The 222350-nt window shown below is 55.4% G+C and overlaps 5 protein-coding genes across 9 annotated transcripts; 1 reads left to right on the forward strand and 4 right to left on the reverse strand.

Moving 5' to 3' along the window:
* Positions 1-9175: 9175 nt before the first annotated feature.
* Positions 9176-11133, forward strand: GADD45B (growth arrest and DNA damage inducible beta). Its single transcript, XM_058537652.1, has 4 exons — positions 9176-9309; positions 9428-9529; positions 9913-10135; positions 10415-11133. The coding sequence occupies exons 1-4, from the start codon at positions 9266-9268 to the stop codon at positions 10526-10528; spliced, it is 483 nt and encodes a 160-aa protein (XP_058393635.1). The 5' UTR covers positions 9176-9265; the 3' UTR covers positions 10529-11133.
* A 25179-nt stretch (positions 11134-36312) lies between these two features.
* Positions 36313-168857, reverse strand: GNG7 (G protein subunit gamma 7). Of its 3 annotated transcripts, none has more exons than XM_058537658.1 (5): positions 168798-168857; positions 131840-131897; positions 68680-68717; positions 42717-42833; positions 36313-39228 (listed from the first exon to the last, which is right to left on the reverse strand). In XM_058537658.1, exons 4-5 carry the CDS (start codon positions 42795-42797, stop codon positions 39103-39105), a joined length of 207 nt encoding a protein of 68 aa, XP_058393641.1. In that variant the 5' UTR covers positions 42798-42833; positions 68680-68717; positions 131840-131897; positions 168798-168857; the 3' UTR covers positions 36313-39102. The 3 variants fall into 3 exon arrangements, with proteins under 3 accessions (XP_058393641.1, XP_058393642.1, XP_058393643.1); XM_058537659.1 differs by lacking the exon at positions 168798-168857 and adding an exon at positions 165733-165857; XM_058537660.1 differs by lacking the exon at positions 68680-68717.
* A 2821-nt stretch (positions 168858-171678) lies between these two features.
* DIRAS1 (DIRAS family GTPase 1) lies at positions 171679-174470 on the reverse strand. Its single transcript, XM_058537647.1, has one exon. It carries the CDS (start codon positions 174382-174384, stop codon positions 173788-173790), a length of 597 nt encoding a protein of 198 aa, XP_058393630.1. The 5' UTR covers positions 174385-174470; the 3' UTR covers positions 171679-173787.
* Positions 174471-185627: 11157 nt separating this feature from the next.
* SLC39A3 (solute carrier family 39 member 3) lies at positions 185628-191221 on the reverse strand. Its single transcript, XM_058537634.1, has 4 exons — positions 191159-191221; positions 190466-190580; positions 189584-189902; positions 185628-186941 (listed from the first exon to the last, which is right to left on the reverse strand). Exons 3-4 carry the CDS (start codon positions 189791-189793, stop codon positions 186207-186209), a joined length of 945 nt encoding a protein of 314 aa, XP_058393617.1. The 5' UTR covers positions 189794-189902; positions 190466-190580; positions 191159-191221; the 3' UTR covers positions 185628-186206.
* Positions 191222-204104: 12883 nt separating this feature from the next.
* SGTA (small glutamine rich tetratricopeptide repeat co-chaperone alpha) lies at positions 204105-221079 on the reverse strand. 3 transcript variants are annotated; one of them, XM_058537636.1, is made up of 12 exons: positions 221022-221079; positions 214992-215131; positions 213563-213669; positions 213175-213259; positions 211983-212082; positions 210986-211090; positions 209802-209940; positions 209014-209076; positions 207577-207614; positions 206936-207025; positions 206574-206696; positions 204105-205371 (listed from the first exon to the last, which is right to left on the reverse strand). In XM_058537636.1, the coding sequence occupies exons 2-11, from the start codon at positions 215089-215091 to the stop codon at positions 206582-206584; spliced, it is 942 nt and encodes a 313-aa protein (XP_058393619.1). In that variant the 5' UTR covers positions 215092-215131; positions 221022-221079; the 3' UTR covers positions 204105-205371; positions 206574-206581. The 3 variants fall into 3 exon arrangements, with proteins under 3 accessions (XP_058393619.1, XP_058393618.1, XP_058393620.1); XM_058537635.1 differs by lacking the exon at positions 221022-221079 and adding an exon at positions 220939-220975; XM_058537637.1 differs by lacking the exons at positions 204105-205371; positions 221022-221079 and adding exons at positions 205378-205594; positions 220939-220976.
* Between the last annotated feature and the right edge of the window lie 1271 nt (positions 221080-222350).

Below are 222350 nucleotides of genomic sequence, written 5' to 3' on the forward strand. Positions count from 1 at the left end.
GAAAAATAAAGCAGGGTAGAGGGGCTTGGGGGCATGTAGGGTAGGGGGTTGCATTTTAAATAGGATGGGCCTCTTGGAGAAGGTGACATTTGAGCAAGGACTTGAAGAGAAGGAGGGGATCAACTTTGTGAACAGGTCGAGGGAAGCTTTCCAGGGAGAGGAACCAGCCAGGGCAAAGTCTATATTCTAGGCATGGTGGACACTGCAATGAACGAGAACTTCCAATGGGTGGAGGCAGATATTGAAGGACACAAATATGTAATATAACGTTAGTGTATTAGTTATCTATTGCTGTGTAACAAACAGCCCCAGAATATATTGACTTAATGCAACTCACATTTCTTATCTCAGTTCCCATGGGTCAGGAATCAGGGCTCAGCTTAGCTGGGTGCTCTGGCTCCAGCCTTCACAAAACTGCCATCAAGATGTTGGTTGGGGGCCGGCCCCATGGCTTAGCGGTTGGGTGCGCACGCTCCGCTGCTGGCGGCCCGGGTTCGGATCCCGGGCGCGCACCGACACACTGCTTCTCCGGCCATGCTGAGGCCGCGTCCCACATACAGCAACTAGAAGGAAGTGCAGCTATGACATACAACTATCTACTGGGGCTTTGGGGGAAAAAATAAATAAAATTAAAAAAAAAAAAAAGATGTTGGTTGGGGCAGAGTCCACTTCCACTCTCACCCATACCGGTATTGGAAGGATTCAGATCCTTGCAGGCTGTTGGACTGGGAGCCTCAGGTCCTGCTGGCTGTTGTCCAGGGACTGTCTCAGTTCCTCATCACATAAGAGAGGATCTGATTTGGGTTTTGAAACCCTTCCTGTTGGTTGTAACAAGGAAACAAAAGCCAAAAACCACCCAAATATCCATCAGTAGGAAGAGACCAATAGCTTCTTAGAGATTCACGTGGCGGAATATCATACAGCAGTGAAAAATGAATATGCCCAAGCAACAGCCATACCCAGAATGCCCTCCCAAACATAAGATTACACAAAGAAAGCAAAGTGCAGGAGAATACCTATATTATGCTGCCATTTTCATAAAATTCAAAGCCAGGCTACACTAGCTGATATGTTATTTAGGAGCGCTAAATATTTTCTAAACCCACTGGTTGTGAATGTCTCTATTCTTTAAGCTAGGCATATAAACTATAGACACTCTTTGTGTGTGTGATCTATTTCATGTTTCAAAAATAAAGGAAAACAACCTCCCTCAGATTGCTGTGTGGAACAACATGGTCCCAAGAGAAATAGAATATAGGACCACAAAAAGGAAATGATCATTGCTACATGATAATCATGTTGTAACATATAAATGTATCAAATCAACACCTTAAACTTACACAATGTCATATGTCAATTACATCTCAATTTTTTTAATTCCTCAAAAAAAAAAAAAGGAATAGAATGTGAGCCACACATGTTAAATTTTCTAGTCGCTGCTTTAAAAAGAGTAAAAAGAAACGAGAAACATTAATTTTTAACATGTTTTGCTTAATCTGATATACCCAAAATATTCTAGCCAATATTGTAATCAGCATAGAAAAATAATTAAGATATTTTACATTCTTTTTTTTTTTTCATAGTAAGTCTTCGAAATCCAGTGTGTATTTTATACTTCCAGCAACTTAGGTGCTAAATTTTCAATGATTAACGAAACAACAAAGTTGTGTTAACGGAAAAATATTTTACATGGCTTCTGTTTGTAGACTTGAATTAATTAAAATTGAATTGCATTTAACATTCGGTTCCTCAGTCGCACCAGCCACGTTTCAAGGGCTCGGGAGCCACAGTGGCTGCTAGCTACCCGGCCAGCACAGGGGAAGAGGATGCTGGGAATGTCACCCAGGTGAGGGACTGTAGTGGCCTAGGCTGCCCCCTTTCTAGATGACCTCCCTCCTCAAGCCCTTACTCCAGTACCCAGGACTCGGGCATACCCCGTTTCCAATGCCTGGGCGGATCTCAGCCTGTGGGCATCCTCCCCAAGGCGACCTGGGCCTGAGTGTAGCACACCCCCCGGGACCCAGAGGTGGCAAAGAGCAGCTGTTTTTTGTGTGCATGGGGGGGTGGATTTATGAGCTGAGCTGCCACCTGTGCGCAGGCGACAACCCTCACAACATAGGACAAACCCTGGGGAGAGAGAGAACAGAGGCAGGTGGGCACCTGCTTAGGGCTGGCCCTCTGCACACTGGCACATTCCGGGCAGAACCGCAGGGGGTCCAAGAATTCTAACTGTGAACCAGACTTGCCAGGAAGTCCTGCTGGTTTGAATTCCAATCTATTACTGTGTAACGAACTGCCTGGACACTTTATTATGTCTCATGATTCTGTGGATCAGGCATGCAGGTGGGGCTCTGCCAGGCAGTTCTTCTGTCCCCTGTGGGGTTGGCGGGGTCGCTGGGTGGTGTGCAGCTTGCAGCTGGTCTGGGCTGGGGGCTCCCAGCTGCTTCTGTGGTCGCCCCGGTGCCTCAGCCTGCCCCCTCCCTTTCTGTGTGGCGTGGGGGTCTCTCCATGAGCCCACTCCTGCAGCACAAACTTCATACGTGGAGTCTCAGGCTTTCCCGGGAGCCAGACAGAAGCTGTCAGTCGTCTTGAAGTTGGGGCCTGCAGATGGCAGTGTCACTTCCCTTGTGCCCTTGGTCAAGGTCGTCACAGACCCAGCCCAAGTTGAAGAGTCTGAAGCGAAACTGAATCTGCCAGTGGGAGGAATGTCCAATAATTGCAGCCCTGTTTTTTTTTTTTCTGAGAGCTTTATTGAGATAAAATTCACATACCATATAATTCTCCCTTTGAAGTATACAATTCAGTGATTTTTTAGTAAATTCATGGATATGTGCAACTATCGCCTCTGTCTAGTTCCAGAATGTTCAATCACCCCAAAAAGCAACCCCGTCTCCATGAGTAGTCACTCCCATCCCCTCCCCGGCCCCTGACAACCACAAACCCACATTCTGTCTGTGGATGTGCCTGTTCTGGACATTTCACATCAGTGGAATCACACACCGTGTGTCCTTCTGTGTCTGGTTCTCTCACTGAGCATCGTGAGTACAAGGTCCATCTGCAGTGTGGCTGTGTCAGGGCTTCACTCCTTTTCATGGCTGCGTCATATTCCAGTGTGTGGATGGACATGTTATGTTTATCCATCATCCACTGATGAACATTTGAGTTGTTTCCACTTTTTGGCAATTATAAATATTGCTGTTAAGAACATTTACAAATAAGTTTCTGTGTGGAGGTATGTTTGCATGTCTCTTGGGCAGACAGGAGTGGAATTGCCAGCTCATATGGTAATCCTATGTCTAACCATTTGAGGAATCACCAAATCATGTATCCGACAAGGATTAATCTCCAAATATATATAAAGAACTCATACAACTCGACAACAAAAAAACAAACAACCCGATCAAAAAATGGGCAGAAGAGATGAACAGACATTTTTCCAGAGAAGATATACAGATGGCCAACAGGCACATGAAAAGATGCCCAGCATCACTAATTATTAGGGAAATGCAAATCAAAACCACGATGAGATATCACCCCATGCCCGTCTAGGTTATTGCTTTTCGTAATGCTTTGGACAAACTGGTTTTCCCATGAAAAGAGGGAGTTTCAGAGAGGTTAAGTCACCAACTCAAGGACACACAGCTTGTGAGGGGCAGAGGTGGGATATGAACCAGGTAAGCTTGAACTCAGAGGGGAGACCCCAGCCACCTCCCTGGATGTCACAGTGGCAGGCATCCTGTGCCTCCCGCTGCTCGTCACTCCCCCAACTCCTATCCCGCCGTCCTCCTCCATGCTTCTGACCTCCTCACCTTTGCTCTTGCCACCTCCTTCCGGCCCATCCTGTCTCACCAACATCTCAAAGTTCAGAGGGTGAGTCACCTCCACCCGGAAGCCTTTCCTTAGGGACAGGAGTCACATCTTGTTCCTCTTTGCGACAACAACAAAAAAGTGACATCAGAGGCCAGCCCTTCCTCTACATCAAACTTCCCAATCCATGGCTTCCGGGCACCTCCAGAGTCAAATGCAGACCCCTCCCCGGAGCCCCCAGGGCCCACCTTTCTGATCTCATCTCCCCCATGCTCTGCTCCAGCCACCTGGGCCTCCTCAGACGAGCCGGGTGAGGTCCCACCTCGGGGCCTTTGCACATGCTGTGCCTGGAGCACTCTCCCTTCACGTCTCCCCAAGCCTGGCTTCTTCGTGTCACTCAGGTCTGAGCTCAAATATCACCTCCTCAGAGAAGCCCGCCCTGATTACTCCATCTGAAATAGTTGTGTTACCACCTCCCGAATCAGCGCCCAATAGGCCTTCAGTCAATGCCCGAAAGTTAGAAAACAGCCCCCATGTAGAGGGCAGTTACTACGCACAAGCCCTCTTCTACCAGTGGACCAGAATGAACTCATTTCGTGCTCAGAAAAATCCAAGATAATGCTAGTATTTCCATGTGCAGAGCGGGAAACTGAGGCACAGGGGTGGGGTGGGGGAATGATGTGCCCAAGCTCACACAGCTGGTCAGGAGGGAGGCTGGCATCCAAACCCAGGTGATCAGAATTCTCCTCCGTCATCCACCATCCCTCTCAGGCACTGTTTGGGGGGGTTCTGTCTGACCCCCCATTCTCCCTTCCCCAGCCCCTCACAGCCCTCCTGTCTTAGTCTGCTCGGGCTGTTATAACAAAACACCATGGGCCGGAGGCTTAAACAGCAGACATTTGTTTCTCCCAGTCCTGGAGGCTGGGAGTCCGTGATCAGGGCCAGCAGGCTCGCTTCCTGGTGAGGACTCTCTTCCCCGCCTGCAGACGGCCGCCTTCTCCCCGAGTCCTCACCTGATGGAGAGAGAGAGCTCTGGGCTCTTCCTCTTCTTACGAGGACCCTAATCCCATCCTGGGGGCCCCACCCTCATGGCCTCATCCAACCCCAAGCACCTCCCGAGGCCCCACCTCCAAATACCGTCCCGTGGGGGTCTGGGCTTCAGCATAAGAATTGAGGGGACACAAACCTTCAGTCCATAACACCGCCTACAATGAAAGGGGGCCCCCTCTGCTCTCACCTCTCTCAGCTGTCCCTCCCCAGGCTTGGGGCTCCCAATCCTGCAGCATTCCAGAGCCCAGGCTGGGGGTGGGGGGACCCTGGATCCACACCTCCCTGGCAGACCAATGCCCCACCTCCTGGAGACCTGGTTTCCTCCTCCGTCCGGTGGGAACACCTCTGCCCCCCAGGTTTGCTTGAGGGGGACTTAAAGGCAGGGTCCCAGGAAGCAGAGACAGGACTAGAGAGAGGTGTGATGAAAAATCATATTTATTGCAATATTTTTAAAAATTCAAACAAATGCAAACAAAATGCTGGATACACTTTCAAAATTTTAACTCAAGACAGGATCAGTTGTACTGAACTTTCCTTTTGGCTGGGCTCCGATGGGGCGTGGCGTGGCACGGCCCTGTTGTTGATTCTTGATCGGAAATTCTAATATTCCCTCCATCGTGGATTTTTCGGCATTCATTTTGACTGGAACTATCGCGTTAAAAATACTGTTGATCTCCGTCTGGGCTAGGGGTGATGGTTGCACAAACTTGCAACTAGACAAAAACCCACTGAACTGGACGCTTTAAAAGGATGAATTGTATGGTATGCAAATGACATCTCTATTACAAATGAGAGAAAAAAATATTTTTAGAAAGATTATTTATCTTGATGACTACATTTTTGGCTCCCCCTTGAATTTTGCACTAAAAATTTGAATGCTTTCCTCACGCCAGCCCCTGCCCTGCAACGGAGGGAAACGGATCCTCAGAGAATGTGTGTCCAGGTCCTTCCTCTGTACCAGCCATAACAGCCTCTCCCTGGGAGGCCCGGACTTTGTCCCGGCTGTGTCCTCTGCCCGGCATGCCATTTCCTGTCTTCACCAGGAAAACTCCTACTCATCTGTCCTACCCCCTGGGTCTTGGAGTATCTGGGAATATTCTCAGGGAACTCTGAGCTCTGTGCCCTAAGCTAATAACACTGTCTTCCTGAGTCTCTATCACTTCCTCTGTGAACGTGGCACAGTCACACAACGGCTATCTCGTGGGCATGGAAGGACACACTGCTAACACGATGCTTAGCACATGGTAAGAGCTCCATAAATGTCTGCTCTTTTTAGTGTCTTTAATGCAATGAAAAGTTCATTTAAAAAATGGTTAAGTTTATCAGTTCCAGAGACAAGGGATCTGATTTGCCAGCTGGGTCTGTGTCTGCCCGTTTTCTGGCACGGGGAAGGTTCTGGTTCCCTGGGTAGACGCGGTCTCCTCTCTCTGGGGCAGACAGGGACATCCTGAGGGCTGGGACTAGGGTGAATGAGTGAGCCACTGGCCTGAGGAGCAAAACTTAAGGTGGCGCACAAAACCTCAATCATCAGGATAAATATTTTAATGCAATATTAAAAAAATCAAAATCAGGGCCGGCCCCGTGGCTTAGCAGTTAAGTGTGCGCGCTCCGCTACTGGCGGCCCGGGTTCGGATCCTGGGCGTGCACCAACACACCGCTTCTCCGGCCATGCTGAGGCCGCGTCCCACATACAGCAACTGGAAGGATGTGCAGCTATGACATACAACTATCTACTGGGGCTTTGGGGGAAAAATAAATAAATAAAAATTATTTAAAAAAATCAAAATCAACACAAAAAAATCCACAATGAACAAAAGATCAAAATTGCAAGTAAAGACGGGATCTGACTCTGCACCTGCTCAACTCACCTCCCTGACCCCCTCCAGTCCTGGCCCTGCCAGCTCCCGTCTATATTTAAAATCTTGATATTTTGTTCGTCATGGGTGGGGACTATTTTTGCATGAATTTTGATTTTTAAAAAATATTGCATTAGAATATTGTTTATCTTGATGACTGACTTTTGTGGCTCTTCCTTAAAATTCCTGCCTGAGGCAGTGCCTCACTCTCCTCACCTTGATTCCCTGCCCTGGTTCCAGTAAAGCTTTATTGACAAAAACAGGTGTCCACAATAGCCAAATAGTGGAAACAACCCTAGCAGCGGAGGAGGGATGACCAGATAAACAAAACATGGTCCATCCATGCAGTGGAATATTATTCAGCCGTCAAAAGGAAGGAAATTCTGACACCTGCTACAACATGGATGAACTTGAGCACATTATATTCAGTAAAATAAGCCAGACACAGGAGACAATACTGTCTGATTCCATTTATATGAGGTTTCCAGAAGAGGCAAATTCATCGAGACAGAAAGTAGTATAGAGGTTACCAGGAACTGAGAGGAGTTACTGTGTAATGGGTTCAGAGTTTACGTTGGGGATTATGAAAAAGTTTTGGGTCTAGATAGCGGTGATGGTTACACAACATTGTGAATGCACTTAATGACACTGAATTGTACACTTAGAAATGGTCAAAATGATCAATATCGTGCATAGTTTACCATAATAAATAACAGGCGCCTCTGGGCTATTTAAAAATATTGCATCTATAAAATTATTAAACATGTTGCATATGTAAAATATTGTGTGTATAAAATATTGCAACTGGCACCAGTCCCGGCGCACCCCGCCCCCGCCGGTGGGTCCCTTCCGGCGCTGCGGGCGCAGAGACCTAGCGGGGCCACCAGGTGGCGCCGCCGCGCCTCGCGGTGCCCGGGACATTTCGCGCCCCCACGGTGGGCGGCGCGGAGGCGGCGCGATGCGTCAGCCAGACCGCGGGCTGGGGAGTCGGGGGAACCGAGTCCTGGGGCCGAGTCCAGACCCCAGGCTGGCGGAGGAGGGGACGCAGATGTGAGTCACCCGGGAGCCCCCGATCGACCGTGGGAGACAGTCCCACGCGGGCCTGTCCCCCTGGCTCGTGAACTGCCTTCCCGGGGAGACGGTGAGGCTGGCAGCCGTTCCTGGCGCACACGTGTGGCTCCAACCCCAACTAGCTGGTGGCTTGGGGGGAGTGTTGGCCTCCCCAAGCCTCAGTTTCCCCTTTTGCATAATGCAGATAAATATGGCCCCTGCGTCCCGGGTCCTTGAGAACTGAATGAACCATGATACAGGGAGCTTGGTACACAGTGCGCACTTAATACACAGCAGCGCCCACTCCAGAGGGAGGAAATAAAAGTAGTGACCATCATTGCAAGCCGACTCGAGGTGGCAGTGTGCAGCGCAAACAAGAACCATTTCCCCCTGGCTTTCTCGCGGGCCTTATGTCTCCCCACGGGCAGGTGCGGAGGTGCAGCCAAGAGGTGGAAAGCCAGGCGCCGTCAGGGGGCGCGGAGCCGGCTGAGGCCGAGCCACCTGCGCCTCCCACGCGCGCCCCACCCTGAAACTCGCGGGGTGTGGGGAGTGGGCGAGGGGGCGCCCGGCCTAGTCCCTAGGGTGCACAGGGCTTTGCAGCCCCTGCTTCTGGGGACCTCGAGGTGGCCTCCCGAGACCACGAGGTGACATTTATTGAGCGCTTACTGTGTACTCCTTAATTTATTTAACGCTCCCTCCAACCCAATGAGGCCGGCGATGCATGCCCATTAGACCTGTAGCGACGCAGAGGCCCAGAGATGTCAGGTCCCCCGGGGTCTGGGGTCCCTGCCGCCAGGGGACACCCCACCACCATCACCACCTTGGAGGGATCAGGCTGCAAACCCGCTCCCCTCTCCGTGCAAGCTCCCAGCACAACCCGGGAAAGGCGCGGGCTGGGGACTCTCCCGGGACGGAGAGGGGATTCCAGGCCCCCCCGAAAGTCCGGGCCGCCTCGCGCGCTGGAAATCCCGCGCGCGCCCCGAAACGCGGCGCGGCTGCCGGGAAATCAGGAGAAAAACTTCTGCTTTTTTTTTTTCTTTTCTGGCACTCACGCTCCCCCCTCCGGCCCCCCCGCGCCCTCCTCCCGGCTCTCGCCCCACGTGGGGCGCCCCCGCGCGGCGCCCCGCCCTCTCCCCTCCGCCGGCCAACTGCAGCGTGTGTTTCTCTCGCCTTTGTTGGCTCTCCAATAGGAGAGGCGGACGGGCCGCCCAGGCCACGCCCCTTCCTGGTCGAGTCTATAAAAGGCGGCGCCGGCGACCGTGGGCTCAGATCTGTGAAGTCGTGGAGGTGAGTCTTTCGTCTACTGCTGCCTGGATTACTTTTGCTGAGGACTTTGCAGTTTTTTGCTACGTTTTTGGGGGAGGATTTCGCTGCCTTCCGAAGGTCTTGGACGAGCGCTTGGGCTCCGTGGGAAGGTTTTGGGCCCTCCGGCCTCGGATTTTGCATTTTTCTCTCTTGGGACTGTCGTGGGGCTGTTTTCCACTGTGGATTATAACTGCAACATGACACTGGAAGAGCTCGTGGCCTGCGACAACGCGGCGCAGAAGTAAGTAGCCGGGGTCCCCGCCGCCTGAGGTCGGCCGGGCCGGGTTGGGCCGGGCGGGGCGGGGACCGGAGCGCCGGGTGGCCGGACCGGCCCTGACCCCCCTCTCCCCTGGTCCCAGGATGCAGACGGTGAGCGCCGCGGTGGAGGAGCTGCTGGTGGCCGCGCAGCGCCAGGACCGCCTCACCGTGGGGGTGTACGAGTCGGCCAAGCTGATGAATGTGTGAGTCAGACCCCGTCCCCGGGCTGGGCGCGGGTGGGGACCCCCCTCCGCTCTGCATGCTCCCCACTGCACCCCTCTCTTGCACGGGGCTGGGACTTCCCCAAGTGTGTCACTGTGGGTTGAGGGCTTCTTTGCTTTTTTTGAGGGGAAGGGGCTGCAGTCTGGGGGCGCTGCATCATTTGCAAGCGCACCCCTCTGCATTTATGCTCCAGCCTTACCCCCCCCTATAATTTGAACCGTGCGTCTGCTCCCCCACTCCACCATCTGCTTGCAGACACGATCTCCTGCACACCTGCGGTTCCTCTTTGCTTTTGCAAACTCCCTGTGCACGGTGGCCCCTCCCCTGTCCCCAGCTGACCCATCTCTTCCTCTGGCTCCCTCAGGGACCCTGACAGCGTGGTCCTGTGCCTCTTGGCTATTGACGAGGAGGAAGAGGATGACATCGCCCTGCAGATTCACTTCACGCTCATCCAATCGTTTTGCTGCGACAATGACATAAACATTGTGCGGGTGTCAGGCATGCAGCGCCTGGCGCAGCTGCTGGGCGAGCCGGCCGAGACCCAGGGTACCACCGAGGCCCGGGATCTGCACTGCCTCCTGGTCACGGTGAGCTGGGCCGCCTCGGTCCTGCCCCGACCCCCTGTCCCCCGCCCCCACCCCACCCCCCGGGCACCTGAGCCGGTGTTTGTCAACAAAGTCTGTCTTGCACCAGCTCAGCGCTCAGCCACGCTCGGCATGTCCCGTGGGCAGCCGGGTCCGGGCCTCGTCGTCACCCAGTGAGCTATTTTGAGCCAGCCTGTTTTCCCCAAAAGAGCCCTGGGAGAGGGAGGCTTCCTGCCCACTCCCGGGGCTCCCACTGAACCCCGTCTTTCCCCCCTCCCACAGAACCCTCACACAGACGCCTGGAAAAGCCACGGCCTGGTGGAGGTAGCCAGTTACTGCGAAGAGAGCCGTGGAAACAACCAGTGGGTCCCCTACATCTCCCTCCAGGAGCGCTGAGACCCTTCCCAGCATCACAACCTGTCGAGTTGCTGCCAAAAATAAAAAATAAAATAAATATTTGACCCTCCTCCGCCCCAGAACAACCCCCCAAAACAACCCGTGAGACCATCGGGGGCAGAATCATTGGAGAAGACTGAAGACAAGGAGAGGGGAGTGGGCGGCCACCCCCTGGGCGGTGAGCCTGGAGCAGCGCCAGCGGCGGCCACAGAGAGAGGAGAAGAGGGGCCCCAGGCCAGCAGGAGAGGGGACCCCGGAGCCCAGGCCTTGTGACAGAGCAGAAGCTGGAGTGGAGGGCCTGGCCTCCACACTTCGGGGCTGGGGCAAGACTTTCTGCATCCCCCACCCTTCTTGAGACTAGAACTGACATCTGCAAACCAGCCTTGGTGGACGGAGGGTCTGCACCCTTGCCAGGACCGTCTTTGGAGACTTGGGAGCTGGGGTGATGTTGCTCTGTACCCATGAACTCCCAGTTTGCAAACTAAATAGACAATCTCTTCTGTAAGTTGCACTGGTTACTTGAACCACTGAAAGCGAGATGGGAAGCTTACAGATACAGATATTTTTATTTCTATGATGTCCTTGTAATAAATTTCTAAAGCTTCTGGGTTCTCGTGTACTTGCTGTCTCCAAGAAGGACCAGGACCTCGGCTCCCCCTCCTCACCCTCCATAGGCACTGCCGCGGGCCCCCCTCCTGCAGGCTCCCCAGGAAGTGTTACTCAAGTCCCAGTTAGCAGCTCCAGGCTCCTTCCCAAAAACAGTGCCTCTTCTCTCTGCAGCCGGCGCCACCCAAGTCCGACAAATCTTTGCCTTTTTTTTTTTCTCCCTCCTCCTGCCCTGTAGCAATTAAAAGACCGGTTTATTACGAAACCTGGCCGCCGTGCCACTGCTGTTACTGGCTGGGCTGGAGCCAACCCCGAGCTCCGGGCGCGCATAGATGCCCCCACCCCCCGGGGGAGGGGGTGCTGGCTGCAGTCCCGGGTGACCAGCCGCCACCGCAGCCCGAGGTCCAGAGAGGTCAAGGGGGCACCTGCGACCACACAGCGAGGTGGGCCCAGGGGGGAAGGGCTTGGGCCTTGCAGGAAGAGCTTTGGAGATCCCCCCGGAGTGCCCCCCCAGGCCTTCTCCCTCCCAAGATGAGCCTCTTCACTGCCCTACAGAAAAAAAGATTTTTTTTTTTCCTCCAAACTCAAATCAACCAGCAGAAAAATACCCCAGGAAGTGGTGCTCCCGGCCCTGCTGGGCTTGGCACGAGCTGCGTTTGCTTCTAAATCGAAACTGCTAGGCAGGGCCGGCCACCTCCTGGTTGTCCCGAAGTGGCAGGCGAGGCGACGCCCCCCGCTCCGGGCTGGGAGCTGGAGCCCTGCCGCCCGGCCTCGGTCTTTCCCCCACGACTCTGCGGGGTGGGCTCGCGCGCCTGGCACCCTGCGCCCCTCAGCCCCGCGCCCCGGCCTGGGAACTGGTGGGGGGTGCGGGGAGCGCACAGGCCGCGACCTTTCCACGGGGCCCCACGTGGGCGCGGGAGGAAAACCCCGGCGGTCCCCTGGGAGTCATGGGGCAGGGGGCAGCCCCGCCGGGGGAGGACCAGGGAGCGGGGAAGTCCCGGAGGGGCGGAGGGGGAGGGGCGGGGATCCCTCCTGGGGTTGGGAGGAGGGGAGAGTAGAAACGGGGAGAGGAAACCCTGAGATGCAGCCCCGAGTGAGTAGGGGACCCCCCGGGGGGAGGGGCGGAGGGAATCTCTGGAGGGGTTGGGGGAGGGGATTCGAAGTGGAGAGACCCAAGTCCCGAGGGGGGAGAGGGAAGGGGAGGGAGTATGGGGGGAGGGGAGGGGGAACACTGAGGGGCTGGGGGGAGGGGGGAATTGGGGGGAAGGAATCCCTGAAGGGGTGGAGGAGGGGAGTGAGGAGACCTGAGCCGCAGGGGGGAGATGAGGGGAGCCTGGGGGGCGGGGATCCCTGCTGGGGTCGGGGGGTTGGATGGGAGCCCCGAGGGGGAGGAAGGGCGACTCAGAGGAGCGGGGGGGGGGGGGGGGGGGGAGATGGGGAGGGGGATCCCTGAGATGGAGCCCAGACAGGGGAGGGAGCCTGGGGACGGGGAGCAGAGGCTGAGGGATCCCCCACTGGGGAAGGACTAGTGGGGACAAGGGTCGGCCCAGCGGTGGCCTGGCTTCTGCTCTTGGAGTCGGTGGGCTTCTCCCAGAGGCATGTCCCTGCCGGCTCCGCCCCTGGGCGTGGGCGGCTCTATCCCCATCGTGACCCTGGCCATCCGTCCAGAAGGGTCTCCTGACCTCGAACCTTCCCCTCCCTACATCCCGTGTTCAGTGTGGGCCAGACCCCAGGCTCTTGGACCCCAAGGAGATCCAGAGCATGGGAGGGACTCCAGCTGTGTGACCCTCAGGGGATATGTGAACCTCTCTGTGCCTCAGTTTCCCCCTGTGAAAAATGGGGCTCATAATGCTACCTATCTCGTAGACTATTGAGGAGGTTAAAGGAAATATATGTTCCTTAGATTAGCGCCTCCGACAGAAAAAGTATAAAAACCATTAGCCGCTATTACACCACAGGCACCCTGTGACTTAGCAGAGCCCAGATTAGGGTGAGTCGTGCAGATTTCGAGAGCAGGCACCCGAAAACTTAGCCAGATAGATAATATTTTTAAGCAATATCTTTTAAACTCGAATGCCAAAAAAAAAAAAAAAGAAAATTCCCCGGTGAGCAAAATTGTAAATGAAGACCAAGTTAGCATCGTGGCTGATTTTTCCCTTTGCCTCAGGCCGGGCACCGTTCCAGATCCTGTTGTGATTTTAATGTTTGACATTAGGTTCATTCACTTTGCTGGTAGAGGACTGAAGGCTCGGACAGGGGTGTGGCTTCCCAGGACAGGGACACGCCCAAGGATGGATTCTGGAAGGATTCTGGAACCCCCACTCTCTCCACTGTCACCCGCGTGAACGTGGAGACTTGTGGCTCTTATGTTCTAACAGTAGTTCTACCATTACCATTATTATTATTGCTGTTGTCGTTGTTGTTGCTGTCATTAATAAAAGTACCCATTAAGTCTTCCCGACCCAAGCCACGGGTGTACAGGAATCGGCTTCAAATGCTGCTGTTTTGTGAATTAATAACAGCTGGTAGGTTTATTCAGTCTTCCCTGGGTATAAACACCCTTAACCTTGACCCCAATTCTTTCCAGTATGATGCTGTGTCCCATTTTCCAGAAGAGGAGCCTGAGGCCCAGAGGGGAGGAGCCACAGCCTGGCTGAGTCTTGAATCCTGGGTGGCTGGCTAGTCAGCCCCTGGGAGAAACCCAGGGCAAGGGGACAGGTTGCACCTCCCCCAGCACACTCCCTCCACTCCCCCCCAAGAGTTCACGAGGGGCCAGAGAAGTTGCCACAGGTCACCGAGCTGTCGCTGCTGCAGGTGACCCCCTGGGCTCCATCGCTCAAGGCCAAGAGACACTTTGCAACATCAGCCTCTGTCCACACCCACACCCACGGGCCTGAGACACGCAGGCATGCCGGCACACACCCCCCTACACAGCCACACGCACACCTGGAGGTGCACACACAGGTCGCCAAAGGCCACACACACTGTCGTCCGCTCACGTCTGTCCACGCACTCCCGGGCAGAGGGCGAGAATTCCAACTTCCCCCCATGGCCTTAGGTAGGTGGGCTCTCTGAGCCCCCTTTCCATGTTGTCGAATCGACACACAGCCTGCCACAGCGTGTGTCTACAGGTGCACACACACACACGCCAAAATGGACGCGGACGCAGAATCACACGTGTGTTGATGGGTGTGTAAATACAGAAGCGCTCCCTGCCCCCAGGCCTCACCAGTTTGTAGGATTCTAGCCATTTCCCCGAATCCTCCCTGCCCGGGGAAAGGGGGTTGGCCTTGTGAGCATGTCATGAAGCACATAACATATCCCCGGACTTGGGGACCAGGCTGGGGGGCCCAGAGTGAGCCAGCCGAATATGGAAGTGACGTTGGGAGGAATAATGGAATATTAGCTGACACTGTGCTGGGCCAGCCTTTCCACCCTCTTATCTCTTATCATCCTCACAACTCCACAAGGTAGGTACTGTTGTTATCTGCTTTTTCCAGAAAGGGAACACAAGGGCTCAGAGAGGTGCAGCCACTTGCCCAAGGTCACACAGCTGCACAGTGGCAGAGCCAGGGACCAGGCCAAGGCATGCGTGACTCAGAGTCAGAACTTTATATCTGTTTCTATTTCTGTCTCTTTCTATCTAATTGAGATATAATTCACATACCATAAGATTCACCCCTTTAAAGTGTAATTCAGCGGATTTTAGTATACTACACGAGGTTGTGCAACCATCACCACTATCTAGTTCCAGAACACTCCATCACCCTAAAAGGAAACCCCGTCCCCATCAGCGGTCACTCTCCATCTTCCTCCCCCAGCCCCTGGCAACCACGAACCCACTTTCTGTCTGTGGATCTGCCTGTTCTGGACATTTCACATCAGTGGGGTCACATACCGTGTGGCTTCCTTTACTTGCAAAATATTTGGAGTTTCCTCCACATTGTAGTACGTGTCACCATCAAAGTCTGAGCTTGTGTCGCCTGCCCTGTGTCTGTGATCCCCGGTGTGTGTACGCTGGCACCCTCCCTTGTAGATGAGGATACACAGGAAGGCACTCCGAGTCACACACAATTATATTTAGCAAGCTCCCTTGAGCGTGGGAGGGCATCGCACACACACAGCCTGGACCCAGACACTGCGTGCACACTGGCCCTCTAACCTCCGGCTTGTGTACACCCTCGTCCCTCTGCCTGGAGCCCTTCTTGGACACCTTTCTCCAAGCTAACGCCTCCTCACTCTCTTGTTCTAATCTCCAATGCCCCCTCCTCCGGGAAGCCCTCCAGACTGGCCCCCTGAGAGGCCGTCTCCAGGCCCTGCTCACCTCACCTTCCTGACACCTGCCCCTGTTCGTAATGACATTTTTAATCCCGCCGTCCTTTGCTTCTTGTCTGTCTCCTGTGTCAGGCTGCAGACTCCAAGTGGGTCAGGAGAGGGTCATTTTTCCTGCCCCAAGGCCCCTCGTGGCCGAGCTCAGGGTCTGGGACCCAGTGGGCACTTGATAAACACTTGAGGTGTAACAACTCAAGCCTGAACCCGGAGTCTTGTATAACTAGAGATTGACCCATCAGTGGCCTCCTCCTCAGGGACAGACTGTTTTGTCCCTGAGGGACACATGTTGGCCTGTCAAGTGCTGGGTCCTGGCAGATACAGTGACACCACCCAGCGCAGGGAAGCAGGAACCTGGCCCTGTGGAGGCGGTGGCTTTGTGCCCTTGGGCAAGTTGCTTCACCTCTCTGGGCTCAGTTTCCTTATCTGTACAATGGGGTACTAACAGGAGTGCCCATCTCTCGGGGCTGTCATGAGCATCGAATTAGTGAAAATATGTAAGGTATTTAGAACAGCCAAGAGCCTTCCAGAAGAGCTAGCTGTTATTATGTGAGTCGGTGTGCCGCTGTTTACAGGATTCTTTCTACTTGTACACACGCTGTCTGCTTCTCTACCTGTGTCCCAGTGAGGAGGAGTTGGTTCCGGCCAGAGGACCCGTGTGGCTATATGGGGCCGCAGCAGTATACACGCACGTGTGGCTGGGCCTCAGATTTTTGGAATGCCCCATACGAGCCCTGGGCTCCCAGAACTCCTGACCTGCTGGGGTCCCACGGTGACACCTCACCCCAACTCAGAGACGCTGATTCTGCAACGTGGCTCTGCTTCTACCTGAGCAGCAAGGTGGCCCTGGGGTGTGACCTCTGCTACCTGGAGCAGCAGGTGTGGTTGGTGGCCCGAGGATTGTCTGCTCCAAGCCGTGGGCAGGGATGGCCACAAGCGCGCCACACACGTGTGCTTGCACATGTGGACTGCATACACTCAGATGCCCAGGCATGCAAATGCATGCAGGTACACACACCTTCGGACACACAGCTGCACGAACACGACCGCCTCCGCGTCATTGTCACACTGGGGCCAGGAGGGAGCCGGGCATCTGTCTATCTATCCACCAGCTCTCACTGCTCCAGGTCGTTCCTGGGGGCGTCAACTCCCTCTACTTCCTGCCTACCCACAGGGGGTCCAGGTAAAGCCCCCAGGGACGCTGCGGGGTGTTGGGAATCACCCCAGGCCCCCTCTGGGGTGGCCGACGGGACATGGGTAGCATCTCCGGGGGGTGTGGCAGCCTATGGGCACAGCACACACCTCTGGTTCCTTCCATTTGGTAGGTACCATGGCGCCCCAGAGGGTACCCATGTGTGCGGGAGATGGGGACCCCCTTTCTAGCGAGCGACAGATTGAATTCAGGGGCTTCCTGGGGAAAGTGTTCTGCCTGGCTTCTGAATTAATCCTTCCCTTCTTGCTCCCAGGGGTCAGCCAGAGGTCCTGCCCCACTTTCCTCTTTGGCCTTCCCTCTGAAAACCACCGCCAAGCCCTTCCCAGCTCTGCGCCTTGGCTCCCTGGTCCCCTCCACCGGCCAGGGTGCCAGACCCTGCTTCTCTTTTCTCTTCTGACCCCTATCCCCAGGCAGAGGAGGTGGCCTCTCGGCTGGATTTTCAGGGTCCCAGGAGCGCCCAGCTCGGGGCTGGGCACAGGGCGTGTGGAGGGGGGGAAGGAGCGCAGCTTTATCTGTGGGCCGTGGAGAATGTGGGGATGACGCCCCCGGAGTCGTGCACAACAGAGCCTCAGAGACCTGCATGCTGCCCCCCAGCCCCCACCCCAGCGTAGTGAAGAGGGCACCCGCGTGTATGCCAGTGACCAACAGCCTTGCAGATATCCAGGGACCCACGGTGACCCAGAGTGACCCAGATTGACCCACAGCCCGAGGGACACCCCCGCCCCCAAGGACGCGGCCGGGGAGCCGGCAGACCCGCACTCACAGACACGAACAGAAGCTCCATCTGGAGAAGGGGCCGGGGGGTTTCCTCTCGCAGCCCCTCCCTGCCCTTTCCCTGCATTGTTTGTCCTCCTCCTTCCCACCCCACCCCCTCCTCCCCGGCACCCGAGGTTCCCAGGCTCTGGGGCTGGGGTGGGGTGGGATGAGGGGCGTCTCGGGGCAGCGGAGGCCCAGCCCAAGACCCTTGTGGTCCCGGGGGTGCGCCCACCCCAGGCGTGAGCACAACGTGTCGGGGGAGCATGAGCCTGCGATCACATGCGTGCACGCGCGGGGAGGCGTTCCTGCCACGGCGTACACAGCAGGAGCGCCATAAATGCGTCTCGGCTGGCTGCAAGTGGGTGGGGGAGGGAAAGCCGCTAAAGCCTTGGATTCGAATCTAGTCTCGGCGGCTTACTAGCTACCCGCGCGGCGCGCAGCAAGGGTGACTCAGTTTCCCCATCCAGAAAAGGGAAAGTCTGGTCGCCCTCCCACGTGGCGAGGAGGAACCAGATAAAGCGCGGAAGCGCTTAGCAGAACGCTGGGTCCTGAGAACCTTTATTACGCCTTCCCTCCACCCCACCCTCCCGCCAGACACTCAGGAGGTGGAGAGGGGCGCTGACTCCGGCCCCAGACGCCCCTCCCTCCCAGCAGGCGGGAGTCCAGGCTTCCTCCGTCCTTAAATTGGATAATTGGAGACAGAGGCGAGTGTTCGAGAGACAGAAATCCCCGAGTGGGAGAAAGGCAGGGCCTGGCCCGCTAGTTCCCCCACCTCCGAGGCCGGGACCCTCACCAGCGCCCCCACGGGTGCGCCCTGGGCGCGCTGCCCCTGCGCATGGGAGCCCCTAGCGCCGGCCGCCGACCCCCTCCCGTGCCCGGCGGTGCCAGCCTCCCTCTGGTGCCCGCCAGGCGCGGTGTCTGCGGCCGCCCCGGGGTGGGGGGGGGTGTCCGCGCCGGCGGCGGCCCCGATGGCGTCTCCTTCCCCCCAGCCCCTGGCGGCGGGCGGCCGGGCCGAGGGCGGGGCGTCTGCACAGACCCTCCTTTTGTGAGCGGCGCCTTCCCCGGGCGGCCTGGCGCGCAGGGCCCGGGCACCGCGCCAGCGCCCGGAATAGCCTCCCTGCCCCGCCGGCCGCCCCACGCCCCGCCGGAGCCGCCTGACCTGCCCGGCCGGCCGGGCGCGGGGGTGGGGAGGCCAGGCCGCGGCGGCGCGGGGACGAGTGCGTGCTCAGCGGCACCGGGGTGCGCCCGCGTGCAGCACGTCCTACTGTGTGCAGCCCCTCTCCTGCGCGCAGACGCCCACTGTGTGCAGTCCACTGTTTGCATGCAAAGCCCGTGTGCAGACTTCCGCCGGCATGCAAGACCCACTGTGTGCAGAGATCCACATGACACTGGCGCCCAGGCTGTGACATGTGCACACACTGACTTGGGGTGGGAACAGCATGGGGTGCCCACTAGAGAGCTGGGACCCTCTCCAAGCGTCCTTTGTGTATGCCTCAGCTGACCCCACTTGCAGAAGCTCTGCTCTGCTTGAGGCTCTTCTGGTTCTGCCTGCCAGGGGCTCTGAAGGCGTGGGAGGAAGTGGGCTGCACACCCCCCTGCGTTGTGTGGGTCTGTGTGGTGGACTCAGGCGTGCAGGGCTGGGGGCTGGGCCTCCCCGGGCCTTCCTGGAAGCTCAGGGCACAGGTGCAAGGGCCGACGAGCCCTGTGGGCAGGACGCCAGCGGGTGGCTTCCCTGAAACTGGGCACAGCAGCTGGGAGAGGTTTCCGGGCCTGCGCGGCCCCACCTGGCCCGGGGCACTCTCGGCAGATGGGCAGGGCAGGCCGGCAATGCCAGGGAGGAGCCAGGCCCCAGCCTGCACAGGAGCCACTGCACAGGACCTGTGCACCCACACTTGTGTGCATGCATGCTGGTGGGCCACTCGGGTGCACACTCTGCACCCTGAGTACAAACGTGCATACTCGTGCACACACACAGGCTTGTGCTCATGTGCTGCACACGAACCACAGGACACAGGCCATGGTCCCGGTCCTATATTGGTCCTGAGCTCCACAGCACAGAGAGATCTGTCTGCTTTGCTCACTGCCTTGCTGCGGCACCTGACGGTTGGCGCTCGGTAAATGTTTGTGCAGTGAACACATGAATAAATGGACACATCATTTTGCAACTATGTACTGAGTATCCAAGATGTGCTGAGCACTGGTGCATGGGGAACAACAAAAAACAACTTGGACCGACACTCTAGACATGTACTCAGGGGTGCGAATAGGCTCACACTTGCACACACCTGTGGGTACACAGGCATGTTGATCAGGAAACACCTGAGTCCACTTTAATTCGTTCACGTGCAGAAACCAGAGCCAGGCATACACGCGCAGCCCTTGTAGATGTTAACACATTTTTGCGCACACAGTTTTCCCTCTTCTCTCCCGGCAATCTGCTTGTGCTATCCACTCAGCTGCTCCCCCCCGCCCCCGGCCTCCACTTCAGAGGCCACTGGGTTTGGAGGGATTCCTCAGGGCACGGTGAGCCCCACACCCCACTCCCCAAACATCTCTGACCAGGTGGCCTGGTGGCCTGGTATTTCCACCATTTGAGCTTCTCCTAGGGCCTAGGCTGTCTGCAGAAGGCTCCAGAAAACATGCAGCCCGAGTGGGCAGGATGGGAGCTATACAGGAATGGGGGGCTTAGAGGAGCAGCTTCCAGATACCCGCAGTAACCATCCTTCCATTTTACAGCATGGGAAACTGAGGCCTAGAGAGGGGCAGGCCTTCCTGTGGAGCTGGGGAGGAGAGGGGGAGCTTGTGAGAAGATGATGCCCTGGCTGGGCCCCTTGCAGCCAAAAACAGTAGGTTCCCACGGCCGGCCGGCCTGGCAGGGTGGGGACAGGAAGGTGGAGGACAGAGCTGGGGGGAGGCAGCTGCGGGGGGAGGGGAGCCTGTCTGTGTCCTGGAGACAGACACAGAGGCTGGAGGCCCAGAAACACCCACCTCGGCAGACAGACACACACGCGGCAGACAGACCCAATCTGGGACACACAGACACGGGACACTCCTCGGTCCCTTCCTGTCGCAGATGCTCCCTCCCTAGCCTCCACATGGGGCTTCTGGAGCCCTTACCCTGCCAGGGAGTGTGTGTGTGTGTCTGTGTGTCTGTGTAGGTGACACGCATTTGTGCATGTGCATATGTATGTGTGTTTTGTGTGCACAATTGTGTCCGTGGGTGTTTGTGTAGGTGTGGTGTCTGTGCATGTTTTGGTGGGTGCCCATGTGTGCACACACATGCGTTTGGGTGTACGTACACGAGTGTGTATGTGTGTGCACGCATGTGTGTGAATGTGTTTTGTGCCTGTGGATGAGCGCACACGTGTTTCTGTGCATATGTATTTTGTATCTATGCACACATGTGCTTGCGTGCTTGTGTGTCTCCGTGTGTGCTCACACGGTGTTTGTGTGTGCGTGTGGTGTTTTGAGTGTGTGTGTGTGTGTGTGTTGGAGAGGGGCGCTTCAGTGCTCCACAGTCCCCAGCATCCAAGCTCCATACTGGGGACCTACCTTCATGGGCTCGGGGCCACTTGCACACGCACACACACACACACACACACACAACAACAACAACGACGGCAATAATAATCACACCTATTGTCTCCTGTTTCTTCACTACATATGGGGCGTTTTTCTAAACACCCTACATTAACGTTTTTAGCTAGGTTTATTGAGGTATAATTCACAAATTGTAAAGTCATGCTTTTTAGGTGTAGAATTTGATAAGTCCTGACAAGCAGATAGTTGTGGAATGCTTACACATTCAAAACTGAGAGTGGGTGCCTCATCCCTGGGGTCCCCTCCCGCTCCTTTGTGCAGTCAATCCCCTCGCCCCATTACCGGCCCCTGCAGCCCCTGACTGACTCTGTCCCTATAGTTTCCAGAAAGTCACATAAAAAGGATCACATGTACGCAGCCTATTGTGTCTGTTCCTTAAACTCACCCTAATGTGTTTGAGACCCACCCATGTTACTGCCTGTGTAAGTAGGTTGTTCTTTTTCTTTAAAATTGTGGTATAATTCACATACCATAAAATTGACCCTTTTAAAGCGTGTAATTCAGTGGTTTTTAGCATATTCACAGAGTCGTGCAACCACCACCTCTGTCTAATTCCAAAACATTTTTAGCACCCGAAAAGCAACCTTCCCCATGAGCAGTCACCCCCATCCCCTGACAACCACGAACCCACTTTCTGTCTGTGGATCTGCCTGTTCTGGACATTTCACATCAGTGGAATCACAAACTGTGTGGCCTGTTGTGTCTGGTTCTCTCACTGAGCATGGAGTTTTCAAGGTTACTTTGTTTCTCTTTCCTGCTGACTAGTCTTCCATTGTATGGATGGGCCTCAGTTTACCCGTTCACCCAGGGGTGGGTAGCGGGTTGTTTGCAGCTCTGGGTGACTAGGAATAAAGCTGCTGTGAGCATTCCCCTTGGTGAGGACCTAAGTTTTTATTTCTCTTGGATAATACCTAGGGGTGGTTCCCATGATGAGTAAATGCCTTATTTATTAATTCATTTATTTCTCATAATCTAGGAGGTAAGTACTCTTATTAGATCCATCTTATATATAAGGAGAGTAGAGGTTCCCACAGCTTGCTCTCTCTCACGCACACACAGAGTAGACAGGAATGTTGCCCCATCACCCACCCTCGGCCCTCCAGGACCCACACAAATGCCCAAGGCTGCCCGTGGCACACATAGCAGTGTGGCTGTCACCCCCCACACCCCCGGAACAGACGCCGGTGGGGCCTACAGACCCAGACGTGGGGCAGACACTCTGCGATTTGTTCATCTTTCCAGCCAACTCGTCTCGTCCTGATAGTAATTAGCTCCCAGACTGGCGGGGAGACGGTGAACAGGCTCCGAGTCATCGCTGCGGGCCCACGCCCACAGGCCACGGGCACCCGGCACTGTGTGTGTGTCCAGGCTGGGTGCCCCCCCACCTCCACCCCAGGTATGACAGGCAGGCCCTGGAGACTCAGGCCAGGGCTCCCCACCCGCTTCCCTGGAGCCAGCCAGGGCCATGCACGCAGGCCCACCGTGCCTTCCACGCGGGATCGTGCCCCGGGGATTTCAGGGCACGCACGAGCAAGCCCGTGAGCCTGTGCACGCCTACACACCCTAAGCATGCACATACGTCCGTGCACCGAAATGGCGTTGGTGCGTGCGCCCCGGGCACTAGGCGCTGGCGGAGCGTGCACGCGCGCTGGTGCGTGCGCGTGAAGAGGGCGGCGCGCGCCCGGGCCGGCGTGGGGGTGGGGCTCCGTGCGCACAGGCCCCACCCCCGCCCCGCCCCCCGGCTGCCCGGCTCGGGCCGGAAGGCCTGCGGCGGCGGCGGACGCTGGCGTCACGGGTTTCCACTGGGGCCCGCGCGCTGGGGCCGGGATTCCCTGGCGCAGGAACGCCCGTGACGGCGGCGCCGGCCTGCGTCGGCCGCGCTGGGAGGGAGGCTGGCCCGGGCTGGGAGTGACATCAGCCCCTGCGTCTCTGGAACGTTTCTGGAGCGGGCCTGGGCGGGAGGGGGCCCTGGAGAAATTAAAGTCACTCCGGCTGCCACCACGTGCGCTGCGCTTTGTAACTGCCCAGCGGGGGCTGAGCGCTGCGCTCAGGCTGACCCGGGGGGCTGCTGATGTTCCCATTTCATAGATGCCGAAACCGAGGCCCGTGGGCTCTCATCTGTGAAACTTTTGTCACGCGATGAGCGCATGCCTGGCGCATGGCCAAGCGGTTGCTAAGTTCCCATCTCGGGGTTTCCAGAGAGTCCTCCAGTCCAGAGTGAGGGGCCGGGGCTGGAAGCCCCCTTTGCCCTGCGCCTTCTGGGGTCCGGACCCTCTACCCGCTTGTCTCCCTCCCTCTTCTGCAGCAAGCGGGCTCAGAGAGGGCGTGTGGGTGCTCTGGCGCCACCCAGCAAGTCGGGCGCTCAAACCAGATCTGTTCACCCTGTTGGTCTCTCTCCAGCTCCGGCCCCTGTGGTGGCCAGAGGCGGTGCCTGCGTCCGAGCCAGGGCGCCCGGGCTGCCCAGCGGGGTGTGCCCACCGCCTGGCTGCCTTTGTGCTGAGGCCTGGGCGAATGGACTCTAAAAATAGCCTGGGAGGAGGCGAGGGCTATTTTTAGCTTGAGTGGTCAGGGCCCTCCCAGTTCCCGGGTCAGCAGCCCTCGGGCCAGGGCCTAGGGAGGGGGGAGGGGGCTCCACTTCACAGAGTCCCCAGCCCCCAGATGCCGAGTCAGCCAGCCGGCCCTTCAGCGCACAGCCCCGGGGAGGACAGCTGGGGAGAAGGGGCCCGGAGGGGGTTGCCCGAGGCCACCTTTCCTCAAACCCCACCCCCCTCTCTAGCTACCGGCCCACCCTGGCCTTTTGTTGGGCGGGGAGCCTGCTTTCTATTTTGGGAAGGTGTTGGAATAATTTCCCTGGCTATTTTTAGCTGCTTTGGGGATTCCTCCACCCAGCCTGGCCGCCCCGCCTCTCCGCCTTTTTGTCGTCGCCCTCCTCCTCCCGGCTGACCCAAGGCTTGCCTCCATCATAAAGGGCAGACAAGGACACACAGCCCCCTGGAGCGGGAGGTCTCCCCTGGGGCAGACCTGGAGTGGAGAGACCCCCATATGTCCTGGTTAGTGGGGGGAGAGGGGACTCTGAAGGGCGTTCCCACGTTCCAGGTGAGCCAGACAGTCCGGTCTCAAGGAATCTGTGACATCTCACATCTGAATTCCATCCCCAGGACAGGGTGGGGCTCCCCGGACTCTGACCTTTCACCTCCTTTCAGGGTTGTGACAAGTCTGCCCTGCTAACAGAGCTTGACTCCCTACCCGCCTTGGCTGGGGGTCTCCCATGTCCCCAAGAGGAAGATCTATTCCATGACAGTAAACTGAGGCCCCAAGGGGACACAGGAGTACACCACATCTCAGGCGCATTCTCTGATGGTTTCTTCTCCATCCACACTTAACAGCTTGGTAACCTTGGGGTAGTGAGTTCACGTCTCTGTGTCTCAGCTGCCTCCTTCTGGAAAATGCTGTAATAATTGCAATGGAGTTATTGCAAAACTGTCAATGAATATATTAAAGGTCTTAGAACAAGATTCTGGCAGGAGACGGTGCGAGTGGCCCCAGAAAGGATGCTGAGATGGGTCTGGCTGGAGCTGAGAGGAACATTTTGGGTTCTAGCTGGCTCCACACTGAGATGACTCTCCAGTCACCTCCTTACCCCTCACAGCCCTTGAGGCTAGCAGGAGTGACCCCAAGCTACAGAATAAGAAACCGAAGCCCTGGAATAATTTCCTGGGCCAAGGGTCTCATGACTGGTGACATACAGGAGGCCACATGGTCTCCTGACTCTTCTAGCTCTGACCCACACTGTATTCCACAGCTGCCTTTTGCATCCTTTCATCCGTTCCTTCACTCATTCAGCAAATATTTGTTGGGTACCGTGTGAGTTTCCAATTGCTGCTGTAACAAGTCATCACAAATTTAGTGGCTTAAAACAAACAAATTTATTCTCTTACAGTTCTGGAGGTCAGAAATCGGAAATCATCGGGCCAGCCCCGTGGCTTAGTGCTTAAGTGCATGTGCTCCGTTACTGGCGGCCCGGGTTCGGATCCCGGCCGGACGCACCGCTTCTCCGGCCATGCTGAGGCCGCGTCCCACATACAGCAACTAGAATGATGTGCAATTATGACATACAGCTATCTACTGGGGCTTTGGGGAAAAAAAAGGAGGAGGGTTGGCAATAGATGTTAGCTCAGGGCCGGTCTTCCTCAGCAAAAAGAGGAGGATTAGCATGGATGTTAGCTCAGGGCTGATCTTCCTCACACACACACACACACACACACACACACACACAAAACAGTTTAAGAAATCAGAAATCAATCTTAGTGGGCTAAAATCAAGGTTTCCACAAGGCTGTGCTCCTTCTGGAGGCTCCAGGGGAGACAGCGTTTCCTGCCTTTTCCAGCTTCTAGAGGCTCCTGCATCCTGGGCTCGTGGCTCTACACCACCTGCCTTTTCTCCTTCTCTTTCTGGCAGACTCTCCTGCCTTTCTCTTATAAGGATCTTGGTGATGGCATTGCCCCCCACCACCCCAGATAATTCAGGATCATCCTCTATCTCCAGATCTTTAATTTAATCCCATCAGCAAAGTCTGGAAAATATTCACAGGTTCTGGGTATTAGGACATGGACATCTTGGGGGGGCCATTATTCAGCCTACCATAGGCACCTCGTTTGGTCAGACCCTGTTGGACACCAGACAGACATGGAGCAACAAAAGCTGACGGGTGCCTGTCCTCCTGGAGCTCACAGTCTGGGGTCCATGGCTACGTGGATCAGGTGATCGCAAGGCTGAACAAATAATTATACGTAGGGTGGCCAGGTAAAATACAAGACACCTAGTTCAATTTGAATTTTAGATAAATAACAAATAACTTTAGTATAAATTTGTCCCATGTAATATTTGGGACATTTTAAGTATGTCTTGTGTAATATTTGAGTCATCCTAAAAAAATTAGCTGTATAGTACTCCATGCACGGCTAGACCACAAGTTAATCATAGGATGGTTTCATCAGAGCTAACAGGTAAGCTGGTATGTGTGTTAGAGCACGCCGGCCATGGCATGGAGAATGGGGCCTAGATACACAGGTGTGTTGTGCTGCCAGGTGCCCACCTAAGGCTTTTCTAGGAGGCGGCTTCCCGTATTTTATAGCCTCAGAGTGGGCGGTTCCTATGCTGGAGGCTCTGCCTCTCATACCTGCGCATGCGCATCCTGCCCTCCAGCTCCCTGAAACGCTTGGCCAATCAGAGGCCAGCCTCAGCCTCAGGTTCTGAGGATGCGCGTGCGCACCTTGCTCTGGCGCCTCCGGCGCAGCCTCGCAGGGGCGGAGCCTCGTGGTGGGCGGGGCCTCGCTCAGGTTTCCCGCGCAAACAGCCCAGGCGACAGCCGTGCACAGGCGCTTACGGGGGCTCAGGGACAACAGAGCTCTGGGCGGGCCTGCGGGCACCTGGAGACCCCGCTCTGTGGCCGAATCGGGGTTCGGGCCCGTGGGGCCGCCCGTCTCCGCTCTGAATGCCCCCGAGGCTGACGGGCCGGCCTTCGGGGCAGGAAAGAGACCGCCTGCCTCGTCCTCCTTTTGCAACGCGCGGGATCACAGCCGCCATGACAGTGGGCCATGTGGTTTTTAAGCGTATTTTTCCCTCGGCCAGTGGATTCTTGGTCTCTCCGGGAGAGGACAGTCCGGGGAGACAAGGCCACCAGCAGAGAGTACATGTGGGTTCGGCCTCCGGCGGGAAACTCGCGCTGGAGTCAGAGGAGACGCTTGTCACTAGTTCCTACGCCTGCGGGATGCTGAGGATGTTTAGGGCATCTGAAGACCGTCAGCCAGTTGCACTGTTGACCCCTTATTCTGCACTTTATGCCAATGAAGTGTCTCCACGACAACCCTGGTCCTGCCGATTCTGTCAGTGACAGACGGGCAAACTGAGACCAGAGCCAGGAGTTGCTAGAGGTCCCCCAGCCAAGTTGGTGGCAAAACCTGCCCGGCCTGTTCCTTTTCCCCTTCGCCTGCTGCCTCTTGACGTCGTGCATATCCACTACTGAGCCGTCCCCCCGGAACAGTCATGGGAAGATGGTGGGTTCCACAATCCCCGGCCCTAGCCCACTGCAACCCTCCGGATCTGAGCAAACGAAAAGCCTCCAGGAGCCCACCGGGGGAGTGTGTCAAAGGGTGCTGGGCAGGAAAGAGACCAGACGTGAAGGGCATTTCCTCCCCTTCCCTGCTCCCAAGGTGGCCAGGAGGAGGCCGGCGGATAGACAAGGCAGCAGGAGCCGGGGAGGACGGCAGCTGCCCTTCCTTCCTCCCGGGGCCGGACGTTGCTGGGAGCCCAGTTCTGTGACCCAGGGGTCACGCCTTGGCTTTCTTTCCCCCCTAACCAGCCCGTTTCATGCCTTCTACTAGATGGATGACTAGATGGATGACCCCATAGTTGTGCCTGCATTGTCCCATGAAACTTTTAGACCCTGGTCTGAGAATTCCTCCTTTCTAGAGGCAGCCCCACGTGGCTTTGAGGATGGAGACATGAGTCATTGCCAAACTCAGAACTTTCTAGATTCTCCTGATAATTAGAGAGTGTGTTGGGGGCAGATAAACCACCTGGCAGTACGTGAATGTTCTCTAGAGTAGGAATTGCCTTTCTCCTGCTTAAAGCTGATCTCTTACCCAGGATTTGAGGCTTTGGAAGGGGGAGTGTCACTACAACTTGTTCCAGAATCCCCATGCTACTCGATCTGTGATAATTCATTTTCTTGATCCTAGAAGAGTAGAGTAAGAAGACATCATTGGGATCATCTGTGGAAACCGAAGGGCCGAGAAGGGCTGTGGTTGCTATGTGAGATCACAGAGCAAGTGAGGGGTGCGCTGGGATTAAGGTCCTGGACGCCTGTTGGCTAGCCCGCATCTCTGCCTCACCCTGTTCTGCTTCGGTGTAGGCTGACAGACTGTGCTCTGACCAGAGGAAAAATTTCTTTCTCAACCCTGGGCTTGGAGTTCTTCCCAGAGTGATAAATTCTGGCGAGAGAGTGCCACATTCTCCGGGCCGGCTCTCCAGTGAGGCCTGGCCTTGCATCACTCTTTCCACTGTAAACCCTGCGCTGGCTTCTATGCATCAGCCACACGTGCATGGCAGAAAGCACTGAGCCTGGCGAGGCCACCCAGGGGGAGGCCCCCAAGCCTGGAGACTCTGCTGCTGCCTCCGAGGCCCCTGAAGTGGGATTTTTTTCCTCATCTCTTTGGATCTCGGGGCGACTGAATCCCAAGCCCGCGTCATTGGCTGCCTGCACTTCAGAGCCCAGCCTTTGCTTACGGACTTGCCAGGAGGGGTGGGAACTGGAGAGCAGGCAGGCTTCTGGAGGAGGGAAGATCCCCGTGGGAGGGATTTGCAGCTGGCAGTGGGTCAAAGGTGGAAGTCCCAATAGATAGGATCAAAGTCTTCGCTGAGATAAGCACTCTTGCTTCTGCACCACAGCCTCATAAAAGTCTCATTTACCTTTTCTTTCGTACTGAAACAAACGTTCTAATTATTATAAATATAATGGGTGCAACGTGATGGTTGGTTGATGGCATGCATAATCCTTCTCTCGTTTGTGTCAGTCAATTTTGAAAGGGCTCCTTTTAGTGGAGAGTATTGGTGCCAAATGTTTATGCCCAGGAGAATGTTCAATATGAAAGCTAAAGATGGACGAGGCTGGTGGGCGTGGAGATGCGCTGCCCACCTCCCGTCAAGGAAGGCCCAGTTGCCCTGGCCTCTGGGAGTGTTGTCCGTGGACACCCTTGAGCTGTGAGCCCCTTGAGGAATCGCTTCAGCGGCAGAGAGCTGCCTGGCCCAAGGTCACAGCCTTCTGGAAGCAGCCCATCCAATGGCTGGTCAAGACGCAGCTAGAAAGGCCTGCATTTGGGCCCAACAAGGGACAATTCTGGCAGGCTGCTCCAGCTTCGGTGGCCTGAGGCCCCTCCCTCTCCCTTCCACGCGTTTTAATCCCCAAAGTCCCCTCTAATAAACCTCCTGAACACGAGGCCGTCTGCTTCCCAGGGAACCCCCTCTGCCCCCCCATCACTCGTGTGTCTGTACACTGCATTTCCTCTGCAGGGCGGTGAATTTGGAGGTACAGAAATGATGAAAGAATGTTAGGCCTAGTCTTCTAGAACTCTCTCAGGATCCTCGCAGTTCCCACAGTTCTTAAGTTTGATATTTTGACGCGGTGTTGCTGGCGTGAGAGTTTCCTCTTGGTTGTGGTCATGCCTTTTATCATTCTCAAGAACCCTTGAAGCTCTCTCTTGATGCCTCCGGCCTTTGCCTTCAACTCTGAAATTAAACACCAGTTGTGAGAGTGACTTGCCCAAGGTCACAGGCAAGCTGGGCTGTTTCCACTTGCTGAGGTTTTAAAAGGTATTTAGGGCCGGCCCCGTGGCTTAGCGGTTAAGTGCGCATGCTCCGCTACTGGCGGCCCGGGTTCGGAACCCCGGGCGCGCACCGACGCACCGCTTCTCCGGCCATGCTGAGGCCGCGTCCCACATACAGCAACTAGAAGGATGTGCAGCTATGACATACAACTATCTACTGGGGCTTTGGGGGAAAAAAAAAAAGGAGCAGGATTGGCAATAGCTGTTAGCTCAGAGCTGGTCTTCCTCAGCAAAAAGAGGAGGATTAGCACGGATGTTAGCTCAGGGCTGATCTTCCTCACCAAAAAAAAAAAAAAAAAAGGTATTTAAAAGAAGAAAGAAATACCAGAAGAGGATAAAGAAATTGTAGAAGAAAAAAATATATAGATTGTAGAAGAAAAAATAGAATACGCTCTTCACAAAGAGATGACATGATTTATAAACATATGAATTCGCCCTGCCCTACAGGTGCTGTGGCCTGGTAATGGGACACAGATTTAAAATTGGATGATGAATATGGTCTTTCAATCTTGTCAATCTATGCCTTGCACTTATCATTTCTTTCGGAGACAGCACAAGATTCTAAAGAGGCTCTAAGTTCAGTTACGGAGTTGGATATAGATCTGGCCTCTTAGGTCAGTGTTCCCGCCCCCACATTCACGACCCCAGTCTGCACTGATCAGTATTTGGTGTTCCTAAATTAAAATAATGACTAAGCATGATGTGTGATGTGGCTGAACAGCCATGGTGCTGCTGACCTGGCTCTGGAGGCAGCTGTGATGTGAGAGTTGCATCTCCGAACATCTTTAAAAAGTGATCTGAGCGGCTGGCCCCCTGGTGCAGGGTTAAGTGCGCGCGCTCCACTGTGGCAGCCCGGGGTTCGCCGGTTCGGATCCCAGGCGCGCACCGCCACACTGCTTGTCGAGCCATGCTGTGGTGGCATCTCATATAAAGTGGAGGAAGATGGGCACGGATGTCAGCCCAGGGCTAATCTTCCTCAGCAAAAAGAGGAGGACTGGCAACAAATGTTAGCTCAGGGCTGATCTTCCTCACACACACACACACAAAGTGATCTGAATTAGATGAGCCTCTTAATTTCATAAATAAAATGCAGTCATTTTGATTTGAAAGAGATAAAGGATTGTTTTTTTTTTTGAAATTTACACCAAGAGCTTTTGTGAAGGAGAACTCAAGATCAGTGAGCATTTTTTTGCACTGCGTTTCTTGAAAAGTTGGTTGCAAATGCAAAGAGGGTCACAGGTCCCCTTGTTCTGAGGAAACCATCTCTGAAGTTCCTGGATGGAGAGGCGGGGCCGGCTTTGTGGACGAGTGACCTGTGTGGTCCCGGGGGCCCCGCGCTCAGAAGGGCCGGCACTGGGTTTAACGCTCTGCCGTTACCATCTTGAAATTCTTAGTTTTTGAACGAGGGGCCCTGCAAGTGATGTCGCTGGTCTAGAGGAGAGCTTGGTGACTCAGAAGTTGCCATTCCTCCCGTCTTGGTTTCAGCGGACTCGTGGGCTGAAGGGGAAGCTTCTGAAGATGACCCTGTTGTCTTGGGTTCTCGCGGTGACCGCACTGGCCATCATTTTGCATCTCTTGGCTACTCTCTCTGTGGACCGTGCTGGATGGCTCACTCTGAGTGGTCTGCCTGGGCCCCGTGGCAGCCCTTTCTGGCTGGTTGTACTCCTGTTTATTGAGTTCCCAGGGCTGATTAGAAACATTCCAGACTCCTTAGCACAACCCCTAAGGCCCTCTGTTTGTTTTGTGTCCTCTGTTTGTTTCTCCAGCCTCAGGTCCTGCCATCCAGCCCTGCCACCTCCTCCCCCTCCACCCTCCTCCACACCAGCTTTCGCAGTTCCCTGCATCAGGCCCCCCATCATTGCCTTCCCTGGCAGCTCTTTCCATCCCCCCCCGCTTTTTTTTTTTGCTGAGGAAGATTGGCCCTGGGCTAACATTTGTGCCCATCTTCCTCTACTTTGTATATGGGATGCCGCCACAGCATGGCTTGACAAGCAGTGTGTGGGTCTGCACCCGGGATCCGAACCTGTGAACCCCAGGCGGCCGAAGCAGAGCCTGAGAACTTAACTGCTACGCCACCAGGCCGGCCCCTCCATCGCTTTTTCCCGCCCCCATCTCCTGGATCCAGGTGAGCACCTGGGCATCATTCCCAGCTCTATGAGTTTCCTGGACCTGCTGCAACAAACTCTCACAAACCGGGTAGCTTAAAACCACAGAAATTTATTCTCTCACAGTTCTGGAGGCCAGAAGTCTGAGATCAAGGTGTCAGCAGGGCTGGTTCCTCCTGGAGGCTGTGAGGGAAAAACCAGCCCAGGCGTCTCTCCCAGCTTCTGGCGTTGCCGGCCATCCTTGGCTTGTGGCCACATCGCTCCAAGCTGTCTCTGTCATCACGTGGCCTTCTCCCGTCTTGCGTGTCTCCCCTGTGCCCTGTATGCAAATCTCCTCTCCTTTCTCTTATACAGACACCAGTCATTGGATTTAGGACCCACCCTAATCCAGCGTGACCTCATCTGAACTTGATTCCATCTGCAAATTCTCTATTTCCAAATAAGGTGACATTCACAGGTGCTGGGAGTTAGGACTTGAACATACACACTCTGACCCAATACACCAGCTCAAGCTTCTCTCTGAAGCCTTTCCTGACCCCTCTCCCCGTGTCTCCAGGTGGAGTCGTGCCCCCTCCCTTGTGGGGTGATCACCCTGTAGAATTTGTTGACCCCACTCTGTGTGCCTGGACCGTAAGCTTTCTGACAGGCCCTTAGTCAATGGATAAATGAAGCGTGTTTGGTGGGAATACGGCGAGCGATTTCCTCAGCCAAATGAAAGAATTTGGAAATGTGGTTGATATGGGTTGACTAATGTCGCCCCAAAATTCACGTCCACCCGGAAACTCACAATGTGACCCTATTTGGAGATGAGGTCTTGGCAGATGTAATTGGTCAAATGAAGGTGCGCTCATGCTGGATTAGGGTGGGCCCTAAATCCAACGACTGGTGTCCTTACAAGAACAGGAGAGACACACAGAGAGACAGAGGAGACGGCTGGGTGACGACGGAAGAGATACAGCCACCAGCCAAGGAACACCAAGGAATGCCGGGAGCCACCAGAGCTGGAGGAGGCAGAAGGATCCTCTCCTGGGGCCTCCAGAACTGCGAGTGCATAAGTGTCTGTTGTTCTAAGCCACCCGGGTTGTGGTTGTTTGTCACAGCAGCCCCAGGAAAGCTACACACCCGTTCTCCTTGGGAATAAGAGAACTGGTGGGCGGGAGTGAGCTTGTGCAAACCTGAGGGCCAGGAAATGGCGAGGGTCTTAAGGTGCAGGAGAGTCCCCCAGTGCCTGGCACTGGAGACCCGCCTGTGCTCCCCAGTATGTGCACGTCACCCACCAGTAGGGGCCCGCTGGCGCACGAGGTCAGATCAAGCCACTCCTTTGTGGAAGCCTTGCCTCCCTCCCTGCCACCCCCCACTCCGCTCCAATCAGACCTAGGGGTGAGATATCTGTGTGTCAGAAGGTGGGAACTAAGTCCCCCCAAAATGGAGGGGCGTCCACTTGGGTGAAGCTTCTAGGGGCCCAGTGGTGTGGGGCAGGCCGAGATCAGCCTTCTCAGGTGAGGGGGAAGTTGTTGCATCCAGCCCCTCCTACCACCTTTTGGAGGCTCAACGCCCAGTGGGCCTCCTCGGGATCTGAAGGCAACATGTGCTGCATTTGAGTGTGCCACTCTGACCCCACTAGGGGACGGTCACACCCTCCCTCCTACCAACCCCAGCACCACTCCGCCAGACCCTGTGGGCCAGACCCTGTGTGGGGACACGTCTACATTCTGCTCTGCACCAGCGCAGTCCACGGTTTACGTTCCGGGTCACTCTTGGTGGACGTTCTATGGGTTTGGACAAATGTATAACGTCATGTATCCGCCATGACCGTATCCCACTGAGTAGTGTCACTGCCCTAACCATCCCCTGTGCCCCGCTGTTCATCCCCCAACCCCTGGCAACCACTGATCTTTTTAGTGTCTCCATAGTTCTGTCTTTTATAGAATGTCCGAGAGTTGGAATCATACAGTGTGTGGCCTTTTCAGACTGGCTTCTCTCACTTATTTCTTTGCCTTTTCCGGCTTCTAGAGGCGCCGCGTCCTGGGCTCGGGGCCCCTTCCTCCGTCTGCACAGCCCGCAGCGCAGCGTCTCCCGTCTCTCTCTGCCTCTCACCCTCCTCCTCCCTCTGCTGAGGACCCTGTGATGATACTGGGCCCCGGGGGATCCAGGGTCATCCCCCATCTCAGGGGCCTTGACTCAATCCATCTACAAAATTCCTTTTATCCCAAGTAACGTGACACATCCACAAGTTCTGGAGGTTAGGATGTGGACATCTTTGGGGGGTCATTCTTCTGACCACACAGCCTGTGCACAGCCTGTTCTAGACCTTCACGTAAATGGAATCGTACCGGCCATCCTCTTGGGCGAGGCTCATTTCGCTCGGCACGAAGTTGTGCGAGTCTCCCAGGTTACTGCCCTGAGTGGTAGCTTATTCCGCCATCCTGCCGGGTGGGATCCGGGGTCTGAACAGATCCCAGTGTGTCATCCATTCACCTGCTGCTGGGTAACCGAGATGTTTCCAGGTTTGGCTCTGATGAGAAAAGCTGCTCTGAACATTCCTCCAAGACTCTCCGTGGACATGTGTTTTGATTTCTTCTGGGTAAACACCCGTGTGTGGAACTGCCCGGTCAGGGAGTAGGTGTGTGTTTAGTTTTATAGAAACTGCCAGACCTTTTCCTAAAGTGCTTGTAGCATTTCACACTCCCCTGAACGAGCTCTGAGAGTTCAGGCCGCTCCACAGCCTCAGCAACACCAATCTGCTAAATTTTAGCCATTCAGCTGGGTGTGGGGTAAGGTTGTGTGTTTTTTTCTTTTTGTGGTAAAATATACATAACATGAAATTTACCATTTTAACCATTTTTGTGTGTGTGTGAGGAAGACCAGCCCTGAGCCAATCTGATGCCAATCCTCCTCTTTTTTTTTTTTTTTTTTGCTGAGGAAGACTGGCCCTGGGCTAACATCTGTGCCCATCTTCCTCTACTTTATATGGGACGCCGTCACAGCATGGCTTAACAACGGTGTGTCGGTGTGCACCTGGGATCCGAACCCGGGCCGCCAGCAGCAGAGTACGTGCACTTAACCACTTGCGCCAACAGGCCGGTCCCACCATTTTAACCATTTTTAAGTGCACAGCTCAGTGGCATGAAGCACGTTCACACTGTTATGCAACCATCCCCACCATCTGTCTCCAGAACTTTCTCACCCTCCCAAACTGAGACTCTGTCCCCATGAAACACTGACTCCCATCCCCTCCCCCAGCCCCTGGCCCCACCATCCACTTTCTGTCTCTGTGGCTGTGACTCCTCTAGGGGCCTCCTGTGAGGGGATCACACAGTGTCTGTCCTTCTGCGTCTGGCTCATGTCACTGAGCATCATGTCCTCCAGGTCCATCCACGCTGGAGCAGGTGTCAGGATCTCCCTCCTTTTCATGGCTGAGTAATATTCCAGCATCTGGATGGACCACATCTTGTTCATCCATTCACCTGTTGGTGGACACTTGGGGTGTTTCCACCTTTTGGCTGTTGTGAATTATGCTGCTGTGGACATGGATGTGCAATTATCTGTTTGAGTCCCTGCTTTGAATTCTTCTCTGTATATACTCGGGGTCCTGGAGTGATTCTATGTTTAGGTTTCTGAACTGCCTTCTAATCTTGTACCTTTTGATGCATAGGGGATAATTTTTACGCAGTTGAATCTATAAGTGTTTTACACAGAGAAAGATCTCTGCTCAGAGGTCAGAATCACCAGTTTACAGACTTACTACTAAGTGTGTGGTGTGAACTGGGGCCATGACTCACTCGGCGTCTGGTGGTCAGGGGTGGTCTCCGGCCGATGGGAGGGCAGGGGAACAAGACCGAAGTGGTGAGATTAAGATCTTCCCAGGCTCCAAGCCCTCAGAGGACCAAGGCGCTTTCCCACGGCCGTGCCAAACAGCGAGCATCCTGAACCGTGGGACACATGGCCCTTGTGTGTGCAGACCCTCAAATAGCTCATTCCCCTAAATATCTTTGTCTGCAAATTGGAAAGCCCATTGCAGCTGAAGGTGACTCATTTCTGCTGCTGCCCGAGGCCCGGTTCCATCAGTGTCGCCTCTTCCCCGGGGAAGGGGAGGGGTGGGGAAGGTGCGGGCAGCCCCTCACCTCTGCTGCAGCCCAGCCCGTGCATCCCGCCCCATCCTCCCCACAAGCGGCCGCCAGGGAGAGCAGGAAGGGCCCAGAGCCGGGAGAAAAGGAAGTGAGCCTTTTTATTGTGGATTAATTCACTTTGTATTAACAATTCCACATGATACTAAAACACTGCGAGAAAGTGGGCGGTGAACACTTGGAATTTTTTTTTAAAAATCAGAAATAAAAACCACGGGACATCCACACACAGGTGGGGTAGAACTTGCGGGAATCACAGATGGCTTCCGAAAGCCGGGGACTTCACAACGTTTGGCAAGGGTTTCCGCGGACAGAGAAAGAGGGGGCGAGAGTCCGACATATGGCTTCTGTCAGGGGACCCCGTGGCGGGTGGGCTTTTATGAGTGCTCCTGAAGGAAAGCGACCTTGGTGGCCTCGCCTCAGGCCAGAAACTGCCCTGGTCACTCGCGTGGGGCGGGGGTCCGATGGCCTTTCCTGCCCGCCCCAGAGCTCGAGCAGGGCTGCGGCTGGTCACAGATGGATGAGCTGCCCAGAGGCCCAGCGCTGTCCCCCCTCAGTGGCCGGGACATCAGAAGAAGACAGCACCTTCTGCCCGGCCTGGCCCAGCGGCTTACGTCCCCGGGCTGGAGGTCACAACCGAGGCCCTTAATTCTTGGCCTGGGGGGTCACCTTTGGGGGAGGATGGGGGAGGGGAGGGGAGGTGCCCCCATGGCCAAGGGCTCAGCTGGGCCCCCTGGAAACACTGAACTTGGCTGCAGAAGAAAGGGGGGGGCTCTGTGTTTCCCACTCCTGCCCTTTTTTGGGGGTGCGTGTGTATCCTTAACTTCCCCCCATGACATGGTTGGGAGATGCTGGTTTCGCCCAGGTCCATGCTGCCACCACCGCCAGCCCCCTGCCTCGCGGGGCACATAACAGTCCCGAAGACCACGTTGTCATGCCGGCCACTTGCCCAAGACGGCAGGAGCCGTCTCCGCTGATGCTGGTCTACACTACGGACACGAGATTTACTCTAAAGGGGGGAGGGAAAAGGAGGGTTCTTCTCAGCTAGAAGGAAACCCACGGTGAGGCTTCTGCCCATCGCTGCCACCCTGGGTCCAAGGCTGTGGGCACCTGCTTGCCAGGCTCAGGGGACGGGGCAGTGGGCACCTGGGGAGGCAGCTGAGAAGGAGCGGCAGTGGGGCGGGCGGACAGCCTGTCCTCGTTCCCTCTGGGCCTCAGTTTCCCCAGAAGGCTCAGTCTCGGGGGTGTCTGACTGGGGAGCCTCTCCCCGCCCGGGTCTGAGTTTGCCTCAGGGCTGGGGGGCGGGAGGACGTTGGCTGGCTGAGCCCAGAGTGGGCGATCACCCCACCTCCCCCGGCGGGGTTCCTGGCTTGGCTTCCCGCTGGCTTCTCCGGGGGCGCTCGGGTGGGGACACACGGTGGGGCATGGCACAGCTGGCAGGGCTGGGGGTTGGGGGGGCGTCTGGGCCCCTGGCGTGTTCCTGATGCTGAGATCAGGACCTCTTGTCCTCTCTGGGGCCTGGCGGCCAGAGGACGGGGACGGCGGGGGACACAGGAGGAAGGGTGGGTGCCCAAGGACGGCTCAAGGGATTAAGGCTTCTTTCTCGGAGCAAAGGGGGTGCGCTGGCCACCAGTCGCCAGACGGCTGGTGGGAAGGGCCGGGCGGGAGGGGTCGCCCTCGCGGGCAGATGTGGCCTCCCTGAGCCCCGCTCTGCCACCTGTCCCCTCTGACGTCTCGGGGTGAATCCGCACCGTGCCCTGGCTCCCCCTGGGCTTCTAGAACAGCCTCTTGTTCCATCCTGCTGTTCTGCAGTGGATGGGGAGAGGCACCCCCAGGCCGGCTGGCTCCCTGCCCAGCGACAGGCAGCTGCAGCATCGAGGACCCTTTACAGGGTTCTCCATCCAACCGCAGCTTTGGAGGGGCTGGGCCCCCCAAGCCCCTGTGCTCCCGGACCAGCCGGAGAGAGCTGGGTGCGGGGCGGATCGGCCTGCAGTCTGCACTTGAGGGAGCCGGCCAGGCGGGGACGGAGGGGCACCCCACCGAACCTTCTCAGCTTTGGCAAGATCTGAGCCTTGGCACTGCCCCGGGCGCTCGGCGTGGGAAGCGCTGGGAGGGGGGCACGAGGCTCTGGCCCCGTGAGGCGAAGACCTGGGCCCTCAGTCCCTGCCTTCCATCGGCAGAGCTGGGCCACCTTCCTGCCACTGTTTGCCTCCGGGCCCGGCTCGTGGCGAGTGACAAGGCAGGTGGGGATGTCAGAGTTCAGGGCTGCGTGGGGTCCCGGAGGCTGCAGGCGAGGGAGGGGGCTGCTCCACGTCTAACAGAGGAGAAGGAATTAAAACAGGCTCCCCCGCCCCATCCTTCAACCCTGCGACATCCTAACTTTGCAAGGCGGCTGGGAGGGTGCAGAACTCCACTCAGAAGGCAAGTGTGAGGCCCTCGAGGCTGCTTCCAGATAACTTAACGCCTTTTTACAGCCGCCCAGGCACCGGGCCTCCCCAGGCCGCACTTCTGTTTGCAAACTGCCCACAGCGATGTGCAAGTGGAAACAACAAAACAAAACACCGGGAAGAGCCGCAGAGAATGGCAGCTTCTGACTGCCCCCATCACCCTCTCGTGCTTAAAACAAAACGAAACACGCCTGGCCATCCCGGGGGCCCGGGCGGGCTGCTGAAAACCCGCTTCTGTAAAGCACGGGTCCCCAGCCAAGGGCGGGGCCCACGGTGTGGCTGTGGAGGGACATATCCAATAAAGAGGCCACACAGTGGGGTGACACTTGGCGACACAGGGTGCGTTTCACAGATAAAGCCCCCCTCCCGGCCCTGCCCCCCTCCCAGCCCCGAAAACCCACCTGTGCATTACTACATGGTACACTTTAGCGACAGCTTCAGCCATCAAAATCCGATTTTAGCAGTGTGGAATCACAATTTTTTAAAAGAAAAGGAGAAATCTTCCCCCAAAAGTTCATTATGTCCCTCCCCTGCCCCCCACCCAATTTTACTCTGCTTAAGAAAAGAGAAGCATGGCAGCATCGACCTGGCAGAAGTCGTCACAAGTGGACAACGGTCACCGGCCAGGTCGCCCGGGCCAGCAGCAAATTCCCCCACCTCTGTCCCTTCCCGGCCCCGCTCGGCGCTGGACCACAGCTCAAGTGGCAATGGAGAGTCTTAAAAAATTGTTACCCCCGTGGCCTAGGCATCTCACTTATTCCTAACAGGAAGTGGTGTGAAGTCACCGCCCCCCTTCCGGCCGGCCCGTGAGAGGGCTGCGTTGTTGGGTCTGAAAATCCGTCCAAACCCAGAGGGCACGTTTTACCCCATCTGGGCGGTGGCGACGTTCTGCATTTCTTTTGGAATTAAAAGTTTTGGGGACAGGGAACGCTTTGCTTGGCTACGTACTGAATGATGCCCTGACCGAGGGGGAGACAGAGGTGGGGGGGACACACAGGAAGGCAGAGCTATAGAATAATACACGGTTTCTTGTCCTTAAAGGGGTTCTCGGAGGCAGGGACGCCGACCAGCAGGGGGTCGTTCCGGGCGTGCTGCTCGCAGTAACTCATGAGTTCCGACGAGGCTTTAGAGACCTGCGTGTGGAGACAAGGACGAGAGAGGAGAGGTAAGAAGGTGACACAGGCGCACAGCATCACTCACAGTGGCCAAAAGGTGGACACAACCCCAGTGTCCACTGATGGATGATGGATCCACACAATGTGTCCACCCACACACTGGAATATGACGCAGCCATGAAGAGGAGTGAGGCCCTGACACAGCCACACCGCGGATGGACCTTGAACACACGACGCTCAGTGAGAGAACCAGACACAGAAGGACACACGGTGTGTGATCCCATTGATGTGAAATGTCCAGAACAGGCACATCCACAGACAGAAAGTGGGTTACTGGTTGTCAGGGGCTGGGGAGGGGGTGGGGAGTGACTGCTGATGGGGACGGGGCTTCTTTTTTGGGGTGATGCAATGTTCTGGAACTAGATAGAGGTGATGGTTGCACAACATTGTGAATGTACTAAAGATCACTAATGATAAATTTTATGTTATGTGTATTTTACCACAATTTAAAACAAAAGAATTCCTTCAGCAGGAGTCGCCCAGATTCTGAACAAAAGGTGTCAGGGAGAGGTGGACTCTTCTAGGATTCTGTCAAAGACGCCCTCCCTGCCTGAGAAAGGCCCGGACAGGAAGGTCCTGCCTGAACGTTGGCAGGACCGAGGGGGACGAGATAAACTCTTCTGCATCTCATTTCCGTGGGGGACGAGATAAACTCTTCTGCATCTCATTTCCGTGCTGCCTGAACCCCTCCGGGTCTCGGTGACCCCGGCGAGGGGCTGACACTTGGGAACACCTGCATCAGGGTTCCCAAAAGAGGAGGGAGGAGATGCAGGGAGGGTCCAGCTCAGCCCCAGGAAAGCTGACGTGGGAAAAAGTGGTGCTTAGCATCCAGGAACCCCGGGGAGTCATCAACCGGGAGCCGCCCCCGCCCACCCTTGGCCACACGCCCCCTTCCTCCTGTCCCACGTTTGGGGGTGCTGTAGGCGCCGCCCCACTCTGCTCACCCTGCAGGGCTCAGGTGTCCCGGGCCGGGGCGAACGGGGCCCCTGGATCTCATCCCAGTGGCGGGAACTGTGTCCCCGGGGGACTGGGCACACCTTTCTCAGCCCCCTGCTTTCTCACCTGTAAGGCGGCAGCGTGCAGGGGGAGTTTGAGGGTAAGTCGAGGCAGGGCTGAGAAAATACTTTGAAAACTCTCTGCGGTGTCTCTGCACCCAAGACCCCACGTCCCTGGATGCCGGGACGCCCCACCTCGTCCCCTGCGGCCGAGAGCCTGCAGGCTGCTCCGGGCTCGTCCCGGGGGACGCTCTTACCCTCAGACGGTGACAATTACCACTGTCGGGAGAACAAGGGCCACTCCCTGGCTGCCCCTTTGATGACCGTGATGGAGCCGGGTTTCTAGAGTTTTATTTGGAAAGCGTCCTTCCTAGACGCCGAAAATAGTCTCCAGAGCCTGGAAATAGCTGCTGTTGTGGCTCCAGTGTGTAGCCCCCCCGCCCACGCCCCGGGTGACAGGAAGGCTCTGCCCCAGGGCGCCCGAGCCGCCCCGTTTCCAGGCCGAGGGGGGACCGCTTGCTTGCCAGGCCTCGGCCGGCTGGCCTTCCAGACACGATGCTCTGCAGTTCTGGTCGCCATGCTGTGGGGACGCAAAACCTCAGGCGGGACCAGGAAGGAGAATGGGTCACGTCCTGATCCCCCATCCTCCCGCCTCTCAAAGGGATGGCTGGGGGACTCCTCCCGGACATCAAACGGCCCGATGAATCATCGCTCCCTGCCGGGCCGGGCTGGCACCGGCTCCCTGAAAGAAACCACTTCAACGGGCCCGTGCCCTGCCTTCAGCCCGAAGGAATGCTTTGAATGTGCAGAGTTCTGGAACATTTAGACACCTCGTGGGGGGCGCCCTGCCCAGGGGGCTGCCACAGCCCTCCTGCCCACCTGGCTGGGCCCATCACAATCATTTGACTCCCTTCTGACTGCCTGGCCATTGGGGGTGAGTCTGTCTGCGCCAGGGGCCGGGCCATCCCTTCCTGGTGAATTCCCGCCACGAGTCGTGACTGGGGGATGACGGGGGCTCAGGAAATCCGGGTCTGAACAAACACACGGGGTGATGGTTGATTTTATGTGTCTACTTGGCTAGGCCACGGTACCCAGATATTTGGCCAAATACCAGTCCGGATGTCTCTATGAAGGTATTTTTTAGATGAGATTAATCTTTAAGTCAGTCAACTTTGAGTAGAGCAGATGACCCTCCATTAGTGGGTGGGCCACATCTAATCAGCTGAAGGCCCTCAAAGAAGAGACTGAGATCCCTTGCGAAGGAAGGAATTCTGCCTCCAGACTGCCTTGGAACTCAAGCTGCAACATCAGCTCTTCCCTGGATCTCTACCCATGGTCCTGCCCTACAGATTTCAGACTTGCCAGGCCCCACGATCACATGAGCCAATTCTTTAAAACACATTTATCTTTCTCACTCTCTATGTATGTATATACATACAGCCTGTTGGTTCTGTTTTTCGGGAGAACCTTGGCTACTCCAGAAGGGAGCTGGAGCAGGGCTAATCTAGAAGCGTAAACCGCTCAGGTCTTCTAGATGGAGACTCCCTGCTCCTTACTGGGCCACAAAGGTGCCTTTGAAAAGTGTCAGGCACCTTTCTCATGTAAGAGGCCATGACTGGCCCACTGGTCCATGCCCTTTGAAAGGGGGAAACTTGTGAGCGCTGGATGTTGTTCTGATGTCCCCTTGTGGGTTTAAAATTCATCTACATAAACACAATGTGGTCCAACCATAGGATGGAATATTACTTGGCCGTGAAAAGGAGTGAAGCCCTGACACAGCCACACCGTGGATGGACCCTGAACACACGATGCTCAGTGAGAGAACCAGACACAGAAGGCCACACGGTGTGTGATTCCACTGATGTGAAATGTCCAGAACAGGCACATCCACAGACAGAACGTGGGTTCGTGGTTGTCAGGGGCTGGAGGAGAGGATGAGGAGTGACTGCTGAGGGGGATGGGGCTTCTTTTGGGGTGATGGAATGTTCTGGAACTAGATAGTGGTGACGGCTGCACAACATTTTGAGTTCACCAAATGCCACTGAATTGTGCACTTTAAAAACGGCTAACTTCATGTTATGCAAATTATTAAAAAAAAGCCATTCTGCAGAGCTGACTGCCCAGTGAGGCAGGGAGAGAGGGACAGAAGAGAGAGAATGGCCGGCTTGGGGTGGCCTTCACTGGGCTGTCTGGGGAAGGATCCCAAGGGCTGGGGGTCGGGTTCATAGAGAACTGTGGTCCCACTGTGTCACATCAGATGTCACAACAACCCAGGATGAAGGTTTACGTCAGCTGTGCCCTTCTGCTGAGGAGACTGAGGATCAGAGAGGTTAAGTGAGTGGCCCAAGGTGACACAGCGAGAGGCCCAGCCAGAGCGCACACCTTGCCCTCCTGCCGAGCCTCCTCGGGTCTCTGCGGGTGGGTCTCCCTTCCCCCACCCGCCTGGCTCACCTTGATGCGCTCGATCCCGGCTTCGATGCGGAGCTGTTCCACCAGCTTCCGGGCCTGGGCTATGTTGTTAGTGGCTGACATTGTCTGCCATCAGCTCTGGCCCCGCCGTCCAGAGAGCTGGGGGGGAAGCACATGGATGTGAGCTGGGTTGGGAAGCGCCGGGACCATGGGCCGGGGATGGAGAGGCAGGACGCCCCCCTTCCAGAAGCCTCACGGGGCTGCCTGGCCCGCTGCCCTGCAGCCACCTTGTCTGTGTCCCCGGGGTGGGCGGCCCAGTCCCCTCCTGTGGCCGGCTGGGGGTAAGTGCTGGCTGGTTGTGACCATCAAGGGTCCCAGGAGAGTTCACGCAACAACAGCATCAGCTCCTGGGTGGCACAGAATGAGGGGCTCAGAGAGGAACGGAGTGGAGGTGCCTCTGATCGATGCCCCTGCTCCAGGTCTCCCGCCCGCACTGTGACATGGGGGCCGGGTCACTCTCTGTGGGGGACCGTCCTGGGCGCTGTGGGGAGTTGAGCAGCATCCCTGGCCCCCACCCACTCGATGCCAGGAGCACCCCCAGTGACAACCACAGATGTCCCCAGACGTCACCCGTGTCGCCTGGGGGGGCAGGACTGCCCAGGTGAGACCCCTGGTTCTGGACCGAGGCAGATCACCTGGGAACACCGCACACCGTGGACTCCGGGTACGTCCCCTCTGAGGACGCAGTGGGGCCCAGGAGCATGAAGTGCTGCACAGGGTGGCTCTGGGGGACGAGGGGACCCCACAGGGGAGGGGATCACGTCAGAAACTCCGGGAGACTCAGGGACGGCAGTCACCAGAGAGTTAGGGAGCCCAGTTGGTTTTGCAGGGTTTTCCAGAACTTTCCGAGGTGCTGGGGCTCATGTTCCCCTATTAGTGTCCTGGGGCAGGCGGGACAAATGATCACAGACGGGGCAGCTGAAAACAGCAAGAATTGATTCTCTCACATTCTGGAGCCTGGAAGTCCGAGATCCAGGTGTGGCAGGGCCGCACTCCCTCCAGAGGCTCCAGGGGAGGGTCCTTCCTGCCTCTCCCAGCTTCTGGTGCAGCCGCCATCCTGGGCTTGTGGCCGCATCACCCCCATCTCTGCCTCTCCCCTGTGTGTGTCTGTGTCCAAATTTCCCTCTTCTTCTAAGGACACCAGTCATATTGCATCAGGACCCCCACTGCAGTGCGACCTCATCTTCACTCGTCACATCTGCAAAGACCCTTTTTCCAGATCAGGCCCCACCCTGAGGTTCTGGGGGGACAGGAATTTGGGGGGACACTACGGTTTCCTTGAGCGAGGATGGTGAGCGTGGAGTCACCCTTTTGGCGTGGGTGGGTGATTCCAGATAAAGCCTCTCCCCATCCCAGGTAGACCCCCAGCAAACCCAGTTCCAGGGTGAGAGGGCGCCTGCTGTTTTTTCTGCACCAAATCACTGACCTGTTTACTTCCCTGCCCCCCGGGGAACTGGGAGTCACACGTCTCAGTTTAGGAGACGGCCAATCCCACTTCGCACCAATGATTCCTGCTTCGCTAATGTTTGGGATGATTTTTATTTTCTCTCCAAAACAATTTTAGTAATTTATGTTTAATTACATTTTAGATGTTGAGATGCCTGTGGACCCCCATGTGGCTGTCGGATATAGAGAGGGAGCCCACGTTCCTGGGCCCGGTCTCCCCCAGTAGCCACATCTTCCAAAACAGCACTAAGATCACGACCAGGAGGTTGACACTGATTCGGGGAAGATACGAGCATCTCCACCCCCAGCCCCTGGTGACCACAGAGAGGTTCTCCTTTTCTGTACTTCCATCATTTTGAGAATGGTATTTAAATGGAACCATAGGTATGTAACCCTTTCTTTTTTGTCCACTTGGCGTGATTATCTGGAGATCCACTCAGGTGGCTTCATGTATCACTGGCTCATCCTTTTCCACTGCCGAGTAGTGCTCCATGGCGCGGATGGGCCACAGGGTCCCCTGGTAAAGGGCATCTGGGACAACTCTGCTTTTTGGCTTTTGTGAATAAGGCTGTCATAAATATTTGTGCAAACACAAGTCTTTATTTCTTGGGGATGAACGCTGAGGAGTGTGACTGCATGTTTAATTTTTTAGAGAAAATGCCAGACTGTTTTCCAGAGTGGCTGGACCATTTTACATTCCCACCAGCAATGTGGGAGTGATGTTAATTTATTCTTATAATTCAGTTATGCAAATTTTTTTCTGTTCCTTAAGGCAGTGAAATTTCTGCTTTTTCTACCCAATCTTCATTTAAGAAGATGTACCCCATTAATCTTCAATCTTGCCCTAGTGGTTCTCATCCAGGATGACTCTGCCCCCCAGGCGACACTGGGCAATGTCTGGGGACATCTGTGGCTGCCACACTGGGGGTGCTCCTGGCATCGAGTGGGTGGAGGGCCAGGGATGCTGCTCGACCCCCCACAGTGCCCAGGACGGCCCCACACAGAGGATGACCTGGCCCCAAATGTCCTCAGCATCCATGCTGAGGAAACTCCCAGTGGAACCCACATAAGCGTTAGTGCTGGGGGGTGAGGAGGAGGGTTCAAGAGTCCCGGGAAGCTGGGGTCCCCGCAGGCAGACATTTAACCCAGTAACTAAGTAGCACTCTGTGTTCCTCTTATGACACACTCTATCACTGTCTGTCCGCGGTCAGCAGAGCCAGGGAGCTCCAGAAAATCAAAGGCAGATTTCCGATTTTCAAAAAATTTCCTAGTTAGCAGTAAAAAGGACCGGTCTGTTGATAACACACAGCCCCTTGGATGGTTCTCCAGGGAGTTCTGCTGAGAAAAACGCCAGTCCCCAAAGGTCACACTTATAGAACGTTTCTGAGATGACAAGACTGTAGCGATGGAGGGTAGATTCGTGGCCGCCAGGGGTGGGGGCCTGGGAGGGAGGGAAGGAAGGAGGGCTGGGTAGCAAAGTGACACGAGGGTCCTTGTGGTGCTGGAAACGACGACTGTGGTGGTGGATTCACGCGCCTCATGGGAGACAAGCTTGCAAAGAGGTGAATACACGCACACAAGTAATCTGCAGAAACCCACGCGAGGTGGGAGGCTTGCACCAGCGGCAAATCCTGCCTGTGATGCTCGTCATATTTTGACACAATATTACCAGTGGGGAAAACAACGTTACCAGTGGGGAAAACATGGGAATTTCTCTCTGGGGTCTGTTATCACTGCCTGTCAATCCACAGGCTCTCCATGCAAGTTTCAATTGAAAACAACCACCCTGCGTACCCCCAGCACTCCCCAGAGACATCCAGGCCCCTCTTGGGGCCAGAGAAGGCTGGAGTGTGTCTGCTCCAGGCGCACAGAGCCCATGTGTGGGCTTCCAGAGGGCTCTGATTCAGCAGAGAGCTTCAAAGCAGCCACAAAGCATCCAGCTCAGGGAAAACCACCCTTGGTTCTGCTTAAAAATACCGAAATTACTCAGCGCTAAATATAGACGCGCACAGAGGACAAACGGGTGGGCCCCTGGCGTGTTTTCCTTGGAAGGCCAGGCATCCTGCTCAGCGCCCACACTCGGAGGTGTCCACCGGGACCCTGGGACCCCGGCCACCCCGTGGGGCCACCCCCGACTGTGGCCGTCGTCGTAAGCAGAGGCCCTGGGTGCTGCTGGCTGTCTGCTCCAGGCCCCAGGCCCCCAGAGGCTCCCTCTGGGCTGAGTTATAACCCAGACCCCTGGGAATGGCCAGAGGGCTGCGTTGTGTGTGTGTGTGTGTGTGTGTGTGTGTGCGCGCGCGCAGATGTGTTTGTGCAATTCCATGTGTGTGCACGTGTGAACGTGTGCACGTTTATATGTAAATGTGTGTATGTGCACGTGTTTGTGTGTCCTTGCATCTGTGTCTAAGAGCGTGTGCGTGCACACATGTGTATGCATGTCAGCGTGTGTTTACGTGTACATGGGTATGTGTGGATGTGTGCACATGTGTATGTGTGTGTGAGCTCTCTGGGAGGCCGAGACCCAGACGCTGGTTGCATCACGGCAGCCCCTGCAGCAGACTGCAGCCCTCGTCCCGCCAGTGTCACCGCCAGGCACTGACTCAGGGACCGGCCGTGCCCCCAGGATCAGGCCAAAGAGGCAGCCGTGCTGAGTCAGCCGGGGGACGTTCCTCACAGCCAGCTCTCCGCAGGAGCACGTGACGGCGCCGGGCGCCCGACCTGGCTGCACCCTGGAAAGCCTCGGAAAGGTCCAGAAGCCTGGCAGAGCCTTGGGAAGCTGGGGGAGAGGGCGGCAGGGGCAGCTCCAGGAGGGAGGGGCGTGGTCACCTTCTGGACTCTGGTCCTGCCTCTGCGGAGAGGCCAGGGAGGCCGGCCACAATGTGGGGTGAGGTTTGCCTAAAAATAGAACCTTGACAGATGCCACCAGGCCCTGGGCTGGCCTCCCAGGGAAAGGCTGGGAGGTGACAGCAGGTTTAAGCCGGCTACTGCAGAGGAACGGAACATGCGCATCCAAAAGACAAGGATGGGGAAGGCCCCCCAGCACAGACCAGTATGTTCTGTGAAGCTGGGATCATTATAAAGGGAGAGTAATCACCCTCGAGTATTGCAGATCTGAGCTTAGACACGAGGCCCCAGTGCACATAAGGATTAAACAAAACCATGGGGAGAGGCAGTGTTTCCTCGATGGTGGGCTGTGGGGACGGCAAAAAAGGGGACGTCTAGTTTATAGCAGGGTCTCCGCCTCGGCACTGTGGACATCGAGGCCGTGTCATTCTCTGTGTGGGGCCGTCCTGGGCACTGTAGGGGGTCGAGCAGCATCCCTGGTCCCACCCACTCGATGCCAGGAGCTCCCCCAGTGGGACAACCACAGATGTCCCCAGATGTCTCCCAGTGTCCCCTGGGGGCAGAACCACCCAGATGAGAGCCCCTGGGTTAGATCAGACCTCATACTTCACACCCAAAGAGATTCCATATAAAGAACCATAGAATGACAAAGAAAATATACACAAATGAGTAAAAATGTACAGAATATTCATTCTCCTTCATGGAGACGTTACGTTCTAGCAAGTGAAGCAACAGAACGAATCAAGATGATTAATCGCTATGATCACACACAAATATTTAGAACCTCTACACGACAAACACGAATAAAACTAAAAACCAGGACCACTGACTCAGGAAAAATCATGGTAATGATAAGCTGAAAGGTGATCTCTCTAACCTGTTAATAAAACCCTGGCCGGGTCCCAGTGAAACACGGAGCAAAGGAGTCACTCAAGCAATTCACGTAAGAAGTAATTTAACTGGTAAAAAATGAAGTGAATGGGGGCCGGCCCAGTGGTCCAGTGGTTAAGTTCACGTGCTCTGCTCTGGCGGCCTGGGGCTCGCAGGTTCGGATCCCGGGCGCAGACCCACGCACTGCTTGTCAGGCCATGCTGTGGTGGCATCCCGTATCAAGTAGAGAAAGATGGGCACGGATGTTAGCCCAGGGCCGGTCTTCCTCAGCAAAAAGAGGAGGATTGGCAGCAGATGTTAGCTCAGGGCTGATCTTCCTCACCAAACAAACAAACAAACACACAAAACCCCGAAGTAAACAGAGCACGGCCTCATTAGCGATCGAGGAAAGCAAGCTGGAAGAAAGGTGGGCTGCCACTTTATCTACCCGTGACCCCAGGAAGGCTGCAGAAAGTACCGCCTCACAGGTTGGGCCAGGATATGCTCATCCCCAACTCTCTGGTCTTGTAAACCGAGCTCAGGCTCCTAAACTCACGTCAAGAACTACAAGGTCGTCCTCTCAAATCCCTCGCTCGGGCATTTATCCCGAGGAAAAAAATTAGAAGAAATAAAAAACTACATATAGACAGGTGTTTACAACTGCATTATCTATAATAGTGAAAAGTTAGAAGGAAGCTACATGTTCTGCAATGGGGGGACAGCTAATTCGATGGGCCGGTTTCCTGGTGGAACATTATGCAAGCAATATAAATGATGCGTCAAGTCGTGGAGCACAGAGGAGGCGTTATGTGAAGAAAAGGAGATGGACGAGGTGCAAATGTATGGTTATTTACCCTTGTATAGAAATATAGGGGGATAAAAGTAGAAAGGGAACCTCAGAGTGAGTTTTGTTAGTGATTGTTTTTATGATTTCCTTTAATGTTTTTTAAGGTATAATCTGCATAGAGTAAAATTCGTGCTTTTGGGCCTAGTTGATGAGAATTTACAAACGCATACCATTGTGTAGCCAATACCACCATCAAGATATGGAACGACTCATCCTAAGAAACTCCCCTGTGTTGTCTCTCTATAGCCAGCCCCTGCAACCCCCAATGTGTTCCCTCTTCCTAAAGTTTTCCCTTTTCGAGAAAGTCCTACAAATGGAGTCATCTGGTATAGAGTCTGGCTTCTTTCACTTAGCATGATGCCTGTGCGATGCCCTGTGTTGTGGAGTCTATCGGCAGTCTTTCCCTTTTCACTGCTGCGTAGTATTCCACCCCAGGGACATCCCATGGTTTGTTGAGCCATTCACCAAATGGGTGACATCTGGGTTGCTTCCAGTGTTTGGCGATTGTGGATAAAGCCACGATGAACATTCATGCAGAGGTTTTTGCAGAAGCCTAAGTTTCCGTTTCTCTTGGGTAAATCCCCAGGTGTGAGATTTCCAGTGCTGAGGGCAGGTGTATGTTTAACTTTACAAGTTAAACATTTTCCTAAGGCAATGCACTATTTTGTATTTTGAAATAACCACAGACTCACAGGCAGTTGCAAAAATAGTACAGAGAGTCCCGTGCACCCTTCTCACCTGATGGTGACAGCTTAGGTGACTATGGGACAATATCAAACTGGGACACTGATGCTGGCCCAAGGCTGTGCCATGCTCAGATTTCCCAAGACTCATCTGTGGGCAGAAGGGACTTTTGTAACCACCCATTGCCCCTCCAGGAAGGTCTGGCCTAAACATCGCCTGTCCTGGTCATCATTTCTGACCGAGGGCCGAGCCCCCCCGCATCCTGTACCCCTCATGGAGCTGGACCACCTCCCACACCACCGTGAGCCCCATGGGGCAGATGAGGTTTGGCATAAATGTTTGCTGAGTGGATGGATAGGCAGATACAGGTGAAAAAGTGTGACAAAGTTGGTGACAGCATCAGGGGTGAAAAAGTCTAGGGCTTCCATCTGCAAAGCTACAAAGTGGCTGAACTCCCATGTTTATCAAATCCTGGAGATGCCTGATCAACAGTGGGGGAAACTCAACTCACCATAGCCCAGGTCTCCCCATCGGCACTGGGGACATGGGGGCGGGTCCTTCTCTGTGAGACCCTCCTGGGCGCTGTGGGGGGTTGAGCAGCATCCCTGGCCCCCACCCTCTTGACGCCAGGAGCACCCCCAGTGTGACAACCACAGATGTCCCCAGACATCGCCCAGTGTCCCCAGCAGGATTTAAGGCCTTTATGGGACTCCCTTATCAGAAGAAACTCTGAAGCTAAAAGAGGTTCATTTTGGCAAAATACAAATAGTTTGAAGTGAAATGGTACTGAACGAAAACAGAAGCGTGTTTCAAAAGGGGGTTTAATTTTTCAGCATCCAATGACACTGTGTGACTAGGAGAAGTCATACAGGGCCAGAGCTTCCCCTTGAACTCGACCAGCAATACATTTGAAGAGGGTGAGACCACAGCTCGTGGAGAGGAGAGAACCCCAGGAGGCAGAGCTGCCACAGAAGGTGGCAGACGTGGATTCTTCCCCGGCTCCCAAGGCTGTGTGGCTTTGGGAAAGTTACCTCCCCTCTCTGAGCTCCAGTGCACTCTGCTGGAATGCTCAGAGGGACATTCCCTCTCTGCACCAAGCCTGGCAGACCTCCAGGCCCCCAAGTTCTTGTGCCAGGGAATGGGGGACCCCAGAGGCTGGCAGAGGGCCCTCTTTCAGAGACCTGTGGCAACTGCCAAATATAAACACAGCTGCTGTAGAGATGGAATGAGAGACAAGGTGACCTGGACATCCTGTGCCCAGCGAATGTGGACGGGCCGGTTTGCTGGAAGCTATTGAGAAATCCTGCTCTCCGTGGAGCTCACTGCACCGTGATAGCCACTCTCTTTACCTGGCCCGGGAGACCCGGGCAGGGCTTGAAGTTAATCATATTAAAAATAGGAGCAGATGAAATTAGTGGGAGAGCCAGAAATGGAGAGTCCTGAAATGGTCCATTTCCATGTTGTCTGACTGAATGCAGGCAAATCCCTTCCTCTTCTGAGCCATACAGTCAAGGCGAGCCTGGATTCTCTTCAGCTTTGCAATGAGCTCAAAGAGTCCATGATGTCCAGTCATGCCAGGTCACTTCTGTGACCTTTGTGGACACAATTAGAGGCCTCTGGTGACCGAGTCACATGAGCCTCCTGCTTAACCCATAGAACTTTTGGGTCTCAGGGAAAAGGGGGTAATTTCCAGGGACCTCAGTCCAAGACCAGCTCCTGAGGATCCAACACACAGCACACATCTGGAAACAGGAAACCCGGATTCACGTCCTGGCTCGGCCCTGACCTGGGTCTTAGCTTCCTCAACTGGAAAATAAGAGCGTGGTCCTAAAAGCTAAGGATGGAGCCCGGTCTGTCATCCTGTGCTTCTAAAATCAGAATGGTCTCCATTAGTGGGCTCCTCCTAAGCCACCTAGACTGTGGATACAAATCTCTATCTGTAGATTTTGGCTTGCACAACAGTGGGGCAGCTAATATGGAGAGATTCTCCCACTGAGGGCAAGAGCTGGATGGAATATAGACACATCTGCACTGGAGGGTTATTAAGATAGTGAAGCGCTTCCAGCCAGGATCTGGGAGAGCATGAAAGCCCAGAAGTCTGGCTTTTGGGGTGACTTTTTCCCTGGGTGGAGGGTTTGCTGAGAGGTTGTGTGATACGTCTAATAGCCTCGCAAGGCTGGGGGTACAGAGATCGAGGGCCTTATGGGGAGAGGGCTTGGGGAACCCCACCTTGGTATGAACTGGGACAACAAAGTGCTGTACTCTAAGAAAAAGGGGAATCAGGAAGCAGACAGACCCTCCCAGAGATTGCAGCTGAGTTTTGAATGATCTCAGTCCCCAAATCTGGATGGAGGTGACCCTAGAATACTAGCAGACCTAGAGGCCGGGCAGAAGTAAACAGACATCCCCTCGGGTGGAACACATCATCATCTTAGGCTTCACGTTATTTCTACAAACAAGTCTGCAACCACAATGTCTAGCACACAACTGGAAATAACCAGGCATACAAGGAGACAAGACCACATGAACGAAAATCAGCAGAAATAACGGGTGATACCAACAGACTCACAGGGGTTCTGTACACGGGAGTTGACACAGACTTTAAAATAACTGTGTTAATTATGTTCACGGAGATAAATGGGTGAGATTGGAATTTTGGCAGTGGATTGGAAACTATAGCAAAAGAGAGCCAGTGGACATGTGCAAAGGGCCAATATCTGAAATGTAAGAGCACAATGGAAGAAATAATATCATTAAAGAGAGCTAAAGAGAAAATTAGTGAACTGGAAGATGGGTCAGAGGAAATATGCAGAACGAAGCATGGATGCACAAAGAGAAAGAAACCACAAAGTAAAAGACAGAGAGGCAGCCGTCAGCTCTAATACACGTGCAATTGGAACTCTGGAAGGAGGCGAGAATGGGGCAGGAGCCATCTTCGAAGAGATAATGATGGATAATCTCCCAAAACTGAGGATAAAAAAAAGACTGCTTCAAGCCACAGACTCAAGAAGCCCTAGTACCTCAGGCAGGATAAATATCTTAGAAATGGACAGAGAAATGGCCAAGGAGCACAGGAAAAGGTGCTCGATGAGTAGTCATCGGGGAAACATCAATGAAAATCATAATGAGAGGCTGCTGCATAACCACTAGAGTGGTGAAAATGAAAAAGACTGACGACGTTAAATATTGGGGAGGATGTACACACATTACAGATGGGAAGGGTACGACAGTACAGCCAGTCTGGAAGATGGGTTAGCAGTTTCTTATATAAACTATGACCCAGCAATTCCACTCCTACGGGTTGACTCATGATAAATAAAAACATATTTCCTCAAAAGGATGTGTACAAGATGTTTGTACATCTGTATTTATGATAGCAAAAACTGGAAACAAACCAAATGTCCATCAACAGGAGAACAGACAGACAAACTGGTCATTCACACCATGGACTATGACTGCAAAGACAAAGAACCACCTACTGATGGATGAAGCCTCATGTGTGGCTCTCAAAAGGATTTTGCCAAGTGGGGCTGGCCCAGTGGTGTAGTGGTTAAGTTTGTGCATTCCGCTTCAGCAGCCCAGGGTTTGTGGGTTTGGATCCCGGTGTGGACCCACGCACCATTCATCAAGCCATGCTGTGGCAGCGTCCCACATATAAGGTAGAGCAAGATGGGCACGGATGTTAGCTCAGGGCCAATCTTCCTCACACACAAAAAAAACAAAAACAATTTTGCCAAGCAAAAGGAGATGACACTAGAAATGTTCTGTATCTTCATTGAGGTGTGGGGGGACACAGGTGTGTATGTTTGTCAAAATTCATCAAGCTGTATATTTAAGATCTTCTCATTTTACTGCCTATGAATGATACCTTAATAAAATCAGTTAATTACAAAGCACACAAACAAACGTAAGCTGCCAGAGGAAAAAGGACCCACAATTTGACAGATCCAGTGAAGATTCGAGACCTGGTGAAAATAAACTTCAAGAATTAGGGTGAAATACAATAGCCAAGATGTGGAAGCAACCCAACTGCCCATCAGTGGAGGAATGGTATATATATACAATGGAATACTACTCAGCCATAAAAAAGACAAAATTGTGCCATTTGTGACAACATGGATGCACCTTGCAGGTATTAAGCTAAATAAAATAAGTCAGACAAATACCATACGATTTCACTCATATGTGGAAGATAAACTAACACATAGATAAGGAGAACAGATTAGTGGTTACCAGAGGGGAAGGGGGTGGAGGGAGGGCGAAAGGGGTAAAGGGGCGCATCTGTGTGGTGACATAAAATCTGGACTATTGGTGGCGAGCACGGTGCAGTCTACACAGAAACTGATACACAATAACGTACACCTGAAACTTATACAATGTTATAAACCATTACGACCTCGATAAAATAATCAAAAAATATATTTCCAAGAATTAGGGTGAAATAAGGACGTTTTCAGAAAAAAAGAAACAGGCTCTCTCACCACCAGACCTGCCTTATTCAAGGTAAAATGAAAGGATATTAGACAAAAACGATCTCAGATGAAGGGGAGGAAAGGCAAAAAGGAGTAAAAAACAAATAAAAAAACCCCAAAAAATGTTGAGGAAGGAAAAGAGCTTGATAAAATAATTAGAAAGTTCCAGAAAGAATGTGATAAAATAATTAGAAGTTTCCTGTGGAAAAATCAACAGGAAGTGAGAACCCAGAAAAAGCCTCGGAACACACAAGAATTCCAAGAGGCGTCGACTCAACATTCACCTCCAACCGGTCTGTCCACAGAAGGCGGCCTAGGCGTCCGCCTTCAAAATTTATGACGGTATTTTTTTATTACGCTGTTTTGGTTACTGGATTCCAGCGACTGGGGTTCTCAGGATCATTCAGGAGTTTGTTAGGGACATCTCACCGAATTGTGTGGTTTATAGGAAAAATGAAGTCAGCATCTGAAAAAATATATACGCATCTCTGTCTGCTGTGACTGGTCCAGGGCCAGAGAGGCTGCAAAGCCAGCTGTTTCCAGGGACTTCTCAGCCCAGACAGCCCTCCTCCCTGCACGGCCACCACGGTCCCCCAGCCTCAGGCAGCCCCCGGGCCATCCCACCAGGGGCGTCTGCTCCCTCCATCTCTCGTCCCAGTATTTGGAGCGAGCTTCTGAAAATGCGCTTGAGTCTGTCCCTCCTCGACTCGGGAACCACCAGGGGCCCCTGCTCCCTTAGAAAATGAAGTGCCAGGTCAGAGCTCACATCCCGGGCCTCCCTGTGTGGGTCTGCATCTCGTGTGGGGACCTACGTTTACGACCAGGTGGCTGGGGCACCTGTCTGCCTGCCTCTCCAAAGGGGTGGCAGTTCCTTGGGGACGGGGTCACTGTCTCTCTCTCGGGATGTCTTTCTCCAAAATATCTTCTGCCCTGGCCCCCTGAAACATCTTTCTAGAAGAAATCTCACTGTGTGACTTCTCTGCTTAAAACCATCCCAAGGCAAAATTTTAAAGAGAAACAGGACATTTTATACAAACGGAATCACACACTGTGTGTCCTTTTGTGTCTGGTTCTCTCACTGAGAATCGTGTGCTCAAGGTCCATCCACGGTGTGGCTTTGTCAGGGCTGCACCCCTTTTCATGGCTGCGTAATATTCCGTTGTGCGCATGGAGTAACATTTTTAAGCAGCCGCTTTTTAAAAGAAAAGGAAGGAAAAGAAAAGACCTCATCTTGCTGTTGTTGAAACGGAAGCCGCCTGTTTCCTTCTTAATCAGAACTCAAGTGGAAGATGAAAACAATCAATGGTTTGTTTGAATTGGAGCAAGAAATATAAGTTTTGTGTTTTTGGCTTGTGGACACGGACACTGGAGTGCTAATCTGTGTGTGTATGGTGCACACGAGGAGCGCAGGGGGCCAGCACTCACTCGGGGCCAGGAGTGTCCTGGGCCCGTCCTGTCCTGGGCACGTCCCCTGGACTCTCTGAGCCTAGGCTTTCTCACCCGTAAAATTCAGAACTAGGAAGGGGTTGCATTTCCATTTGTTACATATATAATTTAAAAAAATTATAATAACTTCTTACTACATAAATATACTCAATATGCAATAAACTGAGCATACGTAAAACGTACAGTCTGATGACTTTGGAAATCATCCCCTTAATCGAGATAATGGCGTATCCATCATCACCCCTAGGCTCAGAGGATTGCTCATTTTTCTTCCTGCTCAAAAGTGGAGGGTTTTCGCTCTAATTTCATTTTGCAGTCGAGGAAACAGGCTCAGAGACAGGCAGCAGTTTTTCAAAGTGACCCAGTGATAAAGTTGCAGAAATAGAATTAAAAATAGTCACCATGGTCCCTCTATCACTGGTGAGGACCAGGCTGTCAGGCGTCACAAAGGAATTATTGTGCCCATTTTTCACAGATGAGGAGACTGAGGCTTGAAGACGTTAGTACATTAATAACCCTCCCAAGACCATGCGGCTGGTGGAGGTCGGGCCAGCGTTTGAAGCGAATTCCCAAACCAGGGCTCATCGGGAGACTAGACCCAGGGGCAGCCTGGCCATGTCCCTCCACACTGCCCTGTCCCCTCCTTGCCTGTCCCCCTGCACCCAGAGGCAAGCTTCGGATGCCGGGGGTGGCGTGAGCCTTGTATCCTCCACGGCCCAGTGCGTTTGGGAAAGGGTTTAGGGAGAAAGACCTGGGTGCTCTGGGTCTGACGCTCTAGAGTTCTGGGTTCTAAACACACAGGGAACCATCCCCAGAACCTCACACCACTTCCCTCTTTGGGGAAGGACTGGCGATCGTGTGAACTTTCGGCAGGCGCCAAGGAACGCTGGAAACTTTGATGACACGGGCGCTGGCCTGGGGCGGTCCTGCATGGCTGCCGGGGTCAGAGAAAACCCAGAGTGAGATTTAGCAACAAAAAGTCTCAGCTTCGTGCCCCCTGCCTTGTGGTTTGTAAGCGATGCTGATGCTAAGCCCCGGGAATTTTTTCCCAAGGCCTTGAACAGGCTTTCTCACCAGCTCCAGCCAGGGAGGGGGAACAGGCCCAGACGTGGCCGGCTCTATGATGCCACTCGGCTGTGCCAAGATGCTTAGCACGACCGTGCGTCGGGACTGCCCACGGGGGATGCGTGGCAAATAGGTACCCGAGACCCACGGCGGGGGCAGGCTGAATCTCGGTGCCCTGTGGTGCAAAGCAAGACGCAGGCAGCAGGATGGGGGTGGCCCTGTCCCCTGCAGGGACCCTGGGGCTCCGAGGCCCCCAGGCAAGTGCATCTGCTCCCTGCCTCCCTGGCACACACCCTGGGCAGACCCAGAGGCTCGCCCAGACACAGAGGGTGGCCGGCGTCCCCGGGAGACCTGAAGAGCAGACGGGCTCCTCTGCCGGGGCTGTGATACCATCTCCACCCCCAGAGGTGTTTTCCGGCGGCTGCGCAGGAAACAATGACAGCAGGGCCCAAAAATTCGATCCCTGTGAATTCCTCGCATAGCTCTCATAGCAGGGAAAGCGCCCCTCCCAGCCCTGCAGGCCCCACAGCCGGCCGCCGCGGGGCTGGCCGCTTACCAGGAGCCCGGGCAGCGGCCGCCAGCGCACGCTGCTCCGAGTCGGCCGGGGCTTCGTAAAAGGAAAAGAACGCCAACAATGCGCGGAGGGGCGGACGCAGGCGGGAAGGGCCTTCGAGGAGCGGCTCCTGCGCCTGGTGGCCGCAGAGGACCCCTCCCGGCGGTGAAGGGAGGGAGGTCAGGGCTGAGGTCCAGCTGGCTGGGGGGAAATGAGGCTCCGGCACCTGGGGAGGTCAGCTGCCCAAGGGTGGGAGGACTGGCTGTTTCCTGTTGTCAATTCCACGTGATGAAGGTTTAGAGACGGCCCTGGGGACTCAGGGGAGGACAGTCTGGCCCCTCAGGAGACGGCAGTGGCGTCTCTTCTCCGAGGCGGACGTTATCTACGTCGAGGTTTCCAGAAGCGGGCCCTAGCCTGACTCCCTAGCTCATGAAAACCCGGGCTGGTGGTGCTGGAAGATGAGAAGATGGGGTTCAGGGCTTAGCGCTCCCACTAACCCGCTGCTCGAGCGTTCTGTGTCTCACAGAGAGAGGCATCTTCCAGAAGCAGCCCGAGACGCCAGGCTGGGAGGAGGTGGGTGGGTGGGCGAGCCCCTGGCTCTCAGGGCGAGTGCTCCCAAAACGCGGCCTCTGTCTTGAGTAGGAGGGACTACGGTGGGGTCTCCCCGGGCATGCGGACATGGGGGCTGGGTCATTCGCTGTCGTGGGGGGCCATCCTGGGCACTGTGGGGGGTCGAGCAGCATATCTGGCCCCCACCCACTTGATGCCAGGAGCATCCCCAGTGTGACAACCACAGATGTCCCCAGACGTGGCCCAATGTCCCCTGGGGGCAGGACCACCCGGGTGAGACCCCCTGGGTTAGAACCCATCCACAGAGCCCTCACCTCAAAGCTTGTTTCCTGAATTTTGCTGTTCCTGACAATGAGGAGACCCCCAGGGAACCGGAGTCAGTGTTTCTTTCTGTGGGGTGTTGTTGGTTTCAGGCCCCACCCCGAGTCAGGGCTCTTGTGCCCAATTGCACCTGTGGCCTGTAGTGACCCCCACCCAGGCCGTCCACAGAATGCCCCTGCCTCTCCTGGGGGCTTTCTGGCAACTTACAAGGCATTTGTCACACTTGAACCTTCACCAGCAACCTAGCAAGGGGTCAGTGGGGGCCCTGTCCCCATGAGAAAGATGAAATAAGATGGGGCAGGCCCACCTCTACGACGGCCCCCAGTGACCTTGTATCATCCCCTTCCCTTGAGTGTGGGACTTGAGACTCTGACAGGATATTGTTCCAGGTGAAGGCCATATTACATGGCACAGGTGACTTTAAGAAAGGGACATTATTCTTGGTGGGCCTGGCCTAATCAGGCGAGTCCCTAAAAGGAAGAAGAAGCAATTTAAAACTTGAAAGAGATTCCATGCAATGGAGATGCTCTGTTGTGGCTTGAAGACAGAGGGGGCAAGGTGGCAAGGAATGGGGGCAGCCACTAGAGCTGAGAGCAGCCCCTGGCCGACAGCCAACAAGGGAATGAGGACCCGGTCCTGCAGCTGCAAACAACTGAATTCTGGAACAATCTGAACTGGCTCAGACAACCTCAAGCTCCAGATGAGACATTTTGACTTCAGCCTGGGGAGCCCCCGAGCAGAGAAGCTGGCCACGCCACGGCCCAACGGCTGACCTCCAGAACCACGTGCCGGTGTGTGGGCGTTGTTTGAAGCCGCTAGGTTTGTGATGGTTTGTTACGCAGTGCAGCTAGCTGATACACAGGCCAGGGTGAGACCAGAACGGGGTCTGCTGGCTGCCAGGCTGGCTTCTTTCCCGCATCCCCCATGCTACAGATCGGTCATGCAGCTCAGATGGCATTCACTACTCGCCACCGGGTGTAGACACTTACCGTGCTGCATACACAACTTCCGCCATTTTCCTTTGTAGGAGCCCTGTGATGCACGTATAGCATTAAAACCAGAGGGGTGTCTGGCGGCTTCTCCATCAGTGGGCCAAACCGTTCTCTGTGTTTCCTGTAAACTGGGACACGAGTGCTGCTTGCGTTTAATCTCCCAACGGCACAGGAAGTCGGCCTGAGCGAGTTCCAGCTTGGAGAGAGCCCTGGCTGTTCCAGGCAGTTCCCCCAAGGTCCTCTCCATCGAGGCGGACGGGCTTGTGTGGCTGGCGGGCGGGCTGAGTCAGAGCCCGGGGGAGGTGGCCTTGGTCACACGGGGGCAGCGGCTGGCAGCACGAGCCTGCGTCCTGGGGGCTGTGGGGCTTGGTTCCCGCTTCCTGGCAGCTGGTCAGGAGGGGAGGCGGGTGGCAGCGGCTCCTCATCTTCAGAGGGAACAGAAACAGCCTTCAGTTTGCTTTGAAACTTCCGGAACCGGTAGCTTTGCAGCTCGACGAGCTTCTGAATTCTCACCTCCCAGGGCCCGGCAGCCCGACCCCCACCCCTGCCTGCCGATCAACAGGAAAGAAGAGAAACAAACTCCCCGAAACACAGACCCGCAGCCAGATTCTACCGAGGACAAACAACGCAGGCTCTCCCCCGTCGGGGCATGACTGTTCCCGGGTACACCGCGTTCAGAAGAGACGGCTGTTATGTTGAAAGAGGGAAAAATCTCAAACCAAAACAAAAGGAGATGCGAGGCTGGGAGAAAAGAAGCCTCCGGTCCCGTTAGAACAAGCCGCCCTCTTGCAGGGCCCGGGGAGCTGGGTTTGCAGACGGTTGCACCTTGATCAATGCACACTTCTTGCACACCTACTGTGTGCACACCTGGGGGGGGACCTTTGCACTACTGTCCGTGTCACAGAAGCCCCTAGAACAGGGGCTCTCACCCGGGTGGTTCTGCCCCCGGGGGACACTGGGTGATGTCTGGGGACATCTGTGGTTGTCACACTGGGGGTGCTCCTGGCATCGAGTGGGTGGGGCCAGGGATGCTGCTCCACACCCCACAGCGCCCAGGACGGTCCCCTACAGAGGATGACCGGGCCCTGAGGTCAGCAGTGCCGAGGGGGACCCTGCTCTAGACTCTGCAGAAATGTGCACAGCGTGGATAGCACATGCTGGATGTTGGGGTGATAAAGTCAGAGGGAGCGTCAGAGCTGTGCTGTGTCCCCGGCCGCTGGGATGGGGTCGCCCCCCACACAGGGGATCTATGGAGAGCCACGCGCTATGCTGACATTCGAACTTCAGTACGGGGCAGGCACAAAACCCCTTTGACCCCCCCGCCCCCCGCAACCAGGACTGTGCGGTTCCCCCCACTGCCCCGCCTCCCTCGACCCCCAGGGCCGGCTCTGGGCTCCAAGCCCTGGGCCTCCCTGTGCCTGCAGCTCCCCCAGGGTCAAGTTCACCCCGGCCAGCTTGGGGAGGGGCGGCCACATGAGGGCTTCTCTGACCCTCTGCGCACCCGTGACCTTTTGGTGGGACGGCGGGGCCGTGACACTGGAGCAGGGACCTTGCCAGCGATGTTTCCCAGAGAAGGCACGTGCCCACTGGGGCGGCGTCTTGTGACTCTCGCTGTCAGCCGCTCCTTTTGTGCGCGGGCTAAATTGGTTCCCGGGCAGCTATATTTAGAAAGGGCTGGAGACCAGGGAATGAATGAGGTGCCCACAGAACAGGGCTGCAGGCTCGGCTGCCTTCGGCTGGCGGCGGGGAGCCCGAGCCTGAGCCGGCCTGTGGGCGCGGGGGGACGGTGACCCTGCGGTGACGAAGAGTGATGATGGAGCAGGAGAAAAGGCCCTCTCTGTGCCCCGGAGCAGGACTGCAGTCATGTGAGAGTTTGCCAGCCCAGGAGCCGGGCCGGGCCAGGACGCCGAGCGCCTGTTGCATGGCATGCCGGCTCCCAGCTTCCCGGCACTGAGGGAATGTTGTCACCCTGGCCCCAAGAGGGTGCAGCTGGGGAGCCAAAGGGCAGGAGGGCTGGGGAGACGGGAGGGCAGGTCCAGGCCTTCCCACCTTGGCTCAGGCGAGTCCTTCTCCACCTGGGCCTGGACAAACTCCTACACATCCTGCAAAGCCCTGTGAAGTGTCATCCCCTCTGAGAAGCCCCTGGTCTGCCATCCATGCACAACCAGGCTGCACCAAAACCCCTTTTGGGGTAATCTGGAGCTCCTTGGACACTCCTTGGGCACTGTGTCTCCTGTGGCTGCTGTCACAAATTATTACCCACTTAGTGACTTAAAATCACACGAATTTATTATCTGACACTTCTGTAGGTCAGAAATCTAAAATGGGTCCCACTGGGCTAAATCCGGGTGTCAGCAGGGCTGGTCCTCTGGAGGCTCCAGGGAGAAGCGTCTCCTGCCTTTTCCAGCTTCTAGAGGCCACGTCCTGGGCTCGGGGCCCCTTCCTCTGTCTGCACAGCCAGCAGCGCAGCATCTCCCGTCTCTCTCTGCCTCTGACCCTCCTCCTCCTTCTGATGAGGACCCTGTGATGACCCTGGGCCCCCGGGGATCCAGGGTCGTCCCCCATCTCAGGGGCCTCAAACTTAATCCATCTGCAAAGTCCTTTCTGTCATGGAAGGATCAAATTCACAGGTTCCAAGGATCAGGATGTGGACATCTTTGGGGACCGTGGCCAGGCAGCTGGGCACCAAAGGGCCACCTGGATGGAGGGGACTGGCAGCTGCACTGAGGTGTTTACAGAGGAGGCTCCTTCCAGGAACTCACTCTGTCCCCAGGGCCAAGCTCCCTCCCAGGCAGGGGCCCCGGGACCAGGCAGCGGGGGGCAGACCACCTGAAGTCCATAGCGGATGCCACTCAAGGGCACGTGCCCAGCACGACACCTCAACCCGCCTCTGCTCTGCAGAAGGGAGCACGGCCTGTCCAGGGCCCACACCTGGACCTGGGCCCTGGGTCGCTGGTCCACACCCAGCGTCCTGAAGGCTCCACGCCACGTCATCAGAGTGACCAGGGGTTACTGAGCATCTGTGACATCTCCAGGCACACCCCACTCCACCTCTGGCTTTGTTAGGAAGTCCCGGAGCAAAACTGACCCAGAGAGGCTCTCCCTCAGGGCTCGTAATTAGGGACATTTTTCACGTCAAAAATGGAAAAAAAAAAGAAAAAAAAGGCCAACAATGTGATTAATTGAACAGTTTTCGAGATGAACCTGGTGTGGGGAGTCAGAGTCTAGAGCTGTGGGTCTCATCTGGGGTGATTCGCCCCCCAGGGCACACTGGGCCACGTCTGGGGACATCTGTGGCTGTCACACTGGGGCTGCTCCTGGCATCGAGTGGGTGGGGCGGGGGATGCTGCTCCACCCCCCACAGCGCCCAGGCTGGCCCCACAGAGGATGACCGGGCCCCCATGCCAGCCAAGTGTGTCTGGCTGGAAGCCTGACCCTCCAACGTGACAACAGGTAGGGAGCGAAGCAGCAGTCTTGGTCCAGGATGCAAGTTTCAGCCTTGACTGAGTGCCTCGGGGCTGCATCCTCATTTGGGGACACAGATGGGGAGCAAAGGATCCACATTAGCATTGTGGTGCTAAGTGTGGAAGGCTGGCGTCTCCTGTGGAACCTTCCAGCGAGGGACAACCACAGCTGGCCCTGCTGAGGATGCACGGTGCGGCAGGCCCCAGTGACTGGGAGGGAGGGCGGGATATCGGTGCCCGGGTGCCCACGGGTGGCAGCGGGGGCCAGCTCTGGATCTGCAGAGAAACCCTCGTGAGAATGAGTTAATCTCGGCTTCCCAGTGGCCTCTGCCCGAGACGCGGTTTCGATGACCCGCACGGAATTCCTAACAATGAGATCGAGTGTCTGGTTCTGCTCATGCTGACATCCCCTTTCTCGGCTGTCCAAATTCCATTACGCCTTTTCTTGTTAACGCAGAAACGCAGCCAAGCCCCGGGCTGCCCAGGAAGTGCCGAGGTCTCCTGTGGCTCTCGCTGGAAAGGGGGAACGTGGTCACCTCGGGGTGGGGGGCCCCGACTCTCGGAGTCTCTGTAGGACTCAGGAAAGACGGCCTGGGCTGAAACCAGTGCATGGGAGGTAGAGAGAATGCATACGAGGGAGCCTCGATGGCCCCCCCAGGCAGCAAGCACCCAGGTGCACAGTCCTACAGCAACTGTCAACAAATTCTGCCAACACCCTGAGGGACCCGGAGCAGATTCCCCCCCAGTCAAGCCTGGATGGCGGCCTGGGGGGACACTGAGCAGACGACCCCATTTGGCTGTGCCTGCACTCCTGACTCACAGAAACTGTGAGATAATAAATGGTTGGAGCTTGGGGGAATTTGTTACGCAGTGTCGCTAACTAATGCAGCAGGGGAGCGCGACCTAGAGAGAGAACCAGGCCCGGAGGAGATGGAAGGGGATGTGGCCCCAATGTGGCCTGCCAAGATGTTCCCCATTTTTCCCTACGATGTCATGTCAACTGGGCCTTCCACTCCTAAATTAATCTACGTGACTGTAAAAATAACGGAAAATATAAAAATAATGTAAAATGAATACTAATGTCTCTCTCCTGACCCCAGAATCTTGGACTAAAATGACGGCTCTGGGAAGACACAGCTGTGTGTCCCGCTTTGAGACGCGAGCCCAAGGCCATGTGGCTGGTGAGGGACAGCCCGGAGGGGAAGCCAGGGCTCGGCCAGCCACCGCTCCGGCCTCCAAGGCGTGGCAGGGACAGAACTGTGCCCACGAATAGAGAGATGCGCTGATCAGTCAAGTGCAGGCTGCAGGGCCATTCCCAAACGAAACCATCCACCACTGGGCCGCACTCTTTGCTGCGTTTGAAAACAAGCCGCCTGGAACATGCTGAACCTTCTCCGACCCCTCGGGGCCATCCAGAGACCGGGAGTTTCCGGGCTGGTCAGACACACCGTCCTGCCTCCTCCGTGCCCTCTGTCCTGCCACCCCTGCTGCAGACGTGCGGGGGGCTCTCGCTGGCACCCAGAGGGGCCCCACGCCCGGACACCGGAGGGACAGCGTCTCTTTCTTGTTGACTGTCTCGGGGGCAGAGACAGGCGGGGGCTGGGACTCTGTTCTGGTGTCTGACGGCGCACGCCTGCCCTTGTAAACCTTTACGACCGTCTCCCCCGTTACCTCGGCACATCCCCCAGATGCCGGGAACTGAGGAGAGAAAACGAAACTCCCCGAGATTCTGCCGCCTCACGCCCCACCCCCTACACGCTGGTGTGTTTGTTTCCCGTCCCCCTTATACTTATTATTATCATTTTAACTGCTTTACTGACACATGGATTCAGAGACCACACAATTCACCCATTTAAAGTACACAATTCAATGTTTTTTTGGTATATTAAATTATTAATTTTTAAAAAATTGTGGTAAAGTATATATAACATGATATTTGCCATTTTAACCTTTTTTTTTGCTGAGGAAGATTGGCTCTGAGCTAACATCTGTGCCATCTTCCTCTATTTTGTATGTGGGACGCTGCCCACATACAAAGCCACAGCATGGCTTGATGAGCAGTGCCTTGGTCCAAGCCCAGGATTCAAACCTGCGAACCCTGGGCCGCCGAAGCGGAGTGAGCGAACTTAACTGCTATGTCACTGGGCCAGCCCCATTCTAACCATTTTTAAGGGTACAATGTAGTGGCATTAAGTACATTCATGTTATTATGCAATCATCATTGCTGTCTGGTTCCAGCACATTCCATCACCCCCAATGGCTGCTGTAGCAGTCATTCCCCATTTTTCTGCCTCCCTCAGCCCCTGACAACCACGAACCCACTGTCTGTCTGGGGATGTCCCTGTTCTGGACATTTCACATCAGTGGAATCACACACCGTGTGTCCTTCTGTGTCTGGTTCTCTCACTGAGCACCGTGTGGTCAAGGTCCATCCACGGTGTGGCTGTGTCACGGCCTCACTCCTCTTCATGGCTGCGTCATGTTCCAGTGTGTGGATGGACACGTTGTGTATCCATTCATCAGTCGATGGACATTTGGGGTGTTTCCACCCTACGGCCGTTGTGAATTGCGCTGCTGTAAACATCTGTGTACAAATATCCGTTTGAGCGCTTGGCTTTTCAAAGCCTGCCCAGCTCACCTTCTCACCAAGCCCCCAGCTGCTTTCCCTGTCCTGACTCTCCCAGGGAAAGTCATGATGGCCCCGGGGGGCTCTGATGGGCCCGGTCCAGATGGGCAAACGGCCGTGCAGCCTGGGAGACCATGTGACAGTTAATTTTATGTGTCCGCTTGGCTGGGCCGCGGCATGCCCACATGTGGTCAAACATTCTTCTGGATGTCCTGGGAGGGTCTTTCTGGGTGAGATTACCATTCAAACTGGTGGACATGGAGTAACGTGGACGGCCCTCTCTACTGCGGGTGGGACTCGTCCGATCAGCTGAGGGTCTGAACAGAACAAAAGACGGGCCTCCCCTGAGCGAGAGAGAACTCTCCAGCCACGGCCTCTGGACCGGAACTGCCCCAGCGGCCCTCCCGGGTCTCCACCCTGCAGATTTTGGACTTGCCAGCCTCCACAATCAATTCCTTAAAACAAGTCTCTCTATACGCAGCCTATTGGTTCTGTTTCTTGGGAAACTCTGACTACTACAGACCGCCAGGTACTCCGTGGTCAGAGAGAAAGGAGCTCGAATCCCAGCCCCGTCGTCCATGGCCCGCTGGGTCTCGCTGTGTCTCGCTGTGTCTCTCTGTTGCTAAGCCTCAGTTTCCCCGCCTATAAAGTCGGGATAGGAAAACCTGCTCCCCGGGCTCCTATGAGGACGAAATGAGATGAAGCAGCTGGCTTGGCCCACAGGTGCCTGATAAACTTCTGCTCAGTCACTGAATGGGGGCTCCAGATGTGGGAGGCAGTGGGAGGCAGCGGTCAGCGGCGGGCACGGCCAGGCTGCCTGGGAGCAGGGCCAGGGGGCTCAGCGCCTGCTCACAGCCACGGCCCGGCTGGAGCTGGCTGATGCCACCGGCTGGGGCTTGCGTCCTGCCTGCTGGCGGCCACTGCGGGGCAGGGACCTAATCCCGTAGCACGCAGCCACACGGCCCGCAGCCTGCGCCTGGAGAGCTTGGTCACCGCGGTAACTTATATTTTCATGCAACAGTTTTTTATTTTATTTTATTTTATTATTTATTTATTTTTTTGTGTGAGGAAGATCAGCCCTGAGCTAACATCTGCCAATCCTCCTCTTTTTCCTGCGGAAGACTGGCCCTGAGCTAACATCTGTGCCCATCTTCCTCCACTTTATATGGGACGCCGCCACAGCATGGCTTGCCAAGCGGTGCCTCGGTGCGCGCCCGGGATCCGAACCGGCGAACCCTGGGCCGCCACAGCAGAGCGCGTGCACTCAACCGCTTGTGCCACCGGGCCGGCCCCGACAACAGTTTTTTAATAAGTCAAAACGAATGCGGAATATCCATGATGAACCAAATATCAAGTTTTTCGTTAGACACAGGATCTGATAGGGCTGGTGATCGCCTCTGGAGTTAAAATTTTGACCTTCACTGTGGATTTTTTTCTTTTGGCATTTTGATTTTTGGGAAATATTGCTATGTTATGATACGACTTGTCGTGACGACTGGATATTTTGGTGCTCCCTGGAGTTCTGTGCCCGGGGAGGGTGCCCGGCTCTCCTCACCCTGCTCCCGGCTCTGCCTCCAACACGTGCAGGAAGCAGAGGTGTGCACCCTCGGGGTGAATGAGGCCAAGACGCACCAGCTGGATGGATGGTTAATGACGAGCCCGCCGTGGGCCGGGTGTGTCAGCACCCCCAGTGCTCCTTAGAGCTCCTGGGGAGTTCTCGCGCCCATCTCCTGGGTACAGGAGGGGACGGGGCTATCCAAGCCACACCCTGTGTCCCCCAAAAGGTGTGTTCAAGTCCTAGCCCCTCGTACCTGGGAATGGGACCTTATTTGGAAATAGGGTCTTTGCAGATGGAATTAAGATGAGGTCAGGCCGGCCCCGTGGCTTAGCGGTTAAGTGCGTGCGCTCCGCTACTGGTGGCCCGGGTTTGGATCCCGGGCGCGCACCGACGCACCGCTTCTCCGGCCATGCTGAGGCCGCGTCCCACATACAGCAGCTAGAAGGATGTGCAACTATGACATACAACTGTCTACTGGGGCTTTGGGGGGTAAAAAAAGGGAGGAGGATTGGCAATAGATGTTAGCCCAGAGCCGGTCTTCCTCAGCAAAAAGAGGAGGATTAGCACAGATGTTAGCTCGGGGCTGATCTTCCTCACAAAAAAAATAAATAAAAAATAAAAAAATAAAGGATAGAGATCTGTTTAAAAAAAAAAAAAGATGAGGTCACACTGGAGTAGTGTGGGCCCTGAATCCAATGACTGGTGTCCTTATAACAAGAGAGGACACAGACACACAGGGAGACGCCACGTGAAGAACGAGGCAGAGACTGGATTGCTGGAAACCACCAGAAGCCGCAAGAGGCAGGAAGGACCTTCCCATCGAACCTTTGGAGACAGCGTGGCCCTGAGACACTTTGATTTCAGACTTCTGGCCTCCAGAACTGTGCGAGGATGCATTTCTGTAGTTTCAAGCCCCCTACTTTGTGATACTTTGCTGAGGCAGCCCCAGGACCCTACAACAGGGGGTTCTCTCTCAGCCCCTGCCAGCTACCTCCACCCCCGGACCCTGCAGCCTCATTAGTGATGAAGCCCCACGCCCTTGGGCCTCACGCCGGATCCCCATCTGGTCTAGGAAGCAGGCAGTCTGGGCTCCAGGTGGCCTCAAGAGAGGCTCAGAGAGAAAGTGGTAAAGCCAGGTCCAGAGTGAAGCCCTCACCCCAAAACCAGCCCTCCCTCCACCTCACCAGCGAGCCCCCCAAGGGTCGTGGGATGGGAGCCCATTCGAGCCACACCGCTGCCCAAGGTCCTCGACTGAGAAATGCGTCCGGATGCCGTTTCCTGCCCAAAATGATCATTGAACATGTGGAAACTAAACAACACACCCTTAATACAACCAAGGGGTCCAGGAAGAGACTGCACGGGGAAGGAGAAGGTACTCTGAATGAGAACGAAAATGCAACATACCAAACCTCGCGGGATGCAGCGAAAGCCGCGCCCAGAGGGACACGTAGCTGCAAATGTCTGCATTAGGAATCTCAGACCTATAACCTGACTTGACACCTTCAGGAACCAGAACATGGGGAAAGATGCCCCAGGCCAGAAGGAGGAAGGAAATGACAAAGACGGCTCAGAGATAAACGAAACAGAGACTCAAGACGAGAGAGGCAGAATTAACGAAACCAAAAGTCAGTTCTTTGAAAAGACCGACCACATTGGCAAACTCTCGGCCAGACTGATCGAGAAAAAGTGGAAAAGATGTAAGTAACCGAAGCTGGATGGGAGAGCAGGACGTTACTGCCGACCTTTTGGAGATGAAAAGGATCATGGGAGAATCTGCCGGCAACTGATGCCAACGAATTAGGTAACTGATGTGAAATGGACAGATTTCCTGGAAACACACACATCGCCCACTCAACCGCCTTCCAGGCTCCACTCACATGTGTCAGAGACCTGTTTCTCCACTGTCCTATCTACAGCCTCGTTTAATCTTTGCAACCTTCTTGGAAAGTTGGAGAACGTTATTTCCGTGGCGGAGAGATGAAAGGAATCCGCCCGAATGTCACAGAGCCGCAAAGGGGCGGACCTGGGATTTGAACTCAGGTTTCCTGGCCCTGAGCCCAGAGCTCTTTGCACGGTGACACAATTCCCAGTGTGTCCTGTGGGCGTGAAACACTGTGGCTTGTTTGTTCCTTTTTCTAAAAAACAAGAGATTCCAAGCTCATGAAGTAAGATAAAACGCTTACATACCTTTTTTAGTTTTTCCAACCGAGAAGCACGGCTTTACCCTGTTTGAAAAAGGAGAGAGAGAGAAAAAAAAAAGCCCGGTTACACATTTTTCACTTAACCGCCTCCAGCTTCTCTCGGAGAAATACTTTACTGTCGCCAAAAACGTAGCACGTGAATTGGAAGCGGCCGTGTCCTGCAGAGAAACTGGGGGGAGAATCCACTTTCTTCTTTACAACCAGTCCATTTAGGAGAGACCACTGTGTTTCTTTGCGGGGGGGCGGGGGGGGGAGTCAAGTTTTCTTCTGGATTCCATCTCGGAAGAGGGGGACTCCAAGCCATGGTCTGGTCCATTGGACACGCCAATACTAGAAAAACATAATATTCGGGAACCCAGCCCGAAATGTACCGCGTGGTATTTTTCCACATCTGCTTGTTGCTCTGATGGGGGCCACGTGCCAGGGGAAAACGGAGAGGCGGAGGATGCGAACTCGGGGGCAAACCAATTAACCTCGCGGGGAAGAGGTGACAGGTATATGGGTGGAGGAAGGTGAGGGATCTGAGGCTGGCCGCCTGGGACCGGGAGGTCAATAGGAAAGGAAGGGGTCCCCGTGATCGAGGCCCAGGGGTGGGGTGGGCACGGGCAATTGGAGCTGCTGTTTTCCAAGTGGGACCCTGGACAGAGCATCGGTCTCCGATACTTGATGCGCACAGCATGAGGGTCCCTGGGGGCTGCCACGTCCAGCTCTTGGGGTGACCCCAAGACTGAATGCCAGGCTACACCCTGCTGTCCATGCTGCCCTGAGAATGTACGGCCCGGGGAGGCACGGAAGGAGAGGCGAGTGGTAACCCATCCCGTCCAGCTGCATCGCTGTCTACACGGCTGGCACTGGCCTCCTCTTTGTGGAGCCTCCAGGCTTCAGAGGCTCTGCTGCAAGTCCACATGTCCACCTTGGCCAGACGGGCCTCAGTCTGTATTCCCGGGGGGACCCCTGCAGCGGCCAGGCCATGGCCCACACTCTGAAAAGCTGGCAGCCAGCCCGCCCTCCACTGCTGGGGGAGGCCGGTCCCTGGGGCTCGTGCTACTGTGGGCTGGCCCTGGAGAGGTCACAGAACCCCTGTCCCGGGGCCAACGGGGGCCAGGCTTCCTGAGCTAACAGGCTGTTTCCCTCTTGTTCCCAAGGTCCCCGGTGGTCTCCTAGAGCTGGCCCTTCTTCCTTTGCAACACTCGCTCTTTCCACAAACCAACGGGGTTTTTTCCACCTACGCAAAGGGATGCACCATTGCTGCCACTCCTGGGTCAGAGCTGAGGGCACCGAGCCTTTCTCTGCAGCCCTGGGCCCCGGGGGGCTGGCATCAGAGGCTGGGGGGCTGAGGATGGGTGGAAACCTCCTATGTCAAGGTTCAGCCTGAGTCTTAGGGAGGCTCCAGGGTCTCAGCCACAGGAAGGAGGTGGCTGGGGTAGGCTTCTCTAAAACAGGGTCTGTTCCCTTCGGCACTGCTGGCATGGGGGCCGGGTCATTCTCTGGGGGGCCGTCCTGGGCGCTGTGGGGGGTTGAGCAGCATCCCTGGCCCCACCCACTCGATGCCAGGAGCACCTCCAGTCGTGACAACCACAGGTGTCCCCAGACATGGCCCAGTGTCCCCTGGGGGCAGAATCACCCCCGTGAGAACCCCTGCCTTAAGGAAAGGCTAGATGAGACACACAGAGCACGCAGGCACCAACGTGCCCCGTGAGGCCTGTGGCCCCCATCGCCTGCTGAAGGTCATCACTGGGGCTCCCGTGGCCTGGCAGGGAGACAGACCACTGCCGGGCTGGACGCTGGGTGCTCGGGGGACAGGGGTCAGAGGTGGCACCTCCCCATCAGCCTCTCCTCCTGCCCATGGGCTGGGCCTGAGAAATCTGTGCTGAGCCGTGACGTGCTCATGACAGCAGCCCTGCGTGGGCACCAGGCGGGGGGGTCAGAGACAGTCATCCCCGTTATCCGTGGATTCCGTACCTGCGAATTTGCTTACTCACTAAGCAAATTTCTCTCTAACAGCCAAAGTGATACTGGGGGGGTTTTCCCAGTGGACACACGCAGAGCCAAGGTGAAAAATGTGAGTCACCGACAAGCACATTCTCACTTGAGCTGGAACAAGGTGACGCTCCGCTGCCTTGTTTCAGCTCAGACTTTAAGCCAGGGTCCTGGTAACTATTTAGTGCCACGGCTTTTTGCATTTTTGGTTTTTGGTGGGTGATTCTGCTGTTTAAAGTGGGCCCCAGGTATAGAGCTGCAGCCCTGTCCAGTGTCCCTGGTGTGAGAAGGCCGGGACGTGCTGCACGGAGAAAACAATGCGTGTGTGACATGAGCTTGGTTCAGGGTGAGACACAGGCCTGCTGGCCGCGAGTTCGGTGTGAATGACCCAACAGCATATATGAAATAAGGCGTCTTTAAACACAAACTCACAGGACACAAGGTCACCTGTAGATCAATTAACGACAATGTTGTGACCTGAGGCCAGCAGGAGCCTCCCCCTGCATTCCCCAGGGACAGCCGTTCTTTGTTCGCTAATTCAGTGTTTGCGGCCACTTTATAGGAACAGAGCTGCCGTAAATAACGAGAATCGACTGTGTGTGTGTGTGTATATACATAGACCTATTTTTTTCTTCTTTATGACTCTGAAATTCATTTCACAATTTCATTTCACAAAATCTGGAAACCACATAAAGTAAAGAAAATCATCCATAATCCCACCCCCGCATTCTTCTCAAGCCATATCCACCCACCCACCTGCTTTTACAAATTCAGGTCTCACATTCTATATGCTATATACCTGCCTTTAAAATTCATCTTGCTTAACATTACGTTGAGAGGGAATTGTTATTTTCCCACGCCACCACAAGTTCTTCTAACGCTTGACTTTAAAAAAAAAAAAAAACTTTACTTTGTAATAATTTTAGATTGACGGGAAAATGGCAAAAATAGCACAGAGGATTCTCACATGCCCTTCGCCCAGCTTTCCCCAAGGCTGAGATCTGGTCAAAACGCAGAGACGAACACGGCGTGTTACCAAGAAGGTAATGCCAGACTTCATCTGGATTTCACCAGTTTTTCCCCGAAACGTCCTGTCTAGGATACTACGTTGCATTTAGCAACGTGACTCTTTATGTCCCTGTATTTAAACATAAGGGATACACTGTACTTTATATTATTTTTGCTATTATATGTATTATTGCCCATCATTGGACATTTGGGCCAACTCTGGGCATTAAGCTATAGTTCCTGGATTCGGATATCTTGTACTTTTCCCTACTCTTTTATTGAAGTATAATGCGCACAGAGAAGAGTGTACAGATCATCCGTGTACAGCTCCGTGTGTTTTAAAATGCACGCATTTAAAACTTCATTGCCTGCATGAAGACCCAGGACATTTCCAGCCCTCCAGAAGGCAGCCCTGGGCCTCCTCCCAGAGTGACTCACGGCTCTCATGTTATTATTACTATTCCCATTATTACGACCATCCTGACTTTCCCTCCTGAAGACGGGAAAGAGGGTGCAGATTCTGACTGCAGAATGAGACGTTTAGGAGAGAAGGAAGCACTTCCTAGAAGGTTCTAGAAGGTTCTAGAAGACAGCCAGCCAGCGTCTGCTCAGAGGCGTTGAGGAGTCAGTCTCTCTGAGGGGATTCTGAGCGAGCTGCAGCCCTGGTCCTGGATGTTTGTTGGGCCGAGCTGCCTGCTCGCCCTCTGAACCTTGATGCCCTCGTCTGTAACATGAGGGCCCCAAGGGCGGCCGTGAGAACAAAACAGGACAAGCATAGACCTGGAGCTTCAGAAGGCACCATCCACGGCAACAACGACAAAAATAATATGCATCGTAAATAATATATAGCCACACAGAAGTAAACCGGATTGTTGGAAGTGGGCGTCCCAGGGTCCCGGGGTCAAGTCGAAAGGCCCTCTGTGTCTGGGGCTGACGCAGGCTGCCACTGAGGAGGCCCCAGCATCCTCGGTCCCCTCTCCTGACTTTATCCGCAGTTTACGGCTGTCGGAGCCTCCGCGGGGGCCGCGGCAGGGCTGAGGTCACTGGGACTGGGGTGGGGACGTCATGCTTACTCTGTGTTTGTGACGGGTCAGAGGTTTAACTTCCCTTCTATCTCCACCACTCGCCTGAGAGAATTGTTACGAGGGTGCTGCAGACCCGGCCGGGCAGGGTACTCGATGCTCCTGGAGAGCGTGGTTCTCCCGTGAGAAGGAAGGGGGGAACATTCCAGAAGGCCTGGTTACTTGTGTGCTTTTTCATTAACAAGGCTCTGCTTTATATGCAGGAGGGGTGGAGGGTTTCATATGTGTGTGTGTGGAGTTGGGGGGGGGCCGGTCACTAGGTCAGGAGGTCTCTCCTGAGGTTATTCTGCCCCCCAGGGACACTGGGTGGTGTCTGGGGACATCTGTGGTTGTCACATTGAGGGTGCTCCTGGCATTGAGCGGGTGGGGACCGGGGATGCTGCAGCACACCCCACAGTGCCCAGGACGGCCCCCCAGAGAGAGGACTCGGCCGCGATGTCAGCAGTGCCGAGAGGGGACCTGGCCTAGGTCCCTTCACGACCCTCGGGGTGGTCAGGCACTGCTGTCCTCTGGGCCCAGGACGGACTCCTGGCTCCCGGCCTGTGGCTTTACCGCTCCACGCCCTCCAGGGCGTCTCCTAGAAGAATTTAAAAACAGATCATCTGCTTTTTTTCCCAAGTCTCAGAAATGCCTGCGACAGACTGCCCAGCAGAGGAAGCTGCCCTGGGTGTCAGAGAAACCGGAACTGCTCTTTCTGATCTGTGCCAGCTCTTCGGGGAGACGGGCGGGGAATCCCCTTCCTCAGGCGTTTCTCTTAGAAGGTTCTCTGCCTTGGACTTCTCAGAACTAGACTGGGCCCGGGGCGGGCGTTCACATCCTCCGCCTACCCGGGGCTTTGCCATCGAATTCAGCAGAGGAGGATTCGGAGGGTCACATCAGAGCCGGGACCCCCAGGCGCCTCGAAACCCCAGAGCAGCTGCCGTGGCCCCCCTGTCCTCTGCCCAACAGCGGGGTCCCAACTTGTCACAGCTGCAAGGAGACACAGCTGACCTTTCTTCTTTTTTTAAATGACCAATAAACATTATTTCTGTTCAGTTGAAAGCTATTGTCACTTTCAGTATCTACAGCAGGGTCTGGCCCCCTCAGCACTGCTGACATGGGGCCGGGTCACTCTCTGTGGGGGGCCATCCTGGGTGCTGTGGGGGGCCGAGCAGCCTCCCTGGCCCCCACCCACTCGATGCCAGGAGCCCCCCCTGATTTTTGTCCAGGACATGAGAATAAATTTCTGTATTTTAAGCCACCAGGTTTGTGGTCATTTGTTACGGCCACCCAGGAAAAGAAGACCTTGGTCATACAAAAAAAAAACAAAACTGGCCCTAGGTGTGTCTCCTTGCAGCTGTGACAAGTTGGGACCCCAAGTGAGAAGAGTGCCCTCTCGCCGTTGGACTGACCAGCTCAGGGCACTTGGGGAAAATGCAGAAAACATACCTAACCGCGCCCCCCAGCACGACACCTGCACCTTGCAGGGCTCGACAAGCGCCAGTTGTCCATGTGGAAGGGAGGCTCTGTGGTTCCCTCTATCCCAGAGGAAACTCAAGAGAACTACAGACATACAGGATCAGGAACCAGTTAGCCCAGGGTTCCCAAACCTGGGAGTCACCTGGGAGCTTCGAAACACACGGAGAATGAGATGTGGCTGGTCTGGGTGTGGCCCGTTGAGGAGATCCCGCGTGACCCCACAGGGCAGCCGAGGGCGGGGGTCCGGGTGAGGCCAGCCTGCCTCCCACAGGGAAGTGGGGCCCCCTGTGCTCAGTGCTCCCGGATGGCGAGGGCCGGTAACACGTCCCAAGATTTTTTTTTCCCCTTTTTCTCCCCAAAGCCCCAGTAGATAGTTGTATGTCATAGCTGCACATCCTTCTAGTCGCTGTATGTGGGACACGGCCTCAGCATGGCCGGAGAAGTAGTGCATTGGTGCGCGCTCAGGATCCGAACCCGGGCCGCCAGCAGCGGAGCGTGCGCACTTAACCGCTAAGCCACGGGGCCGGCCCCGAGTCCCAAGGTTTAATGAGAGTAGGAAACAGAAATAAAGAAATAAAAGATCAAATCTCTGCCCTGAGGGAGCTTTCCGTGCAGGGGAGGGGGGAGAAGGGAGGAATTCTTAAGCTGCATAAACAGACACTATAGCGTGAGATATAAGCGCTAATAATAACACACTTTTTACTGTAAAAGGCCAGAGAGTAAATATGTTCGGTTTTGTGGGCCACATGGTTTCTGTTGCAATGGCTCAACTCAGTTGCTGCCATAGACAGCACATAATGGGCGTGCAGTGTGCCAATAAAACTTTATTTGCAACAACAGGCCGAGGGCCGGATTTGACCCCCGGCTGTAGTTTGCAGGCCCTGAGCTAGAGGGATGAACGGCCTCTGAAGTTAAGGAATGGCAACTCCTCAAAAGGTTAAAAGACAGTGACCCATCTGACTCAGGAATTCCACTCCTAGGTGTGTGCCCAAGAGAAATGAAAGCACACGTCCACACAAAAACGTGTGCATGGGTGTCCACAGTAGCATGATCCAGAACGGTCCAAAAGTGGGCACAACCCAAATGTCCATTGACCCAGGAATGGATAAATAAAACGTGATATATATATGCATATGATGGAATATTATGCAGCCATGAAAAGGAGTGAAGCCCTGAGACAGCTACACTGTGGATGGACTTTGAACACACGATGCTCAGTGAGAGAACCAGACACAGAAGGACACACGGTGTGTGATCCCATTGATGTGAAATGTCCAGAACAGGGACATCCACAGACAGAAAGTGGGTTCCTGGTTGTCAGGGGCTGGGGTAGGGAGAATGGGGTATACGGTTATCTTCGGGGTGATAAAAATGTCCTGGAATTAGATAGTAGTAATAATTGTACAACCTTGTGAATGTACCAAAAACACTGAATTGCATAATTTAAATGGGTGAATTTTATGGCATGTGAATTATATCCCTTTTTTTTTTTTTCTGAGGAAGACTGGCCCTGAGCTAACATCTGTGTCAGTCTTCCTCTACTTTATATGTGGGTTACCACCACAGCACGAGTGGTGTAGGTCTGCGCCCGGGATCCGAACCTGAGAACCTGGGCCACCGAAGTGGAACGTGCCAAACTTAACCACTATGTCATGAGGCCAGCCCCACTTTAACCATTTTTAAGTGTATAATTCAGTCGTGTTATGTACACTCACAATGTCATGCAACCATCCTCACCATCCGTCTCCAGAACTTTCTCATCTTCCCAAACTGAGACTCTGTCCCCATGAAACACTGACTCCCCCTCCCCTCTCCCAGCCCCTGGCCCCACCATCCACTTTGTCTCTGTGGATGTGACTCCTCTAGGGGCCTCCTGTGAGGGGATCACACAGTGTCTGTCCTTCTGTGTCTGCCTCATGTCACTGAGCGTCACGTCCTCAAGGTCCATCCACGTTGGGGCAGGTGTTGGGATTTCCTTCCTTTTCGTGGCTGAGTAATATTCCAGTGTGTGAATGGACCACATCGTGTTTATCCATCATCTGTCCATGGACATGCTTTTTGGCTATTGTGAAAAATGCTGCCGTGAACGTGTGTATACAAACCTCTCTTTGAGTCCCTGCTTTTGATTCTTCTGGGTATGTACCCAGAAATGGACTTGCAGGATCACATGCTGATGCTATTTTTAATTGTTTGAGGAACCACCACACACCCACCATCCTGTTTCACCAGCAGCTGCCCGTCTTACATTCCCACCAGCAGTGCACAAGGTTCCAGTTCTCCCCATTAGTACCCGCCCCAAGCCCCATTTTCACCTGAGCCTCAGTTTCCCCATCTATTAAACGGGCTCATGGTTCCTCCACAGGTCCGCTGGGAGGCCCCATGACAGGAGGGGCTCGTATGTCAGGCGTTGTTTTGCTCACGGGGGGACAATGGTTGTCTCCGGGCTGTTGGGAAACGGGGAAGAAACGCTGGTTGGATCTTGTCTCTTGCGTGTTTCTGGCCGTCCTTTGGGACTGCTCTGGAAAGCGGCTGGGAGATGAACAGACCAGGAGCAGGGCGGCCGCCCTCACGCGCGCACGCACACGCACGCACACGCGGACACACGGAGACACGTCGCATGCACACGTGTTCGCAGAGCAGGGGTCGCGGGGCTGGCGGCCTCTGAGACTGAGTTTCCCAACCGGCGGCCGGGCTGCTCGGATGACGTGCAGGCCTGCAGGGAGGCCGGCAACAAAAACAAACAGGCCGGGGTCGGTCCCAGCAGAGCGCTCGTCCCAGCCTGCACGTGGGGTGCTGGAAATCCGCACAGGGCGGGGGTCAGCTCCTTCCTGCGGGGACGCCGTGGCTCCTGGACCCGTGCACGCCCACGGCGGACAGGGTCACCGGCTCGGGCGGGAGCGGGACTGCAAGCAGCTGCTACAATCGTCACACGCCTGGGAAAGGGGGCGCCTGGGCATTCCACTTGTTCTGAGTTCATTCACGCTGCACAGTCACCGGGGCCCTCGTGGGTGCAAAGCTCTGTACGTCTCGGTGTCCCCGTCGGCGGGCTCGCAGGCTGGGGCACCAGGCCAGCGGATTTGTTTTCTATGCTGCGTAACGATTTGCCACACACGTGGTGGCTTCCGACACCACCCGTTTTGTGTCTCAGAGTGTTGGGGCTCAGGAGTCGGGGGTCTCTGCCCCAGGGCCCCACAAGGCTGCACCCAGGAGCCGGCCGGGGCTGCGTCTCATCAGAAACTCGCCTGGGGCAGGGCCTGCCCCGAGCCCCCCCCCCGAGTTGCTGGTACAATTTGCCTCCCTGGGGCTGCGGGACTGGGTCCCCGCTTCTTGCTGGCTGTTGGCCGGGGGTCATGCTTAGCTCCTAGAGGCCACCCTGAGGTCCCAGCCACGTGGCCCCCTCCACGGGCCCTCTTCCCGTGGCAGCCGACTTCCTCGAGGCCGGCAAGGGAGAGTGTGATTAAGAGCCTGCTGACTCATCTCATGTGACATAACCCACTCACGGGCGTGACACCCGTCACCTCTGCCACATTCTCCTGGTGAGAAGGAAATCACAGGTCTTACCCACACTCGGGGAGAAGGGATTACGCAAGGCATCCGGGAGAGGAGAGATCATTGAATAAAGTCTGAGAGCATCTCCCTGGGCCCCGGAGCTGAGAAGAGACAGAAGGAAGGTTTTTGGTGGCCCAAGGTGGGCTGTGTGGGGCTCTGAAGGGGGGAGACAGCTGCTGGGTGGGCGCTAAAGGAGGGAGGGGCCTTCTGGCGGCGGATCGGGCCAATACCTGTATTGTATGAACATATAACGTATATGTAACATATGTATACATATATACACATATATACAAATGTACATAACAATTATATGCATATATCATATATTTATTTATATGTGTGTATAATATATGCTATATTCTTGTACTTATGAATAAATCTAAAAAAACGCAGAGCTTTCCTATACAAAGCTGTACGGTCCCCGTATGCAGCACGATGACATCAGAGCGGGGACATTTAGAGACCTGCTGAGACGCAGCAGGAGGCAGAGCTGGGCCCCAGCCCGGGGCCCTGGGAGACGTCGGGGCTGGGATCCGCGTGCAGAGGGGGGCTGTGTGCACCCGCCCTGCGCTCACTTTCATGAAGCTATTTGCAATTTTCTACTGGATTGACTCTCTTCCTGAACCCTTACTTCGATTCCTTGTGGAATGAGGCAGAATACAAATAAATAGACACAAAAGTGCACTCAAGCCACGTGCAAGGAACTGCCCGTCTCGCAGGGCGGGGCGTGAGTGAGCGAGGTGCTCACGTGCTCACGGGGCCTACGATTACGGGATCCAGAAGACGCCTGTGGGCCGTCCCTGTAAGTCACCGCGGCACTGGGGACATCGGGGCGGGTCCTTCTCTGAGGGGCTGTCCTGGGCTCTGTGGGGGGCTGAGCAGCATCCCTGGCCCCCACCCACTCGACGCCAGCAGACCCCCCGCCAAGAACCACCCAGCCCCAAATGCCAACGGTGGCGGGTGGAGAAACCCATGGTACAGACTTTCCAAGTCACACGACTGGGCAGGGGTGTCTCCTGCCTCCCCGGTCGTGGGGGCGCAGACCCCAGATTGACCCCCGTACGGAAAACAACCAGCACTGGCTGGCTGCCCGTGTCGCCCGTCTGTCTGCGAGGGGCCAGGAAATGGCCGGAGAGACGGGGAAATGGGAAAACATCCCGACAATCAAGTGGCTCCTCTCCAGCCCCGGCCCTCGCCCGCCCGCCGCTGCCTACTTTGGAGGGACCCGTCACTCCTGGGGTCCTGTCCCCCGCCAGGACAGGTCCAGACGCAGAGGCCAGGGAGGTGGCCATGGGAGTGTGGCCCCATGTCGTTTAGAAACGCGCTGCGTTCACGAGAGGAAAGAGGCCACTCCCAGCAGCACTGGCCGCTGTCCTGGGCCGAGGGTCACCCTGTCCTCCAGAGCAGCCAGCCGGGCAGGCACCCAGAGCCCTGGCCGGTGACTCCCTGGGAACCCCCCCGGGCACCCAAACCCCGGCCCTGGCCATCGGGGAGCCGCAGCGACCGTGTGGCAGGGGCCGGACAGCGGCCTCAGGGGCTGAGACCCCAGCACACGGCTGGTTTCAGTCGGAGGTGTCGGGAGCATTGGTCCCCAGGTCTGGAAGTGTTTGTGGTGACGATAGGGGGACAGGCAGCTCTGCCTGCTGGTCACCTCCTCAGGGACACGTGAGGACGGGCCACCCACCTGAGGGGCGTCATAGAAACGACGGTGGACGGCGAAGGATGCTTTTCTAGTCACCAAACAAGCGAACGACAGGCATGAATCCCAATTTCTCAGTAACCGTATGTCTCCTGGGGCGGCCGCAACAAATACCACCCATTTAGTGGCTGAAAACAACACACATTCGTCATCTCACGTTCTGGGGTCAGAAGTCCTGAATCCAGGTGTGTGCAGGGCTGTCCTCCAGAGGCTCCAGGGAGAACCGTCTCCTGCCTGTTTCAGCTTCTAGAGGCCGTGTCCTGGGCTCGGGGCCCCTTCCTCCGTCTGCACAGCCCGCAGCGCAGCATCTCCCATCTCTCTCTGCCTCTGACCCTCCTCCTCCCTCTGATGAGGACCCTGTGATGACACTGGGCCCCCGGGGATCCAGGGTCACCCCCATCTCAGGGGCCTTGATTTAATCCATCTGCAAAGTCCCTTTACCATGTGAGGTGACACATCCACAGTCCCAGAAACCAGGACGGGGACGCCTTTGGGGGCCGTCATTCTGCCCAGCACACACAGTGTTCTGGAAGGGCATTTTTTCCTGATAAAAGGATCACCATGTTGAAAATCAAGCCGCTGTAATAACTAGTGTGATCTGCGGGGAGGCCGGGTGGTCGCGACGTGCTCTGTGGGCTCCGGGAAGCTGATGTCCCAGGGTGTGCACACGCCGACCGGCCCCGCAGACCCAAAGGGCCCTGGGGCCCATTGTGACCCGTCACGGCTCGCGGAGCGGTAACGCTGTTCCTATCCTTTCACGGGTGAGGGCGCTGTTACGGGTTGAAATGTGTCCCCCAGTTTCCTATGCTGACATCTCACTCCTCACATGACGGTATTAGGAGGTGGGGCCTCCGGGAGGCGGCTAGGTCACCCTTGTGGGCCAGGAAGCGGGCTCTCACCAGACACGGAATCTGCTGGAGAGTTGACCTTGGACTTCCAGCCTCCAGGACCGTGACAAATGAACGTCTGTGGTCCATAAGCCGCCCGGTCCCTGGTATTCCGTTATAGCCGCCTGGACGGACTGAGACGCTGGGAAATAGCGTCGTTGTAGATGTAATTATTTAAGTTAAGAGGATGTCACACTGGAGCAGGGTGGCCCTAATCCAATGTGACTGGTGTCCTTACAAAGAGGGGACATTTGGACACAGACACGCACACAGGGAGAAGCCCACGTGAACACAGAGGCAGAGATGGGGTGACGCTCCTACAAGCCATGAGACACCAAGGATTGCCAGTGACCCCAGAAGCTGGAGAGAATGGGACAGATTCTCCCTCAGGAGGACCCAGCCCTGCCGACACCCTGATCTCGGACGCCTGGCCCCAGAATTTTGGGGGAATAAATCCCTGTTGTTCTAAGCCGCCCTGTTTGTGGTGCTGTGTTACGGCGGCCCCAGGCAGCTCAGACAAGTATCGTCCCTATTTTACAGAAAAGAGAAGCGAGAGGAGAGACTGAAGCTCCCTCCTGGGGCCGCAGAGCTGGTCATGACGATGTCTCTGGGGAGACAGAACACGATTCCCATTTTATGAACGAAGACACCAAGGCACAGAGAAGTTTCCAACTTGCTCAACGCTGCAGCACTCCAGGGACCCACACCCCAGGTTCAGGTAACCCCCCTTTCTCTTGGATCCCCCATCCTGCCCCAAACCCACCCACTGGCCTGCTGATAGAGGCCTTTCTTTCAAACTCAGTTCAGCTGCTGCCTCCTCCAGGCAGCCTCTCTGGCCTTGCTTTTCCCTGGGCAAGCCGCCTTCATGCCACGTCCTCCTCGGCCACTCTGCTAGGCCACATTGGGGCTTGAAATGATCTTTGCATCCGCAGGGCCCAGTGGGATGCGTGCGTGCAGGGAGATCGGGGACCCAACACTGCAGCTGAGTATATCCTCCACCCTGCCCGCCAGCCCCTGGGGTCCTCCGCCCATGACACCTGCCCCGTCTATGCAAGAAACACTCTCCGGATCCTTCCTCCATGTCCCTCCGTCTAAATGCAGGGGACGGGGGTGGGACGTGTCCCAGCTCCTCTCTGCCCCGTCCTCGAGGGCTCATCTTTCTTCTCTCCTCTTCCCCCCCACATGAGGCCACAGGAAGATTCGACAGGAACCTTGTAGAACCATCCGCCACGTCCCCCACGTCAGAAGTGCTTTCTTGCGACCCCAGCCTGACAAGTCATTAATCTGTGGCTTGGTCCCCCCTGAGTTTTCTCGAAGGACATCAAGTCCCCAATAATGACACGAGAGAAAAAACAACAGACAGAGGACAGTGTAGGTGACAGTGTGACGGGAGGGGGACGGCCTGCCAGGCGTCAACTCTCTCACTTGCAAATTGCCCAGGAGGCCCCCAGGAGGGGTCTGCCGAGTTCCCAGACCACAGGCGAGTGAGAACGGGCCCCTGGCTGTGGGGTGGGGCGTGGGGGCCCCACTCATCCTTGGCTTTGTGCTCTCCCCTGTACGGATGCTCCATATTTATGGGGACACCTGCCCTCCTCCTTCAGGATGGAGCCCATGAGACACGCCCCCCAAGTGCCTGGCGGGGTCCCATTTATTCCTCATCACTCAACAGATGTCAGGTCAGAGTGAACCACGATTCGGTACAGGACGCAGCTGTGCCCACGGCTGGTGCAACTTTGTGTAGTAAAATATTGAGGTTTTCAGAGGGCGACACATGGCTGGTTACACAACTCATGCAGAGGAACAGCGGACACTGGGAGGGGATGGGATGGTGTGCGTGGGAACTGTTTGTGGAAGGCCCGGCAAGCGGCCTGTGCCCTGCTGGGTGGCTGATGTTTGTTCCCACAACTCTCTCCTTAACGCAGGATGCAGGCGTCATCCTAAGAGATCTGTCCACTGCTGGTATTAGGACTTTGGTCTATGGGATTCCTAATTCACCACCATGAAATGAAAAAGCAAAATGGGAAATACTTTGCCACACGTCTGAGGGACAAAAGGTCCTTAATATATAAAGATCTCCAATAAATCAATAAAAGGTCAACAAACCCACTTAATGAATGTGGGATTCTGGAGAGGACGGACAGTGGGAAAAGTTCATTAGTGGAAAAACCGGTGCAATTTGAATCAGTTCTATGCTTTAGTCAATGGTACTGCAGCGAGGTTGGTTTCTTAGTTTTGATAAATGTTCTGTGGTTATGCAAGATGTCATCCAGCAGGAAGCTGGATGAAGGGTGACAGGGAACTCTGTAGTGTTTCTGCCCCTCTTCTGTAAGTCTTGAATTATCTCAAACCTTAGAAATGAACTGCTCACAATGAACATAAGCAACCCACAAAAAGCATTATAAATGACCATGATGAGAAATTTTAAACTCTCTAGTAATCAGAAAACGATAGATAATACAACGAGATGTTACATTCAGCCTTCAGTCCAAGGAGACTGACAAGCTGGGCACCCGGCCGCAGTGGGGGATCCTGGGCGGGGAGCAGGGGGGGAGCTGTGAATGATGACTCGGGGGGGCAAGTGACAGAAGTGGGATACGGACCGTGGATGAGACGAGATTGCGTCAGTGTGACATTCCCAGATTCTGAGGACAGGACTGTGGTTGTATAAGGGGGTGTCAGCGGGGTACTTAGCGGTTAAGGGGCATGATGTCTCCTAGTTAATCTCAAATGGTTCAGAAAAAACTACCATGTACACATGTATAAGGACACATATACACAGCTACATGAGTACAGATGGCTGCGTCACTGTACATACTATAGTATATAGACTCTATGTATGTGTTACACACACACAGCGGTATACACACAGAACATACATACACACACATGTGAATACACATATGCGCACCTGGATATAAGGGTATATAAAGGGTATATGAAGTTTCTTGTCCTATTCTTGCAAATTTTTGGTTAAGTTTGAAACTCTCTCAAAAACAAACCGTTAGAAAAAAGAGGCTGGAAGATATTTTAACCGTGGTTATCTCCAGGTTGGGGCCGCCCGTGAACTTTTCTTAATTTTTTAGAAATTGAGATATTGTTCACCTGTCATAAAATTCACGCTCTTAAAGGGTACAATTCGATGATTTTCAGGATCCTTTTTTCTTTAAACCTTTGTGCGTTTTCTGAAATTTTTTAAAAACGACGAGCATGGGGGCCGGCCCGGTGGCGCAAGTGGTTAAGTGCGCACAATCCGCTTCGGCGGCCCGGGGTTCGCAGGTTCGGATCCCGGGCACGCACCAACGCACGGCTTGTCAAGCCATGGTGTGGCGGCGTCCCATATAAAGTAGAAGAAGATGGGCACGGATGTTAGCCCAGGGCCAGTCTTCCTCAGCAAAAAGAGGAGGATTAGCAGATGTTAGCACAGGGCTGATCTCCTCACAAAAACAACAACAAAAAAACCACAAGCATTTATTACTTTTATAAATAGGAAAAAAAAAGCTATTTTAAAAAAGACCCAAGCTTTTGCACGCTTTACAATCTGGGGACCGAGGGTCAGGCCAGGGGTCTGGAGGGCATGGAGATGAGATGAGAAAGACCCCGGGAGGGACGAGAGCCTGGCCCGGCTGTGTGAAGGACGGGGCCCTTGTTGGTGCAGGTGCGAGCTCTGGCACCCCAGCCTTCTAGAAGGACCTTCTTGCTCCTGATGACCTTCCCAGCTGCTTGGTGGGCTCATAAATTCCCAGCAAGGGCCGCACACGGAAGCCGACTGGGGCGGCGGGTCTGGCCTGGGAGGCCTCGAGCCAGGATGCTGGACACACTGCGTGAACTGGGGCCCCCGCGAGCCCAGCTGAGGCCAAGGACGGGGCAGGGTGGGAAGGACATGCACGGGCCCGGGTGCAAACCCCAGGCCAGACACCCACCTGCCAAGGGCCCTGGGTCTTCTCTGAGCCTAGATTTCCTCAAATGAAAAAAAGAGATAGAATTGATGTACACACGCCCCTCTATGGGAACTCAGAATAAATACTGCATTTGGAGCCAAAAGAATAGGACCTCAAAGCCATAACCACAGCGGAGCAGCCTGACCCCCACGACCTCGGCTGGGGGACCAAGGTCGACACCAGCAGTGAGAAGTCATATGGACAGCACGACCCTTGACACGGTGGGAGGAGAGGGGCCCTTTGCCTCTGTGGTCCCTCTCCCCAGACCCATCGCCCAGGCCCAACCACGAGAAAAACACCCCGCAAACCCCCATGGAGAGCCTTTCTAGCCCTCTTTGCATTCCTACCCAGTCCGCTGGGGGTGAGGCGGAGAACCCGGACCCCCGCGGAGGGCCATACCCCATTGCAGCTAACAGGTCGTCTTGGGGTAAATGTGTGTGCCCCTGACAACATTCCCCTAATAGTGTCAGCCCTGCGCTGGGCTGCATCGTGTCCCCCAAGAAGACAGGTTCACATCCTCACCCCCGAACCTGTGACTGCGACCTTAGCTGGAAACAGGGTCACTGTGGACATGATCAAGGTAACAAGAGGCCGGGGTGGAGTAGGGGGCCCCTCATCCAATATGATGGTGTCCTGATGAGAAGAGGGAGATTGGGGCACGGAGCGGCCGTGCGATGAGGGAGACAGATAAGGAGTGATGTGGTCACAAGCCAAGGGACACTGAGGATGGCCGGCGACCCCAGGAGCTGGGAGAGGCAGGAAGGACCCTCCCCTGGAGCTTTCGGAGGGAGCGTGGCCCTGCCACACCGTGATCTTGGACTTCCGGCCTCCAGAACTGTGAGAGAATAAATCTCCATGGTCTGAAGCCGCCCCGTGTGTCATGACTCTGCCGTGGTGGCCCCAGGACACTGACTCAGCATTCGATGGGAGCTTTGCCTCTCGTGGTTTTTTCCGCCAGGACTGGGAAAGGGGTTTTCCGAGTCCACCTGCCTTCTGTGCCTTCTTATTAGCTCTTCTCTACAGAGGAGCCCCCCACTGCCCTCTCCTTCTGTTAAAGGGGGAATAAAAAATCCAAAAGGCAGGATGCTCCGCAAGGCTCTCAGGCTCTGGAAAAGGAGTCAGTTTCATGCGAAAGAAATAGACAGAAAAAGGTGCCAGTAGAGACTGTTCCTCCACGAAAGGAGGCCGAGGAGATACCCAGATACAGCGAGGGATCCTGGCAGGGCTCCGGGGGGGAGGGGGCTAAAATAACAACCCGCTGTAAAAACACGCTCGGGGGGCAGTATGGAAAACCCTGAATTCGGGCAGGATATTAGATGACACGGGATCCTGGTTCTGTGTTTTTTTTTTTTTTTTTTAATTTTTTTAAAATTTTTTCCCCAAAGCCCCAGTAGATAGTTGTACATCATAGTTGCACATCCTTCTAGTTGCTGTATGTGGGACGCGGCCTCAGCATGGCCGGAGAAACGGTGCGTTGGTGCGCGCCTGGGATCTGAACCCGGGCCACCAGCAGCGGAGCGCACGCACTTAACCGCTAAGCCACGGGGCCGGCCCCCTGGTTCTGTGTTGATGTGTGGGAATATCCTGGTTATTAGCAGGTGCACGCTGAGAAAGGTGGGGGTTATGGGCCTGGTGCCTGCAAACCATTTCCAGATGGTTCTTCCAAAAACGTGTGCAGATGGTGAGATAGATGACAGATAGACTGATAGATGGAGAGATGCTACATAGAGATAGATGACAGATAGATGGATGGATAAGGTAGATGACAGATAAATAGATAGATGATAGACAGGTGACAGATAATAGATAGGCAGACAGGCAGGTGACAGGTAAAAGAGTTACAGGTCCACACACATCTTTACATGTTATGTACATGTACATGTTATGTACACGTTATGGACACATACATACATATGTGTCCATACACAGATTCCACACAAAAGCGCAGATCTCCCTCCATATATCATCTAGAACCTTCCTGAATCTAAATGTTCTGAGACTTCCACTCAAGCCTCCTTCCTTCATCCCCTTTGTCCCTCCCTCTCTGTCCACAGCAAACCGGTCACTGGGTCCTGCCAGCCCTGCACCCACGGAGGGTCAATCACTCACGCCTTGTCACCCGCCCCTGCCAGGCGCTGTCCTGTGGCACCCGTGTGTACTCCAGAGCTGCTCCCACCTCCCGTGTAGCCTCTCTGTGTCTTCACCACACGGCTGCCATCCTTCTGAGACCTAAGCCTGACCATGTAAATCCTTGGTGGAATCCTGGCTTTCTCTCCCCGGGACACTGTGGACATCGGGGCCAGGTCATTCTCTGGGGGAGCGTCCTGGGTGCTGTGGGGGGTTAAGCAGCATCCCTGGTCTCAGCCACTCGATGCCAGGAGCACCCCCAGTGTGACAACCACAAATGTCCCCAGATGTCACCCAGTGTCCCCTGGGGGGCGGGATGGCCCGGGTGAGGACCACACTGGGTTGGGGGCTTCACCACGGCCGAACTGCAGCCCCGAGAAGAGACTAGAAGGTGTTGCAATGGATCCTCCCTGAACTCCTGGATTTAGCAACTCTGCTTGGACCCAACCCTTTCCAGATCAGGGTCCAGGGTCTCTCTTGCCCCCTAGACATCACCTGCGCCCCCCGCGGTCCACCTGTCCTCTCCCTGGGGACGGCTCTGACAGGCTGAGACGCTTCCCAGGTCCCTGACAGATGGACGGATGCTCCCCGGGCGGTGATTTCTGCTGATGAGAATCCCAGCTGCCGAGGGGCGACGGCAGAGGTCTGGAAGAGCCCCCAGGACCCAGCGGAGCTGTCAGATCTAGCGCCCGGCCCTGGAATGCGGGGGGTCCTGGTCATTCCAACAACAGGGAGTCAATGTGGGAACAGGACACACAGGTGCCACCACCGACCGGCTGGGGGCTGACGGAGAAAGCTTGCCCCGGAGGGACGGGGCACAGACCTGGGCTGCTAAGTCATTTCGAGGCTCGTGCATTTTGCCAAAAGGTATTAACCTGAGGCAGCTTCGTGCCAATCACTAGAGTGTGAAAGACGAAGAGGATGCCGTCCCAGCCTCTGGGAGCTCACAGTCGGCGTTTGACCATTGCTCACGAAACAGAATTCAGAGCCACAGGGGATGGCCCCAACACGACAACCCACAGACATCTTCTCGGCAGGGGTTTCATCTCAGCTGGGGTCTCTCCCCCTCGGCGCTGCTGGCAACGGGGCCGTCCTGGGCGCTGTAGGGTGTGGAGCAGCATCCCTGGCCCCACCCACTCGATGCCAGGAGCACCCCCAGTGTGACAGCCACAGATGTCCCCAGACATGGCCCAGTGTCCCCTGGGGGCAGGACCGCCCCTGTGAGACCCCCACTAGGTGACGGCCGACCCCCCATGAATAGCACCATCGTCAGGATGAAACACACCAGGGTCAGAGGGAGGGAGGGAGGCCTGGCGCTGGCCTGTCCCCAGCCAGCTCTGGGCTCAGACGGAGACCAGGTCATGAAGACACGATGAGTCAGAAGAAGCGCGCGGAGGGAGGGGCCGCCGCCGGGCTCCGCTGGCTTATCTCGGGGGAGCCGCTTGCTGGATTTCCTTCCCAGAAAACTCAGAGGTGCAGATTCCAGCCCCCAGATAAGGACGGGCTCCCTCGCTGCAGGATTTCGTGGAAGGGAAGTGTGGTTAGATTTTCGTCCCCTCCTTCTGGGTGACCTCCCCCATCGGCCTCAACCTTAAGCCGGGTGGCTGCACCCCGCTCGCAGACACTCATCAATGGCCCCTCGATTTCTCATGCATCTGCGGCTTTGGTTCACTGAGTGTGCATTTAGGAAGGAAGACACGTCCAGGCAATAGGTCCCCCACCCCCGATCTTTGCTTCCTGGCACGGGGCCCAGAGCAGGGTCCCCCAACTGGCAGTGAAGGGGGCGGGGGGGGCCCATGCTGGTGCCCAGGGCACTGAGCAGAGCGCGCGGGAGGCAGGCGCCAAGGGGCAGGGGTGCTGGGCGGAGGGGGCGGGCGGGGGAGGTTGGCGTCACTGAGCAAGTAAGCACACGTAGTGGGGATGCTCAGAGCCTGGCTTCTTGTGGTTGGAGAACGTGTTCGAAAACATGCGAAGGGGAAAGTGAGAAAGAATTGGAGGTAGGTGCTGGATGGGAATTGGGATGTCAGCGTGGACACAGAGCTTCTTTAGTAGGTGGGTAGGTAGGTAGGTAGAAGAAAGACAGACACATACATACACAGAAGATACACAGAGGATAGACAGACAGACAGACAGAGAGAGAGAGAGAGAGAGAGAGAGATAGACAGATGGATGATAGATTAATGCTCATTCCCAAGGCCAAACAAGGCCAGCTACTACAGACTCAGCCAGGGGTTGGCAAAGCAGGGCCCTTGGGCCCAATCCAGCCCACTGCTTGCTTTTATAAATAAAGTTTTATTGGAACACAGCTGCACACACTCATTTACAAATGGCTATGGAGGCCACATGGCACAGTTGAGTAGTTGCGACAGAGACATCCTCATCTCCAAAGCCAAAAATATTTCCTACCTGGCCCCTGACACAAGAAGTTTGCCAACCTCTGGATGAAGCGGACTTCAGGGAGCTCTCAACGACATTGAAAACGCCACTGTTCCTCTTTTGTTTAAAGGTTTCCAGCACTGCTCACGGCTTGCTTTTCAGCAAGGGGCTGTGGAGCTCCTTGCTGCTTCTGGGCCTTTGCACCTGCTGTTTGTTCTTCCCTGCATCTCTCTCCTCTCACAGAGCCGGCCCCCTTCATCCTTCTGATCCCAACCCCAAAGACAGCTTATTGGAGAGGCCTCCTCAACCCAATCCACTCCAACCCATTTTTTTTTAAACAAGAGGAGGCCCAAGAGAAGGATTTTCCTTGCTTTAGGTTAGTGGTTCTCAGCAAGGGGTGATTCTGCAACTGGGACATGTCTGGGGATATCTGTGGTCAGTCTTAGTCTGCCCAGGCTGCTGTAACAAAATACCATAGACTGGGGGGCTTAAACCACAGACATTTATTTTGTCACAGCTCTGGAGGCTGAGAGTCCAAGATCAGGGGGCCAGGATGGTCGGTTCCTGGTGAGGACTCTCTTCCCCACCTGCAGACGGCCGCCTTTTCCCCGAGTCCTCACATGATGGAGAGAGAGAGCTCTGGTCTCTTCCTCTTCTTACAAGGACACTAATCCCATCCTGGGGGCCCCACCCTCATGACCTCATCCAACCCCAAGCACCTCCCGAGGCCCCACCTCCAAATACCATCCTATTGAGGGTTAAGGCTTCAACATATGAATATAGGGGGCACACAAACATTCAGTCGATTACACCCAGGAAATTGACATTGATACAACCCACAGAGGTTATTCAGACGTCCCCATATGCGCATGTGTGTGTCACTATGCACACGTGTAGATTTATATCCTCTCTACCACAGTCAAGATACAGGCCAGTTCCAAGACTCTCTCATGCTACCCCTTGCAGCCACATGCCCCTCTCCCTCATTCCCAACCCCTTCCCCAGTGCACCGATCAAATGTCTGTGGTCCTCAACAAAATATGAGCAACGTATGAAATCCAGCAACGTATGAAACGGATTCCACACCAAGGCCACATGGGATTTATGCCAGGAATGCAAGGTTGGTTTAACATAAGTCAGCGTAATTCACCATATCAGTAGAACAAAGGGCAAAACACACATGATCATCTCAAGAGATGCAGACAAAGATTTGACAAACGTCTACACCCCGTTGTGATAAAAACTCACCAAACTAGGAATAGCAGGGAACTTTCTCAACCCCATCAAGGGCCTCTACGGAAAACCCCGCAGCCACCATCATACTCAACGCTGAAAGACGGCACGCCTTTCCCCGGAGACCAGGGACGAGAGCAGGGTGCCCACTCTCGCCGCTTCTGCTCGATGTTGTACTGGAAGTTCCAGCCGGGGCAGTTGGGCGAGAAGATGAAATAAAAGGCGTCCAGATGGGAGAGGAAGAAGGAAAACCCCGTCTCTACTTGCAGGTGACACGATCTGGTAGAAAAGGTCCATGGGTGTGAATTGTACGGCACAGCAGCGGCACGGCGCTCAACAGGCTGCTTAGAAACCTAGGGGATCTCTGGAGCCACAAGTCTTTCCTAAGCTTGGTGGGGGCGGTGGGGGGGCTGGAGGGTGTGATGGTGCTGTTTGTGCACCGGGAGGGACCGGAGTTCTGCTGAAATGCAACTGGCGTTTACATCCTAGTCGGCTCCCTCGGGACAACCAGAAGGGCATCAGATTAAAAAGCCACACTGAGATAAACCCATGACGAGGCTCTCTGCAGAGGGACAGGTAGTAAACAGACCTCTTAAACTACGTCATGAGACTTTTTATTTTTTCTTTCTAAGTCAACAGCTGCTCCGAGCCGGGCAGGGCGGTCAAAGGGCCGGTTCCTCGGCCGGGAATAGGGTGGAGACACAGGGCAGCTGGGGCTGGACGCCCGCCCGCCCGCCCTGCGGGAAGTCTGCCCTGTCAGGGGCCGTATTTCTTCTCCGTCCTCCTCTGCCCTGTGTCCCAAGCTGCCTGCTGACGTGTCCATCTGGGGCTGCCTCGTGGGAACCCCAGACTCGGGGCGAGCAACTTATCCTGCTCCCCCACTTTTAAAGCTGCATCCTGGGAACCCCTGGGCCCCGGCAAGCTGGGACAGCTGATCACCCCATGAACTCTTCCCGCTGGTCATCCTTCTCTCCAGGCTCTCTCGCTTGGCTTTGTGGCACTGTTTTTCTCCCCGGTTGCTCAGGTGTGACGCTGGGATCCCGTGCTGTCCCCTGGGGCCGGCCAACGCCCAGGTCTCCTTTCCTGTGACTCCTCAAATCCTCCCACCTGCCTCTCGGCCTTCCCGCGTCGTCCCCGCCCCTACTGCTTGAATCCGGGCCCCTCCTCCGTGTCCAGGCCATGAGAGCAGCAAGGACAATAAAATATGGACTTGGTGTCCCTGGGCCCTGTGCACAGAGGGTTCTACAATGTCTATGATCATTTAAAACTTCACTGCATGCAGCCTACAAGACGGATGAGCCCCCCAAAACACAGTGCTCAGTGAGAGAACCAGACACAGAAGGACACACGGTGTGTGATTCCACTGGTGTGAAACGTCCAGAACAGGCACATCCACAGACAGGAAGTGGGTTCGTGGGTGTCAGGGGCTGGGGAGGGGGAGGGGGAGTGACTGCTGATGGGGGCGGGTCTCCTTTGGGGGTGATGAGGATGTTCTGGAACTAGATAGTGGTGATGGTTGTCAATTCTGTAAATATACTAAAAACCACTGAATTGTACACTTAAAATGAGTGAAGTTTATAGTATATAAATTCTGAATAAAGTTGTTAGAAAATAAACGGTAGGTAACAACGTTACCAAGAGGTTGGGCCCTTTATCCAAACGGATTTTTTGAATGCATTGGTTTTCAAAAGCATCATTTTAACAGAAAGATTAGAAGCGTTATGGAAAAAATAGAGCCAATAAGAGAGAACAGGAGCTCAGTTTTCAATTTGCTTCATTGAGCACATAATCTTTTCACATATTTTATAGATGAGGAAACCGAGGCTTAGAAATGGTAGAATTACATGAATTATACCTTGATAAAGCTGTCATATCTGTCTGTCTGTCTGTCTCTCTATCTATGTATCTACCTATCTATCTATCTATCTATCCATCCATCCATCCACCCACTCATCTATCCATCCATCCATCCACTTAACCATCCATCCATCCATCCATCCATCCATCCATCCATCCATCCACCCATCATCTACTCACTCATCTACCCATCCACCCATCCACTCATCCATCCACCCATCATCCACCCATCATCCGTCCATCCATCCACTCATCCATCCATCCATCATCCATCCATCTATCCACCCATCCATCATCCATTCACCCATCCATCCATCATCCATCCATCCATCCATCCACCCACCCATCCATCCATCCATCCATCCACCCATCATCCATCCATCATCCATCCACTCATCCATCCATTCATCCATCATCCATCCACTCATCCATCCATCCATCCATCCATCCATCATCCATCCATCCATCCATCCATCCACCCATCCATCATCCATCCATCATCCATCCACCCATCCATCCATCATCCATCCATCCACCCACCCACCCATCCATCCATCCATCCATCCACCCATCCATCCATCATCCATCCATCATCCATCCATCCATCCATCCATCCATCCATCCATCATCCATCCATCCATCATCCATCCACTCATCCATCCATCCATCATCCATCCATCCATCCATCCATCATCCATCCATCCATCCATCCATCATCCATCCACTCATCCATCCATCCATCATCCATCATCCATCCATCCATCCATCCATCCATCCATCCATTATCCATCCACTCATCCATCCATCCATCATCCATCCATCCATCCATCCCTCCATCATCCATCCACTCATCCATCCATCCATCCATCCATCCATCATCCATCCATCCATCCATCATCCATCCACTCATCCATCCATCCATCCATTATCCATCCACTCATCCATCCATCCATCATCCATCCATACACACAGACATGATAGAAATGGTAGAACTGCAACTAGAATTCAGGACTTGCAAACCATGGTTCATACTATTCTTATCCTTTTCAAATGTCAATACCTATTTTATTTTTCCAAGTTGAGCACGATTATAAGTACACTGTTCCATGGATCCCTGATGCTCTCGGTAACCTAGCAACTCGACATCTCTCAGAGGACACAAGGGAACATTCTCACACAACATGTCTGACTCGCAATCAAGTGTTCCACACTCAGAGGGCTTGTGTGAGCTGATGATGCAGATGTTAAAAATAATCCACCCTCCTTGCCATTTCTTACAAGATTTGTAAGGAATACTCATACGTGCCAACACTATATGCCAACATACTACCCCACCTCCACTTTGCCCTGTTTTCTCTCTTGTAAGATGCCAACGACGCGTGTGGGATCTGACTTCAGCACTCTACAGACCCCACGGACCGTCCAGGAGTGAGGGGCTGCTGCCCACTGCCCGTCTCCAAGGACCAACCCGGCCTGGAGGGCATCAGGGTAAACCTTGCTTTGCTGAAGCCCAGGGTGAAAAGCATTAGTGACATTTAAGAGGAAAAACGTGACTTCCGTTTCTTCTTTATGCCTTTTTGGTATTTTCTAGATTTTCTAGTGTGTTATTGCTTTTGTAATTTGAAAAAAAATGTTATTGATTTTTTTAAGGGCGAGATTATGGGGGACCAAGTATGTGACCTTGAGTTCTTCTCTCTGCCAAATCCCTGCCAAGGCTATTCAACTAAAGAACCGACGTAGGGGAAAATTTATCCCAGGGCCAATGGCTGAAGGAAAGTCTCTCCTACACTTCAGGAGCTTCAGGACAGGTGACAGTCACGAAGGCAATACAAAGGCAAATAGCAGACTGGAAAAAACATTCACAGCAGATGTAAGAGACAAAGTGTTGGTGCCTACCATATGTAAAGAGCACCTACAAATCAATAAGAAAAAAACCTCAATAGAAAAACAGAGGTACTTAATGGAGAAATACAGCCAAGAAAAAAAGAAAGAAAACGTGATCCATCTCACTAATGAGCAAACAAATGAAGATTAAAACATCAAAGAGACATCATTTCTCACACAACTGACTGGCAAAACGTTTAAATTAATTACTAACCATTATGGCCAAGCTGTGGGGGCAATGGTGCTCTCATCTACTGTGGGAGGGAGTTTAAACTGGTATAAGCTTTGTGGAAGGTCATGTGTCAATGGCTAACTCAACTTTAAATGCAAATATCCTTTGACACTGCATTTTTTTTTGCTGCAGCACAGTTTATATGTAGGAAAAAGTGGAAACATCAACAACGTATTCTTCAAATAATTCTGGTATAATCCTACACAGGAATGTCATAATTAAAAGAATAACGCAGTTACGGGGGAGGGAAGGAGGAGTATGGAGCACAGAGGATTTTTAGGGCAGTGCAACTACTCTGTGTGATACTATAATGGTGTATACACGTCTTTATACAAACCCACAGAATGTCCAACACCAAGAGTGACCCCTAATGTCAACTCTGCACTTTGGGTGATAATGACATGTCCACGGAGGTTCATTGATTATAACCAATGTCCCACTCTGATGGCGGACGCTGATGATGGGGGATGCCGTGCATATATGGGGGCAGGGGCACATGTGGGAAATCTCTGTCCCTTTCCCTCGATTTTGCCGTGACCCTAAAACTGCTCTAAAAAATAGTCTATTAAAAAAAAGGAACCCAGCAGACCTGTTGCACTGACAAAAATGACAGCCAAAATATACTGTTAAATTTTTTTTTGAAGGCAGACAAGTCTAGCTGTGATACTTATGCTTTGTTTTGTTTTTTAAAAAAGGTCTCTCTCCGTCACAGGACTTGTGTCTGATAACGTCGCAGATGGCATCGCTTAAATCTCTCCTCCCGTGAAGCCTGAGCAATAGTGGATTAAAGAAAACTAACACCTGAACTCACGAAAAAGTGAGAAACCCAGCAGAGGCTGAAGACCTAAGAGGGCTGCGCACTAGGGAGTGAGAGGGGATGCCACGGCCACCCAGGCCGAGGGTCCGGGGGCTGCTGGTTTCGGCCACTGAGAGCTTGATGCTGTTACTGTTTTTTTTTAATCGCTCTCTCTCTTTTTAGTTTGGAGTGGAAGACTTCCAGCACACAGCGAAGTGGGGAGAACAGGATAACGACTCTCCGCGCCCCGTCGCCCACCGTCGACAGCGACGACCTTGCCTTTCTTGCTTTCTCTCTCCCTCCCCTGACTTTGGCCCGAGTATTTAAGCAAATCCAAAACACCCCATTACTTGGCCTGTCCCTGCTTCAGAATGTTCCTCTAACAGTCGACGTCTTTTTATTTCCCGACGTAGAACCACGATCCCGTTACCACACCCAACAACATTAACAACAGCTTCTTATGGTCTTAACACCCGGTCTGTGACCAGCTGTCTCTGAGGGTGAAAAACGTCCTTTCAAAGCTGGTTTGTTCCAATCGGAAGCAGGCTAATGCACCTGCCTTGCGTTGGGTTGGCGTGACTTTTATGTCTCTCTCTCTTTTCCAACTGCTTTTTAAAAATAAATTTTAGTTTTTGGAGTAGTTTTATGTTTACAGAACAATTGTGAAGGCAGCCCAGAGTTTCCACACACCCCACGCCCAGTTTCCCCTATTATTAATTCCTTGCATTAGTCTGTGACCTTTGTCCCAATGAATGAACCAATATTGACACATGATTATTAACTAAAATCTGAATTTATTAGGATTATTCAGATTTCCTTAGCTATTTCCTCAACATCCTTTTTCTGTCCTAGGATCCCATCCAGGACCCCACGTTACCATTAGTCGTTGCGATGGTTAATTTTATCTGTCAACTTGGGTGGGCCACAGGGTGCCGAGATATTTGGTCAAACGTTATCTTGGGTGTGTCTGTGAGGGGGTTTCTGGATGAGACTGACATGTGAAGTGGTGGACGGAGTAAAGCAGATTGCCCTCCCCCACGTGGGTGGGCCTTGTCCAATCAGTTGAAGGTCTGAACAGAATAAAAGGCTGAGTAAGAAAGAACTCTTTCTCTCTGCCTGGGACACCGGTCTTCTCCTGCCCTCGGACTCAGACTCAGACTGGAACCTACACCATCGGCTCACCTGGGTCTCCAGCTTGCCAACTGCAGGTTCCAGGACTTCTCACTCTCCACAACCACAAGAACCAATTCCTTAGAATAAATCTCTCCGTATATATACATCCTATTGGTTCTATTTCTTTGGAGAACCCAGACAATGCAGGTGTCATGTCTCTTCGGCTCCTCGGGCTATGACAATTTCTCAGACTTTTTTTTTTTCCCGTAACTGGACAGTTTTGAGGAGGACTGGCCAGGAATTTTGTAGGAAGTCCCTCTATTAGGGTTTGTCTGAGGTTTTTCTTACAGTTAGACTGGGGAGATGGATTCTGGGGAGGGGGATCATAGAGATATAGTGTCCTTTTCATCCCAGTGTATGAAGGGACTTACTTCTTAGATATGACACCAAAAGCAGAGGCAACGAAAGAAAAAGATAAGCTGGACTTAATAAAATCAAAAGCTTTTGTGCATCAGAGGACACTATCAATAGAGTGACAGGCCAGCCACAGGATGGGACAAAATGCGTGCAAATCATAGATCTGATGGGGGTTAATATCCAGCATACATAAAGAACTCCTATTACTAAACAACAACAACGAACTGATTAAAACATGGGCATCTGAATAGACATATCTGCAAAGAAGACACACAAATGGCCAATGAGCACATGAGAAGATGCTCAACATCATTAGTCACTAGAGAATTGCAAGTCAAAACCACAGTGGGGGGGGCCGGCCCCGTGGCTTAGCGGTTAAGTGCGTGCACTCTGCTGCTGGCGGCCCAGGGTTCCGATCCCGGGCGCGCACCGACGCACCGCTTCTCCTGCCATGCTGAGGCCGAGTCCCACATACAGCAACTAGAAGGATGTGCAGCTATGACATACAACTATCTACTGGGGCTTTGGGGGAAAAAAAAAAGGAGGAGGATTGGCAGTGGATGTTAGCTCAGAGCTGGTCTTCCTCAGTGAAAAAAAAACAAAAAACACCACAGTGGGTACCGCTTTGTACCCACTAGCATGGCTATTATAAACATAAAAAAGCACGGCCAGCCCCGGTGGCCTGACAGTTAAGTTCAGTGCATTCCGCTTCGGCAGCCTGGGTTCGGTTTCCAGGTGAGGATCTATACCGCTCTATTAGCAGCCACGCTGTGCTGGCGGCCCACATACTGAAAAATAGAGGAAGACTGGCATAGATGTTAGCTCAGGGCGAATCTTCCTCAGCACACACACACACACACAAAAATAATAATAAAATAAAATAAAAAAGCAACAGCAGAAAATAACAAGATTTGCGAGGATGTGGAGAAATTGGAACCCTTGTGCACTGCTGGTGGGAACGTAAAATGGTGCAGCCGCCGTGGAAACCAATATGAAGCTTCTTCAAAAAGTTAAACATACAATTACCATATGATCTAGCAATTCTACTTCCGGGTAGAGACATAAAAGAATGGAAAGTCGAGACTTGAACACATATTTGCACACCCATATCCACAGTGGCAGGATTCACAACAGCGAAAAGGTGGAAACACACCAAGTCTCCATCAACGGATGATGGATACACACAATGTGGTCCATCCACACACTGGAATATTGCTCAGCCTTAAAAAGGAAGGAGATTCTGACACCTGCTCCAACGTGGATGGACCTGGAGGACATGACACTCAGTGACCTGAGCCAGACACAGAAGGACAGACACTGTGTGAGCCCCTCACAGGAGGCCCCTAGAGGAGTCACAGCCACAGAGACAGAAAGTGGATGGTGGGGCCAGGGGCTGGGGGAGGGGACGGGGAGTCAGTGTCTCATGGGGACAGAGTCTCAGTTTGGGAGGATGAGAAAGTTCTGGAGACGGATGGTGGGGATGGTTGCACAACACTGAATGTGCTTCATGCCACTGAGCTGTGCACTTAAAAAAGGTTAAGATGGTAGATTTTATGTTATATGTATTTTACCCCAGTAAGAAAAAAGTTATATACATATTTTAACAGGCAAGGACCCGCAGAGGGCTTCATCCACAGGGGAAGAGAGACTAGACAGAAAACCCACCCACTGTGCAGAGATGCGGCAAAGACCCCCCTTCTCTGAGTCTGTGGGGCCTCTCTGAGGATGGGTCACCAGAGTCCCGTTCCCACCCCACGTGGCTTGGAATCCCGAGCTAAGAAATCAACATAAAATGTGACCCCGCACATCTGGGGAACCTACCAGAAACCAAACCACGGTGAAGGGACATGCTCGCCACCCAGGACCCTCCTCGCTAAAGCTCGGGGTGGCGAATTTGCCAGGCCCTCCATATTCTTATACTGCACAGCCACGTCTATATGTGTGCACGTGCATGGGAAAAGCCTAGAAAGAAATTTTCAGAGGGGAATGGGAGCACTGCTGACGCCAACAGCAAAGCTGGCATAAAAATTTAATTATTTAGCACACACTCTCGTCAGGCCTACTATTTAGGTTTTCCATAAATTATTCAACATAATCTCACCACAACCCTGTGCAATAGATGGTTATTATTCCTCTGTACAACACAACGCCTATTATTCCTTTGCACAAACGAGGAAGTTGACACGTAGAAAAACCAAGAAGCTTCCCCAAGACTCATCATTAAAATTTGTGGGTGAATTTATAGACTGGACAGCTCACCTCCTACCTGCCGTGTTAATGATCGTTAATATCCACCCTGGCCATACTCTCCGTGGCAGTTAATTCTAGGGAGCTGGGTTTGCGACTGGAGATTTCCACTTTCTCCTGCCTTACTATTAGATTTATTTATAAATACATTCCCAACAGGGGGCGAAAATCAATTCTCGGGGAGGCAAAAAAAATCTCTTTTTATGCGTATGGCGCAGCTGTACAGACAGTACAGACACAGGTGCACAGTATACGTGCTACGAACATTTCATGGGTCTCCCATAAAAAGAATTTTTCCTCATCAACGTTTGGATGATCAGAACTCCAATTTTTCCCAAATAATGAGTTGGTGACCCAGCAATCTCCAAAGATGAACAATTGAGGGATTTTTTTTTAGAGCATCATTATAAACCTGTCTTCACCCACCGCTGACAGCATTCTTTCAGACGAGCGATTAGGAAAAGATGGTCTAAAAATTCTCCTTCCTGGGCCGGCCCCATGGCTTAGCGGTTAAGTGCGCGCGCTCCGCTGCTGGCGGCCCGGGTTCAGATCCTGGGCGCACCGACGCACCGCTTCTCCGGCCATGCTGAGGCCGCGTCCCACATACAGCAACTAGAAGGATGTGCAGCTATGACACACAACTATCTACTGGGGCTTTGGGGGAAAAATAAACAAATTAATAAAATTACAAAAAGTCTCCTTTAGAGGGAGTGACCACGAAAACAAAAAGTTGAGAAAACTGATTTCTATTGAACTAGTTTCACTTCCGTATTAATTTCTTTTTAAGTGGAGAAAAAAAAATTGAAGCTGAGTTAAAAGGTCACGTCGCTTCAGCTGGAAAGAAGTCTAGTTTCTAGAAGCATCTAGAACGGCAAGCTGAGTTCCACTGAGTGCCGGTGAGGAGGCTGCAAGGGGAGTGGGGGGGCAGGAGGAACTGGGGGGTGCACACTTAGCTGGAAAAACCAAATGCCACTGGGCCCGGCCGCCTGCTTGCAGGATGCCCCCCGTGCGAGCACAGAACGTGCCTCTTGGGCACTGTGCTGCTGCATAAACACCACGTGGTGTTTTCTTAGATGGCCGGCCGCTGTCCCGGGCTCACCTCGGGAAGGGCTGCACTTTCCCTCGCTGACCCCGGGGAATGTCTCTCTTCTGGAATATCTACGGGGAGATCTGAGGTTTGATTCCACCAAAATAAACACTGCACCGGGCCCACCCCTTCCTCCAGCCCGGGCTCCGCGAACCCAAATAAAGCAGGCTGGCTTCTGAGAGCGTTTCCAGGGTTTCCAGGGGAGCAGGCGCCGCCCCGCCAGCCTCCAGCACGCAGAGTGCGGGCGCTGTGAGATCCTATCCCTGTGGCCTCTGCATGCAGGCGGTCTGCTTCCCCGGTGGGACCACAATTCGGGGAAATTTGGGCATGTCCCTAAGGTCGTTAAGTCATCACTTAAACCTGGGTTTGGTCCGTAACATCTAAGTTCGGAGGCTACATGTATGAAGGGATCTTTAACAAATGAAGGGGCCTGCCTTAAAAATCCAAGAGGCAAGGGCCCCTGGGGGTGAGCGGACGTGTGAGCACCAGGCCTCCTCTGCAAATCTCAGACCCCATGGGGAAGGAACTTTCTAGAACAGAGTTCTCCCCCTCGACACTGTGGACATCAGGGCTAGGTAATTCTCTGGGGAGGGCCATCCTGGGCAGCATCCCTGGTCCCCACCCACTGGATGCCAGGAGCACCCCCAGTGTGACAACCACAGATGTCCCCAGATGTCACCCAATGTCCCTGGGACCAGTCACCCCAGGTGAGAGCCCTGGTCTGGAAGAACTCACGACACATGAGCAAGCGACTGTCCTTTGTTGATTCAATTCAAGGAACGTTGACTGTGCATCTGCTGGAAGGCTGGTCTGGGGGCTCCCTGTTCCCAGCTGCACAGCCCTGGGCGGGTCCGCCAACCCCTTGGACCCCTGCGTCTCCCCACGGGGTTCTTACTCCTGGAGAGGCCCATTGGAGCCTTGGATGGGTGAAGGGTCAAACGAACAGTGAAGAGAAAAAGAGATGGTTTTGCAGGGAAGTCCAGCTAGCACTCACGTAAGTAACAAGCTACATCCTTTTTCTCAATCTGTGTCTCTCTAGAAAAAGTTCCACTTGCAGCCTCTTAACGACTTGGAAAAACTTAAGCAAGAGGTTTAGAAAAACAGTGACAAGTGAACGGAAATTTTGCCCCTGAGACAATGATAACACCGAAAATAGCATTTGCTCTTTGGAATTCCAGGCCCTCCAAGTTCCAGGCCAGCGTTTTTCCAGACTTCAGCTTGCGCTGATCCCTTAACGAATGTTCCTGATGCATTTAAGTTAGGATCCGATTTGCAAAAATTCAGGTGATTGCAATCAGAAGAGGCCCGTCACGTTCTGGGGGGAGTTAAGATGAGTCTCAGCGTTTGAGCATTCAGCATCATGAATTCAATGATCGTGAGCTGGATTAAAAATAAAACATGAGAAGAGTTTTGTAAACAGAGCGGAGGATGAATTCCACCCACCGTTCTGCGACTGCACTGGCAGGGTACGCGCCCACAGCGAGATGGGTGACGTCGACTTGCATTTCCCTCCTTCAGTCCTGTTCCTGACGCTCTGGTGGTGAAGAGCCTTGCAGCGTGCAATTACTGTTTCTATTTTTATTTTTAACAACACAGTCACTAAATGCAAGCCATCTGCTTCCGTATGTAGGTGAAGGTACAGTAGGTTGTTCCAACACTGGAGGAAAAACTGGTCGTGTTGGATTCACTGAGCGACAGCAGGCCCGAAGGCCTTATCTCAATTTTAATCTTTTAAAAGAATAATTAGAGGGACACTCTCATAGCAGCTAAGAGTACAAGTCTGGAGGCAGAAGGGTTGGTTCCCCAGTCCAAGCTCTACCATGCACTGGCTGTGAGATCTGTGGAAACTGAATTTGAATTGACTTCCTGGTTCCTCACCTAAAAAACGAGGCTAGCTTTGGCCTCAAAAGGCAGTTGAAGGATCAGATGAGGCACAGGTCTCCTGGCATTGTTTCTCCCAGCCAGTGATTCTCAAATTTTCTGGTCTCAGGACCCACTTACACTCTTAAAAATGATGGAGGCTACACGGGTGACAAAATTACGTAGAACGGCACACACAAATGGGTGTGTGTTACACTGGGGAAGTCGGGATGAGCTCTGTGGGCTGTACCAACGTCAGCTTCCCAGATCTGATACTGGACTTTAGTTATTCAAGATGCTAACATTGGAGGAGGAAGGGGTCCATGGGACCTCCTGTACATTTCTTGACAACTTCCTGTAAACGTATATTTCAAAATAAGAAGTTAAGTAAAAAAAAAAAATACATACAGGCGAAGCCTTCTTAGATATGACACCAAAAGCACAAGTAACAGAAGGAAAGATAGATAAATAGGGGGGCTTCATCAGAGTTAAAAAGGTTTGAATTTCAAAGGACACTGACAAGAAACTGAACAGATAGCCCACGGAACGGGAGGAAATATTTGCAAATCAGAGATCTGATAAGGGACCTGTATCTCAAGAATATATACGGAACTCTTACAACTCAACAGTAAAGAGAAACAACCCAATTTAAAAATGGGCAAAGGATCTGAATGGACATTTCTCCAGAGAAGATACGCAAATGGCTAATGAGCTCATGAAAAGAGGCTCAACATCACTAACCATCAGGGAAATGCAAACCAAAACCACAGTGAAGATATCACTTCACACCCACTAGGACGGTTAAAAGAAAAAAGACAGACAATAACAAGTGTTGGCGAGGGTGTGGAGAAATTGGAACCTTCACATACTGTTGGTGGGGATGTACAATGGTGCAGCTGATTGGAAAACAGTCTGGCAGGCCCTCAAAAGGTTAAAGAGAATTTCCATATGACCCAGCAATTCTACTCCTAAAAATGAAAACAAGCATCCACACAAAAACTTTTGCATGAACATTCACAACAGCCAAAGAGTGGAAACAACCCAAATGCCCATCCGTGGATGAATGGATATACACAGTGTGGTCCATCCACACGCTGGAATATTACGCAGCCATGAAGAGGAGTGAGGCCCTGACACAGCCACACCGTGGATGGACCTTGAACACACGACACTCAGCAAGAGAACCAGACACAGAAGGCCACACGGTGTGTGATTCCACTGATGTGAAATGTCCAAAACAGGCACATCCACAGACAAAAAGTGGGTTCGTGGTTGTCAGGGGCTGGGGGAAGGTGGCAATGGAGAATGACCACTAATGGACACGAAGTTTCTTCTAGCAGGGAACAAAAACACTCTAAAATTTAATTGTGGTGATGGTCGCACAACTGTGAATATGCTAAAAACCAGTGAACTGTACAACTTAAATCCATGAATTGTGTAGCAGCTGAAAATCTCAATAAAGCTGTTATATAAAAAATACATTTGTGTACATAATTATGATAAAAATTATGGGGGAGACTGCAGGCGTGTGGGGGGAGGGAGTGTGGGAGAACTCTCTACTTTCCGCTCAATTTTGCTGCGAATCCAAAACTGCTCTTAAAAATACCATCTATTAAAAAAATTATTGAGGACCCCTTACAGAGTGTGTTAAAAAATGACCTATTTCTCACATTTTAGCAGGACTTCATTTTTAAATGAAAAGGAACAGTTTTTCAAAAAAAAAAAAAATCCTTCTTAGGGAGAATGGTGGCGTTGTTTTGCATTTCTGCAAATCTCTTTCACGTCTGGCTTAATAGGAGACAGCTGGACGCTCGTATCAGCTTCTGAGACCATCTGCCGTCACGTCCGACTCACGTAACCGGTGGCAAGAAAGCTCCACGGAGCACGTGCGAGAAAATGAGACTGAAAGAGGCAAACAGCATCTTCGCCTTATCGAGTCACCAGGGAGAACTCGGCTGCAGAGATTGCCTTCTCTCCATTTGACGGACGGGAAAACGGGCTCAGAGCAGGTATGGGACCAGCCCAGATCCACCAAGTTCAGCTGACGGATTCTCCCACGTGGTCCAGAGTACAGCTGGGATCTCCGTGTCCCCAAAGACCTTGGGGGTACCCAGAGGTACCTTCAGATGAACCTGCTCAATGCAATTCAACCAGCATCCGACCGCTCTCCATGGACCAGGCCCTGCGTTTCCATAGCGATGAGATGGAGTCCAGGCGGACTTGCAGGTACACACGGGTGTCTGTCGCCCCAGCTCTGCCACCAGCGTCCCCACTGCCTGGCAGCTGGAAAACAGAGGCACCTGCAGGAAGGGGCTGATGTCCCCTCCCCGTGCAAGATTCTGTCGAGGAAGAGAAAAGCGGTGGAATCCCAGATGGTCCTTAACGCTCCTTCCAGAAGCTGCCAGGAGCCCTTGGGAGGCATCTCTGGGAAGGAAGCCCACTGGGCCCCCGAGACGCGTTCCTGACCGAGGCTTAACCATCTGCAACTCGGGCTTCGCTCTCCGCGCCCCTGCACTGTGTCAAGCAGACGCCGCCTCCCTTCTGGGCCACGGGAGAAGCTGCCAGCAGCAAAGAACGAACAATCTGTGCAAGGGCCCCAGGTTACACCGCCCCACCCCGAATCAGCAGAGCAAGTGAACACAGATCTGTTGCAGCGGGCGGGTGCGCGGGCGGGCGGCGGGGGACACCTCGGCTGGGGCCCTGGAGCATCTGAGCACGAGCCGCTACGCAATCGTAACAGCATGTGCAGCCTCCGATGGTATTCTGGGAATCTAAATTAATCCCAGACGCCGGGCTGCAAAGCAGGAGCTGATGTCGGCCCGGGCAGCAGGCCACCTCTCTTCTCGAAACCCCTGTTCCTTCGATCAGAATTGCCTTTTATAGGCAGGCTGAGGTTTAACGACTGGAAGGGGTCAAAGGGCAAGAGAAATGATCACTAGGAGCAGGGGTGAAGGAGCAGAGGCCAGATCAAGGCTGGAACCCGGACCCTGGCTCTGGGGCAGGTGCTAAGCACAAATGAGCCAAGAGCTCGTGGGTTTGGGACTTGCAGGGGCAAAGTGGTGGCTCTCTGGGTGGCAAATGCCAGACGGAGATGCTGGAGGAATCCAACCGTCCAGGGCTGGGAAATGCAGGCTCAGGGCCGTGTTTTCAGAGCCTGGACGGACACCGACCAAAACTATGCTGGGCTCACGCTGGCGGGGTGGCAGCTAAATTTAGGAAACCGAGCTATCTGGAGAATGCAGGCAGGCGAAGCTGTCGAGAGCGGCTCCTGCGTGGGGGAGGATCATGTAGGTTTGTTGTTATTCATTGTTCACAGATTGTTTTTGTTCTTTCAGTTTTTTGTCGGGCGTTAGAGCTGGGAGGAACTTCAGTTTCTCTCACCTTGATTCATTTTACAGACGGGAACACTGAGCTCGTGAGGCAGGGGTGTACTTTCTGGAGGAACTGAAAATTCTCGGCCAGCTGCCTCCCAGGGATGGCGTGAAGGCCTTCCCCACGCCCTCCACTCCTCGCCTTGAGGGTCTGCGTCCCCCACCACCCCGTGTTCTGGGACCAAGTGTGGATCCTCAGGACGCTTTTCCCAGAGAGAAATCTAGAACAACGATGGGATAGAGCAAAATCCAGCTGGGGCTTCCCCCACTTAGAAATAGCTAGCCAGGGCAGGCCCAAGAAAGACGCTGAATTCTGGGGGTGAACGAGGTGCAGTTCCTGGAATCCAAACCCTTTGTGCTGGTCTGTGCAGTCTGCTGGTTTCCTGGGGCTGCTGGAACAAATCACACTGGTTTGGTGGCTTCAAACGGCAGAAATTTATCCTCTGCAGTTCTGGAGGCCGGAAGTCCCAAATCAGCATCGTTGGGCTGAAATCAAGGTGTGGCAGGGCCACGCTCCCTCTGGAGCCTCCAGGGGAGGGTCCTTCCTGCCTCTTCCAGCTCCTGGGGGCCCCAGGCGTCCCTTGGCGTGTGGCCGCCTCACCCCAGCCCTGGATCCATCTCTGCATGGCCGTCTTCTACGTGGGTGTGTACCCAGTCTCCTTTAGGGCCCACCAGAATAAGCTCTCCATCTCAACATCCTTAGTTTAATTACATCTGCAAAACCTTTGCCCTATCGGGTAGCATATTCACAGCTTCCAGGGATGTAGGACCTGATATCTTTGGGGGCCATTCTTCAGCCAACCACACCGTCTCTTTTTGGGGCAAATGTAGGGGAATTGATGGGAAACGCCACGCCTCACAGCCAGGCGAGCCTCCAGGCCAGCAGTCCGCTCCTGAGAGCCGGGAAGAGAGAGGGCAGCCGAAGCAATGAGCGAGGGTGGTGTGGTCTTCCCGGAGGACGCCCCAAGAGAAAGACGGGAAGGCCCCCATCTGGGCTCATGAGAAAGTTCCAGACCTAGATAGGGATGATGGTTGCACCACACCATGAAGGTGTAAATGCCAATGAGTCGTCCACTTTGAAAAGATTAAAACGGTGGAATTTTTGTAAAAAATTGAAGATGGGGGCTGGCCCAGTGGTGCAAGTGGTTAAGTGCACGTGCTCCGCTGCAGCTGCCCAGGGTTTGCAGGTTCGGATCCCGGGCGCGCACCGATGCACCGCTTGGCAGGCCATGCTGTGGCAGGCGTCCCATATAAAGTGGAGGAAGATGGGCACGGATGTTAGCCCAGGGCCAGTCTTCCTCAGCAAAAAAAAAAAAAAAAAAAAAAAGAGGAGGATTGGCAGATGTTAGCTCAGGGCCGATCTTCCTCAAAAAGAAAAAAAAGAAAAAAAATTGAAGATGGGAAATAAAATCCACCTGGCACTGGGGACCCTGCTTGGGTGGGAAACCCCTTCCATTCTCACTTAAGCAGCAGGACTGACCCGTGGAAACCACCAGAGATGAACGAGAGGCTTTCGAGGGAGCAGACACCACCGAGCAACCGAGGGCAGTGAAACCGGTTCCTCTGTGGCCGGTGGCCGGAAAGTGGGGTGCACCGGGCCTTCAGACAGTTCTCCGGGATCTGGGCGGCAGGTCCTCCAGGAGCTCGTAGATCAGGTGGCATTTGAGATAAAAGGTTATGCAGCACCTGCTACCCATGTCACAGAGCAAACCACGTCGGTTTCAACACCTAAAAGTCAGAACAACACGCAGGTGGCGAGTGGGTGGGGAGGCGGAGGGGGAGGGCCTCGGAGGAGAAAAACCGAAACGGGAACGTAAGATCTGATTCAGCAAAGGTTCTGCCCACACAGGATCCGCCCTGTGAGGACGAGACAGCCGAGCGCCACGCAAGGGCAGACCTGCAGACTAAAATGACACACGGGCCCAGGCAGGCTTTCTGTGCGTGTGTGTGCAAACACACGCACACCGGGGGGCATGGAGATTCCAGGCGAGGCGGAAGGACTGGCCGGCACCGTGCGAGCTGCAGGTACAGCACACCATGCTCCCCGAGTGAGTGACGCAGGTCGTCACCTGGAGACGGGCAGCCAGCTCACGTGTCCTCAGGTGCATGCACACCTGTGCTGGCCTCGACGCACCCCGGATCACGTGGCCACGCTTCCCTTGCTTTTCTCGGACATCCCCGAGCCTCCTCCAGCAACTCCTTCTGCAAAGAGCTCGGTGGGAGAGTCCCAAAGTCCCCCCCTGGGGTGGGCAGAAGCACAGGACACGGTGGCCCTGGGCCCTCCCAGGTCTGCGGTTTGCTGGCGCCCTCTCAGCCAGCGCCAAGGCGTCCACCAGACGCCTGCGGGCCTGTGAACACAGCCTGCGTGCCCACTCCAAAGCCACACTTCCTTCTGCCTATTTTTTTTTTTTTAAATTGAGGTGAGATTTGCATAAAATAAAATTAACCATTTTAAAGGGAACAATTCCGTGGCAGTGACTGCATTCAAAGGCTTGTGTCACCATCAGCAATATCTAAATACAGAACATTCCACCACCCCAAAGGAAACCTTCGGTCCCCATCAGCAGTCACTCCCTACTCCCCTTCTCCAGCCCCTGACACCCACGCACCCACGTTCTGTCTGTGGATGTGCCTGTTCTGGACATTTCACATCAGTGGAATCACACACCGTGTGTCCTTCTGTGTCTGGTTCTCTCACTGAGCATCGTGTATTCAGGGTCCATCCATGGTGTGGCTGTGTCAGGACTTCACTCCTCTTCATGGCTGTGTAATATTCCAGTGTGTGGATGCACACATTGTGTTTCTCCATTCCTCTGTGGATGGAAATTTGGGTTGCTTCCACCTTTTGGCTGCTGTGAATCGTGCTGCTGTGAACATGTGCATATGTGCATTTGTTTGAGAATCTCTTCAGTTCTTTTCAGTACATTCCCAGGAACTGAATTGCTGGGTCACCTGACTCACTTTTCACCTCTGCCATCCCTGAAATGCCCCAGACCAGGCCTCCCACTCTGCGCCTCTGTGCTGGCTTTTTTGAAGTGTGACAGCTCACAACTGGCAGGTGCACATCCATCTGATGACGGGGAACAGTGGCTCTTGCATGATGGGGACCCATATCGGGCGAGCGAGCCACTCATCTCGGGCACAAAACGGATGGGGACACCAAAACCCCAGCGATCGAGATAAATAATATCTCAACACGCTGTTGTAAAAAAGTCAAAAAGAACAACAAAATCCACGCTGAACCAAATATCGGCATTTTCAATCCAGACAGGATCGATCTCCGCCATCCTGGAGCCTGAATGGAGGGGAGAAATCGCAACGAACGATCCTGTCTCGACTTAACATCTGGTTCATTATGGATTTTCACGTAGATTTTGGATTTTCAGTGGAAATAATAATGTTACATAAAGATGTTTCACTTTGACGTTAAATCACATTAGAATAAATTAGATTACATAAATAAGTCAAAATGAATGCAAATGAATTAACTTTTAGTTTACGCTAAAATATTATTTCTCTTGATCACTGAGGTTCTTGGTCCCTTAGATTTTGCGCCCAAGGCCCTGCTTGTCTCACCCTGGTCCTGCCCCTGGGATGTGGGTCCCGATGGATCTGGGGGGGATTCCCAGCCCTGACACCTACTTGCTGGGGGTCCCTGTTCTCCGAGCTGCGTTTTGGCCATTTCTAGAATCCCAGTTGTGCAGAGAAGCTGTAGGGCTGGAGCGATGCTGACCCAGCATGTCCTAAGTGCCCGGCACACGGAAGGGGCCCGCCTGTTGACATCAGCCGAGCTGATGGACTTCGAAGGGGGCGACACAGTCTTGAATGACTTAAGGGAACGGGGCGCGAGCGAGGGTTCCGTTTTTCATTTTCTGTTAGTCGGAGGCGGAGGGGAGTGAGCGGCGGCTAGCGTTATTTTCTGAGCCCCGATTTCCTCCTCGACAAACTTCCCAAATAAGAAGTGGGCTCAGCGCAGGTGGCAAGACGCAGGTGTGTTCCACCCCAAAATACCCGCAGCCGGATGCGCCGTGCTGGCGAGGGTTAATGTCCCTCCTGAGGCTTCTGAAAACAGTCCCGGTGTGGAGGGGGGAGGCCAGGAGGCCACCGGCCTCTCCCCGAGTCAGCAGAGCCTCCCTCGGGAACCTTCCGCCCCGCTGCCACCCCGCGAGGCTTCAAGGAAGCGTGTCAGCACTTTGCCAGAAAACTATTTGTTCTGCAGACAACACCACGGGCACTTCCGTCAGCCCTGCCTGGCCCCGAGCCATGCTCAGTCAGCGCGGCCAGGCCCGGTCAGCGTCCATCCCCAAGCCCAGCTCCTCCTGCCCGGGGCCGTGCGGGACTCCGGGGCCCGGAGAGCCAGGCAGGAGGTGCCACCGGGCACCCTTCCCGCCCCGGCCCCCAAGGGCCGGAGTCCAGTGTCTGGTGTTAGGGGTTGAATTGTGTCCCCCCTCCCAGGTCATATGTTGCAGTCCTGACCCCAGGACCACAGAATGTGACCTGGTTTGGAAATAGGGTCATTGAAGGTATAACGAGTTAATGTGAGGTCACACTGGGGTAGGGAGGGCCTAATGCAATAGGACTAGTGTCCTTACCAAAAGGGATGTCAGGACACAGACACACAGGGAGAAGGCCACGTGAAGACAGAGGCAGAGATGGGGGGATGCTCGTACAAGCCAAGGGACGTCGAGGATTGCCAGCGACCCCAGAAACCGGGAGAGAATGGGACAGATTCTCCCTCAGGAGGACCCCACCCTGCCGACACCCCGATCTCGGACTTCCAGCCTCCAGAACTGGGAGAGGATGAATGTCTGATGTTTAAGCCCCCCAGTTTATGGTATTTTGTTACAGCGGCCCTAGCAAACCAACACACTGGGCTAATCTGCTGGAATTGCCCTCAGAGCCCACGGCCGCAGACCGTCCACCTTGGAACGTTCCGGGGAGACCCTGGCAGCGCCCCGGTCTCCACCCCAAACCCTCAGAGGCTCATAGTGTGGGATCAAGACGATGACGCTTTAGGAAAAGCCCCTCTCGAGGGTCGCAACCACAGGATGCGGGCTCAGGAAACATGACAGAGACCAACTGGAACTTTCCAATGGTGCTGATCCATTTCAGAAGGGGTTGGGACCGAGGTGAGTCGGGGCATGATTCTCCCAGGCCGGCTTTGGTTTCGGTGTGGCGGGGGGCGCACACACCTGTCTTCTGAGCACTCAACTTGAGACTCTCGGTTCCCAAAAGGCAGCGAAAGGAAGAAATTCAAAGTCAGACCCAGGGTGGGCGGCTGAGGCCGAGCCGAGGGCCAGTCGGGAGGAAGGCCGTTGGTGTCCTCAGAACCTGTCACCCCTGGCTAAGCTGGTGGCAGTGGCCTGAGACCTGCCTGGCCCTGGGGGGTTTTGCACTGGTGTGCAAGTCCCACGGGGAGTGTCCCTTTCCCCACCAGCTTTCCCAGAAGCAGTGGCCCCCCAGGGCGCTGACCCCCAGCCAGACCCTTACTAAGCCACTCAGTCCGTGATCCGGCCCTGGCGAGACAGTCTCAAAAATGCACAGTGGGGAATGATGACCAAGCATGGATGGCGACCGTCTCCGCGCGCAGACTGACTTAAGGGGAGAGGAATTCGGCCGGCGGGCGTCTAGACTGCGGTGTTTCTGGGACGCAGGAACCGGGAGCCAGAAAGGTGATCGAGCGAGAGGGCTGTGCTGCCACCTGGCGGCCACGGCTGGACGGGCCGCACGGGGTCAGCCCCAGTAGCCTGTCAGGGGGACCCCGGTGCTGGGGGGTCGGCAGAGAACAAGGCAGAGGGGTCCTGGCCCTCCAGGGGTCTGCAGCCAGCAGGGAAGGCCGTGCAAAACCTGCATTTATTTAGGGCAAGGTGACCCCCCTGTGTTAGGGGACTCCACTGACTCTCAGGAGACTCTGTTCCATAACCATCTGACCACTGAGGCCCCAGGAAGCTGCCTACATTCAAACACACACACTGAGTGGGAGGGAGAGGGGGGACGCTGGGGGTCACCCTGGTTTGTACCATCTGATCGTCGGGATTTATTCTGGTGTCTATTGTGAGCTAAGGATCAAATTCAATATTTTTCCAAATAATCAACACAGTTTCTCAGCCTTGGCACCATCAACATTTGGGGATGGGTCATTTTTAGGGGGGCCGTCCTGGGCGCTGTGAGGGGTTGATCAGCATCCCTGGCCCCCACCCACTCGATGTCAGGGGCACCCCCAGTCATGACAGCCACAATCACGACTGCGTTTTCAATTTCTTTAAAAATCAGTCGACAAAAAATGAATACTACATTAATGAATATATAATGACGAATTCAACTGGGTTTATCCTCATCCTTACACCGATGCAATTGTGAAATATCATTTTCCCCATGACTGTATGGAGGCGGCAGCCCATGAAGGCCATGCCTCAGGCCAGCAAACGTCCTGACGGGTCCCGCAGCCAGGGCAGGCCGGAAGGGAACGGGTCGTGTTAAAAGGCCACGAAAACAAATGCAGAAACAGACTTTTGCCGTGAGAGGTTAACCTTCCTGGTTGGATGCAGCCCAGGTCTCCACACCTTGTCTCTCTTTGAACTAGCAAATGCCCCCCGCTGTTGTCCGAGGGGCACACCGGGACCTCCGTGCTCTCAGACCGCCTGTCTCCCCCTCGGCTGCCGAGCTGGTTGGGTTTCTTCTATCCCTTGTTCCCAACCTCCCAGGCCCCCCAATACCATGGGCTTGGCCCTGAAGGGAGGCTCCTTACAGGTGGGAGGACAAGGGACCCCCTCTGAGGGTGCGACTGGCATCCATTGCCTGGAAGGTTCCTGCTTAGCAAGGACATTTGGGCCCAATAACAAAAATAAGAATTACCCACGGCCCTTGTTTCTAACCCAGGGCAATTCACCCAGCCATGTCTGGGGACATCTGTGGTTGTCACACTGGGGGAGCTCCTGGCATCGCGTGGGTGGGGCCAGGGATGCTGCTCAACCCCCCGCAGTGCCCAGGATGGCACCACAGAGAGTGACCCGGTCCCCATGTCAGCAGTGGTGAGACCCTGGGCTACACCAGTTAACTCCCACCGCAGGGGCTGGTGAATTCCCTGCGGCCTGAACTAAAGACTCAGGCCAGACACTCAGAGCTCTTGAGGTGACTTGCTGGAAGCTGCAGTCAGAGTGACTTCTAAAGGAGCGGCCTTGCAATTCAAAAGGCCACCGGAGCGGCCTCCCAGGGCTGCGAGGGGGGTGCGGGAGCCTGGCCTCGCAGGGGAACCACGCGTCCCACAGCCCACGAAGGCCATAGCAGCCCAGGGAGCCATGTCTAGGGGCAGACTCAGAGCCTGAGAGATCCAGGGAGGGCGGGAGGCGGTTCCTCCGCTGCGGCCTGAGCAAGGTCACAGAATGAGCAAGAAAGCAGTTATGAGTCTCATGAACGCCCACCAGGTGCCTCTGTGTGTGTGTGTGTGTGTGTTAAAATCCGCATAACAAAAGCTACCGTTTTAACCCTTTTACACTGTTCAATTCAGTGGCATTTGTGCAACCATCACTTCTATTAATTCCAGAACATTCTTCCACTCCAAAAGAAGCCCCATCCCCAGTCACTCCCCCTCCCCAGCCCCTGACAACCAGGAACCCACGTCCTGTCTGTGGATGTGGCCTGTTCTGGACATTTCACATCAATGGGATCACACACTGTGTGTCCTTCTGTGTCTGGTTCTCTCACTGAGCATCGTGTGTTCAGGGTCCGTCCACGGTGCGGCTGTGTCAGGGCCTCACTCCTCTTCACGGCTGAGTAATACTCCAGTGTGTGGATGGACCACATCTGTGTATCCATCATCCATGGATGGACACTGGGGTTGTGTCCACCTCTTGGCCGCTGTGAATCATGCTGCTGAGAACATGGTGTACGAGTGTCTGTTCAAGTCCCTGCTTTCCTTTATTTTGGGTGGACACCCCGGAGTGGAATTCCTGGGTGATACAGAAACTGCATGTTTAATGTTTTGAGGAACCGCCCGACTGTCTTCCACAGACGTTGCACCATCTTACATGGCACATCAGCCCTCAGTTGCCAACGTGTCCCCCAGTTTTAAACAAGGAACGCAGGTGGGGGGGCAGTGCACGGATGGCCCAAGGCCACGTGGCTGCGCTGGGCAGAGCTGGAATCTGCAGCCGTGATTTTTGCGGTGGCTCAAGGGCTCCCTAAGACCACGTAGGCTGGGCACGCTGCAATGCGCCGGGCGCAGTGGGGGCGTCAACAAACGGGCACTTCCTGTCCCCCCATCCTCACAGGCCACCCCGGGATGGGGTTACCTGGCACAGCACCAGGCCGGGCAGCGGAAAATCCCACGATGCCTTCTGGGTGGACGCTGTAGGGAGATCACATGGTCCCCTGGGGGTCTCTGTCCCCCAGGCGCCAGCAGGGACGAGGGCAGGGCAGAAAAAGAGCCCCTTCCAGGTGGCCCTGCTGATGTCATTAGCAGCAGGGGCCAACTTGAGTTGATTCAACGTGTTCTTGGGGCAAAGACCAGTGACCAGACCCCACGCTGAGGATGGCGGAGAGTTTGGGCCTGGGCGCTGCTGGCCTGTTCCTGAGCCTCAGTTTCCCCATCTGTCCTCATAGGATAAACCCAGCCTGGCCTTGCTGGTCGTGAAGGTGACTACGAGTGAACATGTGTTGTAACTCGGAAGGTTCTGGCAAGCGTGAACCTCTCACAGGGGGGCCACCCAACATTTCACTACCGTGGAAATGTCTGCATGTTACAACCCAGCGTGCACGTGGTTAAGGCAGGGTCGCCCCCCAGCCCCGGCACTGCGACATCGGGGCCGGGTCGCTCTCTGTGGGGGGCTGTCCTGGGCACTGTGGGGGGTTGAGCAGCATCCCTGGCCCCACCCACTCGACGCCAGGAGCTCCCCCAGTGTGACAACCACAGATGTCCCCAGACGTGGCCCAGTGTCCCCCGTGTGGGCACAGGACGCATCTGAGGTGCAGGTGAGGAGCCTGTGACGGTCCTGGTCCCCAGGCTGGCGTACGTCGCAGCTCTCAGCACAGACGCTAAACGGCCTGGTCGCCCAGTCCCTGGAAAGCACAGACCCAGCCTGTCTGCTTCCCAGCCAAGCAATCCGGCAGAGGAGCCCAGGGTGGGGTTCCGGCGGCGGCCGCGGCGGCTCTGCGTGACCCCAGGCCTGACCCCGGCAGGTGTGGGCGAAGGGACCCCAGCTGCACGCGGAGGCCGGGCCTCTGAAGCTTCTGCGCCCGGCCTCCCCCTCCAAGATCCTGGACAGGAGCTCCACGTTTCCCAGCCTCTTTCTGGTCAGCCCAGCGGAGCGCACTGAGGCTTGTAAAGTCAACATGGACCCGAGCCACGGCGGGGGCTCCGGTGGGGGGTGGCCTGGCCTGGGTGTGACGGCCCTGCAGAGGGAGGGACGGGTCCTGGGGCCTGATGCCCGGCTGCCCTGCCAGACGGCCTCCCCTCTGCTGGCCTCCACCGCGGAGCTGACACGGCCGCCCTGACCGCGGCCCTGCGCTCAGAGGCCCGCCCTTGCTTTAACGCTCTGCTGTCAGCGCCTACAATCTCCCGGTAGCTTCTGAACAAGGGCCCGAGTTTTCATTTTGCACCAGGCCCCGAAGACTCTGCGGCCGGTCCCTCGGCTCACGGATGAGGGAGTCTCTGAGGCCTCTTTGCTCTGAGCCCGTGTGGGCCACCAGCTGCTCGGGGAAGCCCAGGAAAGGCGCGCGGGTGGGGAAGGCCAGTGCCAAGGGCATTTTAATCTCCAAGTAGAGGGCGACTCAGAGGCCCACCCGAGTTCAAGCCAGCTCCACACCCAGCATCCAGTGGAGGCAAGGGTCTGACTCATGTTTTTCCCAAATAATGAACACAGGGTCTGCCCCCTTGGCACTGCGGACATCGGGGCTGGGTCATCCTCTGTGGGGGGCCGTCCTGGGCCCTGTGGGGGTTGAGCAGCATCCCTGGCCCCACCCACTCGATGCAGGAGCACCCCCAGTGTGACAACCACAGATGTCCCCAGAATCGCCCAGTGTCCCCTGGGGACAGGGCTGCCCCTAGCTGAGACCCACTGGCCTAGTCGAGGAACCGGGCTCTCTGGGGGAGGCTGAGCTGACCCGCTGTCTGGGGCTGAGCCCAGATCTGCCACTGCAGCTCTGACCCTGCCTCGGGGGCTGTGAGCCTCGGGGGCCCCCGTTGGTCTGATCAGCCAGACTGAGGGCCATTCGACAGGACACCTGGCCATTGCCTCCCACCCTGCAAGACCAGCTTGGCCCCCCGCGTGGCTCCCCAAAGCCCCACCTCCAGGGAGCCCTCAGCGTCCTGCCTTCTGCCTCCCACGCTCCTCCCCAAAGGACTCCTCTCCATCCCTCGGGGGTCCGCGTGGACGTCCCCTCCTCGGACACCCCCCTGGCTCCTGGTGCACGGTCTCTCTCGGCCCCCACCCGCAGTACATTTCTTTCTTTCCTTCCTCACGCTCACAGAACCGTCCTTCTTGTCTGCCGTGTGACTGTGCGAGCCCTGTCCTCAGAGGGCACGGCTTTATTCGGTCCCTCTCACGGCTGTGTCCCCAGCACCTCTGTCCCTAGCATGTGCTGAGCACTGGGTTAATATTTGCTGACTCGTGGCCTGACCTCCATTTACTTTCCCACCATCTCGCCCTGACGCTGGGCACCAGGGGCCGAGGTCCCCCCCACCCTCCTCTGACTGTGATCAACCGCACATTTCTTTTGTTCTGTGCTCTTTTTTTAAACAAACTCTTACTTTGGAATAATTTGGGATTTACAGAAAATTTGCAGAAACAGTAGACAGTCCAGTCTATGCTTCAGCCAGCACCCCCACGGGAGCATCTTCATAACCGGGGCGTGTTATGTTTGTTTGTTTTGGAAAACATGGTTACTTTCCATTAAAAAATGTCACTTAGAGTTTACTGCTGTTATTTCTAAATGAATCAATAAATATTTAAAATTTTTCTCAGTTTCAATTTTGAATCCGGTAACTTTCTTTCTTTTTTTTTTTTTTTAAATTTTATTTATTTATTTATTTTTCCCCCAAAACCCCAGTAGATAGTTGTATGTCATAGCTGCACGTCCTTCTAGTTGCTGTATGTGGGACGCGGCCTCAGCATGGCCGGAGAAGCGGTGCATCGGTGCGCGCCCGGGATCTGAACCCGGGCCGCCAGCAGCGGAGCGCGCGCACTTAACCGCTAAGACAAGGGGCCAGCCCCGGTAACTTTCGATAAACATAACCGGCATAAAACAAAAGGTCTTTGGAACCTTCAGGACCAGAAAGTTTGAGAATCTCTGCCCTAAAGCAGGGGTTGGAAAGCTATGGGCTGGGGGCCACATCTGGCCCTCTGTGCGTTTTTGTAAATGAAGTTTTATTGGCACGCCGCCACGCCCATTCGCTCACATATTGTCTCTGGCAGCTTTCGCGCTCAAGGGCAGGGCTGCATAGTTAGAATAGAGACCGCCTGGTCCACAAACATGAAAATATTTAAGGTCTGGCCATTTACAGAAAAGTTTGCTACTTTTGGTCTAGATTATAGCAAGATTCTAGCAAGTGCTTGTTTAAAAATCAGGCCAAAACCTAATCAAGGTGTAGGGCCCTCCCAGACGTTGGAATACCATTGAAATGTCCATCATGTAACGTCTTTAAAGGCGAACAACAATGTGGAATATTACTCAGCCATGAAAAGAAGGAAGCCCTGACACAGCCACACCGTGGACGGACCTTGAACACACGATGCTCAGTGAGAGAACCAGACACAGAAGGACACACGGTGTGTGATCCCATTGATGTGAAATGTCCAGAACAGGCACATCCACAGACAGAACGTGGGTTCGTGGTTGTCAGGGGCTGGGGAGGGGGATGGGGGGTGACCGCTGATGGGGATAAGGTTTCCATTTGGGGTGATGGAATGTTCTGGAATTAGATAATGCAATGGCTGTACAACTATGTAAACGTACTAAACCCCACTGAACTGTGCACTTTAAAAGGGTCCATTGTATGGTGTGTGAATTATATCTCAATAAAGCTGTTATAAAATTTTTTTTAATCTTGTGGAATTAAGAGGAAAAGCCCCCACGCCTGTGCTTTGGCTCCAGGACGCTGTCCTGTTCTTCCCTGTACACGCCAGGTCTCCCCGCTCACCACCCCACCTTGCAGTCCCCACAGCAGGCACAGCAGCGGCCCTCACCCCGTCCCCCCACTACACCCCAGATCAGGGCCCACACCCCAGGAAACCTGTCACCCCCAGGGGTAGCTCAAGCCCCAAGATCAACATGATACGAAAGAAGAGAGAAAGTCAAAAGCGCTTCCCACCCCAGCAGATTAGAAAGATCTTGGGGAAAAATGCAACATTTTCAAGGAATTAAAGGCAAAAGAGAAGATTTCAGGCAAACGGCTGGTGGGCTTCTAGGGCCATGGTGCCGGCCACATGGGGGCACCCGGGGGTGGTTCCTACACCATTGGCACCCGTGCCTGGGCAGCTGGTGTTGTGCCAAGACCCAACCCTCGGGGTGGAAATGCTGGCTCTGCTCAGGGCTGCTTTGTGACTGGGGTAACCTCTCCCAGCCGCATTTCCAGTTTCGTTTATAAAAGGGGGTGAGGGCCCCCCTCCCGGAAGAGTGCTCCAAGGTCGGAGATTACACCTCAGCTAAGGACTCGCACTGGGTTCGCACAAACAGGGGTCCCATCCACGGAGCTCTTATCTGCTGCGGGGCCCCCTCCTGGGGTGACCTGTCCCCCTTCCCTCCTGCACCCCCCAGTCCCAAGGCAGGGCTGGAAACCCCCCCACGGGAAGGTGGGTTGAATAGTGTCCCCCCAAATTCATGTCCACCGGAACCTCAGAAGGCGACTGGTATGAACTGAATCGTGTTCCCCCAAATTCCTATATTGAAGGCCTAACCCCTAATGTGACTGTATTTGGAAATGGGGCCTTTAAAGAGGTGGTTAAAATGAGGCCATTAGGGTGGACCCTACTCCACTCTGACTGGAGTCCTTATAAGAAGAGGAGAAGAGGACACAGACACGCACAGAGGGACGACCACGTGGGGACACAGGAAGGAGACAGCCGTCTACACGCCAAGGAGCGAGGCCTCAGAGGGAACCAGCCCTGCCCACACCTGGGTCTGGGACCTCCAGCCCCCAGCGCTGGGAGAGAACCAGTGTCTGTTGTTCAAGCCCCCAGGCTGTGGGACTTTGTGACGGCCACCTGAGCAACTAATACAGTGACCTTATTTGGAAACAGGGTCTTTGCAGATGTAATTAGTTAAGTTAAGACGAGGCCGTGCTGGATGCGGAGGGGCCCTAATCCAGTAACCGGTGTCCTCATGAGAAGAGGGAGAGACACGCAGAGACGGACACACAGGGAGAGGCCGTGGGGTGACGGAGGCAGAGACGGAGGGACGCGGCCACACGCCAAGGATGGAAAGCAGCAGAAGCTGGGAGAGGCAGGAAGGACCCTCGCCTGGAGCCTCGGGAGGGAGCGCGGCCCTGCACACCTTGGTTTCTGACTCCTGGCCTCCAGAACGGAGAGAGGATAAATTTCTGTTGTTTTAAGCCCCCTGGTTTGTGGTGGTTTGTTACGGCCGCTCCAGGAGGCTGGCACCTCCTCTCTGGTCTCCCCTCCTGGCACCCCCGTCGATTATTGAGAAGCCAGTTCACCCCACCTTCAACAGACCCCCCTGATGATCTAAAGGTCACCTTCACCCGCCCCTGTCCGCACACTGCCCTTAGGACGGCCACACGCTGGCTTTGGCGTCTACTTTTGATGGGATGGATTAGTCCATTCGGGCTGCTCTCCCAGAACACCACAGACTGGGGGGCTTAAATGACAGGCTTGTTCCTTCTCCCAGTCCTGGAGGCTGGGAGCCCGCGATCAGGGCCAGCAGGCTCGCTTCCTGGTGAGGACTCTCTTCCCCGCCTGCAGACGGCCGCCTTCTCCCTGAGTCCTCACCTGATGGAGAGAGAGAGCTCTGGTCTCTTCCTCTTCTTACGAGGACCCTAATCCCATCCTGGGGGCCCCACCCTCATGGCCTCATCCAACCCCAATCACCTCCCGAGACCCCACCTCCAAATACCGTCCCGTGGGGGTCCAGGCTTCAGCATAAGAATTGGGGGACACAAACATTGGGTCCCTAACATGGGGGTAAATTATTATTATTAAATATCGACCACGTACGGGCCGGGGGCCAGGCCTGTGGGATGGGCGGGTCCTCTGTGGCTCCACAGCGCCCAGAAGGCGAGCTTGCCCGGAGCACAGGCCTGCTTCCCTGAGAGCCCTCCAGCTCCCCTTGGAGACACTGCTTTGGGGGCTTTAACCCTATGAGGGGTGCATGACTTTGTCCTGCAAAAATTAACGGCCACTGGGGCTGGCCCAGTGGTGTAGTGGTTAAGTGCCCTCACTCCACTTCAGCGGCCTGGGGTTTGCAGGTTTGAATCCTGGGCACAGACCTATACGCAATGCTCATGAAGCCATGCTGTGGCGGCGTCCCATATAAAGTAGAGGAAGATGGGCATGGATGTTAGCCCAGGGCCAGTCTTCCTCAGCAAAAAAAGAAAAAAAGAAAATTAATGGTCAGAAATGTTATCTGGGATGCAGAGCACATCCAGGGAAAGACCCAGAAACTGGTCATGGTAGTCGCTTCCGGGAGGGGAGGCCGAGAGCCGGGAGCACGGTGCAGGGAGACACTGTTCTCACCATGTACCATTTGCACCTTTTGAACTTTTATACCGTGGCATATTTATTTATGCAAAACTATATTTTTATTCCTAGAGGTGTGTGGGCAGGGAGGGTGGGGGAGGGAGAAGTCACCTTGTGGCCTGGGTTCCTGATTCTGTGGCTCAGACTGGGCTTCCCTGTGTGTCCTGGGGGCAGACAGGTGACCCACTGGCTGGGGTTGACACGTCAAAACCAGAACAAAAAGGTGTTTCATGCCCCCAAAATTGAAAGCAGGGTCTTAAACAGATAGTTGTACACCCGTGTTCAGTGCAGCATGATTCACAACAGCCAAGAGGTGGAAACACCCCAAGTGTCCGTGGACGGATGATGGATAAACACAATGTGTCCATCCACACACTGGAATATTACTCGGCCGTGAAAAGGGAGGAGATTCTGACACCTGCTCCAACGTGGATGGACCTGGAGGACATGACGCTGAGTGACATGAGCCAGACACAGAAGGACAGACACTGTGTGGTCCCCTCACAGGAGGCCCCTAGAGGAGTCACAGCCACAGAGACAGAAAGTGGATGGTGGGGCCAGGGGCTGGGGGAGGGGAGGGGAGTCAGTGTTTCATGGGGACAGAGTCTCAGTTTGGGAAGATGGAAAGTTCTGGAGATGGATGGTGGGGATGGTTGCACAACAGCGTGAATGTGCCTCATGCCACTGAGCTGTGCACTTAAAATGGTGAGGACGGTGAATTTATGTTATGTGCATTTTACCACAACAAAACCAAAAAAAAAAAAAAGAGAGAGGATAAAAAGTGCCTCACATGCAAACAAGACCCCGTCTCTGCCCTGGCTTTGCAGGTGTGTGGAGCAACACAGCCTGTGTGTAAACATGGTACCCCCGGGGGCCTCAGGAGGCAGGTGCCCGCCCCCAGCTGGCGTCTCCACGGGGCTCCCCCCAGGAGGCGGCTGAGCAACTCCGAGTCTTCCGGGAAGGGCAGGGAACCAGGTTCACCAGCCTTTCCTGAAAGTTCCAGAGGGGCAGGCGGGCGGGTCAGGAAACCCGGCACCTACGCCCCCACCCCCCGCCATCCCCCCGGGTGTTTACTGAGCTTGGAGAGTTCCACTCCGAGGGCCGGGCTGTTCCCGCCCGGAGGACAGGAACACAAGGTCAGCTCGGGACACAGAACCACCGCCCGCAGGCGTCCTTCCTGGTGGCCGCAGGGCCGGGACCCGCCGGCCTGGAGGGCAGAGGCTGGCCGCCCGTCGGCTGCTTCCCAGGGGCGCGGGCTCTGGGCGGGGGGCGCATGGTCTGTCCCGAGGTTCCACGGCTTCTTTCTCGCCCTCGGTCAAGGGCAGGGGTGCCGGGACGGGGAGCAGGGGTCCAGGGCTGTCACCAACCTGCTGAGGGGCAGGGGTCACTCACTCAGGTCCCTGAGTTTCCATGGATACCAGAGAAGCCGGATGAAGTCAGATGTCTTGGGAAGCAGGAAGGCAGAGCCGGGAGAGGGGCGGGGCTCGGGCCCCGGGGGAGGGAGACCTCCAGTGATGACGGGACGAGGGACACGCTGCGGTTCACAGAGCCCTCGCTGTCCCCGCGCCCGGGGACGAGGTCTCAGAACTGAAGACTTCATCTCATTCAGCAACCCTGGGCGTCGGGGCGGCCGTCACCCCAATTTTACCAAACCCAGAAACTGAGGGTGGGAGCAGGGGCCTACTGAGCGGGGGTCTCAAAGCTGGGAGCTGCTGCAGACGCTGCTTCCTGGGCCTGGCTGCAGGGCCAAGGCCGTCCCCAAACCGGCCTGGCCAGTGGCACTGTGGAAACAGCCCTGAAGCCCCCTGGGACCCCTGTCCACCAGCGCTGGGGGCCACGGGGGCACCCTCACCTTCTCTGCACCTCAGATTCATAATCTGGAAGACACAGAGATCAACTGCTTGTTGCCACGGGTCGGGCAGGAACCCTCTATGGCTCCCTGCTGCCCTCGGAGGAAGCCCCGTCTGCCCTCTCACTCACCCTGCACCCCTGCGCACCGTCCCGGAACCGGCCTCTGCTCCCATGCACACACAGCTCCCGCCACCCAGAGGGTGCCCTTTCCCGGTCAGCTCCAGGGCATTGTCAACCTCAGCCCAGATGTCATTTCCTCCAGGAAGGCCTCCCTGAGGCTCCGACGGACCCCCCAGGGCCAGCATATGCTCTCACTCTCGGGCAGCACTGTCACCATCGGCTCACTCGACCGGGGTCTCAGCTGGAGTGAGTCTGTCCCAGGGGGCGCTGGGCCATGTCTGGGGACATTTGTGGTTGTCACGACTGGGGTCCCATTGCTCTCTTCCTGCCTACTCTGTCTGTCCTTACATCTGCAGCCTCGGCTCTTGTCAAAGACACCCACAGCTGGCAGGCAGCCTGGTGTCGTAAACACCCCCCCAGACCCGGCTCTCTGTCCCTCCCCCTGCTCCTACGAGTCCCATGGGTCCGGGGGTGCCTGGCTCCAAGAGCCTGTCCCTTGTACAAGCTGGGCTCTGAATCAGCGGAGTATTAGTCAGGGAGCCAGGGAACAGCATGTCACATTCCAGGAGGCTAACGAGCTCAGACCTCAGCTCTGGAGCCTGACTCAGCCAGGGACGCCCCCTGTGAGCATCACTCCTCTTGGGGTACGGAGATTACGTTCTCGAGAACCATTCCCTGTCCCGGACGTGTCACCGGGCCAGGTCCCAGGCTCTCCTCTCTGCTCGGGAGGCCGGGTGAGGATTCCTCTGTCCTTCCTTTTCTCACTCACTAAACATCCGGCGAGTGGTTGGACCAGATCCCTGACTTAAGGAGCCTCGGGTCTGGCCCGGTGACAGATGCAGGTAATTTGAATATCGCAGAAGAGTTACCAGGTGGCCCTGGGCGAGTTACCAAGCCTCTCTCTGCTACTATTTTCTCATCTGTGAAACAGAGATGATTATCTAATGTGCAGGGTCGTGGCGAGTTTTAGAATGAGTGTGCATGGAGCCAGCATGGTGGGTGTATCGGTTAGCGATCGCCGCCTGACAAATGGCCACGCACTCAGCCATTTAAGACAAGCCCCATTTGTCATCTCACGGTTTCTGCGTCAGGAAACGGGGTCTTGTGAGCTTGAAATCTAGGGGCTGGCTGGGCTGAGTGCTCATCTGAAGCTTGGGGTCCCCGTCCAAGCTCATTCAAGTGGTGGGCAGAATCCACTGCCTCAGCTGCGGGACTGGAGGCCCCGTTTTCTTGCTGGCTGTTGGGTGGGGGTGCTCCCAGCCCCTGGAGGCCACGTGGCCTCCTCCACAGGCAGTTTACAACGTGGCTGTTTGCTTTCCTCCAGGCCAGGCGGAGAGTGTCTCCTGCTGCTTCTCGTCTCTTTTTATTATGGTAAAAATACATAACCATCTTCACCATTTTTAAGTGCACAGCTCAGCGGCATGAAGCACATTCACACTGTTGTGCAACCATCCCCACCATCTGTCTCCAGAACTTCCTCATCCTCCCAAACTGAGACTCTGTCCCCGTGAAACACTGACTCCCCACCCCCTCCCCCAGCCCCTGATCCCCGCCATCTCTATGGATGTGACTCCTCTATAGATATGCTTCTGGTCTCTTTTAAGGGCTCGCCTGATTAGGTCAGGCCCACCCAGGTAATCTCCCTTTGGATGAACTCAAAGTCGACTGATTGGGAGCCTTCGTTACATCTGCGAAATCCCTTTTGCTGCATAGCATTAGCCTAAGCCTGGGAGCGGCATCCCATCCCATCATCCATCTGCCCACATCCCAGAGTGGGGACCCAGACAGGGCGTGGACTCCAGTGGGCGGGAGGCTTGGGTGCCATCTTGGAATTCCACATCCTACCCAAGGTGTGTAAGACGTGGGGGGCGTTGCTACCCTAAGTGCTGCCATAGGGAATAAACACACGACAGCCCCCCGGGAACACCTCCTGTGCGTCAGGCTCTGCCAGGCACGGAGAAGACAGCAGAGAGCTTTGGGGAAAGTTGAGGCAGGCTTTATTTGAACAATGGGATGTCTTAGTTGGTCTCTGGAGGTTGGGCAGAATGGACGGGGGAGAATGAGGGACGGGTTCTCTCCTTGAAAGAATTGGAGTCTCTCATGATAACTTTCCGCCCTCCCAGTCATCCATCCCTCCAAGGAATCTCAACAGGCAGAGACCCTGGTGGTCCCGTGACAGCTGGCCCACCCTCCGTGCTCAGAGACGTCAGGTGAGTTGCCTGGTTGCCTGTGAAAGTGAGTTTGACGCTGGGCCTTCTGGTGCTGGCAGCCCCCACAACTTTGGTGCCCACTGGCCCACTGCAAATAAACCCACTGCAAGGGCTGGCTGCCTGGAGAGGTGGCCGCTGAGACCCTGCAGAGCTGTGGGACAAGACAGGAGGGTGTCGCCCTGAACGCTGAGCGTGTGCCCCCGGTGCCATCGAAGTTCAGACAGTTACGTCTGTTTCTGCCCCTACCCCCCCAACCCCACACACGGGAGTAGACTCTCTCCACTTTATGGGCGTGCGATGGCCCTGCACACTCATAAATTAGGCGAAGCTAGATCTGCACACGTGATACATGGCACGGGACTCTGCACATGGGCGCCGTGCCAATTTCCTGGATTCGTAATAGTTACTCGAGATGCCAGCGCCGGGGGAAGCCGGGGGCGGCGGCACGGGATCACTCTGCGTGATTTTTGCAACTTCCTATGAATCTGTAACTATTCCAAAATAAAGGCTTTTTACAAAATGAGGTGAAGCCATGGGCACGTTTAGGTGTGACAGGGACAAAGCAGGCCGTGCATTCTCCAAACACCGCCTTCCCCCCGGGCCAAGCCTGGACCCTCCCCCCCAGAGTCCTGGCAACGCTCCCGGCAAGAAGGGGTCAGACGCGGAGTGGAAGATGCCACCTACTCGGCCCTGGTGGAGGCTTAGCGCTGGCTGTGCCTAGAACGATTATGTCCTCTTCTTCCCCTCTGTGGCCAGCAGGATTCTAAGAGCCCCCCAATTCCTGCCCCCCGCAGAACACGCCCTGTAGACTAACCCCCTTGTGTGGACAGGACCTGTGAGCATGGTAAGATACCATTCCCCTGATTAGGGTACTTTGTACGGAAGAAGGTGTTTGGAGAATGTAATTAAGGCCCCGGATCGGTTGACTTTGAGTTAATCAAAAGGGAATTTGCCTGGGTGGGCCTGGACTAATCAGGTGAGCCCCTGCAAAGGGCAGGGCCCATACTGAAGTGAGAGACTGGAGGTGGGAGGGGGCCTACGGAGGAGACCATGTGGCTAGGGCAAGGCCAGAATGCAGCCTCCTAAGAGCTGAGAGTGGTCCCCAGCTGATAGCCAGCAAGACAAGAACCTCAGTCCAATGACCACAAGGAACTGAATTCTGCTGATAACCTGAGTGAGTTGGGACGTGGATCCTTCCCTAGTCGAGCCTCAGATGAGACTGCAGCCCTGGCCAGCCCTCTGATTGCAGCCCTGTGAGACCCGGCCACACCGTGTCCAGACTTCTGACCCGCAGAACCGGGAGCTAATAAACACGTATGGTTGAAGCTGCTAGATTTGTGACTTGTTACGTGGCAACAGCTAGCTGGTACACTCTATGTGATGGCAGAGCAGGGCACCCTGGGTTTTACAGTCACTGTCACATTTAGTCACACATAAATGATGCTCCAATAGCCCAAGAAATTCCAAGGGTTTTGGGAGCTGTGAGCCAGGAACCAGAGATGAAGACCAAAATACGTATTTATTATAAATCACAATATCACTCCTCCCAAAGGCCCCACTTCCAATTACCACCACATTGGGGGTTAGGTTTTAACATTTGAATTTTGGCGGAACACCAATGGCAATCAGAGACGATTGGTAATTCAGTCTATGGCAACAAGAGACAAGCTCCCAACACACCAGCCACCGGTGGGCTCTGTATTTGGTGTATCTGCTCAGGCCTCCACCAGGCTGCCCCCTGAGCCCCTCCTTCCTGCCCCCCAACTCCTGAGCACACCCGCCTGGGCTCTCTCCAGGCTGCAACTTAACTCTCTATTCTACGTGCCCCCCACGCTGCACCCCGGGAGCTTATGCAGACAGACACGACAGTTTTAGCCGGGCAGGGACCTGGCACGCGGGTGTTTGCTGACTGACTGAATGAAGCAGCAGGAAAGGGAAACCAGTAGCCAGGGCCCACATCCTCGACGCCCACTGGCTCGGATGGGATCAGGCTGGTGCGTTGCAGGGCTCATAATGGGCCCTGGGATGAGGCAGGGACCTCTCCTGCCCAACCCAAATGAGCTCCTCTTGGCCTCATCATGGCCCCCCCATCTCCCCCCGCCCCCGCCTTCTTGTCATACGTGACTGTCACCCCTCTGCGGGTTTTGAGTCAAAGGAGGCCTTGGTTCGATGACTCTACGATGAGCACACGTGTGCATCACCCCTGCCCCGAGGGAGGCTGACTGTTCAAGCGGTTGCCTAGCAACGGGCACGTGCCTGGGGATGCGGGGGTCTGGGTGCCTTCCTTGCCACCGGGGCTGCCCCCGTTCTAGCTGCCCCACCGACGGATCCCCTGTTCCAGCGATCTTGGACACGAACCTCTCTGAGCCTCGATTTTCAAATCAGTCACATTAGGTGGCGGTGGTAGCGCTCACCGACCCATGAGAGGATGAGCTGAGAGAACCTTATGAGGCACCTTAGCCTGAGGGTCCGGAAAAGAGGCTTGTTTCCTGGGTGGGAACTCTGGGTGAGACTCTGCTGTAGGGGGTGGGGGGTCACGCTCGTGTCTGAGCCGTCCCAGCCGCCTTGGGAAGCACCACGTGGCCTGGTCTCCAGGCTTGAAGGCTGCAGGCTGCAGGGGGAGGGTTTCGGCCACTGTCGGCTGTGGCGGGGGCCCCCTTGGCCGGTTTCAGTGTGGCACCCCAGAACCACGCATGTATTGTATACATTTCTGTTGGGAAGGTGCTGGCACCGGCCGTGATCTTCCGTGAGCAGAACTTGTGAAGGTTTCGACTGCGTATGTTGGCAGTTCTTGCAGAACAACTTATCCACGGAGAGAACTGATCATAGTGTGGATTTCAGCAGGCCGGGCACAGACTGAAAGCTGTAATCGACCAGGGGGGAGAGGTGCGCCCAGATCTACACGCGGGGGTTGGAGCTGGCTCCCCGCACGAGGGCCTCTGTCTTGAGATAACAGGCTCCGGTGGGGCTTTCCAGAGAAATGTTCCAAAGCTTCCAGGAGAACAAGGAGCTGTCAGGAAAACACGCTCGGCCGTTGGAGGTCACCGAGTTCTTTTGTATTTGAGGCAGTGAGCAAGACGGCTGGGGAAACGCCGCCCCAGTCCAGGGTCTCCCCTCGGCACTGCTGACAAGGGGCCGGGTTGTTCTCGGGGGGTCCGTCCTGGGCCCTGTGGGGGGTTGAGCAGCATCCCTGGCCCCCACCTACTCGATGCCAGGAGCTCCCCGAGTTGTGACAACCACAGATGTCCCCGGACATCACCCAGCGTCCCCTAACGACAAGATCGCCCTCATTTAAAAATCATAGATTTAGCCCAATATATGCAAAACATTATCATTTCCACTTGAGGCCCCATTTTAGGTGCCCAGTGGCCGCCTGTGGCTAGTGGATACCGTATCGGAAAGTGCAGCTGTGGACACTGCGTTCAGCTCAGAGACGATGTCACGTCCAACAGGAAAGCTAAGCACCACGACGGCCCGGATGCCTGAGCCCTGGCCACTCCCAAGGTGAAAGGTCGGTGCACTAGGGGTGTCCAAGGTGTCCTTGCAAAAGCCCTTTTCCCTGCATGGCTGCCACGCTGCAGGGACACTTGCCAGCCACTCCAGGAGGCAGGAATCAAGGCTGTGGTCCTGGTCCCCCAGAGCTTCCAAGCCAATGGGGAGAAGCACGCAGGGGAACCTAACCACATCCAGAAACAGACTGTGAGAGAAGCCAGTAAGGCAGGGCTCTCACCTGGGTGGTCCCGCCCCCAGGGGACACTAGGCCATGTCTGGGGACATCTGTGGTTGTCACACTGGGGGTGCTCCTGGCATCGACTGGGTGGGGGCCAGGGATGCTGCTCAACCCCCCACAGCGCCCAGGATGGCCCCTTAGAGATGACCCAGCCCCGATGTCAACAGTGCTGGGGGAGAGACCCCCCTAAGGGTCCACACTTGTCACTAGAACGTCGGCTCCATGAGACCTGGGGGTTTTGCCCGTCCCGGTCACCACCATGTCCCCAGAGCCTGGCCCAGGCAGACACCGGGAAGTCCTTGCCGAGGGAATGGATGAAGTCTTTGAGAGGGTCACCACGTGCCCCACCGGGCCAGGCAGTAACCACCCAGGTGACTGTACATGAAGGTCTGACACACGCGGAGACAAAGGCTGCGGGCGCTGCAGGGGGACACCGGGCAGATCCCGCACCAGGAGGCCCGAGGGGGCTTCTGCGGCTCGGTGCCATTTAGGTAGACCCCAAAGGAGGGGCTGTGTGGGGCCGGCCTGGGGGAGGCACACGTGGCCAGAGCCGCCGGCCACTGCCCCAGGCGATGGAGGGACAGCCCCAGAAAGAAGACCCAGTCCTCCGGGCGGCAGAGCAGCTGGCTGCCCACCTCCATCCTTTGCGTCTTTGCTTCCCTGAGCAGCCTCTGCTCCGGCCACGGGGCCATGCCCAGGTCCAGGGTGGGTTTACGGGGTGCGGGCACCCCGAGCCCCCCAAGGTCACAGAGCCCATGCTTTCTGTCTCCCTCCTACACCCCACGGAAGGGGCCAGCTAGTGGACGCTGGTTCTGACTAGCAGATGCTCCAGGTCTGCGAGGCTGGAGGACCCCCTGGGACAGGGTGACCAGGTGACTCTGGGTGCTGAACTGGAATGTCCCAGAGAACAGGGACAGGGGCGAGGGGTAGACTGAAGACAGCTGGGGCGCCCACCTGCACCCACCTGCATGGCCACCCCTACCTGACTCACGGCCTGGCCCTGCTGGAGATCCCATGGACCTTCTCCGCCCCCTAGTGGCCGCCACGGGGAACTGCAGCACTCTGGTGAACTTCCCTGCGCCGCACCCCCAGCTCCAGACACCCCACGAGCAAAGGCCCCAACCTCTTGGCCATCTTTGAGCCCCGGAATCTGCAGAAATTCAGAGCAGCGGGTCAGAGCGCTGGCTGTCACCAGGATGAGTGGTGGTGGCCCTAGTCGGTGACACTCCAGCTCTCCTGGTCAGGCGGCCGCGAGCCATGGGAGACCCTGGTTCAAGTCTTGCACGTCTGGGAGCAAGGACGTCATCTCGTCCTCTGTCCGTCACAGATGAGCACCAAAGCTGCTCCCCAGCGCTGCTGGGGACCTGGACGTGAGGTCGCCTGCAGACACTTAACACCTGGCGAACAGGATGTGCTCGACGAGTGACTATTAAATTTAAAAATAATCAGGCAGAGCCTAGACTCCCCGCTTCAAGGAGTTCCTACAGGAGACAGTAGGCTACTTTGTAACCGAGAACTCCAGCAAGACCTGCCCATGGGGTGTGTGCCAGCTCAACGATGACGCCCTCTCTCTCCCACAGGGTCTGTCCACCTGGGCAGTGGGGACATCGGGGCCGGGTCACTCTCTGTGGGGCCGTCCTGGGTGCTGTGGGGCGTTGAACAGCATCACAGGCCCCCACCCACTTGATACCAGGAGCACCCCCAGTGTGACAACCACAGATATCCCCAGATGTCACCCAGTGTCCCCTGGGTGGGGCCAGGGGGTCAGACTCATCCCCAGGTGAGAACCACCAGCACAGCCGGATTTCAGACGGCTCAAAGATTAAGCGTAAAATAAACAATCTGAACAAAATGCAGGTGGATTGTTCTTTATAATCTCGAAATTTGGACGATGGCCACACAAAACACAAAGGAGAACACCGGCGTGGGCGAAACGTTTTTAAAATCCCCTACAGCAAAACCAGCCACAAGCGAAGGGGACAGACACACTCGGAGTCGCCGTGTACATGGCAGACGCAGATGGCATCCCAACAGAGAACAGACCAAGTTCAAACAAGGGTATGCGCAGAGTTCAAACAAACCAGTGAGAGAGAGAGAGACCCGGGGGGGAAGGAAAGCAGGGAACGCAGCCAGGCCGTTGGCAGAGGAGACACCCACGAGAAAAGGCTGACACCACGCATAACTCAGGAGACCCCAACAAAGCGACTGACATCGTCCCGGCTGCTCAGATCGGGAAGATGTCAAAACTGTAGTTGGGGGCGTGGGAAACAGGCCTGGAGTGGGAAATGTGCATTTCTGGGGGTCTTGGTGGCTGCATGTCAAAACGCAAATGAGAACACCCCGATTTAAACACACACACCCCATGAACCTACGTAGAGGAATTGACCCCAAACAAGAACCAACCAAGGATGAAGGGTGTACAAAGTTTCCACAAGGAATTCATCCTAGAGCATAGCAAAAAGAAAAAAACAAAACAAAAAAAAGAAAGGAAGAAAAAGAAACACCCTCAAAAAGTCCACAAATAGGGCCAGTTAAATCAATTATAAAATTATTTTAAAAGAAATAAATTATAATTCCCTTATAACGTGGAATGTTAAACCAGCATCAGGAAAGGTGATGGGATCTGGGTTTACCGATTCCATCATCAGTAAGGAAAGATGCCCATCAAGCGAATGAACTCATTAAAGAGAAAATCCTACTTATCTAAAATCATGAGTGTGTCTTGGTGTACGAATTCACAGAGAGATTTGGGGAGGACGCTCCCCAAGACGTCCGCAATGGTCATCATTGGCGGGGATTTTGGGTCACTTCGCCTTTACTCTTTACTTGTCTGCATTCAGTTTCTTTTTACGGGAAGTCAGCCTGACGCGGACACTGAAGAGAATGGATGAGTGGGGCTCGCTCGTCTCGCACGCTGCGCAGACACGTACACCCTGCCCCAACCTCGCCACCCGACTACCAGCAGTTTGCCAAACTCCCATTCTGGTTGGCAACTCTGTGAACCAAAGTTCATGTTTTAAATCTGTTTTGGCCCCAGGCTGAGCATAAACAAGTCAGTTGGAGACCAACTTTTGGATCTCAGCTTTTGTTCTCTGTCTTTGGGGACAGCTCGTCTCCTGAGTTTGGCTAAAATATATATATTTTAACTTTACCGAGATGCACTTTACTCACCATAAAATTCAACGAAGTGCACAATGCAAAGATTCTTTAGTAAGCTCATCAAGTTGTGTGACCACCCTGCCACACAGTTTTGGACCCTTCCTTCACCCCCTAAGATTCCTGGTCCACATTCACAGCTAATTCCCATTCCCACCCCAGCCCTGGCAACCACTAATCACCTCTCTTTCCCTACAGACTTGCCTTTTCTAGAAATTTCATCTACATGGAATCACCTGATGTGTCGTCTTTGGGGTCTGCCTCTTTCCTGACATTTTTTCTGTTACACACACACGGGATGGAATATCCAACATTACAAAGACATCGAATCTCCCTCAAATTTATTAAGTTAAACACAACCGGGATCAAAGTTCCATCAGAATTTTTGTTAGAAGTCGAAAGTTCATTCTAAAGACCGCATGACACGGAAAACGCCATCAGAATAGCAAAGAGATTTAAGAAAAAAGGAGGAGTAAGGAGTGGGGCTTCCCCGCCGGGCAGGAAAACATGCAGAGAGTGACAGTAAGTGAACGGCGAGGCGGTGGCACGCTCTAATGCTCCTCATGTATTTCCTCCTCCTACGTCATAAAAGCCACTCAGGATCCTTCGGGGAACAAGACCAGAGATAAACAAACAGGAGTTAAGAGAGCAGGATCTGAGCCTTCGCTTTGCTCCTTGCTTGTTGACAAAGAATCTTCCTGAATCCACTGTGGTGTTTGCCAATCTGCCCTCCTGCCAGGGCGGGCGACACGTTTTAGATATCATCATATTTATCCAGTGACTTAGCTCTGCTGTCGGCGATGGCCGGGGACGGGTCACCTGCCACGTGCACGGGACATGGAGTGAAGGACCAAAGCTCCCTAATGAAGCCTCTCCAGGAGGAAGCTAAGACGGCTCAACGCAGGTGGCACGGTGGCGCACTCTCGTCCCCGACTCCGTCCTGGGGTGCATCAGGACCCGCCCGCCAGCCCCCGACCCCTGCTTCCTGGGCCATCGGAGCCCAAGAGCAGAGCCGTCCTCCCCTGGTGGACGAGGCAAACCCTCAGAAAGCAGCAGAGCTGGGAAGATTCAGGCGTGCACGGCTCGACGGCCAACCAACCTCTCAGCTCTCCCCCCGGCTCAGAATGCCCAACCTCACGGCCGCGTGGACCACAAACTCGGAGAAAAGAAAAACACCGTGACACCGACCTGTGCGTGAGGCCTGGCCGTCTTCAGCGCCGAGGTTCAGGAACCGAACGTCCACTCCCTGGAAGGGAAACGTAACACTTGAGTTGAGCATTCTCTGGACAGAAACGCGGGCGTTAGGGCTGGCGTCAGCATCGAGGAAGAGTCACGCGCTCCCGCTCAGAAAACCGTAAAAATCGTCCCAGGCGTCCTGCCTTTTGGCTCCTCTGCCAGACTCTGGGGACGGCACACGCGGGGTGCCTCATAACGCAGAGAGCTAAGATCTAAGAAGGCGGCTTGCCTTCTCAAAGAAAGATTTCTCTCTCCTTCTTCAAGAAAGAAAGATTTATTAGAGATTTACAACACTATCCCGTAAAATTTCCACATGTTCCAAAACCAAATTGAGCAGAAGGATCGGGTGTTTACATGACCTTTTGTAGTTTATAAAAGATGTCTGTCTGCATCGTTTGAGGCTTGTGCTCCCCTGGGAGGAAGGGGAGGGGACTGAGTGAACCCCATGCCCCAGGGTGACCGACTCACCCGAGTTTGCCTAATAAGACGTGAGGGCTAAATGCACTGTGGGGTTCTGGACACGGTCCTGGGGCAGAAAAAGGGACATTCAGGGAAAACTGGTGAAATCTGAACACAGAGAGGAGTGGGGAGCACAGAAATGTGCCTGTGTCCTTCTCTTGTCATCACAAATTCTCCATGGTTACCGCAGACGTGACCATTCGGGGAAACCGGGTGAGGGGCAGACGGGAACTCTGTACCATCTTTGAAACTCTTCTGGAAATCTAAAATTATTCTAAGATAAAAGTTTATTTAAAAATAACTCAATAGGGCCGGCCCCGTGGCTTAGCGGTTAAGTGCGCACTCTCTGCTGCTGGCGGCCCAGGTTTGGATCCCGGGCGTGCACCGACGCATCGCTTCTCCGGCCACGCTGAGGCCGCGTCCCACATACAGCAACTAGAAGGATGTGCAGCTAAGACATACAACTATCTACTGGGGCTTGGGGGAAAAAAAGGAGGAGGATTGGCAGCAGATGTTAGCTTAGAGCTGGTCTTCCTCAGCAAAAAGAGGAGGATTAGCACGGATGTTAGCTCGGGGCTGATCTTCCTCACACACACACGCAAAAAAACCCTCAATAAAAATATTAAATGCCGGTTCCCTTCCTCCGGATTCAGGCTAACTTGTCAGTAAAGGATGCCAGGATGGAGAACGGAAATTCCCATCGTCACCTGCAGGTGGTGCCCCTGCCTCAGGAATGTTCCAGACGCCCTTTAGGGTCCTGGAGCTGCTAGAATTGAGCGGGGTCTGCTCTACCAGGCCTGCCACTTAAGACACGTGCTGCCGGGACACTGAGGTGAGAGGGGTGCCCGGGATGGCCCAGCCAGGCAGCAGTGGACAGCAGGGATGAGAGATGAAAGGGCCGGATGGACATGCCCACGGACCTGGAGGCCAAGACTTGCCTCATCTTATAGGGACTGTCCATGCACATGATCCTTCAATTTTTTATTTTTGAATCAATTAAAGACTCACAAGAAGTTGCAAAACTAGTACAGAGGGGTCCCGTGCACCCCTCACCCAGCTCCTCAATAGTGGTCCTTACACAACTGGGGGACGTTATCAAAACCAGGAAACAGTGACTGATAAACTCTGTATCAGCTTTTTAGCCAGTCTGATTGAGACGTAATTCTCATGCCACGCAATTCAACTATTTAAAGTGCGCAGTTCAGTGGTTTTTAGTACATTCACAATGTGGTGTAACCATCACCCCTATCTAGTTCCAGAACATTCCATCACCCCAAAAAGAAGCCCTGTCCCCAGAAGTCACTTCCCCATCCCCTCCCCCAGCCCCTAACAACCACGAACCCACGTTCTGTCTGTGGATGTGCCTGTTCTGGACATTTCACATCAATGGAATCACACACCATGTGTCCTTCTGTGTCTGGTTCTCTCACTGAGCATTGTGTGGTCAAGGTCCATCCACGGTGTGGCTGTGTCAGGGCTTCACTCCTTTTCATAGCTGCGTCGTATTCCAGTGTGTGGATGGACCACAAGTTTATACCTTCACTACTGATGGACATTTGGGTTGCTTCCACTTTTGGGCTGTTGTGAATCATGCTGTTGGGAACACGGGTGTCTTATAAATCATTTTTAAGATGGTTTCTCACTCTCTGCCCCCACATCTACCAACTGCAATCTCCCCGTCCCCAGCCCTTTAACGTCAGCTGCTGGCTGTCCTCGAGTCCACGGCGTTGGGCTTGGGCAGTGAGGTGACCACTGCAGACCCTCCCAGCTGCACTCAGTCCCAGACCAGCTTGGTCCGGAGCAGAGAGGAAGGTTGGCAAAACTCATGCCTGCAGCTCCGTCCCCAGCCCACGAGACGGCAGGCTGCGAGTGGCACCAGCTGGCGCCTGCCTGTCCCCGTGACCTTCACCAGGACAAAAACACCAGGCTTTCACTTTCCTTATCAGAGTGAACCCCAACCCCCCGAAGGGCCAGCAGTGGACGGAGGAGGTGGGACCCGTCAGCGGGATCTGCTCCAGAATTTGCAGAGCCAGCAGCAAAACGACACTGGGGGACGGCCTGCTCAAAAATTATTACAAATTTCAAGACGGCGACGGCAGAGCCCCGGTGCGAGGGGGCCGCGTGAAGCCAGGCCTGCCAACCCCACAGACCTGCCCTTGGGCACCGCCGACGAGGCGGGGCGGACGAACCTCAGCCACCAATAGCAAAAACCCCCGGTGGAAAGTGACAAGTGGAAAGTGACAAGGGCTGGCAGGGAGAAATAAACCAAGCGCGGAAACAGACCTAACTCACGACGCCGGCGATCAGGGGCGGCCGTGTGGGACGGACTAACGCTCACTCCCGTCCTGGGCAGCGCGTCTTACAACCTTGACCCCCACCCTGCCCACATGCTTTCTTTTTCTTTCTTTTTTTTCAAATTGAGATATAATTCACACATCATAAAATTCACCCTTTAAAAGTGTCCAATGCAGTGGCTTTTAGGATATTCACAAGGCTGTGCAACCATTGCACCATCTAATTCCAGGACACCGTCGTCACGCCCCGGAGAGACCCTGCGCCCATGAGCATTGTGTGGTTAGAAGTTGAGTCTCCCCCGAGAGAGGTGAGATCCCAAATAAGAGGAATCACGCGTGTTTTGTCTGCCACTGCGGTTCAAATACCTTCCACAGAGCCCGGCCCACAGCAAGTCCTCAATAATTCCTGGGATTTGCATGATCCGGTTGGGGCTAAGGGAACAGGCTGCAGAGCCAGAAGGATCCACGGGAGACGGGGCCAACCCCACAGAGCTGGGGGATTTTGGGCTCGTTCCCACCTGGAGCCTTGGCTGTGAAGTGGGATGACACCCGGGAACCCCAGTCCCTTCCTAGGGGAAAGGCGCAAGGGCACGGTCCTCGTAGGCTGGGCCTGCGGCAGGCCCTATAATGCGGGCTCCTGTTCTCAGCTGTGTCGTCTGTCACCAAACATGGATCTCAAAGTGAGAGCGCTGGGCCGGCCCGTGGCTTAGCGGTTAAGTGCGAGGGCTCCGCTACTGGCGGCCTGGGTTCGGATCCGGGTGCGCGCTGACGCGCCGCTTCTCCGGCCATGCTGAGGCCGCGTCCCACATACAGCAACTAGAAGGCTGTGCAACTATGACATACAGCTGTCTACTGGGGCTTTGGAGGAAAAAAAAAAAAAAGGAGGAGGAGGATTGGCAATAGATGTTAGCTCAGAGCCGGTCTTCCTCAGCAAAAAGAGGAGGATTAGCATGGATGTTAGCTCAGGGCTGATCTTCCTCACACACACACACAAAAAAAACCCCGAGAGCGCTCAAGGGTCTTCCACCGTTGATGTCCTGGTGGTTTCTAGTTCTCTCCTAACTCTGAAAGGACTCCAGAGATCCGACAGCCTAATGTCGCCAAGCGGGGACACAGGTGGCTGGGCCCTGAGCGCCCAAACCTGGAGATTCGAAACAGCCAAAATCAGGGCCGTGACGTCAGATGCTAGGGGAGATGGTGGGTGGATCCTTGACAAAGCAAGACGGCCTGAAAGGAATCGGCTTGCTCTGGACTCTTCAGAACCCATCGCCAGTGAAGTGGAGGAACCAGCCCCAACTGCCACACGATGTCACGTCTGGGAAGGAAGCAGGCAAGTCGAGACCCACTTCACTAGATCAGAGCTTCTGGGACTTTTTCAAAGGGTCTGCACAACCAACACACACCTGCTGAGGCCTGCTGTGTGCAAACACCACTGTCCCACCCTCTAGAATTTAGGATCTGGGCCCCTCTGCGTTGTGGACATCGGGGCTGGGTCACTCTCTGGGTGGGGGGCGCTGTGCTGGGCGCTGTGGGGGGTTGGGCAGCATCCCTGGCCCCACCTACTCGATGCCAGGAGCACCCCCAGTGGACAACCACAGACGTCCCCAGACGTGGCCCAGTGTCCCCTATGGGGAGGGGGGAAATGCACCACAGTTTCCTGAAGCTTCTATCTGCAATTCCGCACAAGACTCTCTGCACGAGAGTCATGAGCGGCTGCCACCTCTGAGTTCCCTGTCCCCTTGTGGGGCAGGGGAGTGGTGGGGTGGAGAGTGAACCCCAATGTCAACTATGGACTTCAGTTCATCAGGATGCATCCATACTGGCTCATCCATTGTAACAAATGTGCCATACGAACGCAAGACGGCAAAAGGGGAGAGTGTGTGTGTGTGCGTGTGTCTGTGTGTGTCAGGGGAGAGGGGGTCCAGGGGAACCCTCTGTACTTTCTGCTCAATTTTTCTCTAAACCTTAAACTACTCTAAAAAGTCGTCTCTTAAAAGAGGGCCCTGGAGAGACAAATTAGGAGTTACGTCAAGAACCAAGAATTCTGAGCCAGCCCCGATGGCCTAGTTAAGTTTGGCGTGCTCCGATTCAGCAGCCTGGCTTCGGTTCCCGGGCGCGGAACCACACTGCTCGTCTGTCAGTAGCCACGCGGTGGCGGCGGCTCACACAGATGAACTAGAAGGACTTACAGCTGGAATATACAACTATGTACTGGGACTTTGGGGAGGGGAAAAAAAAAAAAGAGAGGAAGATTGGCAACAGATGTTAGCCCAGGGCGAATCTTTCCCAGCAAAAATAATAATAATAATAAAAGAACCAAGAATTCTGATTTTAGAAAGAAAGAAAGAGGGAGGAAAGTGTCCATCGTAGACAAGATGATGGTAAGCACTCACGTTTTACGAGCTTATTCCTTCGACGAGCTGTTACGAACGAGACCCAGAGAGAAGCCAGTCAGTCTTGGCCAAATGGGTTTCCGACCTTTCCCCAAGGCCCCTGTGAGCATCCTAACCATGTACCACGAGGATCAAAATCTCCTGACTGCTCAGGCCTGGATTAACCCGCACTGGAGCCATCCCCAGGCCGGGGACCTCGGCGGCTCCGTGAGCGGATCAGAGAGCCCTAATACCCTAATAGAATCAGTCCCACACTCCCTCCGTGGGATTACTCCCAAATCCCATTAGACCAATGGGAAGCATATTCTGGCGGGCGGTGAGCTGATTTCTGCAAGACGGTGCCGAGCAGGAGACAACCTCCTCATTCCCCCGTTACTGACCAGGCTCTGTGATTCAGCCTGACCCACAACCCGTTCCTACCGCCATGCCCGTCCGGGAGACTCAATCCCCCCCATCTTGGAGACCTTGCCGCCTTCTGCTCCAACACCCTGTGGAAAGGAGGAAACGGACACATCTCTCTCATCCACCCTCCCTGTATCTGTCATCAAAGCTTTGTGGGGAGAAGCGTGAAAGAAGCCGAAATAAACGGACAAAAAGGCATCCCAAGGATGGTTCCAGAAATCGCAATTCTACCCAGAATGCCCTGGGAATGGACTGCGCTCAGAACTCCGACAACTGCTAATTCTTGGTGACATCACTAAATCCATCACTACATATCGCATTTCTTTATGATGGCAGGTGAGGTTTTTTTTTTTTTAGGGGTATTGGGCAAATAAGTTAATGTTCCCATTTTGACTGATTTTCAGAAACAAGTTTCCCTGCGGTGGCAGCCAGTCTCCAACGACCCTGACAACCATGCCCTGTGCAGTCTCCTCCCACTCTGCAGCAGGGTTGGCCCATGGGACCGATAGAACGTGGTGGAAGTGACAGCACATCGCTTCCAAGACTAAGTCATAAAAGACAGGTGGCTTCTGCTCGGTGTCTCTGGGGTCACTTGCTGTGGGGGGAATCCAGCCGCCATGTTGTGAGGAGGCTCAGGCGGTGCTGTGGAGAGGCCTGTGTGGAGACGGAGCTGAGGCCTCCACCAACAGCCACAAGGGGAGCCATCCTGGAAGTGGTCCCTCCGGCCCCAGTCGAGCCTTCAGAGGAGGCAGCCCCAGCTGACATGCTCTGCAACCCCTTCAGAGACTCTGAGCCAGAACCACCCAGAACTCCCCTCAGTACCGCTGACACTGGGCCATTCTCTGTGGGGGGCCGTCCTGGGCACCGTAGGGTACTGAGCAGCATCCCTGACCCCACCCACTCGATGCCAGGAGCACCCCCAGTTGTGACCACCACAGATGCCCCAGACATGGCCCAGTGTCCCCTTGGACCCCCAGATGAGGATGTCCCTCACAGGCAGGGACCATCGGGACCCAGCATTTGGGGACAGGCACATGTCCCCTGGCCCGGCTGCATTTCCCTCCTCTGGGAACCGAGTGGGTGGGCCTGGGACGCCTGAGCCCCCTCCCGTGCCACACCGACACCCCCACAGTGTGTGGCAGGAGCGTCTTGTCTTGCTGGAGGCTCGATATAGAAGCACAGCACTGTCTTTTATGCACCCGCTGCAGCCATCACCTCATCACCATGGCAACCATCTAAATATGTCACCCTGACGCGCTCTGACTGCAAATGAAGGGGGAGGAGAAGCCTGGGGACCAGGATGGCCGCCCAAGCTCCGGGACTCATGGGGAGGTGCCTGGGGCCCAGCGCGTTGACACGGCTGCTCCAAAGCCAGGCTCTGCAGGGACGGACCCAAAACGGGCGCCATCACAGCCCTAGTCAGACAGGACAAAAGGGCACAGGTGCTTGACCCCAGGGGTTAAAGGTCTCTGGGAGCCGACAAGGAGCAGGGAAAGAATGCTGCTGCCCTCAGATCTCTGCTCTTGGTGCCTCAGAGGCTGCCCACCCTCCTCTGGGTGACATGCGGGGGGGGTCACCCTGGTCTACACCATCTGACCATCCGGAATTTATTCTGCTATATAACGTAAGCAGGATCGGACTCAACTTTTTTCCAAATAATTAACATAGGGTCTCTCCCCTCGGCACCGCGGACATGAGACCCGGGTCATTCTCTATGGGGGGCATCCTGGGCGCTGTGGGGGGTTGAGCAGCATGCCTGGCCCCCACCCTCTCGATGCCAGGGGCTCCCCCAGTCGTGACAACCACAGATGTCCCCAGACATGGCCTAGTGTCCCCTGGAAGACAGAACCACCCCACTGTGCTAGGCAGTGATCATCGCGCCCCCGCCACCTGGAACTATAATATATGGAGGGACGAGCAACTGATGTGGGAAGAGGACCAATTTCCAACAGCTAAAAAAAGAAAATGTGTACAAACGGATTTCTTTTTCCACTCAAAATTAAAATAGTTACACTGAGTCCCATGAACGGGGGTGGGCGGGGACATATATTCTTGCATCTGGGAGGCAGCACGGTGGCTGTCTGTCCCGGCCTCGTGACTCCTCTGTGCCTCAGTTTCCAAATCTGTAACATGCAGGTGACGGCAGCACCTACCTTGCGAGTTTGTCTTTTGGATTAAATCAGTGAGTATCTACAAAATGCTTAAATCAGTGCCTGACATATTGTCAATGGCATATAAGTGCTTTATTATTTAGAACACCTATTCCCTGCTTTATTTGCAAGATCAGGGTTCAGCAAAGTGTTTCTGCGAAGGGTCAGATGGTAAATATTTGTGGCTTTGTGAGTCAGAGGGTCTCTGGCTACTATTCGACTCGGCTGTCGTGGACAAATGGGCGTGGCCGTGTGCTAATAAAACTTTATTTATAAAAGCAGGTGGCCGGGATCCGGCCCTCGGGCTGCAGTTTGAGACCCCTGGGATGGAAGACGGTCTATGAGAAAATGGCACTATTTTAGCCACAAATGCTCATATCCAGGCACCACGGCAGAGCCAGCATTCCAACCTTTCATCCTGAAATTAGGTCCCAGGTCATACGGGAGAGCTCCACGCTGCCCTCGCCATCACCCCGCCAAATTATCTCAGAGCATCCCGCAACACAAAACACAACCACAGAGGCGTCATTCCTTCGAAATTTAGAAGCGGGCTGGTGCCTTCCCATCGCCTCGAAAAATCCATCACCCGACTTCTGTTCGCAAATATCTCTTCTTTATCACCTGGCTAGAAAACCTTGGCTGCGAAGGGTATCCAAACAATCTAGATTTGATGAGCAAAATTTTCATATCATTCTAGATAAGACAGTTTATCACCTGCAAAATTGCCACCAGTAACGTCCCCTAATAATCCATCCATCGAGTGAGAAATGGCTTCTGTGTACGGAAAGTCTGAAAAGCCACCACAGCCCAGAGAGGTCTAAGGAGACATGACAAACGAATGTCATGTGGGGTCCCGGATGGGGTCCCGGGCGAGAAAAGGGGTAAAGTGTGGACTTTGGTTCATAAGAACAGATCAATACCGGTTTCTTCGTTGTGACTAACGTACCAGACAGAGGTGAGATGTTCACAATAGTGGGAATCGGGTGTGGGGTATGCGGGAACTCTCTGTACTGTCTTCCCAATTTTCCTGGGAATCTAAAACTATTCTAAAATGAAAGTTTTTTTTCACAAAAAAAGAAAAGGGAACAAAGACAGGCAATTAGCTACTTGTGCTGGCGGACGCTTTAAAATGTGATCGAGGGAACATGAAGTTCCCGTGACAGCATCTAATAATGAGATGGTTATATAAAGCCGACAAAAGGAAGGGATGCTAAAAACAGGATATGCTAATCGGCAGGGAAGTTTGCTTTCATGAAAGGAATGAGGAGGGGGAGAAAAATCGGGGCTGAGTGGTTCCTGCGTCAGCCGTGTGGACCCGACACAGGGGCTGCTGCTGGAGGAGGCCTCTGGAACATTGCAGGCAGATGCGGGCAACATGGTGCATTCACTCAGGAGGCCGTGGCGCCCAGGCAGTGCTCAGTCAATGCCTGCTGGGTGTGCAGCACTTATGGACGGAGAGTTCTAAAAAAGAAGAGTGAAGTGTGGTCCAAAGAAGACGACGAACAGTACGTGGCAACCTGGTCTTTGCAAGATGACTTATTAGACATTCTCATCTACACCAGGGCTCTCCTCCTCGGCCCTATAGACATTCAGGGCCAGATCATCCTCTGTGGGGGGCCGTCCTGGGCGCTGTGGGGTGTTGGGCAGCATCCCTGGCCCCCACCCACTCGATGCCAGGAGCACCCCCAGTGTGACAACCACACGAGTGTTGAATATCGCTTTTAGTAAGAGGCCTCTGCATTGCAGACGAGTCAGGCGATGCTGATCCATCAGAGCCCAGAGGCCAAATCTGGCCCGCCACTTGTGTTTGTAAGTAAAGTTTTATTGAAACACAGCCACGTCCATTCACTTATACACCATCTGTGGCACTTCCGTGCTCACAAAGGCAGAGTCGAGTAGCTGCCACAGAGACCACCCGGCCTGCAACGCCGAAAATATTTACTCCTTGGCCCTTTACAGAAAAGGTTTGTTGACTGCTTATAGAGAGAATCCTACATCACCCCCTCAAGGCTCTGCAGGGTTTTCTTTTCAGACTCTCAGTCTGAGTGCTCAGTGAATATTTTGTTGAAGGAACGAAGACAACAGAGGCAGCCTCCCTGGGAGTGAAATGAGTCCGGCCTGGTTCTGGCCAAGGAGGCCCATCTGGGTTCCCCTGCTCAGCCAGGTGGGGGTCTGCTCCTTCCCCAACCACCCGCCCCGCCCCGTCCGGCTCCCAGGAGGCGCATGTCATCGGAGGTGTGCGGCCGCTGCTGGAGTGCACGGCGGCTGGCAGCACACCGGCCCACCTGCATTGGAGGCCCGGCTGCTTAGGCTGCGCTGTCACCGTGACCCCGCTCTACGTGGGACGGAGCGGAGGCTGCTGCTCTGAGCTGCGGCTCTCAGCACCACGTTCACCTTGCAGAGTCAGGTGCAGAGCCCTGCCGCCTCCGGAGGGAAACATGCTGAGCGAGGAGGGCGCTCCACACCCGCTCATCTTCCCGGGCCCCGCGTCCTGGGCGCAGCTCGGCGTCCTGGGGCTGAGACCCACAGAACGTTCTCCAATCTGAAAGTCACCTTAGTCCACGCTTTCTGCCTCTCACCTCCGGCAGTGCTGACATCAGGGCCAGGTCACTCTCTGTGGGGCCGTCCTGGGCACTGTGGGGGGTTGAGCAGCATCCCTGGCCCCACCCACTCGATGCCAGGAGCACCCCCAGTGTGACAACCACAGATGTCCCCAGACTTTGCCCAGTGGCAAAAATGGAAACTACTGGCTCCATAAAAGTAACTCCCTGGTGGTCAGCGCTGGACTCGCCCCGGCACTCAGAGACTGAACCACGGAGGCTGAGTGGGGCAAAGAAACCGAAACTCAGGCCCAGGCAATATCCGGACACCTCTGCACGTTACGCGCCTGACAGTTCCAAATACGTTCCAAATATGTGGTTTGCTGAGTGTTCTGTTTTTGTTCTCCGAAACTTGCTTACTTCGCCATCCGACCCTCACCAACTGCATTCACTTCCTGGGGCGGCCGTAACAAACGACCATGGACGGGCGGCTCAAAACCACAGGAAACCATCCTCTCCCAGTTCTGGAGGCCGGAAGTCCGAGATCAAGGTGTCGGCGGGGCTGGTTCCTTCTGAGGCTGGGAGGGAGGGTCTGTTCCCTGTCTCTCCCAGCTTCTGGGGGTCTCTGGAAGCCCTTGGCTTGTAGAAGCATCACTCTGATCTCTGTCTCTGTTGTCACATGGTCGTCTCCCCGTGTGTCTGTGTCTTCACATGCCCTTCTTATAAGGATACCAGTCATTGGACTGAGGGCCCACCCTAATCCAGCGTGACTCATTTTAACCAATTACATCTGCAAAGACCCCAATTCCGAAGGTCTCACACTTGGGTACTGGAGGGTTAGGACTTGACTATATCTCTTGGGAGGACACAGCTCAACCCTCAGCACCACCTCTTCGGCCTTGCCTCCTGCTCTCCCGACCTCACTCTACGCCCCGGCTCTCCTGACCCCACCATGGGCTGGCCCCTGAGCTGGGACACCCGCTTCCCTCCTTGTCCATCTGACTCTTCCCTCCAAGCCCTGGCCCTAGGGTCGCCTGCTTCGTGGGGACTTTCCTGGCCGGCCCAGTGGAATGATGGTCTGGAGGGAGCAAGGCCGAGGGCCGCCCCCCAGTTAACCCTGGACGCCCGTGGCTCTGAGCCTCGTATGGCCGGGATTGGCTAGCCGTGTCCTTCACACCAACCATAAAGGGCTCCATACCTTTCGCTCCCCTGCATTCTAACATGCGCTTCTGATTTACAGACACCTCCCCAGGGACTTTGTGCTGGGAACGAGCTATGCAAGGGAACACTCCCCCTCGAGGGCCAAGGAGGGGACGCTGAGCTCCGTGCCCGTCCCGGGGTCACGAGTTTGAGGTGGGCCCCAGGGCAGGCAGGTGACAGCACGGTGGGGCCCTGGAGAGATGACACCTGGCTCCTTAGAAGGGGACACTGCTCGCGGCCCCAGCTCTGCCACCACAGGGGACGTGGCCCCGATGTCATCCACTCTTCCAATTATCCCGAGAAGCTGGGAGGGTTTTTACTGTAAAATCTCCTGATTCTTAAACGTTGGCAAGAATTCAAAGTTTAAAACCACTGGGTTCTGCCTCAGCCGGGGGATCAAGGTCAACCCTGAACAGCTCGTGCCCCTGGGGCAGTGTGACGTGAAGGACACCTCACCTCTGCGTGTTCTTCCCCAAACCCGTAACCCCGGTCCGATCACAAGAAAATACCAGAGAAACCCAGCCTGGCGGATGTTCTGCAGGACACCCGCCTGGTCCTCCTCAAACCCGCCAAGGGTGTCAAAATCTAGGAGAGTCTGAGAAACGTCCCAGCCCAGAGCAGCCTACGGAGATGTGACAACTCAATGTCACGTGGGGTCCTGGGACAGAGAGGGGACATTAGGGGGAAACTAGGAAAATCTATATAGAGTGTGGCCTTTAGTTAATCATAACGTATCAATATTGGGTCAATAACTGTGACAAAGGTCCCACACCAATGCAAGGTGTTAACAACAGGGGAAAGTGGGGGTGGGGTACATGGGAACTCTCTGCACTGTATTTGCAAATTTTCTGTAAACCCAAAACTGCTTCAAGATAAAAAGCTCATTTTAAAGAAAAGCTTGCAAACTATACACTAGGTATTTTGCCATAACACACTGCAGGATGATCACAATTTCCTTATGATTTGCTGGTAAAAAGTCTCGATTAGGGGGCCGGCCCGGTGGCGCAAGCGGTTAAGTGCACGCACTCTGCTGCAGCGGCCCGGGGTTCACCAGTTTGGAACCCGGGCGTGCACCAACACACTGCTTGGCAAGCCATGCTGTGGCGGCGTCCCATATAAAGTGGAGGAAGATGGGCATGGATGTTAGCCCAGGGCCAGTCTTCCTCAGCAAAAGAAAAAAAAGAGGAGGATTGGCAGATGTTAGCACAGGGCTGATCTCCTCACAAAAAAAAAAAAAAAAAAAAAAAAGTCTTGATTAGTGTTCCAAACTCAATGGGCTTGTTCTCAGAAATGACCGCCAAATAAATATAAATACATAGCCATGTGTTTTTTTGTTTTTGTTTTTTTTCTGCTGAGGAACATTGGCCCTGAGCTAACGTCTGTGCCAGTCTTCCTCTATTTTGTATGTGGGTCACCACCACAGCATGGCTGCTGACAAGTGGTGTAGGTCCCCACCCAGGAACTGAACCCGGGCTGCCGAAGGGGAGTGTGTGAGCTTAACCACTAGGCCACAGGGCTGACCCCCCATGATAGTTTTTTTAGAAATTAAAAAACCACTGAGGTCAAGCTCCGGGGCGTGTGGACAGGATTTAGTCCATGACCCACCAGACCCACGTCGAGGAGAAGGCAGGAGCCCCCAGGGAGGCCCGGGACCCAGCCCTCCACGGTACCGAGGGGTACAGAGGTCCCCGGCCTCCCATGAGCTTCCAAGCCAAGGAGGGCCACAGAGCCACGCCTGGGGACACCACTCCTGAGCGGAAATCGTGACCACTGCCTGCCCGGCTCTGAGCTGGGGCCCTAAGGATCTTGATGCCATTTTACTTCACGTGAATATGGCTGCAACGTTGGGAACCACTCCCTTTCTATTTCAGATAGGGAAAAAAGCTGTTTAACGACAAAAAAAGAAAGCTAAACGAAACATAAAACATTGCCCAAAGCTAGTAATAGGAAAAGGCGAATTCAAACTCAGGTTTAACCCCAAAGCTCATGAAGGGAGTGATCTGGTGTAACTCAGTGTTCCCACCTGGGGACAGTGGGTGACGTCTGGGGACGTCTGTGGTTGTCACACTGGGGGTGCTCCTGGCATCAAGTGGGTGGGGCCAGGGATGCTGCTCCACACCCCACAGCGCCCAGGACGGCCCCACAGAGAGTGACTCAGCCCCAGTGTCCATACTGCCGAGGTGGAGAAGCCCTGATTAACAAGGAAGGACGAATATCTTATCACACAGCCAGACCTGTACATACTAAGATTGAAAGAGATCCAAGACATTGCTAAGTACCAAGAATTGCAGACCAGCACACTGACTAGTCCCAGCCACTCTTTTTTCTTCAAAAGCTATATTTGTATATGCACAGTCATGTGCTACATAAGGTCGTCAACGACTGGCCACATAGACAATGGTGGTCCCATAAGACTAGTACTATACGGCCTAGGTGTGTAGTAGGCTATACCATCTAGGTTTATGTAAGTACACTCTATGATGTTCACACAATGACGAAATCGCCTCACGACACATTTTTCAGAATGAATCCCGTTGTTGAGCAATGAAGGACTGTACTTGTACATGCAAAAAAAAATTCTAGAAGAAACACCAAAAGGATTAACAGTTACAATGGTGAGCAGGACTGAGGGGTGGGGGGCTTATTCTTTGTTTTATACCCTTACATATAACCTGGAATTTTATTTACCAGGAGCATAGTACTTTGATAATTCAAAATTTAGTCCTACTAACTGGGGATTTGACGATATTGAGGAATTATCTAGCCCAAAATGTCAATAGCGCCTAGGCTAGAAACCCAGATGTATGGAAAAGACAATTTGAAGAAATGACCACTGAAGAAGTGAAGCATTAAAGATGACTTCCCCAGGGAAGGGAGGCAGAGAAATGGGAAAGCCTCATGATTAAGACAGAAAAACAAAGGCAATCATCAATGCAGACCAATAGGTAAAACAGAAAGCCAACCACAGTTGGGCACAGGGGATGGTACTCAAGTTATGAAATCACACAAAGTGGCAGCTATGGACACTCCCACGGGCAACATGAGGGCAGATTTTAATTCAAGCGCACAGCCCAACCTGTGCTTTATTTATTTATTTATTTTTTAATTGTATTTATTTATTTTCTCCCCAGAGCCCCAGTAGATAGTTGTGTGTCATAGTTGCACATCCTTCTAGTTGCTGTATGTGGGACGCGGCCTCAGCATGGCCGGAGAAGCGGTGCGTCGGTGCGCGCCCGGGATCCAAACCCGGGCCGCCAGCAGCGGAGCGCACGCACTTAACTGCTAAGCCACGGGGCCGGCCCTATACCTATCTCTAATTACTTCTTTAGTATACATTTTTAGAGATGGTATTATGGGATCAGAGAGCATTAAATATTTTTAAGGTTCTTGAAAACATACTACCAAATTATCGTTGAGAAAGATTATGCCATTTTCTACTATCCTTCTGTCCACATCCTCATCAACACTAGTATTATCTTTTATTAATCTTCACCTATTTTAAAGGTGAAGAATAGCATCTTCTTGTTTTTTTAACAAACGTTTTACTTTGGAATAATTTTAGATTTGCAGAAGAGTTGCAAACAGAGTACAAACAGCATCTGTACATCCCTCACCCGACTTCCCCTAATGTTGACAATTCACATAACCAGGGTGCATTTGTCACGACTAAGACATCAACGTTGCTGTGTTACTATTAACGAAACTCCAAAGCTTATTCAGACTGCACTAGTTTTTCCACTAACGGTCCTTTTCTGCTCCGGGATCCCATCCAGAATACCACGTTGCATTTATTACACTTTCTGTACGTTATCCTTGATCCTCAAAACAAGCTTGCAAGCTAAGGTTTAACATCTCCATTTTGCTAATGAGAAGATGGAGGTTCAGAGAGGTTAAGCGACTTGCAGAAGTCATACAGCTGGTGAATGGCACAGCCCGGAAGCGACCCACACCTGAAAGACTCCAAATCCGGGACTACTCGGAGCACGCCTCCTTCCCTCTCACTCCCTCTTAAGTTCCCCTCCAAACAGGCACAGGCTGGGCTCTAATTCTCCATTAACACACGTGGTGATCCAAGCTGAGTGATTCACCAACACGACAGAATTAAGTAGACACCCTTCCCTCCGCAGGTCCACCTTTCAAAGCAATATGCCACCTTGTGACGTTTCTGTATGCATCCTCGGAAATCACCTTCAGAGACAGGGTAAAATCTTATACCCAAGAAATACAGCCCTGTGATTTAGCAATAATAATACCTCCCTTTCGACCAAAATGGACCCTGATCCCATTGAGCACCCACCTTATCCTCCACTGAACGACCTTGGCTGGGTGGAAGGTACTCTAAGATGGTCCCTCAGCATCCTCAACTCCGGGTACTCATGTCTTGTGCCGTCACCTCCCCCTGAGTGTGGATGGGACCTGTGACTTGCTTCAACCACAAGAATACGGCAGAGCGATGGGATATCACTTCCATGATTATCTTACGTGAGGATGTAACTCCCGTCTTGCTAGCCGACTCTCCCCTTTGCTGCTGTGATGATTCTGGCTTCCACGCTGGGGAGGTCCACCAGCCAACAGCCAAAAAAACCTCAAGTGCCAACAGCCAACGAGAAACAAAGCCACGCCAATAGCCACAGGAGTGAGCTTGGAAGTCAATCCTTCCCCAGTAGAGACGAGACTGCGGCCCAGACAGACAACTTGATCGCAGCCTGAGAGACCATGAGCAGAAGACGACGACCAGCTGAGTCGCACCTGGATTCCTGACCCGAGGAAACTGGGAGACCATAATCGTGCGTCATTTCGAGCCACTAAGTGCGACGACTTGTTACGTGGCATTAGCGGACTCATAGAGGCTGTTCCTCAAATTGAAATCTACCCTCCAAAGATAAAAATCTGAAATGCATTTGAAACATACAAATTTGTGTGTTTGAAATATACAAGAGCAGTGCAGCCCCTCTTGAAGGCCATCACAACAGCAGCATCATAAGACGTACAGTCTCCCAGGGTGACTGAAAATGGAGAGGACACCAGCTCCGATGGGAGATCTGGGGGTGTGGAAGAAAACAGATATATCCTCAACTGACGCTCATAACTCAGATTTCCGCATTCAACAGCATACACTATATCAGGGCTTTTTTTTTTTAACGTGACCGGGTTTGAAAGCTGTGCTGTTGCGTCTCCCCAAACAGAAAAACCGATTCAGAAAACAATGCTCTTCGTTATATATATATCACACTCCTTTCCTTGAAACAGAACTGTTAGAACGCCTCCCCCTCTGGCTGAGACTAGAATAGATGAAAAACCAGATTTTTATATGCTTGGGACCGCTCATGTTTCAACACATGGGAAATGCTACGGGGCTGCAAACTGTTTCTTTTCTTCAAACAGATCTCCAACCGCGCCAACCGCCCCACAGTTGGACATGTTCCTAAAGGAGACCCAGCAGATCACGTTCTTGGAGACGGATACACGGCGGAAACTAAGGGGTCTCTTGGCCGGAGGGAGAATTAAACCCCCGAACATCACAGGAAACGGGAGTCCGGCTTTTATGAAAATCCAGGCTTAGGGAACACGCGAAGCGGGAGTGCCAGGGCCGAGTTCAGTGTTATCTGCTGAAAACCCGTCACCGCGAAGACCAAGAAATGCCAACCAGAGAGGAGAAGGAGAAGTGGCTCAGAGGTCAAGACGCAGGGGACATTATTCACCGAAGCAGGCTGGTGAGGGACTGGAAATCTCAGATTGTGTGGCCTCTCCCCTGAGGACAGCCATGACCTCAATTTGTTCACGTGTGGACCTACACAAAGAACCGCTGGGCGACATTTCCCCAGGGTCCGACAGGGTACAAAGAAAGACGCATGAAAACGTATATTCCTTGCATGCGAGTTCTCAACAGGGGAAGAGAGACAGTTCTGCCCTCTGGGGGCACTGGGCGATGTCTGGGGACATCTGTGGCTGTCACACTGGGGGTGCTCCTGGCATCAAGTGGGTGGGGCCAGGGATGCTGCTCAACCCCCCACAGTGCCCAGGACGGCCCCACAGAGAAGGACCCGGCCCCCATGTCCGCAGTGCTGGGGGGAGACCCTGCCCGGTCTGGCCCTCAGGTCTAAAGGGACCCGTCCGTCTTTATTACAGTTTCAAATCCGTGTCATCACCACAGAGGAAAAACGGCTGCTTAATTATATTTCCGTATGTGCTACCAAGAATTTTTCTAGGGAAGAGGATTTGGGAACGTCGTCTGGAGATGAAACAGCTCAAGTGGTCTGAGCTCTGTGCGAGCATCGAGTTTCACTCTATGTGAACCGGACGTCACAGGGCAGGTGAGCCCTCCACACACTTCTCTGTGGCTGTGATCATTTTACATACAACCGGGGGCGATTCTGCCCCCAGGGGACACTGGGACATCTGTGGTTGTCACACTGGGGGTGCTCCTGGCATCCAGTGGATGGGGGCCGGGGAGGCTGCTCAAACCCCCACAGCGCCCAGGACGGCTGCACAGAGACTGACCCAGCCCTGACGTCAGCAGTGCTGGGGGAGACCCTGCCTTATAGGAAATGAGTCTGGAGGAGAAGGTGTAGTGTGAAGGATCAGAAATGCAGACGGTGGGGACTCTGCCTCCAAGATAATCACGCTGATGAGAACCCAGTGTCCAGAAAATAGCATGCACAGACTTGCAATTAACTCACTTCGTCACCACCATAACTTTGAGCTGGGTTGTATTATTTCCCCATTTTACAGGAGAGGAAACAGATGGAGGGAGGCCCGGGGTGGGGGGGGAGCTGGAAAGGGCTTTGCCGTGGACTCGTTTTTGATTGACACCTGGCGTTACCATGCACTACTCTATGACCTGGGGCAGGTCTCACCACTGCTCAGCTCTCCGGTTGCTTTAAAACGGGACCACTGACGTCCACCTCAAATGTTTAAGCTTAATGTCTTCCCCTCGGCACCGCTGTCTGACCGTGAGGGATTTATCCTGGTGTCTACTGTGAGCAGAGATTAAATCAATTTTTTTTTCCAAATAATTAATGGTGGGTCTCTCCCCCTCGGCACTGTGGGTACTTGGGGCTGGATCATTCCTGGGGCCGCCCTGGTTTAAGGGCTAAATCAACAACTTCGGTGTCCACACTGGGGTCTGGCACAGAGCGGGTACTCCGAGAATGCATGGCTCCTGATGTGGGGCCAGCCCTCAGCCCTCCACAGCCTCCGTGTTTGGGTCACAGAGTTACCCCGACTGCAGGGGCAGAGGGACAGCCCTGGGACACACAGATGACTCTCCCAGCCCTGCCGGCCCGCTCCCCGGGCAGAGTGGGGGAACCGGACGTCACCCTCTGCAGAACCTACAGTGGCCCTGTGCCCTGCCATCCTTCTACAAAGACGAGTGCAAATGTCCCTTTGGCTCAAAGGACAATCCGTCACCGTGACGCCACGGGCCCCTCTTGCCCCATCCAGAAATTTCTAATTCCTTGGCCGCCTGTGTCTGACCATCAGGGCCTCTGTAGGGGTGTTAGTAGCAGGGTCTGCAGCCTTCGGAAAACGGCTGACCAGGGTCCGGTCCCTTTGGCCCTGAGCAGAAGGGGGGTCGACCGCAGCTGACACGGTCACAGCAAGACACACGCGGGAGATGGATGTGTGGTGACAGAGGCAGGTGGCCCCGAGGCGGGTGTGGCTTTGGCCACTTGTGTCTCGGGCACACACTGTCCGCTGCAGGGCTGGGGTGTGGAGTGGAAACACTGACAAAGAGACGCCATGGAATGTGACCCCCGGGGATGACATGGTTGCCACCGGGCGGGTTGTCTTTCCGCGTCCTCCTCCACTGGGTCTCGCTCAGCTCACTGGACAGTCAACCTTGTGGAGGCAGAGCAGCCAACAGACCAAGACCGAGTCTTTACTCTGCTCCCACTTGGGGCCCGACCTGGGACAGGGGATGAGATGCACGTGCCTCAGTTTCCCCATCTGCAACACAGGCGAGGGGTCAGATGAGGGGTCTAGCCCAGCGGAGCCCGAGCGGCGGGCAGCTCCCTCCCGACTTCACCTCCAACTCTGTCTGGCCTCATCCCTAAAAGCCTCAGCTCCCGGGGCCAGGAGTGGCCTTCGATGTCAGGTCTACACCCTCCTGCGACCGAATCCTTTTCCCGCACGCGGCCCTTGTCACCAACAACAGGCCTATCTCTTCCTCACTTTGGTCCATGCCTGTGGCCGCAGTGGAGGGACAATAATATTAATATTAACGTATAATACTAATGTGAGCTATAATAGAAGATCAATAATCATATTAACAGTGATTACAGCAACCACAGTGATCACCTGTCCGCCTCCACCCAGGTCACTGCCTCGCACGCCGCCTCAACCCTTAGGATGATCCCGTGCCGTGATTCCTATCCCATTTTGCCCACATGGACGCAGAAACAGAGAAGTTCAATGTTTTGCCCGAAATCACACAGGGAGAAAGTCATCCAGTGGCTAAGAAAAGAATTCCAACCTCGAAGCCTCCATATGCTGTAATGCCCTCTACATTCCAGAAGGTTCCAGAAAGTTCCATAATTCCCAACCTTTTACCTCTTACATATCTTACTCCTGGATTCCTCTTCCTCAAAGGAGGACAGAACGTTCAACTACCCCCACATCTTCACCTTACTCACTGCTTTCTCCCGGGGACCCGGGAGCACCTTCCTCCCTTCTGAACCTAAGTTACACGCATGGCCAGTTAAGGCCGGGGGCTGGCCAGACCTAAATCAAAGGTGTGACTGCTCAGCAGCCCCAGACGCAGAGGAATTCACGCCCTTGTGCCAGACTCACAAGGACGCGCGCCTCAAAATGAGAACGTGACAGAGATCACCGATTCGCTGGGCTTGAGCTAAGGAGGAGGAAGGGGAGAGGCTCGCAGGGAGAAAAACAGGGCTGTCCTCCCACTAAGGACTCTCAACGGTCTCATGCCCTGAAATGTGACCACTTAGACCAACAGATGCTTTTTCTGGTAAAATACATATAATATAAAGTTTATGATTTTAACCACTTTAAAGTGTACAAGTCAATGGCATTTAAGATACTCATTATGTTGTGCAACCATAACCTCTATCTAGTTCCAGAACATTCCGTCCCCCCAAAAGAAGCCCCGTCCCCATTAGCAGTCACTCCGCGTCCCCTTCTCCAGCCCCTGACAACCATGAGCCCACGTTCTGTCTGTGGATGTGCCTGTTCTGGACATTTCACATCAATAGAATCACACACCACGTGGCCTTTTGTGTCTGGTTCTCACTGAGCGTCATGTGTTCAGAGTCCATCCATGGTGTGGCTGTGTCAGGGCCTCACTCCTTTTCATGGCTGCGTCATATTCCAGTGTGTGGATGGACACATTGTGTTTATCTGTTCCTCTGTTGATGGTTATTTGGGCTGTTCCCACATTTTGGCTGCTGTGAATTGTGCTGCTATGAACATGCGTGTACAGGTTTTTGTGTGGACGTATATTTTCATTTCTTTTGGGTGGACCCCTAGGAGTGGAATTGCTGGGTCATATGCAAACTCCACGTTTAACCTTTTAAGGAACCGCCAGACTGTTTTCCACCGCGGCTGCACCATTTCCATTCCCACCAGCCACGCACGACGGTTCTAGTTTCCCCACAGCCTTGCCGACACTTGTTACTGTCTGTCTTTCTGATTCCAGCCGTCCTGGCGGATGTAAAGCGGTGTCTCACTGGGGTTTTGATTTGCATTTCTCTGAGGACTAAAGACGCTGAGCATCTTTTCACATGAGACCACTAGTTTGTAATCCTAGGAGGCAGGTGCCCCAGAGCCAGCCTCGGATCCTCAATTCCACGGCCAGAAGGAAGGGTGGCCAGTTCTGTCACCAGGACAAAAAATGTGTGCAAAGTCCGGGCACCGCGGTCAGTAGCTTTGTCTCTTACAAAGAGCCCAGGTCTGGGGTCCCTCTTGGCTCGGCTCCCCCGTCTGAGCCTCGGTTTCCTGAGCTGAAGAAAGACGCTCAGAGGGGCCCCTTGGGGGGTTGTTCTTGGGGTCAATGCTGCCCTGGGTGGGAATCACCACACACAGTGTTAAAAGCAAGACAAGAGTGACCAGCAAGTCACCGGCACCTTGACCTGGGGCAGGAGGGGGAGGGGGAGAAAGATGGAGTTGCAGCCCTGGGGGAGGGAAGGTGTCGAATTAGCCTCAGAACACACATTCTAGCGCATTCTGGAAGATTCAACCTTGGGCTGATGGGATAAGAACCCCCTGAAAGAAACGTGGCTGATGCAACTATAATGGAAAGTCGCCCGAGAGGCATGAGGTGAGAATCCCGCATCGGGGGCTCAGCCGGGGGACACGGTGCAGTGTGTCACTGGAAACTCCACCAGCTCTAATGGGCCAGCCCAGCCCAGCTGGGAGGACACAGACCTTGATCTGTGATGTAGTTTCCTAAACTGTACGAGCGTCCTGCAGCGGCTGTAACAAATTACACAAACTGAGTGGCTTCAAGCCACACACATGTATCATCTCACTTTCTGGGGTCAGAAGTCCTGAATCCGGGTGTGGGCAGGGCTGTCCTCCCGGAGGCTCCAGGGAGAACCGTCTCCCGCCTTTTCCAGCTTCTAGAGGCCACGTCCTGGGCTCGGGGCCCCGTCCTCCGTCTGCACAGCCCGCAGCACAGCGTCTCCCGTCTCTCTCTGCCTCTGACCCTCCTCCTCCCTCTGATGAGGACCCTGTGGTGACCCTGGGCCCCCCGGGAATCCAGGGTCACCCCCATCTCAGGGGCCTAGACTTAATCCACCTGCAAAGTCCCCTGTGCCGTGTGAGGTGACACATCCTCAGTCTCGGGGACCAGGACGGGGACGTCTTTGGGGTGCATCACTCTGTCTACACGGCGTGCTTATACTTTTTCCCTCCTCCATGCTTTTATCTGAACAAGAAAGCCAATTTTTTCTGCACATTTAACCCCAGCTACTGTGCATACATTCTGTGTGGTCTTCTCAACCGCCCTTGAGGTAGGAGTATCTTTTCTAGATAAAACAAACAAACCCACAGAAACTGAGACTCTGGCTAAAGAAGCTGGGCAAGGTCCCCCCGCGACGGCAGAGCAGAGGTGGCTGACGGTCTGGCAGGTGGGCGACGTCCGGAAAACACTGGGCATGAGGGCAGGTGGAAGCAGGGGAGATGAAGGGGTGGCCATCAGAGGGGCGGGCAGAGAGCCAGCAAGGAGTTTGTCAGAGACAGAATGGAGGGCATTCTCGGCCAGGGCAAACAGGCGCGAGACCCCGGCGGGGAGGGAGAAAGATGGACCGTGCTGGGAGACGCCTCCCCGGGTGGGCGGGCTCGCGCAGGGGCCACCCCCCACCCCCAGCCGCTGCCACCCCTAGGCTCTGGGCAGCAAGGAGGATGGGGGCAGGGAGACGAGGGGAACCGGCCAGAGGAACGCAAATCCTTCCAAGGCCCCCGAGGGCTGAGCTGCCAGAAAAGCAGCAAATGCATCAAAATCCCACCGGGCGCAGAAGCACAAGCAATCTATGGGTTTAAAAATAGATGATGGGCCCTGCGCTGCCACTCCTGGGTGTCCGCCAGAACTGAAAACACCCGTCCGCACAAAAACCAGCACACGCGTGTTCACAGCAGCACGATTCACAACAGCCAGAGGGCGGAAGCCACCCGGTGTCCATCGATGGATGAACGGATCCACACAATGTGACATGTTCCCACAATGGAATCTTATTCGGCCATAAACAGGAATGTGGATGGACCTTGAACACACGATGCTCAGTGAGAGAACCAGACACAAAAGGCCACACGGTGTGTGATCCCATTGATGTGAAATGTCCAGAACAGGCACATCCACAGACAGAAAGTGGGTTCGTGGTTGTCAGGGGCTGGGGAGTGACTGCTGATGGGGACGGGGCTGCTTCTGGGGTGATGAGAATGTTCCAAAATTGCCTGTGACGATGGTTGCACATATCCGCGAATATCCTAAGAACCAGCGAACGGTACTCTTTCAACGGGTGAATTGTATAGTCTGCGAACGATAGCTCCATAAAGCTGCTAAAAAAAAAAATTCTACCCAGCATAGAAACAACACACACAAACAGTCCACGGGTTTAAAAATAAATGATAGGAAAAAAAATAGTTGATAAGACCTCTTAGAACAAAGCCCGTTGAAAGGCGCGTGAAGAACACGAGTGGGGATTCCATTTCGGGCTCAGCTTCGGGGGACACTGCCTGTTGCTGACTCGGGTATTTGATTCTCCACAATAACTCACTTGGGTCGGCATCACGCCCATTCTAGAGACGGGGAGACTGAGGCTTCATCCTTGTTCCTGGCGCTCCCTTCTTCCCTTCCCCCCTCTTTCATTCAACCAACCAGCAAGTGATGGAAACTCCTTTGCAAACCCCTCCTGCGTGGGTCTCCCCAAATCTCGCCTTATCATCTCCCTCCTGACGGGCTGTCCTGTGACGTTTCTGTCCTCCGACCAGCTGACTCTGCTGAAAAGCCACCCATGGGACACGCAAATCAAAGACGCTGTGAGACACCACCTCACCCCATCAGGGCGGCTAGGCTCAGAGACGGACAATCACACGTGCTGATGGGGGTATGGGGAAATGGGAGCCCTCGTGTGCTGCTGGAGGGAAGGGAACACGGCCTGGCGGTTTCTTACTGTGTTCACCCTAAGTTGATTAAAGGACCCAGCAATTCCACTCCTAGGAATCTCCCCACGTGAAATGAAAACATACGTCTGTCTACACAGAGATTTATATGTGAATGTCCACAGCAGCATAATTCACAGTAGCCAAAGAGGGGAAACACCCAAGTGTCCATCAATGGATGATGGATACCCACAATGTGGTCCATCCACACACTGGAATATCACGCGGCCTTGAACAGGAAGGAAATCCTGACATCTGCTCCAATGTGGATGGACCTGGAGGACATGACACTCAGTGACATGAGGCAGACACAGAAGGACAGACACTGTGTGATCCCCTCACAGGAGGCCCCTAGAGGAGTCACATCACAGAGACAGAAAGTGGATGGTGGGGCCAGGGGCTGGGGGAGGGGAGGGGGAGTCAGTGCTTCATGGGGACAGAGTCTCAGTTTGGGAAGATGGAAAATTCTGGAGACATGGCGGGGATGGTTGTACAACCATGTGAATGCCCTTAATGCCACTAAGCTGTGCACTTAAAATGGTTAAGATGGTAGATTTTATGTTATGTGCATTTTATCACAATTAAACAAAGGGACCGGCCCCGTGGCATAGCGGTTAAGTGCGTGCGCTCTGCTGCTGGCGGCCCGGGTTCGGATCCCGGCACGCACTGACGCACCGCTTGTCAGGCCATGCTGAGGCCGCGTCCCACATAAAGTGGAGGAAGATGGGCATGGATGCTAGCCCAGGGTCAGTCTTCCTCAGCAAAAAAAAAAAACAGAGGAGGATTGGCATGGATGTTAGCTCAGGGCTGATCTTCCTCACAAAAAAACAAACAAACAAACAAAGCAGAGTGGGCAGAAGCAGATGCAGGTGAGTTGGGATGTTCGCGACGCACTGGGCAGAGAGACGGAAGGCTGGTGAGAAGTTAAGGGGACGTTGTCTGGATCCACGGGAACCACCACGACCGACAGGTCCCCTCCCCCTGGGGTGGGGGACATGGCAGAGGATGGTCCTGTACTTGGCAACATCCCACCATTGTTTGTCGAGTAAAAAGAGGCCACTGAGGAAAAGGCCTCGGTGCAACAAAGGGTCCCATTCGCTGTCCCAAAGGGGCTCGGAGGACACCCTGCCCTCTTCCTCCAGGGCGATCGCCCATCACCAACCACCTCCCCACTAAACAGCCTGCTTCCCAGTGACCCTCTGCTTCCGCCAGGCACGCCATCGACGTGCGAGCGGAGACGCCGGGGGTCACTCTGGGAGGCAGGCGGACCCGGGCAGGAGGGCACGGGGGTTCCGAGCCTTGGGCCGCCTGTGTTGCAACTGCCCCCCTGGGGTCTAAAGCCCCCCCTCATTTTATAAGAATGTGGCACCTTACACAAAGCTGTGCTGAAACACTCCGGGCCAGCTCACGCCCATTTCAGTCACCAGCTGCAGGACCCGTCCACGCCCCCCACCCATGTGCATGGGTACGAGACGGGTGGAACCCAGCTGTCTCGAATTAGAAGGAAGACGTTTCTCCCTGACATCCTGCCGTGCCTGTGGCCACCACATCTAAGACGATGAGTTTCCAAGCCCCAAACTCATCTCCAGGAGCACAGGCTTTGTCGAGAAAGTTTACACCACGCTGGGAAGATCGAAGGCGAAGTTCGCAGCACAGGGGACGGAGAATCGGCGTCGGGGAGTGCAGGGAGGGGTTCTGGGGGGGCCCGGCGTTCCCTCAGCAAGTTAGGGGCGGAATACAGGCCTCTGGGGACCCGGTGGGCAGGCAAACGCTACCTGGGCCAGGCAGTCAGGGTCAACATCAGGGTGACGTCGTGTGGGTGTCAGGGACCTGTGATGGGACGTGACCAGAAGGGCACCTCAGCTCTGTGTGTCCTTCCCCAAAACCCACGACCCCCGTCTGCTCACAAGAGAACACCAGCAAATCCAGATCGGGGGACGTCCTGCAAAACTCTGACCAGCCCTCCTCAAGATGCCCAGGCACGAAAGACAAGGGAAGTCGGAGAGACCGTCCCAGCCCACAGGGGCCCACAGAGACGTGACGACTGATGTCACGTGGGGTCCTGATGGGGTCCCCGGGCAGAGGAGGACATTAGGGGAAAAGCAGTGAAATGGAATAAAGCACGGAGTTTAGTGAATGGTAAGGCGCCCGTGTGAATTTCGCAGTGCAGCGAAGGCCCCCGGGGGGAGGCTGGGTGAGGGCACACGGGGACTCTGTACCATCTTGGTGACTTCTCTGTGCATCTAAAATTAGTCCCAAGTAAAAAGTTAATTTAAAAAAACCAAACAGGTCTGGGAGCTCAGTCCACTATCCTCGTCAGAGACAACCCAGGTGGGTGCTGTGCTGGGTTAGACGGAGCCGTGGGGGTGGGTGTGACCGTATCCCACGTCCCACTTCACAGCCGGGGAAACAGAAGCTGAGGGGAGAGGGGACTCTGCCAATGTGGAAATGAGAGGCAGAGCCGAGACTGAAACAAGGTTCTGGAACCCGGTCCCCGCCCCTCTGCGCCCCAAACCTACGGACACGTGTCTGAGGTTTGTGGACATCAAGGGACGCAATTTTGGTTTCTTTATGCAGCAACTGAGAGCCTCCGGGAAGCCTTCAGTGAGAGACAGAGAGACAGACAGAGAGAAGAGACAGGGGGAAGAGACAGACAGAGACAGAGAGAGAGATAGAGAGGGAGAGACAGAGACAGAGAGAGACAAACAGAGAGACAGAGAGATGAGAGGGGGGAGAGACAGACAGAAACAGAGAGACAGAGAGAGAGAGAGAGAGAGACAGAGGCAGAGCAGGGAAGTGAGAGAAGCCACCTATTGTTTTAAACAACAAAGGCCCAGCCCACCCACAAAGCCCCACCCAGCCCCATTTCCTCCATCACCTCCTGCTGTCAATGAAAATTCAAGTCAAAAACAGCCCGACATTTCCTAAGCAGCAATTTACCAAAAGAAAAAAAAAAAAATTTTTTTAAATCTTCCATTTCTCGCCCCAGCCTCAAACACTGAAAACCAGCCTCTGCGACAAACTCACAGCTCGTTAGTTCTCCACCTGAAGAGAAGGCGTTTCTAAGTTGGGTGACTGTCACAACACAGCGGCCTGGGCCCCCCGGCCCAGGAAAGGAAGCGTCTGTGGTCACACAACCGCTCTGAGCCCTCTGCCTGGCCAGCTGTCACTCTCGGAACGTCCTTCTCAGAAACACCCATCGCCTGACGACAAAAGTGACCGTCTGGACATGCGTTTGGATGACCACTGCTTCGCTGGGTTGCCGTTTCGTTTTTATGTACTTGCTGTGCTTTTTTCGGCTTATTGCATAAAAGCCATAAGCACAAGACATTTATACGGAGTTTCACGTTTGTGCATCTTTAGGTAACATTATAATAAACATAACTGACGTTGGAAAATGTGATCTATTTTTGAGCTCTCGGATGCCACAGTTCGTCGAATCTAAGGGCCCATTATTTCTAAGACATATTGTTACGCCTTGTGACACGAAATAAAATAAAGGATCGATCATACTCCTCCTCTAAGGGGCCGGAAAATCAATATTTTTGGCTTTTCAAGCCACACGGTCTCATATGCTGTAGCGAGAAAGCCGCCACAGGCAGCACGTAAATGAATGCACGTGGCTCTGTACCGAAAAAACTTGATTTCTGGACACTGAGATGTGGACTCTGCCTAATTTTCACATGTCACGACGTAGTATGCTTTTTTCAATTGTTTTTCCAACCATTTAAAAATGTAAAAATCATTCTCAGCTCACGGGCTGGATCTGGCCCGAGGGCCGTGGTTTGATGCTCCCTGGGCTGGACAACCTCGGGGGCCCTTCCGGAACTTTCTAAGATGCTCCGATCCTCAATCCGCTTTTTCAGCCAGTCAGCTCAGTTCTGCCAGAACAAAGCTGCGTGTGACCTGAACACCGCATCGTAACAAAGCACCAGTGTTCTTTTGATTTGAAGAATTGTAAATCTTGCAACTCACATTTTAACAAGCGATGAGTAACTCTCTTTTCTTCCCGCTTGGGGAATCTTGACACGGAGGTTATTGGGGTCCAGCGTCACTCCTTAGCAAAGCAGACACCTCTGTAGCTCTAAAAACGCCCCACAACGTGTCCAAACGCTAAGCTACACCCCTCTACCTCCAGAGCTCTTATTTTCTCCTAAAATTCCCCTATTCACTTCTGAGACCTGCCACATTTGGTGTGGCGGCCACCGGCCAGGTGTGGCCTTGAGCACTTGAAATGCGGCTCATTCAGAGATGTAAAAATCTTTTTTTTTTTTTTTTGTGAGGAAGATCAGCCCTGAGCTAACATCCATGCTAACCTTCCTCTTTTTTTTGCTGAGGAAGACCGGCTCTGAGCTAACATCTATTGCCAATCCTCCTCCTTTTTTTTAACCCCAAAGCCCCAGTAGATAGTTGTGTGTCATAGCTGCACATCCTTCTAGTTGCTGTATGTGGGACGCGGCCTCAGCATGGCCAGAGAAGCGGTGCGTCGGTGCAATCCCGGGATCCGAACCCGGGCCGCCAGCAGCGGAGCGCGTGCACTCAACCGCTAAGCCACGGGGCCAGCCCAGAGACATAAAAATCTGTGAGTGTAAAATCCACGCCAGACTGTGAAGACTTCGTATGAAAGAAAGAATGGAAACTAGCTCATTCACACCTTCTTTCTGTCGATTACGAGTGGCAACGATAATATTTTGTCTGCATTGGGTTACGTAAAATGTATCATTAAAATTAGTGTCACCTACTTTGCTTCTTGGAGTGTGGCTAGTCGAACATTTAAAATGACGGATGAGGCTTGAGTCCTGGTTCTGTTGGAGAGCACTGTTTTTTGGAGCGGAGAATGTGGACGAAGAATTCGTAATCAACTCCGCAGCAGCCTACAGAGTGACGTCTCTCCCAACGGTCCCTCGAGATGACTAAGCCGTTCTTGTCGCTTTTGCCCATAAAACAAAATAATGGGGAGGGAGGGATGAACAGGTGGAGCACAGAGGATGGTGACACTATTCTGTCTGATGCTCTGATGGTGGGTACGTGTCATTACGCCTGTGTCCCAACTCACAGAACGTCCACCACCAGGAGTGACCCCTGACGTCAACTATGGACACTGGGTGATGACACGGCCGTGTAGGTTCATCGATTGTGACAAATGTCCCACTCTGGTGGGCAACGTTGAAAATGGGGGAGGCTGTGCTCACGTGGGGGCGGGGGGCAGACGAGAATTCTCTGCACCTTCCGCTCAATTTTGCTGTGAACCCGAAACTGCTCTAGAAAATAAAGTCTATTAAAAAAACCCAAACGTATCTTCTTACTTGAACGTAATCACAGAATCATGAAACCTTCTTAAAAAAATTCAGCCGGGGCCGGCCTGGTGGCGCAAGCAGTTAAGTGCACGCGTTCTGCTGCTGGTGGCCCGGGTTCGGATCCCGGGCGCGCACCGACGCACCGCTTGGCAAGCCATGCTGTGGCGGCGTCCCATATAAAGTGGAGGAAGATGGGCACGGATGTTGGCCCAGGGCCAATCTTCCTCAGCAAAAAGGGGAGGACTGGCAACAGATGTTAGCTCAGGGCCGATCTTCCTCACACACACACAAAAAAATTCAGCCCAATGGTTCCCAACCTGGGGTGATCCTGCCTCCAGGGGACACTGGGCAGTGTCTGGGGACATCTGTGGTTGTCACACTGGGGGTGCACCTGGCATCGACTGGGTGGGGCGGAGGATGCTGCTCAATCCCCCACAGAGCCCAGGACGGCCCCCCCGGGAATGACCCAGCCCCCATGGCCGCAGTGCCGAGGGGAGGGGCCCTGGTTTAGTTAAACCCCAATTCAACAACAAGAACACGTAGTATTTACAGAGCTTTAGAATTCCCACTGCGTCCTTCCAGAGGCGTCACTTGATCCCACATCCTGGAGGGAGGCCGAGGCGGGCGTTTCGGCCCCGTCTTACAGATGACGAATAATCAAGAGCTTCTCCCAGGCTGTGAGTTAACCTGCGGCCTCCTCCTCCACGCCCTCACCCCCGATGATCGAGAAAACTCTCACTTCCTCCCATAGCCTGCACACCCAGGGGCCCCGCTGGGCACAGAGTTCCCCATTTTCTCTGAGATGGTGTGAATTTTTATTTTTATGGTGTGGAGAAAGTAGGAACAGAGGAGAGGGAAGAATGGTATTTAGCAACTGGGATCACATGGCCCTGGAAAAGCTGAACCTCACCCACCGGCGACCGCTTGCTAGGTGGTGTGGGGTGCATTGCGTCCCCCCAAAAAGATACGTCTGCATCCAAACCAGGGTACTTGCGATGGGACCTTATTCGGAAATGGGGTCTTTGCAGATGTGACCAAGTTAAGGGGAGGTCACCCTGGAGTGGGGGAGCCCTAACCCAATGCCTGGTGTCCTCATACGAAGAGGGAAATTTGGACACAGCAACACGACAAAGATTCTGTCCTTGACCAAACTCCACTCAGGCTGCCCTGAACTTCTCAAAGGGGGCCTCGACTTTTGGGTTTCCGTGTTCACCTCTGCATCGTCCGATTTTAGCAAGAATCCCCGCTGAGTCGGTTGATGGAGAATCCCTCATCCTCCACATCTGATCACCCTCGATACCCAATTGGGTCCTCGTCTCCCTCGCTCCCCAAGGCCATGTCGGATCACTGGCCTGTCTCCAGCAGGAGTCAGATCAGGTCAGTTTAGCCAGAATCCCCCCTCCCCATGTTTCTTCTTAGCAATTCTCCATCCACTGACGCCACCTGCTCCTTGGCTGTAAACCCCGCCGGCCCGTGCTGTCTTCAGGTCTACACGGAGGTCTCCTTGCCCCCGCCACTGTTTCTGAGTACACTCTGTTCCCACCCCTCTAACTACTGTCCATCTCTGGTTTTTCTTTGACACACACACAGGGAGACGCCCACGTGACGACAGAGACAGGAGGGATGCGTCTATACCCAAGGAGCGCCCAGGAATGCTGGAAACCACCAGAAGCTGGGAGAGGCAGGAAGGACCCTCCCTTGGAGCCTTGGGAGGGAGCGCGGCCCTAGGACACTTCAATCTTGGACCTCCGGCCTCTAGAACCGGGAGAGGAAAGATCTTGTTGTTTCAAGCCACCCCATCCACAGTGCTTTGTCACAGCCCGCGGGAGAGTCACACAGTTAGACAAAGAGCAGGCTGGTGGCACGGGGCCCTTTCTCACGACCCTGCCGGGCACAGCCGCGTCTGCCCCAGCACTGTGTCTGCATTTTAACTCGGCTGGACTCACCTCCTGATCTCTGATTCCCCCTGACTTTTTTTGTCCATCAAATTACAGAGTCTCTTAAGGAGGCAGAGGCAAGGGTCACGGCCTTGACCACAAACAAAAGATGTGACGAGTGGTAACTGTCAAAAAGCAGAGCTGGCGGGCAGGTTTCAAGTTAGGTGCAGCCCCGACTCACCTGGGCCCTGGCCCGGGCACCCCCTCCCCTTAGCATAGAGATGGCAGGGAATTCACACGTGTGTGCACGCGCACGCCCGTGGTTATGAAGAGCAGGCTCTCGACTAATTGACATACACCAAAGACGGGGCGTCTTTTTCTATTTTGTCATCTCCAAACAGTTAACTGTCAGAAATTCCAAAAAATGTAGCAATTTCTGCAAATCAGTTTATCTCCCTCAGCACTGAATCCTGGCATCGAGTGGGTGGGGCCAGGGATGCTGCTCAGACCCCCACAGCGCCCAGGATGGCCCCCCACAGAGGATGACCCGGCCCCATGTCCGCAGCGTCCGGGGGGGCCCTGCTCGAGATGACACGGAAAGATCCGGCCCCGGCTGGGTGCTCACACTGGTGGGCTGCACTCCCCCCACCGGTCCCCTGGCTAACTTCTCTTCAGCCTCTCCCCCTGACCGTCCTGTGCACAGGTGTTGTCCCCCCCTCCATCCCCGGAGAAACTTACTGTCACCACACCTGTGGAGCTCATGGAATACACAGGCCTGGCCCCCGTCTCCACCACCCCCAGGGACCCCGACTCAGAGAGCCGGGCCAGGGACCGAATGGCCCTGGGTCCCCCGTCTCCGCACCTCCCCACGCGCATACACAAGCGTCTCATTCACGTGGCGCTCCCGGCGCCTGGCACCCGCTCTGATGCTTAAAATAGGCACACAACCAGCCTTTGTTGGGGATAGGAAGGAAGGAAGGAAGGTTTCAAAGGAGACAGCAAACCTCGAGGTCCGGGCAAGCTGGGGGCATGCACTGGGCGGGCCGCTGGAGGAGCGGGATGGGCGGGTTTCTGGAGTGAAAGTGAAGGTCACTCCGGACAGGTGAGGTGGGGCCCACTCCCGGGTGCCACCAAGGCCGAGTGAGGGATTTTGATTTTGTCAAGTGGGTGACGAGTTGGTGACAGTGGCAGGGAAATGATGAACCGATCTGAGCTTTAGAGACCAGATTCTGGTCGTGTGGGGCGACCCACCAGATCAGGAGAGACTGGAGGCTGATCCACCAGCTGGGATGCTCTGAGCAAGAGACGGTGAAACGCTTAACTCAAGCGGGAAAGAACCACAGACAGGAGAGAGAGGGATAGGACCCAGGGCGATGACACCTAACGACCCCCAAGCTTCAGTTTAGTGGGCTGTCGAAAGCCCAGGAAAAAGCCATTTAAATAGCAGCATGATTCTTCACTGCCAAAATGTGGGAGCAAACCAGATGTCCATCAATGGATGAATGGATAAACACAATGTGGTCCATCCACACACTGGAGTATTACTCAGCCGTGAAAAGGAGTGAAGCCCCAACACAGCCACACCGTGGATGGACCCTGAACACACGACGCTCAGTGAGAGAACCAGACACAGAACGACACACAGTGTGTGATTCCACCGATGTGAAATGTCCAGAACAGGCACATCCGCAGACAGAACGTGGGTTCGTGGTTGCCAGGGGCTGGGGGAGAGGATGGGGGTGACTGCTCATGTGGACAAGGGATCTTATCTGGGTGACGAAAATGTTCTAAAATGAATTTATAGGGATGGTTGCACAATTTGATAAACTTACCAAAAAATTTAACTGTGTGCTTAAAATGGCTGAGTTTTCTGACATGGAAGTTGTACCTCAACTAAAAAAATAAAAAGCAGTAAGACTTTCTCCTTTGCAAGGTTCTCAGGAGAACTAGTAGCCATTTCTGGAATTGTCTCAGAGCTGCCCAAAGCCCCCCCTGCCCACGAGAGGGGGCTTAAGGGGAGGACAGGAGAAGGAAGAAGTGACTGCCCAGGACAGGTCACCCCACATTCTCAGCTCCCCGGTCTGGTCTGGAAGGTCTGCTGAGTGACATATGGAATGAATTTCCTCCAGATTCTGAAAAGAGAGGCCACAACAAACGGCAGCACGAGAGAGCAGCGGTGAAAATCAAGTCCAGAAGCGTCCAAATGAACAGCACGACCCGGAGGGAGGCTCCCCGACATGGGCAAGGACGTGGGTGGCAGAAGCCAGCCGTTAAGGGACCCAAGCAAACGTTCCCAGAACCAAGCTTGGGCAATCACCCGCAGGAGCAGCCCGCGGGGCACACAGGAAGGGGGGAAATAAGTCTGTGTCAACACCCGGCGATCATGCAACCATCCTGCTCACCGTGCCCTCTAGAAAGCTCCAGAAAGTTCCAGAAAGTTCCACAGTCACGGAGGCCAGGCACAACCCTTGCGTAAGAAATTATGAAGGAGCTTCAAGAATACGAATGACCTAGTAAATACTGTTGTAAAGACGATGATTTGTTTCCAGATGCAAATGAGAAAACCTGTAACAACACCTTTTTACACTACTACACGGTGTACAAAAAAAAAATACCTCCATTCAGTAAACACGAAGCTGAGTGTCTGTGTATTTGGGTAATTCATATCCCGTTGTCTTCCCTTCAAACCGCAGGGCCCAGGGCTTTATGAAACAGGAGCAGAAAACAATGCACCAGTCGCGGGATATTTTCTGGAGAAGACCAAGAATTACCCAAAGAATTCGAGCTTCTGTAGAAGCCTCATGAACTCAGTTAAAACCAAGGAATCAAACAGACTTTGGCATCTCAATGCCCACAACCGATCACTTAATCCCATATTCGAAATCAGTATCAATGTTTGAAAGCCACACAAAAGACTCACCTAGGAAGAAGCCAGCATCTCTCAAGTTCTCGAAAAGCATGTGATTTTCATTTTATTTTTCCTCTCAAAACGAGAGCACTAGAGGATTTACAAATAGAGCTCAAATCTGGACCGAACTTCCTAAGGATCCAAGGGGAGATGTGGTCTTTAAATGAGACAAGAACTTGGTTTTGTCTATTACAAGGGGTCTCCACCAGGGGTGACTCTGGCCCCAGGTGATGGCTGGGGACATCTGTGGTTGTCACCCTGGGGGTGCTCCTGGCATCGAGTGGGTGGGGGCCAGGGATGCTGCTCGACCCCCCATAGTGCCCAGGATGGCCCCCCCACAGAAGATGACCCGGCCCCCATGGCAGCAGAGCGATGGGGAGACCCCGGTCCCTCATATACACTCAAGTTATAACGCTCATAGATTTAAAGAGCATCTAATCATGGCTCAGTGGTTCCTGCAGGGGACACATCCGAATGGCTCCTGGGGGTACACCTAAATCAGAATGACCCGTGCTGCCTTCTCCTTCGTGGATAACCTCGCTCCCTGACAAACCTTCAGAATCTCCTGGCACCAGATCCAGGTAGGTTCCTCTTTTTTTGTTTGTTTTTTCTTCACTTTTAAAAATATGGAAAAAAAATTTTTTTGCAGATTCTTTTCCAGAGCTCCAGGGGTGATTCTCATGTGCACCCTAAGATTGCAGGACTGGAGTCGAGCTCCACCTGACTCCTTCCCTCCCCTCCCTGACAACCCAGTCATGCCACCCACCCACCTTCCCCCTCCCAAAAAAATCTTAATTTAGAACGTCATTATCAAGGCCGCACGCACCTTCGCCATGTGCCAGGAGCATGCTCCGTGCTCCCTTCCCTCTTCTGCCCCTCGCAGCCATCCTACAAGGCACTGCTACTGTTTCTATTATTCCCATTTTATGGAGCAGTAGACCAAACTTCCCAGAGGCGACGCGGCCAAGCAAACATGCCGACGAGGCAGGGGGCCCGTCTTCAGAGCCCACCGCGCCCTTCCCCTCTGCAAGACCTCCATCCCACTGCACAAGTTTGTGAACTTGGCGTTGCCTTGCCGACACCTAGCAACAGTCGAAGCCTCTGAGCTGCTGTTCGTCACGCCTGTCTTTTCCCACCCACCTCCCAGCCCCCGGCAGCCCCTGCTCCCCAGGAAAAGTAAAGTGCCACCCACAGCCCTCAATAGCATCGTCCCCAAAACTCCCACCTCGGTTCCTCGCTCCCAAGCCCAAAAATTCCTGAAGAATTCAGTCACCAACTCGAGCCTTTCTGCTTCCCAAGACTCTGTCCTTTGCACCCTAAGTCCCAGAAACAGACCCCGCAAAGGAGGTTGAACTCCCATCTTCTCCAGCTCACCGTGGCCAAGAGGTTTCTGCCCCATACCCTCTTCTATACCAAATGATTAGCCCCCCAAAAGTAGGGGGCAAGTCCCCTCCACAATCCTTATAACTGACTTCTAACCCAGAACCCGCCATTTCCTCCTGAATAGTCAACTTCCCACAAAACACCAGCCCTCCATCCCATCATCACTCGGATCCCTTCCTCCCTTCTCATCCCCTCAAGCACTTCGAACTCCTCATTTCTCCCCAGATCCTTCGGACCCCTTCTGAAACAGGTCTGACCCCATCTCCATCCCTCAGCCTTCCCCATCTCTGCCCTCCGGCCCTTGGCTCACTCTAACCCTGGGCTCCTCAACCACCCTTCCCGGCCAACTCGACCTCCAACTCCAGCTGCAACCCCCTCCCCAGCTACCCTCAACCTTCAACTCCACTCCCAGCCCCCTCCTCAAATAACCCTCACCCTCAACTCAACCCCTCTGCCCCTCCCCAGAGAATCGTGACCCCCAATTCCTCCCCCGACCCCTCCCAGCTAACCTCGACCTCAACTTCAGTCCTCTCCCTAGTTGATCTAGACCTCCAATTCCAACGCCAGCCCCCTCCCCAGCTAACATGGACCCCCATCTCCAGCACGATCCCCAACTCCAGCACCCTCCCCAGATGACCTCGACCCCCAGCTCCAGCCCTGATCCCCAACCCCAGCCCTGATGCCCAACCCCAGCTCCGATGCCCAACCCCAGCTCCTCCCCAGCTGACCCTAACTCCCATCTCTACACCCAGCTCCTTCTCCAACTAACCTCGACCCCCAAATCAGCCCCAGCCCCCTTCCCAGCTGACCTCACCCCCAGCTCCAGCCCTGATCCCCAATTCCAGCCTAGATCCTCAATTCCAGCCCCCTCCCCAGCTAACCTCGACCTCAAGTTCAGTTCCCTCCCCAGCTAACCTCGACCTCCAGCTCCAGCCCCAATCCCCTACTGCAATGCGAGCCCCCAACCCCAGCCCGGATCCCCAACTCCAGCCCCTCCCCAGCTGACCCTGAGCCCCATCTCCACCCCTAGCCTCTTCTTCAACTAACCTCGACCCCCAGCTCAGCCCCAGCCCCCTCCCCAGCTAACCTTCACCCCCAGCTCCAGCCCTGATCCCCAATTCCAGCCTGGAACCTCAACTCCAGCCCCCTCCTTAGCAGACCCCGACCCCCAGCTCCAGCTCAGACCCCTAACTCCAGCTCGGATCCCCTGCCTCAGCCCCCTCCCCAGCAGACCCCGACCCCCAACTCGGTCCGCAGCCAGATCGGATCCCTCGGGGGCCCCCTTCCTCCGGGACCCCGGGCCTGCCCTCCGCCCCGGCCGCGCCCCGGCCCCCTGAGCCCGAGGCGGGTGGCGGACCCGGCCCGGACCCCGGCCCCACGCGCCCTTACCTGCGCTCGGGCCACCGCGGCCGTCTCAGCCCCGCCGCGCAGCCGAACCCGCTGCCTGCTCGCGAGCGCCGCTCCCCGCTCGGGGCGGGGCCGGCGCGCAGGGGGCGGGCCCTGCCGGCCGGCGCGGCCAATCGCGAGCCCCGACGGCGGGAGGCTTGGGCTGGGGGCGGGGCGCAGGGCAGTCAGCGGGGTAGGCTGCGCCCAGGAGAGGGGGCGGGGCGCGGGGAGCGGGGCGCGGGCGGGGCCGGGAGGTGGGGCGCTGAGTGGCACCTCCGCCGGCCACCCTCGATCGGGGAACGCGCGGGGGGCGGGGCTATGCTAATATGCAAATCGGCTCGCGGTGGGGGCCTCCGCGGCGCGGCGGCGAGCGCATTTTCAGAGGTGACTGGGTGACGTCAAGGAAGCGCGAGGCGTTTCGTGAGTTCGAATCCCGCCGGGCCGCGGGTTCGAATTTCAAATCCTAGCTCCAGGGCCTCATCTTCCCGGGGAAGAATGTCCTCTCCTAATCAGTCGCTTCGCCTTCGGGATAAACAATAATTTCTCCCTTTCGTTGAACCCTCTGAATAAAGCTAGGAGGAGAAATGATATCCCCCTTTTACAGAAGGGGGAAACTGAGTCTCAGAGAGGTTAAACCCAAGGTCATTTGTCCAAGCCTGACTCATAATTTCCAAGGTTTCTCGATTTCCTAAATCCTGGGCTTTAATCTTAAAAAGCAGGTTCCTGGGCCCGCACCCAGATGGAATGATCCAGAATCCTGGGGAAGGGGGAAGGAATGGACCCTTGCAATGTGCATTTTAACAAGCTCTCCTAGTGATGCTGGGAAACATTTGCTATGTCTTCAGTAGCATCCAGCGGTTATGGAGGGAAGAATTTCTTATAGAGAAGGAAGGAGCCACCATATTCTGAGACATCAAGACTTTGTGTGATGCTTATATTCTGTGATCTGAGCCGCTGGCCTCCCAGCTGGGCCCCCCAGGGCTCCTGTCCTCCCCGCAGAACCTCCCTGCTCATCCCCAGCAGTGCACAGAGAGAACCAGCCGCCTGGGAGCCGGCATCTCTCTCCCCAGCCCGTCCCTCCCAGAGGAATTACTATCTAAACAAGAGTCGCAAACTGGTGGCTTGTGGTCCAAAAATGCTTTAAAACTTTTAAATTCGTTGGCAACATTTGAAAATCAGGACATTTCACAAAAAGAAATCCAGATTTCCAGGCGCTCTTGGAGCATCAGCAAGTCTGGGATTCCTGCAGCAATTGGGGGAAGTGGCTGCCACCCTTCACTCAAGGACATCATCGTGTGGCCTCAAAGACAGAGCAGGGCCAGAACTGGGGAGAGGCAAGGGAGGCACTGTTCTCAAATCCAAAACTTAAAGGCGAGCAACACAAACAAACAAAAACACTCGCCATCAATATTTTAAAATTCAAAATAAATGCAGAAATAATCCATGATGAATAAAATACCAAAATTTTAGAGAAAGACAAGATCTCATTCTGCACTTGTGCGAACCACCTCTCTTGTTTCTCCCTAGCCCCGGCCCTGTGAGATACCATCTTTATTTAAAATACTGATATTTTGTTTACCATGGCTGCCTTTGCATTAAATATTGCATTAAAATATGTACCTTGATGGCTGAGTTGTTGGCACCCTCCCTCAAGTTTCCCGCCCCTGGCAAGCACTTAGCGCTCCTCACCCTAGACCTGCCCCTGCTTATAAGTTTGCAAGCTGAGCCCCGAGCCATTTAGCAGATGGAGAATCTGAGGCCCTGTGGGTCCCTCCCCATGCACAATGGGGCTCATGGCGCCTGCCCGCTCCCCTCAGCTGGCTGCAGTAAGTACCGGTCCAGCAGGGCCTGTGAGGTCTCCTGGGGGAGCCACCGGGTGAAGGGCTAAAATGCTCCCACGACTACCCTGTTTTCTCATCACAGAAGTCCACTCTTCCCACAGCCCCTTCCTTCATCCCCATCACTCACCCCCCAGCTCTCACTTCCTGGTGCCTCGTCTCCATTCCTCACCTCCTTGTCCCTTCCTTTCTCCAGCCCTCTCCTCTTCCATCCCTCTTCCCTCACCTCCTCATGCCTCACCTCCTCCATCCCTCATCCCTCACCTCCTCCATCCCTCTTCCCTCACCTCCTCCATCCCTCTTCCCTCACCTCCTCATGCCTCACCTCCTCCATCCCTCTTCCCTCACCTCCTCCATCCCTCTTCCCTCACCTCCTCATGCCTCACCTCCTCCATCCCTCATCCCTCACCTCCTCCATCCCTCATCCCTCACCTCCTCCATCCCTCATCCCTCACCTCCCCCATCCCTCATCCCTCACCTCCTCCATCCCTCACCCTCATCCCTCATTCCTCATCCCTCACCTCCTCCATCCCTCATCCCTCACCTCCTCCATCCCTCATCCCTCACCTCCTCCATCCCTCATCTCTCACCTCCTCCATCCCTCACCCTCATCCCTCATCCCTCACCTCCCCATCCTTCACCTCCCGCACTCTTTGCAGGCGGCACACTGCCCCCCCACCCTAAAGAAGGCGCACGGGTGGGGAATGCAGGATCCACTTCTTTATTGCAGGAAGACTATTTCTAGAGAGAATGCTACACAGACCCCACGACAGGGGGCGGGGGGCACCCACATGCGGGGGCAGAGGGGGCAGGGGCAGGGTTACAGCAAGCATGGCCTGGGGCGGTCCCCAGACCCAGGGATGCCCGGGCAGGACGGGCAGCAGCCAGGCAGGCTCCGGCCCCTCCTGCTGCAGGACCCCCCTCTTGTCAGGCAGGGCCTAGGGAGGGAGGGGCCTGGAGGCGGGCAGGGCCCCAGGGAGATTGTGCTATCAGGGTGTGTCCCTGAGAAAGGGCTGCAGACCCCTGCCCAGCCCCACGCTCTTCAAGGCCCAGGAAGCACTCCCGGAGCAGGGAAAGGGCATCACCAGCTGCTGGGGGGCCCTGGGCCCCCCACAGGATAAGAGGGCTCAGCTGTGCTCAGACAGGATGCTACTGCTCTTCTGCAGGCCTGTCCACGTGCCGGGCAGTGACCCCCAACACACACACACAATCCCTCTCTCTTATAGTGTGCCCAGTAAACATTAGTGGAGTGACGTCACAGGAACACAGAGAACATCCATGCTGTGACCAAGATGGACAGAAACATAGAGTCCCACATGGTCACACGACTTACAGCCATGTGGCCTGTCTCTCTCACATGCACACATACACACAGAGTTCAGTCCCAGCGTGCACAGAAGCACACACACACACACAGCCTCCTCACGCCCGATGACACCCAATGTTGCGAGCGGCCCCAGGGGGTCACCCATGTGACAGGGAGCTGAGGGCAGCTCCAGTCGACAGCCAGTGACCAGCCGAGCCCCTGGGTCCTGCAACCACAGAGACCTGAGTGCTGCCGACAGCCCCGTGAGCTCAGCAGCAGGTCCTTCCCCAGTCCGCCCTTCAGATGAGACCACAGCCCAGCCAGCACTCTGACCACAGCCTCGTGAGACCCTGCACAGAAGACCAGCCAAGCCATGTCCAGAGTCCTGACCCACAGAAACTGGGGGATGACAAATGTGTCTTGATTCTAGTTTCTGAGTTTGTGGTCCTTTGTTACACAGCCATAGCTGACTGATACAGATTTTGAGCTGAGAGCCATCTTGCTACAGAGTCAGACAGGCTCAGCATGCCTCCGACGGTCAGAGCAAACAGGTTTATGGATGCTCTGATAAATCACGTCACCCACTCCCAAAAAGACAGCCACCCTATACCATTATTACACACACACACACACACACACCATCCCACTGACAGCTACACACATGCATTGACACAAGCCACCCACTCGTGTACACCATGCTGCACAGATACACCATCCCACGGTCACCCCCTAAACTGGGCCAAAAGGTCACCTTCGCACTTGTCAGACACAGCCCCACAGGGTCCCACGAGCGTAGAGTTATCTAGACGCTCTCAAAAAACATTCAGAATCTGATGGTGGCGGATATACTCCAACTCTAGGATACTCGCCTTCCTGGGGGGACCCCTCTCTGGGGCACAGTTGGTGGGAGGAAGCGGCTGGTCAGAGCTCTGCCTTGACCCCCTCAGATCCTGCTGGTGCTGGGTCCAGTCGCCTGCCCCTGGATGGGCCCCCGGCACCCCTCTCCAGCACCCTACATCCCCACCCCCCCGAGGCTCAGTGGTGACACACTGTGCCGATCTGTCTGTGGGCCATGTCCGGGAAGGCCCTCCATATTCACGCCAGACAGCACCCTGGAGTTGTGCTGCGGCCATCGGCCGGTCTCGGGCCTCACCTGCCTGCACCCCAGGCCCCGGCCGGGCGAGGAGTGGGGCTCCGGGCTGGTGGGGTGCTGCTGCAGGCCCTGTGGTTATTGCCTGGTGGCCTGAGACCCATCCCGCGAGGCCCCCGCACCCCAGGCTGCGGGGACAGGGGCGAGAGGAGTGGTCCGGGACCCGAGGTGAAGGGCACAGGCCAGAGGTCATGAGAGATGGAGGTGGGGGGGGAGGATGTATGTTAATTAAACACCAAATAGGAGAAAACAAAATCTGAGGTCCATGTGCATTTCAACTCCCCCTCCTGGCAAGGTCACAGTGATCTAATGCGGGGGGGTGCACAGGTCTGGCTGGGGGATAGGGACAGAGGTGGGGGTCCTGAGGGACAAGGAGACAGGCAGAGATGGGGGAAAAACCAGCATCCTCGGTCCCGACGGGGCCAGGCAGTTTCCCCACTTTCCCACGTGCAGATCGAGGGGGCCACCTCCAGTACTTGGCTTTTGGGGGTACAGACGGGACGGGGGGCAGAGGGATGAGACAGAGCCAGACCCGCCGCGGGCTCACCAGGGCCTCAGCTTCCCCAGCAGAGATGTCGGAGGAAGGGAGAGAAGTGGACGGGATGAGAGAGAGGAGGGGGAGGGGAGGAGGCGGCGGGGGGCGTCGGGAGAGGCAGGGCCGGGACAGCGGTGGCGGCGGGCGGGCGTCCGTGCTCGTGCTCACATGAGGACGCATTTGCCCTTGATGCGGTCTGTCCTCTTCTGCTTGCTGGAGCGCTTACCGTCGATGTTGAGGCTCATGTTTCGGCGCGTCTCCAGCGTGAGCAGCTCCTGAAAGAGCTCCTTGACGTTGTAGTTCATCTTGGCCGAGGTCTCCATGAAGGCGCACTTCCACTCCTGGGCCACGGCCTGGGCCTCGCGGGTGTCCACCTCCCGCTGCGTCTCGTCGCACTTGTTGCCCACCAGCATGACGGGGATGTCCTCCACGCTGCCCTTGATCTGCACGATGAGCTGGTAGATGGGCCCCAGTTCCTCCAGCGACTGCTTGCTGGTGACGGAGAAGACCAGCACAAAGGCGTGGCCCTTGGAGATGGACAGCCGCTGCATGGCCGGGAACTGGTGGCTGCCCGTGGTGTCGGTGATCTGCAGCGTGCACACGCTCTTGTCGCAGCTGATCACCTGCCGGTAGGTGTCCTCGATGGTGGGGATGTAGGTGTCCCGGAAGGTGCCCTTCACGAAGCGCAGCACCAGCGAGCTCTTGCCCACGCCGCCCGCCCCGAACACGACCACTCGGTAGTCGTTGCTCTGCTCCGGCATCTTCCACGCGGGGGTGGGGGTCGGGGCCAGCTGCTAGAACCCCAGACCGACCTGTACGGAGAGCAGTGTCAGAGACAAGAGGCCACCAGATCGGGAGGGGACGGTTCAGGGCCGGGGTGGGGAGAGAAGGGGCGGCTTCTCAGAGGAGGTGGATTTCTCCTGCATCCTGGGAAGGCCCTCCTGGTTGGTTTGGCTGACTCTGCGATTCTGCCCTGCATGCAGGCTGGGGGCCAGCCCCCTCTGCTTGCTTCCCCCCGACAAAATCTGGGGCCTACGCTCCTTCCCGGGGGACTCTGGGCTGCAAGAGGCATGGAGAGGCCAGCGTGCGTGTGCACGAGCCCGCTTCCCCACCTGCATGCTCCCGCCGCCCCCTCAAGCTGCACTGGCTGCTCCCTCTCTTCCCAGCGTGGCTCCTGGAAGCCAGCAGGCCTGGCTCTGCGACCTGGCCAAGCCAAGCCACTTTGCCACTCTGAGCCTCAGTTTCTTCCTCTGCAAAATGGGTGAAATGGTGCCTCTCTCCAACAATCACCAGCTTCCTGCTCCTTCCTCAGCCCAGAGGCTCCTTGGTGGGGCGTCTTTAAAATGCAGATTGCAGGGCCTACGCCCCCCGGAAGGGATGAATCAGTTGGCCCAGGCCACGGCCCTGGGAACTTGCATTTTATTTTTATTTATTTATTTTTTGTGAGGAAGATCAGCCCTGAGCTAACATCTGCCAATCCTCCTCTTTTTGCTGAGGAAGACTGGCCCTGAGCTAACATCTGTGCCCATCTTCCTCCACTTTATATGGGACGCAGCCTCAGCATGGCCTGACAAGCGGTGCCTCGGTGCGCGCCTGGGATCCGAACCCGGGCCGCCAGCAGTGGAGCGCGCGCACTTAACTGCTACGCCATGGGGCCGGCCCCCTGGGAACTTGCATTTTAAAGCTGCTCTCCTCCCCTCATCCCAAAAGTGTGATTCTGGTGCTGGAGGCCCAAGAATCACAATTTGCAAATCACGGCACTGATTTCCAACAGCAGCCCAGGCTGGAGATGAGAAAACTGAAACTGAGCCCAAATAGAAAAACCCCACTCCCTAAACTCTGTCCCCAGACTACGCTCTGGCCTGTCCTGGCCGCTCATTCAGGTCTGATGCATCCACAGGACTCTCATCATCTCTCCCCTCTCCTGTGCTCAGAGAGGTCGAGTGGCCTCCGTAGGTCACACAGCACAGCAATTTCTGAAATGACGGAGGTGGGGGAAGAATCTTGGGCTGCGGGCGGGAAGGCAGGAGGCCTGTCTCCAACATCCGTGCCCTCATTTATAGAAAGCAGCAGAGACCCCTTCCTTCCCAGCCGTCCCTGAGGGCCCCTCAGCATGGGGGGTGGTCTCCAGTGGGCACGATAAGATTGCACTTGGCCAAGTCACTGCCCTCCGGTGTGTGTGTGTGGGGGGGGTGGTGTAAGACCCGATGGTGTGGGCCTGGTGGTGAGAAGCCGGGCAGGTAAGTCTGTGTCCCCGAGCCTCGGTTTCCTCATCTGTGAGATGTGAGCAGCCCCAGTGCCCCTCCACGGAGTTGCTGGGACAAGTGGTGTCATAAGCTAGATAAAGCCCTTGGCCAGGTGCCTGGCACACGGGAGCCTCGATAAAGACGGACCGTCTTGTTTATCAGTCACAAGGGCTCAGGGAGGAAGGCACGTGGCTGGTGCGGGGGTGGGAAGTTGCACGTTCCGAATGAGCAAAGGTACCAGGTTGTCAGAAAACGATAAAATAACAGTGAACACATACCCCACAAATTATGCGCCTGGCAAACTCCGAGTAGCTGTCACAGTACTAACTAGAGTTGGCTGTCAGGCGTGTCGGTGACACGCGTGGCAATGCTCAGCCCTGGGAGGAGGCTGGGAGGCCGGCTGGCGAGGGGTGCCGGCCCGCTCTGCTGTCACTGCTATTTTCTGGGTGGGCGCCCCGAGGAACGAGCCCACCGATGTGCAGCCAGGCACCACCACAGGCCTGGGGACCCAAAGTGGCCGGTGACAGCTGGTTCTGCAGCCCCAGACCCAGACCAGGCCTCGCTCTGGGTGCAGACCCCCTGGCAGGGCTCCAGGCCCATCAGCAGGGGTGTCCTCCAGGAGGGGCCCGCTGGATCCCTGACGAGGAACCCCCATTCAATACCTCCCAAGTCCACGCCAGGCACTCACTCACCTGGTGCTGTTGGAATCTCACCCTCGCCTCCTGGGGTGGTGGGGGAGGTCACCAGCACCCAGGCTCAGAGGGGGAGCACGGGCTCAAGGTCACAGAGCAGGGAGATAGCAGGGCAGAGCAGGATCTGAACCGGGCCCTGGTTGGCTACTCAGCTGGGGGGCCTCCCCCTGTGCAAGGCAGCCCACCCTGAGACCCCTGGGGACCAGGTGAATCCGCGGAACCCAGGGTCTCCAAGCCCAGCCCCTTAGGTTGCAGTGACCTCAGGAGCAAGACAGCACGCCTGACCCAGAGGAGGGTCTGGGGGGGCGGATGCTTGACCCAGTGGGTGGGAGGGTCTGACCTAGAGACCACCTGACTAATGAGGGGTTTGATGAGAGGCCTGCTCCAGGGGGCCTGAGGGAGGGGAGGCACACTGGGGGCCAGCCCAGGGCTCCCCTTGGCCAGGGAGGATCTCAGTGATGGGGAGGGGCTCCTGAGTGAGGGGCTGGAGGGCTCAGTCGGTGTGCGGCGGGGGGAGCCGGGCGCAGGGCCCACCCGACTCCTCCTGGAGGAGGGGGCCTGACGGAGCGGGACCACCAAGCCCGGGAGGGGCCCAGGGCCCGGGGGAGGGGCTGGCCTGGCCGCGGGGCTCCCTGTGAGTCCCTGGGGGAGGGGCTGCTGAGAGGGCGCCGTCCACGGTGGGCACAGAGGGGGTCCCGGTGGAGCGGCCCGCCCGGGGGGAGGAGGAGGAGGAGAAGGATGGGGAGGAGGAGGATGGGGAGGAGGGGGTAGAGGGAGGGCCCGAGGGTGGGGCTCGGACAAAGGAGGGCGCGGGGAGGCCCGCGGGTGGGATGCGCCACGGCCCGGCCCCCCGCCCTGCCGCCTACCTGGGCGCTCGTCCCTGCGGCGCCGCCGCGGCTGCTGCTGGCCGGCTCGTGTCCGCTCGGCCGCCGCCCCCCGCGCGCCGCCCGCCGCCGCCGCCGCCGCGCCCGCGCCGGTCCCGCCCGCCGCCCGCGCTCCGCCCTCCCCGGGGACCCGCGCCCGCCAAGGTCACCGCCGCGCGCAGCCCCGCCGGACGCGGCCCGGCTCACCCCCCGGACCCCCACCGGGACCTCTACTGCAGAACCTCCACCCGGACCCCCACCCAGATTTCCACTTGGACCCCCATCTGGACCCCACCCAGCTCTCCACCCGGACCCCCACCCAGATCTCCACCTGGACCTCCATCTGGACCCCCACCTCGCCCCCTACAGGACCCCCAGCCCGCCACCCCCCCCAGACCTCCACCCAGACCCCCATCCTAACCTCCACTCCAGAACCCAGACCCGGACCTCCACCCTAGACCTTCACCTGGACCCCCCACTCGGACCCCCACTGAGGTTCTCCACCCAGACGTCCACTGAGGACCTCCACCCAGACCCCTACCTGGACCCCCACCTGGAAGTCTACCTGGACCCCTACCCGAACCTCCACCTGGATCCCTCCACCCGGGAACCCCACCAAAGACCCTCCCCAGGGACGCCCCACCCCCCCGACCCCCACCGAGGACCTCCACCTGGACCCCCTGCCTTGCGCACACCGGCTCCTGCCTGCGGGGTCTGCTTCCCCCACGGGGGGAGCCCTGCGTGGGAGCTGGCGTACCCCAGGGTCACCCCCTACAGCCAGGCGCTGGGCGAGAGGGGGGCAGAGTTGGGGTCACCCCTGGGGCAGAGGGAAGGGGCTGTTGACAAAACTGCAGATGAGGGGGCTGGGGGAGCAGAATGGGACCCCCAGGGTTGGTGGGGGTGGTTCTAGCACAGGACCCGCACCGGAGTGGGTGCAGGGCCGGAATGGATAAATAACCAACCCATAGAGGGAAGTGTGAGAAGGCAGAGGTGGCTGGGTTGCGGGGCGCGGGGCATACCTGGACATATTGCCCCATTCCCGGGGCTTGGCCCTGCCCTGGGAGGGAGGGGGAGACCAAAGGGTGAAGCTAGCGCTTGGTCGGGGTTGGTGCCCCTCAGGCAGCCCACCCAGGGGGAGATGGCAGTGGGCCCTTAATGAGTCTGGGGTCCACTTGAAGTTGGGGTGAACCAAGGGGGCCAGCAGGGAATGGGTTTGGGGTTTCCTGGCAGGAATATCTTCCTCCAGCGGGAGTTGTCTCTGAGAAGAAATCTTTGCCTTTGGGACGTGTGTGTGCGTTGGACGCATCTGTGTGTCATGTTTAGGGCATCAAGATACCCTTACCCCCTCCCTTCTGAAGACCCGGAGGGCACAGGCTCATCTGAGGAGACTGGACTGCAGCAACCAGACCAGGCGTGGGTGTGACAGCCCCAGGCCCCAAGCCTGTTAGAGGAAGGCGCCCCTTGATGGGGAGGCCAACGCTAGGGTCCCACAAGGAGGGACTTGCTGGGGTCAGAGCAGTCGGAGAGTGAAAAGGCTCTTTGGCATGTGGTGAGCTCCCTGTCACGAGTTGTGTGAGCAGATGGCCCCTCTGGCTCTTGGCTCCTTAATTCTTGCTGACCCACCATCTCCGTGGCTCTGGCTGAGGCACACCCTTCCTGCTCCCTTGGAGACACCGGCACTGCCCCCAGGACCACCTGGCTCCCCAGAGGCTGGGCCACTGAGGGTCATCCAGCTTCTGGGGCTTGAAGGGCCCCACTTCTCCCTGATTGGGCCCCTTGGCTGCATCCCCTGGCTGGACCATCCCACCTGCCTCATTCCTGGCCTCCCAGGACGGCCCCCTCCAGCCTCCTTCCACTCTGGCATCCACTGCTCAGCCTCCAACGTGGGCCTCTCCTCCTCTAATGCCGCCCATGGCTCCCTTCACCTGTGGGTCAAGATCCAGCTTCTCAGCCTGGCATTCAGTGTCCTCAGTGACCTGATCAGAGCTCTCCTCCTGGTTCCTCATCCTCGCCCAGCTGCGTGGAGCTGTTCCCCGGGCCCTCCTCCCTCCTGCCCTGTCCTTGGCCCCGTGGGGCACCTCAGAGGGTGGCCTGGCCCCAGCCCCTCGTCTCAGGGTGCTCTCTGCCAGAGGTGGAGACAGCCTGGTGTGCAGACAGATCCTGGCTTCTGATCTGGATTGCCAAGTCCCTGCCAAGAGCCCCTCTGAGCCTCAGTTTCCCCATTGATGAACGAGGATTGCTGTTATCTTGCCTCGCAGGGTTGCTGGGAACAAATGGACATGACACCCACCTACGTGGGGCTGCCAGGCACACAGGCCTGCTCCCTCCCACTCTGCGGGCCTGCCTGCCTTGGTCTCCTGAGCGACCGGCCGCTGCTGGGCCGGGCCTCTGGCCTCTGGCCGGCTCTCCGGCTCCTCGGGCGCCAGCCCAGGCCGGGCAGGCTGACTCATGCGGAGGAGCGTGGGCGCACGCAGTGGTTCCACTCTGCGGCTGCTATTTATAGCTCCCAGGCCAGGCTCTTGGCCTCGGGAGCCAGGCCAGGCCCCAGAGTCCCCTCCTCACTCTCCCGGGGGCACGGGGCCCAAACCTCCACCGAAGGGAGCCCCCAAACTAAGACGGCAGTACCCCCTCCCCGTGGCTGCCTGGGAGAGCCTGGCCTTCGTGAGCGTGTGTGTGTGTGCGCACGTGTGTTGGGAATGGCCAGCTCTGCCCACTCTGGAAACGGAGGCCCAGAGAAGGGAAGCAGGTCTTCGGAGGCGGCCCAGCTGGGTAGAGGCCGAGCTGAGGCTGGAACTTTGTCCATCAGGCTCTGAAGCCACAACCCAGCCTTCTTGCTGTCCCTGGCTGTCTGGGGACCTGGCCCAGGGACCTGCACCTGGCCTTCGGCCGTCCCTGTCCTGCAGAAGTCCTCTCGACTGCAAGGGACAGGCGTTCACCGGCACATCCCAGCTGCCCGCCTGGGCTCCTTGCAGCCTGTGGGACTTCTCCCCGCCCCAGTCGTCCTGATGGGGCCACCCTGGTGTCACTTATCCCCCCGCCGCACTCCCGGTCCAGCACGGCTGCCCTGGTGCGAGGAAGGCGGCTGGGTCGCATCCTCTGCCCTCTCTGTGCCCCGGGATTCACGCCATCACTCTGGCCAAGCAGTGGCTGGACACACCAGCCTCTCACAGGTGTGGTCTGGCCACACAGGTTTTTTGTTTGCTTTTAAGTTTGGTGTCAACATTTAAAAATAAGATCATTTGTCGAAGCTCAGTGTGCTTTGAAAAACGAACGGGCTGACGTGTCTGAGCCCAAATTCTGCCCACCAGCGTCTGTGGGAGGTGGACCCCAGCCTGGGGTGGAGGGCGCTGGTTCCCCGCCGAAGCCACCTGCCTAACCCAGGGAGGCGGGCTGGGGCTTCCCCTTAATGGATACACCCCTGTGACGCGGGGGTCTTTCTGCAGAGAGCCAGGGCAGCTTCTATCAGGACTGTGACACACAGAAAGACCTCAGGGCCTTTGCAGGGGCTGCTCACTCTGCCGGAAAAGCTCTTCCCCCATTTTCTTGTGACTCAAATGTGGCCCCTCGAGATTTCCTCCCCGACCATGCTGCTAAAACAGTCTGTCTCTCTTCATCTTGCTGTTTTGTCTTCAGGGTGTTTATTGTGACCTGATATTGTGTTATGTGTTCCTGTGTCATCTGTCTCATCACCAGGATGTGAGCTACCCTACGTGGCAGTGGGTCTCACTCGGGGTGACTCTGCCCCCAGGGGACACTGGGACATGTCTGGGGACATCTGTGGTTGTCACACTGAGGGTGCTCCTGACATCGATGGCTGGGGGCCAGGGATGCTGCTCAACCCCCCACAGTGCCCAGGACGGCCCCCCACAGAGAGTGACCCGGCCCTCGTGTCAGCACTGCCGGGGTGAGGGGGGAGCCCTGGAGCAGAGCCATGGATCTCAAACGTGTCCCCAGACCAGCAACGTCAGCATCACCTAAGGTTTGGTAGAAATGCAGATTCTCAGGCCCCACCCGCCAGTCAGGAATGCTGCTTACATCCTGCGTGGCAAAGGACAGCCTCAAATGTCCACAGTGCCGGGGGAGAGACCCTGTTCTAGGGGCCTGCACCAGCTCAGAGGGAGGCCCAGCCGGTCCCTCGAGGCAGAGGGCCCGCCGACCGTGGTGGCCGTTTCCTTTGATCTAAATGCAGCACTTCAGTGGCACCTCCCATGCACCGAGGAAGTGGGGGCTCTGAACTGCCCACCTGCCCGACCCGGTCCTCTCCTGCCAGGCTGGGCACACGGCAATCACTTCGGCCCTCGGCCAGAACACCGCAGCCTGCCAGGTCAGCAGTTCCTGGGGGTTGCAGGGACAGAGGGGGTCTCCCTGCTCCAGCCCAGTCTGGCCTCAGCACCCTGAGAACTGGAGAAGAGTTCTAGGGTCTTCACAGAACACCCCCCACGCCCTGCAGTGTCCGGGCCCTCCCCACCTGCAGGTGGCTCTCGGAAGGTCTGATGGACCATCAGTGGCTTTGTCCCGAAGCTGACACTCAGGGCGGCCATGGGTGGGACGGGGGGATGCACGGCCCCCTCTCCCGGGCAGGGCTGAGGGTCCCAGCTGGTGGCCAGGGCAGGTCTGAAGGTGCCACTGGCTGGGTGACACCATCCCCTCCGTTGTTGCCTGCTTTTGGGGGCCGAAAGATGCAGACGGGCGGGGAACCGTCGCTCCCCCTCGCCGCCCCGCACTAATAACTTCTCCTCCAGAATCGCAAACAGCAGACAACAGAAGCGCGACATGCTGTTATTATGGTTGATTCAATCCGCGGGGCCCGGGTGCCGCCTCCTAATTTTCTCCTCTTTTGTCTCCAGATCCAGGAGGGGACTCGGTCGACTCCATCCAGCTGTCGCCTGTGCCGGGGGGGGGGCCCCTCGCTGAGCAGACTGCAGAGGGCGGCGGGTCAGTCAGGGCTTCCTGGTGGAGGTGACACTCCAGCAGGCTCGGCCAAGGAAGAAGGCAAGGCCTGAGTTAACGCTCCCATATGCAGAGCTCTGAACGGCGCCCCACCCCGTGCACCCCCACAATCGGACCCACCCGAAGCCTGCCTGGGCAGAGCCAAGAAGCCCAGCCAAGCAAGTGGCCAGGGGTGACCTTGTCCCAGGCAGGAGCATCCGAACAAAGGTGGTGTTTGGTGTTTGTGCTCCAAGTTTTTTTTATTTTTTATTTTTTTATTATTTTTTTTGCTGAGGAAGACCGGCCCTGAGCTAACATCTATTGCCAATCCTCCTCCTTTTCCCCCCTTTTTCTCCCCAAAGCCCCAGTAGATAGTTGTATGTCATAGTTGCACATCCTTCTAGTTGCTGTATGTGGGACGCGGCCTCAGCATGGCTGGAGAAGCGGTGCGTCGGTGCGCGCCCGGGATCTGAACCCAGGCCGCTGGTATCAGAGCGCGAGCACTTAACAGCTAAGCCACCGGGCCGGCCTCTCGAAGTTTTTTTAAACAGAGCTGTTTGTGCTTTTTGGGGGCAATCGTGTCCAAGCTGTGCCTGGGCGTGGCCGTGAGCATTGAACACTGAATCAGCTGGCATTGCCCTCCCTCTCCTCCCTCCGTCTGTCTCTGTCTCTGTCTCTTCGGCCCAGACTCTCGAAAGAACTGGCCCCTGTCTGCGACCCATCATCACTCCCTGTGAATTAGGGGGGATTTCACCCCCTCGGCACTGTGGACATCAGGGTCGGCCACTCTCGGTGGGGGACCATCCTGGGCACTGTGGGGGGTTGAGCAGCATCCCCCGCCCCACCCACTCGATGCCAGGAGCACCCCCAGTGTGACAACCACAGATGTCCCCAGACATGGCCCAGTGTCCTCTGGGGGCAGAATTGCCTGGAAAGAGAACCAGAGTTAGCAAAAGACCCCTGAGAAGGAGGAATCTCTGCTTCCACAGGCCACGCGACATTTCCTCGACGTGGCACATTTGCATCGAGCTGGATGAAGCCTTTCGTGGCCGACATCCAGTTTTGTGGCGGGGGCTGGTCCAGGGCCCCAGGTGGTGACCAACCCGCAGGCTTATTCACGCTGAACCCCCTGTCACCACTTGTCCTGTGTCAGAGCCGGCGGGGGATGGAGCGGCTGAGCTGGCCTCAGAAGACGCTGGTCTAGGCCGGACTCGCCACCCCTGGCCGGGGACCTCAGCAGTGAGCTTGGCTTCTGTTGGGTGGGACGACCACTCTCCTTCTTACCCCAATGTGGAGACGTTCTGATCCTCCCCCAAAGTGGGGAAAGCTGATCAGAGCCGGCCAGAGACACCATCACCCCTGCGGCTGGCTGACCCATAGTGGCTTCTTGAAGCAGATCCCCGGGCTGACCTTTGCTCCTCGACCACAGCAGACAGGAGGGGCGGCCAGAGGTGGCCTCGGGGGGCCGGCGGGGCAGCCTGTATCCTCTCCTACACACGGCCTCTCCCCGAGCCTCTCAGGTCCCACTGTCCTCATGGGGCCTGGAAGCAGATTTGCTGGGGCTGGTGGGACCCTTGGGAAGGAGGGGCAGCCGGGAGCGGGCTGGCAGACCTGAGACGGGGCGGCATCTGAGGATGCTGGGAACCGCAGCGGGGATTTCTATCAGGGGCTGGCAGAGGTCTTCCACGAGACGTGGCGGCGCTCTTCCTGGGCCTGCTGGCAGGAAGCCGGCTCAGAGTGAGGGGGACGACGTGGCCTTGGAGGCTTCACTAGAGGGAAGGAGGAGTGTGGGGATGTCCCCAGGGCCACCCCAGGGAGCTGAAGGCTGGCAGGATGGGGATCCTGCCGTGTGTGTGCTTTGGGTGGTGATGGGGGTCCAGAGCTGGGGACTCCTGGGGCAGGCTGCCCTGCCCCCACATGTGGTCTCTGCCACATTTGGGGGACAGGGGCCCTGAGCCTTCCTGTGTGGGACCCCCGATGCCTCCACCCTGTCCCCCGCCCAGCCCCATCCCACTGGCCACATCCCCCTAGCTGAAGGCAGGCTTCGGAATCTGGTGGCTCCACGGCAACCCGCCCACCGGGGCAAACGCCCACCTGGTGGAACCTTCCGGTTCCCGGCAGAGTGAAGTGGGGGCAGGCAGAGGCCGGCAACGCTGGGTTTAGGACAGAGCAGAGACGATGTTTCCACACCCACGGGGGTCATTTTCCCGGCACGGGGACAGGGTCAGGCCACGCAGGGTTCAGACGGGTCCCCGGTAAGAGATTCAGACAGAAGTTCCTGGAAACGGGCCTGATGCTTCCAACAGCGCTGGGCTGGGGGCCCCACAGAGTGGAAACGGGGGGTGTCTCAGACACGCCTCCCTGCTCCCCCAGACTCTCGTAGCAACACCTAAGGAGGCCGGGCCATGGCCATGGTGACGGTCACCTCCCCTCGTGCCTGGCGGAGCCAAGCGGGCAGCAGCAGGCTGGCCCCTGGGGCGCCCACCCTGGGACAAGCAATTAGCTGCCCCTGGAGCTCCCAGCCTGGCCGGAGAGATGGACTGGAGGCCTCGCCGAGCTCCGGGCCCTGGGGCCTATCCTTGAGGGGAGCTTGGAGGGCCCCAGTGCAGCAGTGTCTTCCTGGCGTGGGGGGCGGTGGGCCGTGAGTGGGGCGCAGGAAGGAATTGGGATTCTAGAAGGTCGTGCACCTGGGCCCTGGTGCCTGCAGCCGAGTGAGGAAGCAGGAACAGCACGAGTAAGGAGCTAACCCTACAGCCCGGGACAGAGGTGGGAGAGGCGGAGGCTGCGAGAACCCAGCCCAGGCCCCCAGGCCCCACTCCCTCCTGCCGAGCCTCCCTGGCTTCGAGCAGACACAGCGGAATCCCCAGGGAGAGGCTCTCGCCCCGGCTCATTACCGGAGGCACGCGGCCGGGTTGCCCCAACCACAGGCGGCTAACGAGGGGTTGCCACGGAGCTGGGCCGAGGCTTTGCGCCAGCCCGGCACGCGGGTGTTAGTCCCCCGCGCCCTCTGGGGCCGCGAGCATCTTCATTTGTTTGTGTCTGGGGGGGAATCGCCTGCCCCACGGCCTGCAGGAGGCCGTCTTGCTCTGGAGACCCTGGCTGCACACGGGGCTGGGAACTGATGGCCAAGCTGCGCCCTGGCCCTGCCCGCGTGTCTCTCGGGCCCGTGGGCCCCCGCTCCCAGGAAACTGAGAGGAACAACCTCCCCAGCCAGGGGGGCCGCGCCAGGAGGCAGGGAAGAAGAGGGTGGTCCTGAGGTACCCGGAACCCCGTCCCCCAGGAGGCACTGCCTCAGGAGGCAGGAGCTACAGAGCCGCCCCGTCTAACTGTGGCACCGAGGCTCCACGCTGGTGGCTCCTTCTAGAAACTGTCCGGGGCGTCGGGTAATAGTGACTAGAACCTCTAATAAAGCCGGCTGCCACATACAGCACCTTCCTCAGGGCTCGGAGGGGAGGCTGGGGGGTCGGCCATGGAGCCAGGGGGCAGACAACAGAGGCCTCGTCCTCAGCTGGGGCTGTGCGGGGGAGGGGAGGGCCTCGGCCTAACCCCATCCGGACGCCCGGCCCCGCCGCCCGTGAGAGTCGCCAGATCCCCACGCCCGAGGTTGACGTGGCCACACAGCTTCGGTGAATACTTTTAAGAGCAGTATTTTTCAAAGCAGTAACAGTCCCCCGAGGCTCGGGCTGTAGGATGTGGGGCGCGGCCCGGTCGTGGGGGGCCCCTTTGTGCTCAGGCGGCGCCCGGGGCCTGAACCCCCGCCTCGAGGGAACGCGAGGCTGGGGGACCGGGCCTGTGTCCGGGGCTCCTGGCGAGCTCCCGCCGGGCGGGGGCGACCACGACGGCGATGGGCCGCTCACCACTTGAGGAAAACCATGCCAGCCAGCACGGTGTAACCGAGCACCAGGAAGAGGACCTTGAGCAGACGGTCACTCTTCTCCTCCAGCTCCTTCCCCAGGATCTCGAAGAAGGTGACAAAGAGGAACGTGCCGCCCGCCAGGCCCTGCAGCAGCACCGAGGCCACGCTGCTGGCCACGCCCTGCGCGCTCTCGATGCCCAGGCCGACGCCGATGCCCAGGGGGATCATGGCACTCACGGTGACAGCCAGCTTGGCCGCGTCCCGCAGGGACATGGAGCTCCGGGCCATGCTGATGCCCAGGGCCACGGCCACCAGCGTCTCGTGGATGGCCACGCCCACAAACAGGCTGACCACCTTCTCGCCGTCCTCCTGCAGGCCCAGGGCCAGGCCCTCGAAGACGGAGTGGGCCGCCAGGGCGAAGACCAGGCTGAGGAGGCGCAGCGGGCTGGAGCGCGACAGCTCCTGGACGCTCAGCCCGTGGCTGTGGGCCTGGGGCTCCCCGTAGAGCGTGCGGCCCCGCGCGCCCCCCATGAAGGGGCTCTCGTACTCCGAGTCGCTGCCGGCGTCCGAGCCGGCGTTGAAGGTCTCCAGGTCGATGAAGGACGGCTTCTCCTTGCGGAAGGTCAGGATGAGCTGCTCGAGGAAGACCGTCAGGAAGAAGCCCAGCATGACGATGGTCTCGGCCAGCGGGTAGTCCGTGCTGATGTGCCCGAGACTCAGAACTTTCTGGAGCTGGGGCAGAGGATGCGAGAGAGAGAAAAGGAGAGAGAGAGAGAGGGGTTCAGAGGCGGGGCAGGTGGGACCCCCGCCAACAGGGTCCCTCAGATGTCACCGGTCGATGAGCAAAGCACAGAAATCCCCAATTCATACGAGAAGTTTAAAAAAAGGAGAGAGGGAGGCAGGTTCATCCTTGATGGGTTAAAAACAACCCTGTTACGAAGGGAATCACGAGGCCTCACGTTACATCCACTACATCCACCAACCAGTTCTAAAACCCCGCAGCGGGCTCAACTGTGGTCCCAAGAGATATGCCCACCCAGAACCTCAGAATGTGATTTATTTGGAAGAAGGGTCTTTGGAGATATAATTAAAGTGTTATGGGCTGAACTGTGTCCCCCCGAAAAAAAAATTCATATATTGAAGTCTCTCAACCCCCAGTGCCTCAAAAGTAACCATATTTGGAGACGGGTCTCTAAAGAGGTGACTTGGTTAAAATGAGGCCATTATGGTGGGCCCTTGTCCAACAGGACTGGTATCCTTAGGAAAGGAAGAGTCACCGGGGACCACCGTCTGGAGAGGGAGCAAGAGGCCGGCCGTCTGCGAGGCGAGGAGAGAGGCCTCAGCAGGACCCAGCCCTGCCGGCACCCTGATCTGGGACGTCCGGCCTCCAGCACTGACGGCAACCAGCTCTTCTGGCCCCAAGGCCCGTGCGGGGTTTGCTTCCATATCACACAAGGCGGGCTCTCTTCCAGAGGTCTCCCCATCCCTTGACCTCCTGGGATAAGGCGCTGAGAAGGAATATGAGGCTGCCTGGCATGTTTGGCCACCCCCATCAGATCCCTCAAGCCAGCGCCGTCCAATAGAACTTTCTGGATGATGGAAACGTTTTCTATCGGTGCTGTCTGATACGGAAGCCACTAGCCACGCGTGGCTCATGAGGACTTGAAAAGTGGCCTGCGTGGCTGAGGACGGGCATGCTGAATTGTGCTTCAGTTTAAGTCACTGAAACTTGACCAGCCAGGCACGGCAAGTGGCTGCCATACTGGACAGCAGGGCCCGGGTTAATTTTCCCTGGACTCATAAGGATGTTCACACACACACAGCTCGTTCCGGCCCTGGGGCATCAGAGCATGCCGTGGGCTCTGTCCAGAATGTTCCTGCTTCAGTCTTACAGCTGGTTGATGCTCATGCTTTGTAATCTCCAAGTACCCTCCCTAAACCAGGGGCCCCCACCGTCCGCTCACAGCACCGTCTTCTTTCCCCTCAAGGCTTCATTACAGCCTGTGAACACACACACACACACACACACACACACACACACACACACACACAGCAGTTCTCACCCGGGGTGGCCCTGCCCCTCCAGGGGACACTTGCCATGTCTGGAGACATTCTGGTTGTCATGACTTGTGGGGGGGCTGTTGACACTGGGGTGGGGCCGTCCTGGGCGCCGTGGGGGGTCGAGCAGCATCCCTGGCCCCACCCACTCGATGCCAGGAGCACCCCCAGTGTGACAACCACGGATGTCCCCAGACGTAGCCCAGTGTCCCCTGGGGGGCAGAGTTGCCCCGGGATGAGACTCTGCTGCAGCAGACGGCCGTGTTTCCGTGGAGAAGCCATTTCATTCATTCGCTAAACATCTCATGGAGGCCTCCCTGTGCCAGCCGGGAAAACAGCAGCTGGTGAGAAGCATGAGCTTCTCCCAAAGGGATAAACACGGATCAGGAAAGACGAGGCCGACACACAAAAGCCAGCAACTGCGGTGCCGTTCTCCAAGGGGCGCCTGGTTGAGGCTGGGGGAGTGGGGGCGCCGGGAGGGGGGACCTGACCCTCTGGGGCGAGGGAAGCCCCTGGAGCAGTTGGGGAAGGACCCGGCCTGAACGTCAGCAGGGCCAGGGCTGGGAAAGCCTGCCCTGCAGTGTTACCAGCACACAGTACGAGATTCCTGTGCTGTGTAACGAAGGGACACAGGCTCAGCAGCACAAAACAACACAAGCACATCTCCTCAGGGTTCTGAGCGTCAGAAATCCAGGCGTGGGGGAATGAAGCACACAGCCACGTAGGGGAGGCCCCCAGCCAACAGCCAGGGAGAAACCAGGCCCTTGGTCTGATGACCAGCAAGAGATTGAACCTGGCTCACAACACATGAGCTCAGGAGCCGCTCCAGCCCCAGGTGAACCCTGAGTGAGACCACGGCCCGGCAGACACCTCGGTGATGCCTGATGAGAGCCGGGAGCAGAGGACCCAGCTAAGCAAGGCCCAGAATCCTCACCCACAGAAACCGTGAGATGATAAACCTGTGTTGTTTTCAGACGCCGAGTCTGGTATAATTTGTTACGCAGCAGTAGCTAGCTGATACAGGAGCTGAAGAGAGGCCACAGTCGCCAGCTTCAGGACAAAGGACACGCTCGCCGGGGTGGGCTGTCTGGTCAGGTAACGACGGATGAACCACCAGTTGGGAACCCCAGGTCTAGTTCAAACCCCTTGTTTACCAGATAAGGCCCAGAGAGGAGAAGCCACCAACTCAAGGTCACACAGCAAATTCATTTTCTACTTGAGCTCCCCCACGAGCTCAGTGTCGGCGCTGAAAAAGCATCAGAGAGCCTTGCTCATAAGGGGCCCAGGGCTGCCGCTGCCACCCAGGCAGCCCTTACCTTGTCCCTCACGGCGGGCAGTAAAGCATTGAAGCACGTGGCCAGGAAGACCCCGCCTCCAAAGGTGTTGCAGAGCGAGAGGATCTTTTTCGAGCGATGGGCCTTCTCAAAGTCCGTCTCGATGATCTTCACGGGGAGCAGGGCGCCCAGAAGCATGAAGAAGAACATGCCCACCATGCAAAGGATTTTGGCCACCAGCAGTTTCATCATGGCTGCTCCAGGCACCGCAGGGCCAAACCACGTGTGGGTGACGCTCCCGTCCCGTGGCGTGCTACCGGGCCCCACCTCGCGGCCGGGGGCTCATGCCTCAGTCCAGATGCTGCGAACACCAGGGGCAACCACGTCAGCTGTTGGAGCATCTGCCCGGCTCCAGTGACCAAGCCCGCCACCCCAAGGACTTCACCCCCTTCCAGGCCTGGCACAGTCATGGCTGCCTGCAGACTGCGCTGTCCAATACAGCAGTCACTAGGTGTCTGTTTAAATTAATTAAAATGAAATAAAATGTAAAATCCAGCTCCTCCATCGCCCTACCCATATCTCAAGCGTTCAGTAGCCACCATATGGGACAGCACAAACAGAACATTTCCGTCGTTGCAGAATGTTCTCTGGGGTGGTGCCGCCTCACTGGGTTCTCACTGCCCATACGTGAAATCCAAACGCTTCATCCTGAGAGGAAGGCTCTGCACCAACCGCTCCTGCTTCATCTCACCCCACTCTGGCCTTTGTGGTCCCTGGATGTGCCAAGCCCCAGGGCCTTTGCACAGGTTGTTCTCTCCCACGACCTTCCAATGATGTCTCATCTTTCGGGTCACTGCCTCCCAGACCGCTGGGAAGAGCCTCCCCTGGCCGACCCCTGCCCTATGCCGTATCACTTGTACCCACCGCGAGGCCTGGTGCAGAACAGAAGTTCCGTGACCGCTGGCTGAACGAACAGATGGGCTGAAGCATGTGGATCTCTTTACGTGACTCAATGATCCAAACCAGAGCAGATTTCGCTCTGGACCCAAGAATGTCACTGTTAGTACAAAGGGCTTCGGCTGCTCCCGCCCTTAGGTTCCCCCAGCCTCCCAGTTCTCACTGCCCACGCCCCCATGACACGGAGCCCTTCGGGTCTCAGCTCAGATGTCACCAGTCGGAGAGGCCTCTCCCTCGCTTCCCTGCCATTATTTATGGAGAACGACCTGATTTAAAGCCCTTGGATGTCCCCACTCGCTCTAGGCTGCGACCTCCGCGGAGGCAAGAGTCTGTCTTCCCCAGCCCACAGCCAGGTACACAGTAGGGGCCCAATAAATGCCTGCTGGGTGTCCGGATGCCCCAGTCTGTGGGTTGGGGGGTGAGGGCGGCCTGGACGCTCTCACCCCGGGGGCAGATGGGGCCGGGCAGAGGAGGGGGCGGGCTCATTCATTCATTCATTCTGCACGTATTGAGCGCCTGCTGTATGCCCCGTGCTGCACCCGGCGCCCCGCGGAGGGCGAGGCCGACCCGGTCCCGCCCGAGAGGGGACACCCCGCGCTCTGCCGGGGGAGCCGGATGCAGATCTCGCCGACAACAGCCCTCGGTCCGGCCCGCACTTACCTCCGCCGGGCCCCGCCGGCGCCGCCGCCGCTCAACCGCCCCGCGGTCTCGACCCCACCGCCGCCTCCCGGCCGGCGCGCCGCGGCCCACGCCCCGCCCACGCCCCTGCCCATTGGCCGCCCCGAGCGCCGCGGGCCGAGCGCGCCACGCCATTGGCTGTCGCAGCCGCTACTCATCCTGCGACTCCACCTCTCCTACCTGCACGGGAAAGGAGTTTCCTCCCGCTGAGCGGCGGGTACAGCCTCCAGGCGGCTCCCGCCGGAAACTCCGACCTTAGACGAAGGGTTCCGGGAGGGTTTGGCTCCCAGAGCTGTCCAGGGGCGTCTGGTGCTGAATCCCGCGCTGGGCCTTTGGCGGGAAACGCGAGCCTGACCTGGGCGCATCCTCGCTGCTGATGCCCTGCCCGTCGGCTTAAGAAGCAGATTCATCGGTTCAGCATCTCGGCCTGCTATGTGCCAGGGCCTTTTCTAGGAGAACATCTGTGGGCAAAACAAAGATCTCCTGCCTTTTGGACCTTCTAGGAGAAGACATGGAAAATAATCAACAAACATAATAAGTGATGGAATTTTGCCTGAAGGTGACAAGTGCTCTGGATTAATAGAGCCCAGTAAGGGTTATCGGGAATGCTGAGTGGTGGGCTGCTATTTTAAATATGATGCTTGAATAGACCTCATGGAGAAAGAGATATTTAGATGCTCAAATAGACCCCATCGAGAAAGAGATATTTGAGCAAAGACTTGAACATGGAGAAGTTGGTCAAGGGGATATGTGGAGGCAGAGCGTTCCATGCAGAAGAACTGAGAGTGTGAAGGCCCCAAGGCAGGAGGGTACAAGAAAGCCAGTGTGGCCAAACCTAGTCAGGCGGGAAAGTGTATGTGGAGACGGGGAAGTTAGATCGTGAAGGGCCTTGGAGGGCATTGAAAGGACTTTGAGGGACATGGAGAGCCATTGCCGAGTTTTCGTCAAAGATGTGACAGATCCAACATGTTTTAACAGAATCGTTTGGTTATTGTGTCGATACTGTAGATAGGTGAAGACGAAGACTGAAAATCGACTATTGATATTTTTTAGCTGGGGAGAAGGGAACATTCAAAAAAGAAAAGATTGTTCCACTGCCCCATAAAAGCAACCAGAATTAGGAAGGAGGAGACTGTATTCATTTGTTAATTAAGATCTTGTCAACCTACCACAAGCCAGGCACGGGGAAAGACGCTAAGAATAAAGTGGAGAATGCTCCAACGTGGATGGACCTTGAGGACACGATGCTCAGCGACATGAGCCAGACACAGAAGGACAGACACTGTGTGGTCCCCTCACAGGAGGCCCCTAGAGGAGTCACAGCCACAGAGACAGAAAGTGGATGGTGGGGCCAGGGGCTGGGGGAGGGGATGGGGAGTCAGTGTTTAATGGGGACAGAGTCTCAGTTTGGGAGGATGAGGAAGTTCTGGAGACGGATGGTGGGGATGGTTGCACAACAGTGTGAATGTGCTTCATGCCACTGAGCTGTGCACTTAAAATGGGTAAAATGGTAAACTTAATGTTATGTATATTTCACCACAATTTAAAAATGTTTTTAATAAAATGGAGCAAAAAGCAAAGCCCATGCCCTCACAGTTTACAGTCTACAGGGAGAGACAAGTATTAATGAAATAATAACGTAGTGCAGTAGGCAGACTTCTAAGATGCTTCCGAATGATCCCCACATCCTAGTATTCATGCCCTGGTGTAGTTTACTCTCCGTGAGTGTGAGCTGGACCTGGTGACTTGATTCTAACAAATAGAATATGTCAAAATGACGGGATGGCATTTCCATGATTTGGTTACAAAAACCGTGAGTTCTGTCTTGCTGGCACAACTCTCTCTATGCCTTTTCAGCTTGCACACTTTGATGAAGCAAGCTGCGATGTTGGAGAGGCTCCCATAACCAGGAACCGAGGGTGACCTCCAGCCAACGGTCAGCAAGAGACCGAGACCTTCAGTACAAGAGCCGATAAAGAACTGAATCCTGCCCACAACCACATGAGCGATCTTGGAAGGGGGTCCTGCCCCAGTCGGGCCTTCAGATGACTGACGCCCAGTGGACACCTTGATTGCAGCCTTTGAGAGACCCTGAAGCTAAGGATCCAGCCCAGTGCACCTGGATTCCTGATCCACAGAAACTCCGAGATACTAAATGTTGTGTTGCAGGCCACTAAGCTTTGGGGTAATTTGTTATGCAGCCAAAGATAACTAATACACATCCCTAGAGGGAAAACTATAGGTTGTACTAATTGCCACTAATTAAAAAGAGAAAGAGAGTTCTGTGCGAATTAACCAAATAAAGTATGGTGAGAAGTGGCGGCAGCAGAGAGGATGCTTGATGCAAAGAGAGAAAAGAGCTTGCCGTATCTGAGGAACTGGAAAGCCAGGCTGGCTCAATGTTAGTGAGCAGTGGGGAGGTGAGACGTTAGAGACAATCCTATAGACCGTGTGAAGGAATTCAGATTGTACCATCACTGCAATGATTCACTGAAGAGTTTTAAGCAGGTGAGGGTTGTGATCCAAGTTATGTTTTAAGGTTCTCCTGACTCCTGTGTCCAGAAAGGCTGAATTTCTGGGGATCCAGAGGGGAAGCAAGAAGACCAGTTAAGAGTCCTTTGGGCAAGACCTAGTGCTGGTTTCGATGAGGGCGTTGGCAGGGGTGATCCAGGGCGGTGGACGAATCTGAGAAATATCTTGGAGGCTGAATGGGCAGGACCTGGCCCTGGCTCGTCTGTGTGGGTTGCAGGAGTGGGAGGCATCAGGATGACTTCTGGTTTTCTGGTTCGAGCAATTGGATGGATGCTGGCATTGCTCACTAAAATAGGAAAAGCTGGAGAAGGCACAGATGTCAGAGGTGTCGAAAGACTGAGTTCGGCTTTGCAGAGGTCAAGTAGGCGATGTCTATGAATTCCTAACATTGGACGCCGCTGTCTGCCTGCTTCGTTAGAAGCACGAAATACGCGGCAGCTATTTTTATTATCAGACACAAAGTGACTTGACTCTTTTTCTGGTTTCTGTAATTCACAAGAACAACAACAACAAAAACGGTCTTTTGTAACAATAGCACGCCAGGTAAATGCCCACAGGATGACTCCCTCCTCTAGGAGAATTCATAATGTTCAGTATTTATTCATAATTATTTAGAGAATGAGAAGGAGTTGCGTAAGCTTTGGGCTTTTATTCATTCGAGACATATTTTTGAAAGCCTCCTAGACTCCAAGACCTATGTATAAGCAGATATTTTCAGCGCATGAGAGAAGAAATACCGACAAATTTGACGGCATTGAATATTTCAGAAATCTTCCAGAGTAAAGACACTATGAATGGGCTTAAGAGACAAGTGACAGACAAGAGGAAATGTTGGTAACAGGTGAGACAGAACACTTGATAAAGAACAAGCATCCTAAAATAAAAATGGGAAGGGAGATCAATGACAATTCACGGGAGAACAAATACAAAAGGTGAATAAACGCAAGATGCTCGATCCATACAGCTCATCATGGAAATATGAAATAAAACCATTTTAGCAGCTTTACTGAGGTGTAATTGACATGCAATAAGCCACACGTATTTAAAGTGTACAGTTTGATAGATTTTGACGTATGTAGATGCCTGTGAAAGCATCCTCACAATAATGTACAGCTGGCTTTTCCCCTTTGGTGCAGAAAAGAGTTAACACAGCAGACCTCAGACTCCTATCCTCAGACAGGCCAGCTTGCCAGGCTGGCCCCCGGTGGCACCTGGGACTGGACTTCGGGGGCTCCCCGGCCCTAAACTGTCTGTGCACACATGATGTCTACGCCAAGCACCTGCTCTCCTCCCGAGTCTGGACTCTCGTCCGTGCCGGGCAGACGCTCTGTGTGACCCAAGTGTGAACCCTGGGCCTGGGTCTCTGAGCCCCTTGAGACAGCACCTCACACGCGCTGTCACATCTGGTTTGGGGGAATTAGGCACGTCTTGTGGGACTCCCCTGGGAGAGGACTCTGGAAGCTTCTGCCTGGTCTCCCCATCCCTGCCCCACGTGCCTTTCCTCTGCTCATTTTGTTTCGTGTCTTTTCTCTGTATAAACCACGGCCATGAGGACGAGCACTGCTGAGTCCTGGGGTCCTCCTGGCAAATCCCCGCACCTGGGGGTCTTGGAACTCTGGACACACCTTTGTAATGTGCAGCACTTGTTTTTTCTTGTAGTTGTCTCAAATGATGGTTTTAATTAGTGTTCTCCTGATGTCTAATGAAATTGAGCCCTTTTTCGTATACATATTTGCCAATTGTACATCCTGTTTTTCGAAATGTCTTTCTAAGTGTTTTGCCCATTTAAAAAATTAGGCTATCTCTGTTTTGCTCATTGATTGGTAGGAGTACTTTATGTTTTTGTCAACTATATATTGTGAATGCCTTTACTCACTCAGTGGCTCACGTTTTCCTTCTCTTTTAATGTGGTCTAATTTGTTGATTTAAAAAAAAAATATGGTTAGAGCCTGTATTAGTCAAGGTTCTCCAGAGAACCATATTTATTTTAAAGAATTGGCTCAGGAGATGGTGGGGGCTTCAAGTCTGAAATCTGCAGGGCAGGCCAGCAGCTGGAGACCAAGGAAGAGTTGATGTTGCAGCTCAAGTCCCAAGGCAGTCTGGAGGCAGAATTCCCTCTTCTTCGGGGGGACCTCAGTCTTTTCTCTTAAAGGCTTCAACTGATTAGATGCGGCCCACCCACTTTATGGAGGTTATCGGCTTTACTAAAGTCAACTGATTTAAATGTTAATCTCATCTAAAAAATACCTTCCCACTCACATCTAGACTGGTGTTTGACTAAATATCTGGGTACCATGGTCTAGCCAAGTGGACACACAAAATTAACCATTACAGTGGTTTTTGTGTTCTCTTTAAGAAAATTTTGCCCACCCATAATCATAATCTATATTTTCTTCTACAATCTTTATGGTTTCACATTTCATAGACTCCATTTGTATACATTTCAAAAACAGGTGAAACTAACCCCCGCTATTAGGCACTGGGGCAGTGTTGCCCTTTGGGGTGGTAATGAGTGGAGGGGGCATGACGGGGGCTGGTCAGGTTCTGTTCTTGGCCTGGGTGCCAATGACATGGGTGTTCCCTTTGTGAAAACTCATTAAGCTGTTTGCTTATAATTTGTGCACTTTTGTGCATGTATGCTACACGTTGATAAAAAGTCTGAGAAGCACAATAATAAAAGAGAGAGAATAAAGAATGGAGTCCCTCGGGCCAGCCCTGGTGGGCTTAGTGGTTAAGTTCGGTGCATTCTGCTTCAGCGGCCTGGGTTCGGTTCCCGGGTGCGGACCTACACCGTTTGTCAGTGGCCATGCTGTGATGGTGTCCCACATACAAAACAGAGGAAGACTGGCAACAGATGTTAGCTCAGGGTAAATCTTCCTCAGATTCAAAAAGGAAAAAAAGAAAAAAAGAATGGACTCCCCAAGTCTACATGAGTTTACAAAGAACTGGGAACAGCCGTGAGCTGAGCAGAATTTGTGGTTTGCACCCTCCAACCTCACCACTGGAGGGATGCATTTTCTTTGACCCTATATCGCATCAGGCAACTCAGGATGGTGGTCCCATCACAGCCCAGCGCGGCAGAACGTCCCCGGTTGGGAGGATTTCTCATTCTGAAAAGAAAAACAGCTCAAAAAGCACAACGCTGATCTCTAGGACTGGGGCGTTTCTAGGCTCAAGCCCAGGCGGTTTCAGGATCAGATGTAGTTGTTTCTGGTCCTGATGCTGCGCACCGGCCCCCAGGGATGCAGGAGGCAGCACCCAGGAGGCTCCGGCGCTGGTGCGCCACCTGGTGGCCTCGGCTTCTCATGCTTGAGGGCCACATCCCAAGCGATTGGTGTTTGCTCCAACTTGGAATTAATTGATTTTGCAAGATGAAAAGGTGGGGAAGATGACTCAGTTTTGGGTTTTCACGTTACCCAGGCTGGGGTGAAATCTTTGCTGCGACGATACAGGGACACTCTAGAGCCAGTGAGCAAATTAGTTTTGCTGGTGGCAAAACGGTTTGGGACATTTATTTATGTGGGACTTACATCTAGGGTCTTCTGTGTGCTGATAATACTGCAGGGTAGGGTCTCTCTCTCCCCGTCGGTACTACTGACATTCGGGGCCGTCCTGGGCGCCGTGGGGGGTTGAGCAGCATCCCTGGCCCCCACCCACTCGGTGCCAGGAGCGCCCCAAGTCGTGAGGACCACAGATGTCCCCAGACATGGCCTGGTGTCCTCCGGGGGCAGAACCGCCCCCAGTTGAGAGCTGTGCTCTGTGACAGAGAGAGACACACTTTCTTTCTTCCTCGTTGCTTCTTCGTGGGACTTAACCCGGGTGGGGTTTGCGGTCTAGCCCCTGGGAATGACGTGTGGAGGGTGCGGAGATGGAGAGAACAGAGTCTTCTTAACTCCATCTACGGTAACAGCAGCTGCCTTACATCTCAAGGCTCAACCTACTCCTGGAAGTTTTTCCAAGTCACGACTTATGCTAAATCCATGTTTAATTGCTGTTTTTTTTTTGCTCAGTGCACCTCTGACGAGAATATTCAGAAATCTCCTATTTTTGACTCGTGTGGGATCGAGCAGTAATTATCCATGACACACTTCTCATCGAGTCACATAGAGAAGCCACTGGCTTCTGGGATGAGATGTTCACAGCTACTCCTGTTTTTTTTTTTTTCCTTCCCCACTCTGCTAGTGGTGCCACCCCAGAAAGTTTCTGGGTCTCTCCTGAGCACTTAACTGTGTTTGGGGGAAACTTGGAAGAGGTTCTGCAGGGCCTCCAAGTGACTGATACACAGGATGGGAGGGACAGAATGGAGATCATCTGGGAAGATCTAAGAGACATACGTAGATGCTTCTGGAATACATGGCTCATGTTCATGTGCCCACCAATGTTTCTCAAAGTGGGGTTCTCCCAACAGGTGCGTAACAGTCACCTGGGCTGCTTCCTTAAGATGCAGAACTAGAGGGGTTGGCTAAATAAGCCCAGGAGAGCTCAGAGACAGGACAGGAGTTCTCAGACCCTGCAGGGTGTTGGGCAGCATCCCTGGCCCCCACCCACTCGATGCCAGGAGCACCCCTCAGTCCTGACATCCACGAATGTCCCCAGATACTTCCCAGTGTCCCCTGGAGGGCAAGACTGCCCCTGTTGACAATCGCCGCCCTAGAAGAATTGTCCGAGTCTCCGGGGGTGGGATGCAGGTGTCGGTGTTAAAGGTCGTTAGAGGATTTCAATGGGCAGCCCAGGTGGGGACCACTTAATCCTCCCCTCTGTGCTGGGGGCCACCAGTCCATCCTTGCTAATCGCAGACAAGGAGGAAACAGGCTTAACCGGCAGCATGAAGCGTTTAGATTTTGCCAAAAGCACTTTCTAGAAGGTTTGTAAGACCTTAGAATGATGCTGGAGTTTCTCTCTTCCTTCTGAAGAATTCCCACTGGAAGTGACTGACAGAAATGGGGAGCCACATGGAGACGACGGGTGCGGGTTCGCTAAAGACCAAAGATGCCCAGACTCTCACCAGACCCGGGACCTGGTGATTCACAACCGCTCTTCCATTCTCGGCCCTTTGAACGTGACGGCCCCCTTCACAGAGGTTGTCAAGGCGATCAGGTCACTTCTGGTTGGTGGCAGAGACAGACAGCTGGAGGATTCGGCTAAGCTCGAGCCTGTGGCGGCAGACAAGCTGTAAGGCACCCCCAATGACCCCCACCTCCTGGTGGTCACCGTCTGCATAATCCCCTCCTGTTGGGTGTGGGGGCCCCCGTGACTCACTTCCAACCCACAGGGTAAAGCAAAGGTGATGAAGGTTGCTCCCGTGATTGCGTTACATTACGGAAGATTCCGTCTTGCTAGCCAACTCCCTCTAGAGGCTCCCTTGCCATTGCTGGCTTTGATGAAGTGGCCGTGTTGGGAGTTGTGGAGAGAGCTAAATAATGACGCCAGAGATGTCCCCGTCCTAATCTCCAGAACCTGTGGATATGTCACCTTGCGTGGCAAAAGGGACTTTGCAGAGGTCATTAAGTTAAGGATCCTGAGATGGGAGATGATCCTGGATTACCTGGGTGGGCCCAACGTCTTCACAAGGGTCTTTATAAGAGGGAGGCAGAGGGAGATCTGACACAGAACGGAAGGCCATGTGAAGACGGATGCAGAGATGGGAGCGATGCAGCCACAAACCAAAGGGCGCTGGCACCAGCAGAAGCTGGATGAGGCAAAGGAGGGCTTCTCCCCTAGAACCTCCGGAGGGAGCACGGCCCTGCGACACCTTGATTTGGGGCCTGAGAAACCGATTTCAGGCTTCTGGCTTCCAGAACTATGAGAGGATAAATGTATATTGTTTTAAGCCACCAAATTTGTAGTAATTTGTTACAGCAGCCCCAGGAAATGAATAGAGGAGGCCTGGGTGGTGAGGAGCTGCAGGCCTCTTGTAGGAGCTGAGGGAGGGCAGCCTCCAGCCAACTGCCAGAGGGAGGCTGGAGGCCTCAGTCCTACAACCATAAGAACTGAACTCTGCCAACAACCTAGGTGAGCTTTGAAGAGGACCCTTCCCCAGTGGGGCCTCAGATGAGAATGCAGCCCTGGCCGGGACCTTGACGGCAGCCTGCTGCGATCTGAGCAGAGGATCCAGCTGAGCTGCACTCAGATTTCTGATCCATAGAAACTGGAAAGTTATCAATGTGTGATGTTTTAAGCCACTGAGTTTATGGTGACTTGTGACATGGCAACAGATAACTAACATAGAGCCTTTAACGGGATTTGACGTGAAGGCTGGTGTATTGGAAAGCAAACAGGCTTTCTGGAGCCTGGTATGTAACACGCTTTCCATCCGGGCCTGTGGATTCAGGATGAAAATCCTCACTTTGAAGAACGGGAGGAAAGGTACTAACACGCCCGGCACACAGTGGGTGGTCATTAAATGGTGACTTGTTTGAGGAAGATGTGGCTTGTTGATGTCCCTGCTAGTTGCAATATTACCTACAAAACACTTTATTTTTATGAGTAGTTGTTAAAAGCTTCCCGGATGATTCAAATGTTTAGCCAGGGTTAAGATCCAGTTCCTATATTATTCGGCTATGAAGAGGAGTGAAGCCCTGACACAGCCACACCGTGGATGGACCCTGAACACACGATGCTCAGTGAGAGAACCAGACACAGAAAGACACACGGTGTGTGATCCCATTGATGTGAAATGTCCAGAACAGGCAGATCCACAGACAGAAAGTGGGTTCCTGGTTGCCAGGGGCTGGGGAGGGGGATGAGGAAGGACTGCTCATGGAAAGGAGGTTTTTGGCATGATGGAATGTTCTGGAATTAGTGGTCATGGTTGCACAACTCTGTGAATGTACTAAAAACCACTGAACGTACAATTTTAAATGGCGGGTTTTATGTTATGTGAATTATCTCAGTTTAAAAAACTGAACCATTTCCTTATGCATGTAGCTGGAGCTACACAAATGCGTTTCCTGCATTGATTCGGTGGTTCTCAAAGCTTAATGTGTGTAGAAATCACTGAGCGATTTTGTGGAAACGCCAATGGGAACCCGGGGATCCTGTCTCCCTGACCAGCCCCAGTGGGGGCGGCCCATACTGCACCTGGAGTAACAAGGCAGGTGAGGACAGCAGGAAGCTCCCACACCCACCAGCAGCACGGAGGACCGTTCCTTTCTCCCCCTTGATGGTCCTTTCCCTGTTGGCCATCGTCCAATGGAGAAGAAACAGCAAAGCAGCCTGTGCAGGAGACAGCAGTTCAAGGTCACTGGAAGCGAAACACAACCCCACTGAGACCCACACAGGCCATGGCCGAAGGAAGTGGGTAGGTTTTTGGCTTCCTGCTGGAAGGGTCAAAGGTGTTTCCAGTGCCCAGTGGCCAGCTGGGGGCCGAGTACAGGTCCTGATGGCCCCTCTTCGCCTACACCACCCACGGTGGCTTCTGGAAACTGGAGAAGGCAAGGGATGGATTCTCCCCTGGGGCCTCCAGCTGGAAGCAGCCTTGGTGACTGTGATTTTAGCCCAGCGAGACCCACGCCGATTTCTGGCCTCCAGAACCGTGGCACAGTGTGTGTTGTTAAAAGCCACGGAATTTGTGGGAATGTTGCAGCAGCCACAGGAAATGCACACACCACCTGATTCGGTGGTTCCAAGGTACCCAGACAGGGAATTTCATAAAATGAAAAGACAGCGGCCCAGGCAGCTCCCTCCATCTTCTCAATTAGAATTGATCCTTAGAAAATTTTCAGCCACAGACATGTCTTCATACACTATGAGTGGAAATGGAAATTGGTAGACAAGGAAGGCAAATTGCTGTGAGATTTTTGGAGGGCAACACGGCGACATCAGAACGAATGCTTCGTATACACGTGTATTAGTTTCCCATGGCTGCTGTAACAAATGGCCACCAATTTAGTGGATCACAATATGTTTATCATCTCACAGTCCTGGAGGTCTGGAGCCTGACACGGGCCTCCCTTGGGCTAAAGTCCAGGTGTGAGCAGGGCTGTCCTCCCGGAGGCTCCGGGGAGAACTGTCTCCTGCCTTTTCCAGCTTCTAGAGGCCGCGTCCTGGGCTCGGGGCCCCTTCCTCCGTCTGCACAGCCCGCAGCACAGCGTCTCCCGTCTCTCTCTGCCTCTGACCCTCCTCCTCCCTCTGATGAGGACCCTGTGATGACCCTGGGCCCCCGGGGGATCCAGGGTCATCCCCCAACCCAGGGGCCTTAACTTAATTCCACCCGCAAAGTCTCTTTTGCCATGGAAGTTCCTGGGATCTGGGTGTGTCTGAGAAAGTTTCAATGAACATTAACATTTGAATGGGTAGACAGGGCGGGCCTCATGGCTTAGCGGTTAAGTGCGCATGCTCCACTACTGGCGGCCCGGGTTCCAATCCCGGAAGCGCACTGACGCACTGCATCTCCGGGCATGCTGAGGCCGCGTCCCACATACAACAACTAGAAGGATGTGCAACTATGACATACAACTATCTACTGGGGCTTTGGGGGAAAAAAAAAAGAGGAGGATTGGCAATAGATGTTAGCTCAGTCAGTCTTCCTCAGCAAAAAGAGGAGGATTAGCATGGATGTTAGCTCAGGGCTGATCTCCCTCACAAAAAAATAAAAATAAAAATAAATGAATGGGTAGACAGAGTAAAGCATTGTCCTCCCCAATGTGGGTGGGCCTCGTCCAATCAGTTGAAGGTCTGAATAGTGCTAAAAGGCTAAGAGGGCACTGCTCCTGCCTGCTGAGCGAGGACATCAGTCTCTTCCTGCCTTTGGACTTGAACTGAAACATCAGCTCTTCCTGGGTCTCCAGCCCGCTGGCCTTCAGACTGGAACTACACATCTGCTCTCTTGGGTCTCCAGCTTGCTGACTGCCCATCTTGGGACGTGTCAGCCTCCATAATCACATGAGCCAATTCCTTAGAGTCAATCTCTCTCCATACATACATCCTGCTGGTTGTTTCTCTGGAGAACGCTCACACACTCCCCCATGCCCTTCTTGGTCCTTGGTAAAATCTGTGTGTGGGACAGAATTCCTTGCGAGGCCATCTTTTGGCTGTGCCTGAGTTCCACCCTCTGGCTCGGAGGCCCAGGGTTGAGCAAAGATGGTCTCACCTGACTGGAGTCCCCTGGGCCCTGGAGAAACAGAGCCTGCGACACGCTCAGGAGCACCATTAGGTTGCCCTCGCGGGCTATGTGGCCTCGGCCATTGCCTCACCTACCTGTCCTCCAGCCGGCCTCAGCCCACACTTGGGACACGTCCTCTCCGGTGCCACCCCCTCAGGACGCCTCGTGGAGCGTGACCCCTGCTCACCTGCCCAGCAGCTCAACTCCTCGCCTTTGGTCAGACTCAACTGCCCGGGATGCCCTTAGAGCAGGGTCTCCCCCTTGGTGCTGCGGACATCAGGGCCGGGTCATTCCCTGGGGGGGCGTCCTGGGCACTGTGGGTAGTTAAGTAGCATCCCTGGCCCCCACCCACTTGATGCCAGGAGCGCCCCCAGTGTGACAGATGTCCCCAGACGGCTCCCAGTGTCCCCTGGGGGCAGGAATGCCCCACAGAGAGGCATCCACCCTCTAAGACACGCCGGCCTTACTCTCCCCGCTCCGTCTACCGCGCTCACTACACTGAGTGCTCCCGGGGACGGCTGATTCTGTCCGTTTTCTGTGATTCGTGGGAGCTGAGGACAGTTAACTGCAGAGCCTGGAATCGCGTTTCTCCACCTGGGGATGGAGTGGGCCGCCCCACATGGAGGAGGGGTCCTCATGCACCCCTCCCGGCTCTGGCTCTGTGCCAGGGGCCAGGCCGCACCAGGTCTGACATTCACGGGCTGGGTGACCACAGGGCAGACAAAGCTCGTGCCTTTGCCTGTGAAATGGGCATATAGGTGCTTCCGTGGGCAGGTTGTAAATGGGGACCGAGAGTCCATGTAAAGTTTACATGACATTCACGGAGCGCTTTCCAAGCCCAGGAAACCCCAGAGCGCCCGATGATTGGGGCTGAGATGAGCCCAGAAAGTTCTTGGGCTCTTTGCTGCCTGGGACCACTTCTCTCAGGCTCTTTGGGTTACAGAATGGGGAGTTTATGTGCCATGAGAACATACTAGAAAAGCGACACAGAATAACTTCACTGCTCTGTCCAAGAACCTAGGAGCCTAGGCCGACCCGAGGTCATCCTTTACACTAGGGGGTGACTGGAGACAAAGCTAAGGGAAGGAAGGAACATAGGATGTGCCCAGAGGTTTGCGGTTTCCGGAGCCATCCGCGACCCCTGGCCCAGGAAGTGTTTACAGAGGCATCATGTCAGGCACTGCCATGATTTCCACGTAGCGTGTGCCCAGTGATGTGGAAGCTACAGGCTGGGGTTTCCGGAAGCTGGGGGCAGGGAGGGGAGGGTGGCACCGAGGTCACGCAGAGCCGAGCAGAGGTCACGATGTCTATTTATTCCCCACACGTTACGCCTGTCGCCACGGCTAGCACTCAAGTTAGGATACATCTCGAGGACGTGTAACGGGCTGCAGGTGGCTGGCGGCAGCCCGTCTCCTACTATTACCTACAACACACACGGTTCAGGGTCTACCTTGCAGACGGCCCTAGACCACGGCCGGCCCTCCGACGAGCCAGCCACCAACGCTGTCGCTGGTGCAGTGGCGCCAGACCTCTCCTCCCTCCCCGGTCCTGCTCGAGCAGGGGCCGTGGGGACACCTGCAGTGGCTGCACGTCCTGGCCCTGGCTTGTCCCCCCTACAAGCAGCTCTGGCGGCTGCCTGGCAATCTCAGGCCGGGGCGGTGGCACCAGGGGCCCCCACCAGCTCTATATGGAGGTGGGGGCTCGCTGAGGACCCAGATGTGCCGGGCCGGTGGGACCACCTGTGGGCAGAAGGGCAGTGGGCCAGGACACAGACAGGCTAGGATAGGCTCGGGGGCCAGGCTGAAAGGTCGTGATCACGCCCCTCGAGGTCTGTCGGCCATCAGCACTGGAGAAAGAGGATCCGAGTCAGACACGCCTCCGTCAAAAAGCTCGATAGGAAGAAAAGTCCCAGAAACTTGTCTTGGGCCCCCAGGACGTCCCGGTTCTGCCCCTGACAGGGCACAGGGTAACGGAAATCGTCTTGTAGGAAGCTGCAACTAAAGAGTTCCTCATGCAAAAACCCGCGGTCCGAGGGCCGGGCGGACCCAGGCGCCCAGGCCGTGGCTGGCAGTGAGCTCGTCCGAGTAGGCATGGCCGGGCGGCCAAGGTCGACTCACAAAGCGGCTTCTCACAGGGCTGGAAGGCCCCTGAAGACAGATCAAGGGCGGCAGGAGCTGCAGAAAGGGGCTTCCGGAGCCGAGGTACCCCCGACGTGGGCTGACATAAAACTGGCCGCTTCTTGGAAAGCGGCACGCAGACTACCCTTGCCCTGGAATATTCTAGAAAATACTTTAGTGACTGGGTTGTCAAGGGGCCAGGAGGGAGACTGGTGCTGGTCTGTGTTCACAGCTGCTGGCTCTGTTTCGAGAAGGGTCTGTGGGCCGTGAGAGAGTACAAAGTGGGGGGGGGCGAAGGGAAAAACTAAAAATAATAAAAATCTGTCTTAACATGCAGGTCCAATTTCTTTTTTCTCTCTTGGGCAGGCAGTCCAATGGGAGAAAACAGCAAAACGTGAGAAGGCTTCCAGTTGGCTGGGAAGGGCCCGATGTGGCTGGGAGGGCTGGCAGGAGAAGACAGGAAGGTGGGCAGTCAGGGCGTGTGCCAGGCAGGAGACTGGGGACCCACGGGGCGCCCAGACTCGGGGACCACGGGCCAATGCTTAAAGCTAAATTAACTTCAGTCCCGCGGCCCCACGGCCACATTTCAAAGGCCCCGTGTGGCCAGCAGCTGCTGTGTTAGTACAGATACAGAATGTGCCCATCATCGCAGGTGGTTCTGGTGGCCTGGACGTGAAAATGTTGTGAAGGTACTTTATGGTTAAGGTTACAACCAAAATCGAACTAAAAAAAGAAAAAAAAACTGGGAAGAAAAGTGCCCAAAATATTAACATTAGTTGCTCTGGGTGAAAATATTAAAGTTGCTTTTTCTGCTTTTTTATGTTTTTATTCTTAAAATATTTCTATAAAAAACCATGATTAAAAAAAAGCACGTGATGGGCCGGCCCCGTGGCTTAGCGGTTAAGCGCACGCGCTCCGCTACTGGCGGCCCGGGTTCGGATCCCGGGCGTGCACCGACGCACCGCTTCTCCGGCCATGCTGAGGCCACGGCCCACATACAGCAACTAGAAGGATGTTCAATTGTGACATACAACTATCTACTGGGGCTTTGGGGGGCAGGGAGAAAAAAAAGCACGTGAGGAGTGATGATAATGAAATAAAGAGAGGTCACAGCGAGGCCAGATGAAAACCTCTCCTGAGCAGGAAGGGCACTCAATCTACTGGGGACAGGACGGAGGTCCAGGGCCCTGGGATGCTAACCGAGCCAGCCAAGGCCGCCAAGGACCCTCCTGGGACACCCGAGTGTATTTCTAAGCAACTGTACATGTTAACATCTGCTCACAGAAAAAAAATAAAAATAAAAAAATAAAACTTGCACAACCCAGGCAGAATATCCGCGTGCAGCGAGAGGCAGGTGCCGGCCGGTCCTCCCACCGCACTTGGCCTCCATTCTTTCTGCACAAGTGTGGCCCGGAGGCACTCAGGCAGCACCCCTTCCAGGGAGCTGTGGGGTTTCCACCCTTGTCCCTATGTGGCCCCAGCTGAGCCACAAGCCCACAGCCCACCTGCAGACGGTCGGGAAGGCGAGGAGCCGGATTTGGGTGGAAACACCCGGAAAGGGGCCTGAGGACCCGAGACGCCCCCCACCTGGCCTCAGAGCCGCCCCATCGGGGCTCCCAGGGCCCCGTGGCACAGGGGGACTCACGTGGGCGGTCACTCCTGCTGGTCGTCGTTGCTGGCGCTGGGGGTCCGACTTCGGATCTGACTTCGGAGCTGTTCTATCAACTCGGGGTTCTGCTGCTGCATCTGCTGGGCGAACTGCTGGCCCCTGCGGGAGAGGCGCGCCCAGGCTCAGCGGGAGCCAGACCCCCCCCCCGCGCCTCCCCTCCCTGCCGCTCCCTCCGCTGCTCACAGGGAAACGTTTCCCAGGCATTCATGACATGCCCCCACGTGTGCCCCTCGAGGGCGGTGTGGCCACTCGCTGGAGGACACAGCACTGCTTCTCCCCCTTGCCCGTCGTGGGTGCGCCCCGCCCCGCCCGTGCGCCCCATCCAGCAGTCTACTCACGCCTGGATGAGACTGGCCAGGTCGTTCTGCGAGGGGCTGGTGCCGGGAGTCCCCAGGGGGTTGTGGCCGCCGGAGATCATCCCGGACATACTGCAAGGACAGAGCACGTGACGCAGACAGCAGGGCCGCAGCCTGCCCACTCCCACCTCGGCCCTGCTCAGCCCTTGGCCTCCGCTGGCAGGAGATGGTCTCTGTTATTGCCTGGCAGCCCTCAGCCCATACCCCTCTCTGACCACGGCCCCTGTGAACTTCCTCGGCTTTCCCAGGAACATTCTTTCCTGGCTTGAAGACAGTGATTCTCAATGGGGCAATGCTGTCCCCCAGGGGACACTGGGCCATGTCTGTGACACAAAAGGCCACACGGCGTGTGATTCCATTGATGTGAAATGTCCACAACAGGCATATCCACAGACAGAAAGTGGGTTGTGGGGGTGGGGGGGAGTGACTGCTAAGGTACGGGGTCTCCTTTTGGGGTGAAGGAATGTTCTAGAACTAGACAGAGGTGATGGTTACACAACATTGTGAATCTACTTAACGCCAGTGAGTTGTAAATTTTAAAATGGTAAGTTTTACGTATATTTTACCACAATAAAATAGAAACTTAACCACAAGAAAACCCACAGGGGATGGTTGTCACTTACAGCTGTTGAACTTGGGGATTGTTCATTAGGTTTGACGCCTGAAGAACAGAACAGATCTGTCAGGAAAGAAAGCTCCAAACACACAGTTTCACTGAAAAGGTTTCTCGTAACCCGCTTTGGTTCTCCTGGCTCAGCACGCAGGGCGTGTGCGCCCCTGGGTGCGTGGTCTTCCCGGCCTTTCCCGCATCTGACTCCCATCCTCCTCACGCACTGTGACCCTCACATTCTGCCACTTTAACCCTGCTCTGGACTCTCATTTTAAGAGATTCCAGGCACCTCATCATTTTGTCCCTGGCTGCTTAGGTTTCGCTGTGTGGACGTGTTCTCTTTTCCAGCCCCTGACTACTTCAGGACAGTGAGTTCCCAGTTTTGCTCTACGGGTAAATGACATTGCATTGGACACTTCTGTGCACAAACCTCCCCAGTGAGGATGACCCCCTTGAGACCTATGCTGAGAAGTGGATGACCAGGAAACCAAAGAGGTGCCCGCCCTCCAGGCCGCGGCTCACGGGCCAGCTAACTTTCTGTAAACGGCCAGAGAACAAATATTTTTGGCTTCATGGGCCACGGTCTCTGCCATTGTTGTACTGAGAAAGCCGCCTCGGACGGTATGTAAGCGCACGAGTGTGGCTGTGTGCCATAAACCCAGCGGTGGGCAGCTGTCTGCGACCCAGGATGTATCAGGTCAACGTGTGACCACTGTCAGGCCAGTCCTCCTCCCGCCAGGATGCTCTCTGCAGGGCGTAGTGTCTCATCCTCCATCCACAGACGCTCCTTACTGTAGTGAGGACGTTTCCCTGACTGCCGGTGGGTTCAGGATTTTTCTTCTCCCGACAGTTTGCGACCCTGCACCCTGAAGCCACCAGTAAGGCTGAGCAAGACCACCCAGGAACGGACATGCCTGGTCCCCTGTGGGTCACAGCGGGGGAGCCCGCTCTCAAAAGAAGTCCCTGCACAGAGCAAATGCCTCTGGACTTGAGTCTCTGGCGCTGGAAGGCGGTGCTTCCGCCTTGGGAGCACCTTGTACTCTGTGGTGTCTCATCTGAACCCCAGGAAGCAGGCGTGGCCACACAGCGATCACTGCCTCCACGCTGCGAGGAGGAAACCGAGCTGGGGGGCGGGGATGTAGTTCTCCAGTTTACCCTTCATGCTTGAAACTGGGCGGGTTTCAGCCGGGGGACTCTGCCCACAGGGGATACACGGCAATGTCTGGGGACATGTGTGGCTGTCACACTGGGGGTGCCCCTGGCATCAGTGGGTGGGGCCAGGGATGCTGCTCACCCCCCCACAGCGCCCAGGACGGGCCCCCAGAGAGTGACCCGCCCCGATGTCTGCAGCGGTCGGGCAGCCCTGGCCTGTGGCAGGCAGCGACACGCAGGCGCAGGCCTGGGGCGTGGCGGGGACGCCGTGGGCGGGGGAGACGGGAGGGCTCCTCACCATGCTCATGAAGCTCGGGTTGTTCAGCAGGCCGGCGATGTCGAAGCTGCCAACCCCTCCCGTCTGCGGGGAAGAGAAAAGCGCTGGTTAGCGGCCCCTGGACACGGCCCACGCCGGCTGGCCCCTGGGAACTGAGTCAGACCCCAAGCGGGGCCCGTGCGGAACCCAGGCAGTGCACGGCTCGGATGGTCTATCAGCCTGGGCGGCCAGGCCCTGCAGCCACAGGTGCTGCGTACAAGGCCCGAACCACGGTGCTGACCGCTTGGGAAAAGCACAGTGTATCGACCTCGTCGTTTGCTTTCTGAGGCTCTGACACATGGCGCCTTGCTGGCCCTGGAGGGACGGCCCCTCCCTGGGTGGCCAGTTCCTAGAGACAGTAAACAACTCGCAGACCAGCCACCCCAGAGCCCCACCCTCCTCTATCGGCTCTCACACTGTAATCACCCAGGACCAGGCGCCAGACAACCAGGGGCAGCCCCTGCGCCCCAGAGCCCACAGAATGACTCAACCAGCCCATCCTAGGCCTGCTGGCCCTGCCCTGCTGTCCCTTCCTGAGGGAACCGCCATACAGGCCCCGGTCCACACGCCCCGCCCTCCACCTGCCTGCTGACCCCCTGGCGGCGCCTTGTGGGTGTCCCCTCCTGTACCTGCAGATCTGTGAGGATACGCTTTTCCCTTCCTGACAGACGTGTCCATGCGTGCCTGGCTGTACCCCATCAACAGATGCCCGGCCCGCCCGGTGCCCCCGCCTCCCCACCAGTCACACCCTCGCCCCCGGGGGCACTCACGGGGCTGGGCGCCTCTCTCAGCTTCAGTTCCGCTATCTTGAGGTTCGACTTGTACGTCTCGTTGTCGGGGTCCAGCTCCAAGGCCTTCCTGTAGTAGGCCACGGCCTCCGTGTGCTTGTTCAGACTAGAAAGCGCTAGGCTTGGGGGGAGACGGTGGGACGTGGGGAGAGGACCCGGGAGGCTGCCCGCCTTCCCTCAGCCCCCAGGCCCCAAACTGCTTCGGGGCAGTCTCTCTCTGTCCAGTGTCCAGGGTCGGTGGAGAGGACACACAAGGGGTCAGGGGAGGGGCTGAGAAGACAGACACGTGACAAGGATTCAAACGCATGAGCGCTGGCGCCCTGGTGGGGCCAACACAAAGGGCTTTGACAGCGCTGAGGGGCCTCGGAGGAGGGAGCGGCAGTCACACAAAGATGTATTTGGTCCTTGTCCCTATTCCCGGTGCAAAGCTCCTCAACTCCAGTCACAGGTGTGTCCTTTGTTATGAATAACGAGCCCCTTTGATCACACCTAAGTTTATACTAATGAGGTGACTCAGGATGGGGCTAGTGGCCAGGAGGGTGCGACCTCACAGCCCCTAACCTCCTAACCCCCGGGGAGGGAGGCTGGTGCAGACTGGTTATAAAACTCCTGCACAATGCGATGGGAGAAAGTCCCGGTTAGTGAAGGCATCCACGTGCAGGAAGGATGGGGCCCCCAACTCCACGGGGACAGAAGCTCCTGCGCCCAGGACCCTTCTGGACCTCGCCCCTCGCCCCGTGTGCCTCTTCACCTGTGTTCCTGCGTGTTCTCTATAATTAACCAAGAAACACAAGTAAAGCGCTTTCCTGAGTCCAGTGAGCCTAGTGAATTACTGAACCTGAGGAGGAGCGGTGGGAACCTCCTCTAGCCAATTTCCAGCCAGTGGGTCAGAAGCAACGGTGCCCCCACACCAATCTCAACTGGTGTCTGAAGTGGAGGCAGTCTTGGGGGGCTGGGTCCTTAAAGTGTGGGGTCTGCACTAGCTCCGGGTAGTGTCAGAATCGACCTCAACTGCTGGACACCCGGCTGGTGTTGGAGGGTTGGTTGTGGGTGTGGAAACAGCTCTACACAATAGAAGGAAGAATGTGCTGGATGCGGGTGAAGGCGGGACAGAGAGACTGCCCAGGCCCTCCCCAGGCCCCGGGACAGCGCCGGCCGGCACTCACCCCATCCTGCCGTAGGCTTTGCTGTAGGACGGGTCTATGCAGATGGCCCGCTCGCAGTCCTGCACCGCCCCGGTGTAGTTCCCCAGTTTGCTGTAGGCCGCGGCTCTGGGGACACAAGCAGGGCAGTCAGAGAGGAGGGGGCCTCAGTTTCCCCATCTGTAAGGTGGGGTAGATACGGGGTTGCCAAGGGGTGTGGTACATGGGCTTCCGTCTGCTGGGCACCTGTGCAGAGCATGTGACAAGCTGGGTGCTGCCCCCGTTTATCGGGGGGAAACCGAGGCTGAAGGATGCAGAGGACCGTGGCCCCACGCCATGGGACCAGGGTCTGAACCCGGAGTCTTGGGGCTCTGCCGTCCAGGTCTTCCCGCTGCGGGGGGGAGCTCATGCCCATTTTATGTTGCCAAATACGTAACTATTGTTAAAACGCTAACTGGAGAGCAGCCGTTCCGGGGGAAGGCTATTGGAGGCATTCTCTGTATGGTCTCTGCAACCTTTCTGTAAACCTGGAATCATTCCCCCAAAGAGTTAAATGAAATGAAACGAAACGAAACGAAAAGCAAGCGGACCCTGCAGGTGATGTGCACGACCTCTGGCATCCGCCCTTCTGGTCTCTTCTACACCGTCTGTTCCCACGGCTCTCACACAAGACGCCCGATGCTGTATCCTGCTCTCCACTCCATCCCCCTTGTCGTGAAAAACTCGCCAGCACAGTCTTCTGTACCAAGAGGCTTGCGTGCGAGTTCACTCAGCTTTCCCTTTAAAAGCACAGGCCACACGCAGCTCTTCACTATTACTAACGCTGCCGTGTACATGGTATCCAAATCTCGGGTTATTCTCTTGGCTCGAGTACGCTGCCACCTAATTTTACCGCCATCATCGGCTCTCAGTGACACCTCGCTGGCCGCCTGACACTTGCGTGGTATTTGGGACTGCGGCTGAGCAGTCACTAACCTACAGGACGGACGCTCGGGGACGCGCGACCAGCCCCCGCCGGTACCTGTTGCAGAAATAGACGGCGTTGGCCGGGTTCAGCTCGATGGCTTTTCCGTAGAAGTGCACCGCAGCCTCGAAGTTCTCCACTTTCATCTGCTCGTTTCCTAAAGAGAAAGGAAAAAAATGTATACCCCGCTGTTCACGTGTAGGGGCCGAGATGGCACTCTGCTCTCCCGGGCTTCTACCTGGGGGTATGAGGAGCTTTCAGCGGGGCTGGCGGGGTGAGGAGGAGGGTGTGGTTTGCGTCAAGCGCTCTGCAGGGCCTGGCCCAAGAGCACTCGGTGACGGCGGCTGTCACCACCTTGGTTGTGCTGTTTGGGAACCCAAGTCTCGAATACTATCAATTATCTCTTTCTTCAGAAATAGCCCAGTTTTAACGAGAAGTAATTCACATACCATAAAACTCACTTGTACAATACAGTGGTTTTTGGTATTTCAAAGTTATCTAACTATCACCTCTATGTAGTTTAAAAACTTTCATCGCCCCAGAAGAAGCCCTGCCCCCACCAGCAGTCACTCCCATCCCCTCCCCAGCCCGTGACAACCACGAACCCACTTTCTGTCTGTGGATCTGCCTGTTCTGGACATTTCACATCAGTGGAATCACACACCGTGTGGCCTTTTGTGTCTGGTTCTCTCACTGAGCATCATGTGTTCAAGGTCCGTCCATGGTGTGGCTGTGTCAGGGCCTCACTCCTCTTCCTGGCTGAGTAATAGTCCAGTGTGTGGGTGGACACGTTTTATTTATCCACCATCAGTCGATAGACACTTGGGTCACTTCCTCACTTCCACTTTTTGGCTATCACTAATCATGCACTATGAGCATTTGTGTACAAGCACCTCTGTGGACATGTGTCTGCACTTCTCCTGGGCACACACGTACCTAGGGGTGGAACAGCTGGGTCACGTGGTCACTCTGTGCATAACCACGTGGGAGCTGTCAGACTGTCTTCAGTAGCGGCTACAACATTTACATTCCCACCTGCTGTGTGTGAGAGTCCGATGTCTCCACATTCTTGTACCTGTGTTCTTAAAAGCCCCTGGCCCTCGTCTCCAAAGGCTGGTTTGCCATCCACTGCTCAACAGCACCCCTCCGGTCAGCTCCAGAGCCTGGGACCAGCCCGCCTCACCCTCCCTGGAGCCGCCAAAGTCCGAGCGAACAAGGTGCCTGGTGGCGATGAAGAAAGACTGCTCACCTTCAGTCTTGAGGCGTTCTGCCTCGGCCGAGTCTTCCTCCGAAGGCGGGGTTCGCTCGGGGCTCCTCAGGTCCTGCGGCGTCTCCTGGCCCCAAAGCAAAGAGAAGCTCTTCGAGGAGCAGCAGGCAATCCCGCAGTCCTCCTCCAAACCCTGCGCCTCTTAGCCTCCCGCCCTCCCCTTCAGGGGACCCCCAAGAGCAGCAGCGCTCTGTGGGAAGGTGACTCAGGCCCAGGTGGCTGTGGCCCCTGTGCCTCACTTCTCTTGCTGCCAAGCGGGAACCACACCCCAGGCGGCCAGCCCAGGAGAGGACATGGCCTTGTTGGTGCCCCAGAGCAGTTGGTCCCCTTGCTGCTCCGGCAGGTGGCTGGGGGAAGCCCCGAGGCTCACTTTGCCAGTGGCGGCTGCTTCAAATATTTCTGGAAGAGTCTGAGGGAGTGCCAGATCACTGTCTTCCACCGTCACCCCGAAGGCGGTCTCCAGGCACTGGATGGCCACTGTAAGGGAGGACAGAGGGATCTTCTGAAGGCGACCCTGAGTTTCTGACCCTGAGGCTGGGGCACGGTGCACGCCTCTTCTTCGAGAGTGTTTGCAAAGACCGTGGGCCGCTTCGTGCATGTGCCCTCGTGGACCCCTGGTTTGGATTCCTCCCGACCCCGTCAGCCGACAGCTTCCGAAAGCTCAGGATGGATGGACACGTCCCTTAAGCCCCTTGAGCGGGGACGCAGGAGGGAAGACGCTGTCCTCACCCAGGGGGCTCTGGTGGGGGACGTCAGGGCTCTCTGTGGGGTCACAATGCTCGGGCCGCCCAGCTGGGGGACGGCGGGGCTTAGCCCGGCCCGAGTGCCATGGTGGGGCAAGGTGCCCGGGGACGCTCTGTTGGGCCTCCTCCTGGGAATCCGGCTAGAGCCGGAGCTTGAGGCCAGGCCCCGCCCTAAGTCTTCACGACTGGGTTCCTTCCACAGGCCGCACGGTCCCATGCAGGATAGGACTAGTCCAGAGCCCTGTGACCACCTGACTTGGCCACCAGCAGACTGGGTGGCCCACAGAGCCTGCGGGGGCCAGCCACACCCGTGTGCCCAGCTTTCCGACTCTTTGCTCCGCCCCAGGACACCAGCACCTTCCTCCTCCGTGTGTAGGGCCCCTTGAGCCCTGGGCCTGACCCCTAGTGGGAAACAGGGCCACCTCCTCTGCACACTGCGGGTCCACCCGCCCTCAGGCAAAGCCCCACAGTGACGGTGCTCAGCCTGAGCCGGGGCTGCTGCCAACAGAGACCTGCCTGGGGGGAGGCGCTGAGGACGCACAGGTGAGCGAGGCCAAGGCCCTCCCCCCACTCCCCTCCGGCGGGGACCACGAGACGTTCCCGGGACAGGAGAATGGCGTGGAGGACCTTCCCAGCCCGAAGGCGATGTGGCCCTGCGCCTGGCCTTCTTGCACACACACCCCCAAAAAGACCTGGCAGGTGCTCTGTAGCCGAGGGCCAGGCGAGCTGGATGTCAGGGGCTGGACTCTGGGGCGGGACACCGGAGCGGGCTGGCAGCAGGGTCGGGCAGACGGCTGCTGCTCAAGCCTGGGTTCCCCATCCCCAGCCTCACGTAGCCTCTAGGCATGGTGGCCGCCCCCTCCTCTCTCAGGAGAGCCTTTCTCCTTTGACAGGACACACACGCTGGGAGGGCAGAGAATGTTCTGGAACCACACCTTGACAGAAGACAGGGAGATTAACAATACCTGCAGGAGGCCCAGCCTGAAGTGACCAAGGGGCAGCACCGTGCAGTGGGAGGGAGGAAAAGAGGAAGGGAGGGTGGTGGGCCGCACGTACCTTCCAGGCTCTCCTGGGCGTCAGACGAGAGCCCCCCATGCCGGAGCTGGTCGTGCAGGAACCGGATGATGGCGTAGGCCAGGCGCTTCTTGTTGTCCATTTTGAGATGCGAAGAGGCGACACCCGGGGGTCTTTAGGATCTGCGGACCCAAGCCCAGAGCATGAGGGGGGCTGAGCAGTCTGAAAGGCCCCCCCAGGCGCTGGTCCTTTTCCAGGCTGTCCGAGGGCCTGCTCTGGCTCCCTACAACGTGCTGACTCCTAGGTCAGGAGTGAGCCTGCCCCGGGGTCACTGGGCGACGTCTGGGGACACCTGTAGTTGTCACACTGGGGGTGCTCCTGGCATCGGGTGGGGGGGGCCAGGGATGCTGCTCGACCCCCGACAGGGCCCAGGACGGCCCCCCGAGAGTGACCTGGCCCCACAGTGCCCAGGGGGAGAGCTGTGGAGTAGAATAACAAGCGAGGGCAAGGGGTCTGCGACCTGAGCGCCTAAGGCAGCTTACACCACACGTCTCAGTGCCTCATACGACGACCCCCAAGGCAGCGTTTAGAGGAAACAGGCTCGGGACAGGGGTCCACACACCTGCCCAGGGCTGCTCAGTTCTAACCGGCACGGCTAGGATCCGCATGAGGCGTTTTAGGATCCCCTAAAACACCCCCAGTGGGGTCAACACCTGGGCTCCCTGGAAATCGAGGAGCGGGCCCCCTGACAGCATTATCATGTTAGTAACCCGTCACCGGCCAGAGACGGTTACATTAAATTGAGAAGAGCAAGTCATGTCCCCCCAGGCTTGACTCGCCAGCTGACAACAGACGGAGATGATGCCAGCGCTCTGGCGCCGCCAAGTCTCCGTGCAAGTGCAGTCAAGACGCGCGCGGCCAGCCTGCTCGGGGCTCTGCTTCTGGTTCATGGGAAACTACACTCACGGACAACTGCGTCTTAAACAAAGGGAGTGAGAGAACCAGACACAGCAGGCCACACGGTGTGTGATTCCACTGACGTGAAATGTCCAGAACAGGCACATCCACAGACAGAACGTGGGCTCACGGTTGTCAGGGGCTGGGGGATGGATGGGGAGTGACCGCTCATGGGGACGGGGCTGCTTTTTCGGGTGGTGGAATGTTCTGGAATTAGTAGTGACGGTTCCAGAGGATTGTGAATATGCTAAAATCTACTGAATTTTATGGTATGTGAATTATATCTCGATTTTTAAAAAGTGAAAACTGAAAACAGCTGTGTTCTGTACAGCTGGACAGAGTTACGGCCGCCCCCGGAATGCTCTCTGGCGATGGTGATGAGTTTTCCGCCCCTGTTTCTGGACACAATGAGCCTTTACCAAGCGAGTGCCTCTGGCCCAAGAGCGCCCCTGGAACGGGGAGGTCTGTGATCAGGACATGCCAGAGCCCGGAGGAAACACGGCCAGGCGCAGGCGCAGACGCAGAGGGTCTCTGGGGCCACACAGAGGGGCCCACGGAAAGCAACCGCCACAACCGGCCTAAGCCTTCCGGGCAGGGCTTCCGAGCACGTCGGACCCAGGGGGGCGGTGCTGGGTCACACGAGGTTCACACTGGCCTGGCTGTGTGTCTGTGTCCGTGGGCGCGTGTGTGTGCGCGCGCGGATCTGCTCTCCCTGCCGGAGAACCAATACGGATCTTGGTGGTGACGGATCCTGGCGGTGACAGTGCTTGCTTCAGAGTAAACAAGGAGAGGTGCTCTTGAGCACACTGTCTCCTGCTCTCTGGGACCGGAGGGGGTGACGACTGAGGGGGTATTGAGGGTTTAGAAAACTGCAGATGCAGTCACACGCATTTCCGGCATGCTCTCAGTTCTCCCAATGCCTCCCGCCCTTTGCACCTCAGGGCCTTTGCACATGTGGAGCCCGACTCTCCTAACCCCACTGAACCCCTCATTTGAGGCAACTCTCGCCTACCTTCCCTGGTATGATCTGTCGCTGTCTGCATCGGGGGCTTCTCCTGGTCTACGGATGTGATCTCCCCCGAAATGTCGGCCCCACAACATGACATGCTGAGTGTCAAGGAGTCAGGGCCACTTGGCACCTGCCCTGGGCCTGGCGCATGGATGACCGGCCAGGGAGGTCCCCTTGCCCTGGAGGACAGAGTCTGGAGTCATAACGCCTCAGGCCCAGCTGTGTCTGCCCAAAGCCCACCCCGCGTCACCTTCCCCGTCCCTGGGAATGCTCTATGTCACATCTGAGCATCCCAGTGATGCCTCACTTTCCTCTTCTATAAGATGGGGTGACAGGGGTGTCCTCACAGGCTGTTGTGAGAATTCAGGGCCTAATGCAGGGTTTCCCCACTAGGCCATCTGCATCCAGGGCTGGACCATTCTCTGCTGTGGGGACTATCCTGCACACTGCAGGATGTTTAACAGCACTCTTGGTCTCCATCCAGTGCCCCCTGGGGGGTGGGAGCCAGAACTGCCCTGGGTGAGCCCCTCTGGGTTAGGGGACTCCACTGACCCCCAGGAGACTCTGTTCCATAACCATCTGACCACTGAGGCCCCAGGATGCTGCCCACGTTCAAACACACACACTGAGTGGGAGGGAGAGACGAGGGACTCACAGATGCTGGGGACACCCTGGTTCGTACCGTCTGACCACAGGGATTTCTTCTGGTGTCTCTTGTGAGCAGGGATCAGACTCCATTTTTCCCCAGATAATTAACACGTGGTCTCCCCTTCCTCAGCACTGCGGACATCGGGGCTGGGTCCTTCTCTGTGGGGGGCCGTCCTGGGCAGTGTGGGGCGCTGAGCAGCATCCCTGGCCCCCTCTGACCGAGTGGTGACAGTCACAAATGTCTCCAGACACTGCCAAGCCACCCCCAAGTGAAAACCTCTGGAAGCCGCTAAGCAGAAAAAATAAAGGCTCTAGGGCAGCATAAATCAGATTTTCTGGCCAAAAGACTTTGCTGCGAACCTTCGGGAAATCTTCTGTTTGCAGAGTATTTTGGATTTCAGACGTGCGGGAAGGGGAGCGTGGGTCCACAGCAAAGGACACAAGGGGTCCCTAAAGACCGTTGCTTCTCCTCCCACCTCACCGAGAGGGGAGGATACGAAACAGTTTGCAAATCTTAGTGCAGCCCCAGCTTTGAGACGAACGAACTTTCTCCTCTTCGCCAAGCCCGGCCCCACAGAGCACGAGGATGGCGCTTTTCCTCGACGGCTCCTAGGCACCCAGCGTCTTGTGAACAATCACAACTTGTAGGGCTCTGGCCGCTGGACAAAATTCTCAGAGAAGGCGTCCTCTCTCCCCGAACAGTGAGGGCTTTATGAGTTCTCGGAAGGCACCAGCGGGGCGCTGGTCTAGAGGCGCAGGGTGCAGGAGGGAGCCTGGGGAGGGTGGACGGACGCGGGCCCCCGGGAGTGGCGGGGGGCCCGGTGCCAGCTCCTCTGGTGGTCTTCAGACCCCCTTCCACCTCTCAGTCCACCTTTTCATTTTATCATTAAACTAAAAAAAGATCAGCCTCTATTCTTTCTATTTCCCTGCCCAGAACTGATCACTCAAAGGGAAAAAATGGCACAACTTACTAAAATGAGTGACTGGCCTCCCCACACCCCAAGAAGGAGAAGGATCCTCTTTCTGAAGGACTGTCCACCCCTGAACCCACAGCTCTTCTCATAAACCAGCGTGTACAGGCGGGTGCTCTGCTCCTCTCCCCAGTCCTAGGACACCACGGGTCCCCCAGAAAGGGCAGTCCCGACAGCTGGAGCTCAGGTTCCAGCTCAGGTTCTAAAATGCCACCAGGATGCCCGGCACACTTAAGACCCCTTGACAGCCTCCTGAAACTTCACGAGTGTGCACACGAGGCCCCTCACCAAACCCTCTATGCCCCACTCAAACTCACCTGCTCGTTTTCCCTCCGACTCATCCAGGAATCTTATTCTCCCTCCGACGCCCAGCTGCATGGTCACCTCCTCGGCCAGAGCTGGACACCCTCTTTTTCCAGCAAAGCCCAAGTATCAGTCCTGCTTCTGGTCCAGCATCTCCTACAAGGCTTCCCAACTCTTTCCTGGCCTGTCTCCCCCCACTGGACTGTGAGCCCTTAGACAGATCATCTTCCCTCTGAGCGCCAGCACTTGGGGGCGTCTGACCTGTATGGACTCGGGAAAATGTTAGGTCCTCGTCAAAGTCAGAGCCACGTGACCAAGTTCCTCGGGGAGGCCGTTTCTCTTTGGTTCTGGTTTCCTCATCAGCAGCAGAGATAACAAACCTTATGTTTTGCTGACCTACCAACAATTCCCTTTATTCCTCCAACCCTCTCTGAGCGTTTCCCGCCGAGGCCAGTGCTGGGTCTTGGCAAAAAAATGTAGGATCAAGTAAAAGGACAGCTCTCAATCTGGGGCAGAGCTTAACCCACTCCGAGTCACTCACCCTTCCAGGAAGACTGAATTATACACCTCTGGTGAAATCCGTGGAATGCTGAGAAATTTCTAGGCCCCCAGCTGACTGCTGTACATGCAATGGCTTATTGCAGGGGTCAGCAAACATTTTCTGACAAGCGGCAGAGTAAGTGCCTTCAGCTTCACAGGCCACAGGGTCTCTGTGGCAACGTCTGGACTCTGCTCTTGTAGTGCAAAAGCAGCCGCAGTTTAGCGGGTACGCGACGGAGGGGCAGCTGGGTTCCCACACTTGGTTTACAAAAACAGGCTGCAGCTGGATCTGCGCCCCGACCACAGTTTGCTGAGAACCCAGGTTGTTTAATCTAATCCCCATCCTCAGCAAGATGGGGGCACCACCCAAGTTCACCCGGCTGAGACACAAATCAGCAGTTTGGAACCCAGGCAGTCTGATTCCAGACCTAAACTCCAAAGTACCCTTTTCTCACCCCCAAAAATGGGTGCACACACAAAACCTTGCACATAATACCCCCCAACCCCGCGGAGCCCTTGCTGGTAAACAATCGCTAGTCTAGGGTAGGGTTTCACTTCGGCACTGTGGACAGTGGGGCCGGGTCCTTCTCTGTGGGGGGCCACCCTGGGCACTGTGGGGTTTTGAGCAGCATCCCTGGCCCCCAGCCACTCGATGCCAGGAGCCCCCCGGCCCCCTGAAAACCACAAATGTCCCCAGACATCATCCAGTGTCCCCTGGGGGGCTAAAACCCCTGGCTGGGGAGCGGAAAAGCAGACAAAACAAATAATCAGTTACAGAAACAGAAGAAACAGAAACATCAGTCGTTTTAAAAGATGCAGAGCACACTCACATCTTCTGGCGCCTAATAACAAAACCAGCCATGCCCTACAAGCACCAGGAACCTGATTAAAGCAATGTTCTACGTGTTTTTAACCTCACAATGACCCTAGGAGCCAGATACTTCTACTGCCCCTACTGTAGAAGCAAAGTGCTGCTCGGAGAGGGGAGGCGACTCGCCCAAGCTCACACAGCCAGCGAGAGGTGGTGGAGCTGGTCCCCAGCCCCGGATTTCTCCCACGTCTGGCACAATACGCAGAAGACCCTAAGGGTGAGATGAGACATAACTGCAGACCCCGCTTTGAGCTCGCACTTCTGCTGGGTCCTGCGGCTCTAATCCCCCCAAGCACCGCCCGAGGCAGGGACCGTGACGACGCCCGTTTTACAGAGTGGGAAACTGAGGCCCGGAGAAACCAGGGGGCCGGCCAAGCTCAGCCAGGTGGAAAGTGGCGGCGCTGGGACAGGGGTCTCGACCTGCGCCCCACGAACGGGACTCCCCGATTCAAAGGGGCCGTGTGTCCGGGCAGCAGCGGACAGCCAGCGCGCGCTCACGACGTGCGGGGCGCTTTTACCTCCCGCCGTCCCCCTGCGGGCCTGCGAACCAGCGTTTCCCGCGCCTGGGGTCCGGCGGACGGGGACCTGGGCCGCCGAGGGCCCGCCCGACGCCGCCCGGCCTCAGTTTCCCCTCAGCGCCGCCCATTCACAGCATCCCGCGGATCGCAGCGACCCCAACCACGTACCGACCTCCTCTGACGGGCCCCGGAGCCCCGGGAGTCCCGAACCGCGGAACCCCGGCCCGTCCGGCTCGGCACCGAACGCCCACTCACCTCTCAGGCGGCCGAACCCCGACCCACCGACGGCTGCGCCTGCGCACCGCGGTGCCGCCCGGCCCCGCCCCCCGGCCGCGACGCCTGCGCGGTAGGGGCTAGCTCCCGTTGGCTTTCCTTCTGCGCAGGCGCGTCGATTAGCGCGGTGGGCGCGGGGGGAAGTGACGTAATTTGGAGGCGGGACGAGCTGGTCGTTAGGGCAACTGACCTCTGCGACCGACAGGAGGCCGGAAATCAGGACTGACTCGTCCTCTGGAGCGGGAATGGAGCGGTGCATGGTGGGACAGTGGCGGACTTCTGCCGGCCGGCTGAGCCGGCCACGTGGTGCTGAGCAGGCCACGTGGTGCTGAGCAGGCCACGTGGTGCAGCTGCGTCTGAACATCTGGCGCCCAGAGAGCATCACAGGCGCTCTGTGAATGGGAGCGACTGTTAATCAGCTCACCATCTTTGTTCATTTATTCACCCACCCATCCACCCACTCACCCACAAATGCATTCTTTTATTCATTCGATCCACAAGACGTAAAGGAATACAGAAATATTTGTTTACATCAGGTCCCTAATATTCATTCAACAAATATTTGTTGCAAACCAATGACAAAAACCAGCCAAGTATCTGCTCTTGTTACCTTGTATTGGGGTAGGCAGACTATAAACTAGTAAGCTAGTACATACATTAACAAATTTCACTTAACGGCAAGCGCTAAGAAGAAAGAATGAGGTGTCGTGATTGTGACTGGGGAGGTAGATGGCTGGATGGTTAAGGAGGACCTCTCATTCAGAGGTGGATTTGGAGGACGAGGGAAAAAACTCTCCAGGTGCAGAGAACAGCGAAAGCGAAGAGTAAGTAGGATCAAGCTCGGTGTGCTTAATGGAGGGTGAGTGATGAGAAATTCCCTAGAATGACTCAGAACGGACTACCATTAGTGTTAAATTTGCCAGAAGTGTTCTCCCAATTCATTTTTATCCTATTTAAAAAGCATGCACGGTTAACGCTCTGGATTATTTTAATTTCTCTTGCAGAAATAAAGGAGATGGGTTTTTTGGTCAGTTTAATCCTAGTAAAATATTTTTTTCCAGGTGCCTTAGACGGCTCAAGACTTTGTTGTAACTGACAACACTAGATATAGATCAGCCTACTGCACTTTTCCAAAACACCTGTTATTTAAAGTCCTGGATCCATTTACTGAAGCTTTCTCCATGATATTCAATTGCCTATGTTTCTTTTTTTTTTTAACTGTGTTTAATTTAATTGATTAACCAGACTGAGTTGACATATGTGGCGCACCTTCTCTATTTATTAGACCCTGGAAGCTGGGCAGGGTGCTGG

Source organism: Diceros bicornis, unplaced genomic scaffold (assembly GCF_020826845.1).
Source record: "Diceros bicornis minor isolate mBicDic1 unplaced genomic scaffold, mDicBic1.mat.cur scaffold_67_ctg1, whole genome shotgun sequence".
Taxonomy (NCBI): domain Eukaryota; kingdom Metazoa; phylum Chordata; class Mammalia; order Perissodactyla; family Rhinocerotidae; genus Diceros; species Diceros bicornis.

Excerpts from the sequence above, each read along its gene's own strand:
- GADD45B (XM_058537652.1), top strand. The coding sequence starts at position 9,266 with ATGACACTGGAAGAGCTCGTGGCCTGCGACAACGCGGCGCAGAA. Across the intron at positions 9,530-9,912 it reads TCGGCCAAGCTGATGAATGT|GGACCCTGACAGCGTGGTCC; the intron begins GTGAGTCAGACC and ends TGGCTCCCTCAG. Across the intron at positions 10,136-10,414 it reads TGCACTGCCTCCTGGTCACG|AACCCTCACACAGACGCCTG; the intron begins GTGAGCTGGGCC and ends CCCCTCCCACAG.
- GNG7 (XM_058537660.1), bottom strand. The coding sequence starts at position 42,797 with ATGTCAGCCACTAACAACATAGCCCAGGCCCGGAAGCTGGTGGAACAG. Across the intron at positions 39,229-42,716 it reads CCGGGATCGAGCGCATCAAG|GTCTCTAAAGCCTCGTCGGA; the intron begins GTGAGCCAGGCG and ends CTCCACACGCAG.
- DIRAS1 (XM_058537647.1), bottom strand. The coding sequence starts at position 174,384 with ATGCCGGAGCAGAGCAACGACTACCGAGTGGTCGTGTTCGGGGCGGGC.
- SLC39A3 (XM_058537634.1), bottom strand. The coding sequence starts at position 189,793 with ATGATGAAACTGCTGGTGGCCAAAATCCTTTGCATGGTGGGCATGTTC. Across the intron at positions 186,942-189,583 it reads TGCCCGCCGTGAGGGACAAG|CTCCAGAAAGTTCTGAGTCT; the intron begins GTAAGGGCTGCC and ends CCTCTGCCCCAG.
- SGTA (XM_058537636.1), bottom strand. The coding sequence starts at position 215,091 with ATGGACAACAAGAAGCGCCTGGCCTACGCCATCATCCGGTTCCTGCAC. Across the intron at positions 209,077-209,801 it reads TGAGAGAGGCGCCCAGCCCC|ACGGGAGGGGTTGGCAGCTT; the intron begins GTGAGTGCCCCC and ends TCTTCCCCGCAG. Across the intron at positions 207,026-207,576 it reads AATCCCCAAGTTCAACAGCT|TATGTCCGGGATGATCTCCG; the intron begins GTAAGTGACAAC and ends CTGTCCTTGCAG.